This window comes from Neomonachus schauinslandi, chromosome 5 (assembly GCF_002201575.2).
Source record: "Neomonachus schauinslandi chromosome 5, ASM220157v2, whole genome shotgun sequence".
Lineage (NCBI taxonomy): Eukaryota > Metazoa > Chordata > Mammalia > Carnivora > Phocidae > Neomonachus > Neomonachus schauinslandi.
Genome location: NC_058407.1, coordinates 130,927,663 through 131,216,020, shown reverse-complemented (window position 1 = coordinate 131,216,020; position 288,358 = coordinate 130,927,663). Strand labels below are relative to the sequence as shown.

Below are 288,358 nucleotides of genomic sequence, written 5' to 3'. Positions count from 1 at the left end.
TTGTTGAGTATTTTGGCATCCATGTTCATCAGGGATATTTGTCTGTAATTCTCCTTTTTGATGAGGTCTTTATCTGTTTTTAGGATGAGGGTAATGCTGGCCTCATTGAAGGAGTTTGGAAGTTTCCTTCTGTTTCTATTTTTTGGAATAGCTTCAGTAGAATAGGTATTATTTCTTCTTAAATGTTTGGTAGAATTCCCCTGGGAAGCTATCTGGCCCTGGACTTTGGTTTGTGGGAGGTTTTTTATTACTGCTTCAATTTTGTTACTGGTCTATTTAGTTACTGATCAATTTCATTAGTGGTCTATTCAGGTTGTCTATTTCTTTCTGTTTCAGTCTTGGACAGCTGCATATAGAAGAATGAAACTGACCATTCCCTTACACCATACACAAAAATAAACTCAAAATGAATGAAAGACCTCAAGGTGAGACAGGAATCCATCAAAATTCTAGAGGAACATAGGCAGTAACCTCTTTGACTTCTGCCACAGTTACTTCTTTCAAGACACGTCTCCAAAGGCAAATGAAACAAAAGCAAAAATCAACTTTTGGGACTTCATCAAGATAAAAAGCTTCTGCACAGCAAAGGATACAGTCAACAAAACTAAGAGGCAGCCCATGGAATGGGAGAAGATATTTGCAAATGACACTACAGATAAAGGTTTGGTATCCAGGATCTGTAAAGAACTTATCAAACTCAACACCCAAAAAACAAACAAGTCAAAAAATGGGCAGAAGACATGAACAGACACTTCTCCAAAGAAGACATACAAATGGCTAACAGACACATGAAAAAATGCTCAGCATCATTAGCCATCAGGGAAATTCAAATCAAAACCACATTGAGATATTACCTTACACCAGTTAGAATGACAAAAATTAACAAAATAGGAAACAACAAATGTTGGCGAGGATGTGGAGAAAGGGGAACCCTCTTACACTTTTGGTGGGAATGCAAGCTGGTGCAGCCACTCTGGAAAACAGTATGGAGGGTCCTCAAGATGTTAAGAATTGAGATACGCTATGACCCAGCAATTGCACTACTAGGTATTTACTCCAAAGATACAGATGTAGTGAAAAGAAGGGGCAGGTGCACCCCAATGTTCATAGCAGCAATGTCTACAATAGCCAAACTGTGGAAGGAGCCGAGATGCCCTTCAACAGATGAATGGATAAAGAAGATGCAGTACATAGATACAATGGAATATTACTCAGCCATCAGATATGATGAATACCCACCATTTACATCAACATGGATGGAATGGAGGGGATTATGCTAAGTGAAGTAAGTCAAGCAGAGAAAGACAATTATCATATGGTTTCACTCATATGTGGAACATAAGCAATAGCATGGAGGACCACAGGGGAAAGGAGGGAAATCCAAAGGGGGAGAAATTAGAGAGGGAGAAGAACCATGAGAGACTATGGACCCCGGGAAGCAATCTGAGGGTTTCAGAGGGGAGGAGGGTGGAGGGGAGGGGGTAACAGGATGATGGGTATTGAGGAGGGCACGTGTTGTGATGAGCACTGGGTGTTATACTTAACTAATGAATCACTGAACACTACATCGAAAACTAATGATGTACTATGCAGTGGCTAACTGAACATAAAAAAAAAAAGAAATATAAATCAGACAGGTATTTTATAAATTGAAAAGGAGAGCCAATTTTGAAATTAAACTATGAAATATTTTGTCCATTTGTGTTCACTGGACTTAGGGCTTGCAGGTGTAGCGTTCTCCACCATTATCTGAGGGTGTTTGTATTGTAAAACCAAAGTTTCTATCCTGTAGGTAATGCAAAGTGTCTGATAAAACTTAAATGGTGGCAATGACCTTTGTGAGGAGGATCAACATGCATCAAAAACCTTTGTTTGCCACTCTCCAAATAATACAGTTTGCCAATTTGCAGTTGCTTTGCCCCTCCAGAAAACACCATTTTCCTTAGTATCCGCCAATCTGCTCTTACATTATCCTATTTTTCTGGGGAATAAATACTGATTTTTAATGCATGTGAGCTAAAAATATTAAATATACATATACCTATGCTGTGACTTTGGGCCATTTTTTCTTTCTCTCGAAAATGGCACAAAATCATAAATGATTCATTTCACTGAGGAGTTAGCTATAAACATATCACTAGATGTTCTGATCTTTCCATTCAACAATATTGGGATATTTGGTGGTAATAAATTATTAAAGATGCCTCGGTCAGGAAAATGTCAGTGCCTCTTTCCTGAAGTGACATTATTTCTGTTTAGAAAAGAGCTGTCAAAAGAGAACGGGAAGAACAGCAAGAGTTAAGGAAAACATCTTTTAGTTTTGTCGATGTCAAAAGTTTCCTCAAGGTCCAGGGGTTGATTTCTAAATGGGTGTTTGTACAGAAGTGTCCAAATATTTGTAAGGATTCAAAAATAAAGTAGTGAGCGCTAAGGGCACTTAGAGATGTCTAGAAGGGGAAAACAAAGGTTTGTTTCTCTAACAACTTGCTATTAAAATTAAGGACCAGTGAAATATTAAGCACAGCCACTGGATTCAATCCATCACAGACTATTATCCATTAAAGATGATTATGTAACAACAGCATTATCCAGCTGGTGGATACACGGTTCAGATTGCAAGAGCACAGGGCCTGATGCTGGGGCCTCCCTGGGGAACGTCATCTAAATTCATAAAACAAGCGGGGCAAAGTTAGGTGCCGCACTGGATGTCCAAAAATAAGATGCAATAAGGGTCCAGAGAAGAGAAAGAACTTGGCAGGTACCTAGCTGGCCCTGGAGCTGAAATTGTAAAGAGAGGTAATATTTGGGAAGGAAAAGGGCAAATCTTTATTTTTTAACACACATAAAGCATAATTTCCCATCTTAACCCTTTTTAAGCGCACACTGCAGCGGTAGAGTTCACGGCCCGCACCTTGTCGCGCTGTAGATCTCTAGAACTTCGCATCTTGCCACACTGCAACTAAACCCAGTGATCGGCTCTCCTCTCCCCTCCCCCCAGCCCCTGGCGACCACCATTCTACTTTTCGTCTCTATGGATATGCCTACTTTAGAATCCGCAGGTAAGTGGAGTCATACAGTATTTATCCTTTGGTGGTTGGCACTTTTCACTTAGCATCATGTCCTTGAGGCTCCTCCCTGTTGCAGCGTGTGGAAGAATTTCCTCCCTTTTTTAAGGCGCAACAATATTCCAGTGTGTGTACAGACCACATTTTCTTTATCCGTTCTTGTGTCAATGAACACAGGTCATCTCCACCTCTTGGCCTCCGTGAATAATGCTGCTATGAACATAGGTGTGCAAAGATCTCTTTGAGATCTGCCTTCAATTCTTTCGGGCATATTCCCAGAGTGGGACTGCTGGATCATAAGGTAATTCCATTTTAATATTTTTGAGGAACTTTGAAAAGGAGCAAAACTTTTGGGAAGGCAGCTCCGCGATTCAGGAAGGTTATGGCCAATCAAGGTCAGCGGATCCTAAGAGGGGACCGCAAGTGGGGCAGGTAAAAAGGAGCAAACTCACAAAGCCCCAGCAGATGGGCAGAAACGTGCGAGTCCCATGGAGCAAGCCCTGGGTGAGGCAGAGCAGCTCCATGCCGGGAGGCGGCATGGCGAAGCAATATACTGAAAAGAGCAGGTTATCAATTCATTTCTCAAGCACATGTTACGTGCCTCACATGGGTGCATAACTATTCTAGGCGCTGGGGGCCCCGGCAGTGAACATTACCAATGAACTCCTTCACACAGGCTGCAATTCTAGTGGAGGAAAAAGAGGATACATTAGCAATTGTGCGCTCCCATGCATGTATATATGTGTGTGGGTGTTCGTGAGAGTGTGTGTAAAACAAACCAGGTGATGAGTGCTGTGAAGAGGGTTTTAAATAGGTGGAGGGCAAGGTAAGCTCTGAGCAGACACTGGAGTGGAGCAGAAGAGCAAGGCTGATGGATATCTGAGGTTAAAATACTCCAAGCAGCAGCAACCGTGGACGCCAATGGCAGGAGGTGAGACAGTGCAGGTGTGCCTGGGGAATGGCGGGATGGACAGTGGGGCCACAACCGGGGGGTAAAGGGGGTAGGGACGGATTAAGAAGGGCTGACGGGCTGTCAGACCACCTCAAGGACTCAGGCTTTTACCCTGTGTGAGGGGAAGGCATTTGGGAAGGACCCTTCTCGCTGCTGCATGGGGCACAGACAGGAACGTAGCAGGTGCGGGATGAGAGCATCCGGTTGGGATGCAGTCGGAGACCAGGCATGAGAAGGTGGCCTGGACTCAGGTGATATGGCGAATCTGGTGACAAATTGTCGGATCCTGGCTGTATACAGAAAGAAGGGTTGACAGGATTTACTGACAAGTTGGATGTACAAAGCAAGAGGCATCTTATGTGACTCCAAAGTTTTTAGCCCAAGTGCCTGCAAGTTTGGCATTGCAATTACTGACGTGTGAAAAAGTGGTGGGGGAGGAGGCTGGTCTTTTGGTGGGGTATCAGGTATCTCAAAAACAACTGGATTTGCAGAAGTATGCAATTTGGACTGGAGCCTGGACACGGAGATTGCTGCACTGACTGGGGTCAGCAGGGGCTCGGGGAGACCGCCCTAAGGGGAAATGACAACCCCTGCCCACAGACCAAAATAACAACTCAATGAAATCTCGGAGGCTCGGGATCAGAGACGGGAAGAGGTGCAGGAGGATAGGCTTAGGTCTTGTTAAACTGCACCTTTTCCAGTCCCATTACTATGTGAATCTAGCAATTCCATTGCTAAAATGCAAACCCATGTAACTGCTCTGATGAGGTTTCCGTACGCTGGCAAGACCCGGTGACAAGATTTTGCTGTGCGTTGTGAGAAGGGAGGACTGCATACTCAATCGAAGCTTGCATTTTCCCCAAAGTACTCGATAAAGGCGAGCTCACAAATGCAAGTTTTCAAGAGCCTTTCACCTTTCTACTTCAGCTTTTCGCAACTGTACAAAGGACTCCATTGTGCCGAGTCAAGTCTCAGGGTTGAGGGGAGCGGGACCCTTTCTCAATAAGGGTATTGACCAGATGAGGAAATGTTCTTGGACAATGTATCAGTTCCATGGGTAGGAGCATTTGTCAAAACTGACTGAGTTGTATAATTACAATCTGTACATTTCTCTGTATATAAGTTATATCCCAGTTGAAGCAATGGTCGAGCATATTGGCCGGAGGGTAGGAGGCTTGAGGGGCAACAGATGGGGCTGTGATTTCTAGTAGAAATCATGCCAATAATCAAGTACCAGATCAGAACACTGCTAGTCCCAGCTCAGTCCAGGCCAGTCCCAAGTCACTGCAAAGAACCATGGGCGAAGAACCCCAGTCAAGGGAACACACCAGAAAGGGCTGCATATGCAAGTGCAGAGCAACTGTGAGTACCATATACCCAATCAAACCAGAAAACCCTGCCAGGAAAAAAAAAAAATCAAGGTAAAATTGGATCAGGTCTGAGCCCACATGAAACAAAGTTTGCAAGAGACAAGGTAAAAGCAAACCCAAGCCAAAGCACGTCCAGGGGTTGGCATGATAGCAGGAGCAAGGGCGGGGGGCATGAAGTAGACCGGACGGGCATGTGCCTTCCCCCGGGCACGCAGCAGACTTGCCACCTACTAACCCCACTCCAGCAGCCCTGTTTGTATCTTCTTATTAAACTGGACTAAAAAGAAGTGATACCTTTTCTTTCTTTTTAACCCATTAGCTCACAATGACTCTAACCATCTATGAACGATGGTTGCAGCGAAGCAAAAACAGAACAATGATCTCTTATGCAGACAGTTCCTAGCGGTCCTGGAAAAGTATGTTTGAACACACAGGCCTGATCACGTGTGCTCTCCTCCACGCCCAACCCACCCCCACCCACCACAATGGAAGGATCGAAATGACAATGGTATTCATTCATAAGGAAAGGAAGAGTGTCAACAGGTGTCCCAGGGAACAGGAAACATCGATACATTTTGGAAGGTGCAGAGTGGACAGGAGTGGTGCAGGGCCTGCAGGGGCAGAGAGTGAAATGTCTGCAAAGGGGTGATATTGATGAGAAGGGACGCGTCTCCCCTACAGTACAGAAGTGCTGATTGGGGTCACTCTAACGGGGAACGCTGGGGAGAAGCTGACAACAGCAGGTCCTGTTTCAAGTCTGCACACAGCACCATTGGGCACCCCCTCAGTCCTGCTCACCCTAACCCGTGCAGCCAGGTAACCACCCCTCTCCATTTGCCGTGGGAGGTAAGAAGGTTCCTGTCTGCATTTGGGGACACGAGGCAGAGAGGCAGCAGGACCACAGGCTGAAAACAAAGATTAAGTGAAAACTCCACCTTGAGATTTAGGACTCCAGCCTGAGTCACTCATCTGGCTCCTGGACACCTGCAGCCAGGCGGAAATGGTGACGTACAGAGAAGCTGGATGGCTCCAGGGGACACACCTGTCCTGCCTGCCTCCGCCACAAGGGCATATTCCACTAGTCCCTAGTTGAGGAAAAATGAGGCCATAATTCCAGGAATAACAAATAGGAGTGTAAGATAGGAAATGCAAATTATGCCTCTTGACTCATTAGTGAAAATCCTTCCATAGTGTTATTTAGTTGATTGACAGCCACTGTCTGACACAGAAGACGATATAGGAAGAGGAAGGAGGGGCTGGCGATGGTTTAAGACAGCTAAACCCTCAAATCATGAAAAAGGCAACAGATACTATCTAAAATCATAAATTAACGAATAGTAGTATATGTGCATAATTAGGAAATACAGAGGTGAATAGAAAAACGAAAATGTTGGAAGCGGCTTCCCCTAATGGGGACTGGATGAGGAAGATGAAGGCCGCAGAAAGAGCTATCTCAGAGCTCTCAGGACAGAGCTGTCTCCCACCTTTCCTGCACCTGCTGGAAGGCTCGGGGACTCTGCCCCTGTGGGCTCCCTCCAGCTGGGCTCAGCCTGGGGTGGGCGCCATGCTCCCAGTGACCCTCAGACCAACCATGGATGGGAAGCAGATGGCAAATATTCCAACTCCTTCAGCCCTTTGGTGGGGGTCAGCTAAGGCGTGTCCTCCCCAACCCCAGAGCTGCCTGGTGGGCTTAAGCCCCAGCTGCACACAGGATCATCCTGTACATCAAAGCTCACTGAGTGGCTCCCTCCCTTCCCTTCCTCTCCCACCTTCCCACTCGTCGCCCAGTGCTCCTAGGGATCACCTCCCAAGAAAATCACCTGCACCCAGCCTTTGTGTCAGGCTCTGCATCCTGTGCACCCTAACACAAGACATTTTTCAGTATAAGCCTTTCAGAACTACAGGTATTTGATGCCATCAATGATGTCCATGTATTACCTGGATAAAAATGAAATTTAGCCTTGAAATTGTATAAGAATGGGTGATCTTCTGTAATCATGCCACACTGTAGCTATTATAATATTATTAATTGATTCATAACCCAAGTGAACTTGCAATAGATTCATTATAACATTACAGGTTTAGTTAATAAGTCAGGTAGCAGAATTTCCTAGTGGAATTAAAAATAATCTCCTAATACCTATTACTTGGCGTTGCTGCCTTCTAAACAGGTTTCTGGGAAGGTGGGCTCGCTACCAACATGGCGGCTAGAGGTTCTGAGTCAGTCCCATTGTGTCAAACAACGGGTTTTCCTGTGATTTCTCTGTTTCCACATTTGTCCCTCTGCTAGAGCTAATATTTGCTTGCTTATTTGTTTTTCCCCCCATAGATTTTGAGAGGTGTCATCTAATTTGACAGCATATTGATTTTACTGCTTATAAAGTGTTATTGTTCTGGGAGTTTGACCAAGGGCCAAAGGACCATCAGTTGATTGGGATTTAGATGAATCCTAGCTTTCTATGTAATGGTATTGTGGTTAGTTTCTAAAATCCTCTAAGGTTGATAGTTTGATATTTTTGACTTTTTCATCAATTCACGTGAAGATTAATTACTGCATTACCATCTTATCAGCAGAAGCCTTACTATTTCCAGCCAAGGACTCCATTGGTCAGTGTGTGGTGAGCCAGCCAACGCCACAGCTCCCAAGACCTGGTGGTTTGTCAGCTGGGATTGATCACTCAGGCAGCAGGAAAACTGAGATGCTCTCCAAATCTAGCACAAAGACACTTCTCGGTAGTGCCAGGGAGACCTCAACTATCAGAACATCATCCCACATCCATTTTACCAGTCCTAGCATGCAACAACTCTGGATCTACCTTGCTAGCAGCTTCACTGCTCAGAATGCAAAGGAAGTCACCTCCGCTCACACATAACCACCGTGCAAGCAATACACCAGCCACACCAGCCTCGGAGCGTTGTGTCCAAGGGGCTCTGGGCCGGAAGGAACTCAGGTTCGAAGAGCATTTGTTCAAAAGGAAGGGGAGGCTAATAGAGGAGAAGATATAAATGCGGCATATTCAGGGAATTCTGATCACCAGGCACTAACGATGGCGAGCTGAAGTGAGGGAAGAAGCTGACGGATTTGGTCTCAGAAGGATGGCACAGTTAGAAGGCAATGGGTGGGAGACAGAAGACAGATGGTGGACGAAACATAGCCCAGCGTTGCAAATGGGAGCAAAGGTGAATTCTGGAAGAAGTAAACTGGTAGGTTTGGTGTGCTCCAGGGAGTTTTTGGAACCGAGTTTCCAACAGGTGATTTGCCATATTACTAATTGAGGCAAGTGTGTTAGGAATCTGTCATGGCGGGGAAATGTCAGAAGCCTGGTGCTCCTCCATGTCCTCGAGGCATACAGGGATTCTCTTATTATATCTTTGTTAATGAGGTTGAGAAATGGATGATGGCTGGTGGCAGGATAGATGGACCGGAAGCTGTTAAACAAATGGGCATGCACACGGGGCAAGATTAATCAAAGTTAACCTTTTGAGAGGCAGTTAATGGTGCAGTAAATAATCCTGACAAAGAACCTGAAATTCGGATGTGGGCCTGCAGTTACCAGCCGGACGCAGCGTGAGCCTCAGTGTTCCAATCTGTGCGTGAAGGCTCATGGTCATGCTAACATCCCAGAGCCGGCAGAGATGGGGGCAGCGCCTGACGTGGGCTTACACAGGCCCAGGACACTTGAGTACGTGCCCATCAAAGTCATCTCTGTCCCGTGGGTTCTACCCTTACGGGTTTCGCGAAAATGGGCTCATTCATCTCATCACTTCATCCCCATATCGGGAAGTCATCTAGAGTTGAGAGCGTTATCCTCAAACAGATCTCCCCCAGTGTGATCTCTGTAATACAAAAAATATTCTCTAAATGAACTTTCTCTGCTTCACCTGTGTTTCACTTCCTTTGCTCAATATTTTGAGAGTATTTTCTTTAGCAAATGAGGAGTGAATTTGCAAACTTGATTATTTTTTGTTGTGGTAAAAAATGTACAACATAAAATCTACCATCTTGACCATTTATAAGCGTATGTAACAGTAATATTAACTATGTGCACCTGGTGATGCAATGATCTCCAGAACCCGATCGTCTTGCAAATCTGAAACTCTGTGCCCGTTAAACAACAGCTCACCCTATTCTCCCCTCCCCCAGCTTTTCGCAACCACCGTGTTACTGTCTGTGCCTATGAATTGACCCTTCGAGGTACCTCCCGTGAGTGGAATCACACAGTATTTCTCCTACTGGCTTATTTCACTCAGCACGATGTCCTCCAGGTACATCCATGTTCTAGCGTACGGCAGCGTCTCCTTCTTTCTTAAGCCTTAGTAATAATTCATTATATGCACAGACCACATTTTGCTTACTCGCTCATCCCAGGATGTACATTTGGGTTGCAACTTAATTTTTAAGTTTTTAATATCTGTTTTCATTGGATTCATAAAACAGGCATGCTATCTGGAGGACTGTTTTGCAGTCACATGTGTTGAGCCTGAGAACTTGTGCCCAGGAGGCTGGCAAACCAGAGTCACGAGTGTCTGGGAGCAGGACCCGAAGGGAAGAGGGACAGCCCTGACAGTCACAAGTGCCTTTAAATTTGCCCCAGTCTTCAAACAGTGATTGGGACATCACAGCCATGTCCTCAAGTTGTATTCCGTAGGCTGCTTAACACAGGATTTCCCTCTGGGACAATCTCGGACTTCAGCAGCTCTGCAAATAAGGGAGAAAATCACTCACTGACACTCCCAGGGCACTAACATTCTCATTCTGCACTCGAGACTCTGAGCTTTCGGTTTTCCTTTTGATACACACTGAGTTGGTAGAAGGCTCTGGAATTCCTGGAATGGCTTTGCTCTTATAGATCATTACAGAGGTGTGAGGCCACCTTCACCCCCTGCCAGGGTACAAGGAAGGGACTCTTACTTGAGCCATGAAAGGATGGAGGGGAACTTCACGAGACCCTTCTAGAATGGAAATTGTGACTTTTCAGCTGCACGTGAAGAGTTTTTTCAACATTGAACGAATCCTGTTGAACTATATTGCTGGCTCCACATTCTTCTTCCCATGCCCGTCGAACAGCCATCCAGACGGGGATGATCCACCAAGAGCTTCCCAAATCCAACTTGCCAAGGAAACCCCCGGGTGGGCCGGGGTTTCCCGGGAGGATGCTAGGAGCTGGGCCAATTCTAGACTGCTCCCTATAGGGTTTGTTTACTCCAGGACAAACCCAAGGTACCCCAAGCTCAGAAGAAAGTACAAAAGTTGGACTCTACTCTGAAGTGAACAGAAACCTAGAGAGAAGTGGTCCAGATCCCTTTCACCCACATGACCAACATAAAGCCCCGCAGTGGGTCATGGGGGTGGAGAGGAGGAGGAAAATCAGGAGGAAAACTGATCCAAATTGGAAACCAACATGTGACACGGCCAGGAGTCCGAGCAGCTCTCCTGAGTTTGCAGCCTGATCTTCCATCCGCTTGAACTCAAGTTGTCAACACAGGGCTGCACCCCATGTGGGTCAACAAGAATGAAATCAGATGGCCACGGGTCCACCTTCTCTAGGGAGAAGACAAGACAGAGCTGAGTTTTAGAACCTTCTGTGAAGAGCATGGCTCTCAGGCGGATGACCTGGGCTTGCCTACCTCCCCAGCTTAGCCTTCTTACTTTGGGCAAGTTACTCACCTCTTCTGCCTCCATGCCCTCATCTGTGAAATGGGCATAAGAACCCATGCTCAGTCCTAAAACAGTGTCTGAAGCACAATCATTGCTCAAAATGTGTTTACAAGTACTCTTGGTGAAACTCGTCTTCTCCTCCCTGGGTCTTTCTCACGATCTCCCTGCAGGTGCCCAAAGCATATGCCCCCCCCACACCTCCCCCATCACAACCTGCACTCAGGAGAGAAGTGAGTCGCCAGTCACTTCTGCCAAATATGAATTTGTCACATGGGTGGCGTTTGCTTTTCAAAGCATTATCAGTAGTTGTGGGCTATGATGCTATGCCCAGGGAGCACAAGGGGAATCGCCCAAGGGAAGGAGCGACCACTTCTCAGAGACTCTGAAAACGCTCCCTCTGGACAATGTGGGCAGCTCTTGTCTCCTGTGGCCACCGTCTGTGCTGTGTCTATGTCCCTGGTCCTTAAACAGCCCTGGGCACAGCTGGGTCGCAGATCAGCAAGGGTTGGTGTCCCAGGGCCGAAGCCCATGGGGGCATTGACTCATTATTCTCTCAAAAAGAGCAACAACATTCCATGTACATGAAACGCTGGACTAGCAGGGAAGACTTCTTTCTAACAAAGTCTCTCTGATACTGGTTTTTATTCAGTGGCTTAATAATTAATCAGCAGAAGGAGAGTTTAGTTTAAAGAAGGTGGATGAGAAATCAATGAGTAAATGTGCATCTCTGCCTGAGAGAGAAATGGGCCTCGACGGCCCGAGCTATGGAGAAAGCTCTGTTGCAGACACGAGTCCCTCCTGTGTCCCGCACCTGCTCCCTGCGTGTTGCACACAAGGGGGATGTCGCGGTCAAAAATCAGAATTAAAAGGCACAGGTGCTCCGGATGGGCCATAGTGAGTGTCTTCGTCTCTTCAAAAATAAAAATAAAAGTAGCAAGGCCATTTCCCCAACCTCTCCAGTCCTGCATCCTGTAAACCGTTAGCATAAGTGCAGAACAGCAAAGCTAAAAGAACATACCCTTTGGAAATGTATTTCCAGCTGCTTCTGGGGAGCACAGTTAAGATGCGTCTGACACCACCCTCAAAACGCTGACTTTGCGTTTCAGTGGCTCTCAAGATTTAGCGTCCCTGGAGGTGAATATTGACCTCCTCGTTGCCATCGTCAATACCTGCTGTGCTTCTCCCTTCAATAAATCCCACTCTCCACCCCAGTGAGGATTCAGGGCCTGCTAGGACTACATTGGCTACAAAGGAAAACAAGTCCATTAGGGAGGAGACAGAGCAGGAGCTGGTCACTCTACTCCACACTTTCTGGAAAGGGGGATCTGGCCAGTAGGTAAGTCCTAGAGAAACATATTCGGTGAGGGCGGACTGCATTCAGCATTGCCCCATATCCTTTTGTGAATCCTTGCTTCTTGTATGTATTGTCCCTTTATCCTGATCCCTTTCCCAACCAAGGAGAACCGTCTCTGTTCTAGATCTCTGCTCCACCCCCTCATAACTACCATTCAGTCCTCCCGCTTCGTCTACTAGACAGGACCCAGTCTGCCTAATTACAATGAGTGGCCACCTGTGGCTTCATGGAGATCTTTTTGACATACTTTACTGCCAAAGGAATGCATTTATAACTGTGGGATTTTGCATAAACAGGCACATTCATAAGGAGATGTCTGGAGAAGGAGCATATGTGGTACTCCATTCTATGGATTGAGTTCCAAAGAGTACCAGATATTTCCCCCAACTCCAGCTCATCCTCTAAACTCTGCTAGAGAGAGGGGAAATTTTGCACTCCTGAAGAGTTCCTTAGGATTCCACATGCATCTTCTCTCGGACACTAAGCGATCCTCCCTCACAGTTGGTCTTCCTTTTCCATGATCAGAATTAGGAAGCGGGTACGGAGAAGGGGGGCACAATGAGGCAAAGGGCAATGAGAACCTCTCCCCACCCCCCAGGGGAATAATGTCTGGGACTTGCCACATACAAAAGACTCGTAGAAGTGCTGTGGGGTGAAAAAAATATACAAACAATGGTGGGCTTGGGGACTACTTACACTTTTCCAGCTGGAGACTGCGTAACGTTGGTACAGTGGCCTTCTAAATATCCCACGAGGAGGAAAACAGAATTTCCCCAGCTCATATTTGATAGCGCTCACATCCTGGGCTCTGAGAATTAACTGAGTGTCTTGAAAGTTTGGCTTGGAAGTCTTTCTCAAATCTGGTTCATTCGAAGTTTGGTTTTCAGTCCGCATATTTACACCTGTCTGTTCAAACAGTCCTTCGACCTCATTGTTTTCCCTCAATTATTGCTTTTCCTTATATTGATTTCTCTTCCCTAAACCTACATACACATCATGAAAAATTTTCAGAGTTCAGTGATTTGCTAAATCACAGATCACTAGAGAGTGACCACTAGAAATTATCCATTCAGTTTTGTCATCTCTCAGACCAAACTGGAGTCTCCACAGCTGACAAGTATGAACACGCTCATGTTCTATTACCCACACCTTCACTAGATAAGAAGGAATCAAATCATAAAATGGAGGAATTTCAACCAATCGCCTCCCAGAGCAACATTCTAAAATGCCTAAAGCTGGCAAGAAGAGATGAGAGATTAATCAAGTCTTAAATTTGGTGTTTAATTTGACGTTTCCACCAACGATCTTTGCACACTACATTTTCCCTCTTCTCTCTGTGCACATTTCCCTCCATCCTTGATTAAAAATAAATATTCAGTTTTTAGGTAAAAGAGTCAAAGAAGTGATTTTAGAATGCCAATAGTATTGATCTAGGATACACTCATTTCATGGTGCTTTAAAAGGAAATGTGTAGTTGATTATAAATCTATCCTGGATGGTGAGTCCCCGGGAAGAAGGAGACACATCCGTCTCTGCCCAGTTTCCCAGCATCTTGGCATGGTGCTGGAAGCTCCCATCATTTATAAGTGTATTTAAAAATACGGTTCATTAGCCTCAGATATGGCAGGTAAAGGAAATCTCTACCTTAGTTTTGAATCCAATTATAAAATACCACAAAACAATCCCAGTCACTGCAGAGGATAAGAACGATGGATTTGCGTCCACTGTCATAAAAGATGACCACGACAAATGTGTGTTGTTTTTCCAGTCACCCACCATGATTTCAAGACAGAGCTGGAAAACAGATTTTTTTTTAGCCTACAAAGTTCCTAAGAAATACAAAGACATCGGCAAAATAGAGTAGCGGGCTAGCTTTCTTTGAAAACCTGACAAAATGCATTTATCAGACTCATCTTGATGTCTTCAACAGACTCTCAGTCTGATAAACAAACAGGAGAGAACATCAATTCATCCTTTTATTTTTCAACTGTGCTTTCTGGGTAAACGACTGTCCATCACATAAAGCCGAGAAGTGCCTCTTTGATTGTGCTCACGTTTGATTAAGGAACTGTGCCAGGCAGACCAAAATATACCAAACTGTTAATTGCTTTTTAAAGGAGACTTATGACACTTTTAACAAGCTACATATCTTACTAAGCATTGTGAGGGTAGATGTTCTCATTCTGCTGAACGGTCTTATTTTGAGATTTGGGTCCCTAATTGCTTATAAACCACACTGTTTATTGAGTATTAACTCTGGCATGGTTGTTTATAATGGGAGCTTATGGCTTAATGCCTATAAAAAGCAGCATAAATGAGCTACTCTGTGCCTGTGGTGTCTCCCCTCCCACACACGCACACATGCACACACATGCACATACGCGCACACGCGCACACACATACACACACGCGCGAGCTCACAGAGCCACACTTAAGTTCATCAGCTGAGAGAAGCAGAAGTATGGGCAGAATTATGCAGAGGTAAAGCTTAAGTGGCACGTTGCCTGGTAACCAGAAAGCCCTCTGTTGATTCACCAGGGTGTCGACCATACATTTTCCTCTGTACATTACCTACAATGAAAAGGTCGGTGACCCAATGAAATATCAGATTAAGTCAAACTATTAACTGGACAAATGCATTTAAAGTGCTCTTGTACCCTGGTTCCGTGTGATTAGTATACATTATGTTCTGCCAAGGCAAGCATGAATCATTAATATATTCAGAGTCGGCTGCTCTCTGCAATGAAACATAATAACTCAGCGCTGAGTAATGCAGTGTGCTGTGTTTATAAGATGTGGAGCCTTCAGTTAGTGTGATCTACGGTGTTGTTATTTTGTGGTGAGGACACAGGCTCCTTTTTTTTATTTCTTTAGTAAATAGTATTTGTCACTCCCCCTAAAGAAAAAAGAAAAAAAAATATTTCCTGGAAAAACTGGTTACCCGCGCACATTACTGCGTCTGCATGGGGGGAGGGGACAGAAACTTGGCCCCTAAATAGATGCATTGTTTTTCTACTCACTCGGGGAAGTTTTTTTCACCTCCTGCAGTTTAAAGTCACTCTGTCAGAGCCCCGAGCCTGCAGAATCTGAAGAGTTGAAATTAAACAAAAGCAAACGATCTCAAGGCAGCACTCTGGTGACTTCATCTGAACTGCAACCTCTCTTCATTCTGCTTTCTTGCGGTTGTGGCTTGGCAGCCTGGTGCATTTGCAGGAGAACACACGAACTGGGAATGTGCCCAGCTCCGTTTTCTCCCCGTACTGAGAACCAGAAATCTAGGGTTCATGAGCTCAGCCATTTCTGGCTTTGACCTCTGCTTGTATGAGGTCAGATGTGCCTGAGTTAAGCTCCTAGGGCCAGATGTGACTGTTTGGTGGGACCTGGGTTCAATGACCGCCTCTGCCCCTAACTAGCCCGCCAAATCCATATGAAAGCATCTTGTGGTGGGAAGGAGAGGGGGAGAAAGGGCCTTCCCTGGAGTGGACGCCCACCACCCACTGGGACCCTGCTGCCCTTCCACAGTACCTAAGCACTACCAGCTGGAGGTACCACTGAAGGAGGTATAAACGCGTGATCCCGAGTCTCCCGAACTCTAAATTTCTGGCTTTGCAAATCTGACACACCTCCTGGTTTAGCTCGCTAGGAGGTTGCAAAATCTACGTTCAATTCATCTCTCTGAAACCTACCTTCATTTCGAAGACTGTGGCAGCCACGGGCACTCACTTTATAGAAACTGCAAAGCTTCTAATCCTCTACCTGTGCTACTCAGTTTCTGGGATTCTCCCCTCCTTTCAAAAATGTCCCCAAACTTTGTGACCTTCTGGGTCAATGAGCACCAGCTCCGCTGTTATGGGCTGAATGGCGTCCCCTTCAACATGCCTGAGTCGAAAGTCTAACCCTTTGTGCCTCAGAAGATGACAGTATTTGGAGAAAGGGTCTTGAAAGAGGTAACTAAGTTAAAATGAGGACAAGGATTGGGCCCTTATCCAGTGTGACCGGCGTCCTGATGAGAAGAGGACGGTAGGACACAGACGCATAGAGAGGGAAGGCCACATGGAGGTGGCCACGTACAAGCCAAGGACGGGGGTTTCGAAAGCGAGCAACCCTTCGGAAACCTTAATCTCAGACTTCCAGCCTCCAGACTGGGAGAAAATAAATGTGTGTTGTTGAAGCCCCCCAGTCTGTGGCCCTGTAGGACAGCCCAAGCTGACTGATGCATTCATGTGTACAGCAATATCAGGTCGCAGGGAAAGAGAAATAAAAACATTAAATCAGGTGTTGGCCTAAACCTCACCGTGCTTTGGGGGAAATGTCACCTGTGGACAAAGATCTGTGCTTAGATAATTAGTGTCAAGACCAAGCTAACAGTCTTTAGTTTCTACCTTGGCCACCACGTGGTATGAGTGAAGGACCTGGCTGTGCCATTTTGTCTCATACCTCTTGTGTTGACATCCAGGGCACCCCTGTTGGAAGGGGACACTGGTTTGTCAGTCCAGGGCATAAACATACAAACATGGGATACATTCTGAACTGAAAAGGACACAGAGTGTCACAGGAAGGGAGAAAGAATCAGCGTTCATCCAGCTAGAGGATGTACAAACGACAGGAAAAGACACCCCCGGCAAACCCTTCACTCCACCACGTCTCCACCTACTAGGGGTCACAGTAACTCTCTCCTTATGCTAACACGCAGAAGAGAGGTCATAAAACAATGCAGTGTATTTATTAGGGCAAAGATGAAGCGGAGGCTGATGAATGTACCAAGGAAGAGCCATTAGCAGAGTGATGAATTAAAGTTCTGTATGCATTTCTATTGTGATGGATCCTCACTTGTTAGCTTAAGTAGCCCCCATGCTTTGATTATAGCTGTCAGCATATTAAAACATCCTCCGAGCCTCAAAGGTGTAATGTCCAAATGTGTTTATGGACACTCAAGCACACTATCATTCACGAAAAGCGGATGCCTCCAAAGGAGTGAAGAAGTCGGGAGTTTAGGGGGTCATTCCAGTGGTCAGGAAAGGTACGATACGGATAGGTCCCTTTCTCTTCTCTCCTCACGCAGATCTGCTCCACTCCTTTGAGTCCATAAGATAAAAGGGTTTCTTCTGGGGAGATTCCCTCTGGCAGATTTGAAAGTGCAGACAGAAGGACAGAGGGTTGAGTGAAGGAGAAATGACAATGATGACAAGCCGGACAGGTCTAGTGTTGGTCAATTTCAATGTCAACTTCGCTGGGTCACAGGTGTGCAGATAAACCATATTCTGGGTGTGTCCAGATGAGACTCACATTTGGATCAGGGGACTCAGCATGACTGCTTTCTTCGGCGTGGGGAGCATCCCCCAATCTGAGGAGGGCCTGAACAGAACATCAGAGGAAGAAGGAATGAGTCTTTTTTTTTTTTCCCCCTCTATGTGGCTGTTTGAGCTGGAGCATCCCCATGTCATGTTCTCAGCACTGGGAGAGGTAGCCTTGGGCTCAGGCTGGCTCTCCAGCTTGCAGACAGTGGGAATTCTCACCGTCCGTACCCTATGAACCAAGTCCTCATAGTAAATTCCTTTCAGCACCCCAGATAGATGGGATGAGCCTGGGGGCTGGCAGGCATTTGCAAGTCACTGAACCAACCTGGGAAAAGCCCTTGTGGAATTTAAGTCCTCTTACAAAATAAATACCCTAATTGTTCAAGCCACTTTCAGAAGCCACCGCTGAAAACATCCTAACACACAAGACTCAGGATCATAGACTGGGGTAGATCGTGTGGCGGTTTCACTAACTGGAGCTGGAAATTACAGAATCATTGGAGCTGAATGACCATCGGTTCGTTTTACACCCGAGAACACTGAGGATGGGGGGATACATGACTTACTAATTCTAGTGCTTGCACCCTGTCTCGCTCCCCCAGGCCCTGGGGAAGTTTAGGGGGTGAAGTCACGCTGCGAGCTGTCCCTGCTACCCCAGGCTGACTGCAGCTGCCGAGCCACGCGAGGTGGGACAGAGCCCCATGATTTGCTAAATGTCACTGAGCAGGACGCCACAGGGACCATTCGGGGATGTTCTTTCCTTCCTTTCCTCCCCTCCGAGTGGGTGCACGTGCGCATGCGCACACGGGCATTTCCTAGAAACATCTACATCTATAATTCAGGTCATTCTTCAAGCTCCTGAGGGAATTGGGGAAATAAGAAAAATAACACCAATGTCCTTTTTTGCTAGCCTGTCCACGACATACATACGAAAAGTTATTTAGCTTACTTCTCTGCTACGTGAGTCGAAAGGAGTCACAGGCTGGGAACCACAGGAATAATTCAAGTAATCGCAATATTGATGCGATCCATCTGAGTTACAAAAAACATATCTAGACATTTTTTTTTTTTAATTGTCTACTCGGAACTCTCCTGCAATGCAAGCAAGAAATAAGACTTTTGCCAGTGTAGAGATGAAAACCCAGGGCTCAGATTGCTCAGGACCCAGCTGCTCTGACGGCAAGTCCAGTCTCCAGCTCACTTTGTTTTAGAAAGGGCCTAACAACACTCCTTAGCTGGAACCCCAAAATGCTGGAAACAATTTCAGCCTCGTCCCTGGAAGCCAATCAGGGGAAACTCGAGCCCCTCCCCATGCCTGGAAGAGACTGCTGCTTGGGCTCCAACCCCAGCTACGGTCAAGAGTGGGCAACAAGGCTGGCTAGGAGTATCATTTGTCTCCTTTCACCTAAGTGCCCCTTAGAAACAATACAAATCAATGCTCTGCTCCGTAAGCTAGCCGCCTGTAAAGTGGCTTGTTATTATGGAAATGCTTCATGCGTTACAATCAGCAATGTCAAAACATGAGAGATTAGGCTCCCGAGAAAGGATCTTGGACACAGGGAGACGGAATGAATCCTTCAGCAAAGGAATGCTGTTATCAGCCTGGTTTAATTTGTTTATTGGGCAGTACGTAAGGCACAAGGGAAATGGTTATTGCCAGTAACAATAACAATCCTGGGCGTGTTTCTGCACCCCTCGGGCCGTGAGTCTGCTCTGAAACGTGCTCCTCCTTGACTTCCTCGTTACACATGCGTTTAAGACGCTGGGTGGCCGCGCACCATTTCCTGGAGCATCTACTATAATCAAGGCACTCCACTAGGCTCTGCAGGCATTTACTGAGTGTCTTCTATGTCCAAGGATCCATATTGTCATGAATTCTAGCTCCTCGAGAATCTCTTGAAGCAACCACTATTAACTTCCTTTGCAGATGTTTTGGACAAGAAACTGAACACAGTCAAGAGCCTTGACCACGGTCCACAGTCTGCTCTCTGGGCCCTTTGCCTTAGACAGGGTGTCCGTCCATCTAGAACTTGCCTTTTAGACTCCCATGCCTCAAAAGGCACCGGAGTATCAATTCGTACAACTGGGAGACTGGATTTAGCATTATAACAATACCAACAGAACAGCATGACAATAAGACGTTGAATATAAATTTAATCAGCATACTAATCTGTTGCTTTCTTGAACAGAGCCTTATTTTTTAAAACACCTCCTGGAAGTCACTTCCCACGCTGAGGAAATGGAAGTTAGCACCTGTCCACCCTTTGAACTTTAAACAGGCTTGGGGGCTCTAACACTTGAGAGGGGGCGAGGCGTGGCACTTAGAACTCAGCCTCAGAAGTGTCCAGGCTCCCTGAAAAGCTTCTCGGGGGATCATCTGATCCCGTTCAACAGCAGTGACCACGTGACCTAACTCTACTCTTGTATGTGTAGGGCTGTTGACAGTGTGCATGCCCTCTAGACTTCTAGCCCCCGTGGGCAAGGAGGCTGCCGCTTGCTTCCCCAGGGAACCCCCAGAGCGGATGGGTCTTCACTGATGATGAACTCAGTCTTCATTGGGGAGTTGCCTTGGTCCATCAGCGCTGCTTATAAACAACAGACATTTATTTCTCGCGGTTCTGGAGGCTGGAAGTCCAAGACCATGGGCAGATTTGGTGTCTGGTGAGAGCCTATTTCCTAGATGGTGACTTCTCGCTGTGTCCTCACATGTGAAAGGGGCAAAGGGGCTCCCTGGGGTCTCCTTTACAAGGGCACTAATCCCATCATGCAGGCTCTCCCCTCAGGACCTAGCAACCTCCCAAAGGCCCCGCCCCCTAACACCTGGGAGTTAGGCTTTAAAATATGAATTTGCGGGGCAGGGCACCTGGCTGGCTCAGTCTGTTAAGCGTCTGCCTTCAGCTCAGGTCATGATCCCAGGGTCCTGGGATCGAGCCCCACGTCGGGCTCCCTGCTCGGCAGGGAGTCTGCTTCTCCCTCTCCCTCTGCTGCTCCCCATGCTTGTGCTCTCTCTCTGACAAATAAATAAATAAAAACCTAAAAAAAAAAAAAAAGATGAATTTGGGGAAGACACAAATGTTCAGATCATAGCAGGGCAAATGAATGAATGGTAGAACCCACAGCCTATTGCATGTTGCAGTTTGCAAAGCTGCTCTCAACATCCTGCTCTCAAAGAAAAATCCTTTATAGTAAGCAGAGAAGGTATGTCTAGTAATGGGTACTTTACAGGGTAGGAAACCGAGGCCCAGGAAATTTAAGTAAGTGGCCAAAAATCCTAGAGCTGATAAATGGTGGATCTAGGACTTTAGTTAAGACATTCTTTTTTTTTTTCTTTTTGAGTCTTTTCCCTACTTTAGACCTTACACACCAAAGTCAGAGCTTTTACCATATTCATATTCTCTAAACCAAAGTATTTCACCAAAGAAGCAAGAATATCAATGGGGATTTCAGTTGATTGTTTCTTGAATAATCACAGAATCAGACCAAAAGGTATGTATGGCCTTTAGTCCAGTGTTCCTGAATCTGGAGGCTTCTTGTCAAGAATGACCCAGGGTGTAGACTTGGGGACATCAAACCCAACTCTTTTTTTTCCTAATATTTTATTTATTTATTCAGGAGCGACAGAAAGAGAGAGAAAGGCAGAGGGAGAAGCAGGCTCCCCAGGGAGCAGGGAGGCCGATGCGGGACTCGATCCCAGGACCCCGGGATCATGACCTGAGCCAAAGGCAGACGCTTAACAACTGAGCCACCAGGCGCCCAAGCCCAACTCTTAAGACCAGTGCAGCATAAGGTTTGGTGAGACTCGCATTTTTCGGAGAGCTGAAATAAGTCATGGTCCCCAGTTTACCCTTGGGACAGGCGAGCAGGAGCAGACTGCAAAAAGGTCCCCGCTCCTCTTCTCATTTCCAAGGTGCAGGACCCAAACTGTTGGATGCTCTAAAAGATGGGACACCTGTGCTTTCAAGCTACCTTACCAAGCCACGGTGGAAATTGGAACCCGGGGCCTTTTGAGTATCCAGCCAACGACACACCGTCTTCACTGTGGTCTCTGACCTCCTATTTCAGAATCCACACCTCAGCCTGTGGCCACTTGCCCTTTGCTCTTGTATCGGATTCCATGTAATGATTTAAGATAGGACTTAACAATGCAAAATCAACTCATTTCCTGTTTCATGAGCATATGCACTCCTTGGTCTCCTGCTTAACGTGTGTTATGCCCTCTGGGAGAGCAGAGCGCCAGGGGCCTCCTCCTCTTGCTGCTCCTTTCCCCATTCCTCTGGCGGTTCCAGCCCCTGGAGGGCATCCTTGTCTAGGATCCAACAGCTCGTAACTCAGCTCTTGCAATGGAGCTCTGGCATCAGGGAGATCACTGGTTTTGGAGTTCAGAAGACCCGAGTTTGGATTCTGTCTTCCAGGCCCTATTCCTTCATCTGCTGCATGAGAACACCACGCCTCAAAAACAGTGCAGGGTTTTACCTCTTTCCTTTGTGGAGTAAGAATTACCCAACAGGGGATCAGATTCTTCTCATGGATTGATTTTATCATTTCTACAGTGCTGCATCACGTACTGATGGGAAACAAAATATGCCACTAACATCTTCTCTCCCAATTTTTTCTTGGAGATAATTCAAATTAAAAGCACTGAGGACGGCACATGGTGGGTCTCCAATAAATGTCACACTCTGGAATAAACCTCACCAGTCAAGAATAATCGTGAAAGAAAAACAAGAGCAGAAACTTTGACTTGGCTCTTGCAACAGATACGAGACAAGGTGAGATTTTTGCTTCTTCATGTGAATTTCTTTTAAAGATGCAAACCCTCTTTGCAAAGATGCAAATAAACCATCACGTGTTGGTGAAGATCCCTCTGTTCACGTTCAAAACTGCTCTCAAGAGTTATTGTTTAGGGGCGCCTGGGTGGCTCAGTTGGTTAAGCGACTGCCTTCGGCTCAGGTCATGATCCTGGAGTTCTGGGATCGAGTCCCGCATCGGGCTCCCTGCTCAGCAGGGAGTCTGCTTCTCCCTCTGGCCCTCCCCCCTCTCGTGCTCTCTCTATCTCATTCTCTCTCAAATAAATAAATAAAATCTTTTTTAAAAAAAAAGAGTTATTGTTTAAAGGGTGCAGTCTTGCAGTCTAACGAGATGGAAGAGAGTTCCGAAGATGAACAGTGGTGATGTCTGCGTGGGGCAGACAAACGTATTTCATACCACTGAACGGTACACTTCAAAATGGTTAAGAGAGTAACATTATGTGAACATAAAAAACTGGGAAGAAAACTCTACCATCCAAAGCTTCCGCCACGCAAGATAAAGAAGTGCCAGAGATCTAACGAGCAATGCTCTGGTTCTACTTAACAATACAGTGTCGCATGCTTGAAATGCGTGCAGGGAGATCTGAGGTGGTGTGTCACCACACTGCACACAAAATGGTAACCGTGTGAGGTGACGGATACCTTCCCTAGCTTGACTGTGGTGAAGGTTTTATAATAGACATGGATATCAAAACATCAAGTGGTACACCTCCAATATATATGCATTTTAATTGCCAGCTATTAATAAAGTTCAAAAAAAATACTAATAATTTTTTTTAAAATTACCTAAAACCAAGGTAATAGTACCGCCTCACCCCGCATTCCCCAACTCCTGGCCCCAGACACCCCGCCCCTCAGGAGGGACAGTAGGGAAGGACATGCCGCTCGCTCACAGAGGAGAGCTGCAGCATTCAGCACCGGCACCTGCTGTGCAGGGAACCCGGGAAGGCAGGGGCGAGGCACCCCACCATGGTGCCTGGGGCTGGCCTACCCTTCGTCTCTGAGGAGGAGGAAGAAGAAGAGGTGGTCTCAGGCTCCACTGTCCCTGCAGCCACCACAGACCCAGCCACTCACACAAGACAGCTCTTCGTGCACCCCAAGTCTGCGCCACCTGAGACAACTCACTGCAAATGTCTTACCCTATTTCTTCTTCTACCAAGTGAACATAACCAAACTACCACAGGAAACCCCGCACTAGAGAATTCACGCGCTCCCTTTGCATACTGCCTCCAAGAGCTCCATCCTCCTGGAAAAGAAACACAGCTCCTTGCCCCAACTTGGAGACCTGAGTCATGAAATGAGAGGGATGGAACACTTGGGGCCCCCCCCCACCCCGTGTTATATGCCCCCTTGAGACTCTGTGCTTTCTCTCTTCCATGCTCAACACGCGGGGAAATATTGCCTTCATGCTCATACTCTGCAGTGGACGTGAAATCCACCATGGAATTTGTAGTCACTGTTCCATTCCCAGGGCCCAGCATGGGTGGAAAATGCTCTATAAACATTTACTAGTTGACTGGCTAATCTTGTGGAAACCTAGTAGATGTCCATAGTCCTAAACATAGTCCCTTGGACATTCAATCAGCACTTTCTTGTAACAGAAACACCTCTGCACGGGGCATCGGATGATCTAAGTTCTGCCTCTCCGCGACCCTTTAGGGAAGATGCAATTCTGTCCTGTCTCAGGTTCCTCGAAAGATAAAGGAGTTACACCAGGTGGTCCGTGACACCTTTATCGGCCCTGCCCTGAATGTCACAGGTCTTTGCTAATTGGCGAGCTTCTGCAATCCACTGTGTGATCCTTTCAAAGCTACTCATTTCCCCTTAATGAGTCCAAAGCAATTTCATATGATGTAAGGGCCAGATTGTAGACAAGCCTCAAGAAAATGGGGCAGAGATGCAGGAAAGAAAGGAGGATTTCGATGTTCCCACAGGAAAAACCAAACTTGAGCAAGCAAAGGGACTGGGGTCATCTGAAAGATGTTGAAATGAAGGTGATTTCCATCTTCCCAAAAAGAAGATGAGGGGATGAGGGAACCCCACTAAAGGTGTCTCAATGAATCCCTCTCCTCGAAGTGCAATTTCTCACACTCTCCTTTCAGACACAAATACAGATGATATGATTTTGGCCTAGATACCTGGCTCATTTGCTTTTCAGAAAGTTCCCCCCATGCTGTAGAGAGAGGATCTACACTCTCTATCATGCTTCCCCAAACTAACACACACACACACACACACACACACAGAGTCACACTCGCACTGATGTGGCATGTAGACTTGCCAAACTGACTTTTGGTCTTCGAAGGGAAAATAAGTCAAAAACTTTTTCACTGTTTTGTCCTCAAAACCTAGTTTCACAGGGCTTGACCAACAGGATCATGTGTACACTGCAATGAGGAGAGCAGCTTAGCCTCACTGAGAAGGGATGGCCTTTATCTCTGCCTTGTCAAGCACTGAGGCAATGAAGGGTGGCACACAGTCCGTAAGCTGCAAATGGAAATATCTTGCCTCATATTGTGTTTTGCTAAACCTCAGCATGTAGGTGAAACAGTGGATGGTCATAAAATCTTCCCAAGAATGTGTGCAATGTTTGTTAAACTGTCAAAGATGGAGCTATATGATTGTAGATTCCAAGCTAAGTACAAAAAGCAAGGGTTTTAAGAGAAAAACACACACACACAAAAGAAATTAGGACAAAATGGCACCTGGTATGAGCAAAAATATGAAGCGGTTATATTAAAAAAAAAAACAAACTTGCTTCTTTTAAATTCCGTCTCTCCCTCCACCTGACTTCCCACATGCATCTTCCCAGTATTTTAGGGCTACCCACAGCAACTCTCCACTCGGTCTGCTCCCCACCACCCTGGGAAGGGCTTAAAGTTTTCCAAATTTTGTGGGGTTTTTTTTCTTTTCTTTTTTCCCTTCCTTCCTTCCTTCCTTCCTGCCTGCCTGCCTTCCTTCCTTCCCTATTTTACCCATTTTCCCACCCACCTCCCCTCTAACAACCACCACTTTATTCTCTGCATTTAAGAGTCTATTTGTTTTTTGTGAGCTTTTTTTTGATATATATATTAGCATACTCATCTAATTTTTTCTGCGGTTGAATTCCTACCTTCCTACATTCCTGGGTCAAGGGCCTGCATGTTTTAAATTTTGCAAGATATTGTCCACAGACCTCCACACCAATTTACGCTCTCACCCACAGTACATAAAAGAACCAAGCTCCCTCCTGCCCAGTGGCTCAGGGTGGAGCACAGCTAGGAAGGAAATCTTAAAAGAAATAGAATTTCATCCTTTGTCCAACTCATGGTTTTTGACTGTCCTTGACAAAACCAAAATACAACAGAAACAAACATATTCTACAGAGTTTTAAACTCCCTTGAAACCTTGGAAATTACAAATTATGGTGATAATTAAAGCTGTTATTCTTCCTGCATCTCCAGGACTGAGAGAAGATGCAGAAACAGCCAAACAGAAGAGGATTTTTTTAAAAAGCATCCCCACATGTAGTAAGTGGGTTCATCTTGTCAAGTTACCCATTGCTTCTAGCACATGTGGGCTGATCAACTATCATCGGTCCTCACACCCTAACCTTTGTTTCCATGGAAAGTTTCCAGAGGACTGGTGCATGAGTATTATTGTTTATTTCTGTAGTTCACTAAATTGAACAGTAAATCCTCATAATTTAAAATGCAAGAGACTTAGAACAAAATGTGCTTTGACGTAAACGTGCTTTGAGTTCACATTAAGCAGAGATTGTATTAAAAACCATAAGACACCCAGCTGACCCGAGAAAGACAGCTGCTAGGAACAGTGAGTACGATGATGATCAATGGTATTTGCCTTGTCAAGGTATTTTTGAGTCACCTGCATTGATGAGGACGATGATTTAAAAAGCATTCTATAGCTGCCAAGGAAATGCACATAGACAGAACAATATTACAAAGAGACATGCAGATTACTAGACTCAAGACCATCATTCAACCTGAGCTGCATAAAGCAACCAGCACCCTGCCCGGCATCGGCTACCCTGCCTGATTGTGGGCAGATCCTCTACCAGGATGAAGGACCACTGTGCAAGGAGAAAAGGCAAACTCTTTGTATCTGGGCTTTGCTAGCAAGTACTACCATCTGGACTTGGCAAAATGTCTGCAGGGCACATTGCATCAGGCCAGCACCTCACAGAGAGTTCAGTCTCTGAATTCGGGGCCGGTGACTATCTCAGCCTGAAAGTAACCATCTTCATGAAATTGTGTTTTAGCTTAAAAGTGACCTTCTCACTACCATCCCCGAGTCCCTCTAATGGGGTGTGTCCAGCTTTGTCTTCCTCTCTCCTAAAGAACACAGTCTCTCTGTTAGCGATAGCTGAGTGAATGAATGGTAGTGTGCTGTATTAGGAAGGCTGTGAGACGTTCTGCAGCTTCTACTCTTCAGTTTTCCTTTGAAAGTGCCTGGGTGGCTTTTTCCGAGCAGACCTTGCTGTAAGTTACTCTTTGGACAAAGAAGGCCTGGCTCATAAAGCCTACAGTTCCAGTCAAAGATCATTGCAATTCTTAGTGTAACAACTTTAAAATGACTGCTGAGTTTCTAGAAGAGTCTGTTTCCTGATCCAGCAATAAACAGAGAAATGAAGAATAGCGTCATCTGGCTGATATGATATCTGTCGTTAAATATTGGAAAAGGTGTCTTGGTGGGAGGAACTAAGTTTGCAGAGGTTGGAAAGGTAAAATGATAACCCATCAACAAGAGTGACGGGAAGGCTGCTTTGGGCTCAGTGTGAGTGAGCATTAGGGCTGCGCATTAGTCAGGGTTCTCCAGAGAAACAGAACTAATAGGGGATAGACAGATATGGAGATAAGAGGAGATTTATTCCAGGAATTGGCTCACGAGGTTATGGAGGCTGAGAGGTCCTACAACCTGCTGTCTACAAGCTGGAGAACCAGGTTAAGTGGAGTGGGAAGGCCCCAGAACCAGGCGCTCCAATGAGTCTGAGGGCAGGAGAAGGTGGACATCCCAGCCCTATAAGACAGAGACAGTTCACCCTTCCTCGACCTTTCTGAGGTATTCAGGCCCTCAAGAAATTCGATGAGACCCACCCACACTGGTGGTGGTGGATCTTCTTTACTCAGTCTACCAATTCAAATGCTAATCTTTTCCAGAAATAATGTATTATCAGCTCTAGGGGCATCCCTTAGCCCAGTCAGGTTGACACAGAAATTTAACCATCACAGACTGCATGTTTGTATCCCCAACCCCCCGCCCGGCAAAGTTCACATGTTGAAACCCCAATCCCCAAAGTGATGGCATTAGGAAGTGGGGCCTTTGGGAGGTGATGAGGTCATGAGGGCAAAGCCTTCATGATGGGATAGTGCCCTTACAAGAGACTCAAGACAGCTTGCTTCTTGCTGTGCTCTCTGCCCTCAAAGAACACAACACAAAGACAGCCTTCCATCTGCAAACCAGGAAGAGAGTGTTCGCCAAGAGCCCGACCATGCTAGCACTCTGGTCTCAGATGTCTAGTCTCCAGTGCTGTGAGAAATAAATGTTTGCTGTTTAAGCCACCTGGTCCATGGTATTTGTTACAACAACAGGAACTGACACAGTGAATAAGGTTTTCGTAGCAATTCGAGCTGGAACAGTAAAGGCTGTGCCAAAGAAAGTAATCAATAAAGTTAGGATAATGCTATTGCTTTAATAACCCCTCAAACTTCAATGGCTTCACACACACAAAGTATCTTTCTTGCTCACAAAATGGCCTGATGCTGGGTGTTATTGATTAGCTAGTCCTTTCTTCCATGTCATGACTCAGGATCCCAGGCTCTGTGTCTTGCTGCACTGGCCACCAGCACTTTGGAGTCCTTTGCTTCCATCCAGTGGAGAGGAAGCAAAAAGTGGAGGAAAGCAAGCATTTTTTAAAGATCCTGGCCCACATTAATTCTGTGCACATCCCCTAGCAAGAAACACGGACATGACCATGTGTGGACCCAAGAACGACCACATGGGAAACACAGGGGCCCCTCAGCCTCCTGCCAGGGCCAACTCCCTAAGGAAGAGGTGAACATCCCACTGTCTCTGGCTCCTCTGAGCAGCCTAATGTCATTTCCACATTGAGTAGTAAGCCAGGCTACCTGAGCTCTATGTTCCCTTCCAACACTATTTTTCTCTACCACAGAACACTTTCTGATGCCAAATGTGTGCCTTTTTATCCCAAATGTACCAATTCTCCAACTCTCCAGACACCAACTGGGTGTCCCACCATTCAGTTCTGATACCATCTACCTGGAGTTAGCACAGTTCCTACAGGTTAAAGGCTCAGTCCCACCAGACTGCCCTCCTCTTCTGAAGCCACTTGGAAGTTCTGGCCTCCTGTACTTAGGATCAAATAAATCAGGGGTTCCTAAGACCCCCTGCTTCCATTTGATCATTTGCTAGAAGGGCTCACCAAACTCAGGAAAACATTAGCTACTGGTTTTTTTGTTTGTTTGTTTGTTTTTTTAAATAAAGGATACAATTCAGGAACATCCAGATGGAAGAGACGCGTGGGGAAGGTACAAGGGAGGGGTGTGGCACTCCCGTGCTTTCTCCAGGTGCGCCACCCTCCCAGCACCTCCATCTGTTCACCCCCCCGGAAGCTCTCAGATCCCACAGTTTATGGATTTTTATGAAAGCTTCATCCCATAGGCATGATTGATTATTGATTCAATCTCCAGCCCCTCTCCCTTCCCTGGAGGATGGGGATGGGTCTGAAAGTTGCAAGCTTCTAATCATGGCTTGGTCTTTCTGGTGACCCCTATTCTGACACTATCCAGGATCCTGCCAAGAATCATCCCAGAACAAAAGATTCCCATCACCCAGGAAATCACAAGGGATTTAGGAGCTCTATTTCAGGAACTGGGGGCCAGAGACCAAATACATATTTCTTACTGTGTCACAAGTACTTACTCTATCCAGGGCTCATCGTGTCAAGGACTACAAAATAAACCAAATATACATAGGAACTATCACCTAGAAGCTTACATTCTAGAAGAGAAAGCAAGGGGTGCGTGGGTGGCTCAGATGGTTAAGCATCTGCCTTCGGCTCAGGTCATGATCTTCAGGTCCTGGGATTGAGCCCCATGTCAGGCTCCCAGCTCAGTGGGGAGTCTGCTTCTCACTCTCCTTCTGCCTCTCCACCTGCTTATGCTCTCTCTGTCTCTCTCTCAAATGAATAAATAAAATCTTTTAAACAATAGAAGAGAAAGCAAGATAAATACAAACAATGATAGTACACAGCACAATGCGATCTGAGAGGTATAAATACTATGGAAATCTGGGGAAGAACGAGGCCATTTGAAAACTTCACTGGAGCAAATGGTTTCAGGGATGGGTGTTGAAAGAAGGGTAGGATTTCAACATGTGGAAATGAGGAGAGGGTCTACAGGGCAAAATAACCAGTATGCAGAAGGCACAAAAGATTATTGGCATCACAATTGCTATTACTTTATTTTTATGAGCCTATATTAATATATTTTCTTAGTATAAATGAATAAAGGCCTCAATCAATGTTAGTATAGACAACACCCAATAAATGATGGCTATTAGTAGCTGTAGGCGTAGAAATACTTAAAGACTGCTATGGATTTGCTTGTTTATTTCACAGTGCGATCATAATCGGAGGCCCTCAAGCTCTCTTAAATCTCCTTCATATTCGAGGAGACCATATTCAAAGATCCACCACTGACTCATAGTTTATATCTGTTAACAAAGAAAAGCAAGAAGTGAATTTTCCCCAAAATAATATATACAGGGCCACAGCCTTACCTGAATTACTGGAAGAATCCCCCCAATTTGGGGGCTTAGTTTTGTTTACTGGAGACTAGACACCAATGTCCTAGCATAAATCATTTCACCTACATCTACTTGGTTCATCCCCTTGATAAATGAAAATAATATCCAACAGCATCCATGACAGAATGAGATAATGTCTAGAAAGTGTATTGCACTCCTTGCCAGAGACAGCCCATCCCCATGCTCCCAGACAATTACAAACAAATATTTCAATCCTGTCTGAGTTCACTGGTGTGGGTTCTATCTGAGAGGAAGCTTCTCAGAGATTTTCTTACTTAATCTGCCTGGTATCAGTCCAAGGCTTCCACACTGTCCTTTATAAATAGATTCACCCTATAAAGTGGTGGGAATCTCTGAGTCTTTAGTTCTTTTTGGTCTTCCCCTAATAGCTCAGGGGCTTTAAATCATTAGCTGACCTTGACAATTAAGGATGAGCAACAAATTTCAAAGCCTCAAAAAAATCTACCCTAGAAGATGCCACTAGGAGTTAGAATTAAATGCTCATTTTCAGGCAAAACCAATAATTTTCACTATCTCCCAAGAATTAACAAGCAATCAACCAGGCAGAGTCAAAACATTATTTGCAAACACATTTTAATTTGATGAGGCTGGATGGATATTTTTGAATTGAACTGTACCTCAAAATGTCTACAACCTAAATGTTTCAGTGAATGCTGACCCTCTAATTTTTAGGAAAAAAAAATATGGAACACGAGTCTCACTTTCTGTTTGCAACCTATGATTATTTGAAATATAGAACAAACTAAAAAGATACAAGGACTAAAGAATGAAGGAGAAAACTATCAGAAGGAGAAATAGATTCTGTGTCATAATTAAGTAAAAGAAAATAGTAAGTGGACCCAAGGTCAAAATTAGGAGGTTGAGATACTCTCTGAAGAATTACTAATAGAGGGTGTGTGATCATAGTACCTACTCTATAGTTCTGTTTGTGAGATAAAGTGAGAGATTCTGCGTGAAGCTTAGTGCAGGACACAGGAAGCCCTCAGCAAATGCCAGTGTTTATTAATACTGCCAAGATCCAGGGAAAAGTGCTGACTCTTATTTGTCTTTTGCCCATGAAACCTCACAGGTGTGCGGTATAGGAGAAGTGAGGCAGGATGGGCAGGTCATATTGAAAAATTAACCATATACATCCATACATCCACAGACATATATATGCCCGTATGCATACACATTCATGTGTGAGAGTGTGTCTGCTCAAAATGAAAATAAGTGGGTCACAAGAGGCATGTGAAACTAATTTAGCCACTTGTTTGCAAAAATATTGCATGACCAATGTCAGACCTCTTCCAAGCCAGGCCAATGACAGGTTGCAAAATTGCAATTCATTCCCCCTCTATGCAAATTCCCTTTGGATTTCCAACTACATGAAATGATGTTCCATTCCCAATCCCCAAACTGCCTGTTGATGCCACCCAGCTGTTCACTTGTACACCATGTCTGGTCACATGATGTGGTACATGGTGACATCGGTCCCAGTGACCATGAGCATGGAGGCTGCCCACAAATAGGTCTTCTCTAGGGATGCCAGTTGAGGACAGGAGGGTGTTGGAGAGGTTTCCACAGGCTCTAAATAGAGGGATGGAGGAGGGGAAGGTGCATTCATCTGCCTATTGATTTGTCATATATAAAGCCTTCTGTAGTTATAATAAGACAGTAAATGCAGATTCTTAATGGAATCCCCAGAATAGATTATTATGTGCATTTCCTGGAAGCTACACAGCTAAGAGCCAATATGGCTTCTACTCGGAAGACCAGGGATCCTCTCTGTTTCTGTCTGCATTAGAAAGGGTAGCTTGGGATTTTCCAAACCCAATACGATAGCTCACATTCCCAGCAACTTAAACACTGCCTCTAAGGAGGGAAATGAATGGCTCAGCCTTGGCCTCTTTCACTTCACCATATCTTCTTACCAACGACATTTCCCAGTTGTCACAGGCAGCCCCCGTGTTCCAGCAAATCTCCGTGCAGCCAAATACTGAGGCACTTATTCACACCCCCATGGAAGATCAGATCTAATGTGAATTCTGGAAAGAAACACACTGACCAAACCGAGTGTATAAAAACATCCTTCCAACACTCCGCCTACCTGGGATGGTGAATTTTATGTCAACTTGGTGGGGCTGCAATGCTGACATATTTGGCAAAACATTATCTTGGACATCTCTGTGAGTATTTTTGGAAAAGATTTATGTTAAAATTGGTGGACTCTGAGTAAAGCAGATTGCCTTCCCTAATGCTGGTGGGCCTCATCTAATCAGTTGAAGGCCCCAACAGACCAAAGACAGATCTTCCCTAAGCAAAAAGGAATTCTCCAGCTCAAAGCCTTTGGGCTTCATCCACAGCAGTGGCTCTTCCTGGTTCCCCAGCAGAGGGCCTCTGGGCTCAAACGACAACTTCTTCCTGTATCTACAGTCTGCCAGCCTCTACATCAGATTTCAGATTTGCCAAGCCTCCACAACTGCATGAATCAGTTTCTTAAACTAAAAAAAAAAACAAACTATAAAACTCTTTGTATATGTATTACACACACACACACACACACACACATATATATTCTAGGTTCTATTGGTTCTATTTCTCTAGAAAACAAGGATGAATGCACAAATATTTATTTGTTTACAACAAATGTATACAAATATAACTTGTTATATTTTCAATTTAATTAGGATTCACATTTTTTTTTTCTCCTAATGGTGCTGTTTATGTAAGATTCAAAGTCTACTCTATGGCTCTCGGTGATGTTGTAGAAAACCAGTATCAAGTTTACTGGATCTAGTAGTTAGAAGCCTGCCCTTTTTTGGGCAGGGGTGGGGGGTGGCCTTTGGCTCTTTTCCCAGCTTTTTTAAGGTATAACTGACAAAAGACATTGTAAGATATTTAAAGTGCCCAACGTGACCGTCTGTTGTGTATACATGTTGAAAAAACTACCCCCGTCAGGTTAATTAACACACCCGTCACCTCACATCTCCTCAGTCAGATGGGGAGACGGTGAGATGGTGAGAACATTTAAGTTCTCTCTTAACAAATTTCAATTAGACAACACAGTGTTATCAACCATGGAAGACTGTTTTAAATGTTAGGGGACTTAAGTATTAAAGTAATTGCTTTCAATGAGACTTGAAAATTAAAAAAAAAAATGTGTTTGTGATTCTATTTGAGGGAGTTTAAATACAAGGAAATCATTACATTTAATATGAAGTGAGGGTCTGGACTCAGACACAGGAGCTGGTGTTTAACAGTAAAGATTAATAGAGTTCCGGATGACGAAAGGTAGCCTCTACTTGGCCTTGGGTGAGCGGAGATGCATGGGCTTTGTGGCCCCGTGGACTGAGGCTGGAGTCAGCACCCAGCGGAACTGTACACATTCTTTCTTTCCCTTAGTTAGAAGGGTTATTTATCAGCCTCCGAATGGATGGCTCTCAGTGTTTGGTATGCCAGAACATTACCCAGGGAACATTTCAAGCACAGATGCTCAGTCCCTTCCAGTCCTACCAAACCAGAGCCCCTGGCCGGAGGTTGCCCAGGCCATGCCTTTGCCTGGGGCATCTGGGCTCCTTCCCCCACCCTTGTGCCTTCCCCTCTGTCTCTTTTTGCTCCTGCACGCATTCCCTCTTCAGTCTCAGGGTTCCCCTGCTCCAGGGCTGTGACAGTTCACTGTAGGTGTCACCTTGACAGGGCCAGAGGATGCCCATGGAGCTGGGAAAACATTATTTCTGGGTGTGTCTGGGAAGACGTTTCCAGAAGACATTATCATTGATCTGTAGGCTGAGTAAAGACCACCTGGGTGAGCCCCGTCCAATCCGCTGAGGGCCTGAATAGAACAAAAAGTGGAGGAAGGGTGAATTTGTTCTCTCTGCTTGAGCTGGGGCCTCCACCTCCGGCCCCCTGGACATCTTTGCTCCTGGTTCTCGAGCCTTCGGATTTGGACGGGTCCTCACACCATGGGCTCCCCTGGTTCTCCGGGCTTCAGACTTGGACTGAGTGACACCACCAGCTTTCTCGGGGCTCCAACTTGCCGATGGCACAGACTGCCTTCTCCACAGCTGCTCCGATAATTCTAGAGCATAAAGAGATGAGACAGGTTGTGCCTACAGGCTAACTCCCACCCTTCGCATTTCTCTAAGGTGTCTTACCCTTTGCATGAGGTGAGCACTTGGGACGTAAGCTCACCTCAGAGAGAAAATGCGAAGTAAGCAAATACTTGTTCAAATCCCGTCTTTCTCACCCTCAGGGCAGCTTCTCCCAATCCAGCGGATTTTTTTTTTCTACCTTCCAGCATCAAAACTTGTGCCCAGGAAAAAAGCAGAGCTCAGTGACTTAGAGCTTGATGGGAATTAACTCCAAGTGTCATCTGTATAGTACCAGAGAGATGCCTGTCTTCAGAGGACCTCCTTCCATGCTCTTCTGGAAGGATGGCAATGACACCCTGCTCTCTCCATCTTCAGACAGCGATCCCAGTTTGTATTCAACAGGTAAAATAAATGGAAGAGAGAAAGCGCAGGCTTCAATATGAACATTACGACTAATGGTTTCTGTAACCAGTTTCCCCGAGATTAGTCTCTGTGTCTAAATCATATTTCTGTAGGATTCCAAGTCAGCGGACTCCTGTGGGCTCTGTTTTTATTTTGTAGCCAGCTGTCATAATAAAGTTGTATAAGCACAAAGGGCCAAATAAGGCAAGGTTCCAGAGAAGTTAGATAATGAACGTCAGGCAATATCCCATTTCACGTGACGTGACAAGCACTGGGTGTTATACACAATTGATAAATTATTGAATGCTACACCTGAAACTAATGAGGTTCTATAAGTTGGCTAATTGAATTTAAATAAAAAAATGAAAGAAATAAAATTGCTATATTAACAGTAAAGACTGATGCCCAGATGAAGGTTATACTGATAAGGGCATAATACTGTTCAAGAGTCATTTCAGGGCCATGTTTTCTCATATCTGCAGTGTTGGGACCCTCAGGTGTGTGGGTACATTTCTCTTTCATGCTCCTTCCTTTCATCAGCAAGATCATATCACCAGGCAGTGGGGGAAAAGCTGCACCAGACGTTTGCCCATCTCCACATGGGTAGCTGAGAACAGGCTTGTCATAACTCATCAAGGCCCTAAGGAGTGTCCACGGAACTTCAAGCTGCAGGGGGATCCTAGGGAAATTTCAATCAGCGCTCGCTATCCAAAAAAGTGTGAGACGCTTTGGAAAAGGACATCCCTCTTTTTTGACTCAGCATGTCGTTGACCTTCATTCTGTGGGTATTGAAATTAAATTTAAGTAAATGGACCATTTTCGAGTGTTTTCTGGCCTGACTTCATCACCCGCTTCTCAAAAGGTCATAGAAACTGAACTGGGTCTTGGATAAATTTTTCAGGGTGCAAGGAAATTCCATTTCAAAGAGGTTCATCTGTGTGCACCCTGAAATAAAGGACAAATAAGGAGAAAAATCTTGCATCATTTCCAATGTCTTTTCTTCTTCTTTGTTTCTCCCTGCTCTCTGATTTTTTGACCAGATGACTTGTGTTTCATAGGGTTTACCCTAAGACAGCCCTCCTGGGATTGTTGGTAACTGGCCCTCCAGTGGGCAGGCCATTTAAGGGCTGTCCTGATTTTGAACTTGAAGAACAAGTCTTGGGAATCTCTCCAATGATACTGCCTTCCACAGAGGAACTCTGAGGGCTCCCTTGGCATTGGGGGGATACTGGGCAGGTAAAAAAGCTCTGCTCACCTTCTCTTCCTGCCAAGGCCACACTGAGCTTCATGCAGAAGCATGACACCATTATACACACTGGGGTTTCAGATACCTTTCCCTTTGAGTCTAAAGTGCCAAAAGAAAAGCTTGAAAGCCACTAGACTCTACTATCCCTAATCACTGTTCCTCAACTTCCAACTTGTTCTGATGCCATTAATTTGGGGAAGGACTCAAAGGCAGAATCGGACGATATTGGGGTTGAATTGCATCCCCGATAAAAGATATGTTGAAGTCCAAACCCCCTCAGAATGAAGGCTTGTTTGGAAATAGAGTCTTTACAGGGGTAACCAAGTTAAAATGAGTCATCCAATGCGACTGGTGTCCTCATAAAAAGGGGAAATTTGGACATAGCCGCAAACACAGGGAGAAACGCCATGTTAAGATGAAGGCAGAGCTGATGCATCTACGAGCTGGAGAACACCAAATGGCCAGCAAAGCACTGGAAGCAGGAGAGAGACATGGGGCAGATTCCCTCCCATAGCCTTGGGAGGGACCAGCCTTGCCCACACCTCTCTGACTTCCAGCCTCCACGACTGGGAGGCGGTATGTTTCTATTGTTTAAGACACCCACTGTGTGGAACTTTGTAATATAGTGAGTTGAGAAGCTCTTTGGAACCAAGCACAGGGTGGAGATCTAAGGGAGATCTGAGTCTTGGGTGGTCACAGGGAGCTTCCTGGAGAAGTGGGTTTCCATTTAAAGGAGGTAGTCAGCAGGAGGAAGGAGGAAGTGGGTTTCCATTTAAAGGAGGCAGTCAGCAGGAGGAAGGAGGAAGTGAGTTTCCATTTAAAGCAGGAAGTCCACAGCCCTAGCCAACAGGACCAATGGTCAGAAATATGGCAGCACTATGTATTACAGTAGCATCTCCTGAGCTGAGCCATGAAGAAAGTAATGCAAACCAAAACGTTGATTTTTAGTGTTTAATAAAAAGAACAAGTATTCAAGTGTGCTCAGTTGTATGCCTTTATCAGGTATCGCCAGAATCAGACAGCAGAACACATCCCTGAACAGTGGGGTCAGATTCCCAAGAGGCAGAACCACCGTGGTTCACTTCCATGCATGTATCAGGAAACCACTGGGCAGTGGTAGCACGTGCTCTCAATGGTCCCCAGCTCCCACTTTCCCCAACGGATTCTCCTAAAGCTCTGGTTCAGACACCAGCTTCTTCTGTCTTAAAAAGACTAGTCAAGAGTTCCCCACTAAGGAACTTGGACAGATCCCCTTCTCCTTAGCACATGGCCTTGAGGAACCTTTAGGTGGTGACACCCATCTCCTTCTCCTGCTCTTCCTCACCTCTTTCTGTCCGCACCCCACCCTGCCCCCCAACAGTCGTATGTACCATTTTCTCTCCGACTCCTTTGCCTTTTCACAGGCGGTTTCTCTCTCTTCCGGAGCACCCTTTCCACCCTCCCTGCCCCCATTTGCTAAGGACAGCTTGTCATTCTCATCTCAGTTAGCCACTCTCTTTTCCAGGAAGCCTTCTGTGACCACCCAAGACTCAGATCTCCCTCAGATCTCCACTCCATGTTTGGTTCCAAACTGCTTCTCAACTCACTGTATTGAAGGCATCTTTCTGCACCACCAGATCATCAGCATCTTGGACATGAATGTCCTACATCATAGGACATGAAAGTTGCTCACCATGGGTCCCCAGTGCCTGGCACTTGCCTAGCTCAGAGAAGGCTCCCCATGCGTTTTGCTGCATAAATAAAGAAATGTTATCTTTAGAGTAGGCTGTTGCTGGTCTGGTTAGAAGGTAATTAGGGTCTGAAATAAGATAGTGGCAGAGATGATAGCCAGGGATCAATTTGAGAAATGTTTAGAATATTCAGTTGTCAATATTTCATGACAGGACATATGGAGTAATGGAGAACAGTCTTTCTAAGCTTTCTGACTTGGCTTAACCTGTGGATAACATGATGGAAGGAAGGAAGGAAGGAAGGAAGGAAGGAAGGAAGGAAGGAAGGAAGGAATCCTCCTAGTAAGGCTCACTCCTATGGTGGGTTGGATATGGTAGTGGTGGTTAAGTGTTGTTATTGGCTTAGGAGTTCCAATATCTGGATTCCAGAACTCTCTCTGACACACACAGTACATTTTCTAACTATGGGCAAGTCATTTATGGTATCTGGGCCCAGTTTCTTGTTTGGGAAAATACAGGGGTTGGCGGGGTTGATGATATGCCTTTGAGCTTCAGCATCCCATCTTCTCCCTTCCTTGTAGAATGATGTTGGTCCTCAGTTACCTTCAGGACAATAGAAAGAGCTCTTCTCTAGAGCACCTGGGAGTCTCTCAGGATACTGGCATTCTCAAACGTAGTTTGGGTGTCCCATAAATGCATAGGATGACCTCCACTCTCACAAGATACTTCGAGGAATCTGCCTCTGTAGGCAAAGCTGTATAAAGACCCCCTCCCCAGGCAATGCAAATCTCAACCTCAGGCTGACAAAAGAAAAGAGTCAACCACCACGAATGATAAAAATGCAAACACTGTGTATGCTTTGTGTTCACACCTGCTCTTCCTGAAGGGATCTGAAATGTCTGCTCAGGGGATGACACTGCACCTCACCAGCGTGACTCTTTCTTGGGAACTGCACAGCTGTAGCATGCTGAGAGAGAAAATTCTGCACGGGGTTTGCAGTGAAGGTGTTTTTCAGAGCATACTCCTACAGAAACCTCTCCTCTTCATCAGCAAAACATGGAGACACAAGCAACAGGCAGGAGATTCTAGAGGGTACTGGAGAGGGGCTGCAAGTTAAGGCTGTTGCCCTATTAGCAAGATGGTAGTTTCTAGAAGGAAAAGGATCTGATTTGTAAGGTAGGAGAAAAGAGTCTCTTAAATTCAGGAATTGAAAACAAAACAAAACAAAAAAAGAGATGTTAAACCATCCAAGTTCTTGTAGAAATGCAGTTCAGTGAAGTGGTTAAGATCAAGAGCTCTGATATTCATATCCAGTTTCAACCACCATTGAGCTGTGTGACCTTGGATGAGGGACTGAACTTCTCCTGAGTGCATTTTCTCATCTGTAAAGCAGGGGGGGATAACAGTGCCAGTCTCACGGGGATATAACAGGATCAAAGGAGATAAAGATGGTCAAAGTGCTTAACACAATTATCGACACCCATAAATCCTCAATCAATGTAAGGGATTATACTTTATATAATCAATCAAGGGGGAGGCAAGTACAGAACCATCCTTAACCTGAATCCCTTTTTTAATGAAAAACTATAGATACTTTTCTTGGTTTTTGACTCTGGCTTTTATATTTGCAGAACCCAATATCAGTAAAAGTGGTTTCTGAAGTTCAGAGCACTTTGGGGACAATGGAACAGATTATTTTTAAAAATTCAGAACATATGGTGCCATAATGTTTATTCTTGTTGAACTGTCCCTGTAAAGAACATGGAGCACTAAGGATCTAACAGTAAATGAATTATTCACAATCACATGAAAATCTATAGACTAGAGACTGTCTTATGTTGAATGCCATGAACGCCTTAAATTTAACCAGTGGGGTCAACCTCTTCTGAACAGATTTGCATTTTATTTGTGTTACCTGTTCAATACAGGGCAAAGATCCCAGGGACGTAACTTGAGCCCCGGATTTATTTTGAAAAAAACAGTAACAAAATGGCTTCTGCAATCACTCCAGAGTGTGTGACCCACCATAAGGCAATTTCCAGAATTCAAGGCTACGGCTACTGTCCACAGAAGAGGCAGACCCTTGCTGAACCCTAGATGGTAAGAAGTACCCACGACCTCTTGAAGACAGCAGCCTCTGATTCTCATTCAACAGTGCATTAGGAGGGAAAAAAAATCCATGCCGTGCAAGTTTATAGACAAAGTTTCCATTGAGGTTCAATATTATTCTAAAAATATTTTGTTTTTTTAAATGTATGTTTGGGCAAGTTTCCTCTCGTTGATGTGTAGGGAGGCTTTGCCACATACCTGCATGCTGGGGAAAAAAAGGGAAAAGTACACTTTGTAGATTTCTGAACACGATAATACAGTGTCAAGTTCGAAATAAATATGGAAACTAATTTCCACATAGGGAAATCTACTTGCAATAAGTAACCGGAAGGAAATGAAAGAGTCCCATCTCTCAACTTGAGCACAACGCATACAAATCCTCGAGCTTGCCAGATGAATCTCTGGGTGGACTGTGTTGCTTGGTTGTTAGCACCAAGATGACAGACGAGCTATTTCCAAAGAATATGTACAGCCCCTGTAGCCTAAATCAAGTGGAATAAAATCGGAATAAAAAGCATACTTAGTAAGTAATAACAAGGACTAGCCATTGAAGGCTTCTTGGAGGACAGCCAGGTGGTGGATAGAAAATAGAGAACATTTTTTATCATGCTTTATCCCATAGATGGAATTTAGGTCACCAGCTGTAGAATTCTATTCAAACCTAACGTAGGTCCTAGAGCTGTTACTAGAGCACAGAACCTCAGGGTTCTAGAACTCCATGCTTTGGTTTCTTCCTTTGGAAAATGGGAATGCTTCTTAGCACCCACCTCAGAGGATTTTTGTTGGGATTCCGTGAGCAGATGTATGGGAAGCACTCAGAACATTACTTGACACGCAGTAAGCATGTCCACTGTGCGGGCTGTGGTTGGGTGACCGAGGCTCTGGCCACCACCCTCGTGGTTGTTGGCAACCCCACCAGGCCTTGTAACCGCAGATAGCTCACCAGAGCCGCGGCCGTGGGTCCCCAGATTTGAGAATGTCAGCAAAGAGTAGAAGTTCACATCTGTAATACTGTCGTGGGATTGATTGCTTTCTGTTTTGGTCAAGGGGACAAGAGCCCCACCGCCCCACACTCGGGAACTACCATCTCATGGGACAGAATCCCACATGGGCAGGCTCGGAGAAGACCGAGGTGTGCGGGTTCTCAAACACTCATGAATTAAGCCTCCTTTGGCCTATTTGTACTTCTTCCTGAAACATGTTTTCTATAATATAATTATATAATTATTATGTTTTCTAGAATATAATTTTATATTCTAGGTTACCAAAGAGTCACTCACCTCAGAATTGGATAAAATTGAGAAAGGAGGCCGAAAGCAATTCAGAAAGATAAGATACATATCTTTAAAATAATTAAAAAAAAAAAAAAGGGCGCCTGGGAGGCTCAGTCAGTTAAGTGTCTGCCTTCGGCTCAGATCGTGATCCCAGGGTCCTGGGATCAAGCCCCACATCAGGCTCCCTGCTCCGTGGGGAGCCTGCTTCTCCCTCTCCCTCTGCCTCTCTCTCTCTCACTGTCTCTCAAGAATAAATAAATAAAATCTTTAAAAAAACTTAAAGAAAAAGAAAGATAAGATACAAGGACCAGGAATTAACCAGCAGCACGTCATCTAAACACTCTCCAGCTTGCATTTTTCCCCTAACTGCCTATTCGGACTGTTTTGTTATTCTTGTCCTTAAGTGAGTCAAGTTTTATTGGGCTTCAGGGGAACATTCTGGAGCCTCATCATCAATGCAGCCGCCAGGCCCTCTACCCTATTCTAGGCGTGTGCAACTTGTAAGGTACCTGAAGCAAAGCCATCAGAGCAAAGACAAGAAAATAGGCATGGAGCAAAAAACCCCCCAAAAGAATGGAAGGAAATAGACCAAAATGTTGCTGATGCACATGGGGACGAAAAGTGATTTTTCTTCTACTTTTTTTTTTTTTTCCAAAATTGTTTCCAAAGCCCACAGCAGTCAGTACACGGAAGGAAGCGTGTGGGTTTTGCAGTAAGACGGACTGGGTTTGTCTCTTCTAGCTCCCCAACCTTGAAGAGATAATTTAGCCTTTTTGAATCTCAGTTTCCTCACGTAGAAAATTGAGAATACTAATACTACCTAGGCTGGTGGGAATGTAATGTGTTTAAGCCAGCATTTAGCACCTGGCGGCTATGGAATAAATTATACCCCTCCTAGAGTACACAATTTCATTTTGTGAAAGAGCTAGGGCTCTCTTCTTTCTTGGAGGCCAACTTGATGCCGACTCTACCAGCATATTTAAGTAAATTAAAAACTGCGCCGGAAAATCAGGGGTAGATTCAGTCATAAATTACAAGGTGGCATCGTACGAACCTCGTCCACAGGAGGTGTCTGCCACACACAAGTTGATGAGGAAACAGAGCAATTATCATGATTTTAGTTAGGAAGCCACACTCACGTTGCTGGACACTGACCAGGAACCCTCTCCAAAGTGGCTGTGAAATGCTCCTTGCCCTACCCTTCCGATCTCTGCTGTGAAAATCACTGCTTCCCACCGTTATTTGTAACACCCAGATTGTCAGGTACTATGATTTCTGAAAGCAGGCCTACATTTATCTCAGTTGACTTGGAAAATGTCTCAATTAGAACCTTATCAAAGGAGTCACCAGTCTAACTGGTCGCCCTGGAGCAAATCGTGAGGCTGAAGGCTCAGGTGGGGAAGCTTCCCAGGAGCCTGAGAGTGGGGTGCTGGGGGGCTCTGGCCAACAGGACTGGCCAAGTTCTCAGCACACACTTTGTGACAGGTGGTAGCCATGGTGAGATGCTCCGCTGACTCCCGGCTGACCTTGATCACCTCCATCCACACCAAAACACTCCCACAGAGTGCCGCTATGAATTCTGAATTTGGCTCGGGCTACACCTGCTTCTCGTTTACATATGCTCGAAGTCTTTCCCCACTGCGGATTTGCCTTTGTAACCGAGCAAGAAGGATCCTTGCCTGTCAAGTTCCCACATGCAAATAGGCCAAAACAGCCTAGCCACAGAGACCTGGAGAAGATACAGCAGCAGTGGTACCGTTGGAAATGTCTCTTCTGGAACCATCTGACCCCAACTGTTCAGCTCTCTGTCCTGAGAACACCATTAAGACCATGAAAAAAAAAACAAAAAAGAAGAATTCTTTTTTTCTTGGTCTTTACCACTGCTGAGGAGGACTTTACATGTGTACATGCAGCTGAAATACTTCATAGTTTTTTTAAAAGATTTTATTTATTTATTTAATTGACAGAGAGAGAGAGAGACAGCGAGAGAGGGAACACAAGCAGGGGGAGTGGGAGAGGGAGAAGCAGACTCCCCGCTGAGCAAGGAGCCCGATGCGGGGCTCAATCCCAGGACCCTGAGATCATGACCTGAGCCGAAGGCAGTCGCTTAACCAACTGAGCCACCCAGGTGCCCCAATACTTCATAATTTGTACAATTACAGGTTCCTCTTCCTAAGTTGGTAAGGTGCCCCCAGCTCAGCCACTTTCTCTGCCAATATTTTTATGGTTTCACAGGACTTTCCCCTGTCACCGAGCTGTTGCTGGAAATTCAGGACAGGTATTAGTGGACATAAAACACAGAAGAATGACCAGTCTCCCTTTCTACTCGACACATCAGCACCTTGAGCAAAGAGCTCGTTAGCAAGAAGAAAGGAAAATCCGGTTTCCAACTTCTGGTCTTTGAGCTGCAACTGTGGAGAGCAATTTCAGCCATTAGCCTTTTTCATAAATGCTGAAATCATCACAGTAACAGAATGGCCAAGGGGCGCCCTGATGCCATGCTCCTTCTGGGCTCCTGAAGCTGCTATTACGTACGACTATTTGCCTTCCAGAATAATCACCAGAGCAGCCACGTTGGCCACAAGGGAAGATGATATCTAATAAACATGGTCTTTAACCTACGCCAGGGAAGAGTCTGGTTTTATTGTTACTTTTTTCTATTAGAATGAAAGAATATGGCTTTTCCTTGTTTCTGTAACATAAAGTCCCACCGTTGGCTTTTAGGAGAATTATATGCTCACAAGGAGAGAGGACAAGGTTGGAGCAAATAACCGTTTTGTTTTTCATTTTGGGTGGGCAGTGTCTTTCTAGCCGATTTTGCAAGCACTGGGGTATGCCTGCGAGAGCTGATACGGTGTAGTGATTAACATAGGGGTTTCAGAGAGTCAGTCAGGCACAGGTGTAAGTGAAGGCTCTGCTTCATACCAGCTGCATCTCCCTGGCAAGGGCTTAACCCCTCCATGCCTGCCTTGTCTGAACTGTGAAATTAGTAGGCAGTGGAGGCTGATCACATCACGCCGTGGGTAAGAGTCAAGGAGTTATGTGGAGCACCTGATACATGACGAGCACTCAATAAATAGTAGCTTTTATTACCTTTATATTTATAATAGTTTCCCTTTTTCACGGTGCAACAGCTGTTTCTGGAAGAAAGCCATTGCTTCTCTGAACTCTGTGGTGGGTCTTCTCGCTCAACACCTCTAGAGGGCAGTGGCATGCAGTGCCCTGTGCCGATCCCTCATGGGCTCTGACTTCCAGAATGCTCTTCAGGAAGCAATTCCCTAGGAACTTTTCTGGGAGTTTTGATTTGTTCTGTCTAAGATTTCTAGAGGAACCAATATTTGTGACACAATTAGTATCAAATTCTTGGGGAACTAGGTGGTATTTCAACAAAAAGTATTAATATTAACAATAATAAGACTTAGAACTACCATCATTGAAGGGCTTCTCTGTGACAGCCCCTTCCCTACAACAGAAATCATACCTGTGCTACCACTAATCCCCACAATAGTCTTGCAAAATCAACATGCCCATCCTCATTTTACACACGTGCAAACAGATACATAGAGGTGAAGGAATTTTCTTTTATAAGGATGTTGTGGATGCAAACAAGATTTGAGTGCAGGTCTGACTCATTTTCAAGCCATGTTCCTTCTGTTCTAAGACATTGGTGGAGGGTTTATCAGTTATCTTATGTAAATTGCACTGCAGCAACAAACACCCCCCGGAGCTCAGTGGCGTGCAGTCACCACGGCATATTTCTCACTCGTTTTATGTGGTCAGCAGTGGGTTGGCTCTGGCTCTGCTCTATGTCTTCTTTGGTCCAAGACCCAGATAGCAACTATCTGAGACACGCTACTCTCATGGCAGAGAGGAAAGACCAATGCTCTATTACGGCTCTTGAAGCTTCTGCTCTACCATGCTCCCATTTCATCAGCCAAAGCAAGTCATGTGGCCAACACAGATAGCAATGGATGAGAGAAATATCAAGGAAGGCCTTGTAGGGAGTGATCTGGCAGAGAGAATAGTATTTATTTTTTAAGATTTTATTTATTTGAGAGAGAGAGAGCACGAGCAGGGAGGAGGGGCAGAGGCAGAGGGAGAAGGAGATTCCCCACTGAGCAGGGAGTCCCATGTGGGGTTCTATCCCAGGACCCTGGGATCATGACCGGAGCCGAAGGCAGATGCTTAACCGACTGAGCCACCCAGGAGCCCCGAGAGTAGTATTTTAAACAAACAATATCCAGTTGACCCTTGAACAATGCAGGGGGTAGAGGTGCCAATCCCTATGCAGTGGGAAATCCACATATAATGTTTGACCCCCCAAACTTAATTACTATTAGCCAACTGTTGACCAGAAGCCTTATCAAGAACATAAGCAATTGATTAACACATATTTTGTATGTTATGTGCATTTATACTATATTCTTACAGTAAAGTAAAGAAAATGTTATTAAGAAAATCATAAGGAAAAGAAAATACATTTACATCACTGTACTGTATGTATAAATATATATATATAGAGAGAGAGAGAGCTGTGCAGTTCAAACCCATGTTGCTCAAGGGTCAACTTTAATATACCACAAGGTGTCTTCACCTCAGGATGGTGCAGTGTGTCAGGAACAATGAGTTCAGTCCAGTCTGTCAGGTTTAGAAGGTACATACTGGAGTTAGAAAAAGTTCGAAAAGTTTTGCTAGACTTATATTGTAAAGGGCTCCAAACACTTAGCCAAGGAGGGTGCACTTTGCTCAACAGGCAGCAAGAAACGCCAAGCAGGGCTTCAAAACAAAGGGCACCCTCAGATTACAAAGGCACAGCAAGGTCCCTCTTGGACACACTTCCATGCCTCCAAACACAGGGCTGACAGGTAATACAGAAACGCTGCACATTTAAAAAGGCATAAATAGGCTTAGAAAAATCTGACCTTCTCTATGAATTAGAAGAGGAGTGGAAGCACAGAGAAGCGAAGGTTCTTCTGGCCCAAGCCCCAAGCGGGGACCTCTGCCCCATCGGAGTCAAGGGTACCAAACAATACCCCCCTTGACTTGGAGGGAGACCTGGACCCAGAGGAACTATCTGCCACTCAAGGCTTAGGTGAAACTGTCCTCATTTTATGAAAGTAGGAAACTCCCCACCCCAGGAGCCGAGGAGTCAATGGTTGTCCTGCTACCTGGAACAATGGCTTGGCCAGAAACTGGGATTGTAGGGAAGAAAAAGATAAAGACACCTCCTCAGGCAAGAAGCTGCTACCTTTGCTCCCTTCACGCCTGGACCTGAAATATCTCTAATATCAATGTCCTTAAATAGCATCATAAAATACAGCTTCTAACTGAGACGATGGCAGATGTATGGAGGAAGCCACAAATCTGAAAAACTATGCAACTGCCAGGCAGAATCTGAAACAAATGGAAACACAGATCAAAACAAAACAAGAACAGCCTCTCACAATGAGCATGCCACCCCAAATTCTATAATAAAGGAAGAAATCCCATGCTAAAGAATGGCATCCAGCAAAAATTGACAACCACAGCCTAAATTTTCTTCAAATGGATTTAATTTTGTAGAATTGTAAAGTAAGCAGGTCTAGGAGGAAATAATAGCCTCTTAATATAGCAAGAATAACTAAACAAGAACAGGCAGAAATGAAACATAATTAAGTAACCATGGAAAAAAAGTAAAGTAGAAATTCTGTAAATAAAATACGCAATCGATTTTTCTTATAAAAGAAATATATGAGATCAATTCTAGCATGGATACGGTCAAAGAGAAAATTATAATTTGGAAGCAAATAACTAAAGAAATAACTCAAAAACAATACAAAAATTTGGAAAATTCAGCTAAAAAATGATGACGATCATTTGACAGGCTCCAACATATATCAAACAGGTGTTCCAGGAGAACTCAATAGAATAGCAAAGAAGAAATGTTTGAAGAGATAATTACTGACCACTTCCCAGAATGGAAGTAAGAAAAGAGTATAATAAATAAATAATATATTCTAACTACAAAGAACACAATGTAGGAATAAAGCATATCAATGATGAAAAGAACATCTTAAAATCTACTAAGAAAAAAGTGAAGTTATTAACAAAAGCATTAAAATTAGACTATATAGCCCAGACGACTAGCTATCCACAAAAATTCATGCACAAAATTTTATACTAGAGTTGTTGGTGATGATGATGTGTGTGCATGTGTCCATGTGATTGTTTCTCACTGATAGAATATAAATAGGATCATTATGGATCCATTGAATACTAAGAATTTTAAGGAGTAGCGGAGGGTTTTCCAAACACTCTTTCACCTCTGTGACATGAATGCAGATTTTGACTCTTAGTTGGAACCAAAAGGTGGAAAGAACCAAGGGTCCCCAAATTACTGTATGGAAGAAAAAACCTACCAAATAGCTGGGAATATATGTTGAACAAAGACCAAGAATTAAAATTCTATTGTATTAAATCAGTGAAACATTAGGTTTTCTTATACCACTATCCTAACTAATCCATATTTCTCATCTGCATAAATTAGAAGCCAGAAGCCTTTCCAAGAACTGAGAGAAAATAATTTCAACTTTGAAATTTTGCTCAACTATCATTCAAAAATAAGGGAAAAGGTCCACTTTCAATGATGTACACCCATGAAGCCAACACCATCAAGGCCATAAACACATCTCTTGTGAAGTTTCCTCCTGCCCCCTTTGAAATACTTTTTAAAGTAATTTGTGATTCCATTTTCAGCCATGATGGAGTAATTGGAATTGCCTTCCCACCCTCACCCCCCGAAACCATCTTTAAAGGTCAAAATATATGAAACAATAGTCTGAACCTAGTGTCCTTCAGGCAGTGAAGGAGAGTAATTCCTGAAAGACAGGAAACAAAGTGAGCCTCATGATTACTCCAGTTTTTGACCATGACAGAGCCTTCAAGCCATGGTTAGCAGACTCTCTGAGTTGAAGAGATAGAGCTGAGAATCCAGGGAGACCAATGCAACTAGAGTTCAAAATTTGATGAAAATTGTATGCCCACAGATCTGAGAAGTTCAAGGAATCCCAAGCCTTTTGGGTACTAGAGGAGTACTGGAGAAGGTACTAGAGAAGAGAGAGAGAGAGAGAGATGCACCGAGAGAGAACTTTGGAGATCTACAGATGGATGCCTTGAATATTCATCAGGTCCCAATCAGCACATATATAGCTGGCAGAATTCTAAAGATGTCCCCTACAAGATTCCCATCTCCTGGATATGCAATCAAACATTAATTTAGGTACTGCTATGGAGGGGTTTTGCAGATGAAATTAAAGTTCCAAATCAGCTGACTCTTAGAGATGAAGAATATCTTGAAGGTGGGCCTGATCTAGTCACATGAGCCTGTTAAAAGCAAAGAAGTTTCTCCAACTGTTAGAAGAAGAGGGAGTCAAAGAGATGTGCTCCTGCTGGCCTCAAAGAAGAAAGTAAATAGCTGTATTGTAAACTGACAGGAGAGAAAGGTGGCCTGGAGAACTTCCAAGTGACCCCTAATGGATAGCCAGCAAGAAATCAGGGACCTTGGCCCTACAGCCACAAAGAAATGAATTCTACCAACAACCACTGTGCTCGAAAGAGAACCCACACCTCAAATGAAGATTATAGGTTTAGTTGACACATTGACTTATATCTGGACTCCTGACCTATAGAACTTGTAAGATAATAAATGTGTGCTGTTTTAAGCTTCTATATTTATGGTAATTTGTTGTGCTAAACTAGAAAACTAGAAAAGTAATAGAATATGCATGTGAAGTAATTTCTAGAGAATGAACCATGTAGAAGGTTAGGAAAGAACACTATCTGGTGCTCAGAGCTGGGAATAATTCTTGTGCCTACTGGCCAGACTGGAAAAATTCATAATTGGGAAGAGTACTCAGAAGAGTCATATCTCAATAGTGGAGAATAGTGAAGAATAATTAGCCATAGATTAAACACTGCTCTCTGATCCTAGCTGATAAATCTTAAAAGTAAACAAATCTTAAAAACCAAGATGATTAAACTGTTTCCTAGTAGCTTCATTGTATCCTAGAACAAAGTTCAAAGAATATTTATAAAAATATAAAAATATCCAGCACCCAACAAAGTAACATCCAATGACTGGCATCTAAACAAAAATTGCTGGCATGAAACAAAGGAGAAAAATACAACCCACATGACAGGAGTGGGAATAAATCAGTGAAAACCAATCCAGCACTGACACAAAATATAGAATCAGAAGACAAGGACATTAAAATAATCATATAATTGTATTCCATTTGTTCAAAAATGTAACTGGAGATACATAAGATATAAAAAAAGACTCAAATGAAACCACAGGAGAGTAAACTGTAACATCTGAAATGAAAATCTAAGTAGGAATTAATATCAGACTAGATATTCCAAAAGAAAAGATTAATGAACTTGAAGACATAGTAATAGAAATTATCCAAAGTGAAACACAGAAAGAAATAAGAAAAAATAAATAAAAAGAGCTTCAGTAAGTTGTGAAACAACTTCAAGTAGATACTATCCATGTAACTGGAATTCCCAAAGGGGACAAAAGAAAGAGGGAATAGGAAAAAAGTATTTGAAGAAATGGTTAAATTTTTTCCAAATCTGATGAAAATTATGAATACACAAGTCCAAGAAGCTCAAGGAATCCTAAGCAAAAAGAAAAAAAAATGAAGAAAAGTGAATTAAAGTACATCATAATCAACTTAATCAAATCCAGTGGTAAACAGGAAAATCTTAAAGTACCAGAGAGAAAAGATACATGACATTCAAAGGGAAAAAAAGATAAGACACCATAAACAAAAGTAAAAAGACAAACTATGGACTACGAGAAAATACTTGCAAAATAAGTAACTGGTAAGGATTAGCATCAAGAATATATAATGAATTACACAGATCAAGAAATAAAGGGATTAAAGAGTATTTCAGTGCTTCATTAGAGGAAATATAAATGTAGGCATTATTGAGGATAGCAATAAAACATGTTTTATTAACCCATTCGCAGGCTTCCTATTTGATTCTCCTACATTCATGCAGAGTTCTGCGGTAGATTAGATTGCTTTCAATGGCTCACTTGCTCCCTGTTATAAAATTATATATATATACATATATATATGTATATACATATATATATATAATCTTTTCCATGTGACTCTGTAGCAGCTTCCATTCTGGGAGGTGTGAATTTCCCTCCTATTTGAGGTTCGCCTTGGCTCTGAGACTCGCTTTGACTGAGGCAATGTGGGCATAATTGACTGTGTGTCATTCCTTTTTTTTTTTGATAGCTCATAAACAGTGTTTGTTGTTAATTATCAGACAAAATGGGCCTCAAAATTAACTTACTGCATTCCAAATTACTTTCTGCCACGAGCTAAGTTTTTCAGTTGACCAAACATACTGTTTGTCAAGTCACCAGTGACCTCCATGTTGCTGAATCCATTGGTCCATTGTCTTATGTGACTTGTCAGGAGCATGTGACACAGCTGTCACTCACTCCCTCCTCCAGGAAATGCTTTCTTCACCTAGTTTCTGCACACCGTACTGCCTGGGTTTTCTTCCTACCTCACCAGCTGCTCCTTTTGAGTCCTTTGCTGGTTCCTTCTTTCTTCCTTAATTCCCAGGGTTCAGTCCTTCCAGACCTCTCCATTGTAACAGGAGGGACTGCACAGGCTATGAGCCCCACTGCTAGACATTCCTGTCTCAGCTTAGCCACTGCTTCCTTGGATTCCCCCCTAGGTCATATCAGCGATTCCTCCTTGAGGCTCTGCTGATCCCTATACATGCTCCCCATTTAGCACTGGTCACGACTGTGTGCCATTTCCAAGCTGAGGCCATAAGGAGCAGTGTGTACTTCCTCTGCTCTCCCATAGTCCTGTTGTCCATCAAGAGGAAAGGGTGCCGAATATCTCCTGCCCTTCAACTGAGGTGCCAATGTGAGACACATGCAAAAGTTCTGGGCTCAAAATGCAGCCCCGGGCCAAGCCCAGCAGAGAAACTCCTAACCCTAGCCAACCCACCAACCCATAAGGAAGGAAAGTATTTGCTTGGGGGTTGTTACATAGCATCAGTGCACCAATAGCTACTTATTAAAGCTCTGTTTTATAAACAGAGAAAGCAAATACAGAGAAGAGAACCATGCGCCCAAGTACCAAAGCTCAGCATCCAAACCTAGGTCTTCTTGCCTCAAGACTATGCTCTTCGCAATCGACCATTGTAGTCTCAGTTACGTGGGTGGGAAAAGATATGAAGACATGAGGTGCCTCATTCATGAAGAATGAGAGTCCCAAAGACTGAAGTGAAGCACAAAAAGGAAAATGATGTAGGCCTTGGAAGCAGTGGGGCTGATCTGGATGAGGAGAAACAATAGCCACACACATATGCTGGAGGAGGTGTCTTCCTGAACCACAATTATGAATAATAAATAGGCATTTGAGGGTCAGGAGATCAGCGGTTTCCAATAAGGGAAGTTGTGTCCAATAGCTCTGTGCTCTAAATTATTTGTTTATGGGATCATTGACATCACATCTTCTCTTTAATCCATGTTACTCAGCTTCCTTAGGAAAATGTGTGCTTGGTCAAGTCACTCATTCACTGATTCATTCATTCACTCTTTCAACAAATATTTATTAGGCAAGCATGTGTGCTATTCATAAGCCCTCCTCTTAAATAACTTAGTCTGGTGCAAATAATCAAGTTGCTAAGCTAATCTGGAAAAGTGCCCTGTGAGCTAAGATCTGAAGGCAGCACAGAGACTAAATATGTAAAGAAAGCTGAGGGTAAATGTTCCAGACAGAATAGTATGTGCAAAGTCCCTGTGGCAGGAACGTGGTACCTTCAGAGAAGAAAAATAAACATAGTGGGAAATGGAGCTGGGGAGGCCTTACTGGCTGAGGCTCTTGATCTCTTCCTACATACAGAGGAAGCTATTGAAAGATTTTAAGCAGGGCAGGAAGTCATTTACCAATATTTAATTTCCTAGATGGAGAAAAGTATCACCTTGTAGGTCAGCCAACTTTGTAAGAAGTAATAAATTTATTATCAAAAGTGGGCTGTTACGATGATGTCTGATGGAGATATTTGATCGGGTAGCATTGATGCTTTCTCAACACAGGCATCACAGGCAGGTAATAAATTGTTGAGGTAAGCCTCTAGTCCTCACGTTTTTTATAAACAAGCAAGGATTTAAGCAATCTTTTTGAATGAGGGGGTGACTTCGATGGAACTCTAATCCTTTCGTTTCATCGTTGGGTCACACTGTACGAAACAGTGCCCCTGTGAAGAGGTAATTTTTGTAACTGAATCAAACACCTGCTCTTCTTTCTAGATCTGCTTTTGGCTCCATGAGAATAGAGGGGGAAAAAAAGATGTCTGCTACTAGTTTCATATTGGAAATTCTGGGAAGTAAATCTAAATTTAGGCTTCAAATTCTGCCTCCCTCCAAACACACCTCCGCTATGATCCATGATTCAAACTGACAAAGACTGGAAAGTTACACAGGAAGATAATTTCATTCTTTTTTCTAAATATCAACAGCGGGACCCTTCCTTGGGTGTATCAATTGGTAGGGTCAGGTAATCCCTTTCCTTAATCTTTCAGAGCAGCTATTCCAGACATTAATTTTTCTGTCCTTTTTCTAAAGATTTATTTATTTATTTGAGAGAGAGTGTGCACAGTGGGAGGGGCAGAGGGAGAGGGACAGAGAATCTCAAACAGACTCTGCGCTGACTGTGGAGCCTGACACGGGGCTGGATCTCACGACCCTGAGATCATGACCTGAGCTGAAACCAAGAGTCAGACGCTTAATCGACTGAGCCACCCAGGTGCCCCTGTTCTGTCATTTCTATGTCTCAAAATGGTACCATTTGATATTGACACACACTTGTATTTATTCACTGGGTCAGATTTTATTCTGCTTGATGCCACCTTGCAGCAGGCTCCTCCCCTGTCACATGTTTGTAAATGAGCACCATCCTTTCAGAGCACTGGTGGTATCATTACCAACACCACGTCCATCAGCCCATTATCCTCATCTTGGAGAGAAGACCAGGGAATTGACATTCACCTAGTCTCTGCTCCAAGCTCCAGTCTCTCCATGAGCAGAGAAACAAATGCATATACACACATAATGTCTACAATTAATAACGAAACGACTAATTACGGCTCACATAAGTCTACAATCAAGACTTGTTGCCTGCTCAAAGCATCATGTCTTCACCTAGCTCTGCTGGCTGATGACAGAGCAATTTTGAGAGTTTTATGCTGGTCGCTGACAGTACCCCAGACAGACTATGGCCATCTAAAGTTTCCAAATAAACTGGCGGACCTTTCTCTAAATGGATTTTTCATGTTTATTTCTTCTTTGGATTTGGAATTAGAATGACTTTTCCATGACTTGCTTTAAGAGCTGGTTCAAATTAGACTTCCTTGGGGCTACATTCCCTCCTATCAAGTGTATCACACCTGAAACCTCAATCAGAGGGTGAGGGACTGGAAAACAAATTCTGCTAATAAGTAAAATGAGATCTGTGTTGGGTAACAGATGGGATCACCACGTCAGAACGTCCACTCTCAGATCACACATCTGGATAAACATACAAGAGTCACAAAAGTTGGTGGCAGGCTGCTATGTCCAACTTACTGATGGAAAAACTCAAGAAGGAAGCTCTGTGAGATTTCAAGGAGAAAACATTCTTACAGCATCGTGAGATCCTTTAAAACATGTTTAAAAATTGCAAAAGGAGAAATAAAGCAGTGACAATGTTTATGGGAGCACTATATACTTTCGGAAACTCTTGGTCAGGTGGTGGTGGGATTCGCTGGTCCAAGTTAGGAAACAAGGACATATTTCCAACACATTTGATTTCATCACCAATGCTACCAAACCAAATTAAAAGGGGAACAGGTATAAATGGGCAATGCTGGGATGAGGTTGTGAACAGCCAAACCTTATGAAAGGAATTTCCTTCTCTGGGTATTTATAAACGTACAGAGTATTACAGCTAGAACTTAAAGAATCAGTGGGCAGACTCTGGAGACTGCATGACTTCCTGGAATCCTACATAAACATATATTCACACTCATACATGCATTTTCTACAGACATGATCCATATATTTTATCAGATTCTTAGAGGGACTAAAGACCCCCCAAAAGTTCAGAATTACTGATTTAGATCGATCTTAACCTTTAACCCCACCTCTTTCCAATCACTAACACATGTATTCTTCTCTTCCCAGCTTCTGATAGGCTCTGGAGCCTGACAGAACTTTTGGGGTCCCACTCTTTGTCCTTTTGGTCCTTCTGGAATGTTCCTGACATGGGTAGTAAGTTTGTATACAGATTTTGTAGCCCTCCTCTGTGATACACTCAGTGACCCTTAGAAGGAATGTTGTTATAAGAAATTAATCATCAGAAGTTATCATGAAAACTAATACAAGACCCCAAAGAGCTCCCAGGTGGGGCTCAGCAGGGGCTCCCCATCACTCATCTCCCTATTCCCCCTATGTCCTCACCCAGATAATTAAACAATGGGCCAGGGGGTCTCTAGTGTGCCCGCTAATGGCCACCATGGGTTACTGCGGGTCTATTCTGCCATATGCCAGGCAATGGACACACATAACAGTGTTTCCCCAAACTCTCCCACCCTGCAGCTAGGATCTCAACAAGGTACCTGTCTTAACGCAGAACCTTGACTAGGACTTGGGTCTCCTTACTCTGGCATAAATATTATTTTCTCTTTCCCCTGGTCTCGAAACTTAGGGAAAAAATGGTTTTGAGCAAGTATTCTCTAAGTAATATATATATTTTACTTTTAAGTCATACCTACACACACATACACAAGTTACTTACAAAATACGTATATCTATACATGCAGTACTATGCTCATGTATATAGTACATGTATATTGTCCCATGTAAATACATGTATTGACATGTAAATATCCATGTTATAAAATACATATAGATAGAAATTTGAGGGAAGCTTGGGTGGCTCAGTCAGTTAAGTGCTTTCGGCTCAGGTTAGGATTCCAGGGTCCTGGGATCGAGCCCCACGTCAGGCTTCCCACTCAGTGAGGAGTCTACTTGTCTCCCTCTCCCTCTGCCCTTACCCCGCTCATGCTTGCTCTCTCTCTCCCACGCTCTCCATCTCTCTCTCTCTCAAATAAATAAATAAAATATTTTAAAAAGAGAAATTTGACAGAAATGAACTAAAATTTTTAATAATGGGTTATTTGTTGAAGGCACAAAATTGTGCTCTTACTAACAGCAATTATTACTAGTATCTTTGGCAGCAAAATATGATTGAATCTATGCCATTATTTCTAAAAGATTTTGGTTAAACATTTCATGACTTAGCAATTTACAGGTCTGCATCTGAATTCAGCCGATTCCTCGATGTGGTTTTAATGGCCGTTGTAACCCAGGTGGAGAAAGTCACTGGTTCTGCCCAGAATCTTTGGTTTTTGTCCCTTCCGTCAAGCATCCAATGTTGGTTGAAATTCAGCTAATAAACTCCTCTGATTCCAGATGTTTCCATTTCATAATCAGAAGGTGCTGCATTTTTATATTTTTAACATATGGGTTCAAAGTGCCCTGAAACTCTTTTGTTTAAAATTTTGGAGCTGGCTAGAAAATTGTTCCCAAATTTTTTAAAGTATGAAATATGAAAGTCTCTATAAGCCATTCATTTAAACTACTTTCCTCAAAAAAGTCACATAATGATAGAAACACTTCCCAAGATCCATTTTTGAAATGCTCTCTCCATAGCATAAGATTCTTTCAAAAAGCTGGTTTTTTTTTTCCCCACCGTTAAGTTGCATTTACCACAAAAGGACAGATTAAGTGCTTTTATTACTGCTAGATGGCACACTCTGACAGCCATTTTTCATCAAAGGAAAGGTCAACAATTTGAAGCTCTTGCCTTTTTGCAAAACGAAAAAAAAATAGGCAATTCATCTTTCTGTTCACACCTGTTTTAACACTTGGCCACAAAGTAAGTAGCAAACCTCTGGGTGGTAGAAAAGATATTCATAGTCACTCCTTATCTTCGCAAAAAGTATGCTAAATATGCTACTATTTAAAACGATGAAATCCATCAAAACCGCTTCCCCAGGCACAGATCGGCTAATTATTCCCCAATATGTGGAAATCAAGCCAAGATGGGACTGTGCCAGGTGGAACCCCTGCTGAAAATTCAGCAGCGCTGACTCAGAGACCATCATGCCACATGACCATCTGACCTGCACATCAAAAGTAAGCTTGTATTACATCGTACCCAATGATTAATTTATTTCCTATCTTTTTGGGATAACAGCATTAAAAATATTTGTCCCATATGGTAATGACTTTCGCAGGCTCCCCCTCTGTACATGCCCACAGCCTTGGGAGAGGCTTCCTCTTCATCTGCCTGCATAACCATCAGCTTGAAGCCCGTGGGCAGCCGCTGCCCATCTCTGAAATTCCAGATGTGCATCTAAGTTAAGGAGCCTAAAGGAGTGGCATGTAAAGATATCTTTAGAGGGGAATGCTCTGAGGACTACTGGTCCCTAGGTAACCCTGCAGGAAAGACGCAGTGCTACCTGTTAACCTCTCCATCTTCTGCTCTTTCCCTACTCAACCTTCGATGCCAATGAAAGTCTCCCCAGGCCCCGAGGACCCCGGTCAACATGGATCTCACCTATCCTCGGGTCATCACATCTACCCAACACACTCTGAGACCTCTCTAGAATTCAAGGATAATTACTCCTGTGCTTAAAATGATTGCCAAGGGGGTTCTATGTAGAAGGGGTCTCACCCTGGCTTGTCACCCCCTCTTGTACTGTCCTACAGAATAAAAACCCTCTGGGTCCCTTTTGCAGGCTTCCCTTGCCTAGCGTGATGCCATCCCAAAGGGCTGTATTTATCCTTCCCCTTGAAGGTATCATGCGTGCAGTGTTTATTCATGGCTAATCTTCTTTTAGGGTGTGAGTATCTACATAATATAATAAGAACCTCTTTATAAATCAAGAAGCAAAAACAGGGTAACAGCTTTTCAGAGAATATCCAATAAACTTTTGAAGTTTCTGTCCCATTTTCAAAAGGTCAGAGTGTAATTTAAAAGAATGGAAGTGCTCCAATAAAGTAGCAGCTGTGTAGAATGAATGCCGTTTTCTATCCCTACTAAACAGGATTCATATAAAAAGCAAAGGTCTCTTAGACTAATGAATAGCTGTTAAAGTTAAAGGTGTGTGCAGAGAACAATTTGTAGGTGCAGTTCAGAGAGTTCTGGAATTATAGCTACACTATAATTGAACTCGGGGCTTGCAAAAAGAGCTTTTAAGACCGATTATCTCTGTTTACTCTAGAACAATAAAGTTTGTAAAAACCTATTTCCAATCACTCCGTTTTCCCACTGAACTAAAATCCCCTCCAATAAAGCCTGGGACGTGCAGCACAGAGCTTTTCGGCACAGCGCATTCAACTCACGGAGCGGCATGAGCCCAGGTCCGATGAAGGGTTTTATGTTTTAGGGCTAAAGATCGGATTAGATAGTCAGAAATCCTGATCCTCCCCCCACCCCTCTATAAATTCACCTTATAGTAAAATACAAGTCCTTTTTTATCTGCTTGCTCACCTATGAAACATAGGTGTGCTGCATGTTGCCCTTCCCTTTCACTGCTCATCCCTTTGATACTGACAAATAAGCCTCTGTGCTTCCTACTGACGGGGCCCACTCCTTCAGTGATTTCCAATCTGTGGCCACAGATATGTTCAAACCCATAAAAGACAGAACAAAATCACAGGGTGCTTTACATCATTCACTTTCTGATTGCCCCACGGAAACAAGAACTATTTGCCTCTCGATAGTATTTTGGTTTTGAAAGTAATGAGGGGGAAAAATAGTGGTTCCAGTACCCCAGAGATGGCACTTCCTGAAAATCCCCCAGCAAAGATTTTTCTCAGGGTCAAGATGATTCAGTGCGCTAAACCAGGCATGTCTTAAAAGCCACAAAGGATGCAGCACACCTTATTCCACGTCCAGTCTCCTTCCTGATTCCTTCATCTGTTGGATTACATGTAAATACATCTAGGGTACAAATCTCACTTCTGAAAATCTACAGTTAAAAGTCAGTAATTTCCTGTTTGTTAACCACCTACGCTTTTGCAATACATAGAGTGTGAGACCCAAATGCTCTCTAAGAGTGTTACAAATGCTATTACAAAGAGACATAGTCCTAAAGGATATTAGAGCTGGAAGGAGATCATCTCGTTTAAGCTCCTCATTCTGGAGATGACAGAACTCTTCCAGAGAGCTGACGAGTCATGCCCAAGGTCAGCCGGTAGGGATGGCACCAAGCAGGGGCCCAACCCGACTGCGTGTGCCCTGCTCCTCTCGCCACCGTGCTTCGGAGAGGCTAGAAACATATACTTAAGGGACCTAAGTGATTTCCCTGAGTCTTTCTCTCACAAAGTGAATGCTTAAAAAAAGAAAAAAAAGAAAAGGAAAGAAAAGAAAAAAACAACGAATGATACCAAGGCTTTAGAAAAACTATTTTGTCAGACTCACACACACACACACACACACACACGAGTATAGAAAGCAAATATCATTCCTGCTATTTATACTCAGGAGTTTATTCTTCTATTCCACAATCTCACAGAATGATTTCTGGCTCCTGGCACGTTTGACATAAATCCGGGAGCACGTCATTGACGGCGGGTGGCAGGGATCAGAGAACTCGGTGGGATAACGGACAACCGGCCCCCTAAGGGCCATGTGACTCATACATTCAATCTGCCGAGGAGGCTGGTCGCATAGCGCAGCCCGTTCCGTTAAAGACATTTCGTCTCCTCTTTCAAAGCTCCTCTCAGTGACGGTCCTTCTTGGCAGTGACTTTCCCAACCACATTATTATTTCACTATGATCCATTTCGTGTCACGTTATGATAACTGGGCGGTGGGGGGGGTGGGGATGGGTCTTTCCTAGTCACACCCAAGTTCTTCTTATTTTTGTCTTCTGGGAAGATGGGATGTTTCAGGTCACCAGCTATCTCCCCGCAAGTCATATACTTGAGAGTGACTTACGTGTTTTCTGACGGGTGTATCTGTGTAATGAAGAAAGCTGATGTCATACCCGCACAATGATGGCGTGTGAAATGCGGTCAATAATAAAAGAGCTCCCGTGGCTGGGATATCTATTTGTCAGGAAATATTCACTGGGCACCTTATGTGTGCTAGGTTGTGAAGCCACGGCATCTTTCATGAGCTCTAGAATTCACTCTCCGTGGGGAGGGGGGCAGAACAGAGCATCACGGGAGGAGGGAGATGCCGAGGTAGCGAAGAAGCAAGGGAGGGAGGGTGTCTGCGGCCAACCCAGGAAGGTGATGTTTGAGCTGGTATCCAACAGCCACGCAGATGGAGGGCGGTGGCAACACCAACACCATGTGCAAAGATACGGAGGGCGCTCTGATTACGACCAGCTCTGAGGGTGCCCGAGGCCGAAACAAGGGCTGGCATTCCCAGGAATCAGGGTATGGCAGGTAAAAAGGGGAGAATCGCCCCCTTCCTCCTCTGTAGTTCCTCTTTCCACAGGGCTAGCTCCCAAATCCCACAGATGACCCCATATGTTGAGTTCAGTTGCTGAAAGTACATTTCAGAATTTCTAGAGCTCTTCGAAATTCAGCTCCCATTGACATCGGTTTTATGCCCCTCCTAAGGACTGTGGGCAATCTGTGGCTGGTTTTCTGAACACTGCCCTCGGGCTCAAAGCTGCTCAACCTGCTGAGCACAGGAGGGAACATGAGAGACATGCTTTCCCCATTCAATGAAGAACTTTGGGGGGTATTCTCCAGCTCCTCTTAGTGAAAAGTGGCTTCCCATTTCGAAGAAAAGCGGAAAGTGAGAAAAGCTTTATCTTTTAAATTGTTACTTCTTTTTTTAAGTTTTAATTTAAATTCCAGTTAGTTAACATACAGTGTAGTATTAGTTTCAGGTACACAGTATAGTGAGTCAACATTTCCATACGTGACCCGGTGCTCATCACGACAGGTGCACTCCTTCATCCCCCTGTGTCCCCCCGTCCCACATCCCCTCCCCTCTGGTCACCAACAGTGTGTTCTCTAGAATTAAGAGTCTGTTTCTTGGTTTGCTTCTCTCTTTCTTTTTTAGCCCCTTTGCTTATTTGTTTTGTTTCTTAAATTCTTCATATCAGTGAGATCATATGATACTTGTCTTTCTCTGCCTGGCTTATTTCACTTAGCATAATACTCTCTAGCTCCATCCATGTCACTGCAAATGGCGAGATTTCATTCTTTCTTATGGCTGAGTAATATTTGTGTGTGTGTGTGTGTGTGTGTGTGTACCTCTTCTTTATCCATTCATCAGTGATGGACACCACTTGGGCTGCTTCCATTATTTATAGCAGCATTATCTACAAGAGCCAAATTATTAAATTGTTATTTCTAAAAACAGCTAGCAAATCAGCCATAGCAAAATATGCTATATTTTAAATGGGGGAGAGAGCAAGGAATGGGTGGTCTACAGAATTAAAAGTATATGAACATTTTTCTGATACTACTGGAGTTTTTAGATCTTGGCCAGGCACTGTCTAAAAAGAATTTTAAAAATCCAGATTTTTTTTTTAGGAGTAAGTAGAAGCCTGGTAATACCTTCTGGATTGCATACTTCAGTCGGATTCAAAGGGGTCAGTTCTCTCCGTGTGAATGGTACAGGCCATAGAAAGAGTGATGGATTACTTAGACTGTTTCTTTCCAGAATACATGAGAAAGAATAACACCAACATCATCTCACAAGCCTTTTGTTTGCTATGCAATCATGCCCTTTCTTCCCCTCCTCTGCTGGGTACTGCTCAGTGCCTAACTCTGGCTTAAATTTTAAAGGCAGTAATTAAGCGCTAGAACCTTATGGTGCCAAAACTGTTCTGCAGTTCTGTTAGAGTACCGTAAATCACCATGTTCTCCCCATGGGGCTCCTTCCCAGAAGCTGTCAGAGGCAACTCCATGTTTATGGGAGAGTCTCTCGACGCTTTGTACTCATTGAGATAAAATTAAGTCAAAGAGCATTCAGTTAAAATGGCAGGGTAATTAAATCAGCGGGACTGGGCCCCTCCATTTAAACTGTATCAAAGACTTTGAACTCGAGGAACGGAGATGTCAGAGCCGTGTTCTTGCTGAGCAAGGCGGGGGTGGTACCGTGGGTACGAGTTTGCTAATGGAGTCATGGAAGACTGGAGACTTGCTATTTCTTCTGTGATGCTCCAAAAATGCGTGAGCATTGAGAGGCTCCCAAATCAGCTCACAGACAGGGCAAGGAGGCAGGTGCACCAACTCGGTAACACGCAGCTGTGACACCTGGTTGGACATGCAGACGGGGAGAACGGACGTGGAGTTTAACGTGGTTAGTAGGGAAACCAAGTCAACAAACAAAGATACGTGAACAAAAAAGATGCCATAGGAATGATACTGGATGCTTAGCCGTAAGTGGTTTGAATTAGAGAAAATTGGAAACGGTGACATTTTGATAGCCAAGAGAGACCCCAGAAATGGTCCAGTGCTGAGTCCAAGGCTTATCTCAGGGGCTCTTCGAGGAGATTCCAATCACATTCCCCTCCATCATGGCCAGGAGAGGTGAACATAGCTGAGAGTGGAAAACCGTCCTCATGTCACACGGAAAATATTTTGTTTGTAATCAATCAGTTCCCACCGTCAGCCCAACTGCATCCCCGTGCAGTTCTACCTATACCCATGGGAGGATGTCTTGGATGCACCTGGCCGGTAGTGTTACTCTGTGAGTGCACGCACCATCTCCCACTAGTCCTGCGGAGGCCGAAGGGATGGGCTGGCCTGCATCTGGGAGCCACCCATCCTTTGCATTCCAAACTCCCACCAGAGTCTACCTCTTCCAGATGACCTTCCTGGACCAGCAGCCTCCCATATGCCCCAAAGCAGGCCATATTCAGCTCTCCTAGCCTGGGTCAGTTGTTCTGCTTATCCACTTGTCATTTTGTCATTGGAACGTGTCGGTCTTTGAGAATCGGTATTTTTCATTTTTCACGCAGCGTACAATGTGAGAGCATCATGCGATAGATGTTTACCATATTGAAATGAAACAATGAGTCCCTGGTAAGTGATTTCTGAATTGCATTCTCTAGCATATTTCAGAAGTGCATGCTTTACTACATTTCAATTTACTCCTTCCATCCATTTGCATAAGATTAATTCTGAACAGTCTGCCAAAATTTTACCAAAGACTCCTCTTCCGATTACCTGAACGTTCACTTTCATATGCCTTGCATCCATTTGAAGGCAGTTTCCTGTTTTCATGCATTTTAAGCATTACAAAGATTGAGTAGAGAAGACATCTATGGAATATCCTGATGGAATGTGCCCTAAGCGTGCTAAGTTCCTGTAAAACTCCATCATCTTCCTTCTCCATTAGTCTTTGCTGGTAACCGGCTCTGCATCATTCAGAAGGTGCACGGAGTCTCTTTGATTATAAGTCAAGTGTTGATTTAATATCTGGGATCTCCCTGATTCTGGTGCCTTTGTAACTGTTGCTTATAACTGCTCTTGGAGGAAATGTTTGAGGATCATACCTATCCTAAGGCACATTTATCCTTGCTCCTCCCCTCCCACCCAGGGAATTAGAGACTTGTTTGCCCACAAGAACAGGGTCCCTTGGCTCACCCCGGCCCTTTAAGCATTGCCTCTGGTACACTATTCTGGTCTCGGCGTCTTGCCCGTCTCCATCCTTCAGAAACTTCCTTAAGGCTGACGTTCCATCTCTATAAATACTATGTGATTCATTTTCACTAGAAAATGGATAGCTGAAAAGCAAAACGTTCTAACTTCATATGGAGAGAGATTAAGACTTACACCAAGCTTTATAGGAAACAGTAATAAGATGGAATTGGCAGTTGAAAGATAAAAAGAAACAAAGAAAACGTACACACACCAAATACCTGGTCAGCCGGAGATGTGCACCCATGCATTGAACACGGCGATTCCAGGTTACTTGTGAATAACCTAGAAAGGAAGTCATCAACACCCACAAGACTCAGACATTGCCCTACAGATCTTTGATCAGATTTCTCACATCCTTCTTGGTGTGAGTTTTCCCTTCTTTATGTCCTTTCACTATATGAGAGAAGCTGATGGGCAGTGAAATTAATAAGGCAAGGTCTCGGGAGATGGGACAATGAGTAAGCTTTCTGAATAATCAGGAGTTGACTGAAGACATTGATCTTGTGGTCAATGTTGTTTTAAGAACGAGAACGAGATGAATGTTTAAAACTCTGATCCCAGGTGCTCTTTAAATAGGTGTAAGCCCCTGAAGGGCAGATCCGTGTTGCTGGGCTTACTACAACCCTCCTAACACCAAGCTCCCCACTCTTTTAAGAAGAGAGCACTCACCAAAGTGTTGTTGAATAAAATGAATTAATATTATCGCTACCAGAGTTGGATTTCCACGTCATATGCCACAGATAAGCACAAGGAGACACAGTCTTCCAAAGAGAACATCAAGATTGTAAAAAATACTTGTGGTAGAGCTCAATGTTCCTATTTCTTTAGGACCAAGATGACTGTGCACCGTAATAGGCTGAAGACAGATGAGAAAAATTCCCTGACATAAAGAAGACTTAGCATTACAGTAAAAAACCAGTGTTCGGTAAAGCGCACAGACATTTAAAAAGATTTATGCCATTGGTTGCCAGAGCATTTTGGTATTTCCTGACGGCGCTTTATGTAAAAACTGAACTTTAAAAATTTTTATAATTTGCTTTAAACCTAATTGCGTGCATTCACGATTAACCAAGAAATACGCAACTGTGATAAAATAGCTTGCTAACGGTAGCTACCCAGGGATTACACAAACTCTATTGTATTAGGTAGTTGTTCTTTTACATATTTCATTTGCTCAAAGGGAAAATATTATAATTTGTAATTTCCATATTGCCAGATTATTGTGCACTCTCCGAGGATTATGCTCTCCATTTGTTTGGAATCTGTCAATTTCTGCACAATTTAATAAGACAATCCGACTTCCCCAACATCAGGAGAATCTCAGAGGGCTGCATTTCAATTCAAAATCGAGAAGACTACAGTCCCTTCCCAGGAACATGCGCTCAGCGTTACCATTCGTTAAACCCCTCCCCAGGCCATGGTTCCCCCACCTCCCCTGAAGCTTAACTGTTTGATTTCATCTTGCAACAATACAATTTCCAAGAATATAATCTTCAATATGATTTTCATGCTGCAGTAAGAGATCCGAGAGACCCAGTCATTATAGGTTTGCTGGATGTTGCAATTGCATTACCCATGCGCACAGATTTATGTGGAGATGAAGAGCACCAACTCTCTTGCAAAGAATCCAAAACAATTTCCACAGCGTTTACTATCCCAGCTGCATAAACAGTTCCGAGAATTATTAAGTCGAAGAAATTCTATTTGGCCTTTGCCTGCACGTTGGCCACACTTAACAATGTTCTCCTCAGCTGCCTTTCAGCCCCGAAACCAAGATGTTCTAAGACCACGATACTGCTGCCACATCGGCCCATTCAGGTTTGCTTTGCTTCATCAAGTTGTTCCTCAAATAGGTTTTGCAATTAGTTCCCACGTTGTGTCAGTCATGAAAATCTGTTTAATTCCACCCCGTCAGCAAGTATTTATTGAATGCCTAGTTGGAGTCGGCTGCTGAAAATACTTTTCTTGGGCAATGTGCTGTGGGGCTGGCTTGGTGGAGCATTTAAGGATTCTTTCCAGCTTGTTCTTTAAAGGCTCAGCTCTTCAGACCAGAGGGCAGAGATGGCTAGGGCTTTGGTTCACTTCAGTTTTCATACCCGTTAGAGGTATGTGTTCAACACGATGCTTAGGCACGCCACATCTGCAGCCCAGGGTAAAAACTATAGGCATATACACATTTAGAAACAATCCATTAGATAGAATCTATATGCCAGTGGCATGAATTACTGAAATCCAGTGTTTTAGGAGGTGATATATATCACAGAGCTCAAGTGGAAGATCATGAATGCCATACTCAAGTCCCTGATCTCTTGATACTGGTTGAGGACCATGAACTAGTTTCTTTAATTTCTGTATGTCTCCGTTTGCTCATCTGTAACATGAACATAATAACAGAGAATGTCTCATACGGCTGTTGGAGGATTAAATGAAATAATAACCTCTAATGCATGGGGGTGACAGCAAATCCGGATGTCCTAGAGGCTTATTTGGGTGGTTGGGCAGAGAGGGCTGGCTCTGGGAAGAAGAGCTGATTTAGTTGTTCACCTCTGAAGGCTCCCCTTTCTAACAAAGGCCATTCTCCCCCAATCCAGGAAGCTTCTACTTGTCACAGAGTCGCACAGATCTGCTGGATCCCAGAACTACATATGAGTATGTGGATCGTGTTCAGGTAGAGCTTCCTTTGCTCCTTAAACATTGACCAGAGTATACTGTCCATTTATGCTTGGTCCACATTGAGGTTAAGAAGTCAGGAGATGGTGTGAGCTCTAATTCCTCTTTGCTTATAGGTCACCCCCTGTCCATAAACTCTAGTTTATATTTACACCCCAGCATGCTGGTGGTGTGTGCCCAACACCTGTTAGCCAACGAGAAGTCAGCACAGAACCTGGCCCACATTAAAGGCTCAGTAGAAGTTTTGATGATGTTATTGATGATGATGGTGGTGGTGACAATAATGTTGTTGGAACTCTGGGTACTTATATCTTAGTTCTGAGCTAGGGGATTGAGCTGCCATCTGTACGATGTGTGGAATTCAAACACACTTGGAAGATTTAAGTATATTCAATTTTGCTGGAGTTGATGTGAGCGAAGTTAAAAATTATCTTTTTTTTAAGATTTATTTCTTTATTTAAGAGAGAAAGAGAAGGGAAGGGCAGAGGGAGAGAGAGAGAAGCAGACTCCACTGAGCATGGAGCCCCACATGGAGTTCGCTCCCACGACCCTGAGATCATGACCTGAGCTGAAATCAAGAGTCACACCACTTAACCAACTGCACCACCCAGGGGCCCCTAAAAATTATTTTAAAAAATGATCAGTATTGATCTTTGTAAAGTGAAAATGGTGCCCTATGTTTTTATTAAAATTATATTGGACTAGATATTAGAAGACTCTGTTCTAGCCTCAGATCTTCCTATATTTGATTTTTTTCTGTTGGAACGTACATGCCTTGAGGTCAAGGATTATGCTGTTTAATGTTTACACCCAAGAGAGTTTACAATATATTGCGAGCATTTATAATATTTTGAGCACATGGATAAAGAAATGAATCTTCTCATGACTAATCTCAACCCACGATGATCTTTCCACTGGTGCTTCCTAGGCTTGTTGTCTGGACTGGATGATAGAATAAACATAAAGCACATGGTGCCTGCTCTGCAAATGCTAATTCACATACGGTTCACCTCCCTTTTCACCAATCTTTCCTGCAGATAACTCTACTGCTAGAACATAAATGAAACTGTTTTCTTTAGAGATGCTAATTATAAGAGCCCTGGTAGATGTGACCATGGTAGTCTGTTTAGCCTAGAAATAATCCATATTGTTATGAACTTCGTTGTGTGTCTCTCAACATGATCTGATCACTCTGGAGATGAAGCAGAAACATCTCTTTACGAAAGGGTCTGGGTACTGATCCTAACATCAGCTCTTGCTCCTTTAGCTCTGGACTCCTGGAAGAGTCGGTAAGAGCCTTCTGGACTTGGAGAGATTCGAGTTCTAATTCTGACACTCTGACACTTCACCTTTCTGGTTGTGGTCAAATTCCTTCCTCAAACCTTCTCAGCTGTAAATGGGAGTGGGGGGGCGGGTGTGAAGCGGGGGAGAATACCACCTCAAAGAACTGCTGTGATGATTCTTAAGGTAATTCTTACCGTTAATGTAAATGTAGAGATCTCAGATCACTTACTTATTCAGTAGATATTAACCGAGCATCTACTCTGTACTGGATTCTAAAGATACAGCAGGAGAGAAAAAGCAGTCAAAAAAAATTTTTTAAGATTTTATTTATTTATTTGTCAGAGAGAGAGAGAGAGGGAGAGCATAAGCAGGGGAAGCGGCACGTAGAGGGAGAAGGAGAAGCAGGCTCCCCGCTGAGCAGGAAGCCCAACACGGGGCTCGATCCCAGGACCCTGAGATCATGACCCGAGCTAAAGGCAGGTGCTTAACAGAGCCACCCAGGCGTCCCAAAAAGCAATCAAAATGACCTGTCCTCATGGAGCTGGCGTTTTAGTGGGGGAGACAAGATGAACAGGCTTAGCATATACAATCTGGAGTATGCTGGAGAGTGAAAAGAACCAGGAAGGAAAAGGAAATGAAGCAGGAGGAGGACTGGAGCTGAAAGTCAGGTAGGGCAGCTCTCCACGCTGAGGGGGGCGTGCCTGCCTCAGGCAAACACGTGGTCCATTCCAACCGTTTTCTTGGTGCACATTTTTGTTCCGCTTCTCTGGAACTGGAATCCAGGTGATTCCGAGAAGAAATGTAAACAGCCAGCAAACATACGAAAAGCTAAAGTACTTTTAATATTCAAAGAATGCAAACTGGAGAAGCAGGAACTGCAATTTCTTTTCTCCTCTCTGACAAAAATGAAAGGAAGTCTCTAAGCACTGCCCGCGAGAGTATACAAAAAGAATGACACTCGTGTACAGCCCATCAGCATATCAGTTGGGACAACCTGCTGGAAGGCATTAGCCTCATCAATATGCGTATCTTCTGATGTAACTGTTTCACCTAGAAAGACATCCTAAGGAAATAAAATATAAAAGGACAAAATATTTCCTACATTTTCATGATTATAATAGCTCTACTATATCTGTAGACCTGAAGCCAGAATGAATTCAGGAAGAAGTAAAGATTAGAATGTCAAAAATAATAAAAGTAGGGAGAAGAGTAAGTGTTAGGATGTTCACTGAATCACTATTTACAATACAGAAAATTAGAAACAACCAAAATATCTATCATAGGGGATTGCTAAAATAAATTGCAGTATAGCTGTATATAAAAATTGTTAAAAAGGAAAAAGTAGTTTTTTTTTAAATAATTGAGATATTACTATGTACAAAAGCTCATGGGAAGATATGTAAGAAATATATATATATGTAAATATGTAATCTATATTGATGTTTGCATAAAAAAACCGAGAAACATAGAACAAATTGTCCATATTCCTTCAGGCTAGAAGCCCTCACTCCTGTCTCACCGCAGCTAGCGAGGCTTGAACTTGCGGGGTTCAGAACACGCCCAAGACCGGCAGATGGCGCCCCCGCAGAGGCCGGCGTGGTGGACCCATACTGGGGACATCTAGCAGTTGTTGACTAAAGCTGGCAAGGACGTGAACACAAGCTTGGGAAGCGTTTCTTTAAAACAGAGAAGAGGATGCAAAAGGAAGGGCCAGATCAAGTGCTTCCCTGCCAGGGGAATGCCAGGATTCTGTTTGACTGAAAGAGATGGAAGAGAATCCTTCCTCTCCTCATCTCCTTGGCCCCCGCGGACAACTGCCTCAACAGAGCCCCAGCCCCTAGATCGTGGTGTAGTGTTAACTCAGCCACCAACTATGCTGACCCTGAATATCCCTCTCTAGAATCTGTTGTCATTTAGAATGTGATCTTCCACCATCCAGGCTAAGTTTTCCCTCAAAGCGGGCTGTGCAAATCCCCTTAGCGATAGTAACCACATTTGAGCAAGAGCTCCCGTGTTCCACCTTGAACATTATACCCTCTTGTGTCATCAAGCATCGGAGGAGAAACAATCGTGGAAAACAAAGTAGTCCTTTCACGGAGACAGTTCCTGATGGAAGATGCAAAAGCAAATGCTTTGGTCGGTCCTCTCTTGGCAAGATGGCCCCAGAGGGATTGCTTGTATTGAGAAAAGAAACTTGCATATTGATGATCAGATCTGCATAAGGAAAGGGGCAGGGAAAAAATCCCAGCAGCAAACACAAACATGTTCATTAATTAATGCAAATGACAATGAACTCTAATCACACCAGCAGGTGTGACTACTCCAAGTCTTCATCTCAAGTCGGTTTTCTCCAAGATGTGTTGGCCACAGTGTTCTCCAATTTCTGTCTCTTTGGAGAGTCCACACTTTGAATTTATTTCTTAAGAACTATTTAATTATCAATAATATTAACCTTTTGTCATAATACTACAAATGCTTTTCTAAAACTTTGCTTATTGTGTCTGTCAAAATCACACTTGTTATTTTATTCTCTTTTGGTGTTCTCTAAACACTACCCTTCATGACAATATTCTCCCATTTTGGTGACTTTAATTACTTTAACATTCCAGTCTTTAATTCTTCTTGGATTTACTTTGGCTTAATATCTATAGGGATAAGTAAAGGTGTTGTAAGTATGAAAATGGATGTAGTATCCCAGTAAATAAAAACATAGGCGTTTAGATAACATTTTATTAGTTTTAAACATCTGTACATATGATCTCTTAATCCTCGCAATGGTTCGGGATTCAGTTCAGTATCCTTATTTGTAGAAGAAAAAATTAGATTCACAATGGAAAAAAAAATTAACTTCCCCTTCCAACAATGAGGGAGGAACAGGATATTGACTCAGCATCCCACCATCAGCCATTAGAACATAACACACAGGAAACAATTATTTTCAGAAGTAGGAATCACAGAAAACGAAGCCATCCCTGTGATCACATGCACTTTCCATCGGAAGCACCTTCCAGACTGACTCCCAGTAGCCAGGGGTCCCGGTCTGCCCAGGACCTCCCTGGTTTTAGCACCTGAAAACCTTGTGCCTCCAGATACCCCTCCCTCCCAGGCAAACTGGGATGGTTGTTCCTTCCCCCAAAGAAAGGACTCATACTCAAACAATGACCTACATGGAGAGTCCAGAGGTCAGAGGCCAGGGAGACCTAGAAGGCTAGGATTTATGGAGCAGCATAACAGAGCAGGGAGCCATGCAGAGAAGCTTCCAGAAATCTGCAGAGAATCCCCTGGAGTCTTTGACTGATTCCATTCTCTGCCTGTGTGTGGATCTGTTCAAGCTTCTAGCAACCAGAGTGGAGAGGCCTCTTCACAAACATGGAGCATTCAGTGAAGACCACAGAGCAGGCCACACCTTGGAAGTGAGGCCAATGTCGTCACAGAATCCTAACTCACCCTGAAAGAGCTCACCAACCAGCCTCAAAAAGACAAAGAAGTGTGTCCTGGGCTGGAGGAAAGCATCTGGGAGCATAAAACCCCTTCTCTACCTTCCAGAAGTCTGTGTCACTTCTAATCTGTAACCCATCTTCCCCCTACAGCCATCCCTCTGCAAGTTCCCCATGTCCTTGCTCTTCTCCACACCTTGGTGAGGCTCTTCCTTCTCTCAGGGGAATGCAGACACCCATCCCATCCAAATGCCTAGAAACCTCCCCAGCAGCTCTTGGCTACTCCATTCTCCACGTCGGGGTAACTTCTGCTCCTTCCTGATCAACATAGACTGATTTACAGTATCGACTCCCTTGCTCTACCTTGTAGTTGTGCCCTTAATTATGTATCCATAAAAATATTTGGTTGAATTTTCATAATTGTGCCTGTTTTTGAATATTTATAGGAGCAGACTCATCAAGCACCTGCTTTGTTGAATGTGGCTTCTTTCACTAGATACTGTTTTTTAAATATTTATTCATGCTTTTGCATACAGCCAGAGACTATCCATTTTTATTGTTCTGTGGTCAACTGATTTATCCATTTTACTAATGGTGGGCGTTTGGGTTAATGAGGGCTATTACAAACAATGCTTCTACGAACATTTGGTATATACTGACGTCCATAACAGTGCATTTCTGAGGGCCTATTTCTAATGGTGGGTTATCCCGTTTACTCTTTACAACAACCGAATGATCTAGACGCTATTGTCCCAAGTTTGCAGATAATGAAGCAAGGGCACACAGATATAAAGTTACCCAAATTACAGAATAGGGATTCACATCGAGACAGCCTGACTCCTGAGACACTCTTAACCACAGCTCTGTAGCGCCCCCCGCCATGTTCACCTCCCACTAGACAGTCTCAGAATCTGAGTGTGTGTATTGTAGGCATCTTGTTACTTATGGTGCTGCCACAGTACGATACATATGCTAATTGAATGAGTGAATGTGGCTCTATATACTTTATAAGAAAATGTAATATAAACTTTTTCTTGTCCTTTGGCCTTAAAATATGCACATTTTTTCCTTTGGAATAGGAACCATTCAGAACTACATTATTTGCTATTTTAAAACTTAGAGCCACAACAATGCCATGTTTTTACAACTTATTACCAGATGCTGTCATCCAGGCTGCCAGGCCAACATTTCAAAACACAAGAAAAACATTCAGGAGGTAAGAGAATAAACAACTTATGCAATTACACTACCCAAGGAATGCTGGAGCCTTCAAGTTTCTATCAGAATTCTCCAAGGATCTGACCCAAAGCAAGGATCTCTAAAGCTCATTATGTACTCCAACTTCCTCTGATTGTCTATCCCTTGAACAGGAGACCCAAGTATTACTCTATTCTATTTCTCACAGGACACCTAATAGATAGTAGATGCTCAATTAATAAGTGAATCCCATCTCTAACTTACAGCCATGTACCTATTGGCCCCTTTGAAGAAGCTGGCCCATAATATAATTTTCAAGTGCACCTTAGATTTTGTTCCAAGTGAATTCACACATTCATCTTGTAGAGGATCCAAATCCCAGGTCTGTCCTCCGAAAGTGAATGATTTAATCTTTGAGCCTTACTTTTCTTGTATATAAATGGCATCTACTAATGCCTGAGTCTTCATTGAACTATAAGGCATAAGTCGAGTAATTTACGTAGCTCCAAGCACAGAGTCTAGCACACCAGAGTTGTGAATCATCATGGCATCCCCATTCCCATCTTACAGGTGAAGCAACGGAAAAGTCTACAGGTTAATTTACCTGACTTGGGTCATCCAACTGGAGCAGAACAACTCTGGAGGGCCAGCCTCGTTTCTCTTGGATTGGAATGGACCCCACCTGAGCCAGGACCCCTGCCCCCAAAGCAAAAATGCATACACACAGACATCCTTGCACAGTAAAATGATGCTAAGAGAACTCTCATTTTGACTTTGACAGTTATAAGTAAGCCTTTAACTGAGCAAGGATGAATTCTGATGTGTTTTAACTACTGTCAGAAGAGATCAAAATTTCAGTCGCTTGAAAAAAGTGATAATCAATCTCCTAGGTAAATGCCTCATATTTACTACGGAATGTAGCTCCCAGGTGGCTACGTCTGGGTTAAGGACTTTGCAGGCTTGGGCAAGGCAGAGATCCTGCTCTGGGGGCTTGCGATCTAACTGGGGACACTTTCTTTAGCCATCATCATCCTTAAAGTGTTAGAATTTCTTGCCAGCATAAGACAGTTTGGAAATTTCACATAAATATCTGGATTTCTTCTAGTTGTCCTTGGAAAATGAGAAGACAAGGTAACAGTTGGCCACAGACTTACTGACAGGCCTCTTCGTAGACAGGTGTGTCCCCTCCAGCTTCCCGCAGCGCCCACCGGCTCCCTGCACCCATTTCTGGTTCCTGGCTGAGCCCTGGAGGCATCTGACTTCCCATTGCACTTTAAGGCCAACAGGGATTGGGATTTTGTCCAGGGATCTGAAAAGCAACGTAAACATCACCTCTCTTCTAAGTTTCAGCCCAAACCCGCTTGTACACACATCTGCTCTGTTCTCGACAGTGATTCCTGCGAATGCTTTATCTCCTTCCTAGGTGGCTTCTGGCTGTTTACGAGCAGCCAGCACAGTGCTAATCTGTTCCCTAATGCACTTGGCACCGTGCATCTGCTTCATCGGTCTGAAGCATTTTTATTCTATGCGTTAATGTCCTCTTAGGTTTCTTATCAGAATGATTAGCTTCACATAAGCCTAAGCGTCTCATCAAATGTCTCCACTGTAGTTCATTCATAGGGATTATTGGTACAGCATCAATCAGCTCATTTACATATTAAGGCTGCCCTATTTCAGGTGGGTCAGTGAGTAAATGGCACACAGCACAAAAGTCTATATTTCAAGTGTCAACAGTTAATCGTTCATGCCAACAGAGGGGAGAGAATGGACCACTTTGCTCAAATTGTGGTAGGTAAGCATTATCAGTGTGGGGTGTAGAACAAGACAGACCATTCTCACCTTTCCAACACTCCAATGTCACACCTCTTGGCTACAGGGGTTTCTGACAAGTCAGACGGGATAATATGCAAAGCAGTTTTTTCAAACCGTTTGTAGAAAACTGAGGTTTGACTAAGACTTAAACTATGCAAAAGAGACATTTAGAAATGTCAACTAGCTGAGCATTTTGGGAGTTGTAACTTCAGTGAACCCCATGTTCATATGAATTTTCATATGGGCAAAAATCTCATTTCTAAATAGCTCGAATAACGCAAAATTCAGTTTCATCCTCAGAACATGCTCTCATAGTACCCGCTGCTTTGAAGATTTTTTTTTTTTTTAATAATGAAGAGACTTGTAGTCACGACGGTTTTATGGAGAATGACACCATGACCTTACTGAAAGACTTTAAAAAGACATGAGTAAATGAATAATTGTACCATCTTCTGGACAGAAAGATTCAACAGGATAAAAGAAGTCGATGCTCTCCAAATGTTCCCATAAATTTAATATAATTACACCCAATATCCCAAAGTATTCTATGGAATTCAACAAGTTCAGTCTGAGATTCATGATGAAGAACACGACTAAAACTGGCCAAGACAGCTTTCAATAAGAAGAGGTTTCCCTGAGTATCGAGGATTATTATAAAGCCATAATACTTGTGTGGTAATGACATAGGGACAGACAAACAGACCAATGAAACAGAATGCTGGGGCCACACACAGACCCACACATATACGTAAGCTCAGAACGTGATGCAGGTGGAATGGCGAGTCAGTGGAAAAAGGAGAAATTCCCCGGCAGTTAGAGCAAGGCAATTTACCTGTCTTCCTCCCTCCCTGACCAGATGGTTTCCACACTCCTCAGACCGGCAATAATTATAAACGCCGCCAAGTCCTGGTGAGGGTGTGAACAGGCATGACGCTCATACGGCAGGAGTGTGAACTGGGATCACCACTTTGGATAACACGGGGAGTACCAACCCCCCCCCCAAATACTCTGGAGGGGGTTGGAAAAAGTAAAACTTACTAACATCTAAAAGAAAATAAAAGAGACCATCTGAATGTCTTCGGAGTAGAAAAACGTTTCTTAAACAAGAGGATAAAAGCAAGAATCGGAAAGGAAAAGAATGGTATGTTGAAGTACATTAAAACAAGTAACCTCTGAACTACAAAGGACAGAGTAAAGTTGACAGGACCAAAACAAAGTGGAGAAATGGATTTACAATGCAGGCAATTGATAGGGGATTCATGTCAAGAAGTTATTTTAGAAAAGACTCATAAGGGGCGCCTGGGTGGCTCAGTTGGTTAAGCGACTGCCTTCGGCTCAGGTCATGATCCTGGAGTCCCGGGATCGAGTCCCGCATCGGGCTCCCTGCTCGGCGGGGAGCCTGCTTCTCCCTCTGACCCTCCCCCCTCTCATGTGCTCTCTGTCTCTCTCATTCTCTCTGTCTCAAATAAATAAATAAAATCTTTAAAATAAAAAAAAAAGACTCATAAATCAGAGAGAAAGAAGTGGGGGAGGGAAGGAGGGAGAATGAGAATGTGTACAGGCTGTGAGCGGGCGATTCACAAGAGGGAAAACACAAATGGCCAGCGAGCACATGCAAAGACGCTAAACTTCGCCAGGAATTACAGCAATGCGCACTGAAATGATCTGGAGTTGCCGCTTCTCCACTCCTCGGATCAGCAATAATGAAAAACTCTGCCAAGGACTGGCAAGGGTGTGGAGCAGAGACAGCTCCCACACTCCTGGCAGGGGTGCAAACTGGACACACCTCTTGGGACACCACTGGCAATACCCAGCATAGATGCAAGGAGGCATGGTCCACGACCAGCAATTCCACCTGTGGAGACAGTCTTTGGGGACAGCACTGCCCGTGTGCACAGTAAGAACCGTACGAAAATGTTCATGGCAGCATTCTTCGAAATAGTAGAAAAGCAGAACATAAAGGTCCAAGAGTAGGAGAATGGAGAAGGAAATCATACATTCGATGGAATTTACGCAGCAGTGAAAATAAATGAATTAGAAAAATATTAACATGCATAAATCTCACAGACATAATATTGAGGAAAAACAGTAAATTGCATTATGACACGAGGAGCATAACACTCACGAAAATATTGAAACCCCATAAAGCAGAGGTGTACATTATCATGCTTATATACAAATGAAGTATTACTGTAAAAATCCTGCCTACAATTGGAAAAGTTGGAATTGTGGTTACCTCTGGGATAGGAGGGAGGGAAACAATTGGGGTGGAGATAAAAGGGGTTTTGACTCTACCTGTAAGAGTCTGTAAGACACATAAATCTGAAGCAAATACGGCAAAACAATAATACTTCTGGAAGCTGGGTGGGTGGTACACAAACATCTGTTACACTGAATTCCTTAAAAATGTATTGAAACATTAAAAAAATATTAGATAGCTAGAAATATTACCTCCACTCCAGAGAACGCAATTACAAAATAAATTGAACAATTTTTAAATGGCATAAACTGGATTTCAACATCGCGTTATAAATACACACAGAAATATGGGAGAGTGGTAATTGGACCTAGTTAGAGAACAGGAGCTTGGATGACGGCCCTTCTCAAATTTTCTATAATGCACACCCATTACTTTAATAACCAGGAAGAACAGTTTTAATGTGAACTTCCAACCCATGTCTTAAAGCAATTCAGAAAGGCTTCATATCACGGCGATCAGGCTCAGTGACAGGAGGCTCGTAAGTTTCTCGGGCTCCAGATGATGGCTGGATCACGCCAGGATATTTAACCATTATTATTTGTACAATGCATCTGCATAACGATAGCTGCCTCCTGTCTCGGGCTCGATGCTCGGAAAGCAGATCCTGGAGATGAGCTTAGAAGCCACAGCTTTACCAGCAGGTTCCCAGCTGAGGGAAGGAAGGCGTGGAAGGGGGGACAAGACGCAAACTCGAAGAGTAGTGCATTAGATCGCTGGCCGTGATTTCACGAGAAAGCACGAGCGGTCGTTCAGATGTGCGGGATGTCTCTGGACAGACGTACAGACCACCACAGTGGGGAAAGGTGATCTGGGGGAGGACGGCAGAGGAATTTACCTGCTGCCTTTCAGTGATCGAGGTCTGCCCACCGGACACAAACCCCCAGCATTTTCCAGCTCCAAGTTCCGGATTCCGGTTCTACCACCGTGGGTAGAAGCCACAGACCACAGTGCCTAGTGCTTCACCTGGGTACAGAGACCGAAGGAGTGGAAGCTTTGATGGGTCTGGCACCCTGGGCTCGGGGGGGCCAGAATGTGTGTGGCTGCCCGCATGGTGGTTTGGGAGAGTGTGCCGGGCCGGCCCTCCAGAGGCAGAGGAGCAGGCAAGATGGCAGGTGGTGTGGGGCTGGAGCACCAGGTGCAGCGGCTGGGCCGTCCATGAAGGAGGTGCAGGCCCGGAAGGCCGTGGACGCCAAGCACATCCAGGGAGGTGCATGCCTGGGCCCAACCCCCAACAACGCATCTGTTGCACCATCATCTGCACTCTCCCGTGACAACCAGCTCTCATATGCTCAGAATAAGATGCCCTCATCTTTTCCCAAGACGGAAAGTGTAGGTTCAATGTCCCTGCAAATGGGATTTTTTTAATTTGTTTTTTTTTTTTTAATTTGACAGAGAGAGAAGGAACACAAGCAGGGGGAGTGGGAGAGGGAGAAGCAGGCTTCCTGCCGAGCAGGGAGCCTGATGCGGGGCTCGATCCCAGGATCCTGGGATCATGACCCGAGCTGAAGGCAGACGCTTAACGACTGAGCCACCCACCCAGGCGCCCCTGCAAACTCTATTCTAAAAAAGCAGAGGCATCAGCTGAGCCCGGGTTTACAGAGTCTACCCATCCTATTTCCAGCCTTCGGGCTTCTTCCTCAGTACAATGAAGAGGACGTTCTGGAATTTCCATCTTGTTTACTGTAGGAAAACCTCTGGGAACCCTACCCAGGAATCATTAAGACTGGCTCCAAATTGTCCTTATAGGAAGATTAAATCCCAAGTCCCAGGCAAATGCCCCACATCCAGTCTCGTGTCCAGGGCTAGGTCTAACGTCCTCATCGGCTCCCACATTAAGCTCCCCGGCTCCTGCCAGCACATTAGCCGCATCCTGCAATTCCTGCCGTGTGTGGACTGTCTTTCCAGGATCAGGGGTGATAATTCCCAGTGTGGGCCATCCTGAGACCTGTCCCGTTATCGTGGAAGCAACGACGGGGCAGGGAAATCGTGATACACATCGTGAGAACGTGGTCATTTTGCATCCTGTCCTCAGGCGAGGGGAAGGCCGGCCAGCCAGGAGGAGACAGGGCTATGGAAGGTTCTTGGCTTATGTACTCTGTGACCCCATCTCACATTTCAGAGGCTCACTCTGTCACTATGAGGAAAAATCGCCATCTGACATTGCAGAAGGAAGCCTGTCGAGGTCTCACGCTTCACATCTTCTGCAGCTCCACCATCCTCCTCATCAGATCCTGGGCCTGATTTTTCAGCGAGTCTTCCCTGTGGCTGATTTAGACAAGAATATCTCTGAAAGTTGCCTTCGATGCACCCAAGCTGGTAATTTGCTTTCCTAAGGCTGCCTGCCACTTCCCGTTTCCAAGGCCAGTGCTGCCAAGCCAGCCCCCCACGTACAGTGTTCACGGATATCCTCGTCCCGGCTCCCTGCCCAAGGTAGAAGCCTTGCCTGCCTCCCGTTCATCCTAGTCAACCGCAGGCAGGAGCTCTAGGGATACTGAGCACACTGCTGGGATTGGTTACCTGCTCCTGAAGAGCAAGAGGGTCCCGTGGCTTTCAGATGGGTGGCAGTCGGATTCCCCAATCCCATCTGGAAGCTCTGTTTTCTGGAAAGCTTCTGGCACCAACTGGCTAATTTGGGGTTCCAAAGATAACACAGTCTGAGGCAAAGCTTATATGCTAGTATTTGATTGTGGGATAAAATTACACGGCAACGGAACTGAGGACAAGTGGAAATGCAATCAGGGAAGGAAGGACAGCAAATATAAGGTGGTGTGTTACAGGGTTGGCCTCTGCTTACAAAAACAAAGGGGGTCTCTCTGGACAGGCCACCCCAGAACTCCCATTTTCCTGCTAGCGCTCTCCCCCTCCTGCACTGACCCAAGCTGGAGCTCGAGGACCCTCAGGACCCTCACTCCCCTGCCCGTGGGCTGTCACCACCCTTCTGAAAAGAAGGTGCAGATCCTGCACCGCATGGTGTGTTCTTCCTCAGAATTCAGGGGTGGAGCAGGGGCCCCAGCTCTCCAGGGTGTGACTGGGTCAGGCCTGGGTACCTGAGGCTCCCCCCTGCGGTGGGCACCATGGACACAATAGTTGTGGCCGCCAGACGTTCCAGCGAGTGGTCAAGGGCCCAGTAAATCGAGGGACTGGGTTCACCCTCTCTGTGCTAGACTCTTGGCTTAGTGCCACACAGTATCTTTAATCCTCCTGTCAAGCGGGTATGGATGTATTACCACCTACCTTTGAGGTTTTGTGTTACATACATGGCAAGCAGTACAACCAGTGTTTCAACCCAGGACCGTTTGAAAAGTACGAGAGTCCTTCTTCCAAGCCGATGCCGTCCGTCTCCACCCCGGTCTCACTCTCTCTCCACAATGCACACCTAATTGTTGCACGTCTGCCATTCCAACAACTTTGAAGCAAAAGATGGCAATGACTATTAGAACACGAACTGTGAGGTTGGGTGGGAAGGCATGGCGGGCATGCGAATCGAGCGCTGATGGGACTTCAGAAAAGCGCAAGGAGAGCTTTCGTCCGCGTGAGTCCTCCAAACAGGAGCCTTAACAGCACAGAGGAGCTACTCCAGTGTGGGCTGACATCACAAAGCCTCCTGAGAAAGTTCTTCCCTAGAAAACCACTGTGGCCCAGCTAGTACCCTGACGTAGTATTTTCACCTCGCTGATGAAACGTCCGGTCTTCACACGGGAGCCACTCAAGGTCATGTCCGTGTAAACAGCATTTCTTATGTGGTCCTTGAACCTCCAGGAAGCGTGGCACTGTCCCACAGCCTTGAAATAAGAGAGTAGCAGCACCAGATGCCAGAACAAAGGGGAAGGAGTTTCTAGTGACCTGAAAATTGACAACAGCCTCACCAAAGAGCAGAAGCATTAAAAATAGGCTCTTGGTGGCAAGATGGAGAGAGATGGAAGGGATTGTGTCTTTTTTTTGGCTTTAATTCATTCAATTGAGAGGTCCGGAAAAGTGTTCAGCTTCCACTTTATCTTATTATATTCCAGTCTCCATTTCTTTGTCATCAAGGATCTTCAAGCACAAATAGAAATATAATAATCTTATTTACTCAGCCCTATAACCTTTGACCTCTCTTTCTAGAATATTTGGGGAAAATGAACGATGTGCTTCCCACTTTTGTCTACCGTCGTAGGCTTTGTTTTTGGTAGTAAAGGTGGACTGATGGAAAAAGCTTTCTTTCATAATTCAAAACAGAACACAACAAAAATGTCTGTATACAGAACCTGCTTCTCAGTAGGGGCAAACATACTTTAAGAGGAGTTGGATGATTAAGGTGGTCCAGGGTCGGAAGAAAGGGATGTTCCTCCACCACCTGCCCCTGAGTGCTCGTTCCCTTGGCCTTGGCTCCACCCCTCAGCAACGCTGAGTGTGGAGTGACGGGGGTACTTAAAGTTGTCTTTGTCCTGAGACAGCAGGCAATCACAGAAGAACCCAATCACTGACCACGGGAAAGCCTAGAGGTGATTCTGTAGGACACACTGTGATGTTTCAATAAAAAGAATAAACACAAGTGCCTTGAATAAAAAGTGCCAAAGCTACCGGGTAACCCTGAAAGATCGCACGGGACTTTCAGAACCATGGTTATTAAAACCCTACAAACACACGTTTTAGTGCGTAGCAGGAAAAGACAAACAGAACAAAACGCAAACCCTAAAGATAGTATTTAGTGACCTTACATAGAAAGACACACACACCACCATAGAACTCATTTTTACTTTATTAACAATGTGGCTTACAATTTTTTCAAGTAAAAAGGGTTTCTTTTCATTTAGAATAAAAATTAAAATATAACTCTGATATAGATTTTCATTTATTTACATGAAAACATATATACAGAATACAATCTTCCAGCAAACCAACAACATGCCCTTTGTCCTGCAAATTCCAAAAGTAAGAACACGAATTTTTCCTTTTACACACCGAAACGTACACAAGATATGAATCAGATCTCAATACAAACTACTCAAACTGGAATGCAAAACAGTAAGAGGGCTTCTGACATTCACGACTAGGGACAGTTTATGCTTCTGGATATCATGCTAGCTCCCATCGTGAACAACAAATGAGATTTCTTTCTTTCTTCTGTCATTTAAAAAAAAATTATCTCCAATTTCCCATCATAAGCTGATTTTCAGCAAACCCTGGTCCCAGAACCTTACTTTTTCTTCAGGGTATCCGCCAGGCCCACGGGAGCACCACTCTGGCTTCGCTGCATGACAAGACTGACATGTTCGCTGGTACGGAATCCTCAGCATTTAAAATCAACCAGGAAGATGGAAAGACCACCGCTGAGGAAATTGTTTGGGTTAGTTCTTACCACCTGAACTAGAGATGCTTTTAACCAAACCCCAAAGCAGCACCATGTGTCAGCAATTACAATTTTTAGGTAAATTCAGGGGGTCAAAACTAGCACAATTCGATTTTATCACATTCGTGTTTTGGGATACTTGTAAACCAACTCTAGTGATGAAAGCTATGAGAACCAACTGAAATATTCAACCACGTTAAAGGGACGAAAGCCATTTCCAGAAAACTCTTGAACAGAAAAGAACAGGAAACGAGTAAGAGAATCATTACATTGTAATAGTTGAAGACAGAGCTTCTCCTTGCTATTTGTTATTGCACCAGAACACAACGGGCAGTATGTCTCTCTCTTCAACGATTGCTTCCTTAAAAACTACAGAGACCTAAACTTACTATCTTTTCCTTCAGAAATAATTGCACACGTGATCACAGCTTTCTAAAGACAGAATCGAATACTTGGATCCTAGATTCACCACCTTAACCAAAAAGCAACAATGGTGCTCAAACCACAACAAAGATTTCAACGATACAGTTTTTATAGTTCTATATACAGAAATAAACATAAATGGGTGTTCTACGTAAGAAGTTACAGAAACCCCTAGTGCTTGCAAAACGAAGGGAGAACAGCTCCTAGAGAGGTGTCTGGTCTAAGATAAAAGGCAAATCTCAGAACTTGCTTGATACAACACTCAGCATTCTAAGAGACGAGTCAGGACACTCAGACCAAGCTTCAAAGACTGATCCAAATCAACTTTCCAGAGATTATAGCAAGGGTCAGAGGGGGCAGGGTCAAAGGTTTGAGTCATTTTAATGTACCAAGGAACCAATCAAAGCAAACACAGGAAATACGCTTTCAAATATGATCAAATAAGGTAAAGCAACCTAATCGCTGCACAGCCCAAACACTGTGTGTGAGTCAAACTTTGATCAAATAAACCTAATTTTAAAAGCGATGGATGAGTTCTCTGGATGACGCAACTTGAAGGAAACTGGTTTCCATTTTCCTTTTTTGGTTGTTTTGTTTTTTTTTTTCTTTTTGGAAAAGCAAAGAAGTTCGTTTGCAATGCCAGCCGTACCCTGCTCTTTTTAGGTTTATATTGTTGTGGGTAGGATAGTTTCCCAACACAATACAGACGCAGTCAAGAAGGCAGGGGCCGAACCAGCTCCCTTAGTTTCCGGATGGGATTGCGTCGTGACTGTCAGCCTTAAAGACGAGGCAGCATTTCTGCTTCTCAAGTTATACACACTGTACAGAACGCCAAGTGTCCGCTCGGGCAGGAGAGGAAGACATGCTTCTCGACCAGCTACGGGAGGTAAAGAGCGGCATGGTGTACGCAGGACCCGGCTAACACAGAGGACAGAACTTTGGTCCCGAAGTATTATCATAGAGACAGAGCAGAGACTGAAGCGTCTGGGGACAGAGAAGCGGGGGAGAGGCGTCACTTGCTGGCATTTCAACCAAGAAGCGTTTGGCTGGGGCTGTGGTGGTCCTGGGGGGGCGGGGGGTGGGTAGAGGTGTAAAATCAGCATTTCCTGCCTTAAGAGACACAGTAACAACACAGTAAAATGTGCCTTGGAAACTGGCCCTACTGATAAGACAGAAGCTGATGTGAGGTGAATCCTACAGAGGAACAAACACCCCACCTCACCATTCCGTTGCCAACTTGCTACCGACAGGAAGTACACCCACCAATGGGAATCCCCCAAAGAATCCAAGTTCAGGAGGACGGTGGTGACACTCACAGCAAAAGCATCTTCTTGGCCCTAAAAGGTTTCTTGGCTCTTGGAGGGCCAGGAGGGGACACATACAGGACCGTCGTGATGGTTACCCTGGAGCCGGGCCTTCTGCCTCTGGCCCCGGCCACGTCTTGCTGACCACGCACCATTACGTGGACGTGGGTGAAGTGACAGATCGCTGCACAGAGAGGGACTGAGGACAAGGAGCTGTCGGGCACACGGAAGCAGGAAGCTTCCCCAGCAACGGTGGCCGTGTCTTGCCCGGGCTGCCAAGGGGAGGCCTTCCAGCTCCAGGGACGCCTGCAAGATCTGCCTCATCCCATGTAGCACCTCCTCCCCCACGCCTTTCCTTGAAAGGGCACGAGGAGGGGACATCCGTTCTGAAAGTACAACATTACGTTGCAGCCACCACACCCCCTCGCTCCGGTTTCAGATGCGACAGGAATAGTTCAGCTTGAAAAGGCCACAGCGAAGGATCGCGAGTGAGTCAGCGCAGGGAAAATGCCAAAGATCTTGAAATGGATACCCTTTCCAATCGACTCCACAAGGCTGAGTGTGTAAGGCTAGAAGCATGTGGCTGAGAAGGCAGGCAGGAGTGGGAACCCGGGAGGCGGCGGACCCCTCGGCGTGGGACACAGAAGCCCCGACTGCGAGCCAAGCACGAGTCACCACGGGCGCTTCCGGTGTGAGACGCTGGTCCTTCCAGAACAGGTCCCCAGGCGAACCCACTTGCCAAACGTTTCAAACTTCGTGGGAGAAGTCAGCTAGGGTGGAAAGGAAAAACTCACCTGGCAAAATCGGTTTTCCATTTGCATCTGTTAACAGGGACAGACTGTGAATAAAGTTTAGCGTTGGTCATCAAACTTGGCAAAATCTGACAGATAATCGTGCTTTACAATGTATGCAGAAACAGGACAGCTCAGCAGCCCACCCCATGATGTCCCGCCAGCAGTGGATACTGATCAAGGAGAAAAGATCAAGGTAATTATGGCACAAGAGCAGCAGAAGGCCGTGCTCCCCTCCGTGTCCACGTCCAGACTCTCTCAAGGTCTGGTTTCCTTGCACGCGTGTCGAAAGGCATTTGGACGCCTCCCAACGGAGGAGGGCCATCCATTCGGGTTGGAGTGAGCACACTGGGTCCCTCACAGGCATACGCAGATGAAGTGCTTGGTACAAAAAAAACCCCAGCCAATGCTCAAGAGTCCCAGATCTCTCTACAAGTGACTTCACGGATTTAATGAAAACTGCCCAAGAAATGTCTTCGGCACCCTCCAAGCCAGAGTGGGCTGCCGGAAACAGTAAACACTGCTAATGTGATTCTTTCTCACCTACAGTGTCTCAACGTTGGCGGATTGAGACCCTTCCCTTAGCAGGAGGCAGACGAGAGGCTCCAGAGTGATGTGGTCATCCAGGATCACAGGGGGCCGTCAGCCGGGCCAGCAGAAGAGCAGGGCCAAGCCAGGTGGCTGCCCTGCTTCCCGTCGGACGTCCCAGGACCAGGTTGATCCAAGTGGCACCCAAAGCTAGTCTCACTGACAGACTCACTGCGGGATCCTTCTATGGGGACACAGCTGGTTTATTAAAAGCTTCCCGAAGCCTCTTCCCACTCGTCTCTGACATTAAGCTTTTCCTTCAATACACAGCTCAGCATTTCCCAACAGACTAAAGGAATCACTCCCTGATCTGGTCACAATTAAATGAGAAAGTGAGCAATATGTGAAGTTCTATAAAAGACTGCAAACGGAACGCTCCACAGGCTCTGGATGTCCGTCGCTCGGGAAGAACGGTCTCCTTGCAATATGCCGCCTGCCTTCACGCCCCCCACTTCCTAAAAGGCACCTGTGACAGGTGATGCAAGTCTAGTCCATCCTTATGTAACCGCATCCTGCAACAAGTGTGTCTGAGAACTAAGTTGCCACCAAGATCCAACTGAGCCACGCAGCCACGGCCCCATGGGCGTCGTCACGAAAGAAGCGTCTGGAACGACCAGAGCAAAACCACCAGCCTGTGTCCTCCCTGGGCACATTCAGAAAAGACATCAAAGCAAAGTGGACCGTGGCTGAGGAAAGCCCTTCACAGGGAGCTGCCTGGTTTCCGGAGGGAGAAAGGCGAGACGTGGACGTACAGAGACGCTCTCCCATTTCCCGCAGCATCCACCACTCCAGGAGCCTCGCTGTGGCCCTGGGTATGCTTGAAAACGGGGTACTATCACACAGGCTGGAGGGTGAAGGAGGTCCTCCGTGCTTCTTGCTTTTCGCTGCTACAGAGTGTATATACCAGCTCTTATCATCCAAGAAATAAAGCGTCGGTCCCCAAACCTTCCCACGACGCCGCATCACACGACTCTGGGTCAACTCCCGAGAGGGCAGCATCAGTTGGCGTACTGGGCGTAGAAAGCCACTTTAACTCGCTCGATCTGATGGCACAGCTTGATGGCGGGCCCCAGCTTCAGCTCCATGCACTCCTGCACCGTGGGGAGAGTCAGCAACAGCAGTGCCTGCCCATCAATGTCCTGCCAGGAGACAAAGCCACGTTAGAGCCGAGGCACCGGGCACAAGGGACGGCATCTGTCACGGCAGGCTTCATCCTGGGGGCCAGGGGCCTTCGGTTCAGGAGAGCGTTGGCAGACATACCAACCTGGCCTGAGAACTCTCTCATCTTTCTGGTTAATAAAACCAGTCTGCTCCGAAAATTCTGGCTACTGTGAAATTCACACGCCTAGGCCGGTGGGGTCGAGAGGGTGGAACAGGTGAGCTGCTGCAGGACCTCCTCTTCCCCAAGCTTCCAGCCCCTGGCAGGGAGAGCCCCCCTCGCCCCCGGCCCCCGCCCCAGTCCCTCTCGTGTTCTGCTGTGACTCCACATGAGCACTAGGAAAGAGAGCTCTACTAAAAGAAGCAGCTCTCTCTCTTCCTTGCCAAGGTCTGACATTTCACCATTGAAACGGGTGACAAGATGCTGGAGAGCTGTACCACTACCCAGAGCAGTTGGCTACTGAGGACAACTCGGGTATTCAGACGCACACAAAGGCACGCATCTCCATTTGCACACATGCACCACCCAGAATGAGGTGTGCACGGTCTGCATCCCGGTTTTGTCCTCGTGAGTTCTCTGAAGCCGTGCACCGGGCCCAGGCGATGACAGAGTCATCAGACTGTTAAGCTGCATTCACTGCAGAAGGCAGGGACAAGGCCCACCCCAAAGCTTTAAGATCCCCCTGCACTGGACATCTCTGCCTCTTCACCAGCTTGCTTCCTATAATAAACTGGGTTTATTTATGTAGATATTGTGTGATTGGTTATAAGTGCAATCCCTCCCTCCTATCCACCAAGACAGTCTTCACATTCCATAGGAAGTAAGAGAAGGTAACAATAAAGACCAGTGGTAGAAGGAGAGCACAAACCACACCCAGCAAACTAGAATTTCTGCCATTTGGAGAAGCGGTGAGCCTGCCGTAAGCCACGGAGACTTACTAGTCCTACCGCTGCACACGGGCACCTCCGACATCGTGCATCCTGAGTTACATGTAGGAAGCTTATTTTCTTCAGATAATGGTTTATTTAGCGGTCTTAAAAATTCCAAAAGCACACAAAACAAAAAACAACCCAGAATGGGCATAAAGGTTAGCCTTGAGAGGACTACTGGTAGGAATAAGAATAATGTAGTGTATGATCAGTTTCAAAAGGCACCTCGATGTGCTCATAATCCCTAATACGTACAGCAGCAATAAAAATTAAGCATCAACCTTAGAGGCATCAATGCGGGCGCAATTAATTGTCTCAATTACGTGAGCGCGGCTGTGGTGTGCGCAAGTCCAGGCCCAAGGTAAAAACTATAGACATATACACATTTAGAAACAATCCATTAGATAGAATCTATATGCCAGTGGCATGAATTACTGAAATCCAGTGTTTTAGGAGGTGATATATATCACAGAGCTCAAGTGGAAGATCATGAATGCCAGACTCAAGTCCCTGATCTCTCGATACTGGTTGAGGACCAAGACTCAAACTGGACCTTATCAAACCCCAAAGTAAACTGATCAGTCTTGAATACACGCCGAAAGTAGCAGATAAACTAACGAAGCTGTCAATGAATTTTTGATGCTGTCTCTCTCTCTCTCTTTTTTTTTTTTTACTTTTTCTATCGTGCTTTTGCACGTTACTTTACTTGCTCTTCAGACGCCACCTCTAAGGCTGGCTGTAGTAAAGGGCAAACTGGAAGTGCTGAGAAACAGGTTCTGCTCAAGGTCATGAACCAAATAATGGTACCCCCTGACCTGGGATCTGGGAGCCCGACTCCGCTTTCAGAGGCAAATCCACCTACATCATATCAAACTTGACAGAGGGGGAAAGGTCTAGGGATACCAAGTCTTGTGAGTATCACGGGCCTGAGAAAAATATGTTGTAAGTAGGAAATAGGATGATGTTATAAAACCATGTGCAGGTGGCTTAACCATTATGTTCAATGAAGAGCAGAAGAGAAACTTATTTTAGGATATAGGACACTTTTTTTTGGATGGAAATTAATGCCAGAAAAGCTAGTTGATCTATCTAAGATCATTTAGTTGAAGACCATATTGGAACTAGAACCACGGATTTCTTTCTTTTTTTTTTAAGAATCATTTATTTATTTTAGAGAGAAAGAGAGAGAGAGGCTGGGGGGAGGGGGCAGAGAGAGAGGGAGACAAGCAGCCTCCCTGCTGAGCAGGGAGCCCGACGTGGGGCTCGATCCCAGGACCCTGAGATCATGACCTGAGCCGAAGGCAGATGCTTAACCACCCAAGTGCCCCTAGAACCATGCTTTTCTGATATTAAACTTTGGAGGGAAAACTGCAGCTCTAAACATCCATACTAGGTCATGATGGCGATCCTTGGACATATAGATTCAATTACACTTGAAAGCCAGCCCCCTAAAATGCTTCTGTAACGCTCTACGGACCATTTCAGTGAAGGTGGCCGCCATATACATGCACCCCATTTAAGTGGAGGATGTCACTCATTTCTTTACTCCACAAGCAAGCGTTTATTGAGCGCCTACTGAGAGGCAGGTGCTCTGCTGGCCTCCGTGGCTACTGCACTGAACAAAACAGACTCCCTCCCAGGAGAGGACAAACGTCAAGGTAGGCCATTATGAGGAACAGACCAACACAGTACAGAGAGAATAAAGTGTGGACACAGAGGTACCGGCTCAAAGGGACGGGAACACAGCCAGTCTTACAGGAGTCAAGGAACACCTCAGAGATCAGGTGATGCCCCAGCTCAGACCTAAGGACAGAGAGGAATCACTGAGGGAAGGATGGACCCACGGAAGACAAGCAGTTCATGAAAGCATGTATTCGAGGAGAGTGCAGAGACACTGAAGGGAAAGCAGAGACGGGCCGAGACAGCAGTTAGGAAACGAGCTTCTGGGGTGTGTGACCAGAAAGTCGCTAAAGGTCGTTAGGCAGAGAAGTCACATTATAGCATGTGATCATCTGCAAGCTGATATTGGCCACAACGTATTGGAATGAATTAGGAGGCAGGGTGGGGAAGCCATGAGGGACTGAAGGGGAGAACATTTATTAGGGGGTGGCAAAGCTGAGCCTGTTAAGAGATAAGGTCACCCAGAACTGGGGTGCTACCCCTGGGATCCAGTACTGGGTGCCACGGAGTGGCTAGCCCAACCGCAAACTGAATGCTCCATGTAGAATGGACAAAGGATGGCAGTGATACCCGGAATACAGAAGGCCCTACACAGATCAACAATGAAAAGACTTATATAAAAAAAATATTAGGCAAAAGGCACGAGTAGATATTTCACAAATGAAACAAAAATGATGAACAATTTAGGAAAAGATGTCGACCTTATCAGGGAAGTGCAAATGAGGCCCACGATACAATTTCATGTCCACAGAAGTGGAGAAGTCACACAACGCTAGGTGTTGGCAGAGAAGTATATGGTAACGGGAAGCCCTAGAGCACGAGAAGAAATGTATGCTGGGAAACTACTTTGGGAAACCCTTTGGCATCACCTCGAAAAAGTAGGTGAGAGTAAATCAAACAAGAACACAACAATACAAATTTCAGAACAGTATTTACAGCTGGTAGAAATGAAGCGGAGTGTGACAGGACAGTAGATACGGCCGTGCTGCAATGTTCTAGATTCTTCCTTGGACGGTGGCTTTCACAGGTGTTCACCTTATCAGTATGCCACGTATGCACAGGTCTCATGGGCACTCTTCGGGATGCACAAACCATTTCTCCATAAAAACATATTAGTGCATCTACGTCTCAGATGCAAGCTGGTATCTCTCACTTGTTCTTTCTGAAATGCTTTTAGGTTTCTCCATTTTTCCCACACCTCACAGCCCAGGAAGGAGGAGAAGGGGATTCCCTTGGTAAATCAAATCTTAGTTTCTGAGGAGGTGCCAAGTCTTTAAAGCTGTTTTTCATTTATTTGCAAAATATTTGTTAAATTATTCGTATGTCGGACCCCAAAGTAGCTACTGGAGATACAAGACGAGTGAGACGTGGCTCCCATGTTTTCCAGCTGGGGAGCAGACACACGTATGCAGGTGGCCCAAATCCGCACAGCTTAGCAGATAGAGCTGGATGCGAGCCCGAGCACACAACAGGCTGGGGGGTGGGGGGAGGGTGGGGTCAGGGACGGCCTCACGTTTTAACTCACTTTTGAGAAGGCATAGCAATAAGGGCAAGGGACTTTTTTCTAGCTTGTTTCCCCCGCGCTATCCTCAGCATCTAGAAAAATACCTGCCAGACACAGAATAGGGGCTCATTAAACGTTTGTTGAATGACTAAATGGGAAAACCTGGTCTGGGTGAACCTAAAAGTCAACAGATGTGTAAAGGCAAAGCGAGAGAATCGGGCAAGTGGACAGAAGGGGAAGAGAAAGAAGAGGGGACTCTTGGGCCATCTGAGTCCCCCAGGCCACAGTAACAGACACGGTGGGCTGGGGGCCTGGTAAACAACAGGCACTTGGGTCTCACGGCTCTGGAGGCTGGGAAGTCCAAGATCAAGTTGCCGGCAGATGGAGGTGACTGGAGAGGCCCTGCTTCACTGCGTCCTCACACAGGGGAGGGGGCCAGGGAGCTGTCTGTGGGCTCTCCTACAAGGGCACCGATCCATTCACGGGGGCTCCACGCTCCTGACCCCATGACCCCATGACCGTGGGGGACAGCAGCTTCAGTCTATAGCACAGATGCTACCGATGGGGCCATCGGGCTCCCATCCAGGGAGATGTGAGCTGGGGCGCACACTCTGAGGGTTTCTGGAAGTGCCTCCACCAGCCTGTCCCCAGCTCCCAAAGACTCCCCACTCTTTCATGGAGACCTCACATGGGAAGAAGTACGGAAGAGGAGGGTCGACTCTATTCAGCTACAACTATCCTCAAAATAAAAACTCACATCTAGTGGTGAGGGAGAACTCCGGTCTCCGATCCCCAGATAGAAACCTCAAGATAGCCCCTTGCTTTGTTTATTCCTAAACCTCGAGGGGCTTCTGCCAACGGAGTGCAGAATCTGTGACAGGCCCTGGGAGTGAATGCAGGGTTTACAGAGCTTGAAGGGCCCCGGACTCTTTCCGGTATAGCCCGAGTGTTCATCCTGGGCGATGCCACAAATTATTTTACAAAATTGGACAGAGAACTTGGGTCTCTTTCCTGGGACAGCTTTGGGGAAAATACGCACTTTTGACCAGTGGCAAACTCTACTAACCTTTACCACCTGCTGTGCCTCCCACAGCCCTGCTCCCATGGGCATCCCTGCAACCGCGCGGCCCGAACCACAGCGCTCACCACTCTGCACAGGCCACGGCAGGTGCTCTCGCTTAGCCGCACACACCCCGGAGCCTGCGGCCACTCCCGTCCCCTTCCCGAGAAGCCGGTCTGCCTGCTGCCATGCGATCTCTTCCCCAACCTCCCCTGCTTGGACTAGGCCACCGCCCGCTCCTACAGCTGTTGCCCACTGTTTATAAGCCCGCTGCTCCGAGGCGCCTGGAAGCATTCAGAACCGGGGGCGACACAGCAGTTTCCGGCCCTGGCAGGCAGCCTCCCGGGCCCTGAGCGGCGGAGGGAAAGCTGCACGGAGAGCTCGGGGCAGATGAAACCAAACAAGGATGATGGTCAGGACCTCTAAACGGCCTCGGGACCTTTATCTGATCACAGCCCCCCACCCCGCTCCCCCCAACGGGAGAGCGTTTCCCAGACCCTCTGTCCCTCTGCTCAGCCAGCAGCGAGGGGGCAGCGCCCGACGGTAAAGACAGCTGGGTTGTGAGGCCACGGTTGAGGGGAGGAGACTCCGTGCTCCGTGGTGCGACCTTCAAGTGCGGGCAAGCTGGAAGGGATGGACGTGTCCATGTCCTTGAACCTGTCCGACTACAGGCTGGTACACATGGTCTCGTGGTCTCTGGGGCTGCACGGAGCCCTGGTGTGGTGCAGACTAGCGGAGCTGGGGAGAAACACCCGGGAGAATGAGTCTGTCTACACAGACCCCAGTGTGCAGGGAGACAGAAAGGCCTTTCTCTGGGCTCAGCCAGCAGCGAGGGGGCAGCAAAACCGGGCCCCATACTAACAGGCACCGCACCGCAAGGACCAAGGGCCACATTCTATTTAAGGCCAAATTGTATTTAAGAGTTTCATGTTTTTCTTAGTTAGAGGATGTGTGGAGTTTTCCTGTATAATGTACACGTTCTCAGTAGAAAATTACAGAGTATAGATGCTTTAAGCTGTTGCCATAACATTTCAGAATTAAAGGCATACCTTCCGGTAATGGGAAGTTTATACTTTCTGTAAATGCTGCTGGTGATTGCGACAGCCCTGAATTTACACCTCCGTGAGGTGTGCACAGAGCTATTACTGTTCCACGTACCGGAGTTTCTCGCACACTTGTGAACAGAGCTGCCCCCCCCCTGCCCCGCCCCCCCAATGCAGGTCATCGAAAAGCTCACGCTGTGGGTGGACGGACCCACCGGAGGCCTCCCCAAATCAGGACTGTGGGGCACTTGGGCTCAAAGATGACTGAACAAATTAGCAAAAATTAGTAATTATGGGCGCTGATTGAACAGAAAAGGACTCAAACGCCAAGCGCTTCAGACAGCAAAGCAGGCAACAGCCTCTTATTGCGGCCGGGGAAACACCTCCTGTGAAATTGGAAATGAAATAGGAATACAACTATGATCAATTACAGTCTACCTATTTTTCTGTCTCTTAAGAGAAATAAGTAGGTACGTAGTAGGACCAAGTTTTTAACCAGTGTGAGAGGCAGGGCCCTGCCTGCCGTCTGATTCTGGAAGTGGGAACGTGCCAGGCACGCTTCGTGTCTTAGACACCCTGGCTTGGGAAGGCTCAGAACTTCGTGACACACCCTAAGAAGCTGGGCTTAGAAGTGCAAATAAGGACGACTCAGCATGTGTAGCATTTTAGCCTTTTGCCCAGGTCAGCTTAGTTTTCACGTTCTTGCCTCACATCAGAAGCCTGTGAAAGCAATCGCACGCGGGGCTGTTCACCTCTCTCCGTACCGCTGACCCGGAGTCGGGGCGGGAGAGCGCTGTGCCCTATTCGGCCACAGCCCAGCTAAAAACCATTTCCAGGCAAAAGTGCGCCTTTGAGTCTAAAAACGAAACAGAACAAAAACACAACTTGAGACTAACCTAGAACGCTGCCTACCACATCTGCCTTCTAAATATAGTTAAGGCCCACGAGCAGACGTTTCGTCGGTGCGCTCGGAATGAACACACGACCACACAGACCCACGTGTTGAGCTCTGGGTCATCGGCACTCAGCGTCTTCTCAGGGCCACTACTGATAAATGCCCGCTTCGGAAAATGCTACACTAGACAATGCTTCTAGCAGGAGTTCAATCTGCTTTATTTGTGTTTTCAAGATGGAGATGCCCCAAACCACACAAGCCTTCACGGTTCTTACAATTCTCTCCCTGTCCGTGTGTTTTAAATGAAGGGACAGGCTCATTACTAAGTTCTTTACGTCTGATGCAGCTTTTTCCTATTTGCTTTTGTGTATCACTCAGAGAGGGGGTGCTGGTAACAGCAAACCCCTGTAGCTGCCATTCCCCCTTCACGTGCACAGAGTTGGGGTCTCCTGGAGGCTCTGGGGGCTGACCAGATGGGACCTCTGAATGCTAAAAGCCACCCCCTCCTGGGATGAGCTGGGAACCACATTAATTTGCTTTTCACACGTGGGCCTGGAAGAAGATCTGGGGGACTCACTGGGTGCAGGGGTATCAGAGGCCTTTCTTCTTCCCTTCCTGATTGAATGCCTGAGTTATTACCCTCTCTCTAGAGTATTAGTTGGTATAATCTAAAAAAAGACCAGATAGACACATCTTTAACTGATCACATGGTAAACAGTACCTTTCTTAAGTACGAGGTCCTGAAAGACACATTCACGCTGTGAGACAGTGTGAGAAATAGCAACCCTTCACGCGAACGCGGGAGAACAGGTCACAGGCTTCACCTGGACCTTCCATGGGAGGCCGGGGAGCAGCCTTCAAGGTGGCTTGGGTCCAGACAGGCGATTTCTTTCCATATTAATTTAAGGGGCAACGTAAAAAAATTCCTCCTTTCTTAGGGCTCAAAGCATGTCTTACGCTTTAGCTAATTCTCATCGTCTCGTCTACAGAATCAAAATTCCTTTAAGTATAGATTATGTTGATTGTTTTGCATTTACCCATCACTAGCATGGAACCGAACATACCACAGGTTTTTAACGTTGTTACAAAGGAAAGAGCGAAATACAAAAGCAGTGAGGAGAGGGGCACTGAGAGAAACACAGCAGACGGAGGGCTTCCGCCTCTGGGAAGATGGGGACACATCCCTTCCCTGTTTCTCCTGCTGTATAGAACTAATGAATCAAACAAACATAAGGTGGGGAGAAGAGAAGGCAGACCAGCAGGGACCTGGGAGCCCAAGAGGGCACGGTGCTGAACGCTTGGGTATCTGCATGCCTCCTACGTCCAAGACTTACTGCTACAGAAGCTGGCCACCCAATACTGCCCCCGGGCATGGGTGAAAAGAGACCCAAGGGAAGCCTGCTCTTCCTAGCGGAAGGACAGGGAAAAGGGTAGTCTAGGGAGACAGAAACCCCCCTCCCCAGATGGCGACAAAGGCCAGACGGCCCCAGGCTCCCAGCCCCCGACAAGGGAGACCGGGCTGGGACTTGCATCTCTGCTGGACAGCAAAGAGCCCCCCACAGAGGTGTCAGCAGGGACCACGTGTGAGCCAGGCTTCCGTCCCCCAGCCCCCCGCAGTCACGAGGGAGTACCCCATTCCCCTACCAGAGCCGTGTCACAGAAAGCAGCTAAACCAGAAAATCAAAGGAAAATACAACAAACACAGCAGAAGGACCAGCGCACCTGTTCCTGAAATATCTTGGCCAGGGGGGCACAGTCCGTCAGCTTGATGAACCTCACCACGTCGGTCACCGTCCACTCCAACGGGTTGCTCTCCAGAACAAGCCTCTCCTCCTCCTCCTGCTTCGGGTCCTGACAGGAGAAGGGAGGCAGGAGGTCATTCGATCCCTGCAGGGTCGGCAGGACACTCGGTAAACCCCGCAGACCTGAGCCAGACTTTCCTCCTCCCTCTGGCCTCTCCCTGGGCACCTGGACAAGCCACCGAGACTTGGGGCTCGAGGGACTTTCTTAGCAGTTCAGCTGGGTTATGATTTTGCCTCCAATGGCTTGTGTGCCGTTAGACGCTGAAAAAAAGGAGCCGTGAGAGCAGTTGCTGAAAACCCAGTTCAGGAAATCCTGGGCCTGCTTAGTGAGGATGCACCTTTGACTGCGGAGAGAGGGTACGGGGCGTGTGAATGCACAGGAGGCAGCCAGTTCTTCCCCCTCTACCCTGGTGATGACGGTGCCCATGACCTCCCGGCTGACCACGTACGGCCTGGGGGTTTGGGGGAGATCTGGTACGCTGACTCAGCCGTCTCCCGTGAAGGGGAAGCCTTGTGTCCAATGGCACCTCGAGGACCTATTCTGTCTGTTCTCCTGACAAGAATCCTCTGCAGCTGGAAAACCTTCCACAGAAAAGCTCTCATGCCCCTTGGACTCCATCTGAGATGGGAAACCACCAGGCCTTCTCCCCAGACTTGGCACCAGGCTGGAGCTGCCATTACTCTGCCATTTTGAACGCAGAGCCCCAAGTCAAGGCCCTGCACCGTACTGGCTTCCTTCTTCAACACCCTGCCCACAGCCCTGGCCCCACAGAGCCCAGCTGGGGGCCCCCGCGGGCCTTACCCCTGCTGGGTCCTGGCCAGTGGCCGCGCCCTGCTCTGCCCCCTTGGCACACGAGGCGGCCTGCGCCCTCCGGCCCCGCCGCGGCCTCTCCACGGGCAGCCGGCGCTCGGGCTCGGAGTTGCTCCTCAGGGTGACGGCCCTCCGGGGCCGCGCGGAGGGGACCTCAGCCGAAGAGGTGTCTGTCTGGTCATCGCGGAGCTCGGAGCTGGTTTCCTCACTCCCAGTGTCCTCGTCCATGGCATCGGCATCCGCATCCTCTTCCTCGCTCTCCTGGGGAGAAGGGAAGGCACTGCTGAATCCAGCTGGCCCTGTGCAAACCGCCGGGGGGGGGGTGGCCCAAGGCCCATCCTGCGGTCCCCACCACGGTCCCCGTCGCCGCCCTCTCCCAGCTCACATGGCCAGGCGGGCTGAATCTGCAGGGCTCCTGGTGCCTGGAGTTTCCAAGCACTCAGCATCACACGTCGGCTGCGGCCTTGGCCGAGAGCAGCCACGCGCCCCGGATGCATGCAGGAAGGTGCTCTGAGCGGGACATACCTCCCCCGAGCCTGCAGCTAAGTCCACGGCGGAAGACCTCCGCTTCTTCTGCACAAAGATGGACTTGCGCCGTTTCCTACGTCTGGCTGGCTTCGGGTGTCCGCTCTCAGTGCTGGCTTCCCCGATCGGGGGCTTCACGATCTTCTTTCTCTTTCCATAGTAATAGGCTGCAAGGAGAGAGAGGATCAAGAACATCTTCTAAAGGTCACACACATGAAGTACATTGACACTGAGAGAGTAGAGAGACCAGAGGAAGACCAGGGAAGAGGGAAGAAAAGAAAAGAGAAGAGAGAAAGATCGTTCTTTTGTTGGGAACATTTGTCCCGTGCCCTCATGGTTAGAAGGTATCAGGGACAGAACTACATGTCTTCAAAATTCAAATGTTAAAGCGCTCACCCCGCATGGCACTGTATTTGCAGATGGGGTCTTTAAGGAGGTGATTAAGGGTAAATGAAGTCCAAAGCATAGGGCCTTCATCCTATAGGACCAGCCTGCTTACAGGAAGAGGGACAGACAGCAGGAAGGCGAGCACAGGGGGACAGCCGTGTGAGGACAGAAGGGACGGCCGTCTGCAGCCCAAAGAGTGGCCTCAGGAGAAACCAACCCTGCCAGCACCTCGATAGAAGTCTCTATTAACACGCAGAGCACCCATTAGAGAGTTACCAACGTCCAGTAATGACTGCTGTATTTTATAAATTAAATGTATACTCAACTAATCGAAACCACCCCTGAGGATCCAGTTTTCAATTAAGATCCTGATCGAGACTCATTACCCGAAGTCTCGACCATCCCACAACGAAACCCCCATTATTCCATACAGAGCCACCTGCAGAAAGGGAACCTTTATCTACGGTCGGAAGGAGCCAAGACAAATGCCCAAGCACACAGCTGCTAGGCTTCCATGGAGCACGTGATGTGTGGCGGAGCGTGGCCCCCATGCACACCCACGCTGCTGTATTCCCACGGGCAAGATACCCGGCCCTGGCGCTCGACGGCCCCACACGCGAAATGAGCCCAGTGGGACCGAGCAGGACACTCGATGCTTCACGGTGGTCCCTACGTACCAGTTACAGGTGGACAAGCATTTGTTCACACCCCAGGGCCCCGTGCGGGCAAGATAAGTCTGGTGCAGTTTGGTTCCTGAGAAGCCAGGAGGGGAGTCAGGTGGCGGAGGAGTAGGGGGACCCTGCACTCGCCTTGTCCTTCAAACACAGCTAGAATAACTATCAAATCATCCCGAACACCCAAGAAATCGATCTGAGGGCTGAGAAAACACAGTGCACGTCTACCGGAGGTTTCCTAGAAGCCAGACGCTGGAAATCAGAGCAGTTTTACCGAATACAACAAAGGTGCAGCACACTTTCAGAGTCTTGGGGTCACACTGGGGTGACTGCTGGCCTTGGCGCTCTCAATTCCTCCCCAGCGTGGTTTTGTCCTTTCCCTCTGGAGCATCAGTTCAATCTGCAGCAATATTTACTATACGTTGACCCAGGGATCTTAGGATTTTGACATTTTATCACACGAGACCCAGAAAAATCTCTAAGTCATCTCGGTCGTGTTGAATTCAAGCTGTGGTAACCCACCTCTTCCCGTTTTTAAGGCAAAAATTCAAGGGAGAGTTTAGCTCTCAGTCAAGTCCTTTGTAATTCAGGAGCATCTGTCACTGAGCAGCCTGCTCCAGGGGGTCTCTCCTCTGACCAAAGGTAACTTGAGGGGGAACCAAGTTCTCCAGAAAGGTCAGTGATGTCACCACTGTCTGGAGAAGACTGTGACGTCACCACATCCTACCAACACACCGGTGGCTCTCCATGCGTGAGCGCGGGTGCAGAATGCCAGGCGGCCCAACCTGACAGAGAAGGGCGCTGACTCTTAGCAGGAATGGCGTGGAAAAGAGCTTTTAGCATATCCATGCATCCATACAGAGAAAACTACAAGGAGATTCACACTCGGAACGGTGGTTCAAGTCCGTTCCGATTCCTGGTTCTGACACCCGGGCTGATCAGTCTCAACCAGCCGGGGCTCCCAGCACGCGGACTGCACTCCCGAGTCCTGTCAATACGCCAGCAGCTGGAAAGCAGGCTGGGAGAGCAAACCTCCAGGCCACCGTGACGGGGGCGCAGTCACGCCCGAGTCAGAGATAACCGAGGCGGGGAGGTGGCGAGAGCAGAAGCGGGGATCAGAGGGAGCTGTCAGAGTTTGACATAACCAGGGTGGAGGTGTCTGTGAGTGGCTACGGTGCATGTGGACAAAGGTCAGAGCTGAGGAAGGACAGGAGGACGGGAGCTGGGAGAGGCCACCAGAGAAGGCCGAGCACCACACGTGTGGGGTAGACAGCCCGAAAATCCTGCCAGGAAGTGGTCAGAGCAAAGGCAGGGCAGGGGGACAGCTGACCCCACGGGAGCACAGAGAGTGCGGGCTGCTTCTGCACCCTCCAAACACCCCCCGTCCAGGGAGCTCCGAGGAGGCGGTATAAATAGGGGGAAGCAGCCTATGACAAGGAGCTCACCGTCCATGGGAGCAAAGGCACTCTCTATACCTCCTCAGCCTAAGGACCCAGAAAGCAATGCTGGTTACCAACCTAACGTTACCAAGAACCAGTTTTATCCAGCTCTCCTTTCCGCCAGATAAATTTCCAAACCCAGCCAATGTCCTGAAACTCACAGCATAGCCCTTCCCATCTCTTCTTTGTCATCCTGTCCCTCCACTGGGCTGGAGACACTTTAAGTATCTGCCACAGCAAATCTTAAAGAATTCTTTCACAGCAATTCCCATGAAAAATTACTCAAAGGTTTTTGTTTTGTTTTTTTTTTTTTAGAAACCCATCAGCTACCTTATCCCACAGTTTAGGCCCCCAGCCCAATACTCTTCTCATTCTTTGAACTTACTGTACTTGGTTTTGGTGTGAATGGAGCAGTTCTCTGGGCAGTTCTCCGAAACCAGCACGGGACTGAACAAATTTGGGCAGCACTCCAGCTTGGCACAGACCCGCCGGCAGAAATCTGCTACCTGGTCCGATGTCCGCACGATTTTGGCCACGGCCCGGTACGTTTTGCCTCTGTACCTAGAAATGAGGAAGAGCAATGGCAAGACCACACAGTTACTTAAACCTACTGCGTATGGCGTGTTCTGAAAGTAGCCCCTTTATTTTCTAACAGTGAAGTAGGCTGTGTGTGATTTCCACGCCATTTGTTTTTATCGTTCCTTCGGAGCTCAGAGTAATGTTTTTAAGAAAGCCCATGCATGCGATGAATCACCACCACAGATATTTCCACGTGGCACTGTCTCACTGCGGTATCTGTAGTATTTAATACCCATTCCAGAACACTTCTGAAATCCAGATATTGTCATTTGTTGCTCCTTACTTTTGAGAAAAAAAACCAACTTTCTCCTGCCTAAGAAAAACCACATGCAGTGAAGTCACCAACATAAAACTGAAGACCACTTCTGGAAAGCAGGTTGAATGGATTCTCGGTTCAAAAATGGGGACCAAAGCCCTGGGCCAAATATTTATGGTGATAACCATGTAAATAACTACACAGAAAGCCAAGCTTGGCACTTCAGAGAAATGCAAGAACAGTCAATACAGAGGGGCTTGGCTGGAAAAAGGGGTACTTGGATGTAGGTGCGAACCACCTTTCAACACATTTTTAAAATATCGTTGGTACAAAACACTTATAAACTTCTCCATTAGCAGCAGATGACCGGTATTTATTTAATTGACATGTCACAGAACCCAGAGTCCACCGACACGAAGAATGCATCAAAACCATGGGGCTGTTCAACTACGCCCTTGAGGTGCACCCTGATTTTCAAGTTGAAATTTTTTTTTTCAAGATTTTATTTTTATTTGAGAAAGAGACAGAGAGAGAACAAAAGGTGGGAGAAGCCCAAGGAGAAGCAAGCTCCCTGCTGAGCCCGGAGCCGGACTCGGGACTCCATCCCAGGACTCTGGGATCATGACCTGAGCCAAAGGAAGAAGGAAGACCCTTAACTGACTGAGCCACCTAGACGCCCCCGATCTTGACATTTTATTTTACTTTTTAAAGATTTGTTTGTTTATTTATTTATTTATTTATTTATTTATTTATTTATTTATTTGAGAGAGAGAAGTGTGAGAGAGAGAAGAGATCACGAGTGGGACGTGGGGGGTAGAGGGAAAAGCAGATTCCCCGCTAGTCAGGGAGCCTGATGGGGAACTCGATCCTAGGACCCTGGGATCATGACCTGAGCCAAAGGCAGACACTTAACTGACTGAGCCACCCAGGCACCCTCAAGTTGAAATCTTGAACAACAATTTATCTTCCAGAAAAAAAGCGGGAGCTCTGGTGGATGACACTGATGGAAAACTAACCACAATCCAGAGGCGTGAACTACCAAGTAAGCCAACGCTGCCCTCCTGCTTGTCCACGTCGGTAAGGGTGATGGGCACGAGCTCTTTGCCAAACCCGCTCTGCACACTTGTGTTGCATGTTTCCAAAAGTCGGCCGCAAAACAACAGGGACACCAGGTGATTCGTGCAAACAGCGTAACATAAGGAGAGCATCACTTCAGTGATTTGCAAATGAAGTACTACATTCAAAACCTAGATCTGGTTCCCTAAGAATAATGCGGTGATAGAAATAAATAGGATAAACTGATTCTGAGTTTCTTTCAAAGAAGCATAAAGCTTCTGAAGACTAGAAAAATATTCCCCCTCCCAACAAATCATTTTTTTTACAGTAACCTCAAAGAAATTAATTTCTAACTTGAAAAAACTGGACTTCGTGTTCATTCTCTGGTCTTTCAAATCCCAGCCCCTCTGTATTGACTGTTCTTGCATTTCTCTTTAGTGCCAAGCTTGGCTTTCTGTGTAGTAAGAACTAAAAAGCAATTCTTTGTGGATGAGATTATGCTTTAAATCGCATACCCTTGAACAACTGTTGATTTTTCTAGGACCTCTATCGACCCTAGATGTAGGAACACACACCCCCCACTCCGAGGAGGGCTCTATGATTCATTTTTGGGTAGTTCTTGCTTGCTGATTTTGTTGTGCTTCGTAATAAAACCAGCACAGTTCTGTGGACACGGCATGTCTCTCATGTTCTGGGGAAGGCAGAATAAAAAGATGCTCCTGGTACAGGGGTGCCTGGGTGGCTCAGTTGTTAAGCGTCTGCCTTCAGCTCAGGTCATGATCCCAGGGTCCTGGGATCGAGCCCCGCATCAGGCTCCCTGCTCCACGGGAAGCCTGCTTCTCCCTCTCCCATTCCCCCTGCTTGTGTTCCCTCTCTCGCTGTGTCTCTCTCTTTCAAATAAATAAAAAAATAAAAAATCTTAAAAAAAAAAAAAAAAGATGCTCCTGGTACAACTTCCCTGGCAGTTTTTCCCACTGCAGTTTTGGTAGCCCTAGGGCTCTCTCTTCCAAAGAGCTCAATGTCAAGATTCTTAAAGTTCCTTAAAAAAATAAAATGATATAAAGTAAAAAAAGCAGGAGAAATGTGAAAATTGGGTCCGAATTCAACCTGTGGAAGTAGGGCCCAAAGACAGATGTTCCCAGACCTCCAAATTCCAAAGCTTCCCGAAACGCATTCGAGGGACGTGAAGAGGACAAGAACAAATGCCCTGCGGGAAATAGAGAAGGGTCGGCTTTTTCTTCCCTTCTAGTTTGGGATGACTCCGTGGAAGCAAGGCTTTAGTAGACCTTTCCCAATTAGGAAATGCCACTCTAAACTTATGAAAATAGGATTATAGTATGGTTTAAAAGTAATGGAATCCCCTCCCCTTGCCTGCCCTTCTGGAACAATTCCACCGAAAAGCCATGGTGGTGGAGGAGGAGGGCGGGGAGACTGGGCGGGGAAGGTGTGCAGGCTGGAGAGGCGGAGTGGGACCCGCGGGACCTCCCATCCCCACTGCCGGCACAGCTGCTGGCCCTAGAGTGTCTGCCCAGCTGCAAGAGCTTGCCCCCTCCCCTCCCGGGGGCGGCCCCCATGCCAGGAGTCATTGTGATGGGGCAAAAGGGCCTGGCTTCTTGGGCCGACTCGAAACAACCACGGAGGGCCATTCTAACACCAGAGGGGCCCGTGGGCTACGGTCCGGCTCCCCCTCTCCTGTGGGGTCAGTCCCAAGGGCCCTCCTTAATTAAGAGGATCCAGACCTGTGGCAGGTGAGGAGGGAGGCAGGATGGCAGCATCCCTGTCCTGCTCAGAACACAGAGGATGTCTGCCCATGGGGGACAGCCCGGCACGGGTCGGGTGTGAGGGCCCGGATGGGGGTGAAGAGAAGAACAAAAGGACAAGAGACTGGTTCCTGAGCGGGGCCTGACCAAACACATCAACAGACTGAAGACAGTGTGAGCCAAGTTTCCCCTGTGTGTTGCGGGGGGTGCAAATACAAGAAAGGTAAAGGCCAGAGGGGACCCCCTGCAGTGTTGGGTGGGGAGGGGGGGATTGGAGCCCGAATTCAGTCACAAGTGTGCAAGAAGGGCCAGGCTTGCAGGCCTGAAGCTGCTATCTATAGAGAAGCTCGCCTGCAAGGTGGGCCCATGGCAGGTATCTGGGAACTGCATTTTGGAGGTGATCAAGGTGGTGAACCACACCCAGACTGTTTGGGCAAACCCGCTTGCTTTCCTGATCCATGCCAGGCAGAGTGCTGCCCATGGGACCAGCCCCCAGTAAAAGCCTCAGGCCTGGGCTTCTCTGGATAGAAACATCATGTGATACGCACTTTCGCTGCTGGGGAAGCAGAGTGCTCTCTGGAAACCCTCCCTGGGGGAGAGAGCGTAAGGAGGCCTGAACACGGAGACTCTTCCAGACCCCACCTGCATCTCTTTTCCTCATGACATCACTGCATGCCCTTCCTACGTCACTGCAATATATCTCAGCCATGAATAAAATCATATGCTCAGTCTGAAGAGCCCTTGTAGCAAAATTTAGACCATGGAGGAGGTCATGAGGGCTCAAAACCCAACAGAAATGTAAATGTAAATATGTTTTTTGTACGTATGTGTGTGTATACACACTTACGTGTGTATACACACACACACACACACACACACACATCCCTGCTCACAGCAGTGAGCTTACTAATGTAAGGTCTTGGTTGCTAAATATCATTTTTTACCTCCTCCCACCAAAAAAAACCCCAAAAAAACCCCACCACTGATCCTGAGAAAAAACCAAGTCTCCTTGGAGAGGTGGCTAACTCCAGGACTAGGGCAGAGAAGGGACAAGATGATCTGGGAACAGCTTACTGGGTCAGAAAGTAACAAAGTATCAAAGACTGATGGGGTCAGAAAGTAACAAAGTATCAAAGACTGATGGAGAAAAGTCAAGGTGATAAACAAAAAGCCTGCTTGGGGGGGTGGGGGTGGGGTCACCTGGGTGGCTCAGTCCGTTAAGCTTCTGGTCAGGATATCAGGTCCTGGGATAAAGCCCCGCATCGGGCTCCCTGCTCATCAGGGAGTCTGCTTCTCCCTCTCCCCCTGCTTGTGCGCACTCTCTCTCTCAAATAAATACATAGTATCTTTAAAAAAAAAAAAAGCCTTCTGGGTGTGGTCCCCACTGGCCAAATCCGGGACAACCTGAGTGTCTGATAAGTTGATGACTTCAACCCACTGAGTAAAACAGGAATCCATGAATTCATACAGACACAAATAAAGTTGATGACTTCAACCCACTGAGTAAAACAGGAATCCGTGAATTCATACAGACGCAAATAAAGGTCTGAAGATGTTGAAAGCTTGACAAGGAGTGGATATTTACAGAGTACGGAGTGTCGCCCCCACCAAGTGTCTCTGCCGCAGAGCAGCGTGGCAGACGTCACCTTAATTAGGTGATCAAAGTAAACACCCCTAGGGAGGAGGCAAAGAGAGATCGTACGCCAGCAGGCAGGATGCAGGGCGCAGAAGGTCCTTTTTTCTATGATACTCCTGATGCATCATCTGAATCCCGTCATGCGGTAACATAAAAGAAACTCCTGATGAAGTGGCATTCTACAAAGTAAGTGGTCCATGCCCTTCAAAAATATCAAGGTCATGAAAGTCAAAGAAAAGTCTGAGCAACTGTCGGGAAGCAAGGGGACCGGAAGAGACAGGGCAGCCCAATGCAACGTGAGACCCTGAGCTGGGCTCTTCCGCCCGAGGGACAGCACTGGGACAGTGGGTGAGACCTGAGTGTGGTATGAGGACCACTCATATGTATCACTGTCCTGATTTTGATTATGTAGGAGAGCGTCCTTGTTTGTAGGAAATGGGTATTTGGGGGCGATAGGGCATCATGCCAATAACTTATTCTCAAATCGACCAGGAGAAAGAATATAATTTAATTTTAATGAAATGTTATGTAATTTTAACAGTTGGTCATTTTTCTGTACGTTTGAGATTGTTTCAAGCTAAACACACAGAGAAGAAATAATAAAAATAAATGTTATGTGTATAACGACTCAAACTACATTAAGCTTAGCGTATAACATGATTTCCATCTATTTTCGAGCGCTACGGGTTCAGTATGGCCATACGCTTGTGGATTTTCGTGCGATGCGGGGAAGATGCTGTTTGGACCTCGCAGGCTCCTGCCTGAGCCAATAACCTGGCTTGTCTGGAGTTGGTCGACAAATGAGGGCAAGTGTTCGCACAACTCTCTTTCACGAGGACGCACTAAACATAGAGATACTGGTCCACCAAGAAATACAGGCAAAAGGCGGCTCTAAGATTTTACACACTGGCTGGGGTCTAACTGCATTCACGTGATAGTGTCATTTCTGTTTTCTCTGAGACTGTGCACCACATGACCATCTGATCCCTATGGTCTCCTGGGGCAGGGTGGACAGGTCAGGTGTCAGGAGCTCCGCCAGACGTGGACAAGGAGGTGGGCCGTGCACGGGGCACCAGGTGAGGGCCGCCACCACGGTCCTGGTCACCTCACTAGGCTTTACCGCAGGTGAAAGTAGAATCCGTTTTGCAGCTTTCCCCATCATAAAAGGCTTAAAAACAGTACACCAGTGACACACTTTTGTAGGCAGGACAGCTCAAAAGCACAGGATAAAGCTCTTTGCTTTATCCTGTCAATGTGAGTCCGGAGGGAAGGACCCTTAGCCGTGTAATTTATTAAAAGGCCCAGCAAGGCTGTTGTAAACACAACACAAGATAAGGCTTTTAAAGCGTGGAGTACAAGTTCTGTGAAAAGAAGAAAATATTGAAAGAGACGATCAAGTCAGTACATGGCATTATGCTCTCGGAAGGAAGGAAGGAAGGAAGGATGGATAGATGTAGGGAGGGAAGGAGGGAGGGTAAAAGAAGTGAAAGATCACTGGGTCAGAACTGAGGCAGGACAACAACAAGCAAAGATAAAGAAGGTGGGGAAGGAGGGAACCAGGGAGATCTGTGGTAAGCAGGTCTGAGCTCTGCCTCCGTTATTTATTTTTTTTTTAAAGATTTTTGTTTATTTATTTCAGAGAGAGAGCCCAAGCAGGGGGAGCTGCAGGCAGAGGGAGAGGGACAAAGCAGACTCCCTGCTGAGCAGGGAGCCCGATGCGGGACTCGATCGCAGGACCCTGGGATCATGACCTGAGCCGAAGGCAGGCGCTCAACCGACTGAGCCACCCAGGCGCCCCTTGCCTCCATTATTTTGAAGACTTCTTCCCCCATTCCCTTTGCACCTCAGCCTTACTGAGGCTCCAGAAACGTGTGGAACGTGATCTTGTCTCTACTATCGGGGCGCCTGAGGAGAGGGTGGGGTGACACTGGTCTCAAGACACCCACTATGAAACAGCATAGGACGTCAGAGAACAGAGAGATGCAGGAGGGATCCTGGTTGTCACTGTGGGGACCCACTCAGAATCCCAGAGTCGACACAGAGACTATTTTAAGATGAAGATGTTTGAGATCCAACACATGCAGAAAGCAGCTTTCTCAGAGCTTCCATTATCTGACTAAAAGCAGAAACTTCTGAGAAATGAGGACTACCATAAATTCCCTCTTTGGAGTGGCTTCTAATCCCAGGGGAGAGACCAGAGTAAACCTACCATAAATCCCCTCTCTGAGGAATTTCACAGACTATGAAAAAGACAGAAAGACTGCTTGTGCTTGCATAAACCAACATTTTCACAAACTTTCTTATCTCCTATTTTTTCTCCTAAAAAGTCGTTTGTTTTTCATAAAGAAGCCTATTTGTTCTTCCCCTACAGGCTGTTGCTCCATACTCTTTCTCCTACTAAATTAGCTATACCATACACATAAAGCTCCAAATCCTAACTGTCCCTTCAAGTTACTCATCACAAAGCACTCCTTCATGTGTGTGCATGCACCTTATGTAAGTAAATAGTCTTTTCTCTTGCTCATCTGTCATTTGTCAGTTTAATTTGCAGGCTCCCAGGAACTGAACCTAACAGGGTAGAGAAAAGGTTTTTTCCTCCTTGCCATCAATAAGGAAGTGTGAATGGCCTTGCAGTATTTTCCCACTAATCAAAGCAGGGGTTAATTTCCACATGTGAGTACATAGGGCAGGGTGGAGAAAGACAGATGAAGATGGAGAAGCGAGAGTGCTGGAAAAATGTGTCTCTTTCAATAGATAAGAGCTGAGAAAAACCAAAATGGATTTTGAATCAAAAGGAAATACAGAGTGAAAAACCCAACACTGATGTAACAATCCACTCTTAAATATCAGGACAGTCCAAGGGGGAGGACTCCAACTTGGCCTAAGTTCTATCATTCACTTGCAAAACGACCCATAGCAGGACCTTTTCACAAAACTTGGTGAGGCAGAGATAGGGGTGTGAGAGTGTAAAACAAGGTTCTCTTCCATCAGGCTGAATCCGCATCTTCGAATACTGAAGGAAGAATTTAGCTCTGCAAAGACAGAGAAGCTTCACAGGCTGTGAGACCATCACTCTTCTCCTTAGCAACTGTGATATATGGTCCTGATTTCCTTCAGAAGAGAGTCTTTCCTTCCTTCATCGTCAAATCTTCCTGATCATCAGAACTATGGGCAACACTTTGGTTCACTGGCTTCCAGTCTTAGGATACTCAACCCCTCAGAAACTTCTCTCTTCTTTCTGAATTCCTGCATTTCAAGGAATGAGAACTCTGTGTAATAAAGGGTGTGTGTGTGTCTGTGTGTGTGTGTGTGTGTGTGTGTGTGTGTTTGGAAAGACCCCATCCAATTCAGAACATCCTAAACTGGTCTGTGTTTGCAGCAGAAACAACACGCCCGTAACCTGATGAACTTAAGCTCATGCAGAAATTCAGGCTTGTGCTCCCCAAACTGGTCCAGCCGCCCGCTTCCCATAATGTTTATGGCATACGTTTTCAGGAGAGCAAGTGCACAAATCTGAGCAAGGTAAAAACTGACAAATGAGCCAACTAATAATTTTTTTTCCAGTGGAAAGTCTCTGTTTACGAATCCTTTCCTACACAAATCACTCTGCAGCCAAATATTACATCTGGCTACCCACAAAATAGGAGCATGAGTAAAAGACCAAAAAAAGTGAAAGAGAAACACATAAAAAATCAGTAATTGCTTATGAAAAAGAAACCAAAATATCATTTCCGTAGAGCCAAGCATGACTCACCTCTAAGTTGTGAATTTCCTTGCGTGTGCCTAAGTGATAAGGAAGTCTCATTCCCTCCAATTTAAAGAGCACATTTCCTCTTTAAATATTCTGAATAACTATAACAAAGGACTGGGAAAATCTATTAAGCCTTCACCTGGATTTTATAAAGATGATCACAAAAGCCACTCAAAGCAGAGTTAACAGTCTTTCTCCCCCCAAGAAGATTCTAGAACATGTTGGAAAACATGTAAATGTCTCTAGATGCACAGAGTTGGAATTTTTTTCTTATCCCCCAAAGGTATAGCCTAAATTCCTCCTCCTGAAATTCAAAATAATGTAAGTCAATTTAGTATACTTAAGTTCATCGGAAAGAAACAATCTTCTTTCCCAGGACTGCTAAAATGAACTACATGAGAATCTACTTTCCCTTTGGCATCATAGCTACCCCAGTTTTGCCTTTCAATACACGTTGAAGACTCAAGATACAGAGTCCTTACATGGTGTTCAATAATGCAATAATTTCTTTTAGTATAAAAGGTATGATTGTTAGATAAATAGGAAAAAAAAATCACCAAGGGTCAAAAGGTGACGATGTTAAGTTTTTCTCCTATGCACAGGTCAAACCTTTTTAATGGCATCTCCATCCTCTCAAGGAAATGGGTCTTTTCTCTTCAGAAGAGGAAGTACCAGTCAGAAACCCCAATGCTCAGTGACAGCCCTCCCAAGCCCCAGGGGTGGATGATCTCATGATCTCACGTGGAGCTCACGTCCTCTCCTCCTGAAAGCACTCCTTGTGATACTATCATTCAAAGACCACAACCCAAACAAGAGAATGCCTTAAATGCAGGTCCCCCGCTCAGGAAGTTAATTTATTCACGACAGAAAGCATTTCAGCCTTTCAAGAAAATGGGAAGAAGCTGGGGGCTCTCTCCTCTCATTTGCGCAAGCTGTCAAGATCTAAAAAGTTGTCGTTTTACATCAGAAGCGAAGAGGTGACTCAACACATAGTATCCTAACGGGAACGCCCCCTCCCACCTGTAAATCTGTCATCATTAGCAACTGTAATCCAGCACACTCACAGACAGACACGTTCTCATTATAAGCTGCTTCGTAAGATCTGGCTAAGGAACTCACTGTCATATCTGATCTAATAGGTAATACGTTGCCTTTACGATCAGCCAGGGCTGATTTCCCCGTGTCGGTTTTGATTGTATCGGGCTGAATTTCATAAAAGCTCTGATCGACTTGGCAACATGAAAATGAGTGCTAACACCGCAAAATTAACTCTCCCTGTCATTTTGGTACCTGGGGCAACTTTCTGGCTTGTTTACGAACAGGGGAGATTTTAATGGGGTTTAAGATTTTTGTAGTTGTCCTATTTCCTTATCCGTGAGGTGTGTTTGGGAGGTACTGAATTTTACAGAAATTGTTTAAAACAAATGTTTCTCAGTACATACACTTGCTCAGGTTTTCGGCCACCACTGTTCCTATGCATTAAACCTTAGAAAATGTCATGCTGCTGCTGATCCCCCCTCAGATGAAGTAGAAAGATATGGAACATTCGGCTGGAAAAAGCCTTGCTCTGGTTTCTTCTGCACTACAGGTGGGGCTCATTTACTTATTGTATTATTTACTTATTTATTTTTGAAATAAATACAGTGACTTACGTTCATTTCTATTATAAAAAACAAAAAAGCAAAACACTAACAAACCACAGTAATTACAGAAGGAAAAGACTTAGTATGACTGAAAGAGATCATTAATTTTTCCCATTAATCATATCCTTTCAGGTCATTTATAGGGGAGGTTCATTTAAATACTTCACGGGAAGGATGAAATACGGTACCACCTTTCAGTGACAGGCCACTTCATACAAATACACGTTCTCCCAGTTAACATGTATTCCCTTTGACTTCTGTGATTTGGCAGAGCATCATGAGACCACAAATGATGTTCACGGAGTCTAAAATTGCAGATGTGTTCAAAAAAGAAATGTTGAGTGGAGAACAGATGAGTGGAGAGCAGCCGAACAGTATCTCACCATCCTTACTCCATACCAGGGTAGTAAGTTAACCACACGGGAGAATACTACTGGTCAAACAAACCATTTCACATCCCTCAACTTTCACTACAAACAGGAAAGGTACTTTCTTTAAAGGAGGCCTCAGCCACACTCTAGCCACTGAACGTGGTTCACTGTTCAAAAAAGTTATCGTTTCCCAAATGTCACATCTAAAGGCTATTTGAGGACACTGTTCTACAAGAAGTTGACCAGTAAGATCTATTCTGTTGAAAAGCTAAATGAACACCAAGGACCAGAAGTCAAAGCAATTATGAAAGAAAATTATCTTGAGAAATGGATCTTCTTCTATCTGCCTTCTAAACTACCATGTTCAAGCTTATCGATCCAGAGGGGGTGCTATCAATTTCAGAGCTCGAGAACCTCAAAGCAAAGCCAAAACATCATCTCTCCAGTTAGCCTATCTGCAAATAAAAGAAGTGAAGGGGTGTGAGAGTGTAAAACAAGGTTCTCTTCCCATGTCAACCCACAGCCCGTCAACCAAAGCCAAGCAGAGGTATGGATTCTTTTTATCTTTTAAAACTGTCAACTCTCAGAGCAAAGAACATTTAACTGTCTGGCATAAGCTCTTCACAGTATCAAATATTAAGAGCTGTTAATGAATAACATATAATGATGATAACAGATATCCTCTCTCTTATAATTGTTCCCCTTCTGATCAAATAATCTATTGGCCCTGAATCACAGGAAGTTCTGATTCTGAATGTTTAACACAATAAAGTATCAGCTAAACAAATCTCTCCTTTAGTTCCGGAATCCCAAGGCTTAAGGCAACTCCGTGTAACAGAAACACCAATAAATCTGTACGTAGCGCACAGAACTAAAGAATGACAGTCCTCCCCCTTTATTCCCATTTCTGTGGGCTGTGTCAAGAAGAGGAATGACGAGTTTCAAAGTAGCGGGCTAACCATTACAAGAGCCTTGTTTCCCAGGACTGAGAACACCTACTTTGCCTTCAGCGTCTCCTCCTGAAAATTCCAGTGTGGATCTTCCACCAGCTGTAATTCTCTCAATACCCTTCCAGGCTTGTAAGCTGCATTGATTATCATGCTAAGAACCTGTTGGGGAAAAAAAGAACAGCAATGAACTTCAACTGCATCCATTCCTGCTAAGATAAGAATGCTGCAAAAACCACCCGGCTGACGAGAAGTATTTGTGGTACGCATCCATTAAGTTGGGTAGAACATTTCTGCAGCCAGACACAGATTCGGCTCACCATCCACGGGATAAAAAGGGTGGTAAAATCCAATCCCTCTGGCAGACGTGTGAACCTCTGGCCAGAGGGGATGGCAGGCTCTCCCTAGCATGTCTGATTGAAGAAAAACGGATCTATTTCCTCCAAAGAGCCAGTGATTATCTCCAACAGGATTACTCTGTGGTAGGATCGGCTACTGAGAATTTCATTTTATTTTTGAAAGTAAATTTCAAAAAGAATCAGTGAGACAGAGGCAACAGATTTGTGCCCATAATTCTGAACAGACTTCAGATATCTGTCAGGAGACTAACCAAGTATTTGGAACTCACCTGATGCTGGCTCAATACATGGACGTTTCACATGAGGACAATGCTCTGAGATGTGAGTGCTTCAAAGGACTGCGTGGAGTAACCAATACCATCCGATATCCTATTTCCTCAAACCTCCCCTTTATTCCCAATTCCCAAGTCCGAGGAAGAACACCTGTGGTCACTGCCTTCTGTGACACTCCCAGAAAGATGGGACATTCTGCTCTGTGAGCCTCAGCTGCAGGCTCTGAGAAGGTCCCGTGTTCCTATTAACCTCGATGTGCCCCCTGAATGGAAAGATCGCGGAATTCAGATCCCTCGGGGCACTCCCCCTTCTGTAAGCAAATCATCATTAACCACGAACGTTTATGGTTCCGGCATGTTCCAGAGATGCTGCCGTTTGGACAGACCGCGCAAAGAACATGAAGGTACACCGCAGCCTCCAAAGGAACACCGACACCCACGCTGTGGAGTTCCACGAAAGGCCCCTTGCTGAGGATATGCCGTGTGTCAGCCCCCAGGAGCAGGGACAGGACTGGGACACAGCGCCCAGCACGCCTGCAGTGTCTCCCCGTCCACCAGGGAAACCAGCCAGGCACTGAGCTCATGCTTCAGGTTTCAGGGCAAAACACACGCCACTGAGGGGGTGAGAAATGCCCTGACTGCCAAAGTCCCCGCTGCTTTTGGGGAGGACACTGCACAGTATCAATGGGAGGATGGAGATCAACGTATGTGGCCCGGGTTTTTAGGTCACAGCATTGGTGGATCTGAAGCGTTCCAGAACACAACTGGCATGCCTTGTGCCCTGATTTAATTCTGAAATACAACAAAGCTCCCTCATATTATAACTGAAGAATCGATCTTAAAAATATTTTAGACTGTGCAATGAGCATGGCAAGTGTCTTCTCTGAGCTGGGGTAGCGCTCTGCTATGTTGCAAGGTTCCTATAAATCCCCAGCAAGAGCACACGGGCCGGCCAATCCGCCAAGGCACTAAAAGGCCAGGACGAGGCCGTACAAGCAGTTTTGCTGTGTTTATGTTTTTGCTGTGTTTATGTTTTCTGTATTAGAATAATCATCTGATTTTATTGTTTACTGTCAGTACAATTTGCAGAAACCGAGTTTAAAAATAAATCCAATTAGAGCTGGCTGAAATAATGCACCAAGTATTTATCAACAGACAATAAAATTTAAACTGATTCTTTCCATTGTGTTTCGCAAGGAAGGGCCCAGAGCTACACGTTATTTGCTGCAGAGCGAAATGCATTTGGAGACGGTGAAAAGAAAATGCCTTCCAGAGTTCCATTCAGCCTGGGAACAGGCAGCCATTAAGTTGTCAAAAGCGTCCAATATTGAATAATTTTCCCATGGCATTTCCGATGCCACATCACGCGTTGCCAAATTCAGCAGGCCCTCTATCAAACTTTGGGGCTGCGAGCTGAATAATTCTTCGGTTCGTGACATCTTAGTATATTACAGCTACCTCTAGGAAGACAACTCTTCCTAGAATGACCAGGCGGCTGGTACCACCATCCAGAGTCAGAATTACTGCTCCTTGCAAAACATGGAAACTCAGGTTGTTGTATTATGCCCTTGATCACGAGCGATTGTACGGACCCCACCCCCAACTAACCGGCAGAATGCTGAGTGTGAAGTTAATAAACACTATTCCCAATAAACTGGCATAACGGTGTTTGCATAACTCCAGGAGGAAAATCATGCTCCAGGGATCCCTCCCTCGATTTCTTGTTGTTCATGACATGGTTGTGGAGAACACACCTTACACAGAAGTCTCCACGGTGTCCTCCAGCAGATAGGCAGGCACCTTTGTAGGTGAACAGATCTGGGATTGAACCCCAGTTCCATCCTGTAGAAGGATGAGTCCTTGAGGTGCCTGACTGGCTTTCCTCCTCTGTATGATGGGGGCACTGCCATTTCTCTCGTTCATAAGGGGATCAGAACATTCACCTAAAAATATGCCACTTTGGCGTAGGATTATTTTGAGCTGAAAGCAACTGAGAAACTGCACACACATGTCTCCCTTCGTAAAGGTGTTCCCTCCTCACTTCCGTAGCCGGAGGAGGAAGAGAGCAACCCTTGTCACTAGAGGAGATGAGTCTGCACAAACCAACTTTACTAAAAAACCCTTAAGTTCCATTAGTCTCCCTTATACTTACCTTCCCACAATTTACCATCCTAAAAGCCCAAACCCTTTTCCTTCGTCTCTCACTTCTCCATACTGCATTGCCGTTTGTTAAAATGGTACGTAAACATCTCAAGCATAATGGCCTCTTTGGGTTTTCACTTCTCTTCTGTGAGGCCCCTGTGCATGCGACATAAACCTTTTCTCCTATTAATCTGTTTTGTGGTCGGATTAATTCCGCAGGCCCCAGCCACTAAACCTAAGAGTAGAGATTTTCCTTCTCTATAATAGGGATGTCATGAGAAATAAAGGAGATCACATCTTGGCATACAAAAAAGGTTTAAAGGTATAGCCCAGATCTCAGTATCAATGCAGTCCTCATCAACCCACAAAATAAACTGTGCCCCTACCTGGCTCTATCCCCATTGGCCCACACAGATGTCAGTCTTCACATCTTGGCAAAATAGTTCTGCTTCAAAGCTCCTTGACCTTCTTGCTATGGATTCCTTTGCAGAACTCAGCTTCTCATAAAAAGAGTCTATGCTTTTAAATTCCTCCTCTTCAATTCCATTCTCAACTGACCTAAATCCGGTTTCCTCTCTAACCACGACACACGAGTGCTCTGGGAAGGTCACCAAGGACCTGCCACCAAATCCAATTAGCATGCCCATCTCATTGGGCCTCTGAGGAATCCGGCCCTGCGTTTCACCACCTGGGCCTGCAACACCTCTCTCCCTGCTTCTGTCCCTCTGCTCGGCAGGAACAAGCGCTCATTCAGAAAGTGGGGAGTGGGTCAGGTGCATGGGGGACGTAGGGGGGGTCAGAGAGAGGAGGGAGGACACAGGCAGGTGATGCCGGTGGGAGAGGAGCTCACTCCACACACCGTGTGGGGCACACAGGAGCCGCTCAGCAAACTTGGGTCTCCTCCCCCCCACTCCTCCCCTTTCGGGTGCTCAGAAGATTATGTAAATCGATGGGATTTTTTTGTTGTTGTTGTTCACATCATGAAATCATGTGATTCCATGATTTCTTTTCATACTCACGATCATGAAAACTCCCAAAACACCAAAGTAATTTAGATAATTTCCAACCTCAACTATATCATATGATCAAAGTCAGAACAATGTTGAAAGTGCAGGGAACCACTTAATAAGAAAATTATTTCTTTGAGTGTCAAAATCAGAAAACACTTCAGAAAGCAAATATGGTTCCCACAGCTTGAGTTCGGCTGATTTAATGGAAAGGAGACAGATTCTCAACTTTGAAAGTATGTAATTTGCTAAATTCTAGTAACTGCAGGGAGGGCTCTCTTTGGGGGAGATCGGCTTCCAATGGAACATGAAGGAGAATATTCCCTCTCTGGGGGCTGGGACGGGGGGGTCAGAAAAAGGATCTGGACACAAAGAAGCCTCCCCCACGTGCTCACTCTGCTTCAACAGACCTTTCTGCTCTGCAGTCTCTCCAAGAGCCATGGTGACAATAATTAGCTTTTTACAGGAACTGGGACCATCAAAGGCCCTCGTGGGCCTAAAGCATTTTTTCCTTTTCAACTTCAGAATCAGATGGAATGGAGCTAATTTTATAAATAGGTCGGTTGTTTTTTTCCCCAGTAAAATGATAAAGAATTGTTCCTGCTTAATCAGCAGTTTCTCCATGCATAGGGTTTTGAAACGAGCCTCGAAAAGAAAACAAAGCAAATAAGCTTTTCAAGTGATTTACCCCTTATAACTAGGTGTTTTCATTTTGTCGCCTCAAAAACTAACGGCTCTGTGCATATTCCTTTGCAAATGCTGCATCTAATACTAAATACTATCTAATGATAATCTTCATGTTCATCACTCCTTTTGTTGTTGCAAAACTTTTAATGCTAACAGCAATAATCAGACATATTTTACCAAGTGGAGAACTCCATTGCTTTGGCCAAAACTGATCTCGACTTTCATTTCGATCCTCAATGGAAGGAAGGCTGACCTCCCCTGGCAGCCCACCACCCTGGAGGGGAGGCGCTCCCTCCGTCCCAGCGGCAAGGCTAGAGCCCCAGGGCTGCCCTGGTAGGTAGCCTTTCCCCCAACCCAACCCCATACCAATGAACTCCTGCCTTTATCGCTTCAACTTGATTAAAAGATCATTCCCCAAAAGAGGCTATAATTCTCAGGAATTCTCTACCTACCCCTGGAAGACCAACAGGAGAATCCCATCACACCCTAAAACTTCATTCACCTCAGTCACCAGAAACCCAACACTTGTAGAACATTCTTTCTACTCGGAATCCGATTCCCATATAACTGCATTTCTCCCTAATTTTGACCAATCTCAAGCCCTTCTGTGCATCACCAGTGCATCCATTCTGCCCTCCATCATCAGCAAAATATCCTAGAGCCCAAAATGCTTTCCAGAATATTCTTCTTCACCTTATGGTTTTCCCTTCTGCTCTGGACTGAATTGTGCACCCCCACCCCTATTAATATGTTGAAATGCTAACCTCCATGTGATGGCATTAGAGGTGGGGCCTTTGGGGGGAGATTAGGGTTCGATGAGGTCATGAGGTTGGCACCCTCGTAATGGAGTGAACCTTTGTGAGAAGAGACCCGAGCGCCTGCGCTCTCTCTCTCCCTCGCTCTCCCGCCATGTGAGGACACCGCCCTATGCAAAGCAGAACCTGCCCCATGGGCACCCAACCTCGGGTTCCAGCCTCCAGGGCCTTGAGGCACACACATCGCGGTCTAAGCCCATCTGCGGGGCTGGCTGCAGGAGCCCGAGCAGACCAAGCCACCCACCTCTCCTACACCATCACGTTCCCTCCTCTGCGGGATGACTTCCCTTCCAGCACAGACCGGTCCATGGTCCCATCCTCAACAATGAAAGCTCTCTCTTCCTCTCTCATCTTTCTGCAGCCACCTCATTCATGCTCCCTTCTCTTTTTCGGTAAGACCGTAGGAACTGTCTGCACTTGCCGGCTCCTTTCTCTCCTTCAGCGCTCTCTGGCACCCACCCAGGGGCGCTCCCATGCCCACGACGTGCCCACGATGTGCCCGCATCGCCAAAGAACGGCCACCCTTGGTTCTGTTCTTGTTCCGCCCTGGCGGTGGCTCGAGGCAGCACCCTTACACCTTCCTCGGCGAGCACCTTCTCCTCTACCCGCAAGACACTAGCCTCTCTGGGGCCTCCTGCATCCCGGCTCGCTTCCCCCGGCGTCCTCCCACAAACAACAGCAGGGCTCAGGGCTCAAGTCCTCGGACTGTCTACTTCACTGCGCGGTGCACCTGGCTTTCAACACCACCGCCAAACTCGCAAACTAACGGTTCCTACGTTTGTATTTCCATCCGAGACCTTTCCCCAGCTCCGGACTCGTGCGTCCATCTCCACTTGGAGGCTTAGTGGGCATTCTGTTCAAATAAGACAGATTTAATCCATCCGACAGCTTTCCCTTCTCGGCACCTTCCCTCTTCTGACTGCTCAGGGCAGACTTGGGACGCCTCGGTGAATTCTGCTCTTCTCACAGTCCCCGTCCAATTCACCAAGAAACCCTCCCTGTCTCCAAAATGTACTGGCTTATTTGTTAATTACTGTCCATTGCCACGAGGTCATAAGCACCAAGACATGAGGGACTGTATTTTGTTTCCTGCCCTATTCATAGTAGCTACAATTATACCTGCCAAAAGAAGGAGTTCAACAAGTATTTTTTGGAATTTGTTCAATGAATTTCAGTATGAGCACTGACATGAGTTAAAATTATTTAAAAATATTTATTTAAAAGATATTTTAAAAACAGTTAAAATTAAGGTGACATCTAGAACTTAGTGACTAATTCACCCCAAGTATTTCTTTGATACCATAAAATATACAAAATATTATGTGGATGGAGGCCCAGGAGATAACATTTGCTCCTGATTTTCTTTGCTACAAAAGCCTATCCTATAGCGTGATGAGAAAGTTCCACAAAGGTATCTTACCCTCTTGACAGGCAAATAATAAAAGACTTAACCTTTGCCAATCTTCCCAGACACCGGCCAGCATGCTGCAAAGTCCGGCTTCACGGGTTATGTGAGTGTGTGTGTGTGTGTGTGTGTGTTACAGTTCATGCCCGCGCACAGGCTTGGCACGTTGTTCTTTACGAGCTGGTGTTCAGCATAAGCTTAAAACGGCAGCAACAAAACCACCACAGAATATCACCACGAGGCACGTCGCCATCTTGGGTTCTGCTGACGGACTTAACCAGACGTCACCTGGGCAAGATTTTTCCTCTGTCCGACGTTACCCCAGAGCCTGAGTCCTTGATATGAGGCCATGGTCGTCCCTGCTCTCGTCACCCACTCCACCTTCTCTCATTTATACTGATGAACACACAGCTACCTTGAAGGAGAAAAGTTACCTTCACATGCGGTATGGCATCATTTATGTGAACAGCTAAGGCTGCTTTGGATTTCTTATGTTCTGGGTTCCCACATGAAGTCGTCCCAGTTTTTAAGTGAAAGTTGTGATAAGTAGCCAAGAACAAATGCTCAACGATATATAATGAAGGGGAATTTCAAACAAGTCATCACAGAACTCCCCAAACGTGGGAAATAAACACTGTAATCAAAACCAAGAGACTGAGGGAAATAGCTTCATGCGTCAACCATGTGGCGGAAATATAAACCACAAGCTCCAAAGGAGGCCGAATTCCAGACCGCCAGGTCCCACTGGAAACTTCTGAGGTGGGGCGGGTGGGCGCGGTGCTCACTTTCCCCCTGTGGGGCACTCACATCACTATTTGCAGGCGGGCATCTCTGACGGGGCAGGGAGGAGAGGCCGGTGCGTGGCAGGGACTCAGGAAACACAAGATTCCTCTAGATGCTCCTGCTCGAGCCAATGCCGCACGTCTGTGAAGCAGAGTGCCATCAGCCCAGGGCCCAGAACCCTCAGGAAGGGCATGTCTGCAAGCTCGCCTTCTGCATCAGACCCCACGTTCAATATTTCAACCCTCTGCTGTGATGTCTGAAACCCCACTGCACATGACTGCCTTACACTGGCTATACCTCATGGGCGGCGGAGGGGGGGCGGTATCAAAGTCAGAGGTAACTGCCAGATGCCTGTCAGGTGGAGGTCCTCCATCCCCACCAGCCAGGGAGAAGGGGTTTGTGATCCCGCGTCCTGAGCCCCAGCACAGGAAGCAAGACCAGGAAGACACCAGGGGGTACACAGAAGGCATCTCTTTCCATCCTCTTACTTACTGCCCGAATAACACATGGCCCTGCTCCCAGATTTACAAACCACATGCCTACGACTCCCACAGACCCCAGAGAACACAGAACCGGGGTATCATTCCAACATAACCAGGCACAGATTTCTGCCATGTATCAGCACCTGTGTAGGTTTGCTAGGGTGAGACAGGCCGAGAGGGAGAGAGACAAGGCCCCCTCCCCTGTCTGCAGGCAGGCTGTCAACTCACCAAGGAAGGGGCCGCCTCTCTTGCTCACCGTGACCCCCAGCTCCGAGAACAGTGCCCACCTGGCACGAGGGCACGACTGGTGAGTTCCCGGGGCCTGAACGAATGCACGGAAGAAGGACTGTGTTTCATTCCCTGCCGGGTTCCAGCGCTGAAAGAGTCCCTGGTGTGGCGCATGCTCAGTGAGTATCTGCTGCGTGTGGAATAACCCAGCACCTTCGTATCCGAAACACCCTCGAACGGTTGCGGACAGCTGAAGAGAACCACGCCCAGACCACAGTGGCACCCTGCAGGGCCCTCGCCACTTCCTCAGCACTTGCTGGGGCCACAGAGCTATGCAGACCACAGAAGCAGACCAAAGGACAGAGAAATCTCGTTCCGCGAAGGTGAGCGCTCCAGTCTCCTCCGGGATCCCTTTGCCGCCTGGTGGCAACCCTGTCCAGCAGCCCCAGGCTCGGGCATCGGCACCGGGCACTCACAGCTCCCGCTCATGGGCACAGCCACCCTCTGCAAAGTTAGACTTCTCACCACCTGTTCTCTGCGAACAAAGGCAGGCCTCCCTGGTTATGCCTCAGCCTCTGCGTCCCCGGACCAGGCTGCCACGAAGAGTAGCAAAGTGACTGTTTCAGGTATGTGAGACAGACAGACAGTTAGATAGATAGACAGTCAGGACAGATGGATAGATGGATGGATGGATGGATGGACGGACAGATAATAGGATAGAAATGACAAACAGATGATAGATGATGGATGAGTAGGTGGATGGATGAATGCATGGACAGACGGACGACAGAGATGACAATGGATAGATTCAGGGTAGAAGATGGCTGGATGGACAGGTAAGTGGGTGGGGTGGGCGTGTGCACACACGCGGACTTCTGTATCTCACTTTCGTCACGAACAACGTCCCTGCCTTGGCAGAGCAGAAGCTCCATCTAGCCTTCCGTGTTTGATGTTATCAGTCTACTCCGCTGTATTCAGCCTCATCTCCACGTCAGATCCAAGTCCAGGTCCAGGGCACAGGTTGGAGGAAAAGAAAAAGCCACGGAAGCATATCGCTTCAGACAGTTTCCCAAGTGTCCAGCATTCAGGCTGCTTTCTCCTAAGCCTTCTATTAAAGTCTCAGGAAGAAGAAAGGGAAGAGATAGGCAAGGGCCATGCATCTACCTATACACAGGAAAGCGCGTCTGTAAATGCTCAAAAGCAGCATGTAAAGCTTGGATGGGTGATTTCTGCTGTCGAGCCAACATGGATCCAGAGCTTCTGCTGTGTCACACATCCCAAAGTGATGTGCAAAACGTGAAAAAAGACTCCTAGAGATTCCCCCCTGGACATGACATTTCTATTGCTTGCTAAGACCACAGGTTACATATGGGTAAATAACTCAAGCCAGGTAACATTTCAGAAAAACCACAGGTGCTCCCCAAACCCGTCAGCCATGCTGGAACGTCACCCCGGTACGTGGCCTGCGTATCCATGGATGTCAGCATCGCCATGAAAACGGAGACTCTAATTCCTCCTGAGCCGGTGTTTGCAGAGTCCCTTCTGCTGGCAGGACTTTTCATCGCTGGGCTCATGGACATGAGTGAGGTTGTGAGATGTTCCACACTCACTCCTCTCCTCTTGTGCTCGTGCTGGTCTCTCCCTCAGACCCGGACACAAGCACACAGCACCCTCCCTCACTATGTGGTGCAGGAAGGCAGGATCACAGGCCTGGCCATTCGGGAGATCACATCTGAGGTATTAGCAGAACCTCCCCCAACACCTCTTCGACACAACACCAACATTCTCAGCAGCAGAAGCGCCGGGACACGCAGACCTCGTCAGCGGACCGAGGGCCACACAGATCTGCGGTCCACAGGTCTTCAGGAGACCCTGGTGCATTGCGGCAGGCGTGGGGTGCAGGACTATCTGGGATAGGAAAGGATGCCCCAGCCTGAGGGGCCGTCCACAGGCTCAACCTGTCCCCATCCCCTCAGGACCTGCTAGTCCTGGGTCCCTCGTGGGGATGACAGAGTTGGATGGGCCCCTCACTGGCTCTGCCCACGTGCACACAGGTCAGCCTCCCCTGAGCAGACCAAAGGGAAAACAGCCATCACTCTGCATTTCCCAAAGACCTGAAAACCTTCAACTGCTAACACCACTGACGGCCTGAAAAGCAAACGTGCTCTGTCTTTGCTCCAATTACCTCGTTCTCTTTAAGTAAAATGCAATTTGAAACCACAGAGGTTCTGGTGCTGAAGGAAGCACATTAGCATAAATATTGGCTTGCTGGAACTCCCATTTTTCTTGCACTCACAGAACTGAAGTGCTTGCTTTTTTTTCCCCTTCTTCTTCTTCTGCCTCATGCATTTTCTGAACATCAGCAAAAAACTAGTTTTGTCATCAGAAAACTGCTCTGGCCTGGCTTTTGCATTTGGCTGCCGGCACCTATCGGGGAATTGATCGGGGATAACCACTGTTGACTCTAAAAACTCATGTACGACAAAGAGCCAGCCCCCGAAGACAGGCTGAACCTGGGACCAGTGTGTCTGCGAGCGGAGCCGGCAGGTGACCGGGGACCGCAGGCTGATCCCTGGAGCTCGCCGTGACGAACAGCCCTGCAGGCAGCTTCAAAGGCACCCACCGGTTCACCGCATTTCTGCCAGGCCTTCCTGTTCCTTTCTTATCACTCCTGACAAAAACAGGCTCACACATAGGCAGGCATCAACGTACCCACAACCCACTCTCGGGCCGGACTGCGGAGGGTAGTGCTCGGTCCAGGGGTGCGATTTCACATCGTCATGGGAATCCTGACCCGGAGTCCTGGTTTGATCTCTTCCTCAATCCAGTCCAACATCTTCGGGAATCCGAGGTCAGTGCCGCCTCATCCAGAGCCGACCAGCGGTCCCTCCACTGACCCTCATCACCTTGGCCTTTCAGAGGCACCCCTACCCCTGGACCTGCCTCGAGCACCATCTTTCTGTAGTGACGAATGTCTCATCTGTTAGACAGGTCAACCTGCCACTTCGGCTGGGCCAGACCTGCACCGATCACTTTCGGGAGGCAGGGCCCAGCCGTGGGACGTGAGCTGCTTTAAATGAAAGCAGGTCCCGGCTGCTCAGAACACCTGGCAGGGGCCCAAGAAAGGCCCACCCAGATCTGTGCCCTTTCTGTGTCCATCCTCCGAGGTCCTTACACTTGAGGTGCCATAAGCCTTCTTTCCCGATCTTCCTGCCTTCATCCCAGGGCACCCCGATACCCCAGACCTTCCGCATGCAGGCTGCCCACATCTCCTTCCGCACAGACTGCAGGGGACTCCACAGGACCTCGACACACCCGCAGCGGCCCCATCGCAGGACCTGAGACGCTTGCTACCCTGCAATACTAGACCTGCCTGCTTGTCTGTCCCACATGACCAGAACCTCATGAAGGACAGGAACATCCTCTGAACATTTATAGGCTAAATGCTCCCTAGTAAATAACCACAACAACGGCCCCGTCAGAGTGTCTTTACAGAGTTTCTTCTCAACTACAACTTCAACTTTCTCTCTTAAAGGGATTTTTGTTTTCTGAACATGTAAGTCTTTAACTGCTAACTACGCAGACGGCCTAGGAAAGCAAACACGCTCGGCCTCTGCTAAAATGATCTCATTCAAGTAGAATGACGTCTGAAACCATGTGGAGGTTCCCGAGGGGATGGTGCTCGCACAGGGTCGTTCAGAGGGCTCCCGTCCTCCGCAGTGGGAATCTGCACTCCTCACAAGGCCAGAGAAGGCCTCCCTCAAGCTACCCAGCTACCCAGGCCTGCCTCACCCATCAGGCTGCCCAGATCTCTCGTCTGTTCTTTTCAAAACAGGATGCACTCTTCTTTTTTCTTTTTTTTTTTAAGATTATTTATTTATTTATTTGACAGAGAGAGACATAGCGAGAGTAGGAACACAAGCAGGGGGAGTGGGAGAGGGAGAAGCAGGCTTCCCGCGGAGCAGGGAGCCCGATGTGGGACTCGATCCCAGGACCCTGGGATCATGACCTGAGCCGAAGGCAGACGCTTAACGACTGAGCCACCCAGGCGCCCAGGATGCACTCTTCTATACCTATGAGTCAGCCCCAGCCTAAGGACCCATACTCCTTCCCCAGACACCCACCTGTGAGCCGCGGCCGTGTTCCCACGTGAGGTGCTCCTCCCTTTGCAAGCCAGAGCAAGGATCCCTTACCATCTGTTTGTCACTCCCTCCCCTGTGCTCCCAGAGCGCTCTGCTCTGCGCCCTGAGTGTCCCCCCCCAACACACCATACCTTCAGCCTAGAATTAAGCCATCTCCCCAACAAGGCTGCAAAGCCCCAATAGGCCGAGGGCAGACAGGGCTTGTGTTCAGACCCAGGACTTGGCGCAGCGCCGGCCTCCGAGCAGTGGCCTCACAGACATGTGTTCAGTGGATGAACGGATTGTTGTGCCCCAGGGATTAAAACACATTCATCATGGTACAATAGCGATGAGGAAGATCTATGTGGGGTCCTCTTTCGTAAGAGAAAACACTGATATGTGTGAAAAAAGCAGAGATCGAGTTCCAAGAATGGTTCCAGGATTCCAAGCCACGTCCACACGGGGTCTGTGGCGAGGCTATAAAAACCTCCATCAATGTAACGAGGATTCACCTCTCTCTGCAGGTCAACCCCCAAAGGCAGGAAGAGAAATGGGAAAGAATACCATCAAACTGATGCGCGGCCACGACACAAACTTCACACAAGTGCCTGGAGCCTGAGCTGGAGCCTCCTCCATGCAGACGCATGCTGGCTACGGCCAACGGAGGGGAAAGGCCTTGTGGCTCCTGACGCCGCCGACGGGCGGGCGTCTATCCTTAAGAGCATCTTCTCTCGCCCATCCAGGCTTACTTGCCTCTTGAGAGAAACCTCCAGTCTGCAGTCCTGGGCCCTGACCCACACACAGCCCTCAAACCCACTGCAAGGTTTCCCCGGACTCGGGGGAGGAAGGTGTAGTCCCCCAACCCTCTCCCCCACTCTCCCCCCGTCTCCACTGCTAGCCTGTGAGTTTTTCACGGGCAGGAATGCTATTTCCCATCTTTGCCTGACCAGCTCCAGCCCGATCCCGTTATGTCCTTCAGAAATTCTGTCTACATCTTGGACACCCTGTGGAAATACCCCGACGCTGACCCCCGTGTGCATGCCTTACCTCTTTCAGAACCAGCACACATTTGCCTGGTCCCACCGACTGAGGTAGCTCTGCGATTCTCCCTTTGTTCAGGTAAGGGCCTGAGAAACACCTGTGGTTGATAAAAAGCTGAGGACAGCAGTATTTTCCATTGACAGTACCTGCGGGGAAGAGCATCACAGCTCACGCTTTAGGAGCCAACAAAAAACCCTGCTTAATCCACTTAGTTGGCAAAATTACCCAGAGGCCCACTGTGTCTTAATATCAGAATGTCTTATAAATACAGTATCTTAGAAATTCGGGTTATTTTTTTGCTACCATATAAACGAACTTCTCTGTTTATGATGCAGGATTCAAGACACACGAAAAGATGCTAAAACCAAGACAATGACAACTAATGTACCACTGTGCAGCTAATAAAAACAAAAAACAAAACAAAACAAAAAACAACCCTAGCTCTGGAGCTAAGCTCTCCTGGGTTTTCTACTCTAGAAACTCCTCCACCTTCTCTTCCCCTTCCCTGAATCTGGTGTTTATCATTCCCACGCAGGCCTATAAACTTGACCACACACACACACAGGTAGATGTGTGTCAACAAGTAATGCATGGTATTTTGGATATTTTAAAAATATTCCATAAATGGTTTTCCCCAACATTTTGTTTGTTCGACCTGCAGTTTCTAAGATCCACCCAAATCGGTACACGTATATGCAGAACGTTCATCCACCTGTCACTTCTGTGCGTGACCCCATTACATGAATACAGCACAAGCAGCAGCCCACTCTCTTGCTGATGGACACTCAGTCATTTCCATTTGCTCGGGAATTACCGACAGTGCTCTGCTGAGGACAGCTGTAAACATCGGCTTCTGCTTACGGGCAAGAGAGCTTTCCAAGTATATCACAAGGAGGGGACCTGCTTGGCCACGGAGTCTGCATGTCTGCAGTTGTCCCACACGTGATCAAACTGATCTCCACGCGGACAATCTCAACCTACACTCCTATAGGAGGTGTGGCCACTATTCCACATCCAAGCCAACACTAGACATGGCAGGGCGTCTTCATTTTGCCAATCTCATGGACGTGCAATGTACTTCCCGTGGACTGAATCTGCATTTCCTTCATTGTGCTTTCAACGTAGCAAGTTGCTGGGCTAGTTGTGTCTCAAAGGGCCATGGGGAAACGTGGAAGAATAAATGGTAAGGTATTACCCTAAAGCTTCCTGATGTCTGTAACAGGGTTCTGCTGTCAGCCAAGACTCGCCCTCCCCCACAATGCCCCAAGCTAAGCTCCGCTAACAGTGGTGTCTCTGTTAACAGTCCAGGAGGAACTGTCCTCATAGGACTTCAACTAAGAACCAATAGGGAACGAGGGAGAAATGTTATTTTTGTGAGGGTAAGACAAAAGGAGTAATATAACAATTATAGACTCTGAAAGAAGAGCTGACATGGTTCTTTTAAAACCATTCTGAAGTTTCAATTCTATACAACAAAATTAGGCAAAAGAATTATGTCCACAGCTGCATATACATGGAAATTTTTTGGTAGGATTACCCTACCCAGAACTTTAGAAAAAAAAACAATTTTAGTAAGTCTACTCATAAAAATGCTCTCCTTACTATAACTTTGACTGCTAGGATTCTTCCATGGCATATAGCTTAGAATCCTGGAAGAATTCAGAGCAGGTTTCCCTTTGGCTAGAAAACAGAATTCGTAATCAAATATATTATTTAATGTACAAACACGTCTATAATCAGATTTGTTGTCAATGGGGAATTCACATTTGTGTTTTCAAAGGTTTTAATGTAAGATATAGAACTTTACACATTAAAAGACATATATTATTCACTCTCAGCTTTCAAACACAGAGGGTTTTTAAGGAACAATTCAAAAGCCCATGGGAACTTAAATATTAACCAGTAATGAAAAATGCAAGTGGGATGCCATAAAATGTCAAAAAAAAATGAGTGCCTAATAATGATATTTTCAATTCTTTCTCCTTGCACATGACCATCCACAACATACAACCCTAACTGGGCCCAAATTTCCAAGGAACACATGGACTCTTCTGCAGACTGAGAGAAGCGTCTAGAGCTACTGACCAAGAGACAGAAGAGGCACAGAGAATCTGGTTTAGAAATTTTTTTTTAAAGTAGGTATGTGTTAATAGGTAGCAACAGAGACAAGGAGAATGAACTTAAAGTTGAAATATTCTTATATTAGACCTAAAAACACACGCATGTCTCCACTCCCAAATTGGGACGGGACAGCCAGCCGTAAGTGGGCTCATTTACCTGAGGTGTCCAGGTGAGAGAATAAACAAAGGTCGTGAGGTATTTTCTCAACAGGCACTGTGGATGGCAATCTGTTGATCAAGAAAATACAACTATCACGGGTCGCACACTTGAGAAGGAACTCAACTAATGAAATAACTAATTAAATTAATTAAACTAATTCCGAAGTCTTTCCACAACTTAAAGCGATTATCACAGAAATCCAAGCACACAGTAAAAGAGAGGATGCATATATGTCAAGCAGCAACATCAGTACAAACGTATCCGTTTCAAAGAGGTCGTCCCCAAATTCTTGCAATAACCCTAAGAAGCCAATGGCATGTCTGTCCCTCAGGTTGTCATCCCTAATCAGCGATGTTCTTCCAGGAGGCTCCTGGCTTGTCTCTTGCTATAGAATTGTCATAATGCCCTTCATTATATTTTAGACACAAAGAAACATCAACTCGCATGGATTTTAACGGAAGTCAGACCTCTCTTCAATAGAAGAAACTAGTACTTTCTACAAGCTAGTGTCTGAGAACTGCTTGTGTGGGTCACGGCCACACTAAAAAGACCTTCAAAGAAAGCCTATGAATGGATGGGTCCTAGAACGAGAAGTAGGCCTAGCCTAGGGCAGAGCTTTGTGTTATAGTTCGGTAAAAAAGTTGCTGAATAAACATTAAAAATGTAGCCATGGGGGAAAAGAGGTGCGTTGGTTTTTACAGGGTACCCAGGACGGCGGCGTGGAAATCACACCATTGAAAAATGACGCAAGTGCAGAGCAAACCATCACAAAATCTCAGTGGGGTCATCTTCACACTGGCTCTCAAAATGGGGTCCCCACACTAGAGGACCAGCACCACCTAGAAACTTGTTAAATGCACAGATGCTCAGGCCCCACTAAAGACAGCCTGAGCCAGGGAATTTGGAGATGGGGACCCAGCAGTGTGTGTGTTTTATCGAGCCGTCTGGGTGACTGGTGCAAGTGCAGGATGGGGACCACGGATCCACGGGCCATAAATTGAGGAGCTACAAAATCGGATTTGGATTCAATGATGGGACCATTTAATTCTTTGCTCTCGATTTCAATGTTATCCAGACCAAACTGGAGTCAGATTATTAACCTGCTACACTGTGTTTAGACATGAATGTATGGAAAATGCCCACAAAACTGTTATTCACATTCAAATAGCCATGCAGTCGTTATTCTATTTCATTTTAAGTTTAAACCGGGTATCTGAAAAGATCAAATTCATTTCCACCAGTGTATTTTCATTAGAAAACAGAACCACCTGGCAAAGGCTGTGTATTTTAGTGTACCTTAGCTAATCTTCAATATATAAAAATGCTACTAATGGTGAGAATTTTTCAAAAACATACTGCACGTATGCACACTGCCTGATACCCTCCTTCTCCCTAAAATTACAACTGAAATGGGGGATAACTTACATTGACTTAACCCTGTACAACCCACACAATTTTTTTTTCCACATGAAATCTAATTTAATCTTCATGAACCCCCTGAGAAACAGGTGTTTCACAAAGAAGGGCATCAAGATGCAGAGCATTAAGCAGCTTCCTCAAGGACACCTTGCTGGGGGCTGGCAGAGATGGCCTCGGATGGCAGTCTGCCTGCCAGGCCGGCCACGACCCATGACGCCAGCATGCTGAGTGTGGGCAGGGACAGCGATGCGTGGCCAGGGGGGCCTCAAAGAGGCCTTTCACTATCAAGGTGCGAGGCCAGGATGCCCTCCAGCTGGAACGGAAGAGAGAAACTGCAATCCGGAGAAGAGATCCCTAGAAGAGGCGAGCCCGTGTCTTCCATGTAACGGGTGCACCATAAACAACAACAGGTATTTCTGGCTATCATCTCTGTGAACCCACTCACTGATAAAAACGGCCACACTTCCTTATTCTCTATAAAGACAGTTCTATATACCATCTAAGTTTTGGGGGGAAAAAAACAAAACACAAAAACTTACTGTTTTTCTGGCTGCACAACTGCAATCTTTCTCTTCTTTTGTGCTGTAAAACAGGCAAGAAAGGGCAAAAGGACAGTCAGTTTCATTCACGAGTTGGGCAAAAGCATTTTTTTAAAAATGTCTTCATGGGGGCGCCTGGGTGGCTCAGTTGGTTAAGCGACTGCCTTCAGCTCAGGTCATGATCCTGGAGTCCCAGGAATGAGTCCTGCATCGGGCTCCCTGCTCAGCGGGGAGTCTGCTTCGCCCTCTGACCCTCCCCCTTTCTCATGCTCCCTCTCTTTCTCTCTCATTCTCTCTCTCTAAAATATAAAATCTTTAAAAAAAAAATGTCTTCAGGGAAAACTGTGTCAGTTTTAAAGAAACAATTTAAACACTGGAAAGTTATTTCACTCATGCCACAACTTTATCTTATTTTCTTCCAGCATTAAAATAAACTCTGACTCAGGGCGCCTGGGTGGTGCAGTTGGTTGAGCATCTGACTCTTGGTTTTGGCTTAGGTCGTGATCTCAAGGTCTTGAGATCAAGCCCCATGTCTGGCTCTGCGCTCAGCGGCGAGTCTGCGTGTCCCTCTCTCTCCCTCTGCCCCTCCCCTTCACTTTCTCCCCCCTTCTCAATCTCTCTCTCTAAAATAAATAAATCAATCTAAAAGAGACTTTGACTCATCAGAAATGAAGTCTAAATAGAATTTACTGCATTTAATAAGATTAAACGGATCACTATGTTTGTATCCTTTGGATAAATACCTAGTAGTGCAATTGCTGGGTTGTAGGGTTGCTCTATTTTTAACACTAGCTACTTTATTCTAAAATATGCTTTTAATAAGAAAGAAAGAGGACACGAGACAGGAGTTTCTGTCTGAGGCACAACTAAGACCCAGGGGACCGGCCCTACCCACGACTAAACCCAGGGAGCACCTGACCTGGCTCTCAGACCAACTGAACCAAGAATCTGTGGCACTGTGAGAGGACAAAAACAGAATGCCCTTGAGATTGAAAAAAATTATTCTATGCTCAAAATTTTAGAAATATGTTAACATGAGGACAAGATATTCCTCTCATTGGATCAGATTCCTTGAGCAGTATGGTGTATGGGAGAGAAGAATCCCTTAAAATCCACCTGTGTATAATCTGGGCGACCTACTTTGTTTCACAGACAATGCACCATCCTCCTCTTAATGGATGTGGAATAGAACTGTCCTTCAAACTCTGCTGACATCAGGGGACAGGAAGCCAACTATAGGACGGAACTTCCTTTTCTAGTAATTTCCTGAGCATCTACATAAATGAACCCTATAGTAGGATGCTAGAAAGTAAAGCTAGCATACAAATTACATAAAGAAAATACCAGAAATGTCTACTTCACAAAAAAATCAAAACCCCTTATTTTTAAGGACTCATAACTTTATTTTCAATTTTTTATTTAAATTCAATTTAATTAACACATACTGTATTACTAATTTCAGGGGTAGAATTTAGTGATTCATCAATTGTATGTAACACCCAGTGCTCATCACATCACATCCCCTCCTTAATGTCCATCACCCAGTTATCCCATTCCTTCCACCCACCTCCCCTCCAGCAACCCTCAGTTTGTTTCCTGTAGTTAAAAGTCTCTTTTGATTTGTCTCCCTCTCTGTTTTCATCTTATTTTATTTTTCCCTCCCTTCCCCTATGTTCATCTGTTTTGTTTCTTAGAGTCCATATATAAATGAAATCAAATGGTATTTGTCTTTCTCTGACTTATTTCGCTCACCATAATACCCTCTAGTTCCATCCATGTCATTGCAAATGACAAGATTTCATTCTTTTTGATGGCTGAGTAATATCTCATTGTATATATGAACTGCATCGTCTTTATCCATTCATCTGTTGATGGACATCTGGGCTCTTTCCATAGTTTGGCTATTGTGGACATTGATGCAATAAACATTGGGGTGCAGGTGCCCCTTCGGACCACTGTGTTTGTATCCTTTGGATAAATACCTAGTAGTGCAATTGCTGGGTCATAGGGTAGCTCTATTTTCAACTTTTTGAGGAACCTCCATACTGTTTTCCAGAGTGGCTGCACCAGCTTGCATTCCCACCAAGAGTGTAGGAGGGTTCCCACTCATGCACTCTCTCTCCCCCTCTCAAAAACAACAACAAAAACAACAAAAACCAACAAAAAAACCCACATAGTATTTAGCTTAAATTTTCTCTAATCAAAATAATGAACTATAAATTGGGAGTGAAGACCTATTTTATTTTATATATATTTATATATTATTTTATACAATCTTTATAGATCTTAGTATATTTATATCTTATCTCTGCCACTCCGTGATGCTCACCCGCCTTATCATTATGACTTAGCTTGTCAACCTGTGAGGTGCTTCCAAATATCCATCTCTTGAAGATACTGAAAACATCCACAAGATAAAAATATTGGTGCTCCGTGGTAAATCTAACACAAGGTCTGTTTTTTACAACCTGGCTACAGTCTCTTCACAGAACTGTCTATTTACCCCCCCAAGCCCCGCATGTTGTCCACAGGGCTCCCAACTGGACGATACTCACAGACTGTTTTGTGTGGTGTGGTCAGAGGGTAAGAGTTGGCTTCGCACCAGCCCACGGGGAAGATGTCCATGGACTCCACGTCGACAATGAACTCTGGAGTAGGAGTCTGCAGACCTGCATCGGAAGAGTCAAGACAACAGGTACAGACTTTACCACAGAGACCCGGAAGAAGCGAGCAAAGCACAAGCATCCCTGAGATGAGGACCACACTCCCCGGGCCAGTCAACCGAGCAGAGTCTGATGACAGATACCAGCACCTGAAATACCAAACAGCCGGAGTACGAGGGGTGCAAATAAAGTGGAGATCCAGAAAATCCAAGCTACTTCCTACTGCGCATGGGCGGGGGGCACGCGGGGGGGGCAGAAAAACTGGCAGAGAGAACAAGTCCGCCCCTTTCCTAAAAGTACCTTTAAAACGAAGGAAACGGGCCCGAGCTGGGGTGGGGACCACAGCACGCGTGTGTAAGCCACCAAGACACACTTCATCTGACACCAAGCAAAGGTCAACCTTCAACTAAGAAAAGTTACCATCACTGTGAAAAGGAGCTAGCTGGGCACGGCAACTCGGGTTCTGAGCAGGACACACAGAAGACACAATTCCTCTAGGGAACTTGCTCACTCATCGGTTTGACTGCAGTTCCTTATTTTGACCTCTGCTTGTGGCCTGCAGACTTTCATCATGTCACACAAAAGCCATCACCATGACTATCATCCTAACTTTCTTTCTCCTTAATTCTCCCATAATTTGAAGGATATATAAGCTAAAAGAATGAAAGCAGGTTTATGGGGATTATTTCTCAACACAGTTGAGTGAATGGATATCATTTCTGTCTCCTATTATGACTCAAGTGATACTTAACCTACTTGCCAAAGAGACCATCAAATACATAAGATGACATCCAAAACAGACAAGAAGTGAAAAAACACTCCGGGTGGCTTCCAATGTGGAAGTGACTGCCCCTGTCTCGGAGGGCACACGGCTCTCCAGTGGGTCCTCAAGCTGTTTCCTCATCTTTGGACTCACAAAAATAGCATGTGTTTCTTAGCTACTTAACAATTCTGCTAACGGGCTGAATTCATCTACAACATACATTTCTATCTCCAGACTTACATTTAGGTACAAGTAAGATTTTCAAGGTCAAAGTAGTACTTCGAAAGGAAGCATACGGTGAACTTGATAGCCTGCTCCTTCCTGAATCATGACTTTCATCTTCCAATATTCTGCTGGTTCAAACATCACTTGGTATTAATGCTTTAATATATACACTTCCATCACAACGTATACAGTAATAGATATATACGGCTGTCTTTACCATACTTTAAAATTCTTTGATCATGCTCTCCATTCAAAACAAATATTTATGAGCTACAACATGTCAGCGACTATGTCCTCAAGAAAGTTATAACCCTGCCTTCCTTGCACTTTCAAATCTAACCCATTAAGGCATCTACTAAATAAGAACACATGGAAAAGTGGGTTATTTATCTCCCAGGAACATTTTCCTGATCGTGAAACTTTTCTAAACTTATTCTGAATGGTGGGTACTGATTCCTTATGTCCCTTTATCAACTTTATGCATCTAGATACATCTGGCTGGACTCAGAATATAATCTTTTTAAAAAATAACCCATTATTTTCCACGACCAGGAACCCACTAGCTTACAAAATGATCGTAGCCAATGCAGTTTATCCAAGGCGTGATTATTGCTAATTGAAAAATGTATGTGATTCTCCTTGATTATTCTATGATTTCCAAAATTACCTATGCAAAGCCTAGTGGACTACTGCAAGAGTCTTACCATTTTAGAGGACACCCTCTGTGAACAACACAAAACCATGCTCAACCTCGGACTTCATTTCAGCTGCATCCGTCAATATGGATTCTATTCATTCATCCTTATCCAGAACCTTCATCTCAAAATTAATCGGGAAGCCTCAATCTCCATCTATGGGGAAGTACTTAAAGAAATCATGGTACACTGTATGACAGGATATTCTGCCACTATAAAAAAGGACGAGAAACCTCTTTGTATACTTATATCTAAGGATGTATATGTATACGTTGAGTCAAAGAAAGGCAGAGTATGGAACACTGCGTATATATAGTATGCTACCATCTGTTTAAAAAGGGGGAAATAACATATATTTATATATGCATAAGACAAATCTGGAAGGAAGTGCAAAATTCTAATACAATGGGCGTCTGCTGGGGCGCCTGGGTGGCTCAGTTGGTTAAGCGACTGCCTTCGGCTCAGGTCATGATCCTGGAGTCCCTGGATCGAGTCCCGCATCGGGCTCCCTGCTCGGCAGGGAGTCTGCTTCTCCCTCTGACCCTCCCCCCTCTCATGTGCTCTCTCTCATTCTCTCTCTCTCAAATAAATAAATAAAATCTTTAAAAAAAAAAAAAACTTTCTAAAAAAACAATGGGCGTCTGCTGGTAAGGAGCTGGGACACTGAGGGATGGGGGCAGGAGTGGGAGAGAGACTCTGACCACGGATACTTTCATGTATTCTTGGCCCTTGCGAATGAATCAACTAATTTACAATCACAACCTCACTATCACCACAATAACCACACAACACAAAACGCTCCGAGAAGAAAAAAAGAGTCTCATACATGGACCATACTGCCACAGAAGCCAGATTAACGAAGGGCAAGTGACCTTAATAGGAAATAAAACCAAACTACAATGAATCATTTCGCTGCTAAGAGGACAAAGATGTTCCATATTCACAAAGCATATAAATTTGTAAGCATCACTTTGGAACCTTAATATAGTTCTGCCATGTGCCATATCCTGAGACTGCGTCATCCCCTCAATGGATACCGTTCCCTTCCACAAAGTTCTACCTGCCCTCTGAAAGGCAGAGGCTTTGGGAAGAGAGTCTGAAGGAGCCCCACACCTCCATTAAGAGGTGGGAAGGGAAGAAAGGCAAGAGGTACTTAGAGAAGCAAGTTAGCCTTGCTCAGTACCCTCCTTAAAAGTCAAAGGCCACAGCAAATTGTGACGGGCTCGAGCGTGCGACGGAAAGATAAGGCCCCAGAGGAGAGAAAGTGATCGGTGATCCGGGAGCGAGACTGGGCGCCGGAAACCCCGGGGGCCATCCGTCCGGCTCCTTCCATCCGCAGAGGCCCATCTACAAAACCAGACTGTCATGTCCCTTCATCAGCTGTGGGGCCAAATTCCCAAGGAAAAAAGAGACAGGCAAAACTGTGGGCAGCAATATCAAGATGTGATAGGAAACAGGCAGTCTGAAGGAAAACAACAGAAATGGGATCAAATGCGTGTGTGCAGAGACACTCACAGGACTGCAAGCACACGCAAGCCCTGACATCGGGCCCGACACTTGGCCAAATGTTTAATCCTTATAAGGGATACGGACCAAATACATCCCCATTTTACAGATGAGTAAGCTGAGGCACAGATCAAAGAGCAAGTGACGGATCTTGGATTTGACCCTAAATAATCTAACTCTAGAGGCATTGCAGGTGGCCTTTTCCTTTCTTTCTCTTGTTTTTGCTTCTGGTTTGGGTTTGGATTGGCTGGGTCTGTTTAACATCTGTCCCATTCCTATTCAGGCCCCACATCCCTCCTGCAGAATTTCCCGGATGAGGAAGCACTGGCACCTCCCACAAAGGGGAAGGAGCCAGATCTGCCCTCTCTGCGGGCAAATGACAACAGAAAGGTAGTCAGTCAGAAATCACATCCATCACGACGGCAGCTTGAAAGCCCAAACCCTGTGTGGGTTCATGCAGCAAAGCCTCTGGAGAGGCGATCCCCCAGCCCCTCCTCAAAAGCCTTCCCCCAAATTCGCATTTTGCCTAAGACAGCTGGCCCAGTTCTGTTGCTGATCACCAAGGACCCATTTAATCGAGCATCAGCTTTGGCCATAAAACAGATCTGGGAGGATTAAAAGCCTCTGCCCACAGACAGTTCCCACTCTCCGACCACCCTCTTTAATGTTCAGGAAACATTGCTCTCAGCCCCTGATCTGCTGAAGCAGCTTCTCCCAAAATTGTCTCATGCAGGCCATACCTCCTTTTAAGATTTTAAAACCACCCACACTGGCTCGAAATATAATTACTTTCACATTTGCATTTTCCCTTGTTTGATTTTTGCAAGTCTCTGCGAAATGCTTATTAACCAACCTGACTTTTCCACAAATTACAGAAAGGCTTAAGGGGCAGTTTTCCGCACCTGGTGTTCTATCTATAAGAGGTCACCTCAACAGGAGTTCCTTTAAACCATGCCACACCCTGCCCATTAGATCTTAGAGACCTTTACAAACCCTAGCACATAGAAGAATCATCTGGGGAGGGTGACGATAAAATGCAGACTCCCATGGGACCCCTGGATGGCTCAGATTGTTAAGCATCTGCCTTCAGCTCAGGTCATGATCCCAGAGTCCTGGGATCAAGCCCCACATCAGGCCCCCCGCTAGCGGGGAGCCTGCTTCTCCATCTCCCTCTGCTGCTCCCCCTGCTTGTGCTCTCTCATTCTGTCAAATAAATAAAAATCTTTTAAATAAATAAATAAATAAATAAAATAAAATAAAATAAAATGCAAACTTCCAGACCCTGCTTCGGACTCAGATGCTCTAGGTCTGAGGAAGGTGCATTTTAATAGGACTCCCGGAGATAATGTGGAGGGTAGTTTACTGGAACTGAACCAAGCATAGGAAAAAACTAGCCAAAGAGGTTTTGAACGTTAGCTTACATGTATAAAATATCTCACCGGCTCAAAATCCGGCTGGCAAGATAGCAGTGTTTTGTTTTTATTTGTTGTTTTTTTTTTTTTAGATTCAATTAGCCACCATATACTCACCATGTACTCATCATTAGTTTCACAGGTACAGGTCAGTGATTCATCAGTTGCATATAACACCCAGTGCTCATCACATCATGTGCCCTCAATGCCCATCACCCAGTTACCCCATCCCTCCACCCCTCACCCCTCCAACAACCCTCAGTTTGTTCCCTAGAATTAACAGTCTCTCATGGTTTGTCTCCCTCTCTGACTTCTTCACATTCAATTTTTCCTCCCTTTCCCTATGATCATCTGTACTGTTTCTTCTATTCCACATATGAGTGAAACCATATGATAATTGTCTTTCTCTGACTTATTTCGCTCAAGATAATCCCCTCCAGTTCCACCCATGTCAATGTAAATGGTAGGTATTCATCCTTTCTGATGGCTGAGTAATATGTCGATGGACATCTGGGCTCCTTCCACGACTGGCTATTGTGGACAATGCTGCTATGAACACTGGGGTGCATATACCCTTTCGGATCACTACATTTGTATCTTTGGGGTAAATACCCAGTAGTGCGATTGCTGGGTTGTACAGTAGCTCTATTTTCAACTTTTTGAGGAACCTCCATACTGTTTTCCAGAGTGGCTGCACCAGCTTGCATTCCCACCAACACTGTATGTAGGAGGGTTCCCCTTTCTCCGCATCCCCGCCAACATCTGTCGTTTCCTGACTTGTTAATTTTAGCCATTTTGACTGGTGTGAGGTGGTATCTCATTGAGGTTTTGATTTGGATTTCCCTGATGCCGAGCGATGTTGAGCACTTTTTCATGTGTCTGTTGGCCATTTGGAGGTCTTCTTTACAGAAATGTCTGTTCATGTCTTCTGCCCTTTTCCTGATTGGATTATTTGTTCTTTGGGTATTGAGTTTGATAAGTTATTTTATAGATTTTGGATACTAGCCCTTTATCTGATATGGCATTTGAAAATATCTTCTCCCATTCTGTCAGTTGTCTTTTGGTTTTGTTGACTGTTTCTTTTGCTGTGCAAAAGTTTTTTATCTTGATGAAGTCCCAATAGTTCATTTTTGTCCTTGCTTCCCTTGCCTCTGGCGATGTTTCTAGGAAGAAGTTGCTGCGGCTGAGGTTGAAGAGGTTGCTGCCTGTGTTCTCCTCTAGGATTTTGATGGATTCCTATCTCACATTTAGGTCTTTCATCATTTTAAGTTTTATCTTTGTGTGTGGTGTAAGGAAATGGCCCAGTTTCATTCTTCTGCATGTGGCTATCCAATTTTCCCAACACCATTTGTTGAAGAGACTGTCCTTTTTCTATCGGACATTCTTTCCTGCTTTGTCAAAGATTAGTTGACCATAGAGTTGAAGGTCCATTTCTGGGCTCTCTATTCTGTTCCATTGATGTATGTGTCTGTTTTTGTGCCAGTACCATGCTGTCTTGATGATGACAGCTTTGTAATAGAGCTGGAAGTCCAGAATTGTGATGCTGCCAGCTTTGGTTTTCTTTTTCGACATTCCCCTGGTTATTCGGCGTCTATTCTGTTCCATACAATTTTTAGGATTATTTGTTCCAGCTCTGTGAAAAATATCAATGGTATTTTGATAGGGATTGCATTGAGTGCGTAGACTTCTCTGCTCTAACAATATTTATTCTTCCAATCCATGAGCATGGAATGCTCTTCCATTTCTTTGTGTCTTCCTCAATTTCTTTCATAAGTATTCTGTAGTTTTCAGAGTACAGATCCTTTACCTCTTTGGTTAGGTTTATTCCTAGGTATCTTATATTTTGGGGTGCAATTGTAAATGGGATCGATTCCTTAGTTTCTCTTTCTTCTGTCTCATTGTTAGTGTATAGAAATGCAACTGATTTCTGTGCATCAATTTTATATCCTGCCACGTTGCTGAATTCCTGTATGAGTTCTAGCACTTTTGGGGTGGTGTCTTTGGGTTTTTCACATAAAGTATCATGTCATCTGCGAAGAGTGAGAGTTTGATTTCTTCTTTGCCAACTTAAATGCCTTTTATTTCTTTCTGTTGTCTGACTGCTGAGGCTAGGACTTCGAGCACTATGTTGAACAACGGTGGTGAGAGTGGGCATCCCTGTCCTGTTCCTGACCTTAGAGGAAAAGCTCTGTTTTTCCCCATTGAGAAGGATATTCGCTGTGGGCTTTTTGTAGATGGCTTTTATGATATTGAGGTGTGTTCCCTCTATTCCCACACTGTGAAGAGTTTTAATCAGGAAAGGATGCTATATTTTGTCAAATGCTTTTTCTGCATCAATTGAGAGGATCATAGGTTTCTTGTCCTTTCTTTTATTAATGTGATGTATCACATTGATTTCTGAATGTTGACCCACTCTTGCAGCCCAGGAATAAATAAATCCCATTTGGTCATGGTGAATAAGACTTTTAATGTACTGTTGGATCCTATTAGCTAGTATTTTGGTGAAAATTTTGGCATCCATGTTCATCAGGGATATTAGCCTGTAATTCTCCTTTTTGGTGGTGTCTTTGTCTGGTTTTGGGATCAAAGTAACGCTGGCCTCATAGAATGAGTCTGCAAGTTTTCCTTCCATTTCTGTTTTTTGAAACAGCTTCAGAAGAATAGGTATTATTCTTCTTCAAATGTTTGGTAGAATTCCCCTGCAAAGCCATCTGGCCCTGGACTCTATTTTGTTGGGATATTTTTGATTACTGCTTCAATTTCCTTGCTCCTTATGGATCTGTTCTATTTCTTCCTGTTTCAGTTTTGGTAGTTTATATGTGTCCAGGAATGCACCCATTTCTTCCAGATTGCCTAATTTGTTGGCATATAGTCGCTCATAATATGTTCTTAAAATTGTCTGTATTTTCTTCGTGTTGGTTATGATCTCTCCTCTTTCATTCATAATTTTATTAATTTGGGTCTTTTTTTCTTTTTGATAAGTCTGGCTAGGGGTTTATTGATCTTTTTAATTCTTTCAAAGAATCAGCTAGCAGTTCTTAAGGGACTGCTGTATCTTAAATCACTTTCTTGTTCAGAAACACAAGATTTGATTCATTCCTCTTATCTATTCAAGCAAGCATTTAGCGAGCAAAGTGCACATGAACTCTCGTCCAAATATTGTGCTATGTGATAGGCAAAGATAGAGGAGCACAGCCCTGTATAATGCCTCACGACGCCAATGACAGTATCAAGATGTTTACAGACACAGTGAGTGTTCTGTTCTGATGGAGTGCAGGCTCTGGGCAGGGAGGTAAAGCTGACATGACAAGGGGCTGCCTTTCCATCTGCTCATCAGCCACCTCCTCTTCCTAAGCTCTTACTAGACCGTGCACTTTACAGATGCTAATTCCCTCCTCCGATCTCCACCACCATCCTATAAAGCAGGATCCATGATTATATATATTTTATAGAGCTGTACAAATAAGAAAAGAGGTTTCAAACTCAGAAAGTACTCAAGATCACACATCTAGGAATTGGGTGTATTGTCAGGAGGGGGCTGCCAAATCCACGTGGTGGAACAAGAGCCTTGACTCCGGGAGACATACGGACAGACTGAGAATGAGCAGGAAGGCAATGGCTGCGCTTTTACGAATCGAACTCTTAGGGCCCCATGAGGCCGGGCAGGGCAGCAGCAAGGGAAGAACTGTAGGATGAGGGGATGAAGACCTGGGACAGAGGGCGGCCGGGAGACTTGAAGACCAAGCCGGGCAGGGGCACTGGGTGCTGAGGGGATGCGCCGGTCACAGTGGCAGGCTGCTGGTGGCCATGTGCTGGCTTGGACGGTCTCGTGGCTTCTAACGGCGGTCACAGGGGAAACTCGAGCCAGCAAATGTCGGGCTAACAACAGTGACATCTGGATGGGGGACGCTGGTGTCTGCATGGGGATGCTATGCCGGCAGCTAACACCGGGAGCTGTGTGCGGGTCTGCCGCGAGTGCCGGAGTCGTGGGCATGGAACGGCTCCTGCAGCCACAGAGAGACGAGATGGCGTGGGCACTCAGGAAGAAAAGCACTCTGAAGAGCTCTGACCTTTACGTGTGAGGGAAGCTGAACCAAGTAAAGCCAGGAACGCTCATCGAAGGAAGACTCTGTGGGGAGGAGAAACCTGCCTGGCCCAGTACTCTGGAAAAGAGATGGAGGGGAGGCTCCGAAGGAGGGGTCAATGTAGGACAAATGCTGCAAACAGGAAAAGGGGTGGGGACCACCTACAGATGGGGAGTTATCAGTGACTATGGGGAAACTTACGTAGAAAAAGCATCATAAGTAAAAAACAAAAACAACCAACCAAAGCCAGAGATGGAGAATATATATCAACCTTCATAGCAAGAGGAACAGGAAGCAGGAGTGTGAGGAGGACTGGAGATGGGAAAGTTATCACTACTCGTACGTAGAAAGGGCAGGACACCTGTCCAGGAGAGGTGCGAGTCGTCCAAGCAAATGCACCGTCCCCCCACGAATGCCGGACGTTCGGCTGCTCGCCCAAACGTGAGCAGACTGAGCAAGGCGCGTCTCACATTGTTACTTTGTTTAAAAGTGATAAACGACTTACACCAGTTAGAATGGCAAAAATTGATAAGGCAAGAAACAACAAATGTTGGAGAGGTTGTGGAGAAAGGGGAACCCTCTACACTGTTGGTGGGAATGCAAGTTGGTACAGCCACTTTGGAAAAGTGTGGAGGTGCCTCAAAAAATTAAATATAGGGGCGCCTGGGTGGCTCAGTCATTAAGCGTCTGCCTTCGGCTCAGGTCATGATCCCAGGGTCCTGGGATCGAGCCCCGCATCGGGCTCCCTGCTCGGCGGGAAGCCTGCTTCTCCCTCTCCCACTCCCTCTGCTTGTGTTCCCTCTCTTGCTGTGTCTCTCTCTGTCAAATAAATAAACAAAATCTTAAAAACAAAATTAAATATAGAGCTATCCTATGACCCAGCAATTGCACTGCTGGGTATTTACCTCAAAGACACAGACGTAGTGAAAAGAAGGGCCATATGCACCCCAATGTTCACAGCAGCAAGGTCTGCAATAGCCAAACTGTGGAAAGAGCTGAGATGCCCTTCAACAGATGAATGGATAAAGAAGATGTGGTCCATATATACAATGGAATATTACTCAGCCATCAGAAAAGATGAATACCCAACTTTTACATCAACATGGATGGGACTGGAGGAGATTTTGCTAAGTGAAATAAGTCAAGCAGAGAAAGTCAATTATCATATTATTTCACTTATTTGTGGAACATAAGGAATAGCATGGAGGATTAGGAGAAGGAAGGGAAAAATGAAGGGGGGGACATCGGAGGCGGAGACGAACCATGAGAGACTATGGACTCTGAGAAACAAACTGAGGGTTCTAGAGGGGAGGGGGGTGGGGGATGGGTTAGCCAGGTGATGGGTATTAAAGAGGGCACGTACTGCATGGAGCACTGCGTGTTATATGAAAACAATGAATCATGGATCACTACATCAAAAACTAATGATGTACTGTATGGTGACTAACATAACATAATAAAATAAAAAAAATTTTTTTAAATAAATAGGAGGGAAAAAAAATGAAAGTGATAAACGGTTTACCAGCTACCTCCACGAAAAGAACACACCTCCATTGTGTCGTTATGTGATCTCAGATCTTGTATATTCTATTTGCCACAAAACTAGGTTTTCCTTTATGATGAGGCAGAGAAAGGGAATGCTGGTTATGGCTGATTGGCTCTGGGCGCCAGTTCCCACCTTCCTGTCTGCCAGTGGGGGATGGAGAGCTGAGAAACGAAACTCCCAGACTCTGCTGCACGATCGATCCCAGGGACAAAGCAGGCTCCACCGGTGGTTATCGACCCACAGGAGATGCAGAGGACAGTCGCATGAGGCTGGGGCGATCTTGCCGCGGTTATCACTGCCAGAAAGCAAGGCCGTGACAGCTGTAACAGCTGGACTTGATACTTCCATTTCTGTTCTTAAGCTTTAAGGGTCGCTAGAGAGGCTGCAACGGTACCACTGGAACCTCACACGCTTCGTGGTTGAAGCCCGTGGCAGACCAGCAGCGATTAAAGCTTCCTGCCCTCGGGAGATGCCAAGGTGCCCTTGATGTGAAGAGGCTTCTCAGTGATCGTGGAGGCACCTCGTTTCCTGGCCCAATCCCGTCCTACTCGAAACACTGTGCTTCTCAGCCGACCCCGGAGCAGACAGACTCGCCGTCTAGTTTCTAAGTTCTCTGAGTCCCAAAATCTCATTTCCCCTGGATGATAAATGAAATGTACAGCTTGGCACTGAACTACTCATCAGAGTAGATTGCATTTTACTGCCCCCACGCCCCAAGAAAATCTGAGTTCTGAGGCTCGACAGGCCTGAGGGGCTCACTTCTTACTCGAGCGGAGCATCTAGAATAGGGCTGCCCAAAAGAAGCTTCTGTAAGGATACAGACGTCCTATAACTGTGCTGTCCAAAACAGTAGCCACTAGCCTCATGTGACTAGTGAGCGCTTGACTGCAGATAGCCCAACTGAGGAACTGAAATTATAATTTAACTTAAAACAAAGGAGCCACCCATGGCTAGAAGCCATACAGTGCTCACATGCTCATTCATTCATTCATTCATCAGATCTCTAGAAAGCGAGAGGACAAGGAAGGCAAGAAGCAAGCCAATACAGCCTCTAGGCCCTGTGCCGACATGGGGCAGACAGACCAGGAGCCTTTGAGAGGCAAAGGATGCTGGGCTGGAATGGAGGAGAGGCGGCTGATCCCAAGTCTCCCTAAGAAGCAGGTCGACCACTAATCCCCTTGCTGATTGTGCACAGCCAGGTGATGCCTCCCCCCAGGCAGGCAGCTGGGGGTTTACTCTCTAGAAAACAGGAAGCAGAGAGACTTAGAGTCAGAAGCACCGGACAGGGAAACCACAACAGTAGCAAACGGGCTCATGCGAAAGTGCACGCGTCTGACGTGAAGGGTCTGCACCTTCTGGTTGTCACTCCTAACAACCCAGGTGCCCTGGCTCAGGACACTGGGCTAACACTTAGAGCAAATGGAAGACAGGAAAACAGCAGAGGCAGGCTGACCTCGCCACAGCCAAGAAGCCAACAGAAAATCAGATAAATCAGGAAATGTCACTGGGCCGTTCCAAAGTGCATGCATTTCTCAAGAGGGGAGGAAGGAGAGCTCACACTCATCCTTGAACTGTCGCAGCATCTTGTGTTTAAATTCCTCTGCTGAAATTCTACATGAGGTTCAGGCTTCGAGAGTCGCAGGCTGTTCCTGACAGCTCTCGTTGGCGGAAATCGGGGAGCCCTGCATGTAACGTGCTTGTTGAAGTGGGATGTGAAGCTCGCAGTGACAAGAGGGGATTGCTGAATTCTAGGAAGCTCCTGCCTGAAGCTATACATGGCACAGATTCAAAGACTGACACTGACATATATGTTTCTCCAGGACTGAGTGTGGAAAGATTTTATTTTCTCTGATTTCATTTCAGAGGGCAGCAAAAAATAAGGATCAGGAGACGGTGGTAACAGCCTAATTTGGGTTTGACTAAAGCTCTCTGTTCTTAAGATTTCAATACTTCTCAGGGGGCCTGGGAGGTGCAACTGGTTAAGTAGCCGACTCTTGGTTTCAGCTCAGGTCGTAAGATCAAGCCCCAGGATGGGCTCCCCACTCAGCGGGGTGTCTGCTTGAGATTCTCCCTCTTCCTCTGCCCCTCCTGCTCATTCTCTTTCCCTCTCGCTCTCAAATACATAAATGAATAAATCTTTTAAAAAAAAGATTCTGATACTTCTCCACAGACCTGAAGATTCTGGGTCATCTTTGTTTTTTCGTCCTCTGCGTGTTTGTTTTTAGAAAAAACAGAACTGAGGGTGCCTGGGTGGCTCAGTCGTTAAGCGTCTGCCTTCGGCTCAGGTCATGATCCCAGTGTCCTGGGATCGAGTCCCACATCAGGCTCCCTGCTTGGCAGGAAGCCTGCTTCTCCCTCTCCCACTCCCCCTGCTTGTGTTCCTGCTCTAGCTTATCTCTCTCTCTGTCAAATAAATAAATAAAATCTTTTAAAAAAATAAATAAAAAAAAAAAGAAAAAACAGAACTGAAAGCAGTGGGTAAGAACTCCTACAGGGCCTCATTCCCTCCCTATGCTCAAAGCACAAGAAAGCCAGCCGAGAGTCCCCTGCCCGTTTCCACGTGTAACAGCACTCCCAATGGCAAAACCGGGTTTTGTTGTCCCCTTCCAGAGCTCTCTTCAAAAATTTCTGTAGTGGTATCCCCTAAAAGAGTTAAATAACTTTGCAGAAACGAAGCCTGCTGGTCACCGTCCCTTTTATGGCATAAAAGGAATTTCTGCCTCAGCCAAAAGACTAAAAGTAATATATTCAGGAATATGGAGCTTATCACATCTCTTCTGAACAGGAGGAAAATATTAATAATAATGGGGGTAAGAGAAGCCAAGGAAGGCAAAGATGTAAGCCCTCTTAGGAAGGGAGTGGAAGCGCCAGGCGGACAGGTGGAAGGACATGGGGCACCCTGAGGACGGGTGGAAGACCCATACCTTATCCCCGGAGACAATGATCTGGAAGGCACGTAAAGTGATGTGGCGTGTGGGGCTGAAGACGCACGAGCACAGGGCTGCAATGTTGGAGGCGTTACCATGGAGAGCAACTCATACTACATGGCTAATGCTTATAATTGTAGATATAATCACCTCGAGCAGAGTATTAACACAAGAGAGAAAGCACTACAACATCCTCTCTAAAAAACCCCATCATCATAAATTGGCTTGCTAACCGTCAGCGGTCTGTGGGAGCTTGCAATTCTTCTCAAATATGTGTCTAAAATAATACCACCGCAATCGCATATATTTTGTTCATTGCCCACTCTTCGACATCAGCTCTTTTACAGATACTTAAAGAACTGACTTCAAGAGAAGTCAACTAGTAGATTAAAAATGATCATTTTAATTACCTAAAAGTGGTCAATTAGCCATGTGTTGAAAAATACTTCAAATCAATTTAATGCATAAAAATAACTAATAAATTGTTATGAAGTACTTTCTACATTTACAGTGTCAAGTAAATAAATGGTCTATAATCAGAATCACCATAATCATAAAAATAATTTAACAGCCACAAAGTGACCATGGCAATCTCCAGCATTTAGTCCCAGGATGGAGGACAGAAAACACTATATACATAAAACTGTGAAACGATGAGAAATAGCTGCCACTAAGCTCACTGTGACTTGAAAAGTAATATTCAAGAAGGCCCCAAACAGAACAAAATCCAAAACCCCCAAAATTCAAGTTAAGAACAAAGAAACAAAATGGGATTTTACTTTTTTGATCAAACACATGATTTTGACCACGGATTCCAGGTAGATAATATGCAACAAACTGTTTATTAAAAAAATTTTTTTTTTTTAGTGTGTCAGGTCTGGAAAAAAATGGACAATCTATTTTCTGATCTGCTCTCTAATGCTGATTTCACTGCTACAGGGTAAGAAAGCACTCTGGAGAATAAGAGCTGATGTGAGCTGCCTTACATTTCTTTGCTATAAAAACAATGTTTTTATAATGTTAATAAACGCTAAAAATTTTAAATATATGCTAAATGTTGCTGCTTCTCATTCTTTTTAAGAATTGGAAAGCTGTGGGGTCTGATGAGTTAACCAACCAATCTTGTCGAGGACAAGGAAACTGACCCTAGGCATACCTTCACAGCTTAGCTAGCTTCGTTTCTCCATCTATAAAAATCAGGATGCTCTTACTGTTGTCTGTGTTAGGTAATTAACAGCGGTAAAGCACTCTGGAAGTACAAACTGCTAAATAAATAATGACTGCCAAAGAACTTTAATGGAAATGGGCTAAATCATAATGAAGAAACATGGGCTTTGAACTCTACCATTTTTGTTTTCAAATTAATAACGCCAAGCAAGACCCCGATCTTGCAATACGGCTTCGCCTAGTATTAGGCAACAGGTTTAATGTGGGGATTCGAAATCACAGGAGGGATCTTGTGTTTCCAAGAGCAGTTGATTCAACTTCACATGTAGTAGTGAAAATAAGGTCATGTTCTATTCCCGTGGCCGCAGATATATCACCATCATGCCTGTGTCTACTTTTTGGCTAATTCCCGCTGGAGGCCATTTTACTTGAAAATGCCCCAATCAACTTTTGATGAATTTCCTTTTATTTCACATTGATTTTGAAATCCTAAACCACAGTAATGTTTTAAACTAGTTTTCTAGGAATAAATGACACAGACGATGTTCACCTACAATCACTGCTCTCTACCCTTCCCACTCATTTAGACTACAAGATTTATGAGATCGAAATTATTAGCTCAGTATTGTATGGTGACTAACATAACAAGAAAAAAAGGAAGAACTTTTGATGCTTCTTACACTTGCTTACTAAAGAGACAGGATGATGAGATTAGCACCACTTCTATGACCTTGCAAACTTTCCATTCCAATGGTGGTAGGAGCATGCCATGATGGCTAAAATATGGGCCAAGAGAGCTAAATTTATTATTCATAACTAGTCTTGTTTTTTCATATACATTTAAAATAATTAATGAATGTCATGAAAATAAAAAAACAAACCAACCAACCCAAAAAATTTAGATCACGGAAAAATGGGAAAATCTTACAGATCAGACTTAATTCTTTCTCACTGAAAATATAACATATAAAAATACAGTGTTCTATCTCAATGTAAAATCTCATCATGGTTCCGCTTATAAATTATAATGTTCTCTGAATTATCTGCACAATTATAAAAAAAAAGGATCTATAAAGGAGAGTTTAAACATCATTAAACAACATATAACATATATATTTGGGGAGAAAGTCATCTCCAGTGACTATTTCAAGGTAAAATTAAACATCTACGGAAGAAAACAAAGTAAAGGGTATTATTCACATTAAAATGCAAATATATAATTTTATCCTCATAATAACCAAGACCTCAAATACCAGTTCTAGTGACTCGTATTAATTTAATTGTGACATTAGCTTTTATAATCATAGACGTAAAAAGACCACTGTGTTCCAAACATAATTATCACACCAGTATCTCATTTCATGAAATTATTAGTTAAGATGAGAGCCTCTGAACAAATTTGTATTTGATTAGTTTCGCTTATTTAAGAACACTGAATAATTTAAGATCTGTTTAAATGAAAGGAAAGCGAAAGGGGTTATTTTGGAGAAGCACCATGTGTACATTTCCAGACGGACCCTAAGCTCTCCGCGACGGCTGTGAACCCAGCGTACCTTCCAGGTGAAGCCACATCAGCCTGCCCTTCACACTGACAACAGAGGCCACGCAGAGCTCTCCTGGGTTCCTGGGGTTGACGGCTTCAAGCTTCATGTTCTTCATGAAACCCCGACTGAATGATGTCTGAAAGAGAGAGAGAACGGACACTGAGCCAGAGGACAAGGCAGCAGGTGCAGCAACAGAGTGGCCCGCAGGCGAAGCGGGGATGCACTGGCACACAGAGCTCATCCATCAGACACGGGCTTTCCCACCATTCGCCGGAAAAGAACCATGACCTCCCCTGCATCCCAGAATTACAGCTCTGCTGGTACACAGCAGGTGCCTACTAGTATCTGTTGAAGGAGAGGATATGTTATCTTCCCAGTCCCGCATGCGCCCTGACTTCCACACAGTCACTGAGGTGCACAGCAGGTCTTCTTCCTTCCCTGTATTCCTCACTCGCAGCGCGCCTGGGCGTATCCATGCGTGTGAGGAGTCGGCCTGAGTCTCCATCTGGCATCATTTCCTTCAGCCTGAAAAACATTCTTTAGCGCGGTTTCTAGTGCAGGTCTGCCGGTGGCGAATTCCCATAGTTTTACCTGAAATTGTCTTTATTTTACATTTGCGGTTTTTGGCTTACTTCTATTTACTTTCTCAATTCACTTTTTAAAAAATTTACACATAGGAACATTCACTCTTGTTGCTGCCCTGTTCCCTGAGGGTCGGCTGTTAGAGAAATGCATATAGTCTTGCGGCCATAACCTCAATCAGCGTGCAGAGCAGTCCCTTCACCTCCAAAATACCTTTGCACTGGATCTTTGAAGATCAATCCCTCCCAGACTCCCAATTTCAGGACCATGGACCTGTCTTCTGTTCCTAGAGTTTTGTCTTTTTCCATGAGATCACATCAACGGATCCATACACTGTGCAGTCTTGCTTCTTCCACAGAAGCAAAATGCATTTGGGATTCATCCATGCTACTGCACAAATGGGCAGTACATTCTGTTTTACTGCTGAGTATTTTCTAGAGCTGTGCCACAGTCCATCCATTTACCAGTTGAAGGACATTTGAGCTGTGTCTAATTTCTGGTGATTGTGAATAAAGCCGCTATAAACATTCAAGCACAAGTTTTTGTGTGAACAGAGTCTATTAGTCTGCTTGGAATGCCATAACAAAATAACACACACTGGGTGGCTTTAACAATAAAAATTTGTCTCACTGTTCCACAGGCCAGAAGTCTGAGATCAAGGCATCAGCAGGGTTGGTTTCTTCTGAGGACGCTCTCCTTGGCTTGAGACAGCCACCTTTTCTCTCTGTCTCCAAACAGTCTTTCCTCCATGTACACAGTCTGTGTCCTAATTACCACTTCTCATATGGACACCAGTCATACTGGATTAAGGCCACCCATATGGCCTCACCTTATCTTAATTATTATCTCTTCGAAAACTCTAACTCCAAATACAGTCACATTGTGAGATACTATGGGCTAGGACTTCCACTGTATGAATTTGGGGGGAATACAATGCAGCCTATAATGCAGCTTTCATTTCTCTAAATATGGAATTGCTGGACCACATGGTAAATGTATGTTTAACTTCCTAGGAAACCACCAAATTGGTTTCCATATATCACGTTGCATTTCCATCAGCAGCGTGCAGCACTCCAGTGGCTAAACATCCTCACCAGCACTTGGTATTGCCACGTTTTCCAATTTTAATCATCCTAATAGGTGTCCCGTGTTCACTAATCACAGCTTTAACTTGCATCTTCCCTATTGCTAATGATGTCGAGCATTTTTTCACACGTTTCTTTGTCATTTGTCTATCTTCCATGGTGAAGTGTCTGTTTCTCTCTTCATTCAGGAAGCATTAGCTTTGGTGGTTTATTTCTTTCAGTACTCTACAAACACTGGTTTGCTGTCTTCTGGTGTCCCTTGTCTATGATGTGAAGTTCACTGTCATTCAAACTGTTGTTCCTCTATTTGGGATCTATCATTTTCTCTCTGGATGCTTTCAAGATTTTTCTCTTTATGTCTGGTTATCAGCAGTTTGACTAGGTTGGGTTTCTTCATATTTATACTAACTTGGGGCCCACAGAGATTCCTGAACCTGTGCATTTAGTACTTCCAGCTACTTTAGTAACTTCTGGGCATTGCTTCTTCATATATTTTTTCTTCCATAGTCTCTGTGGCCATTTCTTCTGGGTCTCCAACTACACATGATATCGTCCCTCGGGTCCCTGAGATTCTGTTGTCGTTCCCCACACCCAAGCTTCTTTTTCTCTCAGTTCTTCAGATAGGATCAAAATCATCAACCCTTTCCCCTGTCACCTCCATTCTGCTAGGAAGCCCTTCCAATGAATTTACTTATTTTAGGTATTTTATTTTTCAGTCCTAGAATTTCTCTTTTTTACACCTTCTACTTCTCTTCTGGCACTTTCTACCTTCTCATTCATGTTTTCCTTCTCAAACGTTAGGGTACATCTGAATCACCTGGAGAACCTTTTAAAAATGGACTGCTGTGCCTTACCCCAAAGTTTGTGACTCATTTGATTTGAGGTAAGGCCACAGAATTTGTATTTCCAACAAGTTCCCAGGTGATGCTGGAGCTGCTGGCCTAAGGACCGCACTTTGGGAATCACTGCTTTGCACCGAGCTTAGTTTTAATGGGAGCTTTAAAATACATGTCTGCTAATTCCAACATCTGAGTAATGTTGGTTTGGTCTCTGTTGATTATCTTTTCTACTGAGAATTTTCATATTTCTTCATGGGCTGAGCAACTCTGAAGTCTGGATGTTTAAAATGTTATGTGGTAGAGACTCTGGATTGTGTTATGTTCTTCCCAAGAGTGTGGTATTCTGTTTTAAGCAAGCAATTAACTTGTCTGGACTCAAACTACACACGCTGTCTCCTGAGAAGGAGCTCAAACCTCAGCTCAGTCTTCCGTCCTTAACTAGGCTGCCTGGAAGTTTGCCTGGAAAATACACAATCCAAGGATCAGCCAAAAATTTAAGCAGAGTTTATACACAGAATCTGTGCTTCCCTCTCCTGGCTCTTCCCTATCTGAGACTCTTCTCACTTTCCAACAGTTGCAGTTGCCCAAATTCCGTTATCTGGTTCATCAGGCCAGAAAGACTGTAATTTTTATATTACTGGTTTTGTCATCTCATACGTTGTCAACTGTCAAAAAAGTCTGAAAAAAAAAATCACACAATCACCCCATAATGTTTCTTCCAAGCACCTGCTCCCCTCCAGATCTTCTCACTTCTGTTCATTCTCCACACCCCCAAGGTAGTTGTTTTGGTATCCTGTCCAGAGTCTATAGTTGCTATCTGCCAGAGGATCAGTTCAGCATGAGCTCAGCCAATACTCAAAGCAAAACTCCCTCCTAGCATTATTTTTAAATAAATATAAGATTTTCCAAAATCATCCACTACTATAAATTTCAACCAGACATTACAATACTGTAATATATCTATTTTGAAATACATAAACTGAGATTAACAGGTTCTTGTAAATAACAGAGATTACATCCTTACGTGACCCATGGGAAGACACCAAGGTTATTCACATTCACGTCTCTTTTTATACAGGTTAAGTTGCAAATGCAATTACACCTTTATCTAACCAGAACAAAATTATCCAGTGTATGTTGAGAAAGCAATTTGCACTTTTCCTTTATGTTTCTTTGGAAATAGGAAACACAGAAATTCTAGGTGGGCTATTTTTCTGCAAGTCATCCTGCCCCATCCATACATACTATGTACTGAGCTTCTTTTTGATAATATGACTCGACAGACTGCCCGAAAAGCCTCTAAGTAAGTGAAAATGTTCTTTTATCCTACTTAATAAGGGAAAACTACAACCGTATAACCTATTTTCATTTCAACTCACTGCTTGAGGGTAATTTATAAAGATCAATAGCAAAACTGTTACCTGTGAGTTTATTTTACTAAGCATTTGGCTGTGTCAATCCATTTCAGCATTGCCTCTGATTGTTAAACATCCCCCGGGAAATCCACTTCCACACCACCCCTCCTCTAGTACACACAAGATGTGTGATTAAAAAAATGAATTCATAATAAGCATTCCATTAAAGAGCACTTGTAGCAAGCTAACAAATTCAGCAAAGCACCGCTAATGCAATGCACACGCCAACAGGCAGATAACAATCCTGTCGATTAAATAAACGGAGGGCCAGAAATAAAACGGGCCATATTTGTAACAAGTGCATTCCTAATGAATATGCCAGCATATTCATTAAAAGAGATTTCATCTTGGTAGCTAAATCCTGAAAGCTCAGAGGCCACCTGGGGATGTGGCTGCTTGCTCCACGATTAAATTGCACATAGCCAGCTGCTGATGGAACAGGAGCAGAAGATGGACGGATGGAAAGCAGCTGCGGTGGAACTGTGTTGTCAGAGAAGAAACAACTCCCCACCTCCAAAGCTAGGGGACACGTCAGGATTCTCCTCCCTCCCAAGGCTGGAGAGGCAGGGAAGGAATATTTCTTTTGTCAGGTAGAAAGCGCAACTCCAGAGGGGTTTGGGGATGTTTTGATAAGTATTTCCACGATCCTAAGTGAAAGGCAACGAGGCCAGGACTCTGTGACAAGTGATGTCACTGTGGTAAAAAGTCTAGTGAGACGCACTGGGACTTGATAAGCCCCGGGAGCTGACCCGCGGCTATCCTCATGGTGGCGTGCCTCCACGGTGTCCCTGTCCTACCTCCTCAACTCACCACACAGATCTTTCCATGCTGCAGAACCACCTTTGTGCAAACGCAGTGTCAGCCAGGAGAAAGTCCCTTTGGTCATTTCTGGAGCCCTGCTTTCCAGCTCTGCCGCTGATGTGTTTCCACATATGTTAAGTACAAGCCGGCCCGCTGATCAACCTACTTCATTCTTCAAAATCCGCCTCTGACTTATGCTCACTATTGAGCTTCTCTATGAAGCCAACCCCTCTGCCTCTTAGTTCTCGTATGCTATTAGCTCCACAGTACAAATTATAGGGGGTGGCAAGGAATCAGCAGCTCTAGGAGCACATGTCCAGAAAGTCTTTGATTTGGGGGCTCTCTGCACTGTACTATCTGCAGTCCCCAGTTGGAGGACTGATTCTTTTTTTTTTAGCATAAAGAATTAACTTTCATAACTAAATGCATGTTTAACACAGGAAGCTATATATTTACACCTCATTCTCAAAACAGAAACAATAATCCAGATCTCTTTTCATAGTTCCTAGGGTTGATAAGGTTTCAATGAATAATTTATAAGCTGCTTTATACAACCAACTCCTATACCTAAACAAGTACACATGTGTGAACACACACACACACACACATGGACTCACACAGTGCTATTTTATGGGCCATCAGGCCAACAGTTCTATTTGAACCAGGAAGTGGCTTAAAGTAAGCAAAGCAGAGAACTGTTGGACTGGCATCTTATTGAAGTAATCCAAGAAAAGAAGTTGAAGATCATATATTGAGACTATACCTCAAGAGCAGAGAATCTCCTATCAATGGGCTTATCAACAGTATACTCCACACAGCAAGTGCATATGTAACGTGTCCTCCTTTCTCTATAGTATGGACTCCTGGCTGACTTAGTATGGACTCTTGGCTGCAAAAAGCCACACGGCCATGGGACATTTCCTAGCCTCATTCATGGCAGGTGTGGCCGAGGGACTGGTTCTCACCAATGGAAGGTGAATGGAGTAACATGTCAATATCAGCTACAGTGTTTAGAAGTAAGATTAGCTTCTCTTTCACCCCTTTCCCTTACCTGCTCACTAGATTCAGATGATGAAGCCAAAGGCTCACTGGAGGCACGCACTCATCAGGAACACACTGGACCCTTCCGTAAGGGAGAACTGACTGACCTTATCCGGAACCACCATACATTTAGCGGTGGATCTGTTACTACAGCCCAGAGTCACGCAGATACACAACCTGAAAGAGGACTTTTTCAAAACTACAAAAGCTTTACGATCCTGTGGTACACGGCAGCACTCTAATCTTGCTCAGGAATAGAAAGCAACTTACAAAATTTATGGTGATAAAAGGAGTCGCAAGAACCAAGCTGCTTACATTTCTGAAGCAGAAGGGAGGTGCTTCTTCTGTCCCATGCTGCTTGTGATAATCTGCCCAGTCGAAGTCCTGGCCAGAGTAACCTGTACAGGATGAAACACAGACAAAACAGCGTTCATCAGGCTAAAGCTCAGACCAAATGAACAGCTTTAGAGAGTGTCACTCATTAAAATAATAAGCGGTCCAAGAATAGGGCCCCAAAGGGTGAAGTCCTCTCCTATTCCGGACAGCATGTCAGATTTTCTAAGGAGCATGTGGGAAAATGTAATGTACTAAATTCTGATAAGGTATACCATCATTATCATAATGTGGGGCCTGAAACCAGGTAAAGGGTGGAATTTACCCACATCAGCACATGCCAGGGGAGGGGGGACAGATCTGCTTTGGGGGAGAAGAGGTGAGACAGGATATTATACACCATACAACCGCAAAATGCATTTGCAGAAATATACAGGAATAACTCTCTCCACGTAAATCCTGAGTTCACGTGAACTTGCTTCTCAATATCTTCATGGAAACCATGAAACTTTATTGGAAAACACACCACCCAGGGGATGGTTTTTTAAAGAGTAACAGAAGGTAGAATAAATAGCAAACAAGGAGTTGAGGCTTTCCCGAGAAAGCCTCAAAAGGCACAAAGGGCAACAGCAGTCCTGCTTTAGGATCGCACCGCGGAGGAGGAAGGAAAGCGAGAATCGGCAAAGACGGGCCTCTCCGGGTGAGGCTCTGGGGACACATCAGAGACATGGAAGGAGGAGTTCGAGAAACATTTATTCCTACATACTAAACTTAATGCAATACAGATCTTACCACAGCTGTTTTTTTCCCTTCTTTATTCATTTCACGTGGCAGGAGGGGCACAATTAAGAGTATATCTGTCATGACCACCATGACAAGACATGGGAGAAGGTCTTGGGAAGATCATCACCATGCCAAGACATGGGAGAAGGTCTTGGGAAGGTCGTGGGAAGAGAAAACGGTTCCAAATCATAAAGTAAGCACAGCATTGGGTGTACAGTTTAACCTGGATAGCATAACACCTCCTCCTGTGAGTGTCATTTGCATTTCCCGTGAACAAAGGATAGCAATGAAAGCGAAGAGTGTAGTGCCAATTGGGATAAAAAGGAAACTGTAAAATGTCACCATAACCTTCACTTGAGTGTTCTCTCTTGATGGTTTTAATGGAAAATAAATCCACAAGGGAGTTCTTAAGTATGTTTTTGAGCCAAGTCCCCATCTTCTCTTCCCCGTATCATCGTAAATCCTACACCTGCAAATTCACTTAACATGGGGACTTGTAGTTACTAAATCCCATAGCGGCAGAGTGACTGCAGAAATTCTCCTTTGAAGAAAGTCAAGATACCAGTTGCCTCCTACCTCCATTTGTACTCCCAAGTACAAGGTAGTATTTTCTTTTCATTAAGGAAGCTCAATCTACCCAGTTTCTTTAGAAGATGGGAATGGGGTTAACCAAGAAAGCACCTGTCCTCCTCTGGCCCAGGGCCTAACCCTTGGCCCTCCCATCCCCTGCTGACCATCAGTGACAGAACTACCCCCCTTTCTTCCTAAGACATGCCGGTCATTCTATAAAGGCTGACAACTCCTCATTTCTTTCCAACAAGGAGACAAAAAGTCTTATAGTTTTGAGATGCTGTACTCTTTCTAGAGTTTCAAAGAGATTCTGAAAGTTTTTCCACCTGCCCTTGCCCCCAGCCCCTCTCTCCAGAGCCAGATGGAGAGTTCTGGTAGGGGTTTCTAGAAGGGACCCCCCCATCAGAGGTTTCTGGAAGGGACCAAACCAACTTTTTTCTGAACACTCATAAACAAAACATGTTTTAGACAAGATAATGCAAGTTTCTTTACAATTAATAAAACCTCCACTTTGAGAATGGTTTCTCTGGAGCTGTTTTGGATCAAATCTTTACATTAATGTGTAAGAACAAAAGAATTTGCCAAAAGACAGCTCAAAATGCTGAGAATCTACGTGACGTATAAAAGGAGGACATTGGGATTTTAGAGCCAGCTCTATCAGGAACTGGGTGAAACAAGGCGAAAGCAAATGGAATCTTCTGTGCCTGACTTCCCTTATTCACAAAACAAAGGGAAGATCTTTAAGGCACTTCTAGCTGTTGCATTTCGTAATTCAGAGTCACCATTATTCATTATTTTACCACGGCTACTTAGGATTTTTTCCCCTCCTTCTGTGGTAAATTCCTTCCTCTTCTCCTATGAAAGAAGTATGGCAGGGTAGATAAAAAAAGGTTATGAAACAAGATAATTCCTAAAAGCTCTCCACGGAATAGCTGAAGACAAGATGAATCCTGCAACAGAAGGACCCCATTTGTTTAGGGTTGTGGCAGACTGACTTTGCTAAGGCCAGGATCTCCTTCCGTTTCGATGTCTCTTCCCTGGACCTCTGCTGCTTAGTTACTTTCATGAGCCGACAAAAATTTCATCAAGATCATGGGAGAAGAGGGGAAATAGGAAAAAAAATATAGATGAATGACAAGCCATTTTCTGATATACCATGGAAATCTGGGTATTCTTTACGGTCAGATAAAACTTTCCAACATAGAAGTCACCTCTACTCCCCCTACAGAGGCATTTAGCTGGGCTTTCTATAATCATGTTTATAACCATGAACTTCCCAGGGGCTTCAACCCACTCCATCAAATATCATGCTCTATGGTTTCTTAGACCTACATTCAACCCTTCTATATCCAGTCTTCCAGACTCTCTCTATGGGGAGCCATTTTTAATCTAATAATTTTAAGATATAACCCAAGTCTTGCTGGATACCTACGCAACAATGGATGATTTTGCCCCCAGAGCTTTTCATTTCCTTGAACATTTGAACAGCCTAGACTTCTCCTCCTCCTCTTAGGGACCTATATTCACTTCATCACTTAAAATTCTTTTCCTTCAGGCTGATAATGAGCTCGCTCTTTGTAAGGCAGTTTTGTGACAGCCCAGAATATAACTGCTACACAAAAACAAATTGCTCTGGTTTGTATAATAGAGACAACAGGGGTCAATTATACTCATTAATCAACAAAGACAGAACAAGAAGTACTGAGGCTTAACTGTGGCTAGGAAAACATGTTGTAAAACCAGGAGGGAGGAAAATAGCAGAGGGGAAAAGAAAATAAAAGGAAATCAAAACCCCCCGGGCTATTAAAATCTGCAACAAGCTGCCCCAGGGAACTGTTGAACCATGGCCACTGGAGTTATTTAAGCTTTTATTAGTGTTTATTCTGAACGAAGTTCCAACTGTTACAGGTCCAAAAGAGAACAGGTCGTTGACCCATTTCCTTGTGATACAAATTAACTGGCACAAAACAGCCCCACTTGCAAACATTACTATTGGTCCTGCAAGTGGATAATCCTTTTAGAAAACAATTTGGCAGTAAAAGTGTTCACGAACTTTGACAACAATTTCACAATTTAAAAACAATCCTAAAAACTGAAAAAGTATCCTACATTAAGATACAATGGCATTATTATTGGTAATTCTGGGGACGGAGACCACTTTACATCCCCAAATCAGAAGGGAAAGGAAACTCATCCAAGGTCCATGTGAATCATAGGGGAAATTGCACAGAGTTTGTAAAAAAAAAAATATGAACACATTACTGCTATAGGTTTAGATGGAAAGACTGCCTGGCACAGCATGTATAGAATTATCAAATTTATATAAAAGTATGCAAAGAAAAAGACCAGAGGAAATGTAAGGAAAACTTAGTAATGGTAAATATCAACATGGTTATCTGGATGGTGGGACTTGTGGATATTTTTTTCTTCTATCTCTTTGTATTTTCCAAGTTTTCAATAATGATCATAAATTATTTCAATAAAAACTATTTGAATGTGTAGCACCTTTGCTCCATTTTAAAAGATAAGGCACTAGTCAATCAATCAAGAGCTAATTCCACATGGGGGATACACCATGACCACCTCCCAAGAGCCAACCTCCAGCTTCTCATTTGCTAACAGAATCCTGAGTTTATCCAGTTCCTACAGGAGGTTAGGACTCTCCTCAGCACCAGGAAGTGAATCATGACAACCTCATATAATCATGGTGGTTTAGACACAGAGAGTAAGAACTGCTCGTCGATGCTGAGTGAATACGAAAAAAAAAACTGTACAATCTTCAAAAATACCATTAGCAAAAAAAAATATCATCTTTGCCATCTACCTTACTGGCAAAATGAAAGATAATAATAAGAATCTACCACTGCAAAGTCTGTTGGAAAACAGGTGCTTTTATGCATTTCTGGTTGGCACAGAACTCAAAAAACCGCTGCAGATGCCAAGTGGGCAATGTGTCAAAATCTTTAAGAAGGTGTCTACTCTCCACTAGCCATTTGCTCATTCACATATTCTATCATTTAAAAGCACTTATTAAGTGCATGCTCCATGCCAGGCACGGTTCCAGTACTAGGCACGCAGAAGTGAACAAAACCAGCAAAAACCCTTACCCAGGCAAGCTTACGTTTCAGTGAGAGGAGACACATAATGCACAAATATAAAAAGTCAGATGATCAGAGCGTTATAGAGAGAAGCAGAGAAGGGGCAGAGGGAGGGATGAAAGTCTTGAGAAAAAGCTGAAAGTCCGAGGAACTGAAGAAGCAAGACTTGTGGCCATGTGGGGCAAGGGCAGGCCAGGGGGAGGGGCCAACAATTGGGAAATTCCAGGAGCATGTCTGGAATGTTCTAGAAAGAGCAAGGCGGGGGACTGCAGGGCTGCTCAGAGTGAGCTGGGGTGAGAACAAAGCAGTAATTCCACTATGGAGCATCCTACAGAAATAATAGGGTGCCGTGCAAACATTTTACGCGTCAAAGCAGATGAGAACAATACACAAAAACAAGAGGGACGTGTTTAAGTCATTTACTTATCTGCAAATCACGGAACTTTCCCGTCATTTAAAGCAGGAGACATTTTGGCATGTAAGTGGCAAATCAGTGTGTATAAAATAATTAAATCAATACACAAAGTTACATATTCTGGGAAACAGAAATCTAGAAGAATATACACCAAAAGTTGTTTCTTCAGGACAGGAAGCTTCTTTTTTCTCCAAATTTTAAAGAATGAATGTGTTACTATATCTATAAATAAAAAAAAAGAATAGTCTCTAAGGGACACCTGGGTGGCTCAGTTGGATAAGCCTCTCCCTTCAGCTCAGGTCATGATCCCAGGGTCCTGGGATCAAGCCCTGCATCGGGCTCCTTGCTCAGCGGGAAGAGTCTGCTTCTCCCTCTCCCTCTACCCCTACTCATGCTCGCTCTCGCTCTCTCTCTCTCCCTGTCTCTCTCTCTGTCAAATAAAGTCTTTAAAAGAAAATCTTTAACAAAACAAATGGAAGTCCTAAAAAGTAGTTAACACTTTCTCAAACAAGGAAATGCATTTAATTCAGTCTCCAGGTTGCTGGCCGTTGAGGGTAAGATGAGGATGAAACAGGTTCAGCTGTCACCTGCTTCAGCAGGTACGGAGAAGGACACACACACCATGTGGGAACTGGGACTCCAGGATGGAGGGAGACATGGAGAACTTGCAAAGAAAGCTTGGAAGACGCCCACCACACTGACTGAAGAACACAGAGCCCCATAGGGAGATGTCCACCTCAGAGCACATTCATAGGGCTGATGTGTAGATGTAGGAGGCACGTCCACACAACACAGGTGAGGAAGCAAGACCACAGACGTCAGGGGGCAGGCACAGCCCCGGGAACCAGTCTGTCGACTCCCGGGCCAGGTTTCCCAACAATCTCTCAGTTCCACTCACGCATGAGTCTGCACACAGGCTCATAGGCAAGAAGGCAAAGACACTCGTAACTGCCTAAAGCCCTTCTTTTCACCCACATGTCCCTCCCCTTGCCCCCGGCACTGAAGTCTTCCAGCTCCCTCATTCCGTCCACTGACATGCCGTAAAGTCCTCCCTGATAGAGATCTTTAAAATTTACACATCCATTTCCAATTGAATTCTTCTGTGTTTACATTCATGGAATAATGCAGGGGGAAAAGAACCATGGAAAATAAGGGAAAAGGATGGAAACAAATAAGTCAAGTTAGTATAAACCCCAGCTGTTCCAATTTCCTTATCTTCTAGAATAAACCAACACTGAACGTATTTAACGCATACAGGTGACAAGATGACACTTAATACACTTCTGTCTGGGAGCATGCCCCAAATATTAACCTGAATCATAAACATAATGTTAGGAGATGTGGACATGTCCCCAGGATGGAGTCTAACATCATATAAGTATCAGCCAATGGCAAAGCCATAGTAAGAATCCTGAACAACGACACTGAGGAATAAGTCAACAGGACGGATGCCATTTCCAACCATCGGAAATATTTTCTGATATAAAAAAATGACCCAGTTTTACTCCCCCAACTCTTTTCAGTCAGAAACGAATTTTCATTCAAGAACCAATCAGAAAGCTAGAAATGAGAATAAACTTCCAAATCCAGTAACAAGAAGGACCCTCTCAGATGCCAAAGGAAATATAGTAATAATAAAAATAATTACATAGCTCAAAAGAGAAGAAAATCTCCAGATGTCAAAAAACCATGAGGGCCACAAAGACAGGGCTGACCAGTCCAGTGAACATCCGGCGCTCACGCGGGGTACAAAACATCCACGGGCTCGAGAGAGCAGAGCAGCAGAGACTGAGACTATTATAAAACGCCCGGTCCCCGTCAGATGCCCGGTCTGTGACAACAGGACCAGACAGACTTAGAAAGAGAGAAGGAGCAGACACAGCTGCTCCTGGCCCAGGGCTCTGGGTAAGCAGGGAAAGAGAGGAGTCCCGAGCTTCACCAAGCCAGAGGCACATGCGGGCATGCTGTATAATGTTACAATTCCGTATGGCACAGGCTGAGAAAGTAACGTGACGTTCATTCATTCGTTCATTCCTTGAATATCCAGGGACACCTCCATGTACCGGGCACTGTTTTAGGTGCTGGGGATACAGAAGTAAATAAAAAGGATTTTTAAAATCCTTACTTTCTAGCAGGGGAGATAAAGCAATAAATAAATTCTCTAGGACTTGCAAAAATCCTAGAACACTGGGCAGACCCTAATACAAGGCTAGATGGAAGGAAGTACTTTAAGGATCATGGAACTCCCACAGAAATCACCCCCACCACTGAAAATTAGTTCACAATGGAAAATGACAACCCACATAAGGAAGCAAATGAACATGAGAGTCAGACAAAAAAAAAAGGCTTTAAAACAAAATGACTGGCTAGGGATAAAGAGGGTCAACACCAGCAAGCCCCAACAGTCCCAGCCCTGAATGCCCTACCATGCTTCATACACACACACACACAGAAGCTGACAGATCCTGAATCTCACAATGATATTTTGATGTACCTTCTAGAAAATTACAGAAGAAACAAAAATAGAGAATATGTAATGGTTAAACAATTCAAATAATAAGTTTGATGTAACAAAACACTCTGACAGTAAACTTGAAAGTACAGCTGAAAAAGATAATTCTGGGGACGCCTGGGTGGCTCAGTCGGTTAAGCATCTGCCTTCAACTTAGGTCGTGGTCCCGGGGTCCTGGGATTGAGCCCTGCATCGGGCTCCCTGCTCAGCGGGGAGTCCGCTTCTTCCTCTGCTTGCCACTCCCCTCATTCTCTCTCTCTCTCTGTCAAATACATAAATAAAATCTTTAAAAAAAGAACAGATAATTCTGCAAATATATATACATTACCAAAATTGTCTGAAACAGAAGTGGTAACCATGACTAAACTTACAACCACTCAAGGAAATAAATTCATAGTCAACAGAACACAAACTAAAACAGCACCAGCCCAGATGGTTTTACAAGCTAGTTTCAAGAGCCAGATCACCCGTATCTTACACAAACTGTTCTGGGGACACACTACTTTAGGAAGGCAGCTGGGTAGGAAATAAACATGCAAAAACCAGTGGTATTCCATTATACTGGCCACAGTCAGTAAAAACAAAAAAACAAATGAATAACAATAAAAAAAAAACTATACACAACAACAAGAAAAAGGACAATGTACCTAGGAAAAATTCCAGCAGAAGACTGAAAGTTATAAAAAGATGATATAATGAAGTATCAATTAATATCCAATGGGGTTTTTTATAGTGTCTTCCAAACTGATTCTAAAATACAAAATACAAAAATAACCTGCCAAAAGCAACCAAGACAATTTTGAAAAGGAAGAAAAAGTGGAGGGATTCACCTGACGAATTTCAAGACATAAAGGAAAATCAATTCTTAAAAGTGACGTATTTATGCAGAGATGGACTAACAGACCAACGAAGCAGAATAAGAACAGATAAGGTCCTCACCCCTTAAGGGACTTGCTGTATGCTAGTGGTGACATTACAGATCAGAGAGGAAATCACAGACTATTCAATTTGTGATGCTGAGACAACGGGTGAATTTGAAAATCCAATTCAACTTCAGCGAAAAAATAAAATTGTTTTCTTCCCTCATGCCATGCAAAAATTAACTCCAAGTACGTTAAAGAGCTACATACAGAAAATGAAACTGCAAGATTTTTAAAGAAAACATAGAACATCAGTAAAAAAAGATTTCCAAAGACATATAAGCAAATCATAATGGAAAAGATTGGTAGTATTTGCCTACACTGTAATTTCGTATTTCATATAAAATACCATTCAGAAGCAAAGCGACAAGCCATAGCCTAGACTATTATATATTGTGAAGTGCATGGTGAAGAAAGAATTCACATTCAAACGTAAATATTTCTATAATCAACAGAAGAAGGGCAAAAAATATAATCAACAATACAAATGAAATACAAATTGTCAACAAGCGCATGATGAACTGCTCCACTGAACTGGTTAGGGACCAAAGCAAAAGAAGGAGACTCATTTCCCGGCCATCAAAATGGCAATGTTTGAGCCTAAGGCATAATCATAGTAGTGAGGAGGATGCAAAATGGGAGCTCCAGCAATCCCACATTTGGGTATATCCCCAGAGAGATCTCTCCCATTTGGGCACATGTACAAATATGCACATTTGAGTATCATTCACAACACGGAAAACAGGAAAGACCTTTGTTTAAAGTCTTTCAACGGGAAATGGATTTCAAGAATTAAGGTCTGTTCCTTCAATAGGCAAAGTGAATAAATAATTGACTGCATCAACATGAAGAAAGATCTGCAAGATGCTACAGGGTAAAAGTTACATAAAGAGAGGCATAGCATGATACTATGCATACACATATCGGAAAAGATCTGCCGTCAAGCAAACAATGAGAGCCTCACAGTGATGCAGTAAAAGTGTAACAGGTTTAGGAAGGTGGGTATGGGATGGGGGGAGAATGGAAGGGGCGGTGGAGACATGGCAGAGAGGAAGGGTGGAGCACAGAATGAAGGCAGGACTTCAATTCATTCAACGCTCAACACATACTGACCAACAGCCACACTAGTCTAGCTACTAGGGATGAGCAGAGAACAAGACAAAAATCCCTGCTCTCTGGATCTTTCACTTTACTGGAGAGACACACACAAAACAGGACAAAGAAGTAAAATCTATATTACTTGTATCTGGCATGCTAAAAAGTTCTGTGCAGCAAAGCCACGCAGGGAAGGAGATACAATGTTGGGGGGAGAGATCTGTAATTGATACTCAAACGGACAGTGAAGGAAGACCACCCCGGAAGGTGGCACCTCCATCAAGACTGAAGGAGGAGGAGGAGGAGGACAGACAACATAAGGGGACCAGAGTGCCATGTCCCAGGAAGGACAAGGAGGCCGGTGGGTCTGGGCAGATGGGGGTGGAGGGCATCTTATGAAATGAGGCCAGACAGGGAACTAGGGAGGCTGGGACCATGATCTGCACTTGCCACCGAGTGTGGTGGCAGGCTCTGGACAGGAGGGACATTTTAACACGGCGATCTTAACATGATGTACATCTTAACAGCACCAGCCTGACCATCTCACTCAGGAGTTCAGGAGGCCACTGCATTAGGCCAAGAGAAAGATCTGATGGTGGCCTGGACCGGGTGGTCGTGATGACACACGGTCAGATCCCAAAAGTACCAACGGGATTCACCAATGAATAGATGTGGAATGTGAGGCAGAGAGAGTTGTAGGGGACTTAGTCTTCTATTCTACTCTATAATGCTTTATTTCATTTTTTTAAAAATCTGACTCAAACGCGGCCAAATGCCAGCATTGGTTCCAGGAGTGTGGGTATTTATTATTTTCTGTCCCCTCTGGTACGTCTGAAATACAGCAGATCACAAAGTGGGGTAATTTCATCAGTCAGCATCGGAGGTTTTTCTTTAGGTAAAGACCATACCAATTAGGGGTCACTACTTTGCATCTTGATAATAATGAAAAACACACCTTTACTTCTTAAATCATGTTAACAGTGTATGTGCCTATTACTAAGATGGCCAAATAGTGGAGACAAAGTGCTCGAATAAGCCACTTACTTTCAGCCTTTGTGTACCCATTGTACAACAGACTTACAACAGAAGTAAAGGCTTAATATTTTCTCCTAATATCCCCTGGGCGGGATGTTTACCTCTCTCCTTCTGCGGCTCACCCTCGATGTGACATGCCAATGAGGTTAACTAAATAGTTTAAAAACAGCAAGTCACGGTTGATAACCAATATACACTTCTGCTTAGCTGATTTATCTACTTGCTTGATCATTTTTTATAGTGCCTATAATACTGAATTGTTGTGTGCTGGTTTTAAATGAATGGAGTAAAACTTCCAAGGTTCTGTCCTTTGCTTACCAGGAAAGCACCTGCTCTCAACAGAGACCTACTGAAACCTTCCCATCCATTCTAGCTTACACACTATCTGTCTCTAAAGTCTGGAGACAGATTTTTCTTTTTTAATTAAGAAATAGAGTCAAAAAAATGTCAATACAGGTCTATGTTCTCTGCAAATCTCCACCCAGACCATCAGATATCTTTTGTTTCCTCAGCGGCTTCCCACTGGGGAGCGAGTAGGATAGTATCTTTTGGGGATCAGGCAACATGTTGTAATTGTAAATGGTGTTTATGGTTCTAACAGAAATCTAAAGGATGTTAATACATTCATGGAAAACATACACACAAGAAAACAATGAAACTCCTCAACATGTGTAATAAATCCTACATACTCTAAGTATAAAGCTCAGAATCTAAGTTAAAAACAACTTTTCTAAGAAAGAAGAGCGTCTATGTTCAGATATTAAGAGAGCAAAGAACGGTGTCTGAAAAAATTCTACAGAATGCTCCACAGCCCATGGGCGCCTGGGTGGCTCAGGCGTTAAGTGTCTGCCTTCGGCTCAGGTCATGATCCCGGGTCCTGGGATCGAGCCCCGCATCGGGCTCCCTGCTCGGCAGGAAACCTGCTTCTCCCTCCTCCACTCCCCCTGCTTGTGTTCCCTCTCTCGCTGTGTCTCTCTCCGTCAAATAAATAAAATCTTAAAAAAAAAAAAAATGCTCCACAGCCCTGCTGTTGACACATAAGACGTGTGACAAGCTACCTCACAAGGAAATCATAAAATCACCACTATAGAAACCTCCAACACCACCTCTCAATTTTAATTCGTTTTAATTACAAAAATAAATATATTTTACTACATGCAAAACATATATATAAATATATAAAACAAACATACTCTCACAAAACAATGAGAGCTCAGTAATTAAAGCCAAGACTCTGTTATATAACCACAGGCACTTGGAAAAATTATTCCCTAGAACTGTAATTCTCCAACTGTATTTTTCCAAATATCATGAAATGCGATTATCCAAATAGGCACACCCCTTTTCCAAATAAATGCCCAAATTATGCCAACAACCTCTTTTCTAAAACACATTTCTAACACTTAAAAGTTCATAAAAAAATATTTAAAAAACCTAGAGACATTTGGTAAACATTTTGGTAAACCAAAAATCTGGTAAATATTTAACCCCTGCCTAATGGAATAATCAAGCAGCGTATATGCATATACGAATATTTTCCCCCTTTTTTCACCCAACTGATTTTTTCCTTTAAATTCTTAAAGGGATCTTATTACTGCTTAGGACTTTAGAAAGTGCAACCACGCAGCATTTCAGGTATCTAGAAGAAGTCTTTCTTCAATGACGTGGACCCATCCGTACAAATGCTCTGATTACACAAGTGAGCAGGAAGTAGACATGGTCCATGGGACTTTCAAACTCAGCAAGTGACCTGCTGTTAAATTCTGCAGCAGAAAAAGACTTCCCTGATCTGCTACCACAAGATGGCTCACAATAAAAAACCTGTAGGACCAACAGGATTAAAAAGATACCTAGACTCACATCATTGTTTGACCCTGCAGAGCACCCGCAGAATCCCGCAGGTGTCCCATTTGACAGTCTTGAGGACTGAAGTGCGATCTGGCCAGAGTCACCTGTGAGGACCAGCACGATGCCACACAGAATCAGGATGCCGACCCCCTCGCTATTACTTACCATCCATGTGATGTGGCCTTGGGCCGGTCACAGAAGCTCTCTGCGACTAAGCCCCGTCCCAGGGCCATGCTCATTTTGAGGATGAAATGAGTTGGGCATATTCAACAGGGCAAACAGTGGTCTCTAAAAGTTCACCACATTGTAACGAGACCACGTTCTGCCACCACAGCCCTCTAATGAGAAGGATCAACGGCAGAGGTGGAAACACTCAGCAGGTGTCTCCCCAGTGGGGATGAGCATGGAGGACAGGGGGGAGGGAGCCCAGTGGAGCTCGGGACAGACAAGTGAGGCAGGAGCAGCATGATGAAAGGCTGCATCTGGACCCTAACGTGCGGGCGTTAACCTCCCAGCACGGTGAACACTACCCATAATCCAGTCCCTGGTGAGCTGGAAAGGTCAGCACAGAACCCCTGTATTATTTGTGGGTCGCTGTTAAAATCCTGTTGTAAGGTTTATTCTTCTAGGTCATGTCTTCCCATTTCATCTTCTATTATTTTTTCATGCCCTCTGTTTTCCTTCCCACCCCCTCTCCTTCCATCTGGCTGCTCTCTTCCCTGTATGAACATCACAACTGTCAGGGACAGCAAACCACATTACAGAACCACAAGCGCGGTTCTTACCAACAAGAATGCGGTACATGGTCCCAATTTGAAATTATGTGCAACCCGGCTCCAGACTGAATTATTTTAATGGGTTAGTGCATCAAACTGTTGGCTATCAGAGCGTGACCGAGCTCTGGGGAAAATTTAAATTATTGGAAATAAAAATGGAAAGAAATGCTTCTTCCGTGGAGCCCAACGCGGGGCTCAAACTCACAACCCTGAGATCAAGACCTGAGCTGAGATGGAGTCGGATGTTTAAACAACTGAGCCACCCAGGCGCCCCTTGTTGCATTTTTAAAGCCACTTCTCACACACGTTTAAGTGTCGAGCGCTGATCACCTAGCAATGTTGTGCCCTCTGTCAGCACACACGATGACCAACAGGGAACTGGGGTGGACAGAAGTGGACGTCTGGAGAAGCCCAAAGTCACGCACCTCACCAGGGGAGGGAGCTGGGATAGACTCCTGTGTCAAGCCACCTGCCAGACACACCTCTCCCACAATGCTGAAGTCATTTACAACCTGAACTTCTCGAGATTAACAAAGGCACACTTCAGTGACGGTAGGATGCCCTCCTGAACCACCCAAACCCTGCACATTTTCGCAGAATACGAACCTTTGGGAGGGGTGAGATTGACTCCGTTTTTAAGGCACCACTGCACTGGTAAAATCCCCAAAGAATCTGCATGGCACAGCATTGAGAGTCTACTAGGTTCTGGTCTTAGGTCGTCAATAGTCACTTGAAAAAAATGATTGTTAAAAACCTGAAAGAAAAAACAAACCACAGAGCCGAGGGTTAATTCCGTGGGATTTTCATGTGAAGCTAGTACGAAATGCTAGCAAGCTTCCAAAGGCAATAAATACATTCCATCAAAACAATTTCAGCACAAACCAGCACCTAGATGTATATTACTAAATTGATCCAGTTGCTAATCAGTTAAGAGTTGATCACTCCGATCATTTTAATGGAAAGAGAAGCGAATGAGTAGGACACATATAAAACAGAGAAGGAAACAACATGGGTGACTTTAGAGAAGTCAACCGACAGTCAGGGCTGGAAGAAAACCAGACTTAATGCAGGAAGACAAAGCCAGGCCTACAGCAACGCCAAGATGGGCCCTGGAACGTCAGCGGTTTCTCCTTGTCCACGGCAGGGACCCATAAGCTCACACCAGATCACTCAAGAAGCTCTACCAGCTGGCTTGGGGACTTCTGGCTTCATCCGGCCTCCCCGCCCTGCAACGACCCCAGGCTCCAGCCCAAGAAGAATCACCCCCAGGCACATCCCTGCATCCTCCCAGCCTCAACACCCACTGTGCTGAAGCTCTTTCAAAACACAGTGCATTTTTCAAGGTGCATCCTGAAAGTCAATGCTGCTGGAACATTTCCCTGACCACTCTGGTTCGAGTGTAGGGTCCCTGCTCTGTGCCCCCAAAGCTTCACCCCTGCACCTCTGTCCTGAAAGTCCTCATTCCTTCCTGGGGGCTGATCCCAAATCGGTCTCCCCCAACAGATCCTCTGAGGGCAGTCTCCTCTTTGTTACTCATCAGGGTGTTCCCACAATGCACAGAAAATGCTTTGTACACAGGAACTGCACACACAGCCACTGCATGTAGGGAAAAAGAAAACATCAGTGAAGAACTAGGAACAAGGAAGAGCAAAAAGCAAAACTGAGATGGACCCAGCACTTTAAAGCATGATGGTGTTAAAGAACCTAGTATGTGAAACAGGCCAGGGAGAAAGGCATCACTTTACGAGCTTGACAGACATAAACCAGTCTTGCGTAGGAAACCCTAACACTTACTAAAGCTCTGATTCCTGGCTGCTTCATTTCCAAAGTATCTCCTGGAAGCAGCCTAATTAAAAGCAAAGCAGCAGAGTGCACTCACTTCTGTTCTTCTCCATGCTAATTCCGGTAAACGGCTATTGTTGTGCTGCCTGAGGTCTGCCTTTGAAAGTAGACTTTACAGAGCAAAGGACCAAACCTCACCTTCCCACAGAGATCTTCCCTGCAGCCTGATTTAAAACCACATCCCGCACTCTGGCCTTCCACCCTCCGCTCGTCCCTTCCCTGCTGTGTCTTTCTCCTTAGCGTTGAACACGTAACATTCTATATGGATTTACTGACTTTGTCTCCGCCCCCCCCATTAAAATATAAGCTTTGTAAAAGCAGGGACTTTTGTCTACGTTCCCAGTGTCCAGAATAGTGCTTAAAAATGCCAGTGGGATGGGATGGAGTCTCATATGCACGTGCACGGACACACACACACACACACACACACACACACACACAGAAATGTATATTAAAAGTGCGGGATTCTGGTGGCTGAATCTCTTAGCACCACTGGACCCTGTAAGGATGTGCACTAAGGAATCTCTAAAACCTATTAAAATGCACATTCATGTGTACGTACTTTAGAAAATAGGTAAATCAGTTTCTTCAAATCCATCAGAGTTATGGTTCACATGTCCAGAAACACTGATCGGGTCTAAAACCTGCAGGTCTCAGAAGTAAAACCTAGAGCAGGTAAGCAACCGGCCCAAGACTATGTGGCTCAGAGCTAGCCATAAAAGAAACAGAACCAAGACTGTTTATCTAAACAATACAATAGATTTCACATACACAGATAGGTCATCATCATCATCATCTGTCAGTATCATACTGTTCTGGACCACCAAAAACATAATCTATAATCTCACTGTATGGCTAAAGGCTGGGCATTTCCTCCAGGATCTGTGACACAGTTAACTGCTTTCCTGTCTATTGGCTTTAATGTTATTTATTTATTCCTTCAACAGGTGTGCCATGAAGAAAAGCCTCGAGGAAAATGAAAATGAAAATTTCATCATGATGAGTAGTAACAGTGCAACGTTATATTCTCAAACATAATATTCTAAAACGTTTTCCAATGTTAGGAGGAATGTGTTTAATTATAAATACCGACTACATTAGGAATATCCTGATATTTCACTCTACATAGGGAGTCTTGAACCTGGGGACATGCCCATCTACGTGCTAAGAGGCCAAAGCCCACATTTCAATCCATGTGTTCTACAACAGAAGGCCAATAGGAGAAGAAAAAGGGATGCATGCAGAACTGAAAGACTGAGTGTGTTATCTTTGGTAAAAAGGGTAAGAAAAACTAAAATGAAAAATAAAAAGTGTACCTTAAAAAAAAAATCGGAGAAAATATCCTCCCTGGCCCCAACCCCAAGAAGATTTATTTAGAGATAAAATTATTTATCAGGAAACCAAACTACTGTTACTGGAAATCTATCCAACGGGACGAGGATATTTGGGCTGAACCTAACCATAAGTAGCATGCCACATGCTAACATGATCGATTACAATTATTTACAGGCATGGAAGTGTGAGTTCACTACTGACAGGACTCAGCACGTCTGCACCTGTTTTCTTTACTGTAAAAACACCAGGCAAAGCTGACACTTAGCCTCTTAGAAAGAGGACAGGGTAAAATGCATCCAGGTAAACCGGCAGCTGACTTCACTGTATCGGCTGCTGCTGGAACAAAGGGAAATCCTGGCCAGGATTCCGCAAGATACCACTCATCAGTTCTGGGAAAATGTGCACCTACCAGAATACACATTCAAGAACCCCAAAGGTCAATTTAAATAAAAAGGTTTTAATGCACGGTGTATGACTGTGAGGGCATAAATTGCAACCCCAAAAACCACACTGCAAAGCCTAAGTCAGTATTTTTCTCGGGCGGGCAGTTATTCTTTACATAAATTACTGTAAGCGTTACATGTAAGTAATTTATATGTTCTAAAGAAAAAATATTTGGAAAAGAAAGAAAAAGGCATTCCATGATTATAACCATTTTCCATACTCTGAAATACATTATCACCACTGTATTTCTCAATTTTACCAAATCATGAATTTAAAAAAGAGCATACAAAATGACTCTAAGACACTCATCACTGTATTAACAAATCCAGTCTTCCTTGGTAAAAGAAATTAAAATGGAATTGACTTCTGGACCGTTAATTAAGTTCCCTCACAAAAGGCCATTAACTAAAACACACACTGGGTAAGAATGCTGGGTTTCTCGCTTTCCCCCGCCACCTGTTAGAGGACATTTAAGGTGGAAACGCGTACTGTAGGGGTGACTTCCACAGGTGACTTCCGTGAGATTATCTGCATGGCCAAGGGAAATTACAATCTGAAAGACCATCAGCCCGTCGTAAAAATAACTTCACGATCAAAGGTAATTTCATTTCAAATCTGCGAAACATAGAGGCAGGCTCTTCCTTTAGTGAAGGAAAAGCTGGTGGCAAAAAGGAAGCGGACGTGGGGACAGACACTGGAGATGGGTCCCTGGCCGGCATTTCCCGAATGCAAGTCGATCACACCAAGGACTGTCAGCGGACGAGAACCAAGTTACTACTGCAATGATTACCGTGTGCACTGCCGAGCAGTTCGTGCTACGAGAACGGGAACAAACAGACGCGTGGATATGACCCTGGCCAACCACAGAAGGTGGCACATATTCGTGGCCGAGTTCACTGCTATAAACTCAGCTGCGCACCTGCACCTCCTTCCAGGTCACTCAGGGACACCCTCATCAACAGTCCTGTCTGTGTTGTATTAACTCCAATCTCTGCTGCAACAGGAGGCATGTGACCGGCCTGGCTCTGTGTGACCAGTGACAAAAGGGGCGCTTAGGACAGCGTGGCCGGGGGAGAAGGTGCTCCCCGGCTGGTGTGCTGTCCTGTTCACTGCACTGTGGCCCGCCCCTGCACCAGCACTTTCCATCTGGCCCACTGTGAGCAGATCGGCGGGAGGCGGAGAGCAAGGGAGGGAAGCTCACCTTGGTCACTGATGCAGGACAGATATGAAACGGCTCGCTCAAATTCACTGTTTCTAGCTTCATCCCAACTGTGAAGAAATGGCTTCGCAGATCTGCATGATCCTGCGGGGGGAAAAGGACAGAGACGCTGAAAGCTGATGTTATTGTAAATTAACTCGGGCGCTGTCTGGACGCTCTCCTTAAATATTTTATTGGGTAACTAAAGTCGGACTGAAATAATTAACCCTCGCCGTTTCAAATTTCTCATTATTGCAAGATACTGCGGATTTAATTATTTTCTGCGGGCTAAATTGCTTTTCCGAGGGAAGGACACAAGGCTTTGTGGCCCACGCTTAAATTTACACTAAGCAAAAAAATTCACGTTGCCCTGCTTTGATCTTCCTAGGTGCTCTAACAGAAGCACAGCAGAATAATGGAGGCAATCAGTCATCTGCAACACACAGCAGGCGCATCTTTAGGAAACGTGGCCTCTTGCTCCTGGAGCTACTTCGCAGGGCTTCGGGGAGACCCTGTGGCTGACACCACTCATCCCTGTCTCCTCGCCCAAGAGCATACAGCTTATCAGGTACTGGTGGTAAGCCGCCGATCCTGGGAATGTGTGCATATAAAGGTCCAACACTGCCCTGCACACGATCACAACCCGACTCCTGCTCAATAAAGATGAGCAACACCCCCAGTTTAATAGGCGTCTGGCAGTTTTATAACCCACTCACAGGAACCTTATGTGTGCAAGATAGAGCCTTCCTGCCTTCCCAAGAAAACAAATTTCAATATCCACTTTCCCTATTCAGCAATAGATGAGGCTGGCTGGACTCTGGATACCAGGATTTATTTTGCTGAAATGGAGGTCATCTCATAACTCACTGCCTGGATAAAAGGTAGTGGATAAATAAATGTATTTGCAGCCCGTCCCTGAGGGCCTAACAGCTGCAAATATATCCTGCAATTTCTAAATACATCAATTGGCCGGAAAGTACACAAATACCAAGGGACCTGTTACTTTCTTTTATCTGCAAATCTAAAGTGGATGTTTAATTAATTCAGGGATGTCATTCCACACGCGACTCAGGATCGTCGCGTGGAGTCCCGTGGGGCTGGGACTACTCCCCTCGCAGAAGCTGGTTGGTGTAGTTGGTGGAGCACAGGAGACCACAGAAGACCTGCTTACAACACTCCCCATCACTCCACTGTGTCACCAAAGAAGGTGCAGACTTGCAATAAATGCTGGGTCTGGCCAAAGCCAACGGCGCCGCATCCGGGGGCGGGGTGAGGGGGTGACCGACGAGAAGGGATGTGTTCAGTGTGCGACATATGACAAAAACTCATGGACAGAGCTAGCCCGTTCTCGACCTTTACACATTCCTTAAGAACTTAACAACCGGCACTTCACAAAAATCATATGCATATGAGGCAAAACACAAGGAAATATTCTTAAGTGCAGGAGATGATTTCATTGTTTCATACTGGTAATACAGCAGGGTTTTTTTTTAGATTTTATTTATTTATTTGAAAAAGAGCTAGTGAGCAGGAGCGGGGTAGGGGAGCAGAGGGAGAGGCACACTCCCCACTGAGCAGGGAGCCTGACGCTGGGCTTGATCCCAGGACCCCGATCAGAACCCGACTCCTGCTCAATAAAGATGAGCAACACCCTCAGTTTAACAGGCGTCTGGCGTCGGGTCAGATCATGACCCGAGCCAAAGGCAGACGCTTCACCGGCTGAGCCACCCAGGCGCCCCTATAGCGTTTATTTTTAACAGTGGCTGGGAAGTTGGCTCAGGAAAAAAAAAAAAAAAAAAAAAAGAAACAGTACAGAGTTAATGCATATTAACACACATCAACCACAGTGCCAAGGCAGGACCAGAAACCACCGGGGGATGAGACAAAAGTGGTAAACTTGAACCGAAAAGCACAAGCTGATACCTGAATGAAAAGATTAAACGTCACAGTTCCTGTCAGACATCAACACCCCCCGTATCTCACCATCTGTGGGAAATGAGGCACATTAGTGGGTTGTGCAAATACTTTTCCCCTTTAAAGTACAAGAACCCTTTCCCCTTCTGAAAGAAGGAATTACTCCCAAATCGTAATATAACTTAAACTTTGCCTGAATATACTTAACAGGGTGAAGCAGTCATCATTCTCCTGCTTGACAAGACAGAAATGTCCTCAGGTACAAAGGACGCACGTGTAACTCCAGCTGAGCCTTGAACAACGTGGCAGTTAGGGGCGCCAACCTCCCGCACAGTCGAGAATCTGCACATAACTTTCGACTCCCCAAAGTTATGAGCCTACTTCTGACCAGAAAAGCCTTACCGACCCCATAAACAGTCGATTAACACATATTTTGTATGTTGTCTGTATGACATACCATATTCTTCGAATAAAGTACGCTAGAGAAAATGTTAGTAAGAAAATCATGCAGAGAACCCATTTCTAGCACTTGACTGTATCTATCAAAAAAAATCTGCGTTTAAGTGGAGTTCAAATCCACACGGTTGAAGGGTCAACTGTATAATAAATGGCCCAGACGAAGGGAAGGTTTTCACAAAAGTTCTGCTTCTCTCTGCTATCAGATGTCCCTCCTTGCTGCCGTGTTCCCTCTCATTACTCACAGCGACAAGGCTAAACATTCTCGAGATGTGGCTTACCAATAATAGGAACTGTGTAACTTCTGGCTGCCTCGGCCCCTGGCGCTCTCCTTGCAATTCGATCCATCACCTGGCTTTGTTTCTCCTTTCTATTTCTGCCGTCTGCCATTCCTGACCACACTCTGGGCTTCTGGTCTACCCACTGGTCTTCAGCCCCTCTTGATTTCAGCTCTGTGCCCACTCTTTGCCCCAGATACTTCTGTTCCTACCTTTGCACTGAGCAGAGCCAGCCTTCCAAGTAGGGCTGACACAGGGCTGCTGGACCCTCTCTACATCCCAGGATCTCAGTTTGACCTTGACCACTGACTTGAAGTCCTTAGCCATCTTTACACCCCTCCTGGATATATGCTCCAAGCCCTAACCAGATTTCTCCATCACTGATTCCAGTGTTGTGTTGAAAACTCTACGGCACCAGGAACCCTACCCTACTCGATGTCCCCTAACAGCTGCCTTATTTTATTCACAGTTGTCGGGTGGGACCAGGCACTGGCTGTTTTCCTTAGAAATAAAGCATCAAGTCTTAGGGGCAACAATTTGCTCCTCAGATAACCTCCTTCCAGAGCTGCAGCTAGTGTTGTGTTTATCATTAACGATTTCAGTGTATTCTGCATCAAACTCTATCTCTAGGTAAAAAGGGGATCATTTCATGCAGAAATCAAATTTTCTTCCCTCTTTCCTGGAGTGGTCATGTGCTTGTCTGTCAACTACCGAGTATCTCTCTCTCTCTGCTCATCCATAAAATATTCCATTCACATCAAAATCATACAAGGCCATACGTGAGATGAAAATAAAATATTAATGACATCAATATTTTTAAAAAATTAAAACGGAGGGGCCCCTGGGTGGCTCAGTTGGTTAGGCGACTGCCTTCGGCTCAGGTCATGATCCTGGAGTCCCTGGATCGAGTCCCGCATCGGGCTCCCTGCTCGGCGGGGAGTCTGCTTCTCCCTCTGGCCCTCCCCCCTCTCAGGCTCTCTCTATCTCATTGTCTCTCTCTCAAATAAATAAATAAAATCTTAAAAAAATAATAAAAAAAATAAAAAATTAAAATGGTGTTAACAGTATTTTATCTCAATGACATTAAAATATTTTAAGCAAGTGAGGGGTGCCTGGGTGGCTCAGTTGGTGAACCATCTGCCTTCAGCTCAACTCATGATCCTGGGGTCCTGGGATTGAGCCCCGTGTCGGGCTCCCTGCTCAGTGGGGATCCTGCTTCTCCCTCTGCCTCTGCCCCTCCCCCCTGCTTCTGCACACTCTTTCTCTCTCTCTCAAATAAATAAATTCTTTAAAAATATAAAATAAAATATTTTTAAGCAATTTAAGACTAATGGTCAGTGACCAAAGGTTTACAAACGAGTCTTCTCGTTGTCAATCATGGCTCGGATTTCCTACATCTTAAACTACTTCTACTAGCTTTCAATAACTTGCAAGCACACAGACCTCTGACTTGCAGAAATGCATCTATTTTTGTTCCAAACTGTGTGAAAATTCTTCAACCCTATCGTTTAATATATGGAAAAAGGAAGCCAGACATTATGAGAGGTAGCTGCATCTAAACGTAGGCGTTTATATTCTGGTCTCAAATAATCCACATCCATGCAGAAGAGCCTCTTAAACGCGAACTCTCCATTTCAGAGACAAGCCCAGCAACTATGCAACACATTCCTGCATCCCCAGCCCCACCTTCCACGTTCTCAAAGTCACTGTTTAATAAGTAAATTAAAAAAAAAAAAAAGAAAAAAGAAAAAAGAATGATCCTTCAATGACTACCCGCGTCAAAGGCAAGTCAACACAATGAAAACTTCTAAAATCTAGGAGCAAAGACATATGATGATCATGAGTTTGATTATGACTGTGCATCTACCGCTCTAAAGCTTCTGTCCTTCATGAGTGATGAGGTCAGAAACTTTGTACTACAAGAGGCAGAACAGTATCTGCTCAGGGGGCTGGCCCCTGAAACCTCCAGCCGGCCCCTGGAGACCCTGAAACAAACAGGACAGGGAGTCGCATGTTCGGTGCCGTATTTCCCAGCCAGGCCCGAACTCTCTCGTGTGTGTTCCCCGCTCATCCTATTAAGACCCCAACATGTATTTACTGAAGTAAGCTGAAGAAATGTCCAAAACTAGACCATTTCTTGATATTCGTTCCAATTCCATAGTCTATGGTTCACTCAATAAGCATGTTAAATACCACCAAGGTACCACACACATACAGAGTACTACATGATGCAGAGGACACACACACAACACACACACATACACACAACACACACATACACACAACACACACACATACACAGAGTACTACATGATGCAGAGGACACACACACAACACAACACACACACATAACACACAACATAACACACAACACACACAAGACACACACACACACACAACACACACAAATGACATTATCAGAGGGGGAAGGAAAAAGACAAAGAACAGCTATTAAAGATCCAGCCTTGGAAGAAATTCCAGAAGGAAGATTTTTACTGCAACATATAAAAATCATTACTACCATGATGACGGCGACCTGAGGACTTACAGGAATGAATCATAATTTGGAACAGGAAAGCACATGACTTGGAAGGGTGAAGAAAATATTATGGGAAAGTGGCTTGGTAAATTTAGCCTTAAAATACTGGATTTAGGCATCTAAGTCACAACCAAAAAGGCAAAGGGAGTCATTGACACGCCTAAAAGATAGAGTTTTTTTATGATAATTAAAGAATTCAATGCCAGTAAATTTCCAAATAACACAATTCACAGACCTTCTGAGCTCTGTGTGTGTGTGTATATAAGTACATCCATATTCATGTACAAGAAAAGGTACAGATACTCTCATTGAAAAACAAATTTAATCGCCCCCAGACCATTTGCTTTGGGCTGTTAATGCAGTGAGAGTACATGCATTCATTTACACAAACACCAGCTAATCATTCTCAATGTTAAAAAAGAGAGTTCCTGGCCCCTGAAGACGATTTACAAAACTGATTATCTACTGACAGATAATAGAAAATTCACTGTGGTCTGAAAGATGCATTCTGGCCTTTGCAAAGCTCTAGAGAATCATTCACACCTCACAATTATTGGATCAAGAACGATGTTATTCCTGAAATCAGGAGGGATTACTAAATCCTCAGTACATTCACAAATATGCCTGTCACATTCAAGAAATACTGTTTATTTAAATGTACTGAGGTCCAGTTAAATTGCTTACAGAAAAACTTTCGTTTAAGAAACGCGGGCAATGTCATTCCCATCTACACTCATCGCTACACATTTTATTCTTGCCCTAAAGTAGTTTTATATTGATCAGAAGTAAAATGCCATTCATTTTATTGGAGGACTGTCTTACCAGCCTACCTTAACAATCGCTCTTCAGGGAACCTTATTTTCAGCGGAATGACAATGTAAAAGAGATTATGTATACATCAACTTCTGTTCTCCATCAGCTTTATTCCCTCCAGAACCCAGGAGGAGCTCCTGCCCTCCCCCACTACCATTCAGGCACTCTGCACTGAGAATAACCTGGTTTAGCACATGATATCAAGCAGAGAAACAGTAACAACACAGCATATTGTAAATAAACACCTGTGAGCACTTTCTTGTATTACCGTTTTCCCCTGACAACAGACTATGGGGGAGCATCCATCCTACAGTAAGGAAATTAAGACACAGAGAGGTTAAGTTATCTAAGCAAGGACACAGAGCTCACCAGAGAAGCCAGATTCAAATCCAAGTGGTCTGCCTATGTCCATGATTAACTTCAGGTTATAGACCTGACTGGCAGGTAAAGGCCAATAAAGGGATCTTTTATTTATTATTGCTAATTAGTAAACAAATAAACAAACCTTTTGTAGCCTATGGGCTCCTAAAATTTTATTTCAAAGACAGATATTGCCAGGTTAAAAAGTAACAGCTACTGATACTGATCATTTACTTGACCTCCAATTTTTGCTGTTAATTCATAATACTTTTTCAGTGGCTTATGAAAAACAGTGTGTCAGAGAACTGTGACACTAAAAATTAGCCCCAAGATGTTCATATACAATCAGTCTTCATCAAAAATTAACAAGCGATTTTTACTAACTGCTCTCGTGTATTCTTTAAGCAATGAAAATTTAAGAACTATGTGCAGCAAAATGCCTATGGTGCCTTTTAAGCAAGCTATCCTTCGTCGATACCCATCTTCTCACATTATCAATGTTAACCTAGACAGGTTAATCTGATGAACGTGGTTAATCTAGTCAATGTTCCCGGCTGCAAAGTGCACACGAATCTCAACCCGTCAGTAGTATTTTAAATACCACGTGTTAAGCATTAATCTACACGGAATGAAGAGCAAGCGGATGATGCAGCTCCTAACACTGAGAAGCTTGAAATTTAGTTAGAAAATGACGAAGCAGGGATAAATACGAAATGTCATGCTGGAAAAAGAAGAGCGGACAAACCACAGTGTCTTCAGCTGTTTGGCTTTTCAGCTCTGGCTGAGGTGTTATTTTATTTCACCCAGGATGCAGAAGTCAAGGAGATCGGACAACCTCAGGGCATTCTCCCCTGGTGCAGGGGTCCATGCTGGTCCCCCACAGCTCCCAACATCAGCCTCTGCTGCGGTCCCTGCTTTGGAAGGGACTGTCATGCCTGGAAAAGGTGATGGCTCCTTCTGGAAGAATCAAACACAGCTACTGAAGAAACACCACTGCAGAGAGCAGTCTTCATATTAGTCGTGAGTAAGCACCACCCCAAACTTCTCTGGCAGACTTGATAAAGCTTCAGGGTGAGCAGCGGAGTTCTTTATCAAACAGACAAATGACTGTGAGTATTAATCCAGAGGAGGAAATGAAGCATGTGCCCAGCAGGACACAGGAGAAAGAAGAGACAAGAAAGATGGAACGTTCCATCGTTTTCGGTGCCCCTCATCAGCCACATTCCTCCTTGAACACGACTCATCTCTCTGCATTTATTTTAGGGGCTTGAAGAGCTGCAGGTTATGCCCTCAAAATTTGCTATGTGGCTATCACAGACTCCTAAAATAGCTGATGCTTCTTGCTACCCCTGCTTCCCTAGAGAAATACACCTCACGTGATAGAACAATATGAAGAATGGGGCCCCTGAGAGAATGAGTTCAAACTAATTAACACAATACAATTAAAATGCACTTGGTGAGGATTTCAATGTAAGAAAAGCAGTTGCGTCCCTCCTTGTGTGGAAACCAGACTCCTAACCCAAGCTCCATAATCAAATGCTACAGGAGATTTTCCAGAGGGGGCAATATGAGCCTCGGTCTTTAATTCTTTGGTTTCTCCTTTTTGCTTATGTTGATATGAAATAAAATGGGCAAAAAATAGATATGCAATTTCCCCCCCCCCACGCACACATATTTTTAAGCACCAAAATCTCTCTCTTTTTTTTTTTTTTAAGAAGGCTCCATGCTGAGCTCGAACTCACCACCCTGAGATCGAGACCTGAGCTGCGCTCAAGAGTCGGACGCTTAACTGACTGAGCTACCCAGGCTCCCCGAGCACCCAAATCTCTTAGTGTATCAACAAAAATATTGCACAGTGTAATTTTATTCAGTTCCAAAATGGCAATTTTTTGGTCCACAGGGTACTCAGATGTTGCACATGCATCTTTTCAAAGGCCCCAATTAATTTATATAATTTCTAAAAATAGGCTTCAGTGAAGTCAAAGGAAGGTTTTAATTAGCATTACATTCAAATTGATATATAATGAACTATGCTTTAATGCTTTTACTCATATCAGCACGATATGTCATGCAAAAAAAAAAAAAAAAAGATCCAGTGCAATTTATCATATTGTTCCTCTTTTTGTTTTACCAGAGATCTAGTGCTCATATGTTCACTAGAAAATTACTCTCATTACCTTAGTTTCATCTAAAAATGGACATTAGGATGCCAGCATTTATTAAATCAATAGCATTATTACATTTTAATTCCACTGCACTGAATTAAATTTATCCAATGAAATATTTATAACGAAAATGTAATAAAAAATCTGTATGCCGAACACTAATCAGCATTTCCATTCTTTACTTACAGCTGTAAATAGTAGTTTTATCTATTAGTCATGCAGTAAATCAAGTTAAAAAATAGTAAGGAGAAAATGTAGTACTACATACTTCAACCTGAACCACAAGATTTATAACAGTTAACTAGAGTAGACCTATTTCACAGTAAGTCCAAAAACTGGTACACTAGGTTTAAAAAAAAGAAGGAAAAAAAAAAAAGCAGAGCACCGAGAATGCCTTTCATTATTAACATTTAGCACCATAAAAGCATTTGTAAGTGGCAAGAAATTCAACCTTACTTACAGCAGCACTAGGGGAAAAACCACGGCTGAGTTGGTGTGATTACATTCCCACTTATTTCATCCTCTCCCTCTGATAAAACCAGGGCATCTCTTCCCGTTTCCACAGCAACGCTCGGGGTGGGGGCGGGGGCGGGGGCGGGGGGGGGGGGGGGTTGGAGGGAGTCTAAGCGCCCTGGGCTGAGGAAGAGCATGGTGGCCGCTCTGGGGGGACGGGGAGCCCAAGCTTCACAGTCCAGTGATGGAACGGAGCTGACATACTGTTGGGTGACCCTTCTGCTGACAGCCCCAAATGCAACCCAACGGCTGTCTTGCAAATTATGACCATGGCCCTGAACGGTCCCCACTGGGGTGGACACCACCCTTCAGAGATAGAAAGAAGAGTGGGTAATGAGCACAACTCTTCCACAAAGTAGGCTGATTTTGTGCTCCGGCCTTTCCAGACACGGGCAGAAGCGACTGTAGCCCAGAGAGCGTACGCGCCTCTGAACAGTGTTCTGACACAGGGGGAGGATCCCACAGTTTTAAGCGTCAACTGCCAGGCAGCCTGGCACGGACCTAATAACGGTTAAAAGTCTCCAGCGCCCTCCTCACATCCTGGCTGTCGTCCACTGCTACTGGTCCACCTGTTTCCGGGGGAGGAAGGGGTCTTTCTCTGGACTAAGGCTTCTCCACCTTGGCACTGTTGGCATTTGGGGGCCCGATAATGCTTTGCTGGGGGCGCCGTCCTGAGCACTACGGGATGGTCAGCTACATCTCTGGCCTCCACCCTCGAGGCACCAGCAGCCGGCTCCCAGGTGTGGCCATCACACCCCCTCCAGACGCTGTCACACACCCCCTAGCGGGCAAATCCTCCCCAGCCGAGGACCACCCATTCAGACCCGGTCGAGAGGGAAGGCGGTCTCGCTGAGGGGACACCTGCACGCGTGAGCTCCTCCCTCTTCACGTTCGATGAGCCCTTTGGTTCTCTTTGCCTCTGTCTCCAACATTTAGTCAACCTGGAAGCTGTCCAGTCTCTTGGTCTGATGAGCCCTGCAGACCATCCCTTTTAGTTCTGACTTACTAGATGCTGTCCCAACAAGGCCTGGAAATCCTGACTGGGCACCTGGGCCAGTCTACACTGCAGATCCAGTGTTGTTACTTACCCTCCCAAGGCCACCGCTCTGCACACCTAATGTATGTCTTGAGGAGATGCTGTCATGGATGAAGGGAACAAACACCATATTCACAATACGGTGTTACGCCACAGAAACTCTGTGTAACACAATAATGATAAATGACTCAGGTACTTGTTAACCTGCCGGCCTCCCACCATGCAGCAACGGGTTTGTTATTTGTAAGGACTAAACTCTCACTTCAAAGCTACAGACAAGCAGACCAGTCACCCAGTGGGTACTATTCCCTGAGGCGAGCTTTACCCATTAGGCCACCTTGACATGGCCAGGCCAGAAAACCTTACTCGAACTGGCATATACCGTAAGGAAATCCGTTATGTCCCATAATACATTGTTCCACTCAAGGCTGCTGGTTAAGGGGCCGGCATCCACGCCATACACAGCCTGCGTTCATCCCATCCTTCTCCACACTCTGGGGGACTACCTCGCTCAGTTCAGCTCTCCCCAGGGCCTGGAGATGGCTGCAGAGTCCCAGGATCCTCAGCCAGATGGGATAAAGCGCAGAGGAAGGAGAGAGAGCCGCCTCTTCCCCACGCCTCTTCTGAAAACAAGGTCACCTATGATAGAAACCATGCAACTGGCTTTCTCAGATACTGTTGACCCAAACTGGTCGTAGGCCTCTTCCCAAGCTAATTGTGGTCCAGGAAAATGGGGCCCCTATTACTGGCCCACACCAGTGGTTCTACTTCTACACGGAGTACGGGCATTTGAAATAAATGGGGGCATTTGTTAATTATGACCATAAAGAATCATCCTGCCCTAAAAGCCCACAGAGCCTCTGTCATGTCCTCTGTGATGGAACAAGGAGGGGTCACTCAGTATATTCCAGCTGACATGATACTTTGATAGGCAAATACTTTATCCTCTCAGGATTTATTTTCTCATCCTTTGTTGCAATAATACTCATCGGGCTCAGCTCTTAAATACCCTCATGTACTTCTAAAGACTGTTCAAAAGCAAAACGGAAAAGATCTCGGCCCTGGGATTCAGATAGGTCTGTGTGTGTGTCCTGGATCCACCATGGGCTCCCGGCACAGGGTAGGATGGGGGCTCAACTTCTCTGAGCCTGGAGACTCCCCAAGCATCCAGGAAGACCAAGGACGCCTACTGTGTCGAGCCGCTCTGTAGAAAATGTCACAGCACATGGAGAGGGCCCAGGGCCAATCCTCCCACCCTGTGGGGCTCAATAACCAGAACTCTCCCAGGGGAGCATGACGCTGGCTTTCGTGCAAAGCATCCCCAGCTTTACTTGCACTTCTTATCTTGCGCCTTGGTACCCCACCCTAATGGGTCTGAAGGGTTTCTATATATTCCAGAGATACTCCAAAGGTGTGCGACTCATCGCACAAGAACAAGGATTTGTAACACTTCCTATCCTGGCCTGGCCTGGCTCACCTCCTCACCTCCTCACGGACGCACCTGCAGCCTCTCAGAATCACTGGTAGCTCAGAAACAATTAAGGTCCAGTGAATGGACCAATTTGTACAAAATCACAACTGAAATAACTAAAGTTTCTGAACTCCTCTGCAGACTGGAGTTAAGTATGCATGCATGTAAGTAACTTTGGGAAAATCAAGATGCTAGGGGCAAGAATCAGTCCTGCTAGGACCTAGAAATCTCAACAGCAACCACACATGGGACATGCTGGTAAATATTAACAAGCTTTAAGTTGGATCTCTACTATTCTAAACTTACTCTTTCCTCTTCTTAAATGTTAAACACAACATTACATATTCATGTAAAGTTTATCTGATTTGTTTATCCTTCTAGTTATACGTGGGACTGGAGACAATACTGGAGGTAGATTTTCTTTTTCTTTTTTTTTTTTTTTTAAGATTTTATTAGAGAGAGATAGCGAGAGAGGGAACACAAGCAGGGGGAGTGGGAGAGGGAGAAGCAGGCTTCCCGCGGAGCAGGGAGCCCGATGCGGGGCTCGATCCCAGGACCCCGGGATCATGACCCGAGCCGAAGGCAGACACTTAACGACTGAGCCACCCAGGTGCCCCTGGAGGCAGATTTTCATCTTACCCTTGACTTCATGCCATTAAGACAAGGTAACTCAGGAGGGACGGCTGTCCAAGCAAGTGAAGATTCCCATGCTTTCATTTATACTCACGATACACACAAACCCCCTCAGAGTGCCTTTCTCAAGGCAGGATGGAGCTTAGTGAAAGTTGGGGGTTCACGGCACATAAGCATCAGTGTGCTGGGACCCTCGTTTTCTATTAGATCATAAACCCCTGAAGGAAAGGATTTAGACTCCTCCTTATGCCAATCTCCCTCCTTGAGATACTGCAATTTGCAAGTGCCTGTTTATAAAAGGCACATGGAGATTGGAAGCCCAACCTAACGGGAGCGCCTGGTTGGCTCATTCGGTTGAGCGTCTGACTCTTGATTTCGGCTCAAGTCATGATCTCAGCATCATGAGACGAGCCCCGTGTCAGGCTCTGCACTCAGCATGGAGCCTGCTCAAGAGTCTCTCCCTCTCCCTCTCCCTCCTCTGCCCTCCCCCCACTCGCACACTCTCTCTCAATAAATAAATGATCTTTAAAAAAAAAAAGTCCAACCTAACCTACAAAGGATCTCTGTGTGTTTTTGGTGGAAAGAAAACTGCCTCTATACAATTTTATTGTGGCCCATTACCAAATCCTCCGTAGAACAAACAAGTAGAACCGCTTCTTAATTATTCTTACCAGTGGAGAGTGGCAAGGAAAATCCGAACAGATAAGAATACAACACGACAATCCCTTCCAAATGTTTCTGTCTTAGAGATGCACGCTGTGCCCCCGCCCCACATCCCAACCCCGATTACACGGAGTCCAAGCTCATATTATCCTGCCTTCCCTGAAACGACAGTACCTGGCCGGAACCAGAATAATCAGTGGCAAACAGAAGCCATTTGGGAATGATAACTCCCGGAGCAGATAACAGAAAGTTGACTCTATTCTTAAATTCTTCATGTTCAGAATTAAAAGCGAGGCGCTATCAGGCCGACTGCAGGCAGCCGTGTTGGGGCCCCTGCGCTCGCGCCATCGTTAGAAGCCAATGCCATGGATCCAGGCTTTGCCATTTTTATATTTACATTTATTGCCTGACCAAACCTGCCCTCTCTTGCATGTCTCCAAGCTCATAAAAACGAGATGGCCCCCATCATCCTCTCTGCGTTATGGAATTCACGTGCCATGGTTCATGAACCCGGAGCACACGAGGAACAGCCGTGAACTCCCTCCCTCTCTACACATCAGGAAGGACTGAACTTCTCTGCCATCTAGCACCCCGGAGAGGCTCTGCTTCAAAAACCTCTCCAAAGTCCTTGACGAACTGAGAATAGCTAAGGAGGGGCGCCGCACGCACCTTGCAGAGCCTATGGCCTCATGCCCAGGTGTGTGGTGAGCCCAGAACAGGACAGGACCCCAGGGGGCGAGCCGTCTGTCGGATACCAAAATGACCCCCTGTCTAAGACAGCCCCTTCTTGAAAAAGAACATTTGGGTTTAACTTGATGAGACCATTTATTTGCTAAATTGTCTGGTATCAGACACCGTGCCATGCAGGACATGGAATGTAATGCCAAAGAAATGAAGTGTTGGCCCCACACAGGTGGCCGAAAGCAGATTTTGGGAGAATCTAAGTGTCCCACCTGAAGGCCAAACTTAGCCATGAGGGGATATTTGCTGTATTTAGTGGCGGAACAAGAGAAAAAGAAATCAGTCACCACAGAAACCACAACCTCACTATCCGTCCTCACGGAACAGCTCCCATGCTTTCCTACCCCTCTGGCTGTAGCAGATGCAATGAGAAAGAAAAGCTTTTCTCTCTTTGCCACACTTCAACTTCTCTCTCCAGCCTTTCACCTAGGTCTCGATCCTCAAATACGGAAGAGGTTCCCTCCGACGGGTTAAATCTACAATCACACCGACAGGTACCTAATTCAAAGCTGAAGAGAGCTAAAGAAATCACGGGCTGGGGGATCGTCGGGGCAGTAGGAGCACTTTCTGAACACTCTTCACAGAGAAGACGTACGTGCTAGAATGTCTGCCTTTCTCTGTCCGTTTGCTTGTGTTGAAAAATAGTAATACTAGTCATGGCTGCGTGCGGCATCTTCTTTGACCAATGAGCCTTCTCCCAGCGGCCCCTTCCCTTGGTTGGCTCAACGCTAACCTCTGGAGAGAGCGAGCTGCAATGAAGAAATCATGACTGGCACAGCTTGAGACAGGATCAAACGGCATCTAGCTTGTCTCTTGGCCATCACGAAAGCCCTTTATGAACAGACTGCGAAGGCACCCTTTAAGGCAAATCAGTTATGTATACATAGTCTGGGATCCTTTTAACAGATACTTCTGTCGAAGACGACAGACACCAAGAGACCTCGTGTTTTTTCCAAGTACTAGACCAAGTACTCTCTTCTGATCCTCTGTGAGTCTTGACGAAGGCTCCCAGTAACCTCCACATCAGCCACAGATATCTATCGAGAATTGGCAATAATGCGATGGATCGTGGCTAGAGTCTGGGCGTCCATATCCCATAGAAAACACATCTCTCCCTCAGCTTCCTATAAAAATAGAAATGATCTGAAATCATCAGCTGCCACACCCAAATCTCATCTACGCGGTTATGGTGCGTATCTAAGGAACATGGATGAGACCCTGGGAAAGACAGGCCATACCGTGGAACACCAGATGCCCAGAAGGCAGAATGCAGTCACTCCGAGGTAGCTACTGAGGCCGACGGGACAGTAGGAGGCCATTCCTCAAGCTCCTGGTTATCTGCACGGATCTGTTTAATGAGTGAATGATACACTACACCCAGCACCTTACAATGCATGCCTGCAAACACCAAGAGAGGTAGTAAGGGCCGGACACTCTGAAAAGAAAACAAGCCCCCACACAACCCTGGTGACTCTGATCATCGTCAGCAAGATGCACACACTGACACAGCAACCTCACTAGCCATGGGATCTCACAGACGCTGAGATGTTTCCTCGATTCCAACGCATCCCTAAGATTCTTCTCAGTGCTCTCAGCTGTTTCCTCTCAGCCACAGACGGACACAGGTAGTCTGAGCTAGTCACGAAAATACCAGCTCCTCGGCCAATCCACCACAGCTCACTGTTCAGAGCCACTCACATGGGATTCGCCCCACCGACATAACACTTGCCACCTCAGAGTCTCCATTCTTCAGAGTTGATTTTTGTACTTACTTCTTCACTAAAACCATTCAAGAATTTTTATTGCGTGCTTACAATGTGCCAGGCACCGTTCAGGGCCCTGGGGATGGAGCCACAATCTGCTTATTGGAAGCTTGTGCTCTAGCTAGGGGGGGAACAGATCTGAGGCAGAAAAAGCCAATGAATACAGAATATGTATGCATGGGGATCAGTGCTACGACAAGCACGATGACAGCGGGAGGAAAGACGATGGTGGAGAACGTTGCTTCTTATTTTAAGCAGAGACCTGAACACAGTGAGGGAGGATGCCATGCAGGCATCTAGGGTCATGTTCCAGGCAGACAGAGCATGACTGCAAAGGCCTAAGCAGGGGCAGCTCCGTGTTGGAGGGGCAGCAGTCTCCCAGAGGGTGGGGTGCCACCTGGGAAGGCCTCAGCCAGAGGACGGGCTCAGACAGAGAGCCCACAGGGAGCAGGACCATGCCGGACCCAGGACAGCACGCCCTGAGCAGGAGGAGATGCCACCGGAGAGTTACAAGCAAAAGAGTGACAGGATCTGAATCTTGTTTGAAAAGAATCACTCTGGCCACAGAGAAGCAATGATCAGCAGCTAAGGATAGAGTTCTGAAACTAACACAGCAGTCCAGGACAGAGGGATGGCAAGCTTGTCCTTGGGGCTGTGCTGATGGACCAAGAGGAGAGTGACTGAATTTGGGACAGTCTGTGATGGTAGAGCCGCCAGGCTTTGTCGATAGATGGAACAGAGATGTGCAGAAAAGGAATAATATGTACAGCAGGGCAGAGACCGCAATCCTTGGAAAGGGCCTGCTTGCGGGGTTAGCCCTGGGCTGCCATCTGGGAAGAGGGCTTGTAAACAGCACCCTACACTGATAAAAAGTTCCCCCTACCTAAAAGAGTGGCCCGCTGTGCCAAGATTGTTTGTACAAACAATATGATCTAAACTTCCTTCTGGAAGTCTAGGACTTGGACCCGTGCTAGGCAGAGGGTGCCTACGTGGCCAGCACCCAATAAAACCCCTGGGCCAGGCCTCTGATGAGCTCCCCTGGCAGACAACAGTAAGCACATGTTGTCACAATGAAGAGTCGTCCCTGGGACACTCCGGAAGAGAGGACCCTTGGAGGCTTATACCGGAGTTTCCAGAGTGCACGCCATGCTGCTCTTCTTTCTGCTAATTTTGCTTTACAGCCTTTTGCTGTCATGGACTAACCATGACTGTCTCCTCATCTTCATCCTCTGAGTCCTGGCGGTCACTAACCCTGGGGTTGAGCTGGAGATGGGAAAGAGCCAGGCTTCGGGGACGGCACCATGGTTCTGGGCTCGAGTCTCTGTGGCTTTTACTTACTGCCACTCTTCCGCCAATCTCTAACAGCTTACTTGGAATTTCAAACACACTTGAGATTTTAAACTTTTTTTTCCAATGGAATGGAAGAAAAAATATTCGAGCAAGTTCACTTCTTTAAGGGATACAAATGGATAACGGGTTTTAGGGACATTTCAAGTAACATTCTTTCCTTGCAATTACAAGGTGTGGTCGCGAGTGAAGTGAGATGGAGTGTGCGCTTTCCCCGGGCTACACATCGGTATTCCCCTCAGGGAAAAATGCTTGGTTTCAATTAACTGGCAAACTGGGGACTCCAGCTTCTTACTTGTAGATCTCTTTGATGTATGTAGGAGTCATCACTGAAATGTCCACAACTTAACACTGGCAGATGAGTGGAGTCAGAAATGTAGATTGCAGCTCATGAGAACTGCAGAGAATGAAAAGGAACTGTGATTAGAGAAGGTTTCTGAATGTCTGGCACATAGAATGTTATGTTAATTGAAGCTACACTCTTATTTTCCCATGTCCCTCAGCCCCATTTGTAAGATTTAACTGAATTCCCCCAAATCCAGACATCAGATATTTAGTGCAACTGAAAACTGAAACAGAACAGAAATCGCTGACTACTTTTCTTCTAGTCTCATCACTTGGACAGTAGGACTTGTCAACAATCAAATGATGGGTTGCAAAGGTTACCTAACAAGGAAAAAGGAAACCACAAGACGCCGTGCTGATGTGCACTGTGGTCACCTCTATAAACTTACCTTTCTTCATGGGTAAACGAGTAGTAATATATGGATTTTCTTAGCAAATATATTAGGTCCCTTAATAATGAGGCTGGTTTGCAGGGAAAAAAAAATTATTTTTCAATATAATGCATTTTTTTATTATCCCTTTCCCTTTGTTTGGTACCCATTTCATCAGTTCCTTGTCTTTCAAATGAATGGACACTTTTGAAGATCCTCTGCATTTTCCAAATAAGGGAAATCAGAATTCCCACTAAAACACGGTACCCAAAAGCCATTCCAAGTGTTCTCGCAGATCAAGGGTAAATCACAGCAGGGATACTAATGATGAGCTTGTTTTTACAGCATCACTGTCCATATTCATGCGAGATGAGGGTATGGTAACACTAGCGGACTGCGTTTAATAGACATACACACACAGATACCAAACCACGTGTGTGAACACGTCCCCAGAGTGACAAACACCGCAGCATAATGAGATTCATTCCATCAAAATACCCATTTTATCCACAGTGTAAAAATAATAAAAAAAAGAACTGCTTTGAAATACTGCTCAACTCCAGCCACTAATATGCCATAGCTTCGACTTCTCCCTTGCAACAGTTGCACACTATGGCAATTTTCCATAACAACATGCATCGAGGAGGACTCATGACTGAATCCAAACATGTATAGCTTTTACCATAATGAAAATAATAGAAGTAAGTTTGCCTGCTGAGAAGCAGTGATGATCAAACAGTGATAACAGAGGGGGAAAAAAAAACACATAAGTTCTATTTTTGTACCCTGCAGAATATTGCTCACCAAAACCTACAAAAACTTGAGACAAAAAAAAAAAAAACCTCTCGTTTCTATTAACATGAAGGGACTGTTAAGACAGTCTGAACCTCATCCCGTGTCCCCATGCAATTTTTCTGAGCTTAATTACTCCCATGTAAGTAGGATAGCTCAGTACAGAGTACTATTCTATGATTTCTTAAATTACTATACATTCAGGACATGTGGTTGTACTGGGTTGCATAATGTCCCCTAAAAATTCGCATCCACCCAGAACCTGGGAATGGAACCTTATTTAGAAACAAGGTCTCTGCAGGTGCAGTCAAGTTAAACTGAAGTGGTACGGCATGAGCACGGGCCCACAGCAAATGATGGGTGTCCCCATAAGCAGAGGGAAACTGGGACAGAGAGGGGAGAAAGCCACATGGAGGCAGAGGCCGGAGGTAGGCTGCCACAACCCAAGAGATGCTAAGGACTGCAGGCAAACCACCAGAAGCCAGGACACACGCATGGGACAGCCTCTCCCCCGGAGGCTTGGGAGGGAGCATGCCCTGCCGACACCTCGATTTCCACTTCTGGCCTCCAAAACTATGACCTAAAAAATTTCCATTGTTTTTAGCTACCCAGTTTGTGGTCATTTATTATAACAGCCTCAGGATGGTGGTTGTTCTCACGATTCCAAAATTCAACATATAAATATCCACTCCCTACAAAGCATGGCTGAGAAAGTGAAACTGCCCACTTCTTTTCCACCGAATTGAAATAAGAGGAAACATTCATGAAAGTGCCTCACGAGCTTTAAGAACACATAATTTTCAACTCGACCCATTTTTATTTATGAAAATGCCCATTCCATCTGTCCTGTGAAAAACAGGAACTATTCAGTATCTACTCTTAGAGCAACTTATTCATTATGAACAAAGCATTGAGGGCAATGAGAACTCTCAGCAGTGCCCCCCCCCAAAGAATAGTCTGAATTCTTTTTTTTTTTTTTTTAAAGATTTTATTTATTTATTTGAGACAGAGAGAATGAGATACAGAGAGCATGAGAGGGAGGAGGGTCAGAGGGAGAAGCAGACTCCCTGCCGAGCAGGGAGCCCGATGCGGGACTCGATCCAGGGACTCCAGGATCATGACCTGAGCCCAAGGCAGTCGCTTAACCAACTGAGCCACCCAGGCGCCCAGAATAGTCTGAATTCTAACAGGAAAACCCTAAAGTGAGGGAAGAAGGTCCCTAAATTTTGAGAAATGTAGACAAATGATGAGACCCTGGAATCGGAAGTCAATAGCATTTTGCAGAGTAGCTGCTCAATAAATGTTTAATGAATTAGTAAATTATTAATTAAAAATGTATCAGGATTATTAGCCTTTCTACATTTTCTGTCTTAGTACTCACGGTTCTGAATAGTAAGTCTGTATATCCAATTAAACCACGACTACATTAACTCAAAATATTTTAAATCAATGAGTTAAATACACTGGTCAAGAATTTGTTCATACATTTGACAGGACTTCCTGAGCCCTACTGCCGCCACGGAGTCTGGCTGAATGGATTCAACACTGAACAAGACAGACACGGTCCGTGCCTTCCTGAAGCTTCAGTTAGGCAAAATGACATGGACAGTCCACCAAGAACGACACAGACAACGAAGTCTAAGTGTGAGCTGGGCGACAAGGCACGACAGAGACGCGTAAGGGAGTAGCAACAGAGGCCCAGGCCCCGGGAAGGCTTTGTAAGAGAATGCATATTTGCAGTTGAATCCTTCAGCAGGATCTAACAGAAAGAACAAGACAGGTACAAAAGGCATGTGATGAGCTGAGGAGAGGCCAGCACCTGGCACACAGGGGAGGCACCACACGTGAGGTGCACAGGGAAGCATGCATGGAGTCCAGCGGGCTCCCAACAACCTGGAAGGACGCGGGGGTGCTTCACCTACATCGCAGGCCACACGACGCTTGCATGGGGGTGCCAGATGCAGATGGCAAACGAAAACATTAATTTAACATCTTCCTAAACTCTAACCAAAATTCCAGTAAAGTTTTTTTCTTTTTTAAGACACGAACCCTCTCGATAGCGACAAAGGTATGGGAGCAAAAATGCAGACGAACAGGAAGGGACTAATTTAACACCATCAACAGAGCGAAATCCCGAGGCTTCAGCAGCTAAGCTGAGAACCAATCCAAGGAAACTGCAGAATCCTCAGGAGACTCAGAAGCCAGTAATACCACATGGGCCTAAAACTGGGAGTGAATGTGGGATATCTGGCGGGGGGTGGGGGCGTGCAGTTGGTTGAGCGTCTGACTCTTGGTTTCAGCTCAAGTCATGATCCCAGGGTCATGAGATGGATCCCCAAGTTGGGCTTGGTGCTCAGTGGGGAGTCTGCTTGAGATTCTCTCCTCTTCCCTCTAGCCCGCCCCCAGCCCTCCCCGTGCTCACACATGCTCTGTCTCTCAAATAAATAGAATCTTAAAAAAAAAAAAAAAAAAAAAAAAAACTGGCAGTAAATGGGAGCGGATGAGGGAAGAAGTCCCCTTCCCTACTCCAAAAGATCAACCATCCTCCCAGTCTCCAGCAGAGAGGGTGAAACAGATGGCCCCTGGACCGCGGGTGCAGATACCTGGGCCCTCAGTGCCAAAACCCCAGCCCTCTTCTGCCCCACTCACTCAACACCACCAGCGGCTGGACTTTGAGCCCCAGGCTGGAAGCTGAAAAACTTCCCCTGGAAAATCAGCACCATACAAAGAAGTAGCTCTCCAAGGTCATCTACACTGACCAGCTCTGCCCTCAGCTTTCTAACCCCCCTCTTACTCAAGAGCCACAGTCAAGGATTTTCAGCCTCCAACAAGAACGTCAGGAACCAAACCAACATGGAGGAAACAAATTATTCAGGGGAAAAAAGAAGACTTTCAAAAACCAGTAATTCCAACAAGATGAACTCATGCATCCATGTGGTAAGGAGAGGAGGCTATAAACAGCATTCAGCAAAAACCCACCAAAGAAGCGCTCGTAAAAACAGGACAGTGTAAATAAGTTCATAAAACTTCTCGAAGTGCCACCAACAGACAAGGAAATGAAAAGTAGAACTGAAAGGGGAAAAAAAAAAAAAAGTAAAAAGACAGTCCAGGAATAGCACGTCCACATACAGATCAAGAAAGCAAAAGAGCAGTGGAAGACATCATTTTAAACAAGAAACATCCCCAAATTAAAGGCAGACACCGGAGGTGGCCAGCACTGTGGAAGAAAAGAGATGTCCACCATGGCAATCAACTGCGAAATTGCAGGACAATGGAGGAAAATACAAGAGTCCAGAGAAGGGAGGGAAAATGGAGTGATACCTCTAAATTCTTGAGAAAGGTGACAGCGAGCCTAGAATTCTTTACCCAAACAATCAGGGATGCATAAAGAAAGAATAAAGACATTCTCATTCAAAGCGAGAAGGATACTGAAGGCCACCATCTTGAAGATGGCTTGCAGCATTGCCTCATCTTCATGACCTGAGGGGAGAACGCCAAAGCATGGCAGACCGACGAGGCTGCGGACAGTATTTGGCTCATTCTGACCAAACACTACACAAGTTCCCACTGCCTGCTCTAGGCCCAGCTGCCTGGAGCCGCGGAGAACATTCCATTCACTTCACAGAAGAGTAGTGCTTGGGCCTGTTCCTGGAACAGAGTAAGCTATAAAAGCAGAAAATATAAACCGACTGGTTCCTGTCCGTATTTCTCAGGATGTGCAGTACCTGGAGTTCAGCTGCAGCTCTGGCAGATGGCTCAACTACGATAAACCCTAATTCTCTTAAGACCAGCTCATGACTTTGTTGACTCTTGTCAACTGAGGAAAAGCAAAGCCAGCTTATTAACCAAACATCATCCAGCTATTTTCCCCTCCAAAGAGCAGGAAAAGGCCTCTTTTTTTTTTTTTTAAAGATTTTTTTTTTTTTTTAAGTAATCTCTACACCCAATGTGGGGCTCGAACCCACAACCTGGAGATCAAGAGTCACACCCTCCTCTGACTGAGCCTGCTAGGTGCCCCAGGCAAAGGCCTCTTCTGAAACAAGTAGGCTTATACCTGCTTCTTACCTTGTCAAAAGCAAATACATAACATTTAGGAAGACATACACTGGCAGTAACACTACAAAGAGAAGCAGCGAAATGATCCCCACAAAAGTGAGGGTGCCGGGTCCCCTCAAAGAGGCAGGAGAGCGCGTCGGGGAAGGACACGCTTCTGGTGGCGACCTCTCACATCTAGACTGGAGGTGCATAGTCGTGCTTTCATCCATTACTCTTTGAGCTCCTCACAGGTGTAGAATATACTTCAAAAGAAAATCTATTTTGTCAAGAGTGAGGGACAGGATCCAGTGTATACACTTAAAATATTACGAAGGCCACTGTGAAGAGAGTGGACACCAACTGTCGGGGTCCCCGGGGGGACACGCAGAGGCCATGGAGCCAGGTAAGTTATGGAAAAGCAAAAGCTGTTTTTCTTTCTTATTTTTTATCTTTTCCAGGCAGGATGTTATCAGGAAAGCAAGAAAGGAAGGAAGGAAAGAAGGAAGTGAGGGAGGGAAGATGGGAGAGGTGAGGAAAGAAGTATTCGATCAGTTAGCAAAAAAAAAAAAATGCCCAAGACATTGTTTTACTTCCAGCGATCACTAGCCCCTAGCAGCCTATTCCATCTATGCTGTTCTTCTAATACAGGAGGATCAAAACACTATAAAAGTCATCTACCCAATAACCTCAGAACATAATTTCATCTCTAGTTTCAAAAAAGCCATCTTTTTAACTCCAATTCTACAACAAGGAAAGTGCAGATCGAGAAGGTTCACAATTTGCCGTGACGGGTTCCAATTCTGAGTGAGGCCTTTGGGGTAACTGAAATTCAGGAAGCCCGCGCCCAGGCCCTAAACTCTTGCTGCCCATGGCACCTCACACCATCGGCATTTTGGTCTCCTCGGGGGACGTGTGTGGCAGAAATGTGCCCCCTCGGGCCTGGAAAACCACTTTCCTCCAGCCAACAGCGACCATGTTTGAGCCGCCCAAGGACTTGGGGTTCAGGGAGGGAGAGAACGTTTTGGGACTCCCTCTGGCCCGCACGGATCATCGCCCACAGCTTCGTATTCATCTATGTAGAAGGGCCAGGCATCATTTTACAGTGGTAAGAACCTGGTGATCCATTTCAGTTGTGTGTCCACCTCCCTTCTGTTAGCAACCCCCAGGCCGACTGCCCCTCGGATACTCACACACATTTCTCGGGCTATCCAGGAAACCGAACCATCAAGAGGAGCATCACTTTCTATTATTTTTACCAAATAAATACCAAAAATAGACTTGCTACGTGTCCTGTTCCTTTCGTAAGGGGTGAGGGAGCGCACATGAGGTGTTATTATTCTATAATAATACAAGATGGAGAAAAGCGGTAAAGCCACAGAATTCCAACCAGGCTTCTGTAATATGAGGAATTTGTGAAGATGACAAAACAGGGCAAAAGCACACAGGTAACATTTTAAACATTTCAAATGGGACCCCGCTGAGCAGGTAGCTCTTCCAACCGTGGAAAATGATTGGCTGTGAGAAACTTTTCACTGGAGAACGGTTAGTGTGGAGAAGAGTAAACAAGTCGCCACGGACCCACATCTTACCTTAAATACTTCCATTGGAAGAGGAAAGTGTGCGGCATCAGTAAGGGATTTTTCCAGAGCACATTTCCACTCAGACGCCATCTTCAAAGGATAGATTTCTGTATCAACAGCAAACCAGATAAGCGTTTAAGGACTAAAATATTCTGCGGGGTGGTTCTCCTTTTGAATTTTATATCTGCCAAGTTCTCAGAGTCACTCGGCATACTCAGCGACCATAAGAACTTACACCCTGCCCCATAAAAGGCCACCTGCTAACGGGATTTTCTGACGGTAAAGAGCAACCTGAGACTCTGCGATCAGAAATGAAGACTAAACTTCACAGGGCCCTTTGGGGGACATTTGCATGCATTCTATGGGCATTCCATAAGTAATTTATTGGCATAAATCACATTAGCACCATCCTCAGTCATCCGCCGCCCCAAATTCCATGAATCACCTGGGAAGTAATATCCACTGATGAAGAACTTGTTATCGGATAAATTTCTAAACTAGAAATGACTCTTGTCTGGCATTTTCAGATATTACAGCATATTTTTCACTAGATCTCTAAGCTCTCGTATGCTAAAAACAGACTCTGTAAGCCAGAAAATTATTAAAAGGTAAATTAAAATTTACCAACCAAGTTTAATATTTACACTTGAAATGTTGCTAACACACCACATGTTGCCCATATTTTCCCCCCAGGCAGTGGGGTGGGGGGAGGGGGGTGGACAGAGAGATTTACGAACGGAGGTTACTCTGGCTGAATGCAAAACTGAAAGAAAAAAATTTGTTGAGCACTGTTTTCACCGATTGCTGAGACTGCAGGGGGATTTTATGATCTGATTTCAACGGATTTAAGACCTTATCAAAATAGGATTTGCAGAAGCACTCACTTGAAGGAGATATGTTTATACCTTCCCTATATCAACCCAGGCTATTTCAGACAGACAGACAGGACATGAATATGAATTTAAGCACAGTTAAAAGGCGACATTAAACCTTTGGGGCTATATTTTTAATTTCTTGCATGTCTGCTTTTCAGCATGCAGCCGTATATTTCGATGCCCACAGCTTTTGAACTCACCTTGAGCCTGAAGCTCCTGTGTTTCAAGCAGTTTATGGAGTCTTTTCAGACTCCCATAATTATGATGGGAGAGAGATGGTGCAGGGAGGAGTCAGGTTATCAAGGCACAGCCCCCTGTCACTCATGGTCGGTTACACAAAGTCCCGTAAAGGGTTATTAACGACAAGAGAGGATATTTTAACTTTTATTTACATTCTTCTACCTCGGGGGAATTTTTTTTTTCTTCCAATTTGGCATTTCTATATCAGAACAAGAATAGAATGTGATTCCTCTTAGTAGCTTCTGACATATTTAGGGGAAAACAGTGAAGCCCCAGTTAACACCTGTGCAGAAAACGGAGGAATGGTCCCTCCAACATCCACAGGTGAGCAGGGATGCTGAGGGAGACATCACGCATCACGGGGTCCCACAAAGGAGGAAGAGGGACGGGTTCACAGCCTTCTGAATTGTCCCAGGAGGATGGGAAGATGGTTCAGCTCAGGGGCACTGCATCAAAATCCCAGTGGAGGAGAGGCAACTCAGAGGGCTCTAGGAGGGAAAGACCTGAGGGCACCAGAGCAGCAGGTCATGAGGGGCTCAGGACGGAAACAACACGCAAGAGCCTAGGGTTCCCGAGTAGGCGAGAACTAATTCACTTTCCCAGGGATCTGGAAGCTGGCCAGGGAGTTCAGCCTTGGCATAGTAGTAAAAGGAGAAGCAAGTCATGAGAAAGGATGGCGACTGCCAAAGACAAGACAGGAAAGGTGGGAAAAGGCAGGAGAAGGTGCACCGTGTTGGCACCTGAACTCCCGTGGTCTGGGGGCGGGGGAGCCCCTGAGACAGAGAGGAGGGCAAGAGAAGGATAGTTCAAGAAAACTATGCAAGACCTAGAGCAAAAGCCCAGCTGGCCAGAGTTCGAGCTGGACTCCCAGAACCGAAGCCAGGTGACCTAGAGACCCCCACAAGGATGCTCGCCCTTCCTGACACCTGTGTCCACACGCACCTGGCAGGGCACCACTGGGCCCACGTCATCCCTGAAAGTCGAGCCCCCAGTCCTCCTGATGCCATCTCTCTCCCAGCAAACCAGAAGGCTGGGGCCACGGGCTGAACGTTGCTGTCCCCCCAAAGTCATACATTGAAATCCTAACCCCCAACGTGATGTTTAGGAGGTGGGGCCTTTGGGAGGTCATGGCGGGGAGCCCCCATTAATGGCATTAGTCTCCTTACAAAGGAGAGCCCAGAGAGCCCCCTCGCCCCTCCCCCCATGTGAAGACACTGCAAGAAGGCCACCGTCTGTGACCCTGGAAGCAGGCCGGGCCCTCAGCAGACATCAAATCTGGAGGTGCCTGCAACTCAGGTTTCCAGCCTCCACAACTGTGTGAGAAATGAATGCTGCCGTTTAGAAGCCACCAGGTCTGTGCTATTTATTCTCTGTAGCAGCCTGAATAGACCAAGAAACCCAGGTTCCTCAGGATTTGGGTCTCTATCCTATAATCCTAAGATCCTTTGTCTTCTTTCTGAGGCTATAAAGCCCTAATATGGAATGTAACCCTATGGCAAGGCCCACTTCTCTTAAAAGGTGAAATCAGATGCACTTTTTTCAGTATGCTCAACCACCTGCAAAAACTACACACCTAATGGTTTCAATAAGCAGAGAACAATATTCCATGTGTGTGTTTCATTAGCCAGAGAGGCGCTTGGTTACACCGACAAGTTTATGGACAATAAATAGCACCATTAAAAGAACATAAACCATTTTCTTAAAATGACTGTGTTGCAGGTAATTTAATAGAGTGTATCATGTCGATTTGTTTGTGGGGAAGTAATAAGCAATTAAAATCGGGCCTGATCCATCTTTAACTAGAAGCCTACGTGAAAGTGAGGCGATCCCCCTCAGAGCGAGCGTTTGGCCGGCTCTTGCAAAGGTGAGAGCTGCAGAAAGCAGGAGAGGGGCGTGAGACCACCAGCTCACAGCCTCAGACTAAATGAAGGCCTGGGGGGGGTGATCCCCTTCTTCAAGTACTCTGCAACCACCACTCCTTCCTTCTCTCACCAGTGAGCAAAGACTGGTCTATGGCTGTTAACAGATGTTGGGAAGGCTATAGAACTGAATGTTTGTGTCTCCCCCCAAGTAATATGTTGAAGCTCTAACCCCCAACGGGATAGTATCTGGAGATGGGGCCTTCGGGGGGGTGGGGGAGTTGGTAATCAAAGTTAGATGAGATCATAAGGGTGGGGTCCCCGTGATGGGATTAGTGCCCTTATAAAAGAGACCCCAGAGCTCTCTGTCTCTCTCCCTGTGCACATAAAGAAGAGACCATCCACAAATCAGCAAGTAGGCGCTCCCCAGAACTCAACCCTGCCGACACCCTCATCTGGGATCTTCCAGCCTCCAGAACAGTGAGAAAATCATCTGTGTCGTCTGAACCCACCACTCACTGGCATTTCTTTATGGCCACCTGAGCTACCTGATACAGAAAGCGTTTGGGGGCTGTTTCTCGACTAAGAAATAGTTCACAAGCTTCTCGACTCCAGGAATTATCTAAAAGAAAAAGAAAAAAAAGAAAAAGGAAAAGGAAACGCTGACATAAAGATTGAGAGGCAAAATATATATATATATATATATATATATATATATATATATATGGAAAAACACCTAGAGATGAGAAAGACCTCACAAAGTTTCGTGTCCTTAGTTTCTGCAAAAACATGTAAGACTCCACGTTGCTTTCTGAGCATCCAGAAATATGAAAGCAGGGGGGAATCTCTAAAAAACTCCTGACCTCAATGACCTACTTAAATTTCTTAGAAAACCAAATGTAACCATAAGACTCTGCTTACAGACTGAATACCCAGAAAACGCCAATCGCTTGCGGTACACTGTGACACTCAGCAGCACAGCAAATGTATAGTTACCCCCATTTCACAGAGGAGGAAAGTAGAGGTACTTCCCAGGGCTCTGTAGGGAGGAACAGAAGTGCAAGGAGAGGCTAACTTGGACCCTGGCTCCAAGTCCATGTTTTTCCTACTCCGCCAGCTTCCTCAAGCTGGAGGCACACATGAACTCCTCTAGAGGAAAAAAATGATCAGGAAGCCCACAGGCCATATTCCTGTGCATGGAGTAGGTCCTGGAGCCATGCTGGGTGCTGAATAGCAGAGCATCTCTCCTTGATCTGACCCTGTCTTCAAAAGCTCCCCTCCCACATCAGGGGCAAAGAGGACAGCACAGCCCCTGCCATTCTGGGTGTGTCTTCATTCCAGGCCCTCCACTCCAGATGGGCATCCACAGCCCCATCAATTATCTGGCTCCTGGAAGGTGGACTTGGTTGGTTCCTGCCCTCCTTCCAGACATACCCAACTTTTTATTCAGTCAATTCATTCAACGAATATTCACTGAGCACCTACTACGTGCCAGGCACTGGGTGAGACACTGGGGAGACAGCAGAGACTCAGACCCAGATGTTCAGTTCAAGGGGCTACTAAAATCCTCTCAGGTCTGAACAAAGCGAGGGGGTGGGCCATGCTACATCTAGAAGAACAGCACCCCAAAGACAGGGCATGCTTAGCACCCTGGTGGGTCACAGGGGAGGCAAATGTGCCGGAAAGTCCCTAAATGAATGCGGTTTGCCTTCCGTTCAACACTGAAGCTGAAAGGGACTCCAACACATCTGCCTGGCTTTTAAAGCTGATTTAATTTATGGAAAAAATCACCCTTCCTATTCCCCCTTTCTTTTGTCAACTCCCAATGTTAGTGTAATGGAGGAGAAGGAGACTTGGGCTGGGAGTCTGGATATCCAGCCAGTGTTCTAGCTGCAGCTCAGCTTCGTGGTGTGACCTTGACCCACCAAGTCATTAACCTCGAGGCTTCAGACTACTGTAAGATGAAGGGGTTGGAACAATGTCTGAAGTAATGCCAGTTAAAAGTCTGACCTGGCGACTTCATTCTACTTGTACAAGGCAAAATGCCTGGAACAGAACCCTTCTGCATGGTTCTTGCTCCACATTGTATTTCTGGCCTTCATTAAAGGTCCTTCAAGCAAAACCAAACAAACAAAAATGAAAAACAAATAAAAAAACCAAAACCACAAAAAACAAAACCAGAGTCTTCACTCTAGAGAACGCACTGCTGATCACCGGAGGGTAGGTGGGTGGGGGGTGGCGGAAAACAGGTGATGGGGATGAAGGAGTGCACCTGTCATGAGTACCGGGTGATGGAGGGAAGTGCTGAATTACTATATTGTATAGTTCTTGATAAAGCCTGGACCACTAAGGACTTTAGCTACTGCCGCCCTTCCTTGATCACCTGGCATTTCACCACTTCCTGCCCGCTTACCCATTCTTCACAGAAGCTGGATTTGACCTACTCCGCCGGCACCTACATGACCCCTGATTAGGCCAGGGTGCGAAGCCCCAGCCTGTGTTCTCCGACTCGGGCCAGAAATGAAAAGGCACAGTGACTGTAAGCTTCCCTGGTGGACAGCATCAAAGCAGCCCCTTTTCCTAGAGGTTCTGAAAACTAGCTACTTTCTATTTCCTATTTCTACCTTTCTTGGTACTGAACAGTTGAGAAAGATCGTGCCCTTTAAAAAGTAGAGAGATCAAGTGGTCCATTTTCGCGATGATGGCAGTTCATGGGGACACCCAGTCCAGCGGGCAGGGAGGCTGGGGGGTTGCACGGCTTCCTCTCATGGTGCACCCGAAAAATCTATCCTCTGCCCTGGGCCCCCACACCTCCAAATCTCCCTCTCACACCACTTAACACTCAACACTCGGGATTAAGAACAATAGCTAATATCTTTATGCAAGCCTGAAATTTTATTCCCACCTACATTTCAGTTAAGCAAAGAGCACTACCATGTAAGTTTTAAGTTACTCTGGGTCTTGAAATTAATTTACACAAACCCAAAGTAACACGTATTGTTATTACATATTATTATTATTATATATTATTGTAAATAATAGCCCAATTATGGAAGCAGCCTGAATGTCCACTGACTGATGAATGGATAAAGAAGAGGTGGTGTGTATATACATACAATGGAATATTACTCAGCCATCAAAAAGGTTGAAATCTTGCCATTTGCAATGACATGAATGGAGCTAGAAAGTATAATGTTATGTGTAACAAGTCAGTCAGAGAAGGACAAATATCATATGATTTCACTCATGTGTGGAATTTAAAAAACAAAACAAATGAGCAAAGGGAAAAAGAGAGAGAGAGAGAGACAAACCAAGAAACAGAGTCTTCACGCTAGAGAACACACTGCTGGTGACCAGAGAGGAGATGGGTGGGGGGTGGGGGAAACAGGTGATGGGGATGAAGGAGTGCACCTGTCCTGTTGAGCACTGGGTGAGGTATGCAAGTGCTGACTCACTGTATCTCACTATATAATACACTTACGTAACACTGTATGTCAACTAACCGGAATTTAAATAAAAACTTTAAAAAAATAATAAAACACACGGGTAATAATCGCAGCCCCACATGCTGTTTTGCTAAATGAGGCAAGAGAATACAGTTTTCATCTTGCAACTGCTGCATCTGAAGAACTAAAGGCCACATTTGGAATGTCCTTTTGCCTTTTATTTTCCTCTTCTCATACAAAACTTCTCTTGCCAACAATTTAAATGTTGGGAAAATAACTTAACGATGAATGCCTTCTCCAAGCTCTTGAAGGACACCCACGAATTCTTCCATGCAATGGACAACTCGTGTCCAGAAAATTATTAAGACAAGTAAACACAATTTATTCTTATCTTATAAAGACATTAAATTATCTACAAAAGAGAAAGAGCACTCTCCTTTGCAAATATTTCCCAAGTTTCTATGGTGACACTTTCCATTCTTGCTTTTGAGTACGAGTCCCATGACTTCACAGCAAAGGCACACTGAACAGAACCTAAGAAGCCACTAATAACCCTTTGCTTTGCTATAAATGTTCACACCGGGAAACATAGGGATCTCCCAAAATTTATAAAGCAATTAGATACTAAGCTAAGATTTATACACCCAACTTCCCACACAAAGTAAATTTCTCCTGCTAGGTTATGAATCCCAAGGCAAATGTGAGCTTAGATCTTTTCTCAACACTGACAGGCCCTTTGTTTGTCATCATAGTCCAAAATTACTCAGGGTAGAAATGGATTTCCTGGCTGCTTCTCAAAGTGTTGACAACAATACTACTAATAAAATACCATGTTACGTGTCTATATGCCTGTCAAACTCAACACAAATGCAAATCCATGACATACAGAACCAAGAAAAATTTTTTTTCAATTAAAGCCCTTGAGTGACAGAAAGGAAAAATGCAAGTCCTCGGTTTCGTGTGCTCGAGACTAGCACTGGCAACTAATGGGGAGAGAAAAAAAATCTCTGGCGGGCGCCTGGGTGGCTCAGTTGGTTAAGCGACTGCCTTCGGCTCAGGTCATGATCCTGGAGTCCCGGGATCGAGTCCCGCATCGGGCTCCCTGCTCGGCGGGGGGTCTGCTTCGTCCTCTGACCCTATCCCCTCTCATGTGTTCTCTCTCTCTCATTCTCTCTCTCAAATAAATAAACAAAAAAAAATCTTTAAAAAAAAAAATCTCTGGCAATTTTAACAAAGGACTTGGCTCTTCACTTCCAATATACCCGGTGAAATTGATCAGAATGAAAACCAGCAATCTCTGGAAGAAATTAATATTTCTACCTTGATGTCTTTAATTCCATAAGGATCCAACATTTTTTGTTCTGAAGATACCCATCAAAAGGTTGGTAAGTCTAGTATGGGCAGCAGGGGGATGGGAAGAAATGAGCAAAGGGCCTAGGAATTTGAACTACAGTATATCCCCTCTCTCCAAGCTAGATGACCTTGTACAAGCAGCTTAACCTCAGTCTCAAATTTTCTCTGGTGGAAAAGGAAATATTCACACCAAACATGGAGCACTTTTTGTAATCAAAACAAACAACACAGCGGATGTAAAATCACCTGGCACATAGTAAACATTCAAGAATGGTTAGTTTGTGAACAGGGAGATTTTTGCCCAGTGAGGTACATCAGGAAGCATAATGCATTCTTCCATCCAATTAAGTCTGCAGAAAGTCATTTGACAGGGCATTTGGAGCTAATTAAAATCCATGACGTGCCAGAAAAAAGTATGATGATTTCCTCTTTGCTATTTCCAGGTCAGGACAGATTATATAACAGCATTTGGTTGGATAGTCAGATGGATGAATGGATGGATGGATGGATATAGGTGGATGGATGGATGAAGGAGATGGGGGGGCAAATAGGTGGGAGGCTGGAGGATGAGTAGATGTATAGGTGGGTTAGTGGATGGGTGGGTGGATGGACGGATGGAGGGAGGGATATGGATGAATGGAGACAGATGGATAAATGAATGGATGAGTGGGGGAGGTGGATGAATGGAGGATGTATGGGCAGACAGAGATTTTGGAATCTACTTCCAAGACTGTCAAAATTCCTAAAGAAAAAGGGAGAATATGACCAAGTCCCAGTCCATTGTGTCTTTCATTTGTGAATCAGTGATTCCAAAGGAATGAGATCAACTTCAGCACAGCCTCTACTGCTTTCTCCTTTTAGAACACTATTTACTGAGGTCTTGAGTTCTATTTCCCATAGAAGAGTATTCTGAGGTTAAAATGCTTAATATTCACATACACATGTGTAAATGATACCACGGAGCTAACAAACTCTCCAGAGACACATCCAGGAAAATATCACATCTTTTACCAAAATACTTTGCAGCAGCAAAAGCTTTGGCCCTTACCTGAAGGTGGGTCCATTCTGTATTTATTCTCTTGACACCAACCAACTGGTCGAAGTCTGTAATCCAAGTAAAACAACCACTGGTCATAGGATTCAGTGTCCTCCAATCCCACATAGCGAAGGCGTAATCTTCCTCCAACATTTTCAATCACACTAACTATCCAGTACTGAAAAGGGCTCTGAGAATCCTGAAGTTCTATTAAGGAATCAACTGTAATGAGGTCTATAGGGCCTTTCCCTCGCAGAGGCTGTTTAAACAGAAGCAAAACTCCTTATTTTAAACTTTATTTTAAGGTTCTCATGGAAACAGATGACAGCAGAAGATAATATTTTTTCACACCATCATCCAAGCTACTGGCAAACAGTCTGGTGTTTCCCTCCACCCCCATCCTCTTCCCGCTCCTTCCACACACACGTTCATCCCACCCAGCCCTCTGTCCAACAACAAGAATCACAAGTAAACAGAACATAACAGTTTGTGCTCGGTTCTCACCAAACAAATCACCCTTCCCAGATAAAACTGCATTTGTTAGAAATAAGCATGCTTTTAAGAAGAGTTACAACAAATTGGCCTCCTGCTAGAAAATACGTGGTAGCTAAATGTCTATTTTCCCATAGACTATGGGGCTATCAACTTACCCCATTACTCAACAGACATTCATCTTATAATGTCACTCTCTCATACTTTGGGCAAAGCATGAATACGTGTCAATGACATGTATAATATACATTAATGATCAGCTACATTAGACAATTATGTAAAGTTATTTCTACACTTGATCCCATAGTTGGTTTAGAGAATGTATATATATATATACATATATATATATATATATATATATGTATATATATATAATTACTGCCCCGTATAAGAAACCTTCTCAGCACGTTAGCACATGAAAAGGGTGATTGTTCAGTCAGCCTTGTAGGCAAATATGTTAAAAAAAAAAAAAATGAACAGAGTAAGACATTTTGTCCTTCTGAAAGGGTGAAGAATCATCATTTTGATTTGTTAACCAAACAAATTAGAAGCCATTAAGATAAGCAAATACACCAGACAAAATCTTCATAGAATAAAACCGGATAATGTATATTAGACAGTAGTGTTCCAAAAGTCAATGTCATTTATGAGAGGAGGGAAATTCATAGTTAACGTTAAGAGAGTAATCATACCGTCACAATCCACATCGTATTCCTGTTATTTACTATGTTCCCCCCTTTTTGGGGGGAGCATTCCTCAAACAGATTTGGTACCTCAATAATTACTTATGACAGTACAGTGCTCCTTCTGTTCTATTATATATAGTAAATATTAAAATGCTTTATCATAAAATTATTGTCAAATGAACCATCAAGATTGCAGATTAAACTGTTTTTTCTTCGGTACCTTAAGCACACCTTAACCACGCTGAAATATGATTAGCCAGTTCTCCTCTTGTTTTCATAAGGGAGGCTAATTCGATTATTACTCAACACGTGTGTGCTGTTAGCGTGAGGTTATGCATCCAGAATGGAATAGTCAATGGAACCACTTATCAACACGCTCCAAGACTATAAGAGAGCACAAATATGCTCTGTGGTCATCTCTACAAAACAGGTCTTCTCCAGGATTTTATTTATATTCGCGAATATAGGACAGAGGCTTACATGTATAGGATAGTGGAAAGATATCCTAACACAGTATTACTTAAAAATGTGTTCACACAGAAGCCAATTTTCCACTTATTGATTGTACCACGGGTGAAGACACTTCGGTGCCATGAGAATCATTAACCTAAACAATTCAGGAAAAAAACAGGAAGTTAGGCTATCTGGATAGAGATATCCACATGTAATACACGTGTACCTGCCGAAGGATATAGGCAAAGGTGCTCATGTGACCGTGAGGCTTCAGAAACAGAATAGCTGAATAACAACAATACATACACCTTCCAGGAGGTTGGCAGGTGCCGTCCGGGAACCAGTCAAATCACGAATGAGGAATTCTGTCCAGTCTGTGTACTTCTCTTTGATTGCTGGCGAGACAAAAAAAGAAGAAGAAAACAAAACAGAACACTTCAGCACAGCAGGGGAGTATCAGGTTAAGTTTAAAATCACAGCACTTTTCTGTACATATGTGTTATTTCGTTACTTTTCTTCATTTTAAGGCACCACGGTGAAGAGCTAACACGGTGACGAGAAATCCGTCCACAATGGGTGACTTTACGCCTACCGATTTTGCTGGGCATCAGAGGGATTAAAGAATAGGGGGCCCTGAAATTTTAGGATAATCTACTCAGAAACTTCCGTGAGTAAAAAGAAGATATCATAAAGAACAGAATTCGGGGGTGGGGGGAGGGGTTCCAAGAAGGAAGAGATCAGTGAGGGACAGAAGTCAGAGAACAATTTCCAGGTGGAAAAATAGCAGCAGGCTCTGAATTACACAGAAGGATTTTGCAGGTGGAGAAGAGGAAGAAGGGACTATCCGACTGAGAGACACAACGGAGGAGAGCGGCCCAGGGAGAGAGGAAGTGGACGAAGGCAGCGCAGTCATCGGCCTACTCCAGCCCAGTCTGAGCACAGGACTCTGGGGAACAACGCCAAGCGACAGCCCCAGAAAGCAGGCACATTTAATCAACAGGAAATCTCTGCATAAAACGGATCTGAAAATAGCACAGAAGCTTGAATGGAAACAAAAGAGGCTAATGGCAGAGAAACCCAGGTAAGAAGCTGCTACAGCTCTCCAAGGACAAAAGGGATGGGGCCCCAAACCGCGGGGACCATGCTGCGAGCAAGGAAGGGATGTATCTGAGACATTTTGAAGAAGAAATTTCAGTCGTTGGAAGCCAACAATCTCCAAGTGCTTAGAACCCGAGGCTTAGAGAAACAGGTAAATTCCTGGCACTTCCCCCAAAGTAGAGATCTCCAAAGGCTTCACCAGGTGACGTCCACACCCAGGAGAGGCCCTGAGCCTTCCTGGGGCATCCCAGGCTCCACGGAGTCAGCAACACAGGAGAAGCATGACCCAGATTCGCGTGCACCCATTCTGTAGAACACGTGGAGAGCCAGCAGGCTGGTGAGCACGGCCTAGAACCCATCCAATACTTAGCCTCCGAGAAAGGTTCCACACTCGAGTGGTTTGCACGTTGCTTTGTCCTGCAGAGGTATCATGCAACAATTTCTTGCTCAAGCCTCAAGGAACAGAGTTATCACAGAAGGCAACGAGGCTATAATGATGTAGAGGGAAAAGCAGAGTCATGGCATGAGAGGGAACTAGGCTCCACTGGGCTCTGCCATCACTGGCTATAACTTTGAGTAATTTACCCGATTTATTGATTTATCATATACTCTTTCCCCATCAGTGCAACAGTGCTATCACCATTTTTGCTTATGGGCTGCTAGAAGGATTAAAGAAGATACACACATCAATAAAATGTAACCATACCGGGCACATACCAGGCAATTAATAAGTAGCAGCTCTTGTTTTGTTGTAAGTGTATATTAAATTATTACACAGCTCACCAACTATTTATTGTTCCTTCCCACTAATTCCAGACTGAAACTGGGAACGTGCGTTGGCATGGTCGCCAACAGAAGGGAGAACGGTAGCAACACCTGCTATTCTGATCACTAACCTGCATCTCAGTCAATATCCCTCCCTCGCCCGTTAAGGATCATAAGACCAAGAGCAAAATCAAAGTGGAAGAATTCAGGCAACACAAAGGGATCCAGACAAAGCTGCAAAATCCAGCTTTCAGCTATATAGTGTCCTAACCACGGCCCTGCTTAACAAGCAGCAACTCACCCATTCATCAGCTTCTACCACTAGACTTTTTGCTCAAATAAAATGCCATCTTCCTTATTTTCTACATGCACACTCACGAGGTAATGCATATGTTTGGGCCAGGAACTGTTACTCTGTCCTTTCCGTCATTAAAAAGCGTAGCCGTCATTTTTCAATGTTATACCCATTTCTAAATTAGCCCCTTGCTGTGTACTAAATGATTTGTGTTCCCCCAAATTCATACTGAATGCTAATGCTCAATGTGACTCCATCAGGAGGTGGAACCCTTGGGAGGTAATTAGGTTTAGATGAGGTCAGGAGGGTGGAGCCCTCTTGATGGGATCAGTGCCCTCATAAATGAGACCCCGGAGAGCTTCCTCAACCCTTCCACCACGTGAAATTCTGACAGAAGGAACCAACTCTGAGCCAGGAAGTGGAATCTGCTGGTGCCTTATCTTGAACTTCCAGCCTCCAGAACCGTGAGAAATAAATTTCTGCTGTTCGTAAGGCCCGCAGAGTGCAGTTTTGGTTGTTGTTGTTACAGGAGGTGAATGGATGGAGACAGCCCTCAGGAGTGCCCACAGTTACTGAGAAGACCAAAAGGCATGGTATACAAGACAAATGAATTAAAATTCATATTCACCTTATACTTTACAAGTATAACTTTAACCTACTCTGTGTCTTGTGATTATAATAACAGTACTCTGAGGGGGATGTTCCTAACTAACTTTTCCCAAGTACAGAGAATAAACAAGGTCAGAGCCAGCCTCAAACTCAAGCACGCAAACACCAATCCTCCTAGGAGTCCTTCCGTGGGAATCTATGATTCTCAAAGCTTTTGCATACAGATAAATCAGTTATTTAAACTGTAGGCATGACAGAGATAAAATGAAAATGACGGTCTAACCAAATGTTTCAAGATGAAGACAATATACAACTGCACCCAGTAAATATGCATTCCCTGTCTCTTTACCAAAAAATGACAATCAGCATAGTTGAGTGAAAAATGGTCCCATACTTGAAAGACTTTATGTCCATATCCACTACAAGAAGAAAGCTCAATTGTTCACCTACTTAAGGGTTGGTTCTAACATCCACATAATCAAAGTGAACATTTAAATTAAAAATTTTTAAATATGCCATTACCCTATGAAGACATCGTGCAATGTTGAAATTGAACTGGGTTGAGTCACAGTAAGAGAACACTAGAGATGCTTCTGAAATTTATACCTTGTGAGCCCTCTGGTCCAGAGGCCCTATAACTATCCATTAATGTCTCTACACGAGACTCTGAAGCAATATTTTATGCGCCACAGAATATCTGGACAAATTACTCTCCCTGAAAAAATGTATCTTAGCTGTAAAGATAGACCAACAACTTTTGATTAAAGAAGCAGAAAGGGAACAGTTCTCAGGAATACTGTTACTTTTTTTAAGCTTTTATTTATTTGACAGAGAGAAAGAGCATAAGCAGGGGGAGTGGGAGGCAGAGGGAGAACCAGGCTCCCCGCTGAGCAGGGAGCCCGATGCAGGACTCCATCCCAGGACCCCAGGGATCATGACCTGGCTGAAGGCAGATCATGACCTGCCTGAGCCACCCAGGTGTCCCAAATACTGTGACTTTTAAAAGAAAAACTGTTTCAGTCAACATTTAGTTCTCAAAACTCTAAATGTTCAAATTAAAATCTATTGCAGAAAATACTGCCATATATATAAAAAACACTATGCCTAACAAGTCTACAATTCTCAGTCAATGGACTTATTTTAAGTAATAACTGAATTCAGTTAAATTTTAGTACAATAAAAATTGCTTAGAAATTCCTTAGAATTTGGGCGCCTGGGTGGCTCAGTTGGTTAAGCGACTGCCTTCGGCTCAGGTCATGATCCTGGAGTCCCTGGATCGAGTCCCGCATCGGGCTCCCTGCTCGGCGGGGAGCCTGCTTCTCCCTCTGACCCTCCCCCCTCTCATGTGCTCTCTCTCTCTCTCATTCTCTCTGTCTCAAATAAATAAATAAAATCTTTAAAAAAAAAAGAAAAAAGAAATTCCTTAGAATTCATTGCAATAGAAGCTGATCTGTACTCTCCTGGGGGTCCACATAAGTTTCTAGTTAAAAATTCTAAGACTATAAATTTTCATTTACTACAGAACATCTCTCTTCAAAGACTCAAAATCAACTAGGATGGATGTAAGAACTATCTCTTTCTCAAATAGGATAAAAATTCCTTGCCCTACGGTCATTATCTTTTCCATCAGATGATCCACACATTAAATTTCGGAAGACCTACAACATACCACACGCCCAACGACATCGAATGTGAACTCTACAGCAAGAAAGAAATGATTAAAATGAAAACAAAGTAGATGGACAAGAGTTTGTCTATAACATTGAAATCACTTCCCCATGTTTTTAACTTATACAGAGATACTCCTGAGAGTTCATAAGATTCTTTTTTTAAAGATTTTCTTTATTTATTTGTCAGAGAGACAGAGAGAGAGAGAGACAGAATGAGCAGAAGCAGGGAGAGCGGCCGGCAGAGAGAGAAGCAGACTCCCTGCTGAGTGATTAGCTCGATGTGGGACTTGATCCCAGGACCCTGGGATCATGACCTGAGCCAAAGGCAGATGCTTAACCGACTGAGACGCCCAGGTGTCCCTCATAAGAACATTCTTTATTCTTCATAAGAAGAATAAAATCAGGATCTTTGTACAACCTTGTCATGAACATGTTTTCAAGGTCCTATTCAGTTTTAATGTTATATAAACTTAGCATAGATAATATATATACTTTATTCAACTTTGCTTTTAAAAAAATCTAAGTTACATTCCTATTTTAACACCTCATTTTGGGGAGGAACCCCTCTCTCACTGAAGGAAGCAATCATGAACATGAGTTTCAGAAAAAACACACACACACACACACCCATGCTTTTTTGCAAAGACATTCAGAGATAGCTCCCAAATCCCACAACAGCATTCTGGGGATTACAGAGCTATAAAAAGGGTTCCAAATAGGGGTGCCAGGCTGGCTCAGTCCTTAGAACATGTGACTCTTGATCTCTGGGTCATGAGTTCAAGCCCCACATTGGGTGTAGAGATTACTTTAAAAAAAAAAGGTTCCAAATAAAAGGTAGAAAATCATATTTTTTTTTTCAGGATTTGGGAAAACACCAGTCGTGTTGGACTTCCAGGCCCATCAAGCCCATGCAAACACAGAGAATTCCTTAGTTCTCAAGGAGGCCGTCTGCTTTGGACACTGGTCTGCGGTACAAAGCTGCCCATCAGAGCTGCCCATTCAGGCAGATCCTGAACACTGAGACCCAGGCTGAAGTCAGAGGGACATACTCCTCTCCTCTTTGTCCGTGTCACCAGGTTGAACAGACAGGTCCACGGGGAAGACAGGCTACATCAGGCCTTTCCACTCACCGGAAAAGACGGGGAGAATAATTACAACGGGCAGTGAGCCACTTTCACTCAGATCTACTCTAGGTAAAAGAAAAGCCAAGTGTCCTGTATCTTAAGACTCTAAACACACAGAGGCTTTTTTGTTCTTCATGGCAATTTTCTAGACTCACTTTCAACCAAAGTTTCTTTGAATTTATTTTGTCGGGTCATATTTTTGGTTCTGTCTTGCTCTTTGGTTGTTCCCTTCTTCTAGAGTTTTTTCTGCCATTTTCAAAACCTCTCGATACAGTAACCAGAGGATTTTCTCCTCCTGCATGCCCTGCAGCCTCTGACTTGGGGGGTGATTTGTGGTTTATCTCCCTCCTTCTCTCTCCTATCAGAGGCTCTCCTGGGGCGTCTGGTGGCCCGTGGTCATGCATCACACTTCAGCTGGAGACCACAGAACACCTGAAGGGGAGACTTTGTCCCGAAGCAGGGGCTTGTGGCTCGGAGTGAACGTTCGGTAACTCCCATCTGGGAAGCAAACCCCCAAACTAGCCTCTCCTGTTCTCCCCAGGCAGTTCATCCATTTCTTTAGCGATGAGCCCGGAGGATACACATGGTCTCTAGTCCTCTGTTGTCCCAACAGGGTGGGGGACATAGAGCCTGGGAAGTGTTCTGACCGCAGGCACCCCATTAAACCCTGCCATTCCTAGCCCCACCTGGGACTCCCACCCACCCAGCACTGTAGGGGCTCCAAGGTACCCCCCACCAAGTGTGGGGTTGCAGTGGTCCCCACCAAGCTTTGGCAGTCACCAACCCTTCATGGGCTTTCAAGCCGCAGGGACATTTTTGAAATTTCTTTTCTGTACTGGTCTCTCTTCAATTCTTTCTGTTGTTGGTTTATGTATTTTTTATTCCTTTACTATCATTTTAATGTGGTCTCTGGAGGAAGAAGAGGTAAATAGGAGTGCTCCATCCACAGAAACTCCTGGCTCACAACAGAACTGGGCTTTACAATACAATGTCAGGCAGCAGTCTTTGACTTACCGGGAAACGATTCTTTAACACTGACTTCGCTAAAGAAAAGAAGTGGCAACAGTGAATCCTGAATTATAAATGGAAGCGCTTACACTTACTATTAAGAATAAAAGACTATAAAGTTCTTTCCCTCGGAGGTTTTTAAAGGAAAGTATCCACATTAATTTTTCATACAGGTTCAAATTAAATTGTTCCCACAAACAGAAGGACAGATCGCAAAATGACTCAATGGGTCAACAGGATTGATAAGCTCCTACTGTGTGCGATGGACCACATACAGATTAAAGCATCCCTATCTTCAGTAATAAATACAACGTAGATGAAGATGTTAACCTGTGAAAAATGCCGCAAAACTTACCTTTACACACAGATACACACACACACTCCTTAGTGCTTGCCGTCTATAGATTGGAGGAAAAGTCTCAATTCAACCTTCGAGGACTCTTTCAGTTATATAAATATACTTGAACAATTACAAAAAGGAGTATGATTATTCTGTTCTGAAGATCAGGATTTCACAAAAACACAATCTAAGAACTGTTGGAAGGAACCAACAGAGAGTGATGACTTTCAGCTGAAATAGAAACAATGAGTGAGAATAGTCTACATCACTAAAACATGGAATATTTAGACCATTATAATCATTAAAACCTTGGTCGGTATGTACACAGACTCTTAACAAGAAAGCCCTCTGCTACTTAATATTCTACACATTGCTCAGAATTTTCCTCAATATTGGGAATGAGAGCAGGAGAGTTTCTCTGTGTTGAAATTAGCGTCTTACAGGGTCATACGTGACTTTTCATGGGGACGATTTCATTGGGCAGTTCTAAGCATTAAATGAGAAAAGGCCTCCCTGCAGTTATTACTCTGGTGGCAAGGTATCGACCCTGGTGAAAAGTGAAGTATTCTTTGATAATGCTCTCCATCGCTCCCTCTTTCACACGTTCAAACGTTTATATAAACATACTCAGTCTTCTTTTAGAAGAACGTATATGAAATACTATAAAATGATGCTTTAATTATACATGAACAAATTTCTGACAATCCAAATTTAACTTTTGATAAACCTGTACATCAGATCACGAATATGAAATGACGGCCGTGGGTATAAAAACCACATGGTTAATATTTTATTAATTTCAGCAATTATAATTAGAAGAAAAATTTCTTCCAGAGTGTGAGAATACTTTTTAGCTTTCTAATCCCTTAACTGCCTCTCCCTACGTTGGATATTAATGCTAATTAATGTTAATGATCACATCTTCAAACACGGACAAACTGGTACCAAAAAAGAAAATCTACCTTATGGAAAATAATTCCTAAGGTAAACCATGATGGGAATCCAATTCATTTTTAGCTTCTATTGCTGATTCCTCGCATTATTATAAAATTGATCACCTGTTATATAGTGGTAAAATGCCAATCTCCCATTAAACTTTGCAAGAACAGTCTTAACATAATAGGATCCATCATGCACAAAGAAAGTGACTTGCTGAAGTTTCTTGGGAGAACAAGATCAATAGTGAATAGATGACACACGAGGCTTACATCAATATGAATGCTGACACACATAGCTACATATCTTTTAATTGACACTACAGAGCATACTAGCGTTCCCATTGTCTGCACGTCCTTCACATCCAAGTCCAACTTCTGTTCTTTGTGTTACTCACGCAAGCACATACAAACAAGAAAACGAGCACACTTGAGATCATCCTAAAACTCAGGATTCAACCCAGATTTCTGCACACCAACACTCCAATCCGGCATAAGAGTAGCTTCGCGATTTCACTTCACTGGTAGTTAAGTTATTCCTACAATTCATGCAAGTCACAGCTCCCTGGAAAAGGAATGTATTCTAATAAGCTCTGAAGGTATTTTACTTGCCTGTTTAAATAAGGCAAGTACATCGGTACGTATCTATTTACTGTGATGCATTGTTGAGGGGACTTGGGGGGACTGCGGAATACTTTTCTGCCAGCTTCTGAGAACGGCACAGAGGGCAGGAGCAAAAGGGAGCACCTCCCTCAGTGACACACAGATTAAGGGGCGCTGTCTGAAGCAGCCACCCCCGCCATGCTTGTTCTCCTTACCTAAAACCACCCCCTTCCCACCCTGTACCCAGATCCGGCGAACTCTGCATCCTGCGCCTTGCCCACGCCTGCCTCCCTCTGACTGCCCCTCTGTCCCCCTCTGCAACTAGAGTGACCAGACTTATCACCGCAGCATAAAGAAAAAGACTGAGCCAAACCATCCCCTACAAGTCCTAGAACCACCCAACCTTGTATAAATCCCCCTCCTTGAGCTCTCTTTTCTGATCAGTCAATACCCTATTTCTCTGCTCCCCTCCAAAACCAAACGTAAGCAAAGAAGACTGAACTCTTCACTCACTATTCCATCCATTCAGCTTCCTGCCCCATGAGGACCAAGCCGCCCACTGAAATGCACTACCAACAACTTCCTCCCTGAAACTAAGTCCTCTCTGGGCTTCCAGGACACCAAACTCGGAGTTTCTTTCTTCCTCCTCCAGCCACACCTTCTCTGTCCATCCTCTTTAACTACCAATGATTCGGGGTAACTAATAAACTGGTCCTGGGCTGGCTCGCTTTTCCTCTCACTCTGCGGTCCTCCCATAGACAATTTCATCCACGCCTGTGGCTTTGATCATAGTAATACCAACAGTTGCCAAATTTATCTCTACAGACCAGACCTCTTTTCTGAACCTTAAGATCCGAGATTCCACTGCCTGCTTCACAGATGTCCACGGGTGTCTGGGAGTCCTCTCACACCTGTTATCTATAAAAATCAAGCTTTGATCTTTTAAAAAATACGTTGATTTGTAGGAGCTCTTTATTTATGTTAGATATTAATTCTTTGTTAGATATCGCATAGCTCTTGCCCTTGAATATTATATTCAACACAAGCCTTTTAAAACAAGAGATCGTTTCACACAGCCAATGAATTTTATTTTAATTTTTTTTAAAGATTTTATTTATTTATTCGACAGATAGCACAAGTAGGCAGAGTGGCAGGCAGAGGGAGAGGGAGAAGCAGGCCCTCCGCTGAGGAGGGAGCCAGACGTGGGGCTCGATCCCAGGACCCCAGGATCATGACCCGAGCTGAAGGCAGCCACCTAACCAACTGAGCCACCCAGGCGCCCCCAGCCAGTGAATTTTAGAGTAAACTTCAAACTCCCCCAACCTGTCCCGATGTCCTGCGGGACTGGGTCCCTCTCCACTATTCTTCCCTTCGCTCTCCACACTGGTCTCCTCTAAACTCTTCCCCTCCAGCGGCCTCATTACTGGCCTGGATAGCCTCCTCCTTTGGCATAGAAACACTTCCCCCACTGTGTCCCCAGCAAACCCGGCACCTCAACCATCACTTCCTCAGTGGTCCTCCCTAACTTCTGGGATCAGCTATATTCCCCTCCTGGAGTCCCAGAGTCTTTCCATTCATAGCCTGAATGTATAATTAGTTACACTTTTGTACTCATCTGCCTCACGACAGTCCACACCTGACTCTCTGCTCCATCCATGCCCCTTGCGTTACTACAGTATGCCCAGTTCCCATAACAAACGCACACAGCAGGTGTTTGGTACATTTCTATCACAGGAGGAAGGACAGACAGATTGGATGGCTTTGGAACTTGTGTCTGTTTTACCAACCTTTTGCTGAAATATAACTTGTTGGATTCAGACAAAGAACCACTGTTACCATGGATATTACACAGACCTTTCAATAAAATATGATTTAACTCAATAGCACACCACTAGCATTCACAAATGAACTCCCACTTCTTTCCTTTGCCTGGCTTGTAACTGCTTACACATGATACGAGTAGTCATTTTAGATTGAGGCTGCAGCACATCTAACCCAAAAAGCCAGAGATCCATCCATTTAATTGAGTTGGCATCATAAACATCTTAGGATGTGGGACAGACATTTACTATTTCTCTGGAGTTCTCCTTCTGAAGGAATATGCACCACAGTCCCATTAGGCAACACTGATACAGTTCATTTCAAATGAGGACATCACCCAGTAATGAGAGAAATGCAAGGTACTACCCATCCTCGAGGGGCCAACTGCTTCTCTGAAGTTCTCTGAAGTTCCCAAAAACCTCTTAGCGCTATAAACAACCAAGATTTACAAAACAAAAGCCATAAAGATAAAAACTACTTATGACATTCTCAATGTATAACTCATATTACTCTGCATCAAATCTTTAAGAGCCTAGAGGATAAATAGCCTCTAAAACTATTAGAAGAAAGTTAAAACCTGATCACTGCTCTCTGGTTAGAGATTTTTATCCAATAAAATATGGAATTTCTCCCATTCTAGCACATTCTCTCCAATTCTTTTCTAGCTGCCAGTATCTCAGCTTACAGGCATTTCTACTATTGCTTTTAAAGAATACCCTTCCAAAGAGTCAGGGACTTTTTTTTCTCTCCACTAAGAAAAACTTCCTACAGGTCTTTCATTAGCTTACTCCGCAGAGAAACTGTCAAGGCTGAATTGACATATCACAAAGGTCCAGGGCTCCAAGTTCAATGGAATAAGACACGTTCTTGTAAAAGATTTTATTCTCACAGGTCTCTCTCTCACACACATACTCGACTTATTTCCTTCTGTAAAGTTACTTTTGTGGCTACAGCAAAATAGCTTCCATTTAAAATTTTCCCTTAGGGAAAAAAAAAATTTCCCTTAGGTATAAGCTTTGAAAAGAAAGAAAAAACAAGCCTGCATAAAATTTACATTAACATGCCCTCTGTATACCTAATTACATGAGTCAGCCTATCTTTTAACGGTTTTCACAGTTGCTATCTGTAATGGCTTATTCTATGTGTGAACGTGCCTGGGACACAAGTGCCCAGATATTTGATCAAACATGATTCCGGATTTTTCTGTGAGGATATTTTTGGATGAAATTTACACTGAAATCAGTCGACTCTGAGTGAAGCAGACTGCTCTCCCCAGTGTGGATGGGCTTCCCTGAATCAGGGGAAGGCTTGAGTAGAGCAAAAGACTGACCTCCCCGGAGCACGAAAGAATTATGATGAAATCAAAGAAGAACTGAATAAAGAGATATCCCATGTTCATGGACAGGGAGACTCAATATTGTCAAGATGTCAGTTCTTCCTGTCTTGCTCTACAGATTCAGTGCAATTCATATCACAATCCCAGCAACTTATTCTGTGGATATTAGCAAAATGATTCTAAAGTTTTTACAGAAAGGAAAAAAATCCAGAACAGTCAAGACAATATTGAAGGAGAACAAAGTTGGAGGACTGACACTATCTGACTTCAAGATTTACTATAAAGCCACAGTAACCAAGACAGTGTGGTGTTGATGAAAGAATGAACATATAGATCAGTGGAACAAAAGAGAGAGCCCAAAACAGACATACATATATTCAGTCAACTGATCTTTGACAAAGGAGCAAAGACAATGCATCAGAGCAAAGATAGTTTCTTCAATAAATGGTCCTGGAACAATGGGACATCCACATGCCAAAAAAAATAAATAAATAAATGAATGAACCTAGACAAAGACTTTGCAATTACAAATTAATTACAAAAATTACCCTTCACAAAAATTAATTCAAAATGGATCATAAACCTAAATAAAAATGTAAGACTTTAAAACTCCTAGCAGACAGCATAAGAGAAAACCTAGATGATCTTGGGTATAGTGATGCATTTTTAGATAGAACACCAAAGACACAATGCATGAAAGAAACAAATAAGCTGGCCCTCATTAAAATGGAAATCTTTGGCTCTGCAAAATACATTGTCAAGAGAATGAGAAGACAAGCCATAGACTAGAAGAAAATATTTATAAAAGACACATCTGATAAAGGACTGCTATCCAAAATATACAAAGTACTCTTAAAACTCAACAATCAGATAACAAACCTGATTATAAAATGAGCCAACCACTTTAGCAGATACTTCATCAGTAAAGATATATAGATGGCAAATGGCATTTGACAAAATGCTCCACATCGTAGGTCATCAGGGAAATGCAAATTAAAACAAGAATGAGATACACTATACACCTTTAGAATGGCAAAAATACAGAACACTGACAACACCAAATGCTGAGGAGGATGTGGAGCAACAGGAACTCTCATTCACTGCTGGTCAAAGTGCAAAATGGTGTAGCCACTTGGGAAGACATCTTGGTGGCTTCTTACAAAACTAAACATACTCTTACTATTTGACCCAGCAATTATATTCCTTGGTATTTACTCAAAGGAATTGAAAACATGTCCACACAAATACCTGCACACAAATGTTTACAGCAACTTTGTTCATAATGGCCAAAACTTGGAAGCGACCAAGATATTGTCCAGCAGGTCAATGGATAAATAAACTGTGGTCCATCCAGACAATGGAATATTATTTAGCACTAAAAAGACATCAGCTATCAAGCAAGAGAAAGACATGGAAGAACTTTAAATGCATGTTACAAGTGAAAGCAGCCAATGTGAAAAGACTCCATACAGTGTGATACCAACTCTGTGACCATCTGAACAAGCACAATGATGGAGACAGTAAAGGATCAATGCCTGCCAGGATTGCTGGGAAGGGGTGCACAGGTGGAGCAGAGAGCAATTTCAGGGCAGTGAAACTACCCTGTATGATACAATAACGATGGAATGAACAATACCAAGAGGGAGCCCTACCACAAAATGCAGGCTCTGGGTGATAAGGATTTGTCAGTGTAAGCTCATCAATTGTAACAACGGTCCCACTCTGGCAGGGGATGTTGATAATGAGAGAAGCTGGGCATGTGTGGAGGCAGGGCACAGGGAAATCTCTGTACCTTCCCCTTAATTTTGCTGTGAACCTTAAACTGCTCTAAAAAGTTTAAATCTTAAAGAAAAGAGAGGAACTTCTCTAGCAGACTATCTTGGGACTTCATCTGCAACACAGCCTCCTAGTTCTTCAGCAGAAAGTCTTTGGACTCCAACTGCAATGCTTTCCCGAGTCTCCTCCCCCATCAGGTTTTGGAATCCCAAGGTCTCCACAACCGTGTGAGCCGATCCCTTAAAATAAATCTCTTCTTATAAATATATTCACATCCTATTGGTTCTGTTTCTCTGAAGAACGTGACCAATGCATTATCTTATTACCATTCTAAAGGGTCAGCAGACCAAAAGAAAAGAACAAAAACACTCAGAGAAAAGGGGAAAATGATAATGAATCAATCCTTAGACCTTCTTGCAGGTTGTATCTTCCAGAAGCCCGAGATTACCTGATACCCACCAAGGAAGCCATACCACGCAGGAAATGAGAGGCTCTAGATGGTGCTGAGTCGAATCCCAGCTGCATCCTGTACTGGCTGTGTGACATCAGAAAATGACCTAACCTCTCTGGCTGGGTTTCCTCACCTGTAAAAAGGATCCGCCTCACAGTACTCACCTGGGAGAGCCTTATGACCGGTAAGTGAGAGAACCCTCACAAAGCATTTGGCACAGGGCTTGGCAGGGGCTAAGTGCTAAATAAAGGATGAGTAAGGGAGGAGGAGGGTCAAATGCACCATCAGGCATGGTGGTAATAGGACCACGCCTACTCTGATGGGCTGTTTTCTGGAAAACAATCCAATTTTAAAAACTAATCAAGGAGATTTTCATTTAGAAGTTATATTTTTTTAAATTTTATTATGTTATGTTAATCACCATACATTACATCATTAGTTTTTGATGTAGTGTTCCATGATTCATTGTTTGCATATAACACCCAGTGCTCCATTCAACACATGCCCTCTTTAATACCCATCACCAGGCTAACCCATCCCCCAACACCTCTCCCCTCTAATACCCTCAGTTTGTTTCTCAGAGTCCATAGTCTCTCATGGTTCGTCTCCCCCTCCGATTCCCCCCCCTCATTTTTCCCTTCCTACTATCTTCTTCTTTTTTTAACATATAATGTATTATTTGTTTCAGAGGTACAGGTCTGTGATTCAACAGTCTTACACAATTCACAGGGCTCACCATAGCACATACCCTCCCCAGTGTCTATCACCCAGCCACCCCATGCCTCCCACCCCCCAACACTCCAGCTACATTTTTAAATTTCGAAACTAAAACCAGACAATGATCAAAGATCATATAACTGCTTCAAATACGAACAGAAAATTGAATTAAATTTCAAATCAAGTATGATTTTAGAGTTTTCACATTCTTGACAACTGTTACAAGCACAGTCAACAAACCAAAGGGTATGACCTTGTTAAGAGGATACAGTCGAAGGCAGTATCTGCAAACCATTTCTACCACACACCACACTTCACCCCGCACACACCCCACCATGTCTACGCTCCAAGCTGCACAGACTGATATTCTCTCTCTCAGGCACTGTCATTTTAGTCTAGTGGTTAAAACGATCATACGTGAGGCTGGCAGGTGAGGTCTGGGGTTGGTCTTGCAGCTGCTGGTTGCACACCCTGCATCCAAAGGCCCTTACTCACAATAAACTAAAGTTTGCTTTCACCACATGACCGTCAGAGTTTTGCTTCCAGAAAATAATCAGAGCTCTGAGCCATCTGGAGAGATCCAGTCTCTGTTAACTAGCAACCATCCTCTTCCGAAGTTTTACAGGAACTAGACCATAAACATCCTCTGTGTGCCTGGCTTCTACTCAGTCTTGCTCCAAAACCAGAACATTGTTTTCATCACCTTCCTGAAGCACCCCCAAAAGAGAAACTGGAGATTAAGACCCGCTCTTTGCATCTGACTTTAATCTAACTCATGCTTGGTTTTTCTATCTCTTTGGCCTCCATACTTGGACTGCTAGGAGTTTCTCTTAACCAAAAGCCCAAAAGCAAGGTCAATCTCCTAATCCCAGACAGGCCCATTCTGACAGTTTCAGTTTGACCTGTTATTATATCTCTTATAGCAAAGATTCTTCACTTGTAGCCCATAAAATCGAAAATGAAATTGTGAGTACGCATGTGAGTGCTGAAGGCCTCTCCCAAGAGGTTTTGTTGAGTCCATCAGATTCTCAAAGGACTCTATGACCCCAAAAAGATTAAGAATGACTGCAGAAAAAAATATTATTATATTAAGAATGTGGTTATGATGTAAGTCACTAGACAAGAAGAGCATTGAGGATAACATGCTCTATCTTCCAAAAAGGAAGCAATTTATCTATTCTCTTTCCCCAACCCAACAGATATGAGGCTCGGCAATTCTGATTACAAAACATCTCCTGAGTCTTCACTACATACCAAACACGTTCAAACACAGCACCTCAGTTAGTGCTTCCAAAAAATCCAATGAACTAGTTATTCTCATCCTCATTCAACAAATAACACTCAAAGCAACTAGGCAGACCTATAATCAGTAACAAATACACTGAAGAGTGCCTTTGCAACAGACAGCCTTCTCTTAATTACATGCTAACTATGTATAAAATGTCAATTTTAGAATAACTCCTCCAACATATGTAAGAGAAAAAAACAGATGCAAAACACAAATTATTTTAGAAGGCTAGGACATAAACATGATTACTCAACAAAACCTTAGATTCTGGGTCAGATTTCTCAAAACTACTTCTTGTGGGTCTACTTTAAAAGATTTATACTGCCTGGTAAGTCAATTTTAAATAAATGATTTAACACAGAAGTTCCTGTTTACCCCAACAACCACACCTCATGAAATGTTATTTCCCTTAGGATGAAATATTTAAAAAGAGTAATACTTTGTGAAAACACATAACCAAAGATTACTTTCATGTAATCTGATTAACATGCTAATTACAATAATTAAAGGCATCTTTAATTACACCTCATTGAAAGTGTGTTAGTGCTGAATAATGAACCATACCATGAGAAAAGAAATCAATGATTCTATCTGTAAGCATCCAACATGAGATCTGACGTATTTAGGATATGCAGTGAAATCCCTCTTGTTAAAAGTGTAGGTGACGAAGATCCAGAATATGTTCTTCAAGAGAAGAGGCAGGTTTCAGACATAATCAGTTAGGTCAAAGCCTAAGCACCAAGAGCGTGCGAGTATTCTGCCACTGATGAACAAATTCCATGACCTACCAGTCATGCCTGAATATAAAACATGGCCCCAGATATGGTTCAATTCTTTAAACCAGCCATTTCTGTGAATACTAATGAAACTCAAACTCTCTTCTACCAACGAGTCTTCTAAAGACACCAAATTACCCCAAAGTAGAAATTCTTGGCAAAACACAGACCCTAGAAAATGTGCTCTTAACAAGAGGATTTATTACCTAGTTACTGTAGATTTAAATCCTTTCTATCACTACATTACACGAGGACATTTTTATTGACTGTACATTTCTTAAACATGTTAATGAAAAATAGTTCGTTTTTGTTTTTTTTTTCCTAATCAAAACACAGGGCACCTGGGTGGCTCAGTTGGTTAAGCATCTGCCTTCAGCTCAGGTCATGATCCCGGGGTCCTGGGATCAAGTCCTCCGTCGAGCTCCCTGCTCTGCGGGGAGCCAGCTTCTCCCTCTGCCCCTCCCCCCACTTTGTTTTCTCTCTCTCTCTCTAATACATAAAATCTTTAAAAATAAGAAATTTAAAAAATTAAAAATCAAAACACATTTTGCATGTCTAAATTACAATAGTCACTAGCAATTCAAAATTATGGGATGGAATGATGTCTACGTTACAGGTCTGCCAACTGGAGAATAATCCCAACATAATCTCACTCTTTCACACATTTCTACTCTTAGGAACTTTTTTGCTCAGACAACTCTATATGGCACAATTCACAGATCAATTTCTCACCTGTCAAAACCAAGGGCAACAGCTATAACAGGTGCCAGAGTATAACTATTTGGAAGCAAGCTCGGCAAGTACCATGAACCAGGTGGGGCCAGACTTGCAGGGCACAAAGACAGACTGGGAAAGATTAAGTAGTTAGTAGGGTAAGATTACCAATGATTTCCAGATTGCCAAATCCAATGGTCAATTCTCAGTCTTCTGCTTACTTGACATAATGAACAGCACTTCCATAGGTCTGATCACTCCCCCTCCTCCTTAAAAACATTCTTCTCTTAGTGTTATGGATTCAATTTTTGTGTCTCCCCAAAATTCTGTTGAAATCCTAACCCCCAATGTGACAGTATTTGAGGGTGGGGCTTTTGGGAAGGGATCAGGTCATGAAGGGAGAGCCTTTATGAATGGGATTAGCGCCCTTATAAAAGAGACCCCCAGAGAGCACCCACACCCTTTCCACCAAGCGGGGATACAAGGAGAAGCTATCCATCTGCAGCCCAGAGGAGAACTGTCACCAGAACCCAAGCATGCTGGCGCCCTGAGCTCAGAATTCCAGCCTCCAAATCTGTGAGTCATGCATTTCTCTTGTTGATAAGCCACTCTGTCCGTGGCGCTTTGTTACTGATGCCGAGCTGACCAGGACACTTGGCCTCTGAGACATCAAGCTTTCTCGGCTTACCTTACTGGTCACCACTCCTCAGTCTCCTTTGCTGCTCCTTCTCATCGGCCAACCTCTGGAAGGTCCCAGAACCCAGTCCTAGGACATCCTCTTCACCTGCACTCATCTAACTGGTGTCATCCAGGCTCATGGCTTCAGACACCAACTGTATGCTGACAGCATCCAGCCCCCGCACTGACCAGGACTGCTCTCTGAACCCCAGACACACATACACCATCCACCAACACCTCAGCATAACATGGCCAAGCACACACTGTTCGCTCCCACCGGATTTCCAGACTCTGTGATAAATGTGTCTCTCCAGGGGCTCAGGCTGAAGGCTCTGGAGCCAGGTCTGGCTCGGACATGCTCTCTCTCCTATCCTCCCACCACATCCCCCACCCCCCACCACACACACAAGCACACGTCAGCCAGTCCATCAGCAAGACCTTGGCAACTCCACCATGAGAATACATCCAGAACCCAATCACTCTGCTACCAAATCCACAACCACCACCCTGATGCAAGCCACCGTTATTTCTTGCCTGGATTACTCCCACCACAGAGCAGTCACAATGATCCATTCAGAACACAGTTCACGACTGAGTTACTCTGCTAGTCAAAGTCCTCTGATGAAGAAAAGCTGAAATCTTTACCACAGCCCATGCAGCACCAGCGGACACAGCTCTGATCTGCCCCCCTACTGCTCTCCCCAACACGTGCTCTTGCCCCACTCTGCTGGCCTCCATGACTCTCCTCTAACACATCCAGGATGCTCCTGCCCCAGGACATTTGCACAGACTGTTCCCACCGCCCAGAACGCTCTTCCCCCCAGATATCTTCCAAGGCTTGGTCCTTCACTTCATTCAGGTCTCTGCTCAGATATCATTTTATTCAGGAGGACTGAAGAAATACCTGTTATACTTCATTGTTTAAAAATAATTGTTACTAGTAAAACTTCATTTTTACAAACATAATTTGATTTCGCATAATTGATAGGAGAAAATTCAGGGACTTTGTCCAGGCTCCCCTTAGGCTCCCTCAAAGTTAACTAGCATCTCAGTCATGCCTCCCTCCTTCCCAAGAGGCCTCACCCCTGCTTCTTTCTGAGGCTGTCCAGTGAGAGGGGAATACAATGAAGTGGTTCTACATTATCAAAGTGAAAAAATTTACTAATTTAAAACTGTTTTAAGAATCAGGCCGAGGGGGGCTCTTGGGGGGCTCAGTCGGTTAAGCGTCTGCCTGGATCGAGCCCCACGTCAGGCTCCCTGCTCAGTGGGGAGTCTGCTTCTCCTTCTCCCTCTGCCCCTCCCCCGGACTGTGTGCTCTCTCTCTCTGTGTCTCTCTGTCAAATAAATAAATAAAAATAATTTTAAAATCTTAAAAAAAAAAAAAAAAAGAATCAGGCCGAGGTTAGAGAGTTTCAAGAATGAGCCGAGTATACTTACGTGGACTAGAACCTCCAATGGCCACAAGGAATAGGGGAGAGAAAAGGGGTGGAGAGAACACTAGTGATTTCGTCCTCGGGAGACAGCTCAAAGTCAGAAAATATACGTACAGTCTACCCAAAAATAAGGACTCCAGACACTCTCCCTCTTCTACTCATGCAGGTGAAATATTTCGGTAATAAACTCAGTTTGTACAGTTTGAATTAGTCTTCGAAATTTAATATGACCCGAGTCAATGTACTTCCTTCCACAGGAATGCGGTGGGAACTGATTGCCATTGGTTAGTTAACCACAGGCGAAGTAGCTGAGTACGAGCTCACAGCGCCAACGTTGGCCGTGACGTGGAACCCTGACCCTGGGTGTCACCCAGGTGAAGTTCCTGAACATGACAAACACAAGTTTCAATGACTGTTCCAAAAACGGAGATACCTAGGCAATTAGCTGGCTGAGTTTTTGTAGCTATGACAAAAAAAGTCTAATGAAAGTGATTAATTATATGGAACATTCCATAATTTCTGGAACCATGAATCAAAACCAAGTATCAACTTGTAATTAAAAGAAAACTGTCCAGAAAGAACCAAAATTATGGCATGCCTTTCCCTCTCCAGTGAAGGAAAACGCTGAGTTCCTAAAACAATAGATACATTGGTTTGCAGGCAGGGGCAGCAATGAAAGGAGGAATATTTTAGTGTATATCTGATCTTCTCCCTTTCTCTCTGTCATGATCCTCAGTAACCGAACAGGAAATTTCAAGTTAAGTCCCTAAGGTTTTGTCCTCTGTGATTCTTAAACAAACCAAACAAAAATGCTAGGATAGTATATCACAAAGTATTTCAATTTTGCCAAAGAATCAGAATTATGTAAAAAAAAAAAAAATGCTGCTTCTGTAGCTGTTGGTAATTCATTCTGAGCGCTCACTATAAATTCTGCCTGCTTTATTACATAAACAGAATTCATTTGGATTATTGCATGTGGCACTTCTTGAAAAAAATCAGCTATAAACAGAGCCTGGACAAATTCCCTGCATTTTCTCCTATCAATTATGTGAGATCAAATTATGTTTGTAAAAATGAAGTTTTACTAGGAACAATTATTTTTAAACAATGAAATATAACAGATATTAACTTACGGTTTTCTTCCTGTTATCACGAAGACCGTATTAGATGAGATTTATAGTTGTTTAACAAAACAAAAACTATCACATCAACCTTGGAAGCAGCAATTCATCATCTGATGTGGGGCAAACAATTTATGCCAGATGAGTAGAGAGGAATAATTTCCTGCTCATTTTGTAACCATTATTCCTTCCATGGGGAGAAGATCGGGTAATCTGAGATTTTAAAAGAGGGGAGTATATAATGCAACAGGACCTTATTTAGACATTTACTCTCACCACAGCCTGGAATTGACTTGTCAAAAAATCAAAAGCTCTTGCTGATTTTTGTCACTTTACCCAGTATTTCAATAATCCCAACAAAACAAACTGCTGGGATTTATTTTTTTTTATGATTTTATTTATTTATTTGAGAGAGAGAGAGAATGAGCGGGGGGAAGAGCAGAGGGAGAGGGAGAAGCAGGCTCCCCGCTGAGCAGGGAGCCTGACTCAGGGCTCAATCCCAGGACCCTGGGATCATGACCTGAGCTAAAGGCAGACGCTTAACCAACTGAGCCACCCAGGCACCCCAAATGATTTAAAACCAGCCCCAAATGGCATTAATCTGGAAATATGCCTTTTCTAGTAACCATTCCTAGTTACCATTCTTCTTTTTTAGAATATTTCTTCAGGAATCAAAAGAGAAAAGGAATCTTTTTACTGCCATCATCTTCGGGTGTTTTACGAGCAGTTATATAAACACAGGCCTGGAGAAGAGCTAGACAGGAACCTATCTTGTCTGACCACAGTAGGAGGAGTAAGATTACACAGGAATGCAGAAAGTCAAAATCATGACATTCTTCCCTCATCTTGGCTCTCTCTTCTGCGTGTTAGTGAGGATCCTGCCTGGATTAACAGAAAGTGCTAGAGAATCACAGACAGATCGCCATTAGTAGTATCTTCTGCCACAGATGAGTGGGGGGCCACACAGAGGCTCTTCCACTGCGGATGGTCCATGAGCAGAAGAAGCACAAGCACATCACTCATTAAAGGATTTGGTTTCCTTATGAGAGTTATGGGGGAGCTCCCAACTTACCAATTGGTTTTGCATCAAGGGTCTATTAATAAATCGCTAACACATTCTGAGTAACAGCAATGAGACAGAGAGGAATGGCTTGCCAGGGCCATGTAAGAGCCTTCATCTACAAAATACACTGAACGGCTCTTGAACTAAGCCTAAATATCACATAAGCGCCAGCCACCATTAAAATCACTGTAATTCCATTTATTCATGTCAAAAACAAATTCTGGAAAGGAGAGGGATGGAGAAGCAAAAGGGAACAATTGCTAAGAGCTGCCCAGATATCGAAACACATGACTCCCAGTAGCGTTTGAAAGAAAATGGCCTTCACTATTATTTACATTTGATACATTTCATTTATTAACTAGACTGTAAGTATCACAGGTCAACTTAAAATTGATGCATTTCCCAATTGACTTAGAAAGCTTGTATACGTTGATTAAAAATTGGCATTTTCATGAAGGGCACTAGAATTTTTATTAAAAGATACCTATATCTTAATGCTACGAGGATGCAAATTATGATCAATGGGAGTCAACAAGAAGCCACTAACAGTACATAAGTCAATGACAACGTCATGGAGTAAGGCTAAGGTGAGAGGTGCACAGAGGACGTCACGGAGCAGGGTGAGCGAACTAGGGCTCCCACCCCACATCCTTCCCACCACCCACGTTTTCACTGCCCAGCCCACAAACCAAGAATGATTTCTATGCCTTTAAATGGTTGGAAAAATCAATAGTTCGTGATATATGAAAAGTACATGAAGTTCAAATGTGAGTGTCCATCAGTGAGATGAACACAGCCACGCTCATGCGGATGGCCGGACACCCTATGTTTGCTCTCAGGATGCAACAGTGCACATCTGAGCAGCTCAACGCAGACCAGATGGCCCACCTAGCCTACCTACTGCCTTTTACAGAGAACACCTGCTGAAAAAGCAGGTATTCGAGGGGCGGCCAAGCGAAGGTCAAAAAAAACTTGTGCTTCATTATGTTAAGAAATGCTTGAAAATAAGTATCACCATAATGAATAACTCTTCACTCAAACAGGCCACTAATAGTGACAAACAAAAAATAAGAAAGAAAAGATCCCAAAAACGAAGCAGGGAAGGAAATAAAAAAAAAGAAACAGGAAGAGAGAATAGTGACAAAGGACAAGGAGAAAAAAAGAAAACAATGTGACCACTTTCGGACACTTCATGCAATGCTCTCGACGGCCAGATTATCGCTGAAAGAGATGTTATACTGGAAGAGCAGGTCATTTCCACTGGGTACGGTGGGGGGAGGGGACACGAATGAAAACTGCCTGCCCCATCCCCTCATCCTAAAGCACCCTACTCATCACAAGTAGTGAACAGAACGTACTCTAGTGCACCCCTTCCTCGTGCTCTCACAATGTATACTAAAAATACTCATGAACACCTCACCTGCTCCTTCATTACAGATCTAAATCTGGCTTAATAGAATATAAAAATAATGCTTTAAATTATTTATTATCCTTCCAAGCCGAAGCTCCAGGAAGACCCACATCATCTGTAGCAAAGCTTGGAGCATGACTGTCACCCAGTTTTGTCCAGTCAGAGAAATTCAGCAACACCCAAAGAGCCGGCTGTTCTCATTTAAAGGCTGATTTACACACTCAGAAAAATAGTCACAAACATCTATCTACAACGGTTTGGAGAATATAATCTGACTCTTGCATGGAAGATAACTAAAAATGCTTTTTGTCAAGCATGAGTTAAATGGATTAATGAGCTAGAAAAGGTAAAGACTACTCAGAACCCAAACATTATCTGAAAGGAAGGATCTAGATGGGTAAAGCTTAGAAGGGAAGCCATCAATTCTCCGCAGGGCATTTGCCCAACCAGCTGGAACAGCTTTGCGGTGCTACAGGATAGCAGACAAGCACCAAAGCCCACACGCAGTGCAATGTCTAAAGCAGACTCTCCCCATGAAGCTGAGACCCAAGCACTTACGTCCAGGGGCTACATCTTGAGTAGAAGGGAGAAACGGAAATAGCCACCTCACCCCCAAGGGCCTGAGGGAAGACATCTTTGCTAAAACCTTCTCACTGACCTGGATGGCGGGTGTGTGGGGGAGATGAGGAAACAGTCCCTGAGAATTTGTAACTACAAACCAGCCCATGCAACCCAACAGTCCAAAACACCCTCGAGCTGAACATTTAATTAAAGTGGGTCATTTGTCCACAGGTGTCTGATGGAAGCAGACTACAAATCTGTTTTGAGAGACTCCATCTTCAACCCAGCATTTGAAGAGATCTCACAAAGTTTAAAAAAAAACAGGAGCTCACTATCAATAATCACTAAACAATAATGATCACTGCTGTTTTTAGTGCTATTGTTACAATGGGTAACATTTATTAAGAGCTTACTATGAACCACTCACCATTCAAAGTATATGACGTGCATTCATCTGGTTAATCCTGACAATAATATTATAAGGAAAATACCATTACTGCTTCTATTTGACTAATCAGAAAAGAGACACAACATATAAGGGCCATTAAGAAGATAAAAAGAAAAAATCAGATCTTAAAGATTTCAGATATTGGTATACAGTGGACTCTTGAATAACACAGGATTGAGATGCACACATCCACTCATAGGCAGATTTTTTTATAGTATATAATACACAAAACATACAAAATTTGTGTTCATCGATTTTATGTTATCAGTAAGGCTTCCGGTCAACAGTAGGTTATTAGTAGTTTAGCTTTGGGGAGAGTAAAAAGTTATATGTGTATTTTCAACTGCACAGGGGTGAGATGGGGGGCTGTCAGTGCCCCTAACTCCCATGTGGTTCAAGAGTCAACTGTAGTAATATATTGAAGAAAATAAAAAAAGAAATTCAAATTCTGTAAGGAACAAGAGCAACAACAAAAGGACCCTACAAAAATGACCAAGAAAATTTTCAGCATAGACAAAAAGATGAAAATATGGAAGAAAAATTAAGAAACATGGAGGATACAGTCTACAAGATGTATGTCTGGAATGCTAAAAAAAAGAAGGAAAAGAGGGAATAGGGAAGAGGCAAATGCTGAAGATATAAAAACTGACAATATTTCAGAACTGAAACAGGCAATAATCTACAACCTCAGTAAGCCCAATAAAACCCAATTAGAGTAAGTAGAAATCTACTTTTAGAAACCTTCCACTGGAACTGCAGAACACCCAAAATAAGGAGAATTTTATAAGGAGCTAGAGGGGGAAAGACCGTTTATCATTACAAGAATGACAATCAGTCTGACAACTGATGTCTAAGCAACAATTAAAAAGCCAAAGAAAACAGAATTATATTGTCAGTGGGATACTACAAAACACCTGTCCATCTAGCTTTATATACACAGCAGAAACACTGCTCAACAATATGAGAGAAATAAAGACATTTTCAGACAAAGAAGACAGAGTTTTTCAACAGTCCCCCCACCCCAACTGTATAAAATTCTGAAGAATATACTTCTTTCAAAAAGGAAGGGATCCCAGAAGGAAGATCTAAAATATAAACTGAATTACAAGAAAATAAAGTGGTAATATATGAGTAAATCTAAGTGAACACTGACTATAGATAATAATCACAACCGAAATTAGAAAACATTTAGAATGTTGGGATAATGAAAACAACTCTCATATTAAAATGTGAGAAATTCATAACCTGAAATAAGTACGTTAAAAGATAAGAAAGGCTGAAAAATAATGAGCTAAAACTCAGTTTTAGAAATCAGAAAAATAAAAAATAAACCACCTCAAAACAAAACAAAAACACAGAGGGTATTCACAAAGCCAGAAATTGTTTTTAAAAGCTAATAAAATTGACAAACCCCTGAAAAGATTGCTTTTTAAAAAAAGGAAGAATATCAGTAATACAAAAAGTTACATCTACGAATGATAAAGGAAGAACTTAAGGTAATAGGAGAATATGAGCAAATTTTGCCAACATTCTTAAAATATAGATGAAATGGACAAATTCCCAAAAACCCAAGTGTGAGCAAAACTGACCCAAGAAGAAATAGAAAACCAAAATAGTCCTATAATCTCTAAAGAAGCTGAGTGCCTGAAGAATCTTATACCTTACCACTGTATTTCCTTCTTCATTAAGCCTGATTTTTGTACACGAAATAATAATAATAGAAAATTTGGTAATCCTATATCTTACTCTGAGAAGAAATAAAGTCATCAGCTCAACACTCAGTGACACTCTTATGAAAGGGGAAAAAAAAGACTTCTTAGAAGTATTTGGAAGAAGCAAACATATGCTATCTGTTCAAAAATTTAAAGAGATTTCATAAATAGTCATTGACCAACCAACGCCTACTAACATGTGACATTATCTGGTCCTGTTCTATAGACATGATCTCACCAGCTGCATAATATTCGATAAACATTGAACTGCAATAGAATTCAGTTCCCTGGGGGTCCAGTGACCTAGCCAGACACAGATCCCTGCATGCAGTGCACAACCCCCACTGTTCCCTGTGGTTAGCAGCCAGCCCTCACCATCTCTGCTCCCTTCTCTTAGTAGGTCTCCTGCATCTGTGCTGGGGCCACATGACTCGTTCTAGCTGATAAAAAAGTGAGGCTGTGCCTTCTCTAGGCTCTTTCTTTCCCATCTGCCCACAGAATGCAGCAGAGGATGTGACCTTATGAAAATAGCAGAGCCACATGATGGAAAATGACTGGGTCCATGAATGGGGCATACAGCAAAGGCTGCCCTGACAACCCACACTGGACTGTGAGGAATGAAGTACAATTAAACTGAACAGTATCAGGCCTCTGAGACTTCACATTTATCTGTCCCAGCAGCTCACTATGCACCCTATAGACTTACCCTGATTTCCCTAATACATTTTATAGAAGAATACAGATCCTCATTTTATTCTAATATTGAAATAATAATTCCTTAAACTTCCTGCAGCTTCTTCCATCCATAATCATCATTTCAACAAAAGTGACAGGTCTGTAACAATGAAGAACCAAGGACAATTCACAGCTAGGAAAATTAGTAAAGACCCAAAGGCCTAAATATGCCATTAGTAAGAGGAGAGAGGTCAGCAGTTTACACCAGGGTTTCTCAACTTCAGCACTACTGACATTTGGGAACAGATCATTCTTTGTTGGGGGGGGGGCTGTTCTGTACAGTGTAGGATATTTAGCAGTATCCCTGGACCTTACCCACTAATGCCAGTAATACTCAAGAGGTATTGGGTTGTGCCAACAAAAATATGCCCCACCCCCATTGTGACAATAAACATTTTCTCCAGGTATTGTCAAATGTTCCCTAGGGGGGAAATCTTCCCCAGTTAAGAGCCACTGGTTTAGACCAAGCAATTGGTAAACAGTTTCAATCAAATTTATTTAACGATGTCACTGCTGTCTAGACAAATAGCACAAGTTCATTTGATGCATGCAAATGCCTCCAAAACATGTACGCATCATGCTATTCCAGACCCGAGAGAAATGCCCAAGTGGGGACGAATGCAAAATCTGGCATAAATGCCAGGAGTTGAGAACCCAGTGCCACAAGATGCCTACTCCGACTGCTGGTGCATCCCGTGCCCATTCCTCCATGTGCCGTACACCTTCCCAACCTGAAAGGAGAACTTCATCACCGTCCAATTTCCCCAAGAACAAATGGGTAGGAAGTTACAAAGGATAATTTACTAGCATAATATTTTATCCGCTAAATATTTTAATAAGGTAGCCCACTCTCGATCTGTTCTCATGAACAACACATTGGTACAAATGATGAAAAGGAGGGATAATCCAAGAATCACTGGCATTTACTCCAGGCAGGGTCTGTCTGAGTTTTCTTTTCATAACTGCACCTTCCTTAGAATTTTCTTTTATTAAGGTTGATAGTAAGTTGCCGTGCATTTCCTGACGACATACTAACTCCAGAGAGGAAAACAGGAGGTCACAGGCAGGCTTGGCACCAGAAGGATGTCAGCCTGGGTTACAAAGTGCTCCCTGGGGGAAAAAAAAAGAAAACAATGTTTCACCCTAAATTTAAAAAATTTTTTTACTACACTACTACTCCCTGTGTAGTCAGACACAGGATGAACCTCTCCTTCTCAGCCTACCACCCACCTGAACCAGCAAGAGTTACTAAGCATTACACAACTTCCTTCTTTGCACTTAACAAGATGAATCCTGAGCTAAACATTTCCACTGGCTATTTCATGGTAGTTTGTCTTTTATTGTGACATTTCAGCAGGCTGCACTCTACTTTGCAAACTAACAGATTCTTCCATCGACAGTGACTCGTAATTTTTCTGTTTGCAAATCGACCTGCTAAGAATGTGAAGTGATTTTTTAAAAGAGAATTCGACTAATAAATCCATCATGTCATCCGTCGTCATCTGAGAGTGACTAACCCACCTGGGTTTATCCTGATTGACTCGAAGCTCTACCAGCAGTCACTCAGCCACACAGAGCAATAAACGATCGTTCCGCAAGCTGTTATGATTAATCACCACCCTTCAGTTAAAGCCAATATCCCACTCACATCATGTTGACAACAAGAAAAATTTGGTAATAAGAAATGGCTTTGCTTTATCTAGGCTGAAGATATATAAATTACAATCAGATTATGTAGATAAAATACAGGAGCTAAATTTATCCACAGTAACTACACTTGTCACAGCACTTTTTAATGCCTTTAAAAAAGGATTTATGTAAGCGCTGGAGCAAGCGGACAGTCGAAGAAAGTCTTCAGCAGTTTACCCATTCAAATTACTTCTTTTCACTGTAGAAATCATTAGCAAAACTCTTTTCATTTCCCTGGCCCAGAATGTGTTTATTAAATCACTTACAAAAGTTGGACTATCCTTAAGGCATACACCGTTAAGCAAACTACACTCTTTCCTTCAGACCACTGAAGTATTAACCACAAACGTGGGGCTTTGTGGATCTAAAGGATCCATGGCCACTTTCCAAAGCAGCCAGCCTTCTCTCGGGGCTGAATACAAGCCCTTGAGGAACTCGGGAGACCATGGTCCGCCATGTTATCAGATACAAAGGACAATGGAGCAGCAAAGATTGGGATGAACGGAAGTGCTCAAGCCAGAAGTAAAACAGATGAATTAAGGAAAGAAGAATGTGGGAACCTAGAAACTTTGCCCTCGATCCTACATACTGGACAATAGGCCAAAAACAGCCTCGTGCTTCAGCTGCATGTCCTTACATAAATACCCATCGATAATTAGCAAATGAGTACACTGGAACTGCTTTGATACTTCTGTTCGCAGCTTAATGGTCTGTTGAGTTTATAGCTGGTAGCTGTGTCCATATGGGGCTGTCAGCATATCAAAATGATATTTACTGAACCTCACAGACTAGAGAGACTGGGGTTATTTTTTCCCCATGGCTAATTATAAAGCCCTGAAACTGGGATTTTAATTACTTGCCAGATAGACGTGCTATATAACCTAATTTCAGAAGAAGAGAGAGCATTAACACGATAGGAGTGAAAACGCCAGACACACCAACATTCGGGGGACGGTCCCGTTTTGACCACATCAAATGGTGGAAATGGGACAATGTGAAGCGTTCAGTCCACCTCTGGAGAACTAACCTGAACAAAACACTGATTTCTGTTCCCAAACATAACCGGAAGCCAATAAACCTGAAAGAATGACCCTCCTATCAACCATTCACACCTCGTCCCTGTAAGGTGCAGAACCTGAGCATCTTAGACGTCATTAAGAAAATGAATTTCACAAAGCAGTGAGTACAATACAGCTTTTCTCCCTGCAGCACCGTGGATGACAGAGAAAAACTTAGAGCAGATATTCGATGTTCACTAAATAAATTATACGACCCACCAACACTGCCCGACAGCAACGAAGAGAAATGAGCTCATGGTGCAAGGTTTGAATCAGTTGGCCACAATTCAGTGAAAAAAGTCTCAGAACAGTGTATATGGTGACCAGTTTCATCACTTAAGTTTCTAGCTTAAAATGCCTCTGTAAGAATATCTTAATCAAAATAGAGTAGAATTTAGAAAAATGTACATCTTTCAGCAGCTATTTCTGAGAAGCGAATTCAAAGCAGAGCACTTTTTACTTTACGTACTGATCTACTGTCTTAATTTTTATTACTTTTGTTATTTTTTTAAAAAATGAGAAATTCCATTGAACCCCATTAAAATTACTACATGATTCAAATATACGTATGTCAGAACATTTAGTAAAAGCCTAATGCAGAATCACTGTCTGTCCATTTGGTTTTATTTTTATTCCAAACAAGTATTTATGTTCGACAGAAAAAAATTAGCGACAGGTTATTAAATGGGAGGCAAATAACATAGGGCTACACAAATATACTACCGTGGAGCACTTTCTAGAAGTTTCCATTTGCTTGGTTGCAAAATAACCTAACCTGCTAGCCTATGTATGGTTAAGGAAAAATCCACCGAACATTCACAGCGACAAGCCTGCCCCATTGCATTATTGCTACATAATAAATAGCAAACAGATAATGCTTACCCTCTAGGCAACTATGCAAACAAACAAGAGAGCCTTCTTAAAAATGCACAAGCACTGTCCATTGGATCTCTTAATGATTACGTGAGCTCGGGGATTTATATCTCAAGCATACAGTGGTATAAGATGTGAGTTTATTGTCCCAGCCTTTCTGTGATACGAGCTCTTTGAAAAAGCAGGGGCATTTTACCTAAATAATACATAAAGAACCAGACCCAATTTACCAGCACGGAAAAGTAAAACGCCATGATACACTGTGATGGCTAATTTTATGTGTCAGTCTGACTGGGCCCCAGGGTGCCCAGACATTTGGTCGAACATTATTCTGGGTGTGTCCATGAGGCTGTTTCTATGTGAGATTAACATTTAAGTCAGTGGCCTATGAATAAAGCAGACTTCCCTCCCCAATGTGGGTGGGCCTCATCCAATCAACTACAAATTGGATGGAATATAAAGGCTGAGTGAGAGGAAACCCTTCTGCTTGGCAGCCAGACCTGGGACACTGGGCTTGTCCTACCTTCACATGGGAATTAAAACATCCCCTCTTGAGCTCATAAGATAATGCATTAAACCCTCTAAGGGTTAAGTGCTGCTTTGTGAAATATTTGTGTTATAAGCAAGTGAGAGTGGGTGTGTGCTGAGTTACCGTCAAAAAAGACTCAAAGTCATGAATCTACTAGATTAACCATCCATTCTGACATTTACTTCTGATAACCCAACTTCTACTTCAACAATCAGAGTCACTGGAAATGTACTACCTTTCATTCCTCTTAACCACTAAAAAGTTCTTACTTAACATCGCCCCCAAACGTGACTCCCAGTAACTTCTACTCCTTGGTCCAAATTCTAGCCTTTGAGGTCATACAGATGCCCAGGCAGTTATGACACCCTCACCTAATCTTTTCCATCCTCATATTATTAAATCTCAGGTTATGACCTGGTTACGTGTATTGGGTGGGGGGAAGGGGAGACTGGGGTACCTCTGAGGGACTGGCTGTTTGGAAGGGACTGTGTCTCATATGTGATTCTAAAACCTTCCCACCCCTTCCTTGAAACCGCAGCTGTAGATCCTATCACTCCTCATGCTAAGAATACACAGTATTTAAACCTTTATCCTTAATACGGAGCCATTTACCAGAGTCCTGCCAATTCCTATGAATACAGATCCTGCTCTTCCAGAAAAGTCAATCATTTCAAAATCGAAGAAGATGAGAAACTGAATACAAAGGAACAGCAGTTACTGGAAGTCTTTTCACAACAAAGGAGCCTCGCACTGTGGAAAGCGGAGGAAGTGGCATTCACTCCCCAGTCATCTGGAAACATAAGAAATTCCAGAACGTACTGCAAGTGGTGCAGAGTCTTGGCTGATGGAGCCAGGGTAGGCTCAGAGCACAGCTGCCAACACAGCACATTAGGGCAGAGTTTAAACAAACAAGCGCTTAGGGGGACAGTCTCATGACCCCATCACTGGAAACCAAAATAAAAACGTATATTTCAGCAATACCATAATGGAACGGCCAAAGCGGACATTGTCAACAGAGGAGGATGTAACAACCTGCTTAAGAAAAATACTTAATTTACAAATCAAAATTACATCAAATACTAAGTTTCAAATTCTATTAAATTAACAAGAAGATGCATGAAGGACCCTGGTAAGAATGGGGCAGGAGACAAAAGTGTATCTCTGGATGAAAAAGACACTTGATTTCAGTATCAATTCCTGAGGATCAACAGCCAAGTCAAAGGAACACCACAATGCAATAATATCTTCAGGGAATTTTAAAACAAGTATACTGTGTATCTATTTAGGTATTTGTAAGTGTATCTATGCTTTACACATTTTTGAAAAGTATCAAAGAAATGCCTCCATCCCCAGGACAGCCAATGGCCAAGTTGTTAGATTTTAAGTAGGCATGAATTTTATGACTTGAATGAGCTAAATAACGTTTACTTTTCATTAGAAGTTTAACATAATGACTCTGTTAAATATGTCTCAAGCCATAATATGACACACTGGTCCAAGAACGTCTAGTCAACCTTTCCTCGGGTACACACACAGCCTAGATGCTGAGGGAACTGCAGTGAGCAAAACCACGAACGCTCTTGCTCTCACGCTCTTACGTTCCGGGCTGGGGGTGAGGAACGGTCAGCCGGCAAATATGTTGTATGTCAGACAATGATGCGTGCTAAAAAAGGAAATAAATCTGCCAAGTGGGCAGGATGATGCTTGTCCACTGTGAGGAAGGGCTCACCCAAAGGGTGACATTTTAGCAGCAACTTAACGGCAGTGAGAGTCAGCAATCATCTGGGGGAAAGGTGTTCCAGGAAGAAGGCGCAGCCTTTGCAAAAGCCCTGGGATGTAAATGAACTGGGCATATTTGCAGGACGGTAAGGAAGCCAAACCAACCAAAACAGAGTCATAAAGACACATGGTAGAAGACAAAATCAGAGGAGGTGAGAAGAAGAGTGCCCGTGTGTGGACCCATTAACCGTGTGCACAGAAAGACATTTCTAAATCCTGTGCCTCACTGAAATCTATAGATGGCTTTGGGTGATACGGGCATTTTAATATTATTCTTCTGACCCATAAACATGGGATAGCTTTCCATTTGTTTGTGTCCTTCAATTTCTTTCATCAAGATCTTGTAGCTTTCACTTCCTGGGTTAGATTTATTCCTAAGTATCTTATTTTGGATGCAATGTGAATGGGATTGTTTTATTTTTTTTTTCCAGATGTTTTGTTGGTGGTGTATAGAAACACAACCGATTTGGGTGTGTTGATTTTGCATCCTGCAACTTGACTGAATTCACAGATTATTTGCAGCAGCTTTTCAGTGGAGTCTTTAGGGTTTTCTATACATACAATCATATTATCTGCAAACAACAATTTTCCTTCTTCCTTTCCTATGTAGACGCTTTTTATTTCTTTTTTCTTGCCTGACTGCTCTGGCTAGGACTTCCAGTGCTATTCTTGATCTTAGGGGAAAAGGTTTCATCCTTTCACCACTGAATATGATGTTGGCTCTGGGTTTGTCATATATGGTCTTTATTAGGTTGAGGTACATTCCTTCTATACCCAATTTGCTGAGTGTTTTGTATCATAAAAGGGTATTGTATTTTGTCAAATGCTTTTTCTGCATCTACTAAGATAATTAGATGATTTTTTACCTTTTGTTCTATTAATGTGGCATATCACAATTATTGATTTGCGTATGTTGAACCATCCTTGGAACTTTGTGCCACAGAATTTTTAGGCAAAGTAATTAATACGTGAATGAAAAACGTAAGTCTGCTTGTAAAGAAGTTACTAAACCAAAATCATCAAGTTCACGGTAGCCCTGAGAAGAGAGTGCAGAGCTAGGAACTGTACAAATCACCTTTCATCAAAATCTAGCAGCAATTATTTCCTCTGTGTCTGCAAGTGCATTATTTTCACTCGTTCAGGTGAGCTAAATCCAAAATATAAAACTGATCACTGTTAACAATGCCATTCAGAGAGAACTCGCACCAGAGCAGGTTTGTTCTTCAGCTGACCTTAACCCTTGGGAAAAAGAAACATCCTCTATGAAGGTAAACTGGTTCCTGGATATCTTAAGATCCCAAGAGTTTCAAGTTATCTGGTTAAGGTATGTCCTGCAGTTTTGTTTTGTTTTGTTTTTGTTGTTGGGGTTTTTTTAAATTTTATTTAAATTCAATTAATTAACATACAGTGTACTATTAGTTTTAGATGTAGAATTCAGTGATTCATCAGTTGCATATAACACCCAGTGCTCATCACATCACGTGCCCTCCTTCATGCCCATCACCCAGTTACCCCATCCCCTCCAGCAACCTTGTTTGTTTCCTAGAGTTAAAGAGTCTCTTACTATTTGTCTCCCTCTGATTTCATCTTATTTTATTTTTCCCTCCCTTCCCCTATGATCCTCTGTTTTGTTTCTTAAATTCCAAATATGAGGTTGTAATTTATAAAGTATAGGAATTAAACTAGGTGCTGCAAGAGAGAGAGAGAGAGGAGAGGAACCAAAGCTTGACAACTCCAAGTTGGCAAGATAAATTGCCCCCATTACTTTAATATGCTGTCATACATGCCAGGCAATTTAAAACTCACTGAATTTGTTTTCCTTTCCTATCACACTAGATGCCTAAGTGTGCAGCTGCTGACTCTTAGCAATTAATTAATGGCTCACTTTTTTTTATAGTTCTTCCTCAAAGGACTTGAAACACTTTTTATAAGTATTCTCCAGGATCTTGTCCCCGCGGGATAAATGGAACCCGCTGATGAGGCAGAGGGCTACAGCCACTCATTCTCCCATTCAGACCATACATCAAGAGAGAATTAATCCTCAGTGATGGATGAAACAGGATTACACTCTGAAGCCTTCTTTCCTTAGATGTTTTTCCCAGGACAACCACTCAAGGAACCAGCTCACTACCAGAAATAAGACACACAAACCCGGAGAAAAGAAAAGCCATGCCTGCTGGTAAGCAGGTCCATCACCATACGGGGATTTCTTTTCATTGTCACCACCCGATGCTGAATGTAATTAGCATCACCCCCGTTTTCTAGATGAGGACGGTCTGTCCTGGGGTCCACTCCATCTGGGGTGAGGGGCTGAAGCAGGGGTTCAATAAGGAGCCTTTCTGGCCCCCAAATCCACATCCTTTACTACATCATGCTAAGTCCAAATGCCACTCTTCATTGGGAGATGAAAATGACTGATTTTGTAAATGCAAACTGCCCTATAATTCAAGTCAGCCATCCCCCTTCGCCGGCATAGCTGACCTAGCCAAGAACCCGCTTGCTGTGCTGGCTGGAACAGTCAAGAGAATGAATAAACTGTCCAAAAGATATTCTTATTCAAAATTTCACTATACACTCTTCTCCATAAAACTGATTTCCCTCAGGACGCAGCATGTGTTCTTTTGAATCAATAATATGACAAGTTTTATTACAGGATTACTCACATATAAAACAAATTAACAATCTCTCCAAAAAGAAAGAGAAAGGAAGCTCTCATTTAAAAAGGAAAATGTGTATCTCTCCTTTTAAAACCCAATGTTTCACTAAAGCATTTATGAGCATCATCATAGAGACTGAGGGTGAAACGGTGTCCAGGACAAAACGTCTAATCATAAGTGGTATGATGGGGATATGGTCTCTTCTCCATGAGTTCTCTGTTTAACACAGAGTCTGTACATTTCTTAGGATAATTACAATATTCTACCTTCAATATTTTGTTGCCCTGTTTTGTCCACGTCCAAAGATGCTAACTGCTTAAGGGTAGGGCTTTACATACTCATCTGGATGCTCTGTAATGCGTGGGACCAAGTCTTTGACAATTGAAGTAGAAATGCTTACATTTACAATGCATTATTTTTGGAAAATGCAAACAGAACTCCATAGCATAAGGATTCCAATTCCTCAATTAATAATAAATTCTGCACAACTCCAATCAAAAGTCCAATGAGTTTCTAGAGAACTGACAAAAATGACGTCTAAATTGATGTGGAATGTCAAGGAAGTATGGATGGCTAGGGCTAGTACTCCCCAAACCTTTACACTTTACACCTCATGGTCCACATGGATGAAGATCCTATTTGTATGCACACTGTGCTACAGAAGGAAGCTTCCAAGTGCAGGCGACCAGCCTTGCACTCTACTGCCCGAGTTCTCCTTCGGCGTTCCCAACAGCGGAGTGGACCCTCAGCTTGCCTGCAATGCAGACTGAGAACGTGTTTCCTGAGACAACTGTGATGAGGAAAAAGTCGGGGGCATGGCATGAAGGACTCTGTCCATAAAGCAGCAGTACTTAAGACAGGTGGACAGGTGTAGGGAAAGGAAAAGAGACCAGTGGAACAGAAGAGGCCGCCTAAAAAGCCACCGCAAGACACAGAGAAACTATGACAGAGAAGGCACCGCCCACCATTGGGGAAAGGAAGAAATAGTGGATGGTCCTCTGTATGACAACTCTCTCTGTTATCATCACAGAGAGAAGTAACAGAATATCACCTCCCAGCCCATCCAGACATCAATTCCAGATGGACAGACTTTTAACACATTAGAAATTCTAGATGTATACAAGAACGACTTGGATGGAGAAAGAATGCTTATAGAAGACACAAAGAAGCATGAACAACAAAGGAAATGTCTGAGGAACAGGCTGAAAATGGCAGAGAGGAGTCAGTGGAAAATGGTCAAAAGAAACCCTCATGGCCAATAAACAAATGAGGACAAAACCATACTAGTAATCAGGGAAATACAGATAAAAGCCACAAGAAGATAGCATTTCACATCTACTGGAGGAGCAAAGCTTCAGTGTTGACAAGGATGTGGGAAAATGCATTTTCGCAGGCTGCTGTGACCGAGGAACCATCACGGCAAGCTTTGCGTTATCACCACAGAAATTCTCACATGGAAACCAGGACACTCGGCCAAGGCTGTTCTTTGCAGCAGGACTGTGGTTCATCATTGTGAAAATCTGGGAAAAACGGAATGTCTACTGTGAAGAAAACTGAGAAGTTGTGGTAGAAGCATAAAAGGCAAATCGAAGAATTATTTGTACTGATGTGATTTGTGTTGAGTCTGAACACGTGTAAAAATGTGTGTGTTATTAACAGAGAAACAGACATGCAATATAAAACACGGATGGGAAAATGAACCCCAACTTCACGAGAGTGGTCAGCACTGAAGAGAAAGGGAACGGATATACCGGGGGTTCCACCAGATTACTTTTTCAATCTGAAGTATGTCGAACGTGAGACTTTGACAGAGCTATCTCAGGATGCTGCAGGTCTTTTTTATTTTAATCTCTGTGCTTTTTCTATATGTTCGGTATGTCCCAAAAAAAACGTTTTTAAAAGGAAAGCACAGATTGATGAAAAGTCCCCTAAGACAGAGAGATGTGTACCAAGAACTTTGTGTGGAATGCTATTTCTTTTTAGCAAAAATATATACATTACATTTGGAGAAATATATGTATGTCCTAAAAAAAAAAAAGTCCTTCAGATAGGGGACCAGTTAGTTATATCCATTAGAGAACATACATACAATGGAACTCTATGCAGCCATTTAAAATGTTACATATCCATCCATATTTACTGCCAAAGACATCCATGAAAAACCATTAAAAAGCAATTTATGTAAGAGCAGATAGGCAGGCCCCCATGAACACCGAACTGTATGCCTGTTATTGTAAATATGGGCGTGTAGCGGGAGACGGTCTGTGCATTCACAGGAAGCCGTGTGGAAAGATAACTCCAAGATGTTAATAGTGGGTATCCTCATATAGTGGTATTTCATGAACATTTTCATTTCTTTCTGTCCTTTCCTAAACCGATGGAATGTGTCACAGCAAGTGGGAATCATTATTACAATCACACACACACAAATGTGCATCTGGTGATTTTGTTTGTGGGGCAACGTTCTCTCTACAGCATCTTCAGCTTGTTAGAGAATGGAGGTCTGCCAAATGCTGTGGTTCAGGTAACGATGCTATGCTGACAACTAACAGAATCAGGATGGTAAGAGGTGACGCTAGAGAGGAAGCCAGGAGTGGAACAGAGGAGACCATGCAGGAACTCCTGGAACCAACAGGCTGAGCTCAACCCTCTGGTCTGGGTTCTCATGGTCCTGCGTTCCTTCCCACATTCAATGCCAAGTGTACCTGAAGGCAGGTAACGGCCATACTCACTTTCACCAACACCCCCCTGGAAGAGTTGGTTTGTATCAGCTGGAAGAAACCTACAGTGTGTTATTCTGCTCGGGCTGCCATCACAAAACACCAGCATGAGTGGCTGAACCCACAGACATTTATTTCTCTGACTTTTGGAGGCTGGACATCCAAGATCAAGGTGCCCAGAAGGTAGGTCTCATTCTGAGGCCTCTTCTTGGTTTGTAGGCAGCCGCCTTCCTACTGTGTGCTCACACCACCTCTTCTTTGAGTAAGAAGAGAGCGCCATCAAGCTCTCTGGTGTCTCTTCCAATAAGGACACAAATCCTATGGGATCAGGGCCCCACCCTATGACCTCGTTTAACCTCAATTACTTCCTTAGAGGCCCCATCTCCAAATACACCCCTACTGGGGGTTAGGGCTTCAACACAGGAATCCGGAGGAACACAAACATTCAGTTGGCCATATACAGTAAAAACAGAGTGTAAATGAAATAATGAGGTTGCGCTTGGAGAAGTATAAAATACATTAGTTATCTCAAGGTCTCCGTGCTGAACCATGCGTGTATAACGTCTCTACATATAAACATTTCACAACATTCCCTTTACTATCCTGAAATGACATCCACATCACGTATAATTTTTTTTATTTAAAAAATGCCCTAATTTTGACATAAAAGATTAATAAATGGAAAGCAATTTATACCAAAATAAAGTATGTTTCGGTGTGTAAACACTCAGGTACAACCCTCCCAGAAGGTAGAATGTGGTAGTCAAAGCTTTTATCGACTTAGAATAAATCAACTGGGATTTAAAAGAAGATAATATCAAACCAAATATTGTTGGCACGCTTTTCTAGGGGATACCCTGAAAGAAGGACAAGTGTAATCATCTGTGTTCTCATATGTAGAACCATCCTGAATGCCACAGCACAAACGTGCACCAATTCTTGTGTGTTGCATGTTACTCAAATATCACCAAGGACACCGAAGCCAGTGAGGATGGTTTCCTAGGAGTGAACAACTCCCGTTAAGGTTCCAGACAAAATAGCTACAATCTTCCCTCAATTTACTGGGTGGTCACATGCCTGAGAACTTCAGACTATTTCAGAACTATACAAAGTAGACAAAAACAACTTGGGAGTTAGAATCAGGTTCCAGGCTTCGTGAATTATAAAGAGGTGTTTCCTCTCCAATGTCCACCAGGACATTCCAAGGTCACGGGAATAATTCTCCACGGTATGGACGGCCCCATGCGCTGCAGGACATTTGGGGTCTTCAGCTCCTTCCCATCAGTAACTGCCCTGCTAATTCCCCAGTGTTCCCAAGCTACAACAGCGCACTCCTGGGAATCACTGATCACTCTTGTTCCATAACTTCAGCTCCAAATTCTTCTTTGAAATCACTGTAGGCAGCTACAGAACACTTCTGACACCCCATGTAAATATTAGTAGTAGTACAAATACCAGTGATAACCCTTCACATTGTCTTGAAATAAATCTTTCTTCAAATCACACAAGGGTATCAAGTTTACCCTCTAATTTTCTAAGCAGTACATGCTAATTTAATTAGCCTCAATTTTGAATTACCCAGTTAAATCTCTACCCAGTGTGCTGAAAAACAAAACTTTCAAATCTCTGGCTCTTCATAATCATGCTTCATGATCCCAAAACAATTTCTCTTTCCCTTCCAAATTTGCTCTTAAAACCTAATCAAATTCCATTTTTGATGTGTGTGGAGGTGAGGAGTAAGGGCATTCCAAATTCTCCATGCATTTCTTTGGGTAATATCTCAGGAGGTCAACCTTAAAAAGAACACAAGCTTGGGGTGTCAGCATGCCCTGATGACTACCAGGAAGAAAAGTGGTTCCCTGTTGGCACCTTCACACCAGGGACTTTTGCCAACCAACGCTCTTCACCTCTCTCATTTGGGTGACCAGCTGCCAGAGAGAAACTAGGTTTTCTTTGCAAGGAGGTGTTCTCAAGCCTCTCTTGCATCAACAAAAGTTTACAAGAATTGTTTCTTTAACTTTCTTTTTTTCTATCGTATGGCCAAATTGACCTTTGTTGGGTGTACAGTTCTAGGAATTTTAATGAACAGATTCACATTACCACCACCATAATCAGGATACAGGACAGTTCCATCATCCCCCCAAAAAAAGTTCTCTCCTTTATCCCTTTAATAGTCACACCTTCCCTCCACATGTTCTCCATCACTGTAGTTTTGCCTTTTAAACAATGTCATATAAATGGAATCAGACAGTTCACACCCTTTGAGACTAGTATTTTTCACCAAGCCTAATGCCTCTGATATTGTTCCAAGTGGCTACGTGTTATCAATCAATAGTCCATTCCATTCATTGCTGAACAATATTCCACCACATGGACGTACCAGTTTGTTTATTCATTCACTTCCTGAAAAACATCCAGGTTGTTTCCACTGTGGGCAACTACGAACGGAGCTGCCATAAACGTTTATACACAGATATTATGTGAGCATGAGTTTTCATTTCTGCAGGGTAGATACTTAGGAGTATCACTGCTGGGTCGTTATGGTAAACATACGTTTAATTTTTTTTTTTTAAATGCCAAACAGGGGCGCCTGGGTGGTTCAGTCGTTAAGCGTCTGCCTTGGGCTTAGGTCATGATCCCAGGGTCCTGGGATCAAGCCCTACGTCGTGTTCCTGGCTCAGCAGGGAGCCTGTTTCTCCCTCTCCCTCTGCCCTTGCTCATGCTCTCTCTCTGTGTCTCAAATGAGTAAAACAAATCTGCAAAAAAAAAAAGTATTGTAGTATCTCAGTGCAGTTTTAATTTGCATTTCTCTAACGGCTAATGATGCTGCACATCTTTGCGTGTGCTTGTCTGCCATCTCTGTGTCTCTTTAGTGAAATGTCTTTTTAAGCCTTTTGTCCACTTTCTAATTGGGTTATTCGTTTTCTCCATGTGGAATTTTGAGAGTCCTTTTGATTCTGAATACAAATCCTTTGCCAGGCATGTGATTTGCAAATATTTTTCTCCAGGTAGCAGCTTGTCTCTGTTTTCTTTCAACCCTGTCGTTCACACAGCAGAAGTTTGTTTTTGTTTTTTTAGAGGAGTGGGGAGGGGCAGAGGGAGAGAGAGAATCTGAAGTAGGCTCCACACCCGTGCTGAGCCCGATTCAGGGCTCGATCTCACAACCCTGAGATCATGAACTGAGCCAAAAATCAAGAGCCAGACGCTCAACCGACTGAGCCACCCAAGTGCCCCCACACAGCAGAAGTTTTTAACTTTTCTGAAATCAAATTTACCAATCTGTTTTCTGGTCTCACCTCTACAAACTCTTTATCTAACCTCAGGTCATGAAGATTTTGTCCCATGTTTTGTTCTAGAAGCTTCACAGTTTTACATCTTACGTTTAGACCTATAATATGTATTGAGTTATTTTTATGTAATTTTTGTGTGTGGTTTACATCCACTTCCAGGCTTTGCATATGGCTGTCCTATTGTTGTTTCAAGGCCCATTGCATATGGCTGTCCTATTCTGAACAAAACAATTTCCTCTTTGGTAAAGTAATGCTGAAATCCTAAGTACCCCAGACAGAACTCACTTCCACAGGTCATCTTTCTTTCATGCCTATAAGATAAAAGTTTCCCCTCTTTGTACAAAAAGATTTGTATCTTAAACAAAAAAAAAAAAAAAAAAAAAACTTTGTTTATAAGAACAAGGGGATTGCGAAGGGTTCAAATGCGCAGCCCTCAAACCTCTTATCCATTTCTGCTAAAAAGGAGACCAAGGCAACCTTCTCTGATGGTCTGAACCCAGGATTTACCTCTCCTTGTTGATTTATAACCAATCAAGCAATTTTCTTCCAAGTTCATAACGGCAGATCATGCCCTTTTTGATGATTTCTGAAGTGTCTCCACCATCCTGCGCATCTGCCACGAACGACCCAACAGCCACGAGCCTTGGAAACCCTGACAGTTTGCCTCATCCCTCCTTTCTCTCCCAAGCTCAGCCTTCTTGGGAAGGCCCTAGAAGCTAACAGGCATCTCACATTCACTGGCTTCCACCCGAATATGTGGCTCTCTTTCTCAGCAGGTTCAAAACTCTTCCCGGTTCCACATGGAACACAGCAACATAATAAAGTCCATGAAACTAACTTGATCACTGGTACCATCATGGCATCCTTCCACACAGGAAACGTAACGGCTGAGGTTGAAATGACCGTGGACAGACGTGAAGGCCATCACGTTGTGTCTCCACCCAAGTCCATGAACAGATTCCTGGTGTCCCGGTTACGGAGTGTGTCTCATGAACCATTCTGGGCGCTGGCAAGTCTAGTCCTTAGAGCCACCAGCGACCACGCAGAACGGGTGGAGAGAGAACTGGAGAGCACGCGCAATGAGTCCCACTGAGAGCAAGCTTGAGAGGCGCTGAGGGGACGCAGTACCTTGGTACAACCACGTAACAAATGAGCCCAGCCCTGAGTGGCCTCAAACACCAGTCACTGGGGTTCATGGACTCCGCGGCAGGAATTCCAACAGGCACAGAGGTTTGGCTTGCCTCTTCTCCACAAATACTAGGGTCTCGGCTGGGTAACCCCCGGCCGGCGTCCTCACAGCATGGGGAGCACCAGTCCATGGTGGCTCAGACTCCCAAGGGCTCGTGTTCCAGCCAATATGGTGGTCGCTGCATGGCTTTTTGTCTCGGTGTCGGAAAAGGAGACCAGACCCCACCTCAATGGGAGAAATGTCAAAGAAATATGGAGTTCTATTTAAAACCACCATAGCTGCCAAACCCACAGGGGTCTGAGAAGCCCCTGAAGACGTGCCTCTTTCAGCGTTTCTGGGAACGGAGGAAGATTCCCTATGATCAGTCTGGCCCCAGGGACCACCCTCAGCATCTAGAAATCTCTTCTTTTTCTGCCCAAAGAATGGCTGGTGAAGGCTTTTTAATGCAGGGAGCTCTCTCTATTATCTCTTACAACTGTGTAGCAGCCTATTTCTCAAAATTCTGCTACCGAACACCCTGAAAGATAAATCAACACTTGCAGCTAACCTTACAACAGTTCTCACTGTTTCCAAAAGTAACTAGTTCCAAAAGTAACTATTTCCAAGGCTGCTGTCCTGAGACCCCCATCAAGTCACCCATGCAGGCCTACTCTCTCTCTCCAGCTCGCCCCGGAATTAATTTGAATCACATCACCTGACTTGTGATAATCCAACATAATTAATCTCTTTCGTCCCATATGGAGGACGCACGTCAGCGGAGTACATCAGCACCCAGGGGCCCCATGGACAGGCATCGCACAGCCTTCGATCCGTTCCTCAGGCAGCCACGGCAAGAATCCCCCCAGGAGGTGTGTCAGCTAAGAAGCAACACTTAGTAATTGATAATCACCATAATTACCTAATCAAAAAAACTCCATCAAGCTAGGCCACCCTAGCCAAAGTATCTCTAGCGCTCCCTCTCCCTTCCGCCCCCCCCCCCCTTCTTCCCCCAGCCCCCGCCCCTGTCTCTTTCATTTCACATACAGCATGCTCTTTCCCTAGTCACGTGTGTTTATTTAATTTTTGCTGCTTCCACAAAACCAGTCTCTGAAACACCTCTTTGTTGTGGCAGGAAGCAGAGGAAAAGAGACTTCTGATGCCTTTTTCCTCTCTCTGATTCATTCTGTTGAAAATGCAGGGTGAGTGGAGTTTGACATCATTTTCAAGCCCAATTCCATCCAACTCAGGTGCAGCCGGCCCTGGAGAGAGCAAAGCATCCGTTCCTGCTCGCCACACCTTGGCATGGCACAAGGGGAGGGTTTTTTGGTTTTGGTTTTTGTTTTCTTCTTAAAAACCATGCCAGTTAATCTTCCACTGTGACTTCTTTGGTACATCGTATTCTCACACAAGTACTCCAGCCTATCAGATCTTCCTTATCCATCACGTTACTATATAGAAATAAGAATTATATTGTGAGCCATGTCTAATAAATCTCCTACATGCTAAGATTTTCTCTCCCCTTTCCATCACTCTGCAGCACATATAATTAGCCCTGACACACTGTCTCACCGGGAGCCTGTAACTTTTTTTGAAAAGGAAAAGAATTCTCACTGTGTATTTGGACAAGAAAACCAGGTCAAAACTGACCATTATAATAATCTTGAGTAACAACCTTTAAATGTAAATATCCTGCTATGCTCCTAAATCCAACAGTCTTCACCCTGTAAACAGAGAATGACATTTTCCCAGGAGGGAATGGGCGACCAGAGTGAGTTCCCACATGGAGAGCTTTTCGAGAATAGCACTTGTCTCTCACACCCATTCTCCTTTAGCCCATCCGCTTTGGGGGTATCTGTCTAAAACATCATCCATCTGTTCCTAGCCCCCATCCTGCAGCCAACACTGAGAGCTCACGATCTAGCCTAATGCTCCCACTTCACAGACGATGTAACTAAGACCCCAAGAAGCACGGCTTCTGCACCATGTCTGACCCACATGCATTCTTGAGCCAAAAGAACACAGAATAGTTACAGCTCCTCTGAGAACTACAGGTGTATACTTTATTCTGTTTCTTTCAAGTTTTTCCAATGAATGTACTCAACTAAGGTAAGGAAGAGTAGCTAAGAAGGCATTAAGTCTACATTCCAGTGAGTGAGAAGGATGCTACAGATCTTCTTAGTGAGACAACAATGGTGTTAACTTCACTGGGCAAAGAGACGCCCAGACAGCTGCAAAACATGATTCCTGGGTACATGTGAGGGTGTTTCCAGAAGAGATTAGCATTTGATTGGCGAACTGAATAAAGGAGATCCCTTTACCAGTGCGGGTGGGCGGGTGTCATCCCATCCACTTAGGGCCTGAGCTGAACAAAAAGGCAGAGGACGGGCGAACCTGCTCTCTGTGTGAGCCGGGACCATCCATCTCCTCCTGCCCTCAGACATCACTGCTCCTGCTTCTTAGACCTTCAGACACAGACTAAGGACTTACACCATCAGCCCCTGGTTCTCAGGCCTCTGGACTGGGGCTGACTCATCCCACGGGCTCTCCTGGTCTCCAGCCTCCACACACAGGTCATCGGACTCCTCAGCCTCCGTAACCCCGTGAGCCAGTTCCTAAAGTAAATCTGCTTTTATAGCTGTCTCTCCATCTATATCCATCCTACTGGTCCTGTTCTTCAGAGAATTCCAGAGTTTACCCAATGGCATGACAAGATAAAAGGAATGTAAAACAGTGCCGATCCACATTAATGGCAAACAAGAGCGCTACCACTGGTGCTTTTTCTTTAACAGTGTACTTTAACCAGAGAAGAAAGGTATGGAAAAAGTGAGGAATCCTTCAGTAAGTTCACTTTTTAAATTAAATTAGCATATATTTATTTGTCCTCATAAAAGAAAAAAAAATGTTTGATAAGTTTTAACAACTCTCACACTTCCCTCCACTTATAATATGCTTTTATGAAAAGCCCAACTGAACACAAGTCTAGTGGGCCATTCGCTTCAATTCCTCTAGAAAAAAAAAAAAAAAAGAAGAAGCGTTTCATTAAAATGCGAGTATTTCTGTGAAGGTGAGTCACACGAATGAAGAAACACACAAACGGAGAACCCAGGAACCCTGGTGTCACCCCTCACAACTCTGCGTCCTACTTCCGTCCCCGGGAAGCCTCAGTAAAGCTGTAAGCCTGAGAGAATTAACTTCCTCTGGCCACACTTTAGCTTTGTGACTTGCTATCCACTCGCACTAGGGAAAAATGCAAGACAGGCACAAACGACAACAACAAAAAATACGGAGAGAACAATTCAAATATCTTTCAAGCCGACACACTGCATCCAATAAAGATGCAGGGTTTACTGTAATGCCTGGCACACAGCAGGGCCTACCTACTCAGTACCTTTGGGATGAAGAGAACTCTGGAGGGTCTCCAACGTGCGGCTGTCGGAGTTCCCTAGGGTCCACGTGTCCTCAGAGGCTTGTTGTAGAACATTCTGAACATCTCTGCCGAGCGGGATACTGGCAAACTGGGTGCTGGATGAGTATCGCGTACAGCCCCTGCTGCTTCTAGAAACTTCTCCACAGTAACCAATGTCCCCTTCGGTGCAGGAGAAAAAGATACGTCCTCTCCCTCCCCTGACCTTCCTTCCTTCTTTCCCTCCCGTCTTATTTTTTTCTTTCTCTCTTTTGTTTTAACCTCCTCTTCCTTTAAGACCAACAACAGAAACCACTGGTGTTCCGGAAACACACGAAGGACAGAAACACAGAAGAAGTTGTGGAACAACTAAGTAGGGAAAGCACTGACTTGAAGGGCACTGTACACTTCACAGCTTTATTGGGAAAAGCCATCATATTTGGGAAACCTCACTGCGGAGTGGTCCCGACAAAGGGGGCGGGAGAAGCTCCCGGGGCGCGTCCAACTGCCCCCACGTTGTCCTCGGAGCCCGAGGGCACACGGTTTACTTCTGGCAACAATGCCTTTAATTGCTGACAACAGGACCAAATAATCAAATTAATGTTATATAAGGAGAAAAAAGTCAAGTGCATCCCACGGCGGCCCAGCGGCTCACTATCAGAGCCACCTGCCCAGATAACCAGGATGGAGACCCCTTGTGAAATCTCCGGCCTCGCTCCCACCCTTTACAAGGACAGAACCGAACCACAGCCAGAAACCGGACCCTGGGACCCACCTCAGGGCTCGCGCTGTGTGTGCCTCATGTTTTCACAGTAGCTGGATTTTTTTTTTTAATTTATTTATTTGAGAGAGAGAGAATGAGAGAGAGCACATGAGAGGGGGGAGGGTCAGAGGGAGAAGCAGACTCCCTGCTGAGCAGGGAGCCCGATGCGGGACTCGATCCAGGGACTCCAGGATCATGGCCTGAGCCGAAGGCAGTCGCCCAACCAACTGAGCCACCCAGGCGCCCCATAGCTGGATTTTTTCATTAGCTCCCTCTCATACCTAAAAAAAGACTGTTTGGAATCACTTCCCTCTCCTGACTGTACCAAAGTGGAATCAAAGAATAACACACAAGTGCCGTTCAAATCCCACACCCAGGACTCGCTCACGAGCAGACCATAAAATCGCGCTGCTAATGAGAAGCCTGACCTATACTCACAGCGACTTGAAGTTAAAGCATTGTTCTGTCGGGGGCAGGATAAAAGGATTTTCCATGGCTCTTCATAAATACAGCGATCCTGTTCAGCTTAGTCTAAAAAGTACTGTCCTGTTTCTTCACTCTTTCCCATCAACTGAAATCCTAAGGTGAGAGCTTCTGGGCTGATCTGAGGAATTCAGTATCATTTGCTGACCACCCCACTGAGCTCTGAACTGCATCACCCTCTGTGAAGTGCCAGGAATGCAGAGAGCAAAATCTAGAACCTGCCACCAAGGAATTTACCAGCAGAAATAGCACGCAGGGGGCGCCTGGGTGGCTCAGTCCATTAAGCATCTGCCTTCAGCTCAGGTCATAATCCCCGGGCCCTGGGATCGAGCCCTGCGTCGGACTCCCTGCTCAGCAGGGAGTCTGCTTCTCCCTCTGCCGGCCGCTCCGCCTGCTTGTGCTCTCTCTGTCAAATCAATAAATAAATCTTTAAAAAACAAACAAACAAACCTGTAGCTCAGTGGTGACTCCTGTAAGCAGGATTACCAGCTGACCCCACCCCACCACATGCTTCTGGATGCAGCGTGCCCTCCTGGTTGCTACAAAGAATCTGCAACCCACCACAACTAAAACTTCATATAAACATCTCCTCTTCCTCAAAAAAGGAACAGCCTTGAAAGCATGTTCAGGAATACAGAGATATATATAAACTGCATAGAACATTTCACATTCGCTTAGAAAGGGAATCCATCCGCTCTGGTGTGGAGGATGTGTGGTATCCTACAAATGAACTCAATTTTGGTCCAATTTAGAAATGACGCTTTTAGCATATTAGGCAAAAGATACTACATTCTTTGTACTAGAAAGTAACAAAGAATTAAACCTGAAAGCGACTGGCCAGCGATTCTGTGCTATAACCCTCTAACATGATTGTTTTAGTTACTACATCTGTACTCAAAACATTTTTGGCCATCGTGCCTTATTGCATGACGCATAACTAGGGCTTTTCCAAGAGCCCCTCAATCACTACAAAGAAAACACCTCAAAGGGAAAACAAACACTTCCTTAACGAGTATTGCACCTGCTGGTGTGAAATATCAAGCAAACATATACGAAAACTGAAGTACTGTTAATTCAACCCATCTTAATTCACTCAGTTCCAACAGTTTTAAAAAATCCTATTACAACTGAAATATTGCCTTGAAATAATAAAAGTGTAAAGTATGTTCATGGAGTCATTAAATTAGCCTATTTCCCGCATAATTATGTTTTACTTTTCTCCTCGCTAATTTCCTTACACTAGAATTAGCTAGAATTCTATTTGAATACAATAGCAATTCCTGGCTCATGACAAGAGTTTTACAAATAGGAAAAGCGCAGAGCTGAACACAAGCAGGACCAGCCTGGCCAGGGAAAAGCCTCATCAACGCTCGGGGGGCCAGAAAGGCAGAGCCGTAGACCCATGCTTCAAAGCTACTTTGCGAGAATGTTGTGGTTTCTTTAATTTTGTGTTATATTGGCAAATTAAAATGGTGGCGCCATTAGTCAGGAAAGTGAGGGATAGCTGGAAATCGGATGGAAATAACTATCAGGAAAGCAATGATCAAGTGAAAGAAGTCAGTTGAGAGAAGAAGAAGCTGACGGGGTGAGGAGGACATGGAGACAGAGAATATCACATGAGAAAAACTCCAGGAATCAAGACACACCACGCACTATTAGCGCCAACTGTCTGCAATAACGATTTCGAGAGTATTTTCTCTATCCAGTTCGATTAACCCAGTGAAAAAGACAAGAGTCTGTTTCTTTTCTGCTGATAATATGCACCATGACAACATGTACAATGAAGTAATATGTGCACTGATTTAGAGATGCAGCTTCTCTCTGTTTCATTAGCGTAGCGTTTATTGGAAAGTTTATAAATACTCCAAATGACGCATCACTCAAGCATCCTTTAGTGTGGGTAACTGTGATGAGGCCCAAGGATAGAAAACGTAGACAGCTTGCTTTCAGGAGAAAGGGTTTCTTTGCCAGGGCATCTTTTATTCTAAGGTCCAGGCTCCAGGGCCCTCAGAGCCCCAGCGCCCCCTCCAGCATGACTGGGTCCCTGTGTCTATCCTGAGGACAAGGGGTGGTGACTCCACACTTTCACACAGAGGATCCCAACTACTCGGGTTCTCAGTTCATTTCAAGTTCTATCTTGCAATCTTTTCTAGAATACAAACCCTCACCAGCCTGGATCCCCACACAGGTCTAAGCCCACAGCAAACTCTGGGGCCCTGTCCCTTGACTCCAGAGTTTTCCCCTGATGTTTCTGATGTTTCTGATACTTTGGTGTTTCCATATCCATGCTAGCCTGAGTCCTACACACACACACACACACACACACACACACACACACAGTCCTAAACTAAGCCCGCTCCTCCCATTGTCTCCCACGGTCCAACGACAACAACAGCTAAAGAAAAAACGGGGGGGCAGCAATAAACATTTGAAAAAATAAATAAATTTTTGAAAACCTAGCTTATCCTGCTCAGGGTTAACCGGTGAGGAAATCTACCAAGTGGGAAATCGAACTCAGCTGATGGTGATGACACTTACCCCAAGAGAATCATTTCAGCAGTACTGCAAAATGATGACCAAGATGTGCACGAACTTCCCTGGAATTACCTGTTCTTAAGATGCTGGCATCTTCTCCCTCCCCCTGCTTGAGCTCTCCCTCCCCCTCCCTAAAATAAAATAAATAATATTTTTAACAGTTAAGCCTCCGACTCTTGATTTCGGCTCAGGTCATGATCTCAAGGTCATCGGGCTCTGAGCTCAGTGGGGAGTCTGCTTGAGATTCTCTCTCCCTCTCCCTCTGCCTGGACCTCCACCCCCCACAACTGCTTGCACTTTCTCTAAAAAAAAGAAGAAGAAGAAAAAAGAAGTCGGTTGATTAAAAATAATAATACTTTTCACAAGGTAACAGGGACAGAGCTACAAGGATTCTTTAACAATTGTTCTAGGAGAAAAATGAAATTCATGCAAGGAACCAGAAGCACTCAGTGCAGCCAAAGGCCAGTTTCAAAGCCTCTATGATAGAATACACACATCATTCCTGCAAAGCTAACTTCTGGACGAATGGCAACTCCATGCTTCCCACTCCTAAAAATGTCTCTAAAGGAAAGCAATTAAAAATAACCTCAGGGGGCGCCTGGCTGGCTCAGGCGGTGAAGCATGTGACTCTTGATCCCAGGGTCATGAGTTTGAGCCCCACATTGGGCATTGAGCCTACTTTAAAAAAGGAAGGGCAAGGGCAAGGGCAAGGCAAGGCAAGGAAAAAGGAAGAAAGAAAGTAGTAACCACCATACTAACACATAATCAGTTCACTCTAGATGTTGGAAGTTCATCCCAAGACAATGCCCGAACTTCTTCAGGGCTCACTGCTACCTCTGCTCACTCCAGAAAGAGAGCCAAAAGGCTCCTATCACATACAGTAGGATTAGTGCTAATGTGCCAGGACATTTGAAAATGCAAAACATGGAAAGAGAAAACAAAAGTTTAACTCAAAGCCACCACATTTAAATCTGACGTTCATTCTGGGTCTCCCAATGGAAGAAAAATGCAAATTCTCTGTTCTTAACTCATCATAAAATATAATAAAAACGGCATTCCTTTTGTTTTGGGTTTTGGGGGGGGATGGGGAGGTGATAATCTGATTTTAATTTTTATTAATTCAAAAAATTTCAAGGAAATATACTTCATTTCACTTCCAATAGAAGAATATTTTTAAACCAATATTTGGTTCTAATTTGTAAAAACCATTTTGTAAGTAAACAAAAGTCTCTCAATCCCACAGCTTTTCAATTATTTTGTACAAGCTTGTGCAGAATTATCCATGAGAGACACTTACTGAAATATTTACAAATGACATGATCTGAAGTCTAGGCTTTGCTTCAGAACAATACAGGCTGGGGAAATGGGTGGGAGTATTGATTATATAAGGTTGGCTTTGAATTGACCATGACCAAAGTCGGGCAATGGGCAGATTGCAGGGGGGGAGGTGTCACCATACAGCCCATCTACTTTTGGGTATGATGAAATTTCCCACAACAAAAAATTTTTGAAAGCAGAATAGGAAGGGCATTTTGATATTCACTAGGAAAAAGGAACGCTGCAAACCACAGCAAGTAACCAGGAGAGCTCCAGATTTCAGCAGAATGTGCCAACATAGAGTTGAGAAGGTGACAACTATGGGCATTAATTCTTTTTGTCTTCTTAAACCTACCTGGTCCACAGCTCACTGTCTCATTAAAATGGATTTAGCATGTGTTCAGTGTAGAGGCACCAAGGCCTCCCAGTGGAAGAACCTCCCAAACTAACAGCCAATTGGTACTAATCCAAAGCAGACTCCCATACAGATCAGTTTATGACAAGAAAACTATGAAAATCATGTGTTCAGATCACATTAGCCTACTACCAACATGATATGAGCGCACACTTATATGTGCATGCCTGAGCAAATTTCACTTGCATACGGAGCAGAATGGGGAAATCAGAATACCCTTCTAGAATATTCTGAAGGGAGTGAGAGTCTACAAGTTTAAGTTATAGACAGGAATAAGTCTCTCTTTTTTTTTTTTAACTTTTTTCTTTTTTACTTTTTTTATTAACATATAATGCATTATTTGTTTCAGGGGTACAGGTCTGTGATTCATCAGTCTTACACAATTCACAGCACTCATCATAGCACATACCCTCCCCAATGTCCATCACCCAGCCACCCCATGCCTCCCACCCCCCACCATTCCAGCAACCCTCAGTTTGTTTCCTGAGATTAAGAGTCTCTCTTTTTTTTTAAAGATTTTATTTATTTATTTGAGAGAGAGAGAATGAGAGACAGAGAGCATGAGAAGGAAGAGGGCAGAAGGAGAAGCAAACCCCCTGCCGAGCAGGGAGCCCGATGCAGGACTCGATCCCGGGACTCCAGGATCATGACCTGAGCCGAAGGCAGCCGCTTAACCAACTGAGCCACCCAGGCGCCCGAGATTAAGAGTCTCTTATGGTTTGTCTCCCTCTCTGGTTCCGTCTTGTTTCATTTTTCCCTCCCTCCCATGATCCTCTGTTTTGTATCTCAAAAGGAATAAGTCTTTCAATCAAAAAAATATGTAAGTCTATATACCTAACTTCAATTTTAAGAAAAAGTAAACACCACTGTCTTACTTCCTTCATTTTATCCAAAACTATCATCCACCAACTGACAATTATTCATATGCTCCTGGTAAAAAGTCATAGTAGGTTTTAATGTGACTAAATCAGTAAGAGCTCTTGGTGTAACCCCGGTGCTATGTGCACATGCGTGGATCTGCCCCTCACACGAGAAGAGGGGAAACAGTCTGTCATCTTACCTCCCTAATGCTCCAGTCTTAAGCATTTTTGCCTTTAGGGGTCAGGAATATGAGATCAGCATGTGGGTGTGACATCTTGAAAGAAAAGAGGGCACAAAGAAAGTTTTTCTTTGGCTGTTTCATCTGTAATTCATAGTTAATTTTTTATGAGCTCTGGCACATGGATAAGATGATAGAAGAAGCTTGCGAAGGGATCTCAGGCAATCAGTAGCAAAAGGGAGCCCCAGGGAAAGAGAAGGAAAACAGGAGAGGGCTGGACAAGGGGGCAGAGCCAGGAGGCCTCCAGAAACAAAATCGCCCCAGTGAGAGCCAGAAAGCAGAGAATCCCACTTCCCTGTCCATGAAAAATGGGCCAACTTACAAAAGATGATTTCCAGATTTCAGAGCTTACAGGTTCAAAAGACCTTTCTAAAAGTCACTGAGTCCGGGACACCTGGGTGGCTCAGTCGGTTAAGCGTCTGCCTTCAGCTCAGGTCATGATCCCAGGGTTCTGGGATCGAGTCCTGCATCGGGGTCCCTGCTCTGCGGGGAGCCTGTTCTCTCTCTGCCTCTGTCTCTCTGTCTCTCATGAATAAATAAATAAAATCTTTAAAAAAAAAAAAAGTCACTGAGTCCCTTCAGGACCACTCTAAATAGACTGAAATGAGAAAATCAAAGTTTAACTAAAGTAATAACTCCAAAAATCTTTTTTTTTTAAAGATTTTATTTATTGATTTGAGACAGAGAGAATGAGAGAGAGAGAGAGCACATGAGAGGGGGGAGGGTCAGAGGGAGAAGCAGGCTCCCCGCTGAGCAGGGAGCCCGATGCGGGACTCGATCCCGGGACTCCAGGATCATGACCTGAGCCGAAGGCAGTCGCTCAACCAACTGAGCCACCCAGGCACCCCAAAAATCTTTTTGACATCCTTTATTCTGTGGTCAAGTCTACAACCGCCAAATGATGGGTATCAACTAGGACCCTGTCATCAATCCCGAGGACATGGAAGTCCGAACTTGCCCTCTCTGCTCGTCCATCAGACATACCATCCAAATGCAGTCTCAATCTTTGCATAAAAGTCACTCATCCTCCCTCCGTTTCTTACAAGGAATCACATGTAACAACTGGAATGTAATCCAATCGGGATGGAGGCTTCATCCACACAGTTTACCATTCTACTTCTAGTACTGAGAAATGGAATTACTAAGATCACTGACACTACTGAAATCAGAATGAATCACCACGACCCAGCTGAGCACTAAACTCTTACCGTGTTCAAGGCAAGAATAAAGGCATCAAACACCTGAACTCTGTCGTCTTCACATCTCAAATTCCCTCAGTCTTGCTTCAACGCTAAGGTCCCAAATGGCAAAAGCTGCTGGCCTAATTTTGAGCCTCACATTTGACTGTACAGACCAGAGAATAAACATTCTGTAACCTTCGCTTTTATCTCTTTGTGTAAAGTAATTGAATCAAAATATTGTAATCAATAGTTTATATAATCTGTTTTTTGTTTTTTGGTTTTTGTTTTGTTTTGTCCTTCAAGACATGTGCAGGACCTTTCTGTCCTTGATATACTCCAAAATGGTACAATGCTGTGTCTGGGGTGGGGGGAGCTTCTTTCATCCCGGGTACTCATCTTAAACAGTTAAAAACAACTTAGCTTGAGAGTGAGGGTATTTTGTAGGATGTAACAAGACACCGCTAATTTTTTTAAAACAAGCCTTTTAGAACTGTTTTATCTCTTGAAAATACTGTACACATATCAACTGATAAAACTCAAGCTTAAATAAAACAGAATTTAAAAATGAAAAAACTGAATCTAGGCCCAACAGAATATATTTAAGCACACAGAAATGCAGGAGTAGTAAATGATTTTCTGCTCTGCCCCAGACTGGGCTACACCTTAAAAACACAGTGAAGAGTGTTGCTGGTGTACCCCAACTATGAGAAAGGCAATCATAATGTGGGCCATTAATCTCTTTAAAAGTTAATACAGGGGAGCTACAAGCTAGAAATTTAAGGTATTTTATCACCTACAGAAAATGCATTTTAACGCACAAACAAAAAAAAGTAGTGTGGTTTGGTTTTATATTTCAAGCACTTTCACATTTTCCTTGAGATGTTTGGAAAGATGAAACAGTTACCCTAAAAAAATGTTTGTTAGCTAAATGTGTTACAGCAGACGCTGCTAACTGTCCCTGAGGACCATTTTTCCCCTTATTTCTCTTAGTAAAAGCAGCTTCCCCACCCGGGGAGTTTCGGCTACGAAGTTGGGCCCAAGAGCTGCAGAGTGCATCTCTCACCCTCCTTTGCAGTAAGGGATGGCCCAGTGCTGAATTCTGGCCCATGGAAGGTGAGCAGCTGGCCCTGGACGCTCTCTTTCCCTCTTTCTTGCTGGGAATGCGAAGGAGAATCAAGCTTCCAACCATCCAGTGGTGCAGAAGTCCCCCATCCTGAACCACTCACCCCTGGCCTGTTGCCAGAAAGGGTAATAAACTTCTAAATGACTGTGAGCCACAGTACTGGGGGGGGTCTTTTTGTAATAGAAGTTTATGTTGTACCCTAATACATAAACCATGTGATCAAGGACCTCAGATGAGCTGTAAGGTAAAAATCCCCAGAGAAGAAAAATGGAAAAGAAAAAATAAAATAAAATAAAGGGTACCATGAAAATGAGAAGAAAAAGGTCCATAATAACCAAATCCCTGTGCGTCTAAAAACCACTTAAAAATCTTTATAATACAGTTGACCTTAAACAACGTGGGGGTTAAGGGGGGTGATGGGGGGTGACGGGTGCTGACCCTCTGTGCAGTCAAAATCCAAATATAACTTCTGACTCCCCCAAACTTAAGTACTAACAGCCTATCATTATCGACAACATAAACTGTTGATTAACAAATCCTTCGTATACATGTGCATGTTATATGTATTATACACTGCATTCTTAAAATACACTCATTTAGAAAACCATAAGGAAAATACATTTACAGTACTGAACTGTTTTTATCGAAAAAAATTTAAAAATCTATGTGTAAGTGGACCCTCGCAGTACAAACCCATCAAGTTCAAGGGTCAACTGTACTTTTAGCAAGCCATATTCATACGTAAGCAGAGTCAACCTATATTCCTCTCAGCGTAAAATAAAACATGCTTTTGATAGCAGAAAGACGAGTTAAATTGGGAAACTAAGTAGGCAAGCGTTTCAAAAAAAAATTTAAATTTAATCTAATATACTGTACTTAAATATTTGTTAAAGAGCTGCGGCCAACTATGTTAATAGAATTTTAATTGACATTTATTTGCCAGTTGGTTATTTATGTGAACATCCTCCTTGCATAAATGCTTTGCAGAAATCCACCCTGGCAGGGCACATAAATACATACACTTTACTGAAAGAAACATTAACAGGACTTATAAATCTAAAACTCCACGTACATTACGGATCTAAAATTAATTTTGATGGGCTAACAAATTACACATTAGATGTACAGAGGAAGAATGTAAAAAAATGTTGCTTTATTCATTTCAAAAAACAAATCTGTGACTAAGTATTACTCCAAATAACACTACACAAGGCACATAAATCATCCCTTAATCTCTAAAGGGCCATAAAACATTTAAACCAGAAAGTAGGTTTTAAATAAATTTTATTCTCTTTGGAGATTTTCAGAGTCTTGTTTTGATTATGTTTGAGGGTGGTGGGAAGTTGGTGTGGGTTGGCAAACTATCATGCTTTATGACAGTCTCAGAAGATACTCATCATATAATTTTCTGAGAAATAAGCTGATCAGATACTAATGACTTGACATACCTATCTAGTGTGAAAAAAATCACTGAAGATGATTTTAAGAGATGCACTCTGCAGCTGTGGGGCCCAATAACTCCTTCTTATAATCCATGACGGGCTTTTGGGGGCTATTAGTCACCATTGTGTAAAGATGTCAAATGGGCTTTTTAAAAAATCTGTATTGTTTAATCAACAATGCTTAAATAGCTCTGTCAATTGGTAGGAGATAACCAGAAAAATAATAATTATGAAAACCCTTAAAATCACATTTCTCTTCAATTCTGCAGTACTTCCCTCTGATTAAATCTCTTCAGAAATAGGAAATTTCTAGTAGCTGAAGCTCTGTGAATTCTTGCCCTCTCATGGGCGCATCCTGAAAGGAAACAAGCCACTCAGCCCAGGGCCCCGCGAGCCCAGCCGTGACTCCTGGGGCACACACACAGCCCCATCCAAGCTCCCTTCGCTCAAGTCATCCATTCGGGGACCCAGAAGCATCACCTATGGCTCCACTCCACAGCTCCCTCCCCCCTGCCTCAGTGGGTCTACCCTGTCCGTGAGGTCAGGCCAGCCCTGACCCTTCCTGCTAAGTTTCCCAGTCCAGCGTCCAATCCTGTTGTAGGTTCTAGATCTGTTTCCCACGGGGCTACTACTACCGATGGGGTCTTGCTTGGCTCTGGCCAGTCCTAGTCCCCAGGCCTGGACCACGTGACCTGGACTTCCCATCTAGATTCTCCATCCAGCCGATCTCAACGGAGAGCTGACCTGTCATGGAGCTTGCCTCCACTCTGGACTCACCCAGCCACACCGCAGGTCCGCCTGATTCCGGATCATGACAACTGTCCCCGCCATGCGTCCCCAGCACTGGCTCCGTCTGAGCACTGGCCTGGGTCCTTGCTGGCTCACTGCCTACTCTGTTGGCTACCCACAACACAGCTCACCTCCCTACGTCTCAAAGTACAAAAACCATTAGAATGGATTATGTGTGTACCAGGTCAGTGCCCTGAGGCCGTGTTGTCTGAGGGCTTTACCGTGTTTCGGGGAGACAGAACAGGGCTGTTTTACACGGTAGGTGTGGCTCTGGTAGAGGAATTCTAAGGTACTTATAATAATGACACATTCGACTCATAAAGCACCTGTCAAAGAGAAGCAGTTCTTCATGATCTTTATTTCTCCACGCCGCATCCCTCTGTTGCCACCCGCTTAGTAGATACAAAATAAATGTAAAACTTTTTTGAGGCCTGAGAGTCCTATAAATCAATTATTCGGCTTTCTCGTATAATAGCTGACACTTCACTGTATAATAACCCCATACTCTGCAGACCTACTGACGGCTATTTGCTCCCACAGTAAACGGCATTAGATTGCTCTTGCACGATACCCACTTTCCCCAGATTTTCTTTCTCCTCCCTTGCAATCGGGCTGTCAGTCATCATTTAGCTGCAACACGAATGTGTATGACTAACGGCTCTCCTCCCTGCTTTGAATCGTTGTTTCCAAGACGCCCTACGCTTCAACGCCGAGGAGCGGGACTAGCGAGTACGAGTGCAGTAAGACTTAAAAGGCTCTTCAATAAATAATATGCACACACCGCTACCAATGAGTTTGTGTTGGTGGTTGCTGTTATTTTTTTCAATTAGGGCAGAAGCTTTGTTCTGAAGAAACACTGGGCTTTAACTGTGTGCAAGGCTTTTATAAAAAATAAAAGGGTGTTAGGATTCCAACTACAGGACGGTGTTTAACAAGAAAACCATGGAGACAGTAAACAGATCAGGGGTGGGCTGGGGTACGGGGAGGGGAGGAGGGATGGACAGGGGGAGCACAGGGGATTTTTAGGGCAGTGAAACTACTCTGTGTGATACTATAAAGACGGCCACAAGCCATTATACACTTGTCCAAACCCACAGGCTGTACACCACCGAATGTAAACTATGAACTTGGTGACGCTATGTAGTCCATGGAGGTCCACTGATTTTAACAAGTGGACCACCTGGTGGGGGTGTTGATAGTGGGGGAGGCTGTGCTCATGTGGGGGCAGGACGTATATGAGAAATCTCTGTACCTTTAATTCTACTGAGAATCTAAAACTGCTCTAAAAAGTAAAGTCTTTAAAATCATCAATCCATAAATAAAATTTAAAGGTGAAAAAAATACCACCCTTAGCCAGAGGATGAAGGAAGAAAAAAGACATTATTTCTAGATTTCCTCCTATATTCTTTTTTTTTTTAATTTATTTATTTGAGACAGAGAGATACAGAGAGAGAGAGTAGGAGCAGTGGGGAGAGGGAGAAGCAGACTCCCTGCTGAGCAGGGAGCCTGATGCGGGGCTCGATCCCAGGACCTGGAGATCATGACCTGAGCCGAAGGCAGACGCTTAACGACTGAGCCACCCAGGCGCCCCTTTCCTCCTATATTCTTAGCACAGCTCTGAGTTCATACAAATCCCAGTTAATACACAAAACAATCCTAGAAAACAGCTATCATTACCCTCCATGGAAATAATGATGGTCACAAAGTTTAGAAATGAGGGAACTTGTCCAAGGTTCACACACTTAATTAGGATCCAAAATACATATTTCTTCTGATTACAAAATGTTCACAAGACCTCACTTTTATTATCAAATGGATGAGATCGTGTATCCATAAATAATTACACCACAAGGCAAAAATAACTTTGAACAGAAGCATGACCAAAGTTCCCCGAGATGGTGGGGAAAAAGGCAATTCCTCGTCAACATCCTGGGCACTGAGCAGCTGGGTGGGGGCTCCCAGCTTTGTGAGCTGTCTCTGCACTAGAAGCTGCAAGAGCTTCCTCACGGGACACCTCCCTCAGTCCCGCATAGGAAGGGGGACCATTAAAGCCTCTTGCATTTAAACAAAGAAAAAGAAGGGATGATGTGAGGCTGAGTGTCCTTCCCACTGTACTGTGGGTTCCAGAGAGCTTCTGTATCTGTCAGCAACATTGGGGTTGACACTACCAGCAAGCGAGAACAAGGTCAGGTGTTAATTAGCTATCCTGAAGATGCAGAGTGGGATGCAAACAGGTTAAGTGATTTCTTTCCAAGGACACGACCAGTGACCAGCAAGAGGCAAAGCTGAGCCACCAGCCAGCCCATCTGACTCAGGCCAATACTCACCCTCCTCCAGGTGGCCAAAAGACCACTCTTCTCTGCACAGGAGGCAGCTCCAAACACACAGATTTATTTCATTTTAATACCAGGGGAACACAGCGCAGAGAGACCTTTGCCTTCAGCCTCTGGCAGACCACCACAGATGTCAGGCGTCAGACTTTCATTACCCATCAGGTCAACCTCCAGCTCTTGTAAATTTCCACTACAGGCCAGCCACCCTTTAAAAATGCTTAGCATAAGAAAGATAAATGTTGAAAATGCAAAAAAAAAAAAACGAAAAACAAAAAAAAAGTGCTGTCTCAGAGAAGTTCCCACCCAGACAAGAAGAAAGATCCTACCCAAGTTTCCAGAGATCAGAATTTCAAATTACCTTCCAAATCGTCTTCGCAAGACAAGAGTGGGATCTTTAAGAATAAATGGCCAAAGTAGAAAACGCCAACGAAGAAATACGTACACTAGCAACTGTCACGGAAAACATCCCTTTCCGGGGGCGCCTGGGCGGCTCGGTCGGTTAAGCATCCATCTCTTGGTTTCAGCTCAGGTCATGATCTCATGGGTTGTGAGACTGAGCCCTGCGTCCAGGCTCCACACTCAGCAGGGAGTCTGCTTGAAGATTCTCTCCCTCTGCCCCTCCCCCCACTCACGCTCCCTCCTGCTCTCTCTCACTCTCTCTCTCAGATATATAATTTTTTTTTTAAATCCATTTCCAAAAGTAAGCCCATCATCTGAATACATGCCATTGGCCAAAAGCTGACTATATTGCAAATGAGATTCATGTAAAATGCTTTATAATAACCATATCATACATTTCCACCAAAAAAGCCACTGGGCACATAGTAGAACCTCAATAAATAATCCTGGGTAGACGGATGTAAAATTGTTTCCGTTCCTACAGCAATAGTAATAAACAGCTACCGGCAGCCTGAGTGGGCTCCTCTTCCTCAACCCAACGTCCTCTCTCTACCAACTCTAGTGTTCCCATCAACAAAGAACCCTGGAGGAAGACTTGCAAGGAATCATGACTCGAATGTAAGTTCTGTGAAAGCCCAGCTATGAGAAATCCTTTCAAAGCCCTGAAAAACTTCTAAACACCTAAATTACAAGGCTAAGACGGGCAATGGAAGGACATTCAGAATACGTACAACCTTCCAGATTATAAAGGCCAAATATCTGCCCAGGAGAGCAAAAGGCCGCTTTTCAGATTGGCCTTTTATCTGACACAGGTGTCGAGCTTTATTGCTCGCATCCCCCCTCCAAGTAATTCTGAAAAACTACACTCCCCAGTCACGTATTTTCGACTGCGCATTCTAAAATCTTTCTTTCATTTAAATGGTTGCAAAGGATGTCATTTCCTATGACTGCTCATATGACATTTTGAATAAAACTGCCATATCACTCCCATAACTACACCCGATAGAATGATCTGACCCCCTCCGCCATGCATTTTTAAGTGCACCTGAATGAACACTACCTTAACCATCTGTGTGGTGCTCCTTTCCCTCCTAAGTCAGACCCATCCCACGTCCCTCCGACTCTTACCTCACGTACTATCTTTTCATTCCCAACACTCTTACTGCTCATCCCACCTTACTTTTCTGTAACAAAAAAGACATGTAATATATAATTTAAAACTTCTTTTAAATTCCTCCAACCATACACTAAAAAAATGTCTTTAGGCTCCAAATATTAAAATTCTTTTCCCCAATCAAAACTTAAGTAACATCACAAAGTTTGACGATTAAGCTTAAAAGCATAAAACCTTAACATGATGCCTTGAGTAAAGGAGGCTTCACTTAAAACACCGATATTTTGAGTTCAGTGTCCCAAAAGCAATGCACAAGATGACATTCTTCTCTAAAGGAGAAGGTGGGCTGGCTGGGGCAGCAGGAAAGAGACATCCATTGGTATCTTCCCAGGCAGATGGGTTTCTGGAGGCAAAGAGAATGTGACGGTCTGGAAACTGAGTCCCAAAATCAAGCAGTGCCGAGAGGTCCAGGTTATGGGGGGCTGTGAGAAACCCAGTGTGGAAGCCTTGAGTCAGGGCCCCTGGACTGGACAGGGCCCAGCAAAGCACAGATGTGGGCCCACCTGCCACATGTGGAAATGTTCTGAAGTTATTAATCAAGCGAACAGGATGTGAGGTGAAGTATGTCCCATCCTCCTACATTGACAAATATATCTTCATCATAACAGAATCAGAAAGTATGGTTTATATATGACTGCAAGTTGGCAAAATGCCAAAGATTAATAAATTTAGTTATGATGGTGTGTCTGGCTGTTGATGGGCTAGCAATGTTTGGATGAGTAATAAATTAGAGACTTCCATAATTCATAAATCATTACATATTTACTCCATAAAAATTATTTTCCTTGTCCTTTTTTCAGAAAAAGCATTAACTATCTAGTTAAAAAAAAATCAAGATTTTTCACATAATTTATATTCTGTTCACAGAAATCATCTAAGGGATTAAAAAATAAAATTATATCCAGTCTATACAATTTTAATATTTTCAATCAAAACAATGTAAATCAAAATGCAGAAATCAAAATTTCAAGTTATCTTATGTGTCTTCAAAAAAGCTACTTTCCCTGTAAATATTCCAAATCATCTTTGAAATTAATAGGAAAACTACAAATTATAATTAGTGAATATCAAAATTTTTATCTAAAATATTTCAATAAAATTATCTTATGTAGTGTTTTGTAAACTTAACCTTTATTAAATGTGTTTATAAAAAGTAAAACTATCCACAGTTCTAGCATTCAATGTCCTTCCAGTTGTTGATGTAAAAAATCAATGTATGGGGGCGCCTGGGTGGCTCAGATGGTTAAGCGTCTGCCTTCGGCTCAGGTCATGATCCCAGGGTCCTGGGATCGAGCCCCGCATCGGGCTCCCTGCTCGGAGGGAGGCCTGCTTCTCCCTCTCCCACTCCCCCTGCTTGTGTTCCCTCTCTCGCTGTGTCTCTCTCTGTCAAATAAATAAATAAAATCTTTTTTTAAAAAAATCAATGTATGCTGTCTAGAGCTAAATACACACATGTGAGAGGACCATGAATTTATATAGTAAAATATTTTAATTTCATTAGCAAAATTAAATTTTGTTCAGTATTGTCCAATATTCCTCAGCTGATGCATAAAAGTGCCATGAAGTCTGCACCAATGACTAAGTGCCTCTGGAATCGCACAATGGAACACCAAAACAAGTAGCAACAACAAAGAGGAGGAGGATACTCAGCACTACTGAAGAGGGAAACTTCGTTAGCAAAAAGTCTTCGCTCTGTGCTCCCTGCAAGGTTTATCTTTAGTCATGTGTAGCATTATTAACACATGCATTACTTCTCCTTTAGGGCAATGCCATAACCCACAAAATCCACAGCAATCAGACACAGGCCTTCTTTCCAAGGGCATAAAAGATACGCAGAATCCCTGCCCTTGTGCCCAACCAGTGTTCGTCACACAGAAAATGCTTAGAATTAAAAGTGTCTCTGGGCCCACACTGAGGGCAAGATCCCCCAGTGGCTAAGAGGGTTCCGTGTTCTTTAATAAATGCAGTTGTTTTGTACTGGTGACTCGCGGAGTTTCTAGAATGCAGAGGCCAGGCCAGACGCCCCTCTCATCCTGGTGTTAAGTGTAGTGAGCGTGGGGCGCCTGGGTGGCTCAGTTGGTTGGGCGACTGCCTTCGGCTCAGGTCATGATCCTGGAGTCCCTGGATCGAGTCCCGCATCGGGCTCCCTGCTCGGCGAGGAGCCTGCTTCTTCCTCTGACCCTCCCCCCTCTCATGTACTCGCTCTCCCTCATTCTCTCTCTCTCAAATGAATAAAATCTTTAAACAAAAAAAAAAAAAAAGTGCAGCGAGCGTGAACATCAAAGACCCCTGCTGTGCTATCCTGATGTACATGTCTGGCCCTTCTCAGAGCACAGGACAGGCTATAAAAGTAAGATGCAAGCCCTCAAAGAAGCCAAAGCCATGATCAAGTCACATTACCCACTTCTTAAACACGTCGTAGAACCCCGTATCCAGAAGGATCTCTGCGTGAGACACACCGCTCGTAAGTAAGACCAGGGGGCAGGCATTCTCAGAGTGAACAGCACACGGCTGTGAGAGACACACTCAGCATGGGAGGGGGGGTCCTGTCAACCTCTCAGATAAACGCAGAGGGCGTGGTCCTGGAACAGAGTGCATGGTCCTAGAACGGATTGCATGGCCTTGAAATGAAGGCATGGCCATGGAACAGAGTGCATGATGCTGAAACAGAGGGTATGGTCCTATAATGAAGGCATGGATGGTCCTGGAACAGAGGCATGGCTCTAGAGTGGATGCATGACTCTGGAATGGAGGCATGCTTTGGATGGAGGCATGGTTCTAGAATAGAGCCATGGCTCTGGAATGGAGGCATGGTTCTAGAATAGAGCCATGGCTCTGGAATGGAGGCATGGCCCTGGATGGAGGGCACAGTCCTGGAACAGAGGCATAGCTCCAGAATGGAGGTATGGTTCTAGAATGGAGCCATGACTCTGGAATGGAGGCACAGTTCTAAAACAGAGACATGACTCTGGAATGGAGGCATGGCCCTGGATGGAGGGCATGGCCCTGGAATGGAGGCACCGCTCTACAATGGAGGCACAGCTCTGGAATAGAGGCATGGCTGTGAAACAGAGACATGACCCTGAAAACTTGAGGCTTAATGGGGTGGGGGGGGTGCTTAACAAGAAGCAGTAGGAAGTCAGAGTCTTGTTCAGGAGCCCAGGGCAGGAAGAGGGGTGGGAGAAGCTCAGGAGTGCAACAGGCTAGAGGACAGTCAAGGGCATGATGGAGGAGGGGCAGATGGTGCTAGGGTTCCTGGCTCTGGGCAGGAAAACACAGGCAAGTCAGGCTGGGAACAGCCAGAGGTCCGAGGAGGGCATGCTGCCCTACAGGAGCCCCGTGTGCTCCAAGGTGCCTGGAAGCTTCTCCCAGAGGCGCTGCACCGGGAGCATGGGGGGATTAAAGTGTCCACCGGGCAGAGACTGGAGTGGCACAGGAGGTCAGCACTATCTGGGCCCCATCAGGAGCAGCCCAGGGCCGGGACCCTCAACGGGGGGGGGGGGGGGGGAACAGAGAAGACAGGCCCTGCAGGGTGAAGAAGCACCATCAGTGGCCAACAAGAGGCCACGGAGACCCAAGGAACTAACCCGCGTCCCGCACGGAATCAGACAGGAGCCTGACCTACAGGAGATGTCACCGGATTAAGCAGCAGGAGAAAGCAAATTAATTTATGACAAACACCAAAAGGGAAAATCTTACAGTGCCGCTTTGTGCTTACAGTTTTTATGGAGTGCAGAAACACCCAAATAGCATCTGATACAATTTACATAATTTTACATAATCTCATGATTACCACTTGGCAAGGAAGCTCCAGACCGAATCTCTTCCATTTATTTGCCTCCAAAAATGACAAGATGGAAAACATTCTGGACAAGGAGCGTTCTACCCTCTTCTTAAAAGCCACAAGAAGCCAATTCTACAACTTTTCTTCGTAATGCGTTTCCAATATTTCAAGTCTAAAGATTCGAAAGTCTTATTGACACAACTTAATCAATAAGCAAATATTTACTGACCTCCTATTTTCAAAGCATTGATTTCAAAAGCTGGGGGATGGGGGAGGAAGGAATCACCCTTGCCTTAAAATATTCTTCAAGCTGTCTGACCTGGGGACAATTGACTTACCCTTGCCAAGCCACATTTTTCAAAAGTAAAATAAGAATACTATCAGCTAGTTGACAAGGGTCTTCTTAGGATAGGGTTAAATTTAGTTAGTCGGTACACAGCAGGCACACGATAAAAATATTGCGTATTAAAACTGTTTTTAATTGAGGAACCATGATGCCAACAGGACAAAATTCGTGATTGACTCATTCACTGGGCAAGACACTGATTAAGGGGACATGTTTTTCCTTCCATGGGCTAAAAACAAAACAAAACAAAAAAAACCACACACGGTTCCGTAGGCGTCTATTCATAGAGCCTATTTGCTTCAGAGCCCTTTTATAAATCTCATTCATTGCTCTTTGGATTCTTTTTTTTTTTTTTTTAAAGATTTTATTTATTTATTTGCGAGAGAGAGAATGAGAGACAGAGAGCACGAGAGGGAGGAGGGTCAGAGGGAGAAGCAGACTCCCTGCTGAGCAGGAAGCCCGATGCGGGACTCGATCCCAGGACTCCAGGATCATGACCTGAGCCGAAGGCAGTCGCTTAACCGACTGAGCCACCCAGGCGCCCGCTCTTTGGATTCTTATATTCAGAACATTTTCGAGTGGAAGGAAAACTCGGCAATCACCCGGTCCAGCGTGGTGTGTTGTAAGAAGGAGCCTCGGAAACCTGAGGTCACACACTCAGAGAAGGCACAAGGACACCTGGGGCTGTCCTGGTCCATGCCTGACACTCAGAGTACGAATCAGCCCAGACGCCTCCAGGACCCAAGCAAACAAGAACCAACACACAGGGGACAGAAGACCTGAAAAGCAAGCAGATGACCACCTGAACAGGCAGGGGCTCCACAACATTTAGGACCGCGGATGAAAACAATGGGAATGTGTAAGTTCCATTAGTATTGCTAAAATGTCATTTAAATAATAAACTAAGTAATAAATACAACACGATCAAATTCGACCTCTCAGCGTCCGCAGTTAAACAACTGGAAGGTCTGTTTGTCCCATGACTGTGCATCACCTGCCGCAGCCCTTACTTTATAATCAACTACGGTAAAAACAAAATCCCCCAAAACAGTCCTGAGACCAGGCTTCAGAACCTGGCAGCATCTACCCGCATAACATAAGGCCGTGTTCACACTTGCTTCTAACACTTCATGAATAAACATCCCTTTATTCAAATAAGTTATATATTAACTAACTCCCGGTAATTTTGATTCAACTTTGGATGGTAAACAGAGTCATTCTGGCAAGACTGCAGAGTTTGCAATTCAAATTACAGAAATTTTAATAATGGGGAAAATAAAAATTAGTGGCGTGATTCCTAAGGCACCATAATTCTAATACTTTTTACTGCAACAGTCGAAAGCGCACATAAATATTTCTCCATTTAGAAGCCGAGGGGTTTTATTTGGACAGGCATCATCACACATACTTACCTGCAATCTTACAGGAGCATTCCTTTCAGCGACTCAGTCGGCACCTGCAAGAACTCCAAACTCCCCGACCCCAGACGCTGAGCGGTAGTGATGCTACTTCTCAATAAATAACAGTGAAACAGTCACCGGATTAAATGATTTCCTTACATTATCACCATAAACAATAATTATTTGGCAGTTGCCCTTTGCGAGCTTTGCATGTGCTTATGCATAAATCAAGCCTTATTGATTTACTAAGCCAAGACGTTTTACCTCTAGCTCCCCTAATAAGAACTATAATCCTCCACTGCACTTACCGATGCTTTAATGTAGTATGTCTCTTAATACTTTTAATATGAAAGATTAGTGCCGATTAGCTCATGAGCAGGAACGCTGCTCTTTGGACAGCCAATTGGCCACTGCACCCAGGTCTCTCTGAATGTGTCCTTAGTAAGGGAGCTCTCGCCTGCTGATCGGAATCACCTCTTAATGAAATAGGTGGGGCTGCCACAGGCTGTTTCCCTCCTTGTAAGGCTTAGCAAAAGAATGACGGCTCGCATTAAGTCAAACGTTAAATTCACCGCAAAGAGCAAGGCAAGAAAATATGGGACCGTGAAGGATGCTACGTGGTTGGTAAAACTATCATCTCAAATCCTAAAATGACTGTCTTGGTGCAGGGACTCCAAAAGATGCAAGACTACTTGGGACAATCCCAAAATGTCCTCCGAAGTCTTGAGCACTACACAACCCCAGTCTGAGCAGGAGGGGTGGCCCTCTGCTTCCTCCGTGTGGTGGGCAAGATCACCCCACACCCTCAGCCCCTTGCTCCGCCCACCCATACTTTGAAGCTGTCATGCACAGACTGACTGACTGGGCTACACTTCCGCTGACTCTCGCTCTGGGAAGGAACACTCCCAGTTCTCTGGGCTCCAACAGGGAACCAGAGTCGATGACCCTCGAGATTCTTTATCGAGTGAAATTCTATCCTTTGCAGGTGACGATGGACCCAGGCACTCCCAATAACTTCCCAAGCCTCGTATGTCCCTCAATCCACTGAAACTTGATCACCCCAAGAGTAACACGGAAACTTCTGTGCTTTGTACAGACCCCTGGGCTGGACTTCCACAGATCCTAGTTCCAAAACCAACTCCACTCCTCATATATACGTGAGAAAACTAGCACCCCTTGCTCCTCCTTTCCTTTGCAAGGACCCCAAACCCAGGCATGGCAGACTGGAAAGTTCTTTGGGCATTAGACAGTCTCATTTCAGAGATGAGAAAATTGAGAGGAAACTCACCTAGCTAGCTAGATTAATGGCAGAGGCAAGATAAGAACCAGATCCCCTGGCTCCAACCGCCATGCTCCTCCCTTTAAAACAGCCCCCAGGTTCCTGAGATTGGTAAGAAAGTCCATCACCATGGAGCACCCTAAACAAAACCATTATGTGTCGTGGACTTTAACTTGTGTTAATATCCTGTGATATCCTTTCAAGTTTAACCACGACAAAGATTGACCGGGTACAGCTGCAGAATTTCCAACGATATTAGCTCTCTGAGACAGAAAACCGCACAAACAAGAATCCCTGTTCAAAAATAGATTCCCCAATTCCCTGCGGGACAACTGCTGCCCCTGGCTACAAAGTAATAATTATCCTGTACTACAGCAATCAATAAAACCTTTGGCCCCCACGAACCTGCGATTTCCTGACTTTGTTCTCTGCGCTAGCTAAAGATTTCCAAGCCATATTGATTACCTACTGCATTTTTTTTTCAAGTTCTTTAAAACGAGCAATAAAGAAACTCTCCAATTAGCATAACTTGTTATTCTTTGAGCAGGCTTCAAATCTTTCCATCACATTAATGCTGCCCCCCTTTATGGGGGTGTTCCCATTTTTCACGGGGAATTTGTCATTTTAAGTGTGTCTCTGTCTTGCCTAATAGCGCAAAGTCAGTAGGATACAAATTTGATGTTGCTTCTGGAACTGTGACTGCTGCCACATTTTTCATCCAAGCGAGAAAGAAGAATTGATTAATAAACTATGCCCTCTCTCTCAAAGCAGCATGGATTTCTACCAAAGGAACCCATTAGCTCCGAGAGTGTTAAAATTCAGTACTCTCTAACATGTCTCTAAAACGATTCACTAGAGAATCTATTACAAAGCGCAACCATTGTGCAGCCTTTCCAAGGGCATTTAGCTGCTAACGTGTCAGACTTGGAGAGTGAGTCGTGAATGAGATAAGCAAGGACAAGCGAGAAGGCGGGGAGGCAGCCCAAGGACCCGCCCAAGGGGGGGGTGTGAGCACCGCTACGTGGCCGTCTTGTGCGGAGCTGGGCGAGCAGGAAGATTTCTCGTTCTCCGAGTAGCACCGATATTTTCCCAATATTCCATCAGCACATATCATCCATCCAGACTGGTTTACTTCATGAGAGGACAGAGACCACAAGGAAATTAATAATCATACGTGACACTGTATCTTCTCACCTCGGTGGCTATTTTCATTCAAAGCAGATGGAATATTACTCAGTCTTAAAAAAGAAGGGACCCTTATCTACACGACTCACAAAAATTAACTCGAAATGAACTAAAGACCTCAATGTAAGACCAGAAACCATAAGACTCCTACAAGAATACACAGGAAAAAGAAGGTCCTTGACATCAGTCTTGGTGATGATCTTTTGGGACATGAGACCTAAAGTACAAGCGATAAAATAAAAAATAAATAACTGGGACAACAACCAGCTAAAAAGGCTTCTGCACAGCAAAGGAAACCATTAACAAAATGAAAAGACAACCTACAGAATGGGAAAAAATATTTGCAACCATGGATCTGACAAGGAGTTAATATCCAAAATATATATAGAACTCATACAATTCAATAGCTTAAAAAAAATCCAATTTAAAAATGGGCAGAAGGGGCTCCTGGGTGGCTCAGTCAGTTAAGAGTCTGTCTTCAGCTCAGGTCATGATCCGGAGGTCCCGGGATCTCTGCTCAGGGAGGGAGTCTGCTTCTCCCTCTCCCTCTGCCCCTCCCCCCACTTGGGCTCGTGCTCTCTCTCTCTCTCTCTCTCTCTCTCTCAAATAAATAAATAAAGTCTTTATTAAAAAAATGGGCAGAAGCTTCACCCATTTCCCTTCATGTATTTGGTGAAGGCGAGTGAGAGGCCCAGGTTTCCAGTTATGGAATGAATAAATCATGGGGATGAAAGATACAGCATGCAGAATACATGATATTATAACAGCCTATATGGGCACAGGTGGGAGCTCCACTTGTGGGGACAGCGTAAGATACAGAGAAGCTGAATCACAGTGTTAATACACCTGAGACTAATGTCACATGTGTGTCAATGACACTTCAATAAAAAGAAAAAGAAAAACTGGAAAGCAGCTCTGAATAGACATTTTTCCAAAGAGCACATCCAGGTACTTCTCCGCATCACTGATCATCAGGAAAACGCAAATCAAAACCACCAGGAGGTATCACCTCACACATGTGGAATGGCTATCCTCAGACAGACAAGGGGTAACACGCTGGCGACGATGAGGAGAATGGGGAACCCTCACGTTCTGTTGGTGGGAATGCCAATCGGTACAGCCTCTCTGAAAAATAGTACAGAGGTTCCTCAAAAAAATTAAAAATAGAACTACCCTATGATCCAGGAATTCTGTGACTGGGTATCTACCCAAAGGAAAACACTATGTCACAGAGATATCTGCACCCCCATGTTCCCAGTGGCATTATTTACAACGTCCAAAACACGGAAACAACCTAAATGTTCACTGTATGTATAGACAACGGAATATTCTTCAGTCATAAGAAAACAAGGAAATCCTACCATTTGCAACAACACAGACGGCCCCCGAGGCATTATATTAAGTGAAATAAGTCAGACAGACAAAGACAAACACTGTACCATCTATGTGGACTCAAAAGAAAAAAAAAAAAAGACAAAAAACCCCCTAAACTAAAGGAGTTTGGGTCACTAGAGGCCAGGCAGGGGGGGGGGGTAAGGGAACTGGATGAAGCAGGTCGAGAGGGACAAACGTCCAGTTATGATCGTACAGGGGACGAAAGGCACAGCGTGAGGACTCCAGCTAACATTGCTGTGCAGTATATTTGGACATTTTAAGACAATAAATCCTGAGAGTGCTCATCACAAGGAAAAAACATATTTTCTTTTGGTTCCTTTTTGTATCTCTGTGAGAGGACGGGTGTTCACCAAACTCACACACCGCTGTAGCTTCATTCTATCTCAATAAAATTGAAAGGAAAAAAAGGGAAATCCTGGGACACGCTGCACACAGATGAACCTCGAGGGCACGATGCTGAGGGAAAGGAAGCCAGTCACAAAAGCACACACACTGCACGACTCCAGGTAGGTGAGGAATCGGAAGTGATCAAACCCAGAGAAGCGGGTGGTGCAATGGTGGCTTCCAGGGGAGGGGAACTGGGGGACTCCTGCTCAGTGGGTACAAAGCTTCAGTTATGCAAGACATGAAAGTTCTAGGGATGGGCTGACACTGTGTTTACAGTTCACAAGGTTCCACGCACTTAAAACTCTGTAAAGAGGGTTAAAAAAAGAGAAATATAAAAGTGTCACTTTTGACAGACCTACAGTGCAGGCCGGGCCCGGGACACGTTGAGGAGAGCTCTACCCAGCTCGACCCGCTATGTGTGGGCACAGAACTGGGACGGGACACAGAAACAAAGGGCCGGCTGGTCACGGCCCACGAGTGCCCCTCCCTCTGCAGAGAGACCAGAAACAAGGCTCACACTCGTAGCTCCAAAGACACAACCAGCCCTGACTCAAAGGCCAGGCAGAAAGGCACTACCCGTGGACATAACAACAAGGATTCCTCTCCTAAGCGCATCTATGTAATAAGCAGAGATAATAACCTCCTTGCAGAGCACTCACTCCGTCAATGAGCACTTACTGAGAACTCGCCAGGGCAGGTGTTAGTGCTGGGCTACACAAGTGAGCAATTTCCCACTGTGGAGCCCGCCGTTTGGGGTAAAACCACAGAACAGGGACTACGGCTGCACCCTGCACCCACCCACGGCCGAATGCAGAAGCACAGTGTGGTGTAGACACCTGGCAGAATAGTACGCAGCCAGGAAAAGTCATGAAGTCCTGACCCACGAGCTGAACAACAGGGAGGAGCCTCCAGGACACGATGCAAAGTTCAAGAAGCCAAACGCAAGTGGCCTCACGTTCTGCGATTCCGTGTGTCTCCATAAACGAGGCCGCAGAAACAAAGCAGACCAGCAGTCGCCAGCACCTAGGGACTGGGAGAACGGAGTGGCGGTCAATGGGCACGGGGTTCCCTTACGGGGTGATGACAACGCTCTGGAATTAAGACAATGACAACAGTTGTGCAGCCTTGTGACTACGCCAAAATCACTGAAGGGCACACTTCCAAGGGATGAATTTTACAGTATGTGTATCGTCACTCAATTTGTTTTCAAGTATCAATAAGGGGGGGCGAGGGGCACAGCTGCAGATGTGATCAACTCCAAGGGCACCAGCGCCTTTGTGAGCAAAGACGGGGTCTGACCTTGGTTGCCTATGAGCTCACAGCTGGAGGAGGCGGGGGGGGGGGGCGGGAGGAGGGCCTGCACATGGGGGAGCACAGATGCAATGACCCAAAGCAGGACAGAAGGGCCCGTCTCTCTTTCTTCTGGGGCACTCAGGGGCCACGATGTCAGCTGAGGCCCAGGCAACGTATTCTGTCCTTATAAACGTCACAGAAATACAACTCAAGCTCCATGGTCATGGGTCTATAGGGCCATGACCGCCTCTCAGCCGGCTCTCAATTATGCAGGACATGGGGTAGTAGAAAGGCACAGACCATTCCCACCAATCAGAAGAATATATAAGAACTTCAGAAAGAAGACAAAATCCAATCCAAAAGTTCTGGGCGAAAGCAACTGCCAATATGGTGGACAAAAAAGACCTCGGAATTCAGCTCTGAAACGTTACCTGTCAGGTGGAAATAAAGATATCAAGTCAAAATTAAAATAGGCAGACAGGTACTATGAAGACATGACACAGGCTTGAGCATCAGCATCCGAAGTCTTCAAGCATCACCGCTGCCATCACCGCAGAATCGAACACTGAAAACAGGGTGTGAAGATTCAAATATTTGGAAACGCGGCTTTTCTCACTTACGGGATCAGACGAGCTCCTTCTGGGTTTCTCCAAGTCCGTGCCACTGCAGTTCGAGCCCCATGACTCCCTGGTTCGGGGACTGTCTTGTGTGGCACCCCGGCCTTCCCACTAGAGGCCAACAGGAGCACCCTCCCTGTTGTAACCCAAAATGCTCCCAGACGTGGCTGAATGTCCCCTGGCGGGTACGGTCACTGTAGGGAACCACTGTTTTCCAGCGACTAAATGGATCTTATCTCTACAAGCTCTGACAATTCCCTCGAGAGTAATGTCATTTCTCCACATCTGTACAGTTTTCTACACGCTTCCCACCCTGACAGTCTCCCCACAAGAAGACAGATGAAAACTTATCAGAGAAGCCTGTTCCAGGTGCTCTATGTGACTATTCAAAATGCCCAGTCTCAGGGCGCCTGGGTGGCTCAGCTGGTTAAGTGGCTGACTCTTGGGTTTCGACTCAGGTCATGATCTTGCAGTCATGAGATCGAGCCCAGTGTCAGACTCTGTGCTCGGTACAGAGTCTCCTTCAGATTCTCTCTCCCTCTCCCTCCAGCTCATTTTCTCTCTCTCTCTCTCTAATAAATAAATTAATTAAAAAATGCCCAGTCTTAGTCTCCAGAAGGCCCCGGTGGGCTCAGTGGACAAGTAAAAATGCACCCAGGTCCCCCCACTCTGGAGCCCTCCCTCCCGACACTGAAACTCAAGAAGCAACCTGCAAAGCACCAGACCTCCCAATAAATCGGTTTTCAAGGCTCTACGAGCATCCTGAACGCTGATCGTGTGTGAGTGGAGAGGCTTCGGGATGTGGGCCACCCGGCCGTCGGGATGCGGGGAGCTTACCGTCCGGGGGCATCAAGGCCTTGTTGTTCTGCGTGCACCACCCCACAGGGTGGAGATCCGCGATCACCACGTCACACCAGAAGTCGGCCCGGCGGTCCTCACCGTAACCACAGTAACGTAGCAACAGCAGCTGCCCACAGGTGGTGATGACCGTGGCCACCCAGTACGTGTCTGGGTTGTTCTTATTGGCCACCTCCAACTTCATCCCCGGCTGGAAATTGCTCTGAAGGCTGATTTCAACCTTCAGGAAAGAGAAACACGGGGACAATGTGATTATATCGGACACACTCAGAAGAGGACGAGAACTACGAAACACACAGCACTTAAAAATAATATTCCTCTGGCCCTAGAACAGCACTAAGAGAAATACCACACAAGCCACCCACCAGATGTTGTGTTTACTAACAGCCACATGAAAAATTAGAAAGATACAACAGATGAAATTCATTTTACTCATGTATTTTATCTAACCCAATATATCCCAAATATTGTTATTTCAAGATGTAATCAACATGAAAGACACGGAGTTGGTTTACATTGTTTTTTTCCAAGGAAGCCTGCAAAATCCAGCCAGCCTTCTACATTCACACCACCTGTCCGTTCGGGACAGCACGCATCTGAAATGCTCAGTAGCTCCATGTGGCTAGCGGCCACTTCAAGAATAGCACAGCCTTGGAGAACGCGTTTCTTTTTCTTTATTTTTAATTAAGGGTTATAGTCTATTAATATTTGCAGCCTGGTGAGCCACAACATTCGAAAGCTCACACATCTGACATCCTCGAGGAGCACCTGCTTAAGAGATGTTGGGATTATACGTGGCTCGTCCAGGGGTCCATGCTCCTCTTCCTCTAAACCTGGCACATGGGCCTGGGGAAACTGTGCGTCCGGAAGGAAACCACACTGTGGCTGAAAGGGAAGTGGGAGACATGACTGGATCTAAGAGAACAGGGTGGTTCCACATGGAGAAATACTGGTAACTTCCTGGTACAGAAAGGAAGGAAAAATCTGTGGATCAGTATCTCTTTCCTAAACCCCCTCAAGGGATCTAGTCAAGTCATCCCAGCATTTTAAGAGGCAAAAGAGCCAAAAGCAAGAACACGCTAGAAAACTGCCCCAGTTTGTTTACCAGACTTGGGCTAAATCTTTGCTTTGGATAGCCCAGTGGGGGGGGGGAAAAAAATTGTTTCTCAGAATTAAACTTTCATTTCCAGTAAAGCTACAGTAATGCCTCAGAACTTGGGTCCTGAAAATTTAGTCTTTCCCTCACTAATGATGTATTACCAAAATCTCATACATAAGCAAAAGTCTGATAAATCCTCCATCTTTTATTTCCCGGGACTTGCCCTTAGCAGGGCACGCTATGTGCATTGTTCAAAGAAATATTACTGATGAAAATGATTTTCTGGTTTGATCCAAATGTGTTCTGAATATTTACAGTCATTTCCTCTAATTTCACTCATCTGCCCACAGATGGTTGTAAGACTTTTAGGTGTCCTTTTGAAATACAAATATCCATTCAAAATAAAAAATATACAGCCATTACCCGTCTTAGATGATATTGCTCATCACATGTATTGACCTCCTCATTTGCTGGCTTTTTATTCCCAACAATCCTACCTGTCTCAGGCTGTGTGCCCTTTGCAGAGCCATGTCTGTCTACCTTGGCTCCACAGGTGCAGAATAAGAGTAAGGTGCACACTGTCCTTCACACACTGAGACCCACCCTGGGCCCAGCCCCCATTACCAGAAGACATCAAGTATGAGGACAAGGCCCATCTTTCCTGCAGCTGTCTGTGGAAAGCAAATGGACGTCCCCCTCACCTCTGGATTTCTAAGAAATCCTGCCTCAATTTCCCTTTTCTTCCCAAAGATTCGGCATCTTCCTGCAGACGCCCCTCCCCCTCTCCAAATGCAGACCAGAAAGACGAGGGGTGTTACGTACATGCTTGAAGGACGTGTGAGGAGCTGCGTTGGTACCTGTTTCTTCCAGATACTCTCCCCAGTTAAAGCCAATTTCCTCCAGGCTTGAGCCTTCTTCTGTCAAAAGACAAGGAAAAAAAGAAGACTATCAACACCAGAGTGAAGAATGGAAAGGCACGGGCCTTCCACGAAGAGCGGCAAATCCTTAATGCAAGAGACAATGGAATTCAACCGTGCAGGAGGATCCTGTTGAGGATGCTGCTGAGGGGCGCCCGGGTGGCTCAGTGGGTTAAGCATCTGCCTTCGGCTCAGGTCATGATCTCAGGGTCCTGGGATCGAGCCCCGCGTCGGGCTCCCTGCCCAGCGGGGAGCCGGCTTCTCCCTCTGCCTCTGCTGCTCCCCCTGCTTGTGTTCTCTCGCTCTCTCTCAAATAAATAAATAAAAACCTTGAAGAAAAGAAAAAAAGGATGCTGCTGATACTGTCGGCTTTGGTGTGCTGGCTGTGGGGTGTTGACTACGGAAAGGGAACACTGAAGAAATCCTGCCTGAACTACGCTGGCAAAATCAAGGGTAAAATTAGGCGCTCTCAGGCAAACGACGAGATTTGTTTCGGGGCACATTTGCCGCCTGCTAGAGTACTTGTTTGGAATCAGCCGCTGTCACTGTGGCCACTCCCTTCTCCGGGGAGGTTGGAGGACCGGGTAAAGGAAACCATCGGGCACTGAGGAGGTACCTTGACGTGTAGACAGCATGAGCACCTTTGACCACGTGTTTACTTCCGACGGCTAGAGATTATAAAGTAAGAGCACAGATTGTTAGGGCCATAAGGGACTTCAGGAAGCATTGACTCTGATGTTATTCCAAGGAAAAAACTACTGGGAGGTCCAGAAGGATTGCTCCAGTATGTGAGGTCACCTAGCAACTTAGTGACAGAAACCAACCAGCAATTCTCAAACCGATCAAGCAATTCTCAGAACATTTAAGATTGTGCGGAAGATACAATCTGTATATTCAAAAAGAACCAAAGAACTCATTTTAAAGCACGGATAACAATATTACATCACAGTTTCCAATGGAAAGAACTCACAAGCTGTAAACATTATTTCAGCGTTATCTGCAAGGCTATCATATCATAAAAAAAGAACACAGAGCAGGAGGGGTTAGGGGTTATCCACACACGTGGATAAGTAAGATCTTCAAAGGTTAGCTTCTCTTTCCTTGCAATAATGCTCAACGGATGTTCAACCTGTGTATCTTCTATAAGCAAGAGCCTATTTCACAGGCCAAAAATAAATACTGCTCTCAGTCATGTCATTAATGGAGAAGTGGTATATCCTGGCAGGTGATCCAGGAGAACCAGCAACAGGAGGCTCTAGGAAAGAAAGCCTCATTCTTGCAGGCTATCACAACCTTTTTTCTACCAAAGGTTTCTTCAATTGTAAGTGGGAAAAGTAATTTTCCTGCGATACTCTGTATAGTCTCAGAAATGGGCAGAAGATCATTTTTGTAAAGCCAGAAGATGCTAGATTAAAAGCAGTTACCTTAAATTTTGTCTTCTAAATCAAAGTTGCTTGGAACTAGCCTCCTCAACTTTGACCCCCGTAAGCTGGTTTGTAATTAAATGTGCAAGAAAAAGAAAAGCTCCCTGAAGAGAAAATCTTTCCCTTGTTTTTCTCCCAACATTCCACTTTACCCAGGGATCTAGGTCGTTCCACTGGAAACAGGCTCCCTGAAAAAAAATCAGCAGATCCCGCAGAGGCCAGCTAACAAGATATACTGCTGACACACGGTGAGGCAAACCCGCAGGAAAGCAGTCACGTTCTGGAAAACCCCTCCGGGTGTCGCCCGACAACTCTATCCACAACACTTTTCCCCAAAAGGCTGCAGGCATCGATTACCAGGTTTGCTTTCTGATACACTAGCCAGAAGCATGCCTGCGCACGTCTCACTTCCTCAGGGCGCCTGGCGCCAAGGAAGTCTGTAATTTCTCTACACCCCACCTGTCTGGCTCCCGCAGAGCCCACGCCACCTGCAGGCCTGCCCGCCCCAGCCAGGGTCACGCACTTCCAGCCCCATAGAGCCACCACAGGGTCGAGGCAAGAACTCCACGAGCTCTCTGCTAACTGCTTTATGTGCATCACCCTGTTTCCTCCTTCCAAGAACCCTGACACATGGTGACTACCATCCCCATTGCACAGAAGAGATGACGGGAGCCCAGAGAGGCGGGGGGGGGGGGGGGCGCGGTCACCAGGACCACGCAACTGTCCAGCCATAGAAGCAGGATCTGACTCGGGCTCCCGGGTTTCAAGCTGGAACTCTCCCGAGACACCTTTCCATGTCTCCCTTCTGCCTGCACCACACGTAGGGCGTATGCGCTCCACCACCACCACCCGAGGCAGGCTCCAGGGCCAGCTTGTCTGTCTTCTGTGCTGGTGAGCATGAGAGCATTCGAGAGCCAAGCCCGGCAGCAGGAAGACGCAGGAGATGGGGGAAGGCAGGAGGCAGTAACCAAGCTCAGAGAGAACAGTGTGTGCAGAGAGCCCCTGGAGCCTTCGGCAGGAGGACACAACCAGGGGGACGACATAGCCATGAAACTCAGTCCTGGGCCTTCGGAGGCAGAAGGTCCTGGGAGAGCCCCTGGGTGAATTACCAGCTCCTGGAAAATGGAAGGGCTCTCTTAGGGAGTGCTGGCTTCCCTGGCATCAGAAACACCTGCGTGGAGACAGAACGAGGAGGAAGTCCTGCAGCAGCCAGTGCCTGGGGCTAGAAAGCTTGGATGAACTTCAGCACCATGCCTGGAAGGACCGGTGACGCCATCACTTGGCATCGTCCGGGAGGGTGAGACCGTGGCTTAAATTTCTCAGCTTCAGCTTCGAGACCGCTCGCTAAGCTTCTTCACTCTTCATACAATTCCGATCGAGGCTACTAGCATTCTACCCAAAACTTGGTTCCCACTGAATTTTAATTCATTACAAACCATGTTTCTCTTCCTGCAATAAACAGGCTGTAGATGGTTTTCAGGCGTCACTTGGGTGTTCGTTCAAGTCACCAAGAGACGGAAAGGTCCCCCAGTGACTCCCCAGTGAGTTCCTAAGAACACTGCTACAGAGAGTGCTGTTCATGCTCCACGGTCCACAGAAAATACTTAAGGGGCACCTGGGTGGCTCAGTCGGTTAAGCGACTGCCTTCGGCTCAGGTCATGATCCTGGAGTCCCTGGATCGAGTCCCGCATCGGGCTCCCTGCTCCGCGGGGAGTCTGCTTCTCCCTCTGACCCTCTCCCCTCTCATGTGCTCTCTCTCTCTCTCATTCTGTCTCAAATAAATAAATAAAATCTTTAAAAAAAAAAAAAAGAAAATACTTAAAAGTCAAACCTGGAATGGGATTTTAAAAATTAAAGCTCGTGTGCCCAGCACCAGTAGTTTTAAACAATAAAATCATACACAAAATTTAGGGTCCCCTACAATTAGGCCTCTCCTGACCTGTAACTCATAGTACTTCCTCCAGGCACACACATTCCCCGAACAGCCCATTCTCTAAAGACGTTTCAATGAGCAATAGATAAACACACACACTGTTTATGAGTGGAGGCCTCATAAACCCAGAGCAAATATTTACAGCTGATTCATAAACCTCTTAAACCCATAAACATTTTATCAGGGAAACTCTGACAATCTCCCGCCTCTGCCAAGGCACCAGTCGGAAGCGTTTCTCCCCATGACGTCATGAAAACCGACCATGAAACGCGACCAAGAAAATTCCACATTCTAAGAGAAAACAGGCACACTATTAGTGGCCACTCGGTTGTAGAAAACAGAAGTCTATTTATGTGACCAGCACATTTCCTGATAGAAAAAGAACACTAGGGCGCCTGGGTGGCTCAGTTGGGTAAGCGACTGCCTTCGGCTCGGGTCATGATCCTGGAGTCCCGGGATTGAGTCCCGCATCGGGCTCCCTGCTCGGCGGGGAGTCTGCTTCTCCCTCTGACCCTCCTCCCTCTCGTGCTCTCTGTCTCTCATTCTCTCTCTCCAATAAATAAATAGAATATTAAAAAAAAAAGAAAAAGAACACTAAAAGTGGAGGTGTGTACGTTTACGCACCTTATACATGATAGCGTAAAGCAGAGTAAACACACGGCTCACACACCTTTTTTTTTTAAGTAATCAAATCTTGGGTTTTGGTTTTACAGTCTGAAATTGGCTAACTTTGGGAGGCTGAATGCTAACGTCCATGACCACTTGCCAAGAAAAGAACGGAGAGTCTGCAGGTTTGGAGCCGATGAAATCTCATACAACACTTTCTCATGTGCTAGATATTCCTCATACACTCGGGAAGAGAAAGCAAGGCATTAAATTTTCGCGATTTTCACTGCTGACAGTCTGTTCATACAATCACAAGGCTTAAAAAGTACTTCCATTGAGTGCATTAAACAGACCCACAGCACGAACGACACTCGGAAAGGGCTGGCCAAGGCCACGCCGAGAGCCGAGTTCACGGCTGCAGGACGTCCCCCAGGGAAGGGGGGACAGTCATCGGCACTCAGAGGACCCAGATGGCCAGAGAGATTTTCCAGAAAAAAGAAAACACATAAAAATCACCCAATCACTCAGCCGGGGGTGCGGGGGGGGGGGGGGGCGGCAATTAGTATTCTAAAGAGAAGTGTTTTTGGTCTTTTGTTTGGTTTTGTTTTTAACAGAGAACGCTAAAGTTCCTGGCACCAAGAATAAGAAATCTGAATTTTTCTAACAAGAATGTTGACTCCTTTCCTTCCAGAATAAAAAAGCCTGTGGGACTCCAGTTAATGTATTCCTAACACCAAAAGAAAAAAAAAAATTTTTTTTAAGCCCGCATTGCCAGCATAATTCTCTTTACTCAGAAGCCCGCCCAGTCTAAATGTGCAACACCACTTTATCTACAGAATTCATCGGGAAATTTAGCCAGCCTGGAAAAATAATGTCAAGGACTCTATCTATCACCATGTCAGCATATTGTTTTGCTTGCTTTTATAACAGCAACTGGAGAAGCCTAGAATTCCAGAAAGCCAATTTGGGTCCACGGCCTTCTCTGCGTGCCCGGTGACAACACTGTCCATCCTGTCCGCTGGGGAGGCCTTTCGTTCATCCGTCTGCGCTCATCCGGGCAACGTCCTCCGCGCTCCTGGGAGAAAGAGTCATTTCACGTGGTGCCTATTTCCTTTACAGGACTGAGATGCCAGTCAAACTAGGATTTGAGCTTTTCTTAGGAAAAGAGGCAAAATGGAAAATAAAAAAGCTGTTACTGGGAGTCGGAGCTCACTACTGTACGGTGAAGTTTTTGCATCAGAGGGATGGATCGTCCGCGCCAAGGAAGCGCAGTGGTTCGGGGTAGGGCATGGGGACACAAGTCAAAGCAGCGGAGTGGGGGGGGCAACCACGGAAGGCGCTGGCCCTGTCACCTGGGCCGAGAAGAGCTAGAGGGAACCACGCGTTGTCACCTGCTGGGGAGCGACGGGCCTGTGTCCCAGCACACGTGGGGAGGGGCAAGCAGACATGTGGAGGAAAGGACAAGAAAGCAGCTGGGTTGTGCCTGCATCCCAGAAAGCGCGTGTGTGCACGTGGAGGGGGCGTGCTCGCGTGCACGTGGGTGACTTCGCCCTGCACGGAAGGGCAGATATGACCCAGTGTGCAGAGCACCTGCTTCCGAGCCTCCGGACGCCTGGAATGAAATCCTGGCTCCAACACAGAGCCAAGTGACTTCGCCACATCATCCAGTTTCCTCCTCTTTACCATGTGGATAATAAAAGCAGCGCTTTCATGGGGTCGTGGAAGGGTAAACTGAGTCAACACACACAAAAGTCCTTAGAGAGTGCCTGCCATACCGTTCAAACTCAGGATCATGTACCTACCTGTCCTCTGTCAACGGAGAACCAGCTGAGCCTGCCCTCCCCCTGCTCTTCTGGGAAGCGAGTCTCATCCAAAACGCTCGCAGCCAAACAGCCCATGGTGGCCCCAAGCATATCACAGTGGGCCCCACAACCAGACACCCCCCCCCACCGACACCAGAATGGGAACTGTTTTCTGTATTACCAGCTTGAAGAGGAAAATAAGCTTCTTGACGACTCGTACTTGAGTCCGTTGTAACAGACTCAATGTTCGAGAAACACTGAGTTTCTCGAAGTCGGCCTCTGCTCTCTACAGAGGTTTAAGATCCTGCCTTAAATTTATTCCTCCTTTAGGAGTCGCTCTTCGTGGCACCACCTACAAGTCTCCTCCACGAAGAGGTGCTTATGGAAATTCCAAGGGGAAAGGACAGATCAGCCATGTAAGGGGGAAAAAACCTCCGGGGCCCATGTCTGTACATGTTAAGATCATTTGGAGCTCTTCAGAACTACCATTTAGTAAAGATCATCAGGTCTTGTATGATTCAGGTCGCCCATCGTGCACGAGCAAGGAAGCCTCCATGAAGTGTGTGCACACGACTGGCCATCAGCACAAGCCCAGCCTGGCTGGTGACAGAACAAATCCCCTACTTCCCTATTCATGGAATCACCCGAGAGGAAATGCAGCACAAATAATTCTCCCAACACCATATTATTACCAACGGGCTTCAAAATCTACTTAAGCTAGACAGATATATTGCAGCTGCAAGAAAATGAAAAGTCAACACACGTTTCGTTTTTAAAACAGTTTCGAAAACATACCTTTGAAAATGAGGCAGTCACAGACACGGGTTGTGCATTCGGCGAAGGCCTGTGAAAGCCCAGGGAACCAAAACTGGAAACGTAATTTCACGCAGCAAACGTTGACAGACTTTTTTTTTTATTTTTATTTTTTAAAAGATTTTATTTATTCATTCAAGACACACAGAGAGAGAGAGAGAGAGCACGAGCAGGGGGAGAGGCAGAGGGAGAAGCAGGCTCCCCGCTAAGCCAGGAGTTGGACATGGGGCTCGATCCCAGCACCCTGGGATCATGACCCGAGCCGAAGGCAGATGCTTAACCATCTGAGCCACCCAGGCGCCCCTAGACAGACTTTTTAAAAAAAAAAGCGTATTTGTACTTAAATGAGAGTAGAATTAGGGTGAACCTTCCGCCTATGGGACTCAGTTTCCTCAGAAGAGAATTTCCATACTTCCACTGGGGGACAATGACTCAGCTCTGCTTTTAGAAGTTTCCTCACTCCAGCTTACGTACAGAAAAATCCCAAGGGGGCGGGTGGGGAAACTGGGCTGATTCTGAAGCCGACACTAACATTTTTCCACATATTTAGGCAATAACTTCAGGGGTTTCCAGATTTTTTGCAGATAAAGATATAAATTTGAGTTAATGCAGTAAATCCAATGAAATCGAGCCATCTGTAATTTTGCCACTGACAGCACTCATCAGAATATGAAGACAACCATCGTGACTTCTCTGGATAAGGGTCAAATCTCTCACTGAATTAAGGATCAACATTTTGTACATGAATTCACCAGAGCAAACGTTCATGATCCAGACAGCTAAGCTGTCCTGATTTAATTTGCTGTTATGCAAATAGAGCAATCCTTTAAAAGAAGGAGAAAAAAAAAGTGTCTTTTTAAAACGGACTCTTGTGTAAGCATTTAGAAAAAGAGACACATAAAAATTCATCGATGAAATACTAAAATTCAATCAAAGACTGGTTAGTTAGGTTCCTTGAAGGGAGGAACAACTATACCACGGATTCACATGACCTAAATTTCTTTCCCATTAGGCACTTCTCTGAAAGCCGTGCTCAAGGTTTCGGAGAGGAGTGGGGGTGCCGGCATCAGTGCCTAGGCAGAGCCCGCTGTCCTGTCCCTCTGGGCACAAGGGACACAAGCTGACGTTCCCACCTCCCCTGCAGTGGTGCCAACACGAGACAGGTCCTAGTCCAGAGGTTCTGAGCAAAACTAACAGCTGTGTGTTCGGAGCCAGAGCATGTCACACTGTTGATTCACGACCCTCGAGCTCTGCTTACCCCGTAACAAAAAATCGGTGTGGCATGAATCCGCAGAAAGCGCACCAGCTCTTTCTAGAGCTAGCATGAATGATATATAAACATTTACTGTGTTAACCACTGAGATTCTGAAGTGATCTGTCACCTCACTGCAACCTACCCCTCTCCATCTAGTATTGGAAATACTACATTTTGAGCCAAACTTTGTGTAACTTTCAAGCTGCTCTATGCTTATATATATGACAGCAAATCCTAGGAACAGGCAGTGCGAGAGATCTCGAGATGTCTGCCCCATTGTTTCCTGAACATTTTCGGGAAGGTATCGGTCACTAAATCAAAACGTCAGAGAGAGATCCAGAAAACAAAGTCCCACCTGAATCGAGACCTCCATTACCGCTCGCTGAGCTTTGCTGTTTGTCCAAGGGTGAGGAGGAAGGGTCCTGCATGCTGAAAGCTGACAAGCTGCTCTCCATGCCTAGTGAGTAAGGATCCTCTTCTCTTAATGCATCCTGCAGCAAGAATTACCTAAGAGCAACCAATAAAGAAAAAAAAAAAAAAATCAGAGCACCTTGATTATATTCCTTTGTTTTTAAAGTCCCCTCCAAAATAAGAGCATCCTATCAGAGCTGCTACCAAGTGACTATAACATGTAGGATGCCACATAATGCTGATAACAGAAAATACCCACACACGGGTGAGACGTCTCGCGTGTCCCAAGCAATGCGCGACCGGACCCAGTTAAAGTACCGACGTTTGCCAATGTGCTTTCTGACCAATTAGATTTTTCCTATAATAGCATGGCTATTCTTCACTTGCATTCGGATACGACAGGTGGAAAAACAGGTAAAATGACAGGCGCTTCTCACAGAACCTACAATTTGGTTCATTTACATTACAGCCCATGAAACAGCCAGGCACGCGCCCCCCCTAAGGGTCGCCACTCCTAAGGGTCGGCCGCTGACCTCTCTGGTGTTTAGACAGACACAGCCATGCGGGGCTTTTAAATCTTTCACTCATTCAACATCTACTTTTATTGCACACGTAGATGAAAGATTAAATCAG

The 288,358-nt window shown here is 44.7% G+C and overlaps 1 protein-coding gene across 1 annotated transcript; it reads right to left on the bottom strand.

The window, feature by feature from the left end:
- Positions 1–84,970: 84,970 nt before the first annotated feature.
- Positions 84,971–287,769, bottom strand: SFMBT2 (Scm like with four mbt domains 2). The gene is made up of 20 exons (XM_021696759.1): positions 287,670–287,769; positions 279,387–279,481; positions 277,445–277,685; positions 204,521–204,609; positions 202,596–202,842; positions 193,784–193,881; positions 169,963–170,064; positions 165,747–165,894; positions 152,071–152,153; positions 146,002–146,128; positions 130,015–130,128; positions 127,460–127,502; positions 125,499–125,569; positions 123,228–123,367; positions 109,932–110,041; positions 98,266–98,441; positions 95,381–95,547; positions 94,847–95,116; positions 93,965–94,093; positions 84,971–85,111 (listed from the first exon to the last, which is right to left on the bottom strand). The coding sequence occupies exons 1-20, from the start codon at positions 287,767–287,769 to the stop codon at positions 84,971–84,973; spliced, it is 2,691 nt and encodes an 896-aa protein (XP_021552434.1).
- Between the last annotated feature and the right edge of the window lie 589 nt (positions 287,770–288,358).

Excerpts from the sequence above, each read along its gene's own strand:
- SFMBT2 (XM_021696759.1), bottom strand. The coding sequence starts at position 287,769 with ATGGAGAGCAGCTTGTCAGCTTTCAGCATGCAGGACCCTTCCTCCTCA. Across the intron at positions 204,610-277,444 it reads GGCCTTGATGCCCCCGGACG|CAATCAAAGAGAAGTACACA; the intron begins GTAAGCTCCCCG and ends TTGTCTCGCCAG. Across the intron at positions 130,129-146,001 it reads GATGTGGCTTCACCTGGAAG|GTCTGCAGACTCCTACTCCA; the intron begins GTACGCTGGGTT and ends CTTCCGATGCAG.